At 37.9% G+C, this 250,676-nt stretch overlaps 22 protein-coding genes, 4 long non-coding RNA genes and 1 pseudogene across 55 annotated transcripts; 12 read left to right on the top strand and 15 right to left on the bottom strand.

Annotated features, from left to right (window-relative positions):
* The first annotated feature begins 9,239 nt into the window (after positions 1-9,239).
* Positions 9,240-14,649, top strand: LOC131312131 (methyl-CpG-binding domain-containing protein 11-like). Of its 2 annotated transcripts, none has more exons than XM_058339886.1 (3): positions 9,240-9,412; positions 9,543-9,645; positions 13,493-14,649. In XM_058339886.1, the coding sequence occupies exons 2-3, from the start codon at positions 9,553-9,555 to the stop codon at positions 14,381-14,383; spliced, it is 984 nt and encodes a 327-aa protein (XP_058195869.1). In that variant the 5' UTR covers positions 9,240-9,412; positions 9,543-9,552; the 3' UTR covers positions 14,384-14,649. The 2 variants fall into 2 exon arrangements, with proteins under 2 accessions (XP_058195869.1, XP_058195870.1); XM_058339887.1 differs by having other exon boundaries at positions 9,294-9,418.
* Positions 14,650-17,501: 2,852 nt separating this feature from the next.
* Positions 17,502-19,743, bottom strand: LOC131312130 (pseudo histidine-containing phosphotransfer protein 6). Its single transcript, XM_058339885.1, has 5 exons — positions 19,449-19,743; positions 19,195-19,325; positions 18,921-19,064; positions 18,715-18,787; positions 17,502-17,918 (listed from the first exon to the last, which is right to left on the bottom strand). Exons 1-5 carry the CDS (start codon positions 19,518-19,520, stop codon positions 17,847-17,849), a joined length of 492 nt encoding a protein of 163 aa, XP_058195868.1. The 5' UTR covers positions 19,521-19,743; the 3' UTR covers positions 17,502-17,846.
* Positions 19,744-27,855: 8,112 nt separating this feature from the next.
* LOC131312128 (protein POST-ILLUMINATION CHLOROPHYLL FLUORESCENCE INCREASE, chloroplastic) lies at positions 27,856-31,222 on the top strand. The gene is made up of 8 exons (XM_058339882.1): positions 27,856-28,193; positions 28,980-29,106; positions 29,369-29,453; positions 29,551-29,629; positions 29,957-30,070; positions 30,151-30,263; positions 30,699-30,809; positions 30,929-31,222. The coding sequence occupies exons 1-8, from the start codon at positions 28,091-28,093 to the stop codon at positions 31,031-31,033; spliced, it is 837 nt and encodes a 278-aa protein (XP_058195865.1). The 5' UTR covers positions 27,856-28,090; the 3' UTR covers positions 31,034-31,222.
* A 138-nt stretch (positions 31,223-31,360) lies between these two features.
* LOC131312127 (SNF1-related protein kinase regulatory subunit gamma-like PV42a) lies at positions 31,361-34,868 on the bottom strand. The gene is made up of 3 exons (XM_058339881.1): positions 34,265-34,868; positions 32,634-32,985; positions 31,361-31,820 (listed from the first exon to the last, which is right to left on the bottom strand). Exons 1-3 carry the CDS (start codon positions 34,669-34,671, stop codon positions 31,479-31,481), a joined length of 1,101 nt encoding a protein of 366 aa, XP_058195864.1. The 5' UTR covers positions 34,672-34,868; the 3' UTR covers positions 31,361-31,478.
* A 4,509-nt stretch (positions 34,869-39,377) lies between these two features.
* On the bottom strand, positions 39,378-42,146 carry LOC131312129 (topless-related protein 4). The gene is made up of 3 exons (XM_058339884.1): positions 42,033-42,146; positions 40,256-40,453; positions 39,378-40,119 (listed from the first exon to the last, which is right to left on the bottom strand). Exons 1-3 carry the CDS (start codon positions 42,033-42,035, stop codon positions 39,940-39,942), a joined length of 381 nt encoding a protein of 126 aa, XP_058195867.1. The 5' UTR covers positions 42,036-42,146; the 3' UTR covers positions 39,378-39,939.
* A 3,191-nt stretch (positions 42,147-45,337) lies between these two features.
* On the top strand, positions 45,338-50,233 carry LOC131312126 (PTI1-like tyrosine-protein kinase At3g15890). Of its 2 annotated transcripts, none has more exons than XM_058339880.1 (4): positions 45,338-45,620; positions 46,539-46,686; positions 48,598-48,860; positions 49,168-50,233. In XM_058339880.1, the coding sequence occupies exons 1-4, from the start codon at positions 45,577-45,579 to the stop codon at positions 49,862-49,864; spliced, it is 1,152 nt and encodes a 383-aa protein (XP_058195863.1). In that variant the 5' UTR covers positions 45,338-45,576; the 3' UTR covers positions 49,865-50,233. The 2 variants fall into 2 exon arrangements, with proteins under 2 accessions (XP_058195863.1, XP_058195862.1); XM_058339879.1 differs by having other exon boundaries at positions 45,398-45,620; positions 46,506-46,686.
* A 1,205-nt stretch (positions 50,234-51,438) lies between these two features.
* LOC131312120 (uncharacterized) lies at positions 51,439-55,216 on the top strand. Of its 2 annotated transcripts, none has more exons than XM_058339875.1 (5): positions 51,439-51,854; positions 52,827-52,959; positions 53,493-53,713; positions 54,125-54,298; positions 54,731-55,216. In XM_058339875.1, exons 1-5 carry the CDS (start codon positions 51,636-51,638, stop codon positions 54,815-54,817), a joined length of 834 nt encoding a protein of 277 aa, XP_058195858.1. In that variant the 5' UTR covers positions 51,439-51,635; the 3' UTR covers positions 54,818-55,216. The 2 variants fall into 2 exon arrangements, with proteins under 2 accessions (XP_058195858.1, XP_058195859.1); XM_058339876.1 differs by having other exon boundaries at positions 51,449-51,854; positions 53,499-53,713.
* LOC131312122 (uncharacterized) lies at positions 53,029-133,341 on the bottom strand. 2 transcript variants are annotated; one of them, XR_009195712.1, is made up of 3 exons: positions 133,078-133,341; positions 130,749-132,343; positions 53,029-53,045 (listed from the first exon to the last, which is right to left on the bottom strand). It is a non-coding gene; the product is annotated as an uncharacterized LOC131312122 (long non-coding RNA). The 2 variants fall into 2 exon arrangements; XR_009195711.1 differs by lacking the exon at positions 53,029-53,045 and having other exon boundaries at positions 130,695-132,343.
* Positions 56,408-69,631, top strand: LOC131312116 (uncharacterized). Its single transcript, XM_058339869.1, has 11 exons — positions 56,408-56,934; positions 58,632-58,700; positions 59,595-59,690; positions 60,140-60,261; positions 61,494-61,689; positions 65,162-65,337; positions 66,632-66,761; positions 67,326-67,486; positions 67,595-67,686; positions 68,089-68,185; positions 69,256-69,631. The coding sequence occupies exons 1-11, from the start codon at positions 56,644-56,646 to the stop codon at positions 69,299-69,301; spliced, it is 1,476 nt and encodes a 491-aa protein (XP_058195852.1). The 5' UTR covers positions 56,408-56,643; the 3' UTR covers positions 69,302-69,631.
* On the bottom strand, positions 70,630-72,112 carry LOC131312121 (uncharacterized). Its single transcript, XM_058339877.1, has 2 exons — positions 71,785-72,112; positions 70,630-71,045 (listed from the first exon to the last, which is right to left on the bottom strand). Exons 1-2 carry the CDS (start codon positions 72,022-72,024, stop codon positions 70,860-70,862), a joined length of 426 nt encoding a protein of 141 aa, XP_058195860.1. The 5' UTR covers positions 72,025-72,112; the 3' UTR covers positions 70,630-70,859.
* LOC131312115 (signal recognition particle subunit SRP54 2-like) lies at positions 73,127-84,313 on the top strand. Its single transcript, XM_058339868.1, has 9 exons — positions 73,127-73,471; positions 80,223-80,322; positions 80,600-80,753; positions 81,531-81,681; positions 81,764-81,912; positions 82,339-82,439; positions 82,566-82,723; positions 83,512-83,626; positions 83,781-84,313. Exons 1-9 carry the CDS (start codon positions 73,241-73,243, stop codon positions 84,110-84,112), a joined length of 1,491 nt encoding a protein of 496 aa, XP_058195851.1. The 5' UTR covers positions 73,127-73,240; the 3' UTR covers positions 84,113-84,313.
* LOC131312125 (uncharacterized) lies at positions 89,505-91,803 on the top strand. The gene is made up of 2 exons (XR_009195715.1): positions 89,505-89,812; positions 91,457-91,803. It is a non-coding gene; the product is annotated as an uncharacterized LOC131312125 (long non-coding RNA).
* On the top strand, positions 95,099-99,750 carry LOC131312112 (zinc finger BED domain-containing protein DAYSLEEPER-like). Its single transcript, XM_058339861.1, has 2 exons — positions 95,099-95,340; positions 97,432-99,750. The coding sequence occupies exon 2, from the start codon at positions 97,450-97,452 to the stop codon at positions 99,481-99,483; it is 2,034 nt and encodes a 677-aa protein (XP_058195844.1). The 5' UTR covers positions 95,099-95,340; positions 97,432-97,449; the 3' UTR covers positions 99,484-99,750.
* On the bottom strand, positions 100,929-105,495 carry LOC131312113 (protein FAR1-RELATED SEQUENCE 6-like). 6 transcript variants are annotated; one of them, XM_058339863.1, is made up of 3 exons: positions 105,324-105,442; positions 103,531-103,745; positions 100,929-103,274 (listed from the first exon to the last, which is right to left on the bottom strand). In XM_058339863.1, the coding sequence occupies exon 3, from the start codon at positions 103,252-103,254 to the stop codon at positions 101,245-101,247; it is 2,010 nt and encodes a 669-aa protein (XP_058195846.1). In that variant the 5' UTR covers positions 103,255-103,274; positions 103,531-103,745; positions 105,324-105,442; the 3' UTR covers positions 100,929-101,244. The 6 variants fall into 6 exon arrangements, with proteins under 6 accessions (XP_058195846.1, XP_058195848.1, XP_058195847.1 ...); XM_058339865.1 differs by having other exon boundaries at positions 100,929-103,254; XM_058339864.1 differs by lacking the exon at positions 103,531-103,745 and having other exon boundaries at positions 105,324-105,495.
* LOC131312118 (formamidopyrimidine-DNA glycosylase) lies at positions 106,032-113,055 on the bottom strand. 4 transcript variants are annotated; one of them, XM_058339874.1, is made up of 11 exons: positions 112,644-113,032; positions 111,513-111,564; positions 110,609-110,666; positions 110,167-110,235; positions 109,938-110,063; positions 108,925-108,975; positions 107,735-107,812; positions 107,554-107,653; positions 107,395-107,484; positions 107,030-107,064; positions 106,032-106,929 (listed from the first exon to the last, which is right to left on the bottom strand). In XM_058339874.1, exons 1-11 carry the CDS (start codon positions 112,870-112,872, stop codon positions 106,546-106,548), a joined length of 1,272 nt encoding a protein of 423 aa, XP_058195857.1. In that variant the 5' UTR covers positions 112,873-113,032; the 3' UTR covers positions 106,032-106,545. The 4 variants fall into 4 exon arrangements, with proteins under 4 accessions (XP_058195857.1, XP_058195854.1, XP_058195856.1 ...); XM_058339871.1 differs by lacking the exon at positions 107,554-107,653 and having other exon boundaries at positions 107,395-107,497; positions 112,644-113,055; XM_058339873.1 differs by lacking the exon at positions 107,554-107,653 and having other exon boundaries at positions 107,390-107,497; positions 112,644-113,034.
* Positions 115,885-124,377, top strand: LOC131312111 (pyrophosphate-energized vacuolar membrane proton pump). Of its 3 annotated transcripts, XM_058339859.1 has the most exons (9): positions 116,121-116,201; positions 116,726-118,683; positions 119,383-119,957; positions 120,041-120,420; positions 121,379-121,465; positions 121,563-121,893; positions 122,615-123,025; positions 123,681-123,740; positions 123,834-124,377. In XM_058339859.1, exons 3-9 carry the CDS (start codon positions 119,430-119,432, stop codon positions 124,038-124,040), a joined length of 2,004 nt encoding a protein of 667 aa, XP_058195842.1. In that variant the 5' UTR covers positions 116,121-116,201; positions 116,726-118,683; positions 119,383-119,429; the 3' UTR covers positions 124,041-124,377. The 3 variants fall into 3 exon arrangements, with proteins under 3 accessions (XP_058195841.1, XP_058195842.1, XP_058195843.1); XM_058339858.1 differs by lacking the exon at positions 116,726-118,683 and having other exon boundaries at positions 115,885-116,201; XM_058339860.1 differs by lacking the exon at positions 116,121-116,201 and having other exon boundaries at positions 116,726-116,793.
* On the bottom strand, positions 121,838-122,620 carry LOC131312124 (uncharacterized). Its single transcript, XR_009195714.1, has 2 exons — positions 122,108-122,620; positions 121,838-122,073 (listed from the first exon to the last, which is right to left on the bottom strand). It is a non-coding gene; the product is annotated as an uncharacterized LOC131312124 (long non-coding RNA).
* On the bottom strand, positions 125,333-129,660 carry LOC131312123 (uncharacterized). The gene is made up of 2 exons (XR_009195713.1): positions 125,589-129,660; positions 125,333-125,473 (listed from the first exon to the last, which is right to left on the bottom strand). It is a non-coding gene; the product is annotated as an uncharacterized LOC131312123 (long non-coding RNA).
* Positions 133,342-134,680: 1,339 nt separating the features above from the next.
* Positions 134,681-139,289, top strand: LOC131312110 (uncharacterized). Its single transcript, XM_058339857.1, has 7 exons — positions 134,681-134,852; positions 135,000-135,080; positions 135,188-135,312; positions 135,438-135,534; positions 136,339-136,448; positions 137,350-137,424; positions 138,992-139,289. Exons 2-7 carry the CDS (start codon positions 135,011-135,013, stop codon positions 139,040-139,042), a joined length of 528 nt encoding a protein of 175 aa, XP_058195840.1. The 5' UTR covers positions 134,681-134,852; positions 135,000-135,010; the 3' UTR covers positions 139,043-139,289.
* Positions 139,290-142,365: 3,076 nt separating this feature from the next.
* LOC131312108 (protein SIEL-like) lies at positions 142,366-148,219 on the top strand. Of its 5 annotated transcripts, none has more exons than XM_058339855.1 (5): positions 142,370-142,709; positions 144,817-144,897; positions 145,770-146,044; positions 146,425-146,493; positions 147,217-148,219. In XM_058339855.1, the coding sequence occupies exons 3-5, from the start codon at positions 145,880-145,882 to the stop codon at positions 147,262-147,264; spliced, it is 282 nt and encodes a 93-aa protein (XP_058195838.1). In that variant the 5' UTR covers positions 142,370-142,709; positions 144,817-144,897; positions 145,770-145,879; the 3' UTR covers positions 147,265-148,219. The 5 variants fall into 5 exon arrangements, 4 of the variants coding, with proteins under 4 accessions (XP_058195838.1, XP_058195836.1, XP_058195835.1 ...); XM_058339853.1 differs by having other exon boundaries at positions 142,374-142,641; positions 146,302-146,493; XM_058339852.1 differs by having other exon boundaries at positions 142,374-142,709; positions 146,302-146,493.
* A 307-nt stretch (positions 148,220-148,526) lies between these two features.
* LOC131312107 (DEAD-box ATP-dependent RNA helicase 35) lies at positions 148,527-152,422 on the bottom strand. 2 transcript variants are annotated; one of them, XM_058339850.1, is made up of 3 exons: positions 152,257-152,422; positions 150,163-151,061; positions 148,527-149,534 (listed from the first exon to the last, which is right to left on the bottom strand). In XM_058339850.1, exons 2-3 carry the CDS (start codon positions 151,056-151,058, stop codon positions 148,670-148,672), a joined length of 1,761 nt encoding a protein of 586 aa, XP_058195833.1. In that variant the 5' UTR covers positions 151,059-151,061; positions 152,257-152,422; the 3' UTR covers positions 148,527-148,669. The 2 variants fall into 2 exon arrangements, with proteins under 2 accessions (XP_058195833.1, XP_058195834.1); XM_058339851.1 differs by lacking the exon at positions 152,257-152,422 and adding an exon at positions 151,367-151,507.
* Positions 152,423-153,073: 651 nt separating this feature from the next.
* LOC131312106 (uncharacterized) lies at positions 153,074-155,759 on the bottom strand. The gene is made up of 3 exons (XM_058339849.1): positions 155,445-155,759; positions 153,731-153,780; positions 153,074-153,642 (listed from the first exon to the last, which is right to left on the bottom strand). Exons 1-3 carry the CDS (start codon positions 155,559-155,561, stop codon positions 153,318-153,320), a joined length of 492 nt encoding a protein of 163 aa, XP_058195832.1. The 5' UTR covers positions 155,562-155,759; the 3' UTR covers positions 153,074-153,317.
* Positions 155,760-159,225: 3,466 nt separating this feature from the next.
* On the bottom strand, positions 159,226-165,028 carry LOC131312105 (uncharacterized). Its single transcript, XM_058339848.1, has 10 exons — positions 164,581-165,028; positions 163,488-163,553; positions 163,124-163,304; positions 162,832-163,028; positions 162,014-162,064; positions 161,826-161,917; positions 161,459-161,595; positions 160,700-160,794; positions 160,431-160,535; positions 159,226-159,570 (listed from the first exon to the last, which is right to left on the bottom strand). The coding sequence occupies exons 1-10, from the start codon at positions 164,908-164,910 to the stop codon at positions 159,433-159,435; spliced, it is 1,392 nt and encodes a 463-aa protein (XP_058195831.1). The 5' UTR covers positions 164,911-165,028; the 3' UTR covers positions 159,226-159,432.
* A 7,258-nt stretch (positions 165,029-172,286) lies between these two features.
* LOC131312104 (uncharacterized) lies at positions 172,287-186,116 on the top strand. Of its 2 annotated transcripts, XM_058339846.1 has the most exons (16): positions 172,287-172,445; positions 174,348-174,642; positions 174,834-174,962; positions 175,068-175,275; positions 176,111-176,257; positions 176,991-177,065; positions 177,710-177,781; positions 178,529-178,600; positions 179,275-179,346; positions 179,499-179,573; positions 179,927-179,998; positions 181,133-181,204; positions 182,529-182,672; positions 184,723-184,794; positions 185,262-185,408; positions 185,584-186,116. In XM_058339846.1, the coding sequence occupies exons 2-16, from the start codon at positions 174,445-174,447 to the stop codon at positions 185,766-185,768; spliced, it is 1,740 nt and encodes a 579-aa protein (XP_058195829.1). In that variant the 5' UTR covers positions 172,287-172,445; positions 174,348-174,444; the 3' UTR covers positions 185,769-186,116. The 2 variants fall into 2 exon arrangements, with proteins under 2 accessions (XP_058195829.1, XP_058195830.1); XM_058339847.1 differs by lacking the exon at positions 179,275-179,346.
* A 1,901-nt stretch (positions 186,117-188,017) lies between these two features.
* Positions 188,018-197,894, bottom strand: LOC131312103 (protein TOPLESS-like). Of its 8 annotated transcripts, none has more exons than XR_009195707.1 (28): positions 197,679-197,894; positions 197,293-197,343; positions 196,910-197,055; positions 196,610-196,789; positions 196,215-196,328; positions 195,975-196,133; positions 195,413-195,590; positions 195,200-195,323; positions 194,987-195,093; positions 194,733-194,898; positions 194,510-194,619; positions 194,357-194,426; positions 194,132-194,205; positions 193,955-194,050; positions 193,695-193,790; positions 193,456-193,583; positions 193,110-193,344; positions 192,860-193,015; positions 192,666-192,758; positions 192,326-192,475; positions 191,171-191,281; positions 190,895-191,074; positions 190,672-190,800; positions 190,457-190,552; positions 189,715-189,903; positions 189,459-189,625; positions 188,701-188,983; positions 188,018-188,292 (listed from the first exon to the last, which is right to left on the bottom strand). XR_009195707.1 is itself a non-coding variant. In XM_058339845.1 (27 exons), exons 3-27 carry the CDS (start codon positions 196,987-196,989, stop codon positions 188,770-188,772), a joined length of 3,402 nt encoding a protein of 1,133 aa, XP_058195828.1. In that variant the 5' UTR covers positions 196,990-197,055; positions 197,293-197,343; positions 197,679-197,894; the 3' UTR covers positions 188,018-188,769. The 8 variants fall into 8 exon arrangements, 2 of the variants coding, with proteins under 2 accessions (XP_058195828.1, XP_058195827.1); XR_009195705.1 differs by having other exon boundaries at positions 196,910-197,048; XR_009195701.1 differs by having other exon boundaries at positions 194,987-195,114; positions 196,910-197,006; positions 197,679-197,893.
* A 19,261-nt stretch (positions 197,895-217,155) lies between these two features.
* Positions 217,156-226,383, bottom strand: LOC131312102 (proline--tRNA ligase, cytoplasmic-like). Of its 3 annotated transcripts, none has more exons than XM_058339841.1 (13): positions 226,171-226,383; positions 225,465-225,538; positions 225,218-225,300; positions 224,995-225,087; positions 224,343-224,459; positions 223,341-223,528; positions 222,353-222,419; positions 221,448-221,570; positions 221,179-221,331; positions 219,077-219,361; positions 218,715-218,933; positions 218,377-218,470; positions 217,156-217,527 (listed from the first exon to the last, which is right to left on the bottom strand). In XM_058339841.1, the coding sequence occupies exons 2-13, from the start codon at positions 225,508-225,510 to the stop codon at positions 217,463-217,465; spliced, it is 1,533 nt and encodes a 510-aa protein (XP_058195824.1). In that variant the 5' UTR covers positions 225,511-225,538; positions 226,171-226,383; the 3' UTR covers positions 217,156-217,462. The 3 variants fall into 3 exon arrangements, with proteins under 3 accessions (XP_058195824.1, XP_058195825.1, XP_058195826.1); XM_058339842.1 differs by lacking the exon at positions 226,171-226,383 and adding an exon at positions 225,757-225,812; XM_058339843.1 differs by lacking the exon at positions 226,171-226,383 and adding an exon at positions 225,757-225,775 and having other exon boundaries at positions 225,465-225,518.
* Positions 226,384-231,219: 4,836 nt separating this feature from the next.
* LOC131309681 (protein transport protein SEC23 A-like) lies at positions 231,220-246,848 on the bottom strand (annotated as a pseudogene).
* Positions 246,849-250,676: the final 3,828 nt, after the last annotated feature.

Raw genomic sequence — 250,676 nt, 5'->3', positions numbered from 1 at the left:
GCTCATGTTTTTTTGTTAAGGCCCCTTCCGTTAAAGAAAATAAGTACTTAATTTTAAAATAATTTTTTGGTAAAATTACACGAACATCCCCTCATCTATTAGGTTTAGACACGGGCACTCTCTAACCTTTAGAAACGCTCATACACACCCCCTCATCTTCTACCGTTACCCAAGAAGCACCCTTCCGTTTGAGTACCGTTTGTTGCAAGGCCCATGTCAATACTTTTGCCAAATTTTAGACAAAAATGCCCTTTAACGGCAACATATACCCAGTTGTCTTTTATACCTCATTCATCATTCTCACTTTATATCAGAGATTCACTCTCTCTCTCTCTCTCTCTCTCTCTCTCTCTCCTACGGCAGCCATGGAAGGTGGCAAGTGGCAACAATAGCTATAGTAGCCATCATAGCCACACCAACAACAAATCTAATAGCTGCAGTTAGAGTTATAACTCCAACCAAACCCAAAACTGGGTTGATTCCTACTACCGTTGTGGAGAAAAAGCTTCCTTAAGAACTTCAAATACAAAATGGATGACAAGCAAATACAAAACAACAAAAGTCCCAATTTTTAAAGATTATCGAAGTCACCACTGTACAACACCTTTCAAAAAACCCTAATATTCCCAAACAAAAACCCTAATGTATTCATATATCATATAATATGAACAAATACATCTACAACATACCTTCCAAAGTAGGGTTTGCCACGATCTACAGCTTTTCTACAATGTACACGATCCGATGTTCTTCGAAACTTAGTTTCTTCACAATATAGGGTTAGCCATGATCTATAATGCAAGTTGAAGAGGGAGAGGAAGAGAGACAAAGGCGCCATGATCGAGTAAGGTGGAGAGAATTTTCTGATCGAGTGAAGCGTGGCGTATGCTTGTTGCTCCATTTCATAACAAATGGTATATTTGACATTTCGTTCATTCCGTTAACGGCATTGAGGGTTTTTTTTCCTTTTCAATAGATGAGGGGGTGTGTATGGGAGTTTTTAAAGATTAGGGAGTGTCCGTGTCCAAACCAAATAGATGAGTGTTTGTGTAATTTCACCAAGGGTATATTTGACATTTCATTCATTCCGTTAACAGCGTTGAGGTTTTTTTTCCTTTTCAGTAGATGAGGGGGTATGTATGGGCGTTTTTAAATGTTAGGGGGTGTCCGTGTCCAAACCTGATAGATGAGGGGGTGTCCGTGTAATTTCACCTAATCCTTTCAAAATTAAAGGTGACATAGATATTTATTTCCTCTGTTCCATATTGAGAGTCCACCACGAAAAGTCGTGTAATTTTTCAAATAAAAAAATCAACTACTTTCGTGTATAATTTTTTGAATTTTTTCGCACCAAATTAAAGTACTAATTGTGATCTTTAATACGGTACGAAAAAATTCAAAAAATTATACATGAAAGTAGTTAATTTTTTTATTTGAAAAATGGTAAGAAAGAGAGTGAGAGAGAGAGAGAGAGAAAACAGATGGAGTACAAATTAAAAACCTTAGAGGAACAGAGCCTAAAGTCAACAACGAACGGAGATGAATAGTAATGGCTTAGGCGAATTGAGAATTAGTCGTGTGTCTCAGTATTGTTTAAATACATTCCACATGCTCGAGAGGGGAAAACTTAACAGAGAGAGAAATAGTTAGAGAAATTTTTGTCGACAAAAATACATCCTCGTGAGTCAGAAGGATTATATATAGTATTTCTCCTCCCATAGTGTGTGCTTGTTTTAACTAGAAATACAGCTTGCATATAGTCAATTATTCATGCGAAATTTTCAAAAATCGATATAACATTACCTAAGTTGAAGATAAACTTAATTTTATTCCTTTTTTTAGAGACTAATATCCATTTTAATACCTATCTTGATTTGGGGTATTCGGGCTCTCCAACGGGCAATGGGGGGCTGTTGTGCCTTACAATTGCATTATTCTCATCACACCGTCTGTTTCGACAATCAATGGCTCAAGATTTATGACCGGTAATGGAATACTATTAACGGTAATAAATAGTGTAACCATCCAAACTGTACAAAACAGTGCTTTTGGACGGTAAAAATGGCGCAATTGCTTGTTGTTGGCCCACGCTTCGGGGCAATGGGAGCCTTGAGCCTCCTAGCAATTCAAGCAACAACAACTGCGCATGTTTCACGCAATTAGCCTTTTAGCATCACAGTCAAATCTTTGCTCGTGGAGTAGTATTTTCTGGCTGCTGCAATGCATATGCTTTTACGTAGAAATTTCCAAACCACTACGTAAGCTCAATCGAAATCCGGGGAAGGAACTATCAAGGTGATAGCCCAGCTGGTGGGAGTCACCACCTCTCTTTAACAACTGCGTAGGTTCGAGCCTCGGGAGGCACATGTGTGCATGTACCCAGTGGTGCCATTAATAGGCTTTGATTCGAATCCGTAGGTCGGAAGTCCCTATGGTCACGCCCAGGAAGGAGTTGCTATGCTGGTCGCCCCCTCTCACCCTTTTGATAATAAAAAAAAAAATCCGGGGAAGGATCAAGAAAATAGCAAAGCCCGGTCAAGTGGAAATCAATGTTCCCTTTCTGGTTGAAATTAATGTTCTTATGTGCAAATTTTGAGAGGGAATTCATTTTTCCTCTCTGTTCGCTTTCTCACCTGAAAAAGGAAGAAAAATTTCAAATTTCTCTTCACATTACAACTTTCTTTTTTTCTTGATAAAAAATCTTCACATTTAGGGTTAGATAAGGGACGTAAATTCTACTCCATTAGACATCAAATAAGTTGAACAATTATTCAATTACTTTGCCGAGAAAATCTTCGTGTTCAACGTTAAATCGTAAACCGACAAATACAATTAAACATGGAGTAGTAAATTTTGAGCATTTAAGTACTAATTTCGGTAAAAGTAATCATAAATAAGTCATATAATTGGAAAATAAATGTATCGAATTTCTCAGATTCAAGTGTTCCGGTCCTAAATTCTGATTTCCCTATCCTTTTTCTTCCCCAGCAATAAGAGAAAGTAATCAAATATTTTTAAGGCACGAGTAATATAGAACTCAGAACGGAAGAAAAGTGAATAAAATCTCTTATACTATCTCTTTAGCTTAACGCTTCCGCACTCTCTGTCCATACTCCATAACTTAACCTTTTAAAATGTCTTATGCTTTCGCTCTTAATTCTCGCTCTTGCAAGTTTTAGTAATTTGAGATGTGATTTAAAAACGCTTTCACGCTCGCTTGCACTCCCGCTCACACTTGCCCAAGGATTATGTGACTTAATTCTAGACGTGAGAGAGAAGAGGAGGTAAAGTTGTCATTAGGGGTGATACCGGTCCGGTTTCGACCGGTTTGAGTGTATTTTTCGGTCGAAACCGGATATCCGGTTTGAGATTTTTAGAAACCGGAACCGGTTGAGATAAAACCGGTTCGGTTTCGACCGGCTCAACCGGTTTCGGTCCGGTTTATCCGGTTTATCCGGTTTTCATTCATGGGCCATATTTTTTGCTCAACACATCAAAAAATTTACAATTCAACTCATAAAATATCAACCAAAAATTTATAATTCAACCTTTTTTTTTGGGCCCAACAAAAAAGGATCAATTTTGAGCCCAATACATAAAAAAAAAATCCATAAAAACATAATTAAGCCCATAAAAATAGTTTTTATCGAATAAATATATTTATTAGACCAATATACATCACAAAATATCAACCAAAAACCCATAATTCAACTCCTCCCCTATGTTTATATATATATATATATGTATATACATATATATAACCGGTTCCGGTTTCAACCGGTTTTTAAAACACATAAACCGGATCGAAATTATTTTTCCGGTTTATAAAATTTTATAAACCGGAACCGGATCGAAATTATTCAACCGGTTTAAAAAATTCGGTCCGGTCCGGTTTTTCCGGTTTCGATCGATTTTTCGGTTTCGAGTAACAGCCCTAGTTGTCATATTAGTTGTTGGTATAAAAACAATTTGTCTAGTTCTTGACCAAAGAATATGTTCCAAACAATTTGTCTAGTGGAGTTGGTATGGGAATTGAGAGGAGGCGGATTCTCTGCCGTCCAACTGCAGAGAGTCCATGCAGTCTAATCTCAGTCGTTTATCTTTGTATCCAAAGGTTCAAATTTTATAAAACTTTTTCAGAGAAAAGTTAAACTTTTCCCTAGGAAAGTTTTTTAAAAATTTTGACCATTAAAAACACCATCCGACGGTTCACAACTTTCCAACCGCTCTTCTGCGGTCCACATATGACTGCAGACAAGCCTAATCCAATTTGATATGTTCCTTGTCTGGTTCCAATGAGGAGATGGCCTACCTTCCTTTGTATCGGGGAATATAGGTCAAACTTTCAAAGGGAAAATGACGGCCCAGGACGTGTTTTGATAATTAATACCCGTCAAGGACATGCTAAGAACATTTAAGAATATTTGTTAATGCTGAAAATGTCCTTGGAGGGTATTAATTATCAAACACGTCCTTGGCCGTCATTTTCCCAACTTCAAAGGGCATAGGGGAAATTTTAAGAGAAATTTGATTTTCTGAAAAATTGATATTGGAAACACTATAATTATGAATTGGAATACAAACAAACAGAATTAGAAAAATCAAACTGAGTCCCGTGTATCAAACTGAGTCCCGTGTTTCAGGCAGTTTTCTTAAAACAGATTCGTCGCCTCACTGGGACTTTAGAGCTTATTCTCGGCGTCCGTCTCCCAATATACAAACGGTTGCACAAAATAAAGGGCTACAAACGAGCCGAACCGAGCCGAGCTTTACTGTGTTCAAGCTTGTTTATTAAGTTTTTAACGACCACAAGCTCGAGCTCGAGCTCAGTGAAAACTTAACGAGTCGAGCTCGAGCCGAGCGGGTCTTGGCTTGACTCGAGCTCAAGCTTGTTCACGAGCCTCAACAGACCAACAAAAAATGTATATATATCCTCGCATAGGCCTAATACAACCAAAAAATTTTGATTGTGAAGGTATATATCTTTCATTTTCCTATGGAGGCGGGGGTGTACTGTTGTGCGTGTGCTCTCGCCTCTTTTGGTTGACTGGAAACTGAAAACGAAAAGAACAAATTATGAAATAATAATAAAAATCCTAAACTTAAGTGTATATACCCCGGCTCGCGAGCCGACTCGAGCCGAGCTTATCCTAGCTCGAGCTCGGCTCGTTTACAAAACAAGCTGAAAAAATCGTCTCAAGTTTGTTCGTTTAACTTCCGAACCGAACTTGAATGAGCCACTAACGAGCCGAACTGCAAGCCACTCGCGAGCAGCTCGGTTCATTTGCAGCCCTATGCACAATACACGATTTAGGTGTATTTTTCCTTGAAGTGCGCGTAGGCTCCAAAAAAATGGTTGCAAATAAGTGAGCTGTTGAAGGAACCAGTATTTGTCTATTTGAAGCTGTTTGAGATGATTGAGTTCTCAGCTTAATAATTCTCTTGTAACAAGTTTGGGCCAAATTCAAGTGCAAGCCCAATAATAAAAATTAAGCCCAACTGCATAAGCCCAACCAAGACCCAGTTAGTTTGTTATTTGAGGATTTTGGGCGCCCATATCCAATCCAAACTAACCCAGACCAGATCACAAACCTCGGATCACAGGCTGAGAGCCCACGAATCCTGAGTCACAGTCCCTACCTCTTCCATGTGTTTAGTTACGGCGAGCTTTCTCCCTTAAATAAATTTGGCTTTTGCAATTCTCATTCAACCATGAAACAAATTTTGCACATATTTAAGCTCATCAAAATATTTGAACAATTCTTTCATTTTTTTCAACACAATCACGGGGAAGGATCCAGTCTAGTTAGTTCGGACCAGTTTGGTCCATTTGATTTCATCCGAGTCGCCAAAAAGTGTTTTGGACGGCTCAAATTTATTCTAGGCGTTTTGTAATAAAAATAAATCCGAACAAATCTAAGCCGTCCAAAACACTTTTGGACGGCTCAGATGCAAACAATGGACCAAACTGGTCCGAACTAACTGGACTAGATCCGACCCCCACAATCACGTTCACTTTGCTCAAACTTATCTAGAATTAATGAATGTGCTAGACATGTAGGGAGACATATCAAAGCATTTCCAGCCCTTATCCCCTTTCTCCGGTCAAACTCAAAATTTGAGGAACAAGCCTTAAATTCAACTCCATTCCTTGACTCAAATATCTACAAAATTTAGTTTACTCGAACCAAAGGATACTTAAATTTCTGCTCGAAATTTACAAGGCTATTTTCACCTCTCATATAGATATCCGGCTTCTCCCTATATCCCCTCCCTTATACTGCAGCCAAACTAGCTGTAAGGATCGAAAATGTAATTTAGCCAAAGAAAAATCTATAAAGTGCCGACTGCGGGAAACATTTCAACTCAACTCAAAAAAGTATTACGTACGCACGTGTGTTTGTTCCTACCGTCAGATTCAGAACCCCAACCTATTTACATACACCCCAGTTAAACCTCAGTATACTCCTTTAATCTCACTCGATCTAAAATGGGTATTTAATTTTGAATATTCACATGTAGATATACTCTCTCAATAAATGGAGATGAACTCCTTCCTAGAAAGAAAATTGACTTTCGAAAACACGATGAACGAGTTCTTAAAAATAACTTCCAAATAAGTAAAACTTCAAAATACGGGTATGAGTTGAAGTCATTATATGTCAAAAGGAAAATGTCAAAAACAGGTTACATGGCTGACATTAATGTTGAAAAATGTAAAAGCGTGTGAAAATAAATTCAAATGCAATTTAAAATGTGTGTATTATTCACTCCATCCCAATTTGTTTGCTCATAACGAAAAATCTCTCAATTTATTGAGTCAAAGTCAAAACCTTTGAAAGTGTATATATTTGTAAACTTACCCTTTTAAAAGTGAAAATATGTAATTGTGTTCCGCTAAGAGTTTCTAAAAAATAAGTATTGTATTTATTTGTAATTTACAAGCTTAAAAATAATAAAATTATTGAAATAGTTTATTGTACAATATGAATCTTGTTTTATAAATTTCAATGAAATCTTTTAAATGGTGCAAAAAAAATTAAAAATTATTATTTTTAAATGTATTATTTTAAAATTACAAATAAATACTTACTACTTTTTAACAACCCTTAACATAAAATTGGGAGTGCATTTAACAACTCCTTGCCAAGGGTGGGCGTGTTACGAGCGACATTGGGAGTGCATTAAAAAAACGAAAATCATCACCGAAACGTTGGCACGAAAGAAAAAGACAGAAAGAAACGTTATCCGGAAATCACCGACACGTCACGTCCGTGGCGCGGGGAACGAGGTAGGCCACCACCACCACCACGGAGCGCAACAATCACACACTCTCGCATCGGAACGCGTGGGGTCCGTTACAAAAACAAAGCAGGTGAGCAGAGTAGTTAATATTTTACTCCAATATGGCCAAGTCCTAAACGATTGACACGTGTTCCCTTTTCTTTTTTTGGTTTTTGAACCCAAGGAAGGTTAGGTTTGTACTAGTACAGAACTACTTTGCACGCTACGTACGAGGCAAAATACCAGCAGCTTTAAAACGGACTAATCGTTGCCCTAGAACCAACGGATTCTCCTCCGTGCCTCGCCATGTTATCCTATTACTAGCATATTCTATTCGTTTGGATGGTCCGGTCCCTCTTTACTAGGGCTGCAAACGATCCGAGCCGCTCGCGAGCGGCTCGCGAGCGGCTCGGAGCTCGGCTCGATAACGGCTCGGCTCGGCTCGGTTCAAGACAAAAACGAGCCGAGCTCGAGCTCGAGTCCTGAGCTCGTTTCATAAACGAGCCGAGCTCGAGCTAGTCGAAACTCGGCTCGAATTGGCTCGCGAGCTCGATTATATAATATATTTATATATATATTTATATATATATATATTTTTACATATTTATATTTATTTATATATATATATTTATATATATTTGTTTCATAAACGAGCTGAACGAGCCGAGCTCGAGCTCCGAAAATACCTATCGAGCCGAGCTCGAGCTCGAGTTCTGCAGCTCGTCACGAGCTCGAGCCGAGCTCGAGCTCATTGTTTTTGAGGCGAGCCGAGCCCGAACATGCCGAAACTCGGCTCGGCTCGGCTCGATTGCACCCCTACTCTTTACGTTATCTACAGAGGAAATTATTTTTATTAATAATATGAATTATTTTAAAGAACAAAAATGCTACAGGGACCGATTGTGGGGGGACCGAATTCGGACCGACGGCCGCCGGCGGGCCGTCTCCGGCCACCGGACGGCCGATCCGAGCCGTCCAAAAATTTTAAAAAAAAAAACCGAGGGGCCCTACGCGGGAATCAACGTCATCCGAGGTGTGTAGGGTGCTTGATCGGAGCACCCCTTTTCGTGTGTATATGTATATATTATACATATACACACGAAAAGGGGTGCTCCGATCAAGCACCCTACACACCTCGGATGACGTTGATTCCCGCGTAGGGCCCCTCGGTTTTTTTTTTTAAAATTTTTGGACGGCTCGGATCGGCCGTCCGGTGGCCGGAGACGGCCCGCCGGCGGCCGTCGGTCCGAATTCGGTCCCCCCAATCGGTCCCTGTAGCAACACTCTTTAAAGAATATCTTTCTCGGTTAAAATTGACAACCAAATACGTACGAAGATGTAAATCATTGGTCTCATAGTTCTTTTGGTGACTAAAGAGAATTTAAACCAATTTTTTTAAAAGAAAACTTTAGTCTTGATCCAGAAAAAGAAAAGAAGACATCATCCTCTCGAAACAATGAGCGAATCGAAAAACTCACAAAGATGACTGGCAGAAAATTGAGTTTTCTCTATCTTTTTATTCTTCGTATGATTGAACAGCGATTTTTAAACCTTTTGTGGCCCTACTCGAAAATATTAATTGTTTCAAAAATTATGTCCATCAAATGTCAAAAGTTAGAGTGTGGAGCTTTTTTTTTTCTCAAGTCATGAATACATTCCAATCATGTTGATTTGAGATATGAACCACTTGAGTTATTATCACTTTGTTTGGTTGAGCTTTTAGAAAGTTATTTTTGAGAGTTGGAGTGGTAATGAGTAGAGAGAGATAGAGAGAAAGATTTATTGAAAACTGTGTCGAGAGTTGAAAGTTACTCTCAAAAAGGCCAACCAAACACAGCGTATATAATTTAGTAAACTATTATTTCACTTATTAAATGAAATTAAATTAAGATGGACTTTAAAAAAAGAGCGTGCGAAAAAGCTCAAGCTCGTGGGGCGGTTTCGTGTAGTGTGGCGGTTTCAAATCCGGAGCTACTCCTACTCTCACTCTCTCTCGTGTCGTGTGGCGGTTTCGTCGTTATTCGAAGAGAGAGAGAGAGAGAGAGAGAGAGAGAAAATCTGTGACTCCGCAACGGTTGTGGCTCTGTTTCTTACCTAACAAAAAGGAAGTTGGGTTTCAAGTTTTCACGTACGTGTGAGTCGTGTGACTGAACTGACGAATCATTTCTACTTTCTAGAGAGAGAGAGAGAGAGAGATAGGGGGTTTGCTCTGAAGCTTCTCTCTGTTCATAACTGCTGCTTGTTCTTCCAATTTTCAGGGGAAAAAACATGGCGAGTTCAGTGGACAAGGAGACTCAGAGTGGTCCCAACGACGACGTCGTCTCCGTTGAGCTCCCTGCTCCTCCTTCTTGGAAGAAATTGGTACCTCTCTCTCTCTCTCTCTCTCTCTCTCTCTCTCTCGCTTGATTTTACTTCTTGCAGCTTGTTAATCTCTAGTTACTGTGTATCTAATCTGCTGGCTGTCATGATTTCATATTTAATTTGGCTGGAATTTTGGGTAATTCCTTAATTGTTCATATCTAGGGTTTTCCGGGATTTATTGTGCAAAATTAGGCGGTAATTGCTGTCTTGGTTGCTATTAGGGTTTTGTCTAGAAATCTCAGCTTTAATTAGCTCATTAATTTTCAGTTGGGTTCTTTAATTAATTCTTTAATTTAGAAAAGATAATTGTAGATGTGGGATTTGGATAGAAGAAATAGTCTCTAGATTATCCCTCTTTTACTTTGTTTTTAGTATTTTTTGTTTCTTTAGGAAGGATTTGGAAAAAAAATAATGTTCTTTATTAGCTGATTGCTTGGCAGTGAGGGGTGTGCTCACTCGTTCTCGAGTTGTTTTTCCCGTAACCAAATACCAGATGCTGTTGAAAATTGAAACCTATAAAGCTTGTTCTCTCTGCAAAGATATTTGGCTGGAATTGGGCTCAATCAAAATTGTTTTCATTCTGTTTTCCTTTTTATCAAATTTGACCTTTCTTTGGTTCAGTATAGCTTCTTACGGAGTAAGATGCAATAGCTGAGGGGCCTTGAGCCTGTGGATTGAAGCAGTGTCAAGTTCAGTGTGAGCATTTCCCTGTCACTTAAGGCTGTTCGGGTTGGAAATGGGTTCTTGAAATCAGGGTTACTGCGATTCCAACTCTGTTTAGTTTTAAGCTCATGCAGCCATGCTACATCAGAACCATGTGGTCAGCAGGTTTTTCATGGCTTATGGAATGCTGAAGGACTTGTCTTTGGGTTATATTTGTCGTCATTAGGTCTTTATAAATTAATGTGTGCCCTTTTGAAAAGTGATCATGTATTACTGGTTAATTTGTCAATCCACTCATCGTACGTTGTATCCACCATATCCCCAGGTTTGTTGTGGAGATAAAAAGGTGTAAAGAGTTGTTTATGATCCTTCTGCTGTTTTAGCAAATTGGGTTTGGCCCTTCTGGGACTATTTTCCTTCCTGGTTGTATGGTAAGGCTATAGAATCCAATAGCGATTTACGTGGAAGCATACTAAACTTGATGGATCAGATGTCCACTTCAGATTTTCCGAGGACTGAGTGAAGTGTCTTCTTTGACGAGATTTTGTCTTGGACTATCTTCATGTGGAGTGGAGTGTGAGTCTTACACTGTTTGGTACCTTAGGGTTCATAAATTTGAGCTTACAAGGGTTCTTGTTCCATAATAAGGGGAATTCAGAATGCTTTAATCAGTAAGAAACTGCTGTCATAAACTAACTTCTAATTATTATTTCCCAACTCAAAGATTTGTGCCAGTCGCCCTCCAACATGCACCCAGAAACACCTGAATTTCTCCGTGTGATACTTTTTTGTGACCTGTGTTGGGTGTTGGGTTTTTGGTAAATTGCGTACACTGGCTTAAGTGGCAAAATAGTATGGATTGCTGCAAGCTCTTAGACTCAGGTTGACTTTTGCAGTCACATGAGTGACAAAGTCACAAATAAGGCCAATTGAGAACTTTTTTTTTGTGATGTAGCAAGAATCAATCTCATGCTATCTTCTCTGCCTGTAATTTCTCTTGCTCCTAGTTACATGGTCGATCATGGATATTTGTTGTCTATAGTTTGATACTTTGATAGGTTACATATATACATGCTCAGTTGCTCACTTATGTTTTGAACATATGCCGTATACTTCTCTGCGTTTGACAATGCTGTGTATATGTGTATGACATGTCATATGCATAGTAGTTTACAAGTATAGGTCACATGTAAGGTACTCTTATATCAGTGCTAGTTTTTTTTTTTTTTTTTTTTTTAAGGTAAAGAAAAATGAGTAGAATTGAGGCGCTCTCACTGTATCTAGAGTACATTCCCTTTTAGCTTCAGGAATGTCCCAGATCCCAAAGGACTACTGCTATATTGATGGCACAATTACATCATTATTGCATTGGCCTGAGGATATATTTATATTTTTGACCCCTGGGACCTTGTGGTGTTTTGGGTTGTAGAGGCGATGCCTAGTCTACTTTTCTAGGTTAGCTACTGGGTATGCTTTTAAGGCTAAACCAGTGTGGCAAGGGTGGTGGAGTGATATGTAAGAAGGCTTGCGACTTGGAATCAAACGTATATGAAAAGGGGGTACGCTAATATGGATCAAAATCACGCTTTCCAGCTTACCAACCTACTTGGTGTCTTTAACTATTCTGTGCTCGGTGGTTAGGAGACTTGAGAAGATTCAAATAGACTCTAGGGGTGGTGTGCGAGATAAGTTCCACTATCATTTGAGGTGGTGGATTAAGATTGGTATGTCAACCTACTCCAGTGTGCGGCTTGGGATTAGGAAGCCAGATGCCTCAAGAAGGCTCTGCAGGGCAAGTGGCTTTGGAGGTTTGTGGCAAAAAACATAGATGTTGAGGAGGTGCTGGTCAGCTGGTGAGCAGGTTCAGATCATTTGGGGGGTGGTCTTTGGGTAGGATTATGGGTTGTATGGGGTGGAAACTGGAAGGATATCGTGAGGGTTTGGCATGAGTTTTCCCACAAATCCGTTTCCACATTTTAGACTGTTCCCATTTTGCTCACCTCTGCTACTGGAGTCGTGGGAGGCAGTTGGAGATTGAAATATCTTCATCCATCTGGAAAATAATATCACCATAAAGCATACCAAAAAAAGCCTCCACAGGCGGAAACTGGAAGGATATCATGAGGGTTTGGCATGAGTTTTCCCACAAACCCGTTTCCACATTTTAGACTGTTCCCATGTTGCTCACCTCTGCTACTGGAGTCGTGGGAGGCAGTTGGAGATTGAAATTTTGGCTTCATTCGCAGTGTGGTCAGACACAATATGGTGGTGGATCCTAATCTTCTGGTGGAGCCCTGTTATCAGAGTCTAGTTGAGAGCGTGGAATGTTTATTTCAGAAGAGCTTTGGAGGATTGGGAGATCCAATCCATGGAGGCTTTATTTGGTATGCTTTATGGTGATATTATTTTCCAGATGGATGAAGATATACATTGGTAAAGGTGCAAGGGTGTAGTGGTTCTGGGGTTTTAACTTTGGGCCATCAGATATGTAAGACTTCCATCTCTTCTTGAGAACTAAGAATTGGAATTAAGCTTGGATCAGAGGGGGTAGATCCGTGCCAACAATAATAGTGTACAAAATGATATAATAGTTCTCTCTCTAGTCTCAAGTAATCTCATGCTCATAGGTGTGCTCAATTAATGTGTGCCTATTTGTGGAAAGGAGATTGAAATTGTTGAGGATATTAGAACTATTTGGGTGTTAAAAGATATGCATTGAGAATGTTAAGGTTGGCATGTGAATTTGTTTGAGCAACAAAACTGTGAATAGTTGAAGTGAATAATGCTAATGATCAAAGAGTTTACTTAACCCAGGCTTGTCAAGTAATGAAAGAGAAGATTAGATAAAAACAAAAACGTTTGTAACTGTGTGGCAAATGGGTTTCATTCATCCAATACAGAAATGGTTTGGTTACAGGTATTGCTTGATGACAACAATGCTGAGTTGTTCCTTACTATGTTTTTGCATGTTGCGTTGCGTTGCTTTTACTTTGTTTTTGTTACTTTTTGGAAGGTTGGAAATGATTTGAATCTTTAACTAATGATCCCATGTGATTAGGAAATATGAAGATTTTGTCGGAACTTAATATTTACTGTCTTTTGTAGAGCTAGTTCCATGCCTAACTGTATTTTCTCCATAGTTGTCAAAATTTCTCCGCAATGCATTTCTCCTCTATTTTTGCAGTTCATGCCAAAGAAAGGAGGTACACCAAAGAGGAATGAGATTGTATTCATTGCTCCAACAGGGGAGGAGATCAACAACAAGAAGCAGCTGGACCAGTACCTAAAATCACACCCAGGTAATCCTGCAATATCTGAGTTTGATTGGGGCACTGGTGACACTCCAAGAAGATCAGGGAGGATAAGTGCAAAGGCAAAGGCAACGCCAACGTCGGCTGAGAATGAGACACCAAAGAAACGTGGCCGTAAGTCATCAGGTTCTAAGAAAGATGTCAAGGAGACAGAAAACACCGCTGGAGATTCTGAGGGTAATAAAGATGTTGAAATGCAAGATGAGGTCGTCAATGAGAAAGTCACAGAAGAAGAAAAAGAAGATGGTGGAAAGGATGTTGAAATTGAAATGCAAGAAACTATTGTGAAAAAAGATGTTGAGATGCAGGGTGATGCCCAGGAAACCAAGCACGGTGAAGGAGAGTTGAATACGGAGAACAAAGAAAAAGATGAAGCTGGTGGGAGTGAAGTGATGAATGAAGACAAACAGGTTTTGGAAAAAGCGGGGAAGCTGCAGAATGAAGTGGAAACGGGTAATGGTGACAGTGTTGTGAAACTGGACAAGCATGCAGGGGAACCTGAAGAGAGAGAGAAATTCAGTGGTGTTGCAGTTGCATCTGGAGGGGAAACTGAAGAAATCGGGATGTGCATTGGTATTGCAATTGCATCTGAAGGGGAAACTGAAGAGAAACAAGAAATGGAGGAGAAAGATGGAAAAAGTAACGTCCTGGTGGAGGAAAAAGGGATGAAAGTTGAAGGGGAGGTCATGGAGAATGGCAAGGTTAACCAGCCTGAGCGAAATGATGTGCCACACCATCCAAACCCCTCACCTATTAGCTGCTAAACTTGTGCACTTTTAGTAACATCAATTATTCCACTCTTACCTCTTTCAAACCTTTTGTTGTATTGCTTCTATGACTGTATTATTAGATGTAATGCTAGATTTGACCGGTCGTAAGTGAAACCTGTGACCTAGGAGTAGTTTTTGTGGACGTATTGTTGACTTCTTCTCGTACTTGTCTGTTGGGTACTTTCCTAAATTTGTTAGTTGTTTTGTTGAAACTGAAGTTCTAATGAATACGATCGAGAACTAGCTCAACTTTGACTGTCGATACTCGACTGGAGCTCTTGATAATTGCTGTGCTGCATTTATAACGTAGTTTATATTTTTTTTTGGAATATGAACTGTGGAAGCTGTGGCAAACTTGGTCTGGAGCGTGCAGAATGTACTTTTTCTTTTCTCCATTCTTGGAATCTTGATGGTTGAACCTGCTGTGGCTCATAAACGTTTTTGGCATCTCATTTTTCTCTTCAATTCTGATGCGTGCTCGCTTTCTTGGATACGTTTGGAGTAAATTATGGCAGTGATGATCGAGACAAGTACTGCGTGAAAGAAAATGTGCCGGAATTCCTCCCCGGAACTTCCATCCGAGGAATCACCGTGGGAAATGTGTTGTTGGCTAAAACTTCCTATTCTTGTTCAGGTTTCATCACCCAATTGCCAGTTTGTTTTCACCGACTATCTGCTTGACTGCTTGTAGTTTCAATGAGGCTATTTTCCCTTCCCATGAAACAGATTCTGCAGTAGTTTGCGAGGATTAATTCTCCTTTCTACGTAAATGCCGCTCTGTTTTTGCCCGAATTCATTTTCACCGATACTAAGAATTTACCCAAAACACAACTCACCTATGAAATGCACCATAAGGACCAAAATGGATAATGAGCTATTTAACCCATAAATTAGGACAAAGGGCTTGTTATTAGGTTCGCCATTATGCTTAAACGGATGATTTGAATGGGCCATTTTACAGAATAATCCATTGCTGCCACACCATAGAGAATGTTTGTGGATGTGAAATTCGCTAATGGGTGGTTTAGTTATGGTTAAAAGCTCAGTGAAAGAGCGCGCCCCTGATAATGGACGCAGTCGATCATGGATTTGCGAGAGACAGTAGGTATGCTGAGCCGACCGCATGCCATTATTAGTATCAAACGCCCGGTCGTCAAACTCGACAGCTTTTCGCGTAGCTAATTGAATTGTAGATGTGTTAATTCACTGAAAACCCAACCCTCGATATAATTCTCACATGAGGTGGGACCTACTCATGCATGAAATGGGACCTACACATGCATGAAATCCACGTTATATGGTATTCAAATAATTTTCACCCTACCTCTACATCAGAATAGATGTAAGAAATTGCATCATCCAAAAAATATTACTCCAATAATTCACTGGCTGAATAATCTCTTCTCCGTCAATGCACAGCCTGACAGCCCTCCTTCGGTGTTCCATTCCCACGGCCGAGAAAGGTTTGAAAGAAGAGATGGGAACCTAACCAATTAATGGCTGGCCCATATCTTAACGAGGAGAGACAGTCATTGAGGGGACCTCAACAATTAATTTCCACCAATTTCAATCGAAATTTACAAATTCTTGTAAACTTCTTTTTATGAATATCAATACACTTAAACCAGAGACTAACCCCCTATTTTCCTGTTGTATTACTTGATCGCCGCCTCCTTTCTCTTTGATAACTAGGGTTTGTTAATTTGGATAGCTACGAATTTTTAAATCAAGGAATTTGGAATTGCTGTTTTTACAATCATGACTCAAATTAAGGTTTTGTTAGTTCGGTCTTTCTATTGTCAGCCCAGTGGGTTGACAATAAGCACACAAGATAATAAGGAAAACACATATTTCTATATATTTTTTTACACTTTTTAATACACATTCACACTTCTTATTGTCAGCCCAGTGGACTGATTTTAGATTTTTCCTTGTTAGTTTAGGGGATTGGCAGATGCTATAGTGCAGCAACTATAGCTTGTAGGGTAACTATACAAAACGGCATAACTATAAAAAAAATGGCATAGTATGATTGCCCTACAGGCTGTAGTGCAACAGCATCAACCAATCCTAGTTTACGATATTGAGGTTAATGACTTTAACGGGTCTGTTGTAGTAAAAGATTTGGAATAATTATCTAATAGAAATGACCCAAAATACTGAAATACTTTTTTTTTCCCTGTGAAATCCTCTGTGTTGACTCTATTTTGACAAATGATTCGTCTTGTTATCTGCTTATTTTTTTTGTTAACAAAAAACTAGCAATACACCACGAAATGATCCAACTTTACAATATGCGATACAAAAATGCTACAAAGATTGTACAACTATGTGGGTCTCGACACCTTATAGATATCCATTGGGATCTCGCTATACTTGCACCTGGGACAAAGCTAAGGTCTGCTTCGTGATATACGTATGGGTGCTAAAGAATATGCTCAGTGCCGTCAAACAATTCTAAACATTTGAATCTAAATATGGAACGAGAAACTCTAATTACTTAATTAAACCAATCAACTAATGATTTATTTTCTTTATGACCTATACGTAACTGTAACGAGCAAATCATAATTGCATGGCTTTTTTTTCTCGTAAAGTTGCAGCGTAGAATCTATGAGGTCACTGTAAATTTGCTTAGTTGTTAATTTTAAGATCTTTAAATTAATCGATGTTTGCACGCCCGGACATCCGATTCTTTAAATGACAAGCAAAATCTGATTGGTGGTGTAATCTGATTTAGAATATCTTGCATTTTAAAAAACATAAAAATAAAAAAAGCAAAATCCGAATCTCTCTCGGATCCATTTGGGGATATATCTTTGACTGATTGATTATCTCTGACTCGAAGTTAATAATCCTAGAGTGGAAGGCTGCAGCGTTGCCATCCACTGCATGATTCGTCGGAAAGAGACAGTCTCGTTAAGGGAAGCAGCCGTAATTGTAACTTGTAAGCATTGAAAAGGAGAAGATAAAATCTCAAGACTTTAGAGAGAGAGAGAGAGAGAGAGTTGAGACTTTTCCTGCTGGATGAGAGAGAGAGAGAGAGAGAGAGAGAGAGAGAGAGAGAGAGAGCTCCCCAAAAGAGCAACATTTATTTATCAGAGATCCAGCATTGAAAGCTAAAAAAAATCTCTAGATTTGATGTCAGAATCTTGATACACGCAGCGATTCAAAGTACCATGATCTCATTCTCATTAGCTAAGGTCCCTTCTAACATGGGGAATACACAACCACATCTAGTGTGGTTGGTTTGTTATTCTCTCTTCTAAGAGCTAGAGACGCTTGGAGTTTGAGTTTTCGTAAAGAAGCGCTCGATATTACTGTTGTAATCACTGACAACAAACCCCTCCAGAAAAACAGACAAACATAGGGAATACATCTCAAACAAGGACACAAACTCTACATTGCAAACATGGGACATTCAGTGTCAAGTCCTCTTTCTTATTCTTCCATTGGTCTAGTGGTGCTGCTGCTGCTGCGGCGGCATTGGGTACCTAACTCCAGCTGCAAGTACTCGTTGCTGCTCTATCTGCCACCATAAAAATATATTCCACATGTTTATTCAGCATTCACTTTCAAAATGGAAGCATCATCAATCTGATGAGATTGGACTTTATTGGTGTATGCAAGTATAAAGATAGGACAATTGAAGGATAGTGATTTCCACATTCCTCAAATTGTTAACCATGCCAAAATTAATATAAGGAGTTGATTTTTGCACTTCCTAAATTATTAACTTTTGGAAAGTGCGAAAATCAGTATAACTTGATTTGGCACTCTACTTTGTAGTGCGATTAATAATTTGAAAAGTGCAAAAATCACTCCACTAATTGAATCGGTACATCGCGTTTAATGTATGACATTATACATGACACTAACCACATTAGTTAATGAGGCGAATGTATATAAAATATAAATCAATATTAACACGTAGGTGGAATCATCTTTGTTCGGTTTGCATTTCTGAAAGTTATTTTTGATGTAAGGTGATTATCTTTTGTCACACCCTCACCATTTGGGCAAGTACAACTGTTCTTAATTTGTGGTCGGGAGTATTATATAATTTTAATAAAAACTTTAGAACAGTTGTAACCTAGACATTATTTCTAGCATTGCCCTTTATTAGTAATTTAGGAGGTTCTTGGTTTTTAAAGTTCGTACGTAGACTAAAACTTGTAGAATCCATCATTTGTTTGGACCGTGGAACGATCCGAATTACTCCATAAGGTTGTGTTTATAGACTTTTTGACTAATAAATTCCAAAGGTGCAACATGCATGTAAGCAAAATGGCGCAGTAGTTGAGGGTGAAAGAATCGATCATTACTTGGAAAAACTCGTGGAGTTTGTTGTTGAGATAGCAATACTCGTTCTCTAGCAGTTCCAAAGCTCGCAAGCATCTGAAACCCAGACATAAAAAAGAAAAACAAATTAAACAATACTTTAATTAATTCAAAGAAATGGAGCAGTAGAAAAGGCAGTGTGTGTGTGTGTGTGTGAGAGAGAGAGAGAGAGAGAGAGAGAGAGACGCACGCAGGTCTGTTATTCTGCTCGGACGCAGCGCGAAAGGCAAGGCATATGTTGTTGACCCTTTTAGCACCAATGCTCGAGCTGCTCCCCATCAACTGATTCAAATGTTTACCCATTTTCTTGTAGTCCGAGAACTCTTTATCCACCCTACAATTCCACAGACCCACCATTACCATTCAGTTCACCATTCAGTTCACCATATGTGTGTGTGTGTGTGTGATTTTGTTGAGAGAGAGAGAGAGAGAGAGAGAGAGAGAGAGAGAGAGGAATTAATTACAGGAGTCCTCTGAGGTTTCTTATGAGCTTCTCCGACTCCTGGAAGTAAATGTTGACAACATCATATACGAAGTTTGGAGAGGTCTCGTCCTGAAGTTGCTGCAGCTCCAGGAACTGCTCATCCAACACACCCTTTACATAAAAACAAAAACCCATATTTTTACGACTCTGATCAGTTATTAGAAGGAGAAAACATATAAATGTGTACAAACAAGACAGAGATATATATATATATATATATATATGTATATATACCTGGTGAAAGAGCAAGGAGAGCAAACGATTCATGTCGGCAAGCAACTGGTTCGCCCCCAACCCCAGCAGCATCCACAACGGCACCCCCGTCTTGCCTGTTTATCTCTCTACACTCTCTCTCTAGCTGATTTCTTGATTCTCTCGAAAAATTGTACTACTCTGCTCCTATGACTAATGGTGGAGGGAAATGCGAGAGAAAAGGGACTGATGGGAGGCGCTCTCTCTCTCTCTCTCTCTCAAGTACTCTCTCAGCAGCTCGTCTGCTTAATTTGGCTGTGAGAGTACACTTGTGAATGATCCTATCTTCATCCAGGTGTGTGGTATTTATAGGGTGGCTCTCTGGCCTCTGGCATGGACGGGAATTACCAATTTAAAAACACACACAAAAATTAGTTCTCTTGCACGCGCGATGTGGCACGTGAGGTACACATTTCACCACTTCAAAAATACTACTGTACTCCGTATCATCTACATTGACTATTCATTCTACTGTTACCGCACACTTCCACCACATATATTTACCGCATGACTAGTAAAACAATTTTTTCTATGTTCATGTAAAAAATTAACTCTAATTGATATTGATAGATATGTTTTTTGAATTCATCGGGGCAAAATTATTCAATTGCGCATGCTCAGTTTGTAGCATGTATGTATTTATGTGTGGATGATCCACAACAGCACCATCGTCCATCTCGATAATTAATGGTCTAAATTTTATCTCGCTTCTTGCAAATTTGAGCCGTTTATTGTCAAGATAAGATTTGAACCATTAATTGTCGAGACAATGATTGAGATGCCGCACTATATCCTATAGTGCACCCTCCGCGCTACAGGATCCCCGCGTCCTATGATTTACTCTTTTTTCCAAAATAAGTGATCTTTTTGAGACTCTGTGTTATTTTAAAATACTTATATTGTTTGATTTATGAAGTTTTATGTGATTATGAAAATTTTGTTTAATAGAACTAATTAAAATGAGAAATAATTTTGCCACTCCATTTTTTGCTAACGCCATTTTTTTGCAAGTGTATTTTTACAAAAATACACTTACAGGGGAGTGACGTTAACAAAAAAGAGAGTGGCAAAATCAACAGCCTTTAAAATATATATCAAACAAGATTCATATTGCATATTTTGTAATATTCATATTGAAATATTTAAACAATTAAAAATGATACATTTTTCCAAAAAGATGACTCATTTTTGAACAGAGTGAGTAGATATTATTAGAGAATAAATTCTTTACACCGCCGGTATAAACATTTGTTTTCTCCAAATTAATTGCATTACGACGCGTATCAAAACAGTGATCCCAATTAATAAAACATGACGACGTGATGTAATGCAATTGATTTGGAGGAAACAAATATTTTCACCGACGGTGTAAAGAATTTATTCTCATACTCCCTCCGTCCCAAAATGGATGACAATTTTTGAAACTCGTGTCATTTTTCATCGGTTATATCTTTCAATCTATAATATCTTTCATGAGTTTGAAAACTTTGTATAATAGAACTAATCAAGAACTATCAAACAAGATTCATATTGTATATATTTTGAGATCCATATTGAAAAATATAAGTAATTGAAATTGACACAGATATCAAAAATTGACATTCAATTTGGGACGGAGAGAGTATTATTATTGCACTTTCAAATGGAGAGTGGAGTAGACGGGATTCTTGTGAGGGTGAGAAAACAGTGAAAACTTGTGTACCAAGGGAGGGCGTGCAGCTTTGGACTGGGATCGAGGAGTGTGTGGGGTATCCACGGGACCAGCCAACAAATGGTATAGTCGTCGTACGTACACAGAGAGGCGAGACTTGGCGGTGGTGGGTGGTGGCGATAAGGTGGCGGACCTGCAACTGCCCGTACACGGTCACCTTCCGCGTGCTGTCTCACTTTTAATTCTGTCCATGGCTGCGGCGTCCAGCCCCCTTCACCCGACAACTGCCTGCAGCCGGTAATGTCAGTCCACCACACTCACTCTCTCTCTCTCTCTCTCTCTCTCTCTCTCTCTCTCTCTCCTATGCTCTTTCTCTCTCATCTTTTTCCTCTTTTGTTTCTATTACATGCTGTCGAAACACACACTCCACTCTTACTTTTCTTTCACTTTTTCCTCTGACTATCTCTCACTCTTGCCTAAAACTTTCCTTTTTTTTCTGTTTTTACAACTTGTGAAAAAATTTCGTCTGTTGTTATCTTTCTCTTTTGACAGCTCGCCATGCCATGCTGATGCTTTGCGTTGGAGTCCGGGAGGGGGTTTTTCTGGGGCGCCCGGTAAACAAGGTCCTTTTTTTGACAGGGTTGGTTATTTCTTTCACAAAGGAAAATGACTTAAATGTAAATGAGTATATTCGGACACAAATGTTTTTTAAGCCATTTGATATATGGATCGGATTTCATATTCATCTCGTGAGATCTATGTTTATCAAACGGTCCCAATTATATTTGTATATGAGCTTGCAACCAATTATAGGTGTATTGCAAGTGAAGTAGAAGTCTAGTAGTTGGCATCATTAGGGGCGAATTCTACTTTCGGGCACGTGCTTCCACTCAATTCCATATTGTTCAAAAAAGTTATGTACTCTTGTTCGATTTAAGACGGGAAAGAACAGTTCACACGAATTTGATTTTTTCTCAATGAAGTGGCTCAAAGAGTCTAATAAACATTGGTTTCGATGGGACTTTTGTCTGACAAGCCTTATCATATGGATGGCTCGGAATGACTAAGAGCGATATAAGTGTGGACAAATTGCACTAGTGGGAATCAAAGTCATTTGACTAAGTTAGAAACTAAGGAAATTAAAACAGAGTGCCCAAGAAGACATGCAGTAAAACAAAGATTGCTCCCACACAGCTAAAGGGCGCGCTGTTCGTTGGCCAGATGAGCAATCCACCCGGATGAGTACTCTTCTTCCGCCTAATCCGGTGTTTGGTAGCGAATGAGAAGGCGGATAAACTAGTTCGGGGGATAAAATAATCCCCCTCCTCCTGAACTATTTAATTCCTCCCCACACCTATCCTTTATCTTATTCAGCTACGTAATTGCGAAAATATCATTCTTTCTTCTTAAATTAATTCCTCATCCACCTACTCATTTTCACCCACCAAACCAAGCGTATATACATATATCCCTCCTTATATTGTATCCCTCAAACAAATCATCTATTCCTCCTTAACTAATCCCACCTTATAAAATATCCATCTAAATCCGTCAAACAAACAAGCCGATATGGGCATAATCTTCTATCGGGCAGGTTGCAAAATGCGTGATTACAGTTACACGGGAGCTGAAAAAGGAACGGGGCATTGGCATTGGACAACAAACATACATATTCAACTGATTATTGTACATCTTCTTAAAATTATGGAACGTTTCGATTGCAATTTTTATGGAAGTTGTTGGTTGTAAAAGAAGACATTCTAAGGTGTCCAGGTCAGTTTACGTACATACACCTCAACTAATTCTACCGCCCAATTTCACCACCCACTTGCAAATAACCCAACTAAATTCGGAGAAATTAAAACTTTATATATATATATATATATATATATATATATATATATATATATATATATATATATATATATATATACAGTTATTTTCAAATAAGGAGGTCCTTATTTTAGTTAAAATAAGGACCTCCCCATTTCTCTCATTTTTCGATTGAATTTCGATGATCCGAGCCGCTCAATGTGTTTAAAACGTGATTTTAAGGGTACCCGCAAGAAATCGGCAAAAAAAATGACCGGGAAGGGCTTGATTTGAGCAGTTTTTATTTGAACCGTTTGATAAAAACATAACAAAAACTGCTCGGATGAAGTCCTTTCCGGTTTTTTTTTTTGCTGATTTCTCGCGGGTACTCTTAAAATCACGTTCTGAATACATTGAGCGGCTCGGATCATCAAAATTTGATCGGGAAAGAGAGGTACTTATTTTATTAAAATAAGGTGGTCCTTAGGAGAAGGGGACTCTATATATATATATATATATATATATATATATATATAATATAGACTGCCCAATTAAAGTAAGAGCATCTCCAATCCATCCAAAATAGAGGATGGATGTAACACATTGAAGGAAAATTTTGTAATTTATTCCATTTTTTCTTCACTTTTTGTATTTTTTGGGAGAATCTTTGAGGGACCCATCGTCCTTTTTAGAGTTTTGGAGGAATTTTGTACTCCAAATTTACTTTTGATCCTCCATTTTTAGAGGACCAAATTTACTTTTAGAGGACCAAACTCTAAAAAGGACGGTGGGTCCCTCAAAAATTCTCCCAAAAATTACAAAAAGTGAAGAAAAAAGAGAATAAATTATAAAATCTCCCCTCAATGTGTCACATCCATCCTCTATTTTGGAGAAATAGGGGTGGATTGGAGATGCTCTAACGCATTGTAAATACAGTAAAAGGTGAGATCGATATAGACTTTGTCGAATCAGTTTAATTTTGGGAAAATGACGGCTCAGGACGTTTTTGGATAATTAATACCCGTCAAGGACATTTTTAATATTAATAAATATTCTTAGCTTGTCCTTGGCGGGTATTAATTATCTAAACACGTCATTGACCGTCATTTTCCCTTTAATTTTTTACCACATAGCTAGCTAGGTCTGAGTACTGCTATTGGTACCGTAGAGAAAATGCACCGACGGCCACTGGACGGCCTATCCTAGCCATCCAAAAATTTTAAAAAACAAAACCGAGTGGGCCTACGCGAGAATCAACGGCATCCGAGGTGTGTAGGGTACTTGATCTGAGAACCCTTTTTTCGTGTATATACACGTATATACATATATAGACGAAAAAGGGGTGCTCGGATCAAGTACTCTACACACCTCGGATGCCATTGATTCTCGCGAGGCCCACTCGGTTTTGTTTTTTAAAATTTTTGGACGGCTCGGATCGACCGTTCGGTAGCCGTCGGTGCATTTTCCCTACGGTACCATCGGTACCAATAGGATTTTCGGCTAGGTCTCAATTCTTATGAAATGTGAGCACAAATGTTATTTTTTGGGGTTATGGAGAGAATATATGAAATTGAGTGAAGCTTTGGGGGAGGAGCTGCTGCAGAAGAAGCATTATTAGTTATTACTATCTGTCCACGTATGGATTAAAAAAAAGAAGCTTAGCTCTAACTTACATGATGGGCATTTGAGAGGCATGGCCATTTTTTTATTATCATTACCACCTCGAGTTACTCATTTTACAAGGCATGCTTCCTATAGACGTAAGAGCACCCAAGAATAAAAATTTGCCGTAAAAGAAGATGCACTTGTTCTACTCATTTCACTAAATTAATGGGATTTTAATTGGTATAGTACTATTTGTTTTCCTTAAGGCATTGCTGAATTTCCATCGTAATACTCCTCTCGTCCCAAAATGATATGCTATCCCAAAGAGGTTTAACATTTTGAGACGGAAGAAATTCAAGATACTTATTGTCAGTGGTTATGTTCATCATTTATTACTCCAGCAAATGGTCTCACTCAGGCCTATTTTGGCTAAATAATTCATTTGAGGTTTTTTTTTTTTGTCTTTATTTAATTTTTTTTTTGTATATGTTAGTTTTTAGTCAAATTTTTGTAGATTTACGACGAGAGAATTGATGAGTCGCTTAATTATTTGGCTTAAAGAATTGATGAGTTTAGAGTATGTTTTTACCATTAACGTAATAATTTTTTGGTCAATCTTAAATAAAGCTAGATTCAAATCTATTACAAATCTATTATTTGGCTTAAGTTGTTTGAATAATCATATTGATTTGACCCAAAAAAAAAATCATATTGATTACATGTTCTAGTTGAGGTTAAAACACAAAATAACTTGACTATGTGTTCGACATTATTTGACCTGGCCCGTGATCAATTTTTCACTGATCGAGCAAGGGTGTTGATGCTATAGTTATTGAATTAATCTTTTGTGCGTTTGTGGCTATAAGTTTTTAATTACGCGGTCAGATGTTATTTCAATGACATTTTTAAAAACTCATAACGGATTCAATTAAAGATCAAACAAATAGCAACACACACAAAGTCCACTTCAAGTTACTTTAAAGTTTAAATTAATGATTATCAAATTAAGTGAAGAAAAAAGCTGAGAGAGAGAGAGAGCATGATCGAAGGTGTGCGAATGCTAAGAGTAGAAAGAAAGAAAGGAATTAAGAATATGCTTTGGATTGACGTAAGGAAACTCTTGGAAGATGAACCCACAAGTGTGTGTGTGTGTCGTTTTTTTTTAATTTGTTCTAAACCCCAATTAAGAACTTTTAAGGCGATTTTACCAATGTAAAAAAAAAAAGCTGATTATTTACCATGGACATGATTATTAACCTTAGACTTTAAATATAATCATGCTTAGTTTTTGTGCAGTACTACTCCAAACAAACCTTTTCTTGCCAAAAAAAAGTGGTATTTTTTATTCTCTTTTCAGCCTTGAAATTCCAAATGTTGGCTTTCTTGTTCTTCTTCTATTCCTTGGTGTAAAAGGCTTGTATAATAGTACTATAATGGTATTTGAGTAAAGTTATTTTAGTATAATAGTATGTGTGGAAGTGTTGAAAGGGTCATGAGGGGGGGCGTGCATGGTTTTCTGTAGTGGGTTGAGTGGATCCATTGCTCGAGATAGAACGCATGCATTACTCCTATCAGTCTCCAAAAGTTTGGCTAGCTAGCTCATAGGGTTTGTTTTAGAATTGGCTCATGATCATCGATCTAGCTAGCCTTTTCCCAATTATTTTCACTAGTTGGGATTCAAATTTTTGATTACCATCAATTGAAGTTGTGATGTAGTCGTTGAACCCGGGGTTCATGTTTTCCCCTATGGCAGTGAGGTCGTTCTGCCGAGATGAAATCTGAAATGTTCATTATCCAGCATGGATGGTTCAGATTGGCTCAATACGCATGATGTACCTAAGAGACTCATGCTGTTCTTTAACAAGAAAAAAACATTTACTAAGGCCTTGTTCTATTAATTAAAATAAGTACTATTTATTTTTTTAATTACAAGTGACATTGTGAGAGAATGACATGTCTTGTAAAGTGAAAAATAAGTATTCAAAAAATAAGAATTTTAACAGAGCGGAGCCTAAGAAAGAAGTGTAGGACAATAAATACGTTTGCATGTACATATAGTCATGGATACACGATAAATGAAAAATAGATGCCTTAAGAGCTCATCATATCAAGAAATACATAAAAGAAGAAAAGTCTTTAGTTCAGTTTCAAATAGTGGGTGAGCGAGAGAAGGAGCGGTTGGATAAATAGCCGGTCACCAAACAGTGGTCAATAGAGAGAGAAACTATTATTTATTCTTAAAGCACCACCACGTGATACTTTAATGACTTTCTTCACGATACATTTGTGTGGAGGAGAAGGCCCGTAAAGTACCACCATCACAACGTGGCAGTGGTGCTCCAGCAGCACTGAATAGCCACTCGCTAGAGGGTGTGTGCTCAAAGCTAAAGGAAGGAATGGGGGAGGGACCGGGGAGAGAGAGTGTTTGTCATATGTAATTCTGTTTTCAATTCGCAAAATTTTCAAAGATCAATTCACTTTGTTCATTTACGAATTTTGAGAAAATAAAATAAAATTTACTCTAAGCACGGTTCTCAATAATTTTTTCAATCTATTTCTCTTCACTCATTATCACTCATTACATCAATTTTGTTCTTTTACTAGTTTTGAGTTAAGCCCACTAAACCCAAGGTCCAAGGTGAATAGAATCTCAACAGGCAATAGCCCATTCAATAACATTTAGCCCACAGGGACGACGATAGCCCAAACCTTAAGAAAGTTGGGCTTCGTTGGTAATTTCAACGAACTGGACCTAAATTTTTGGGTGAAACAGGGGGTACCATACCTCGAACCCTGGACCTAAATTTTGTCCAATAGTTTGGACAAAATTTTGGTCGCAAAAATCTGGCAAATTAGTACTCCCTCCGTTTCAAAAGTTGGACGCTTTTAATACTGCGTGCCATTTTAGATCGCTTATTTCTTTCGATTTATAAAGTTTCATGTTATTTTGAAAATTTTATTTAATAGAATTACTTAGTAATTAAAATCTATCAAAGAAAATTCATATTGCATATTTTTTGACATTTGCATTGACCAACATAGGCGATTTGAAAATGGCACACTATCTCAAAAGTGTTCAACTTTTTGGGACGGAGGTAGGATGATTTTGACAGCTAACATAACAACGGAAGGACTTGCTCTAATCAAGCAAGTCATCTTAAGTGGGTGTTTGCGAAAACTTAACAACGGAAAAACTTGTCTCATACATAAGCTAAGCTCAAATAATTTTTTTAAAACTCGTTAAGTTTTCAAACCAAACTTTATCAATTACCCACTCGACTTTGTCAATATAGCAAGGGGCGGACTTGCTCTAATCAAACAAATAAGTCTATTCGAACTGGGAAGAAGATTTTTCCTGGTTGTCAAAATCTGGCGCGATATTCTCTTCTTTGGTTTCACAAGATATTTCTGCAAAATCGTGTCTGTGGTTGCACTTCTCTCTCTCTACGATATCCTATATTCTCTCTCTAAAACCATCTATATTCCATTGGACGCGGATTAATTACTCATCGACTCTACTAAACACACTCCTTCAGTGCACCATAAGGCATATAAAATGGCGGCGGCAAGTGCTTCAATCATTACTTCTTCGCCCCAGACCCGATTTGCTGCTCGTTGTTCCATCAACAATGCCGTTCCCTCTGCTTCGTATACATATGGTTCGTTTCCTTAATAATTCCGAGCTTCTTCATATTCTGTTTAACTTAATTAGTGGCGGTTTAGCTTCTCTCTAGAGATTCAAGATTCAATTTTTCCGATTTTCTATTCCATACTATTTGTCCGAGCTAGCCTGTGCACATCTCGACTAATCACTGGCCCTGAAGTTACTAACCGATAGAACTCTAGTGGCCCAAGAGTTTGTGTGCAAGCGGTGAGAGTCGAAACGAGTGCAATTTTGTTCATCCTCCCTCTTATTGATTGAAATAATATAGGTCTCACCTATGCAATACACGTTTTTGGTAAGCATGACATCACTTTGTGGCGGGATCCACAAAACTCAACTTGAGTCGGAACTGTTTCTCTCCTTTCATCAAGGGTCATGTTCCTTTTTGCGGAAGTTTAATAACACGATAAGGTTGCGTTTGGTTTGGATATATGTAAAATTTGAACCAAGTCACTTTAGTGTTCGACTTCAGCAAGAATTTAACAGGTTTCGCAACAGTGGGTTGTGAAACTAGTGTGGAAGAAGATGAAGTAGAGGAAAAAGCTACGTATTTTGAATCTTTGATAAGATACTTTAACTACAATTCTTCCCCTGGAGGATTTCATGACACTCCTTGTAAACTCCATGTTGAAAACCATATTGAAATCTTTGAACCTTGGTTTGAGCTATGTTCCTAGGATAATGTTGTATCCGTTCATATGAAATTCCCGTCTATCCAAACGGAGCCCAAAATAAGTGTTTAAGCTCAATATGAATTGTTGTTCTTCCTTTTTTGATGCAGCTAGTAGTGTCACGGGGTCTCGCTTGCTGGGATACCTTCCAAATAAGAGGAGATCTGTGAAGATTAGCAGAAAGATAACTGCAGCTGCAGCTGTTGTAACAGTTCCCGTTGAGGAGGAAGTCAAAGAGTATGCCTCACCACTTTCACTAGCTTGATGGGTTACAAGTTACAATCTATGAAATTATCCTTCCATTCCACATTAAAATTTATACATGAGAGTACTTCGGTTTCTTTTCATTTCCTTATCTGATGAAAGCACCTCGTGATTTATGATAATATGTAAACCGTCATTCATATCTATCATATATGAGTAACAAGAAGCATGTTGAGATTTAACTTGCAAGATTAAATTGATTATCTTCTTTTTATTTTGCTCGAATCATTTCCAGGTTCACACTTCCTACTTGGGCTGAATTTGAATTTGGAAGAGCTCCTGTCTACTGGAAAACCATGAACGGTCTTCCTCCTACTTCTGTAAGTTTGGCAATCGCGTGACAGCTTATTTTGAGAACGAAAGCCCTTTTGTCTCGGTTGACCATTGCATTGATCATGTTTTTACGTACTTTGACAGGGGGAGAGGCTGAGGATTTTCTACAATCCAGCTGCGGCCAAACTTGTTCCAAATGAAGAGTTTGGAATTGGTTTTAATGGTACTTTCTCATGCATTTTACACTAATGTTTTCCCATGACATCAATGGCACACAAGAAATAGACATTACGCAGTAACAAAGATAGTCTCATAATCAGAAGTATAAATTCCGTGCAAAGACTAATATGTAATAACAGAAGTCATATTTGAAATTTTTAGTGTGGCTATAATTATCTGTGGATTCCCATAAAGCACCGAATAGAATTGAACTTTCCACCTGAAAGCTACGAAAACTATAAACCTTTGCTTTCTGGTGGAATATTGACTTATTGCCCTAGTCAAGTGTACAATTTATCGATCCACACTTGTTTGTTTGTATATTTTCCAGGAGGTTTTAATCAGCCCATCATGTGTGGGGGTGAGCCTAGGGCTATGCTCCAGAAAAGTAGAGGCAAAGCTGATCCCCCAATATATTCAATCCAAATATGTGTTCCTAAACATGGTTGGTACCGTTTCTCAAACTCATTTTGCTCGTCTGTCTTCGTGATGTTGTTAACCTTATGGTCCATCAAATTCTTGCAGCTGTAAATTTGATCTTCTCGTTCACAAACGGAAATGAGTGGGATGGCCCCTATAAAATGCAGTTTCAAGTTCTGAAGCCTTGGCAAAACAAACCAATTACCTTTTTCAATGCGGTAATGAAACACTCCTTTGGCCTGCAGCCTAACTCTTACCTAACTACGCAGCTTGAAAAGTAACATAGCTGTATGATATTCCACTCATAAATGCCATATCTGTTTTGTTATCCAAGCCTGTGTTCCGATCATGGAATTTTGTAGTTAATCACTATGGGAGAGGGGAATGATGGGAAAACCAAAGACGACTACATTTCACTATCTTCGTTTCTTGTCCCATACATTTTCCTTTCCCTCTTAAATCCATGATGATAACACACCCATAACCAAGTTCTTGTCATGGAAAGCATAGTGGGTGATCTCCCACAAGAAGACTTGCTTTGTAACGACGTTGAATTCTTGCTGCTGTCCTCAAAAGTTAAAATTGTATTTTTTTTTTTAATCTAACGGTCTTGTTAGAAACGTGCCTTGACTTGGTGATTCATACTGTATCAGGGTCTTGCAGAAGAGTTGAGTAAAGATGGTGCGTGTGACAGGGCAATATTCCCAGATTCAAGCATTGTCGCCACAAGATGTGCTCTGATGGGGAACCTGACCATTGAAGGAGTAAGTGAAACTTGGAATCCACTCTTTTTTTTCTTGCTAACCATTTCTTTCTTCGTCAAAAATTTGAAGAACTGTTGTTAACTAATTTTAGCTAATGTTCCAACCGCATCCAAATGCAGGGCGATCGCTGCAATCTTGACCTTGTACCCGGGTGCACTGATCCTTCCTCATCTGACTACAACCCCTTTGCCAATGTAGATGATGGATCATGTCCGATCGAATAGATTCAGAGGAATAGCATGATCGTGTATGTATTCTCCAATCTGACGGGTACGACTCTACGGGCAAGTAGTAAATATTGTAGATACACCATCCCAAAGGAGTGTCCTGGTATTATTTCCAGGTTCTTTTGTTCATAACTCCGCTTATGATTTTGCAGTAAAATGGGCAAATGAAATTAGTGCGTTGATAAACCTGCTTCTTACTATTCCAAAAGATTCTAATTTTGCAAAAAATACTTATGCTTGAAAATCCCTGTACAGCTTGATTTTACCTCTTTCGTGATATCTACGCTGAAATAACTAGGAAGAGAAGTATGTGCAAAGCTGGAATTTCAACAGGCCAACACATATTGATATTCTGCGTAATGTTCTTAAAAGCCGTTTACACCCATGACGCTACCCCTGAATTGTCATACGAATGATAAAACTTGAACCCGATAAGATAACATTACGGGGACTCAGAAAGCAAAGAAACCCTTATGACTCTAATCATGTCTGTCAGAGAAACGAGTCCATCGAGTGAGCCTCGTTGGTCGAAGACCCAGACACGGTGCACATGTTTGGTGACGGCCTTGTCGATAACTTCTGCGAGAGTTGATTCAGCATGGCATGTCACGAGTTCTCGTGGTGAGGTCCCCTGCTGCTGCTCAGAGGCTGTGTGTGAAGGGATTGTTGATAGCTTATCGGTGAAGTCCGGAACACTTGATTGCAGCCAGGTCTGCATTTGGGAGATTGGACATTCCCTCAAATCTGTGGATGAAAATGTTCCTATGAGCTTCCTACCTTTCCCCTGCAATTCCATTAGTAAGATGAAATGTGAGGTCAAATTGTACTTCCTGATCTAGATGAAACAAATGGGAGATAGTTCAGAATATAACTGGTAATTGTTTCTTCTGATCATAGCAAACAAAGTGGATAATGGTAACTGAGAGAGAGATGTAGGGCGACAAACCAAAACACATGGAGAGTAATCTAGCAATCACAAAGAAAGAGCAAGATATGAAGATTAGATTTGGCAAGATAACCAAAGTTCACACAACTCGCACCAACTTCTACTATATATGCTCAAGAAGAATTTGCACAAAGTGTAATCACACAATCACAACAAAAGATTGTTAATGTTCACTACCGTGATACCCTATAGGGTACAATGGCAGTTGCGAAGTTAGCCAAATAAATAGCCTAGGTTTACATGCAACACATTTCCATGACACCCTAACTGGTTATGAATATCAAATGTGCGACCCTTGCGTATTGGTCGATTCGTGAAACGTAAACTTCTAGACATGCAGACTTATGTATTGGTCGGCCCGTGAAACATAAACTTCTAGACATGCAGACAATTCAGATGCCGTAAAGCTCTTTTCACGACTAAAAGGGTCTTAAAGTTTCACAATCACGTCACCATGTAAATGACTATCATACATGCTTAAGGAAAGCAAGGAGGATACATTTAGTTTGTCATTCAAAATTCTCTTTCATAATTCCACCTAGCACTAAGCATAACATATCAAAACCGATATTCACAAAATGGGGAGAGTAGAAAAGGAGGGACAACAATAAATTTCCAGAAAATTGAGACAAGTCCATGATTTGAGCTTACATTGATAAGCTGACTGTGATCCTCTTCCACAGTATTTGAAGCTTCAACAATAGGAACAGCATTAAGTGAAGCAGTCCTCATACACTTTATGGCTTCGATAACTTTAGCCTTCTCCGTCACCCCAAAAACAACATTGGTGATCCCTCCCAACTGGGCGATGGTCCGCGACATGATGTCATTCAGCTCAAAGTCGTGGGCCTTCAAGAACTTCAAGAGGTCCATTTGGGTGAGCATTCGGTAGCTTGAGGCTGACTCAACGAGTTCTACGCCAGCTGTGTTTTCCATGTGGCTTTCTAGGGGTACTAAGGCACGGTGGATACCTTTGCTGAAAACTTCCATACCGTCTGGGATACTGCATTAGTTTTTGGTATAAGCAATTGGTGTCGCCCATTGTCTTGTTAAAGAACGGTTATACATAGGAAATACTATCAATAATGATAACCTCAAAAAATTTCACAGAAAAGTGTTCAAAATGCTGTGTGGTGTTCTGGAATGTGAAGCTAATAGCACGTACTATATTTTTTTTTGCTCGGCCCTAATAGCACTATATTATTTGGTATGTTTCAAAGATGAATCTTGGCTTACATATTGCGGCAATCCGATACCACCGCAGTAATTCTGTCATTTTCCCCATTGTTCTTCAACATAATAAAACAGTTGCAACGACTATTAACGACCAATTACATAAATCATATAAACCTGGTCTTCTTGTGTGCTTTTTTATTCAATCCTTTTATTTTCTGCATTCGTATTTCTGGAAGTTTGTGGTTGAGTTTCGCACTTCTTACCAGCGTATATAAAGAAAGTATCCCAGTGTAGGGTGTGCAGTTCTCATCTGCCTACTTATCTTCAAAAAAATTCTCACAACACAACTGTTCTTCCAACACAACTGCCAAAATGATGTGAAAGAATGACATTGATCAAAAAACACCTTGATGACTTCTTTATATAAATTTGTTAGCCTATTACTAATCCACATCATTTTGCATATAACCATACTAAATATGAATCGACTACTAGATAGGTCAAGGATCTTTATGCCCTTATTGAAAAAGGATTGGGTGCCGAGATGAGGCACTATCATGTGGTGCCCAACACACCATCACATTTGTGAGAAGATCCTGACTATCTATTAGAACATCACGTAGCTGTATCAAACAGTACACAATATGTTTCAACATTTACCAAGTATTCTCGAAACACAATTATACATGGATGTAATTGTACTAAAACTGAAATTTTGAGACAGAAACTTCGCTAGTGGTGTTTGCCAGTGGTCTTGAAGCAACTACCATGTGATGTACCCTCCCAGCACATGATGAGATTCACATGAAATTCATATGCTTCAAAGCGTGTTCCACTAATTAAACTAAGTATTTATTTGAAAAATAATACTAATTTTTGAATTAAATGTGATGTATTGACCTATCTCGTAAAGCGGTTAAAACGAAAAATAACTACTTAAAAAATAAGAACCTTAGCGAAATGAAGCCTTTTGATCCGCATGAATGTGGGGGCGGTGGTGGAGTTGGGACACCACCCCCAATAAATTACTTAATTTTCCCAAGTAGAAATGACACAAATATAAACACAAAACCAGAAAACAAGTTAAATTATCAATCCACACATACCTAGTATTAGGATTGAGTGTCCACAAGCTAAGACTCTCAAGACAATACCCGATGATCGACGACACCGGAACCCCCATCCTCTCCTCCACATCACCGCCACCGCCGACATCATCCCCGGCGATGTGGGCCAGTATATCCAACATGGTAACCATCCCTATATAGTGTTTCCTAACAGCACCAGTCTGCTTATCGGACTCCAATATCATGGACCCACCCGCCCCTATCCAGTGCCCCGGCGGCGCCGCCACCGGCACCGCCACCACGCGGTTGGCCACGAGGGCGTTCATGGTGTGGGCCAGTGTCGCCGTGTACGGCACCTCCACCAGCCGCCGCTTGTCCGCCGTCAGAACATCGCTCACCTTCTTCTCCCTTAGCTTCTGGGTAGTGCTATTTCCGTCGTGTTGCATTTTATTGATGTTCAACTCCAGTTACGTTGTCTGCAATTTTTTCTTTCTTTCTTGTTGGATTTTGTTGAAGAAGATGGCTATGGAAAAGTGCATCAAGTGGTAGATAGTACTCCTAGTATAATAGTGATGATACGTATACGTGTCGAGGTGAGAAAGTGAATAGCTGGTGTTTTTGTTTTGCTACGTGGCGATGTTTCTGTGCTTGTTAGAAGAGTCATAGCCTATTCACTCAATATTTTAAAAAATTGGTGGGAGGTCCACTGTAACATGTTTGTAACCCACTAAGTCCACTTCTAAATTTCATAACCTATATAGTAGTACTAATTTATTCTCTATTTTTTTTCAAATGGTAAAAATCAGCAGGGTTAGTGAATTGTTAGTTTGTTAGTCAACGGAAGGTTCCTGTCCATAGCTTTGAACCTCAAACATGCTCCATGTGGGACTCAAACTCAAGTTACCACTGGAAAGATAAATGAGACTAACTTAAGTAGTTTGGGCTTATGAAATCTCTATAGTAGACATATTACCAAATCCCCCTTAGTTATACTTCATTCGTCCCCAAATAAATATTCCGCGTACCTTATAAAAGATGCCTTTTTTCATAAAAAGAATAAAAAAATTCACAAATCAATAGATATCAAAGTCTAACTTTGCGTGCCTAACATTAGTTTAGGGCCAGAAGGAGTATATTTTTGTGATCATACAACTAGCATATTGGGCATTGTATGAGGTGGGTTTTCTTTTTCCGTTTTTCTTTATTAATGGTCTAATTTGAAGGGAATCTTATTAGTTGGGTGTCCAATTGAAAGGGACAAAGTATCGTAAGATTGGCCCAACACATGAATTGACACTACACGAGCAAAAGGGTTTCTTTTGTGCACGAGTGAGAGTTAAATCCCAAACTAAATTTTTTTTAAAACTTACCAGATAAATTTCCTGAGATGCAAAAACAAGATTTGATTGCAATTCTTCAAACCAAAGTTAATACTGTAATCAGGCTGGGATTGGAGTCAGGCCCAAGTGCCGCCCAACAAACCGAGCAAGGTAGACCAACACATCATATAAAAGGTCAAACCGAGAGAGAGAGAGAGAGAGAGAGAGAGAGAGAGAGAGAGAGAGTCCATTTATGTTGAGAATACAGGAAAAAGATACAGTAATATCCAAACATCTCCAAGTACAAGAAATATTTTGCAGAAATATGTTTCTGAGCTCAAAAAAGAAATATTTTGTAGAGGCCCTAACTAACAATTCAGTTAGATGAATACTCTCTTACAGAATTTTCAAGGGAAAAATCCCTGAAGTAAGCCCAGTTTCTACTCTCTAGCCATCCGTTTCCTCCTCCATCTACACTCACTCTACACATTTCTGTCATCTTTATATTCACAGAAGCAAATTATATTCATGGAAGCAAATTGGCTTAATTGCAAGAACACCCCCTAAACTATTGCGTTTTGGCAAGTTCACCCCTTTAAGTTTAAATTCGAGCAACTTCACCCCCCTAACTACCAAATTCGAGCAACTTCACCCCCTCCCCCATTTTCTGTTAAAAAAAAGGACGGAGACGAACAAAATTACATTTGTACCCTTTTGAAAAAAAAATACGGTGATATTTGGACAGAAAATTGGGTACCAGTATCACCTAAAATTCGGTACCAGTACCAAATGTGGAAAAAAATTAATTTTTTCCAAGTCCGATATTCTCTCTCCTGCCCCACTATAAAAAAAAAAAAAACAAGTCCCCACTCTTCCTTCTCATCCTACAACCACAATCAGAGCCCTAAAATTTCCCAAATATCTCTCTCTCCAATCCTCCATAAACCCAAACCCACCACAATTCAGCCAGGAATTTCGAGATTCAAGCTTCCTTTCCGTGATTCAATTGCAAATCTCCACTGGGTTTATTAAGTTCAGGCCAAAAAAAAATTTCTCTCTTTGAACAAGGTAATTTCGAATCCCTCTCCTTTCTCTCTACAATCTCACCACGACCACGGTAACCCGTTACACTCGCCCATCTCTCTCTCATAGATTCGGGCAAAACCCTGACACCCCCTTTCCAAAATCAGTCCAAAAATCACCAAAAGCCTCACGCCATGGCACGTTTTCACTCCCTTCTCAAGCTCACCACAGAAAACCCTAGTTTATCTCGTTTCTCATGGCTGTGGGTACTACTGTCGTTGTGTGCTATTTCTCTTGTGGCGGTTGTTGTGGGAAACAAGCACTCGGCTGTGAAATCAAAGGGGTTAGGCAGTGGTGGTGTGGCTTCAATCCAACCTAACCGTTGATATAGGTTGATTTACCCCGAGCGTAGGGCTAGGTCGTTGTCAGCATAATATCCGGAAGTCCGGTATCGTTCCCACAGGGATGGTCTTTAAAGCTTGCTAGGATTTTTAGATGTAAGGGTTTGCGGCGTTTAGACGGCCAACTTTTGGTTTTGCTTTGAAAGGTGAAAAATGCTCTTATGAAAAAGACTAGAAATGAGTTTTAACTAGATTAAACAAGCGGCAAGGCGTAGAAGTTCATAACGCCCGTAACTTAGGCCAACTAACCATTCTCAATGAAAACACGGTTGAATCGCACGGCATAGGCTATCAACCGGAAGATTTTGCTATGAAACCATTAAAGACTAGAAATTAAGTATGAAGAACAAGCGAGCTCTTTTATTCCTTTGGCAAACACGAGGCGAGACATAGCTCACGGAACCATATGTGCTAGCATATGATCACCGGAGGTTAACATCGACAAGTTTTGTTACTTAAAAAGTGAACCACGCTCATTTTCCTTCGTGAACCTCAAGTATTTAGTTGAGAAAGGTAAGATTAACATAAGTCACATGACGTTAATCACTCCATGGCCAAGCCTAATCAACTACTCATGCATATTAAGAATACTAGAAAGCATGCTAGAATTGACAAACATGTTTAACCGATAGAACCGGAAATAAACTTGATTTTATAAAGGATCCAAAGCATACGAACAACTTTAAAACACGACAAATTAACGTAACGTAAATACCTTAATTGTTCTTGAGGAATTACAACTTGAAGGGTTAAGAAATCATTAATGGAGAAAAACTAAAGGTAGTAATGTTCTAGCTAGCTTTGGAGGGAGAGAGTGATGACTATTTATACAAGAAAGCACTTTCTCTCTCCCAAAAATATCAGAAAATATCCAAAAAGTGGAAACATGCCACAAAAGGAAAGTTAAAATCTGACTAAAAGCATGTCGGTGAGTCAACCGTATCGATACTCTAATACCGTATCGATACGCTGAGACCCTGATTTAATTCCAAAATTCCCCATAAAGGAACCGTATCGATACTCTGGAAACCGTATCGATACCGTGCTGTTTTGACCAGAAATCCAGAATTTCACAAAGAGGAACCGTATCGATACTCTGAAAGCCGTATCGATACGCTGAGAGCTGCATTTCCTTCTGTTCTAATGAAGTATCGATACGCATATAACCGTATCGATACCGTGCTGTTTGCTGGCAGAATCAAGCCCCTCGTGTCCCGACTCAACACCCGATGGCCCTTGACTCTTCCCGACCCTCCGTTTGTTCATTCCATAGGCCGACGGCTACGCTCATAAGGCATCGCCACTTAGTTCCTCTCAAAAATTGTTCAATACATCAAAACATGGCCCTTTAATGCGTATTGCCTGAAACGCTCAACAGAAAACCTTACGCGCAATATCACGTAAAACAGTAAATAAACAAAAGTTAAATGACGTAAAACGGGACTAGGTGCGCCAAGTATCTACACAATTGGGTGCTTATCATGGTGGGGATGGTAAAGGCAAGAGGTCCGCTGAGGAAATGGCAGAAAAAGAGGCTGAACAGAGGAAGAAAATAAAGGAGGATGAGGAGGCAGCTAGGGCTCAGAAACAATGGGTAACCAGAGAGAGAGAGAGTTATCTGGTGTGTGTGAGTTGTTTAAAAAGGGTGAAGAAGGGCATTTTTGTACATTGAATTCGTTTTCCATCCAATTTTGAAACTTTCCATCCAAATTTATAACAGAAGTGGACGGAAAATGGGGGAGGGGGTGAAGTTGCTCGAATTTGGTAGTTAGGGGGGTGAAGTTGCTCGAATTTAAACTTAAGGGGGTGAACTTGCCAAAACGCGATAGTTTAGGAGGTGTTCTTGCAATTAAGCCAAGCAAATTCACCGAACCAAGGCGACTATCATATCAGCATTCTGCTACCATCAGAGCTATCTATACTACAAGCTATGATACCTACATTTACAGTTTATCCTAAAGAAAAATGGCTATGTACGTACTTTCAGGCAATCATTAGAGTTAAGGCACACGCAACCATTGTTACCTCGATGGCTGGTCTGAACCAGCTGCGAAGGGGGTAGTGCTAGGTCCCGCACCGTTCTCAAGCGTTTTGTGTGGTACCCCAAGTTCCCTCAGCATCCATGGGCTCAAGAACATGAACTCGACCATCAGTAAGTCCCAAGGCAAAATGATTAGGTTTTAGAGGGATGTGCCGTGATGACAAGTGGATACACTCTCGGGCTGTCAAATGATATCACGCGAATTCAGAGGGAAATCAATATCTTTTTCATCTAACGTTATTTACTTATAAGTAGTAATTAGTTAATAACTCGTACCTCGGGATTGAAGGTAAGTAGGTGGTCGGACTAATTCGGCCCTTCGTTGTGAGTGTAGCGGGCATGAGGACTGTTACGGTACCATCTGCAAAGCTTGCATATATCAGTCGGCCATCACATGAATATGTAGCATCTGTGATTCAACCACTCGACTATTATCTCCAGAAGTGCTAGTTAAATTGTCTATCAAAAATCCCATTCTTCTGTTTTAGCTAGCCACCTTTTCAATATCCTATCACCCATACAAATTGGTATGTACGGAGTGAGGGAAAAGCAACAGAGAGAAGTGAGTAACATAAGGGTTTCGGTATACATTTCGGGTTTAGTGCAGTGATTTATAATCTCCTCCATAATAGTGAAATCCGCTGCCCGTGGAGTTGGCAATTGCCTAACCAAGTAATATATCTTCTCTCCGTGTTTGTGCGAGGTGTTCCGGGTACATGGGTTTTCCAAAAATTGGCTTGAGCCATTTTTCGTTTCAGAGATTTTGTCCCGTCGTCGGAGAGAGGGAGAGAAAGAAAAGGTGGCGATTTGCTACTTAGCAGTGGCTACTGAAGAGTCGCCTAGTACTGTAGACCATAGTGGTTTTAGCTGGCCATTTAACTATTTTGCTCGAGCTATTCTATCGGAAATAGCAATATATCCAGCAGAGTTTTAAATCATTGTATTCGGGAAACATAATTTCCATGATACGGCCATATATCGGCCAATATCGGACCGTGAGCACTGGAGATTTGAACAATTCTTTGAATAGATGAGATTTACTTTTAGATCGATAGAACAGAAAATGCTCCTCCTAGACAAGAAAATGGGAGATTTGTGTATGCGATTCATCTGTACAAGGATAAGAAATCTTGAGAAAACAATGACTACATTAAAAAGACATTTTGAACATGAGCGCGTCAACTACAAAAGATGTAACAGAAAAAAGGAAATCAATTATAATCTTCAGAAGAAACGCCTTACGCACCTGCTTATTATATTCTTGCTTCGGTGCGTCATATATGGCAATTTGAGTTTCATGCACAACCAGCAGATGAAACTGATCTTGATGAACTTGGACATGAGTTGGTGCTGCAGGAGTTGGTGTTCTCCAAGAGGCCCCAGCTGGTATCTCCAAGACTCTACTAGCCTGATTCTCCCATTCATCTGAGCTCCAAACGCAGAGCTGTAAAACAAAAGCTCAGAGTGACCAAAAGATTTTAATGTGCAGAGACTCTAATTATATGTTTCTTCTCCGTTCAAATTGAAAACAAAGGCATAACAAAAGGGATAAATTTTCGTTTAAGAGTCCTCGTTTATTATTCCCAGCTTACCATAACACCAAAATCAATAACACTACAGACCCAGAATTTTCCCATTCTTTTACCCACAAAATGAGGTGCATTGTGTCAATTGAAAGACAGTGCTATATGGGACATACTCCGAGTGAACCTAGTCCACACATTTGGATTCTATTGAAAATTCTGGATACTTTACCTAAGTACGTGGCAAAAACTGACCTCGAAATAGAATTGAAGCACTTCAGTAACATGTACCCAACTACATGAGAAAATTCACTTCACGCATCTGCACTTATTTCATCCAACAAAATCTACCAGATTTCGGTACCAGTATTCCACATCAGTTTCAGTTCTTACATCTTATAAATAGGCTATTCATACGATTATACCTTCATCCTCTAATACAGACCACTCTATTTTACACAATACCTGTAAACAAGATACTTTAAAATATGCAAGTAGAGCTATGCCCATAGAGAGAGAGAGAGAGAGAGAGAGAGAGCTTTTATACTTCATTTGCCAATAACAACAATTTACACTGACATTCAAATGAAGCTTTTATATGACCAACTGAAACTTTTTATTCAAATGAAGCTTTTATATGGCCAGCTGAGATTAAAAGGTTTCCATTGATATCATCATGATAAATGTTTACAACCATTTCTCATGATACTTGAGCTTTGTAGTAAATACAAATATTTTGAAAATTCATGAAGCTTTCTATCCATTTTGAATGTTGCATCCTATCCCTCCTCTCTATATTGAAACCGTAACCAAACAAAACCAAACCTTAATTCCCAATCAATTGGGTCGGCTACATAAATTTGTTACCTCCATTGAGCTCAGTCGAGACTCGAGAGCATCTTGTTCCTTTCGAACTAACGACTCAAAAATCGATTTCTAGCCCTCCACTCCCCCCTTAGAGGGTAGTGTTATCCTCTAAGGTAACTATATCGCTAAGCAGTTGGCCTAGTTATCAAGGCTTGAGACTTAGGGCTTTACTCCCTCCTAAGGTCTCTGGTTCGAACCTCTTAGGTGCTATTAACTCCTTTGGGTCAGTCCATACATAGCTTTGCTCTGACTTTAATTGGGACCCCCACAAGTGATTGGTGGAATTGGCCCCCAATGACTAGTCAAGGTGCACGAAAGCTGGCCTGGACACCTGAGTTATCAAAAAAAGGTAACCATATCACTGTTCCTAACTACCGCAACTTGTCCCTTTCAAACTAACGCCTCTAGAGTCAATTTCTACCCCTCGCCTCCTCATAGTGTTACCATTTTCCGCATCCATATCACTCCTCCTAACTACAGAATCGGTCAATCTACCATACTCATGTCCAAACCAATCAATTTCCCCCTATATCCTCTCACTAAACAAACAAGCTCAGTCTTTACCTAAGTTATCAAGTCAATTAACACTCACAAACTAAGTAGACAAAGATTGGAGAGAGAGAGAGTGTGTACCATTATTGGTGATCGAACTGCGGGAGATCGCAGTGACGGGGTTGAGGTCGAGGTTTTGATGGTGATAAAGAGAGAGAGACAGGTGTCGGTGGAGGAGGATGTTTGGGAGAGAGAGAGAGAGACGAAGGAGAGGAGGGAGAGAGAGAGAGAGAGAGACGAAGGAGAGGAGAGAGAGGGGTTGTTTTCCGAGTATCTCACTCTCCGTGCCATGGGAGGACGACGGTGGAAGCTCACATTCCCGGCTTATTAATTTATTAACAAACGCGTACATTGTTAAGTTCATGAAAAAAGCGTGGTTATCAATCACGCTCTCTAATCCGCTGGCCTCAGAAAATTGCTCTTGGACGCAAAAAAATTGCTCCGGCCGCACGATTTGTGCCCTGGCACATTTTATGAGTAAAGCGTGTCCCCCAAAGACGCTTGAGGATATGCTTGAAATCAAGGGCCTGCCGTGCTCGCCAATCACGCTTTTCTCTTCCTGAGTGTGATTTTCTTTACTGAACACGCGTGTACCAACAACGATGTTGATTCCTCATATGCTCTCTTCAGGAGTAATTATTCAATACTCCCCGAATATATAAACAGTATACTCCCTCCTCTCACATAACATGTAGGTCCCATATGTGTCCCTTGTATGAGCCCCACATGTTATGTGAGAGGATGAAATATTCTATTCATATACGCCGAGAGTATTGAATAATTTTCGCTCTGCAGGGGTGTCTTTTGTCACTTTTTTTTCTCCTGTAATGAGAAATTGAAAATTTTGATCAAGTATCTACACTTATTCGATTAAGCTGGTTTTTTTGCATTCTACTCTTCTTCTTTTTTAATTATTGAACATTATTTGTGCGGGATCCATAGTGGGTCCCGCATGCCAATCCATGCACCATGCCTTTTAGTATAACTTTTATGTGTAATTTTTCACTAAACGACAAAAAAAAATGCATTTATAAAAAAAATAAGTGTGAAAATCATTCTCCTAAAAATATAAACTTTATTATAATTAAATGGGGACAACGGGAGTATTTAACACTAGTGACAAAGCCAACTTGTCTATTAGGCCAGTGAATTAGCTTTAGGCCTTAGATGTAATACCCCGATTTTTTGAAGCATTAATTAAATATTTCAACAACAATAATTTAGTTAATTAAAACAAAATCCACTTAATTGGCAGCGAAAAATCTGTCTTGTAACATCATAACCGAATACTTTTAGTTTAGAAAAATTACAAATACACGACCAGGAATTTTATTTACATACTAAAAGAGAACTAGAACAGAGCTTCTATATAGATTCCAGGCTTTGACAACCATTTCTTAGTGGTAAAATTATTCAGTACTCCCGGTGTATACTCCCTTCCCTCACATAACATGTTGGGCTCACGCGGAATCCACATGTAGGCCCCACATGTTATGTGAGGAAAGAGAGTATACACCGGAAATACTGAATAATTACTCTTTTCAGTGACTGTGTTCTTGATCTAGAAGAGGTGTCCCTCCATTCCGTGAACTTGGCGTAAAATATCAGGGGTCTCCTACCCTTTTAACTCTTACATTACATAACAAAATAACAGACAAGGATAATAATAAAATTGAACGCAACAGCGTAAATGTAATACACGAACTCGTCTCGTTATCTAATCTTTAACCCTTTTTTTTTTTTGAAAGATCAATCTTTCGGAAAAGACTACAATACACACTTCTTATTTGGATATGTATCATATGCACCCCCAAAATGTTATGAATTATAGAGAAATTGTTACGAATCGTATTGCTAAAAAGTTACGAATCGTATAAAGGTTACGAGATACCCAAAAATGTTATGATTCATAACGAAAATGTTACGAATCGTACTACTGAAAGGTTATAAATTCTAGAACAAAAGTTATGAAACACAATAAAATGTTATGAATTAATCATAAAATAGGTGTATATGATACACCCTTTTAAGGGGTGTGTATTGTAGACTTTCCCCAATCTTTAACCTAATTGAATCTTATAAATCTTCACCTTCGAAACCCATCTTCCCGCATTAATTGTCATATCGTGACCATCACATGATCCAATGCTTTCCCTCCCCTGAGGATGTACAAATAGCACACTTCCTTGTAATGCACACACAGTGCATGAGGGATGCACATACAACGCACTTCTTCAAAATGGACTTTAATCGCATGAGAATGTACATACAACACATTTCCCTGGGATGCACATTCAGCTCATACGCATACAGTACATGTTCAACCTTATCTGCCAATACTCAAATCATAAACTAGGTCCCGCGGATAACCCAACACGACATTGCTTTTTTCATTAGGGCAGTAATAATGTCAAAACCGTTTTTGTTGGTGTTAAAATAAATTTTGTTGGTGCCAAAACTTTAGTGCACAAAAGGCTTGTATCATTTACAATGTACAAGTCTATGTGATTTCTCTAATATCGCAACTCATCTAGTGATCCTAATGTTATTCTACGTTCTCAATAACATTACAATTCAAACATGTCTCAATAACATTACAATTCAAACATGTAACGCAATTTAAATAGTAGTTGCATTCTATAATGACAAGCAATCAACACGCCAAATGACTTTGGGTTCGAGATCATGACTTTTGGGTTTAACTGTAATTTTATTTAACATGGAGGTTCAATTAGTAATTTAAATAACTCTAAGATTTAACATCTTTTTTCATTAGAGAATAAATTATTTACACCGTCGGTGTAAACATTTATTTCCTCCAAATCAATTGCATTGCAACATTTGTTAAAATAGTGGTCTTAATTAATAAAATATGGCGACGTAATATAATGCAATTGATTTGAAGGAAACAAATGTTTACACCAGTGGTGTAAATAATTTATTCTCTTTATTCTCTTTTCATTAACCATAAAATATATTTGTAAATAAATTAACCTCTAGGGGTTGAAATATTTACATTGTTTGGGTAAAAGTAAAAATATTTTACTTTACAGACTTCTCTAGTCGAGACGAATTAATAATTCATAAAATTTTGATGCAGAAAAAAAAGAATAAGGATAAAATAAGAACATGTTCGAATTTTTACAGAGGTCAAATATTTCATATCTTGTGGCCCACTGAAAGGTTTGTCCAATAAATATCTTCATGGCTATAGAATTAGTCGAAGTTACCAAGTTGACCAAGATATTCTATTATAAAAAAATAATTCTGAATTTGAAAAAAAAAATGTAGAGGGGGCGTCTACGTAAATGGCTAAGTAAACGAAATAATTTTTTAAAAAAACTGACCCCCGCAGAAAAAATTGAACAGCGACCAAGAAAAAGTCCGCCGGTTCAGGGATTGACTTCTCTCTTTACACAACACTGCAATTCTTCTTCTTCTTCTTCTTCTTCTCTCTCTCTCTCTCCCTCTCTCTCTCTCTCTCTCTCTCTCTAAATAGTTTGGTGCTTCTATTGTTTGCTGAGGCAAGGGTATTTTCATTTATCGAATTCGAAGCTTCAAAGTAGGAACTACGTATAGATCTTTACATCGGGTGTACATGTATGTATGTATAGAGTGAGAGGAAATGCCTTTTTGCAAGATAATTTGTTGCGGCAGGGGTTCGAATAGGTAACGCGTTCACTTATCAATTGCCATTATTTTCTCTCAATTTTTGAGTAACGGAGTACCATATGCTTAGTTTAATTAATCTTTGAGGTATTATTTTGGTGCCATTTTTATTTTTATTTTTATCTCGAATGATAAGTTGGAAGTTTTTAGGTTAGTGTATAGTGTAGAATTAGGGCAGATAAACAAACCAAATCACTCGGTTAGCTCGTTCAAAGCTCGTTTGAGATCGGTTTGTTACATAAACATACCAAGCTTAAACATTTTTGAAGCTACGCATTCAAATCTAGCACGAAAGCACTACTGCTTGGCTTGTTCAACTTACGATGTTCAATCCAAGCTTCTCGAGCTCGATCATATTATTAAGCTTGTTTAGGTTTCAAATCAAGCTTGAACAATCAACTCTTTAGGCTCGGTCGGTTCATTTATCAGCCCTATGTAGAGTGAAGAGAAAACTTACTATACTTTATAAATTAAATGGCTTTCCCTCGGTTTGATTTCTAAGAATATCTTCTCTTTATAAAAAAAAAAAGAAACAGAAAAACAATTTATGAGCTCAGCCGTACTGCATTAGTTGCACAGAACTTAATTGAATTGCCTGTTGGATTTGTGGAGCATGATTAGTGTAGGACATACCACAACGTGACGTTTTGTTCAAGGCCTAAGGATGTTACGGCAGTTCATTGATGCAGTAAACCCTAGCCCTAGCATATCTGAAATTGGCGACCCTAGCAGCTGAGGTTGTGCTCTTCTTCTCCATTCGATAAGATAGTGCAACTGGTGCAACTTGTGCATTGTGGATGTAGGCAATCTTGCTGAACCAAGTATATCTGCGTGTCGTGGTGCTTTCTTGATGTGATTGATTGTTAATTGAAATGGTTTTTTTAGTGTCTTAAAGTGGAAGTGGATAAAATTGTACAGGAAAGAACATGGGCAGAAGCAAGTGACATGGAGGATCTTTTCTTTAAAGGAATTGCATTCTGCCACAAATAATTTCAATTACGACAACAAGCTCGGAGAAGGTGGATTTGGTAGTGTCTATTGGGGTCAGCTATGGGATGGATCACAAGTAGTGCATCGAACTCTGCTCTATTTATTTCGTTCCTAAATTTATGTCATGTATGATGTATCTATCACTTTGAACCATTTAGGCATATTAGATTGAATAGTTAAGTAGTGAGAGCTGCCATTTGAAACAATTGACTTATGACACTGACATACATTAGGTTTCGCTCTGAAAAGTTTAATATTAGGTGGTAAAGGTTTTGTAGGTACTACATGTTTAGATATACTTTAAGGGTTCTGAATTGAATAGTAATACTTTTCAGTATTGTTTAAAATGTTGTAGACAATATCACATGCAAATGCTTGTCCCTAGTAATGTAACAATGGGTAACTGTGTGATTTGATATTTTGGTTTGAATTATTTGCATTGGTTAACATATCTATTAATTACTTCAAAAAACGTTTTTATTCAAAGATTTAGTTATTACTATACAAAGGGAAAAACTGTTAAAAAATAAAATTAGATCAATTCCAAAGCACTCTTCTTTTTTACTAAGAAGGAGTTCCAATAAATGGATAAATAAAGTGTACCACCTTACTTAGAAAGAAAATGGAAGAACCTGTGGATTTGTGGTTGGTTGGTTACTAAACCAGAAAAAATGTCTACTTGTCACCAAAGCTTTGATTTCCCTTGCGGTGGCACTCTTGTGGTGTCATTTGCCATGTAAAGGGTTTGAGCCATGGTACCCACTCTCACACCCAAAATGTCTGCTTTTCCAAAATGACTCTCCAAGTGTCATGGCTATTTTTTGTTTTGATGGAATTGTTAATTTTTTTTTGGATAGAAGTGTCATGGCTAGTTATCTATGATAATTGTGTCATAATGCATAAATGACATCAAGGGAATAAGTTCGGAAGTAGAGTGCGAAAACTTGATGTCAGTTGAACTATGTCCAACCTGTATACTGTTGAAACCCACCCCAATAGCATCCTTGTGGCCCCCCATTGAAGGATTTGAAATCTTTGCTCTTGATTGTGCTGAGAAGCACGGGCACTTGTACCGGACTCATGTATGCGTATCCGACATGTGTTGACTGTCGAACACAGACACATCGGGACACGCTCCAAACACGTGTGGAACACACTCTTTGTTTTATAAAAGTTTTATTCGAACATTGTTCAGACATGATGGGGCATGCTAGTCTCAAAATCGTCATTGATACTTGGTTCTGGACTATTTATTGAGAGGGATTTTCTACATCTTTGTAACGTTAATAATACTTGTGCTTATTCTTAGCTTGACAAATGGATGTGAATTGGTGAATCCAATACAACAACAACAATAACAGTACTCATGTAATCCCCAATTGATGGGGTATGGGTGGAGGAGGACTAGATATAGACCTTAGCTTTGGCAATATATGCACAAAGTGGTTGCTCTGAGAAAATTTACTACTAAAACAGTGGGCCCCCTATACCTCCTAAAATCGAGAACCTCAATGGACGTTATGGCCATGGAACCATGCTCCCAAATCAGAGGAAGAAAAATAAATAAAAGGCCAGAAGGCATCAGAGAGGACCTAGAGACCCTATTCAATTTCTGTGTACTCACTATCTTGCTTCCTTCGTCACAATTCAGAGCATCAGTTATGCACAGTTGGTGAATCTAATGTTGTTATAGAAGCAGTAATGGTGTAACTTGTAAATTAGGAGTCTTTCCTATCAATGAGGTTAGATTTTTCTAGGATAAAAGAATACGATACAGCTTGCCACAGCAGACTTTTATCCATGAGGTAATAGTTTGGGCATGCAAACTCATGAAATAACCTACAGACCCTCACACTAATGGTCTTTACCTTAAGGCAATCCTTAATTTGTGCAATGTATCTTATATGTTTAAAGGTGATGGAATAACCAGGATGATTTCTGGCATAGGAATTAAAAAAATCTAGCCTGACAGAGGTTGTATGTTCAGATTGCAGTGAAAAGGTTGAAGGTCAGGAGCAACAAAGCAGACATGGAATTCGCAGTTGAGGTTGAGATACTGGCACTAGTACGGCATAAGAATCTGCTAAGTTTACGTGGCTATTGTGCAGAAGGGCAAGAGCGTATAATTGTTTACGAATACATGCCTAACCTGAGCTTGCATTCTCATCTCCATGGGCAACACTCGGCTGAATGCCTTCTTGATTGGAATCGGCGAATGAATATAGCTATTGGATCAGCCGAGGGAATTGCGTAAGTTTTGTGAATTAATTAAAAAGAAAAAACTATGTCTCGACTCCTGATTGAAGGTTTCAAGGGAAGGTGAAGGATCACCAAGGGGAACTGTGACTCGTCATGTTTAGATTTGTTTTGACGATGAAAGGGGAAGTAAATCCAATTTTTTTTTTAAAGCTCTTTTCTTGACCTCCAAATTTTATAGGAAATAGAGGGGATGTGAACTGTGAAGTGCTTGTCTTACAATCAGAGTATCTCTTTTATATTTCACACCCTGCTCCATGTGATAAGTTAAAGTTGCATTGACCTATATATTTCCGTGCAGCTACCTTCACCACCATGCGACCCCACATGTAATCCACCGAGACATAAAGGGAAGCAATGTGTTGCTAGATTCAGATTTCAACGCCCAGGTTGCTGACTTTGGATTCGCGAAGCTAATACCCGATGGTGCAACGCATGTGACCACCAGAGTTATGGGCACCCTTGGCTACCTCGCCCCAGAATATGCAATGCTAGGAAAGGCATCAGAGAGTTGTGATGTCTACAGCTTTGGAATTCTTCTTCTTGAGCTTGCCAGTGGGAAGAAACCCCTTGAAAAGCTCAGTGCCTCAACAAAGGAGCTTGTTGGCGGGAAGATGCGAACGCTCGGTGCAACAATGAAGCGCACAATCACCGATTGGGCTCTGCCGTTAGTGTGTGAGAAGAAGTTTGGAGAAATTGTAGACCCACGACTGAATGGTAACTTTGTGGAGGAAGAGTTGAAAAGGGTAGTCTTCATTGCACTGATGTGTGCCCAAAGTCGACCAGAGAGGAGGCCCTCCATGCTTGAGGTGGTGGAGCTTCTGAAGGGAGTCTCAAAAGATAAGCTTTCTTTTCTGGAAAATGATGAATTATTTAGAAGTCCAATGCCAGCAGATTGTAACGATTGTTCGGGTGTGGACGATGGGTCTGACTTTATTTCCGAGGAGAAAGAACCGAAACAAGAAGTGAAAGAGGTGGAAGGTGATACCGGAAAGTGACAAGGAAGGTTAAGGTACGGGATGTGATTTTAGTGCACATAGTGTTTATTGGAATAGTTGAGGCTTTTCATGTTTGGGCAGGTTTAAAAGAATGGCGAAAGTTGTGTCCGCTGCCTCTACTGAATTGGTATCATGGTTTGTTTGTTGCTGTATTCGTGTGTGAATGTCCGTTATTATCTTTTACTCCTTCTGTTGTTTGAGAAAGCGTGAACCGAGACCAAAGCTGTATTAGTGGTTATCTAGGTCTCCGTGTTTTGATTCAGATTTAACATGTATTTTTAGGCGATTTGGCAACATGAACAAGATGGTCATGTATTGAGATGAACTATTCAATACAACATGTATAATGTGGTGTTTGCTTGTTCATTAGATACTTGAGCCAGTTTCATTATATCTCTTACAAATGTAAATTGTATATATCGACATAAGATGTCCGATTGATAAGCGACTATTTTGAAAAATCTAAACGATTTTGATTACGGTCTGGGATGGACTCACAACGGTGTAAAAATTAACCAAATACTGTAGAATGATTAAAAACTGGGCCAAGTAGCCATAGTTGAACATTACATAGTGAGTGAGGACTCCATTGGCCAGGGTCACAAGAAAGCTACACTGGTCGAACTCCATTGGTCACGGTAACAGGAAAGCTACACTAGTTGCCCATTCTCACCCATTGTCGGGAGCCAAAAAAGAGAGGATGGATTTCATTCACACACACCCATTGAGGTTTTCCTTAATGATGGATACCTCATTCATGTATGAGAATTAATAATGAACCCTCTGTGAATTCTACATTCGCTTTATCGTTACCCACAAATCGACAATCGTTGGTCCATACACATGATGGAATGAACCTCATTTGATTTATAAATTCGCTCTATCGAAATCCCAAATCAACAATTGTCTGTCCAAACACATGATGGAATAAACTCATTTGATTTCTACATTCGATTTATCGAACCTCCAAAATCAACAATTGTTTGTTTAAACACATGATGGAATGAATCCCATATGATTTCTACACTCGCTTTATCAAACCCCCAAAATCAACAACTTTTTGTCCAAATACATGATGAATCCTTTCTGATAATAACAAGTAGCAAATATTTATCAACTCTCACTTGTTTTGATTCAAACCAACCTTTTTTTCCCATACACGAGCTATTTTGATAGAAATGACAAATTTAGGTGAAATAAATTATGAGTTGAGAGCTTTTGATTATTTACTTACAAAAAAGGGAAAAGTTTTAATATATGACACTTTTTGGCTAATCCATCACTTGTTTGATTGAACAATAATAGAGTTGATGTTGGCGAAATAGACATTGAAATCATTTGTAGTCATTTCTTTATGGATTATTCTAAAATTCGTCCAAATGGGTAGGATAAAAGATAAAAAGTTACATCAATATCCCAAAAAAAATGTATGAATATTTATAAAATATACATTGATATCTAAACTTATTTAGAATTATGTGTATATTATCCTCCGCGTGGAGGTTAGCAAAACCGCTTCTTTATCCGTGAAGGGGATATTTGTTAAATTAAGGCAAGCGAAATTTATCCCAAAAAAACTGGACCAGAAGCGACAAAAGGTATCGGCAAATAAAAAACAAAAAAGCTCTCTCTCTCTCTCTGTTATAAATCCCGAGCAGAGACGGCAGAATCAAAACCCTAATCCGATCAAAACTAGAACTCCGAAATCAAACCGGATTCGAACGGAATTGGGTCGAATAAGAAGAGGGCGGAGAGAGATTGAGACTGAACAATGTCTGCAATTGTGTGCGGCAGCAAGAGATCATTCTTCGAAGAACTCCTCCCTTCACCACCGTCATCGTCACCACAATCGGCATCTTCATCGCCTCCTGTTTCCAAGAGGCTTCGGTGCTCTTCTTCTTCTTCTCCGGTCCGCTTCTCGCCCTTCTCGAACGCGCCGCCTTCTCCCGTCGATCAGCTCAGAGCTCTCTTCCCTCTCATGGACAGTCAGGTCCCCTCCCTCTCCCCCTCCGTCTCAAATTACTTGCCCCTTAGAAAAGTCGTGCACTTTTCGGATAATGGTTTTAAGTAAAGGAGATGTATGACCGGATGTTCTTTTACAGCTCTGATTATCCTCTCATATTGTGCAATGTTCGTTGGCTCTTCTATTGTTCTGATTTCACTGTCGTAGTTTTCGATTTTTGCTGTGGTATGGGATTATCCGTTACTTTTGTTTCGCTCGAATATCTCCATTCCGAGCATTGTCGCTTGTTTCTTTGCTTTGAAGTGCTTCGGATAGATGTTAATTTGGCATTGTCTTGTTGGACTTTTGTCCTCAATAAGCATAGCCTCTAACTTGCTGTTGGTGGAAGTTGGTAGTTAAATGAATGAATGACGGAACGAGGTGCTATGTGTCTAATTTATTTAATAGGGAAATACATTCTCCTGTGTAACTCTGCCTGTGCCGTGCTTAGAGTCTAATATTTTTTACAGCCGGTCCCAAGCCCGGATATAGGAGGAGGTTGTACGTTAGGTAGCTGACAACCAACACGTAATAGCCCTATTAGATCTCTATGACATGAATCCTAATATGAAGACAGAGCTCAATGGAAAAACAGGATTCATGTAGCCGACCCTAATTGATTGGGACACAAGGCTCGGTTTGGTTTGGCTATTCTCCTGTGTCCTTGATATGCTCCAGATTAAGCTGGGGAAAGATGGCCCAAGCGCTATTCTGTATGCGGTGGTTTACCACCAGCTGTTCTGTGGTTTCAACTTTCAATTGTTGTCCGTTCAGTGGTTATGCTCGTTTATCTAATATTTTTCTTGTTTGAGTATGACATATGACTAATCTTCTGTTACTTAAGGTGTCAATTTTTTCTTTTGCACAGTTATTAACCGCCTTCTCAAGAAGATATGTTTCCGTCGTGCAATTGTTGTAAGTTTTATGAGTTACTAATTCCTTTATCATTTGACCTTCCAGGTTCTTGAGAGGGTGTTCGATGAATGTGGCTATGATATAAATGCTGCTATCAAGAGCCTGCATGAGCTTTCTCTTGGATATGTAGGAGGAAACTCAGTTTCTGCTGAGGAATCAAATACAAAGGTGGAGAAAGGTATACATTTACTTCTCATGGACAGATGGAGATGGAGGGGGCTCGGTTAACACAACCGAGGCAATGCATTTGCCCCTTCATCTCATCTTGAATATTTGTAGTGTCTAATGATTCATATCATTTTCGGTCAAAGGTTGGGATACTCTATTATGATTTGGCTTCAATGCTTCATTTATCACGACAGTGAATTGTACATCAAGGGTTATTACTTTTTGTTTCCTCTATGGATCAAAACTCATGAGTTGTGTTGCTCAGTATAAAGAGATTCCGGAAAAGGATGATAAAAGGGCTAAAAGGCGATAATTATGTTTCGGCATTCTGTATAGGAAGTTTTCCTTTACTATATAAGAGTTTAGACCCAGTCTTAAGCTGTGAGTTGTCTATGTGTTTTATCTTATTAAGTTGTGAGTTGTCTATGTGTTTTATCACTAAGTGGTGCAATTTGAATTAGCCAACATTTGAAACGTACTGTTCTATGATACTCGGTGTCTCTAAGAGTATGAGAATCTTCTATTTGCCTGCTAACTTTTTAGGTACAGGAATCATTGATGAAGATACTGCTCCTTCAGCGGATCATTCAGCCCAGAACAGTGTTCACATGGATGGTGCGGAATGGGTGGAATTATTTGTGAGGGAAATGACGAGTGCTGCTAGCATAGATGATGCTAGGTCCCGTGCTGCAAGAGTGCTGGAAAGTTTAGAACAGTCTATTAGTGCACAGGCTGGCGCTGAGGCAGCACAAAGTCATCATAAGGTTGGTAGTGGATTCTTAATACAATTGCCTTAGGCAGAACAAAATATCTTAATGTTGGATTTGGATTATTAGTACACTTGTCGTTGGGCTGAGGCAGATTTTGAAAACGTGAAAGCCATATAGTGATTAGCAAGATCATTTCAAAATTCATGCTTTCTTCTGCTCCTCTGTCCTATTTTGTTGGCGTGCAGTTAATGGTGAAAGTTAATTAGTTAAAATGCAATTTCTTAAAAACACAAGTTATTTTTTTGCTTTTATGTATGTTTGTTATAGTTATGCATGGTTATAGTTTTGTAAACGTAGGAATTTAAATATTTGACTTGTCAAAGTGGACAATGTTGAAATATCTGAAATTGGAAAGGTGAACAACAAATTCTTGTGGGCTTGCTTAATCTGTTTTCTGTTTTTAAGGTGAATGTAATGCTCAAGGAACAAATTGAAGTACTTCTCCGGGAGAACACCATTCTCAAACGAGCTGTGGCTATCCAGCATGAACGTCAGAAGGAGTATGATGATAGGAACCAAGAGGTGCACATTTTGAAGCAGATGGTATCTCAATATCAGGAGCAATTGAGAACACTTGAGGTTAGCAGCGATACTTTGTCCACTTTGTATTACCAAACCAAACCAAACCGAGCCTTATGTCCCAATCACTTGGGGTCGGCTACATGAATCATTTTCCTCCATTGAGCTCTGTCAAGGGCCACACAATGTGAGAAAAATCCTTCCTAAAGGATCATTAATGTTTTTTGGATGGGGTAAAAGAAGAGAGAGAATCGTAGATTTCTTTCATATGCGAGAAGGATTGGTTGTCATTGCTGTTAAAGTGCCTGTAGGCTGTAACATAGCATCAACTTGCATTATTGTCAGAAATCTCTGAATATCATCGTTAGCAATTATCTTTAACCGTCCTTTTCTTTTTTGCCCTATGTTTTAGAAATTGGGCATCGACGCATCGTGAATCCAATTTTTTTCTGTGCTAACAGTCTTTCCTGCTTTCACGGAACATGGTTGCAGGTGAATAACTATGCATTGACAATGCATTTGCAGCAGGCTCAGCAAAGCAACTCGTTTCCTGGGCGCTTCAATCCGGATGTTTTCTAATGAAGAGTGGGTAAAACTTATCATTCCATCAAAGCCAGTGAAACAAGATTGATTATCAAAAGCATAGGATGTCTTAAAGATATGTGTTGTGTTTGTTCCAACTTGCAAGAACGTATGAGCTACGCTTGCAAGGCAAAGGCTTGTAACAGGGCAAATGGTTAGGCTACTTCGGCCTTCTTCCCATTTCATTGTCTAGTGGGTTATAAATTATCATGTATTGATTCATTCAATGTTTTGGTGTTCCTTTTTTTGTTTTGATCCACTGTAAGAATTTCCTGGAAAATGATACAAGCAGTCCCCCTTTTCCTGTTTTCCAGTTTCGGTTTTCTTGTCACTCTTGTAAGAAGTGAATTTTGAATATCACATTCCTTTTCTGTTATATGTAACGACTTTTGTTTCTTGTGGTTCAGTTTTGTAGACATGGTTTGATGGCTGCCCAAACAGAAAGGCCCAATTTGGCGCCTGGATTTGATCTATTGAGCCATAGGGCAATAGTGGGCTGCAATTTTTGGGCCTTATGATGGAGAATTATAGAGAATTGTTATACACGGGCCTTGTACAAATGCTCATGTCGGGTCGGGTCGGGTAACGCCGACCTCCAAATGATTGACATGACTCGGGTATTTATTTATGAGAATTGATTCACTCTTCTTTTTACAATTAATTAATTTTTTTTTGTCTTTATTCACTTGAATTTATTATCTTGCTTTTTATTCAATAAATTTTTCACATATTCAAAGACAATATTGTAAATTCATGTGAATAAACAGAAAAAAGAGTATGAATGGCTAAAAGGGGAGTGTGAAAATTATTTTATTTATTTATATATATATATGTACAATTCAAAACATTTTCACTTTTCAATGTTTTTGTCTTTTAAAAGAAAATTTTGATGTTTTTGACCTTTTAAGAATCTTTCTAATTTTATTTTAGCCCTTTTGAAATTGAACTGTTTAAAAAATAATCTCTTAAAATACTGGAGTATTATATTTTTGCAATATACCCATTATTTATCAAATTTCTGCTTCTGCCACGACTTTGTTAAGAAAAAAAGATGTCCACTCATTGTTTCTCCCTCTGTTAATTCACCGTAACTTCTTCCCTTTGAAGTAATTTTAACATAACACTTTTTACTCATATTAACATTTTTGCACTCTTTTTTTTTTTTTTTCCAGAAATGCACTCCAAATTTTTTCATTGTATTTTCGCGGAAATTTTTTGTGTAATTGTAAATGCTAAAAGATGAATTTGAAAACATATTTATTACACAATAAAGTGCAACAAGCCGATAAAAAATGGGAAAAATGCTAATCTTCCCCCTTAGGGCTGAAAAGTAAATAAAAAGGTACATTGATATTCGAGAAAAGTATATTGATAATTGTAAAAGTGTATTAATGTTCGTAAGATATAATAGTAATATCATAACTTTTTTGAAATTGTTAGAATATTATCCTCGGCCTAGTGAGCTGTGATCAGCAAGAGCGAAAAAAACGGAGGGCGAAAATGAAATGAGATGCTAAAATTTCCTTTTTATGTATTTTCTCAGTATGTATAAATAAAAAAAGCAGTACATTAAACGTGTGGAAAAAAACGCTTGACAGATATTGACACCATGTAAAAGCGCGTAACACCACATCTTTTGGTTCTCCCCCACCTCCCAACTATCCTTCCATCCAGAAAACCTCTCTCTCTCTCTCTCTCTCTCTCTCTAACAAAACAGCCACCAGCTGAATCAAAAATATGAACAAAATCAAACACCGCTTCCTCTTCATTTAGTCCAATCATCAAACACTTCATCTACACCCCCCAAAAACCCCACGCCAACAATGGCAGCCGCCGCCACTCTCTCTCTCCTCCCTTCTTCACTCAGCTTCACTCCCGACCGCCACTCACCTTCTCCGTCTCCTTCCTCCTCTTTCTTCGCCGGTGGGACCTACCCCTGGTCCCACAAGAACTTCCCTTCCGTTTCTTCTTCGTCGCAATCCAACAGGGAGATATCTGCGAAGCGGTTCCGCACGGTGGTTATGGCCGCAGCAGATTATTACTCCACTCTTGGGGTTCCTAGAAGTGCGACTAGTAAGGAAATCAAGGCCGCTTACCGCAGGTTAGCTCGCCAGGTACTGAACATCCTACAATTGGGGGTTTTTTGTTTATGTTTTCCATTTTCAGCTTGACATTGTTGCGTTTCTATGTCCTTGTGATTGTGTTTTTATTGTAATCCCAAATGGTTTTTGGAGGAAAATGTATCTTTTTGACATTAATGTATCGCATGGCGGTAGTGGGGTCTAGGGCTATGTCATATAATGCGCGTGAGCATGCGTATATGTAAGCACTCACTGGAGCTCGATCCTGAACGGGTCATTCAAAAGCATCCGAAACTACTAAAATTTGCGAGAGCGAGGATTGAGAGCGCGAGCGCTGAGCAAGGATTGAGAGCGGAAACAAAGGGTCCTACTGGGATGAGAAACAAGGAGCGGGAATGTGGCACGGCACAAGCCTTAAATTGTGATTCGGCTGGGGTTTATTTCAAAGGGATGGGAAAGAGGATACTTTTATTTAGTTCAGAGTTGCCTGATGGGAAAAGGCCAGGTCATTGACTCATTGGAATGTCTCGAATTCTGACTAGAGCTGTTCGTTCAGATTCATCAATAGCTCTAGTTCATTCCGTCGCGTTTATCGTTTTCCGTGTTCCTCTACCCTTGGGATAGATTCCAAAATCATAATATACTTAGTGGTAGACATGGAACTGAGGAATATCTTGCAAATTATTGATTCGAAACTAGGAGTATTTTCTCGTCCAAGGCTCAACAATCTGTAGTTTTGAGTTTATTAACTCTGGGGATTGATTCAAATCACTAAATATACCATTTCGGGATAAAGGAGTAGCATATTTTAGGACGTGTTCTAAAATGTAATTTGCGAGGGTTTTAGGGTTCCCGGGTAATGGACGTATGAATGATAATCTTATTCTCTTGCATCCTACACGAGGTTGAATATATGATTGAATTCATAAATAAGAAGTGGTACCTTAAATTGATAAATTGGGAATGCTGTATTTTTGTTGGTGCTGATTGTCGGATTTTCGATCTTTCAAGTTTTGGATACTTCCTTTTTGTCTCTTAAGGTTTGGCATTTGAGGTTATCGGCATTTTGCTGAAGTAATGAGGCTGTGATCTGGTACATAAGGAAACCCACGTAAAGGTGGCTTTTTATATGTTTTGGGAACACAGTATTTAAGTTCTGAAGTTACAGATTATTGCATTTCCCGAAAATAATGAGGCTAGTGATCAGATTTGGAAGCAAGCCTACAAAAAATGAAAAACAAATGACCAGGTTTAAAAACTAAACCACATAAAGTTGGCTTGATTTTTGTTTTGAAAGCACCCTATTTTTGTGCCGTTAGATTCATTTTCCTTGCGAGGAATCCTCCAAGGCGACAATTTGGACCCACCCCAAATGACAACCCCACATACCTGCAACTACGCATAAGCCACATGTATTGGGTAAGTTTGGCATTACCAACAGGAGTTGAATTGAAGACCTCAAAGTTTAAGGTTGGTTCCTGAGACAACCTTAAACTTTTGGGTGGTGGGTTTGCCCAGTTAGATTGGTTTGCTTTCTTCTGAAAATGTGCTACAATTTTTGCACATTAGCAGATTGACAGCTATGGCAATCTGAAACCAGCAAGTCAGCAACATTGAACTCGTGTGGCTTTTTTTAAGGTTTTCCAAATAGCACCTTCCAAGTACGGGAACAGTTTACTTCTCTTCTTCCATGGTGTCCAACATTACCTTTTTTTATTCATTTCCTGTAGTACCACCCTGATGTCAACAAACAACCTGGAGCAACTGAAAAGTTTAAGGAGATCAGTTCTGCATATGAGGTATGCAAGGGAGCTAACAATGTCACTATATTAGTTCTTGTGGTCGTGAAAATTTTGCCTCTTATTTTGTGCACACTATATGTCTATGTTCTGTGATTGTTAAAGTGTGAATTAACTGCTACCTATGAACTTCAGGGTTTTAAGTGTACGTGTGGGGTTTGCAAATGCTGTATTTTGCTGATCGATGAGTGCAGGGGCTGGGTGTGGCAAACCTTTTTAGTTGTTTTTACAATTTCCTTTTATTTCTGTATGCCATATGACCATATCGTTTCTTGGTTCTGGCGAATATGGTTTTTGTATGATCAATTGGTGATATGTGTTCAATTTAAGTAGAAAATGGGAGATTATAATTTAAGGAAGTAACTCTAGGAGCTCAACTTCATTGTGTATACAAAACTTTTTCCCTTTAACTTTTTGGTTCAAATGTATTAAAAAATTAGCTTTTTAAAATTGTTCGAACCTTTTTTTATGCGTATCTCAAGTTTGTGCATGAAATCTTAGTCCAGGCTTGGTCCGTGGCACTGGCACCACCTGGTCACATCCAAATGCATATGGATTGAAATACATTTTGTTACCACGTGTGCCATAGTTGGTTGCTTGATAGTATCTGCTCATCATCTCTCCCAACCATAATCCCATCTCTGTTCAGCATATCTCTCCCGTTGGTTTCCACATACAATGTAGATGTCATACTTGCATTGATAGAGCTTAAATGGGTTCATTGAGATTATGTTTTTGCAAATGATCTCATTTAGGTCTCATGGAAAAATACTCTGCCCTTGTGTTTTGGAATGTTTAGCTAATTACAATTATTCTGTTTCAAGTGAATAAGTTTTATTAGTTGTTCATATTCACAGAAGTGTTCCTTTGAATTCTGAAGCACAATATTGTCAGGTGCTATCAGATGAGAAAAAGCGAGCTTTGTATGATAGGTATGGTGAAGCTGGGGTTAAAAGTACTGTAGGAGGAGGACAAGCCGGTGCTTATACGGTAATTTTGTTTTGCTGAATTTCCCTTTTATGTATTCCATACCTAAGAAACAGGACAGGAAACATATTTGAGGCACAGGCGTACATTTATATAGATGATGTCATTGGCTGTTGTATATCACATACTTGTGGACCCGTAATTTTGGGGCACACCTTTCTCCCTTGGAGCAAAATTATCTTTGAGAGGCAGAGAAGAATAGGGGAAAGGTTGAAAAAGGCAAATGTGGCTCAATACTCTATACTACTCGCAGAGAGCAATTTATGCATTTATGGCTTTTGGCTTTGGAACAGTTACTATAGTGGAAAACACCTCTTAATTCCTTCATGCTAATCTCCTAAGCAGACCCAAAAGTTTCTAGACATCACAACGAGAGAACAATCTATCGTGATATATATGTTAGTTACAAACTTTTGGTAAATTAGCTAATGCAGAATGTTAGTTTATTGCAGACTAATCCTTTCGATCTGTTTGAGACATTCTTTGGGCCTAGTATGGCTGGTTTTCCTGGTATGGACCAAGCTGGATTCAGAACGACTCGACGTAGTACAGTAACTAAGGGTGAAGATATACGGTGAGTCAAAATTTGACTGTAATCTTCAAACAATTTTATATATGACTTGTTGAATTTAATAGATCCGTTGAACCTTTCTTATAAACTTCACAAGGCATTGTCAAGAGTTATTTTTGGTAAGTAATTTCTTATTGAAACGCCCATAAAAAAGAAGGCAAGGGGATGGCCTTGAACCGAACCCCATTACAGCTAAACCCGACTCAAGAGAGAACACAAAACAGAAAATACAAATAGGAAATCGACACAGCAGGCAAAAAGCCAAACCTAGCAGAAAAGGGGAAAAAAACTCAGACATTCCACCTCTGCCTAATCCATAGCCATTCCAGCAGTGCATTTGACATTTTCCCAAGCACTTAAGCAAGCTCTAATGTCCCTTCGAATATTCCCCAAAACCACAGCCCCATCCCCACTTTTGGCCTTAAAGCTCCTGGCATTTCTTTCCCCCCAGACGTGGTAGATTGTGGCAGCAAAACTCAACTTGAGAAGAGAGTTGTAGGCAGTAGCTTGGCTGCATCTCTGGATAAACCAATCAAGCTCCTGATCAAAGCCAACAGGGCTTCTAAATGCCCCACATTGGATCAACAAATTGTGGCACTCCCAACCAGAAATTGGACATCCAAAAAACATATGGGAATGACTCTCCTCTTCAGCATCACCCAGCACATAAATAGAATCAGTAATAATACCCCATCTAGCTAGTCTATCCTAGTGCTAAGTATGCTTTGACAAAACATCCGCAAAATAACTACCCACCTTGGAACCTATTGTTTAAACCAAACCACCTTGTACCAACGTACTGTAGGTCTAGCAGATTTCACAGCCTCCTAGGCTGACCTAGAAGAGAATTCACCATACCCAGTTAAAATCCATTAACACCGTCCTCATTGGCTAGGCATGGCTTAAATCAGGTGGAGTAGACTCCATAATCACTTGTAAAGTGTTATCAAGAGTTAGAAAGAATAGTACAGCATAAGTTCAGGGTTAAACCTATTCTGGGCTATGTCATTCTGAGTACATACAGTTACTACTTAAGGGAATGTAATATTGCATATTAGCATCTAGATATAAACAGCTAAGCCTGGATGCCCTCCTCTCATTTGGGCTGCTTTTTATGGTGTATCAAGTATGTTACCTATTTCCTTTTGGCATGTACTTGTTTTATATTTGAAATCAGTGTTGAGTGTTGCCATAGGAACCTTTAGAGTTGGCCCATGATGTGAAATTTCTTTCAGTTATGATATGACTTTGGAATTTTCGGCGGCTATATTTGGATCAGAAAAAGAATTCAAACTTTCACATCTTGAAGTATGTGAAGCTTGTACCGGTACTGGAGCAAAGATAGGGTCCAAAACGAGAATATGCTCAACTTGTGGCGGCAGAGGTCAAGTTATGCGCACTGAACAAACACCATTTGGCATGTTTTCACAGGTAATTTAGTCCTTTTGACTTACCTAGGGAAATAAACTTATAAGACTATTTACTCCTTAGTCCTTACATATGTGAACTTCTGATCAGGCGTATGAAAAGCAAGTTATAAACATGCATTGTATATTTCTTATTAGTTGCTTGGTATCTTAACCTCCTGTATGACACAGATGTGAAAATTTGGGGAACATCTTGAGTTATGGCTCTGGAACTTTGCATTATTTATTATTACTTTGCAGTTCCACTGCCAATTGACCACAAAATATAAAATTCTGAGTATACTCTGAATTTTTGCTTATGACTCCGTCTTCCGAGGCTGTTTGCTGGGTATGTGTTTCAATGTGTTTGATGTGATGGGCGTCACTGGAAAGTTTTGGGTTAAGGTAACTTAGGGCTAGAAAAGTCTCGTGCCGCCTATTAACTGTTGGAGTTTGTCCCACCAAAGTTAATTATCTCCTCCAAAAACTAGTATATTAGCCTAGGCGGCCTCTCCATTCATTGCCAATTGGTTTGAGTTGGATTCTTTACATTAACAATGGAGTTGAGCCCCAGAATTGGTACGTTACAGAAGAACATTGTGCGAACAAGCCAAGCTATTACTGTATTACCTATAAATAAAAAGTTGACGAGGGCAAATCATATATGTTAGATATCTGCTTTGACAATCTCCATTCTCCAGTATAGAAGGAATAATACAATCTGCTGAAAAGTTTTTCGCAGCAATAGCTGTTGTTTCATTATATTTGTCTTGTAATAAAAGTTTCGACCTTGTCCCCATTTTTGAGTCATGGTGAATGGTGATTTTGCTTTTCCTTGTAGGGTAGCTCCTAGATAACTTGACTTCTGCTCTTTCATTCATGCCAAATTGCCAATTATCACCTTCCACCCTTTTCTTTTAAATAGTTATACGGTTGAGGACTGCTAATGAAGGAATCATGATCTTCCATGTAGAAAATGTTCAACATTTGGAGTGTCAACGTTTGTACCTTTTAAGATTATTATTATTATTTTTGAAACCTACCTTTTAAGATTATGTAAATAGGTTAATGGCCTATTTTCCAGATCAATTTCTTCTATGCTGTACTCATGTCCTCTTTCCTTATAGGAAGCTGGCTACCATACTTTTACGCAAAATGTGAAAGATACTCTTGTTGTTGGTTCTTTGCTACAATATACCTGGTGAAGTATAGCTATGCTGCCAAGTGCCAAGAAGGATAATATCATAATATATGTTCAAACCTTCCCTATAAGAGTATAAGGTTGTAAGACTCGTAACTGGTTTCTTAGAGGACCCTTTTACTATTTGAAACAAGGTTCTGAATACTGTAACGCCTAGAGAACCGGTTTTCCTACTTGTAAGGTGCGTACCAGTACCGGTGAGATACCATGTACTGTTTCAGTTTTATCGCTAAATTAGTGTTATTTTCCCTCATCAAAGAATTTAGTATAATATATACTTTTATTGGAAGGACGAATGAATTTAAAGTAGTTTGGTAGTGACCGGTACTAGAAGAGGAAGATAAATTTAGATGTAGTCTGGTATTGATCGGTAATTACCGTTATTTGAGCCAGAACGAAATTAGAGGTGTTGTGTACCGGTTTGGTCAATACTGGTACGTTCTAGCCTATACGGTGAGGGATTCGAAACCTTGATTTGAAATTCCCAATTCTACCTAAGTCATTTTAGTCATCTTTTTGGTATTGAAGATAGCCATTCCTCCGAGGAACTAGCCTCTTTGTTGCAGATTCCATTTTGATGAGGAAATAATCTAATGAGTCTCTAATTTCTTCCGGTTTCTTTTTTCCCCGCAACTTCATCTCAAGGGGAAACCCTAACCATTCAAATTGCTAGCCCAATCAATGTGAAGGATAATGTCAATTGATTCTTATCTCGTAGAGAAGGATTGTTTCCAGACTAAGATCAAAAGTTACCATGCTTTAATACATGAAATTCCTCATCATTGGTATGTCAACAGTAAGAAGAAAAATTTATGGAAATTTCGAATGTTGCATCATATTCCCGGAAAGAATTTTGAAGGTGGAACCACCCAATCTTCTGAATCCATGTTGCAAGTTGATAAACCATAGTATTATATCCCCTCTGCTTGAATCATTTTCATTTGTTGAGCTTCTGAGGAGATCTGCGCAGAAGGGGTAAGGGAAGACTAAAAAGGAGGACAGTCAAGAATAATATTGAAGGCGAAGAAGAACCTTAGTTGCACGAAGAGGGAACGGGAACGGGAGCAGGGGCGGGGGAGCAGATGATCATAGAAGTGTGGGAGCACCTTTGGGAGCATTTAGGAAAAATTGTTGAAGTTACAAATATTTTTATGTATTTTCCGTTTTACTATAGTTAAATGTCAAAAAAAATATTATTCTACCACTTAAAATTGTAAAAACATAAAAAGGTTTATAATTTTAATATGTGATCCAGAAGTTCTCCATATCTTAGTTGCACGAAGTGGGGGCGGGAGCAGGATCGGTGGCGGACGATTATAGGAGCTCCTCTTTCGGGATAGGGAGCGTTCAAGAGTAATACATGAAAATATGTAATGCAAGTAAATATTATTATGCATCATTCATGTCAATTGCAAAGATTGTCTTAGTGACTAAGTAATATTGGTTATATTAAGTAAATTAGCAAATTTAAGTTAATATCTTTATAATATCTTATCATTACTTTGTCTTTTCTCTTGCTTGGTGTCTTTTATTTTGTTTCTTTTGGGATTTATATGCCTAAGGGGTTACCCTAGTTGGGAACGGGTTCCTTTCTCAATGGGAGCGAGGTTCCTAGGTGGATAAGCCACCCACATAGGAGGTTCCTGCAACTAAGAGAAGAACCCTAGCCCCTAGGAATCCCTGTGCCTAAGGACCCTTAGAGATCCTTGTGCCTAAGGAAGTAATGGCATCCCTGCACCAAAACCGTTCTCCAATTCAATTCACCATGCAACCATTAAAACATCCTTTGTGAATCCTTTATAAGTTCTACAAGTGGTAACAAAGAGATCACGGTCAACTAGTCCAACAAATCATATCAAGCACGATAAATCGTAACCGACAGATGAATCTAGTAATAAAGTCGTTATGTGATTCTTCCTGCTCTTCATCAAAGTGATTCGTTGATACGCTGGCATTGCATTTTCTCAAGAAAAGTTAACCCTCTAAACACTTAATTTTTGCCATAGCATATGGGGTATATGAAATTCCTCTGCAACATTGAATGGCCATAGCCTGTGAAGAGTATTCTTAAAGTATGGTGACATGAGTTTCCAACTGTTCCTAAAGTATATGGTGTTCTATGACATGTCAATGGTGCAAGATTGAATGCATGGTTGAATAGGTCCTGAGTTTTACATGTTGATGAATGTTTTGATTCCTTTTGTACCGCTTTATTTCCACCATTGGTCCTGTTTGTAACATCAGTATGTTTTTTGCTGATTACTCCTCAGACTTCTTAATATTCTTATGACTTCAGGTTTCTGTCTGTCCAAATTGTGGTGGAGTTGGTGAAGTCATTTCTGAATACTGTCGGAAATGCTCAGGTGAGGGACGTATTCGTGTTAAGAGAGATATCAAAGTTAAAATTCCACCTGGAGTGAGCAAGGGCAGTATTCTGAGAGTTGCTGGAGAGGGTGATGCTGGACCAAAGGGGTATTTAGTTACCTTCTTCCATACATGACTTCCACGTGTTCTGTGGTGTATTTCTACTAAATCGTGGGTTATTGCCCTTGTTAAATGTGTGTAGTCTTCCAGATTAAAACTGTCTTACTAAATATATACAGATGACATGGTCGACTGCTTCCTTTACAACTCCAGAGATTCTCCATTGTGCTTTATGACTCTCTTCAACCGATATCGTTATTTCTTTCTGCTTTTGATAAGTAACAGTCTTCATGGTACTTGAACAATCTCGTTCCTCCAACAAGCCTTGACATTGATAATCATAACCCCAAAAAATAATGACCATGTCACTGCTTTTCAGCACTTCACTCCCTGATATCGAAAAAATAGCCAAAAATCACTGGTATGGTTTTTGGAATGAAGTGAAATATAATGGCATGCATTAAAGATGGTGATGACTAGAAGCAATTACCGAAGGTGAGCTTTTCTCTTGGGGTTGCCAGCTACCACATACCTAGAGTTGAATCATGATGAATTAAACTAGCAATGCCTAGGGGCTATGCCGAAGTTGAAAGCATTGTGCGTCTTCTTATTAGCAGGTGCACTAAACAAAGGTGTCCTCACATTTGAAGTTCAGTTTTAAGAGCTAGAATTCATTGAACTTACTGTTAGATTTCTTGGAGGGTTCCAACCTAAAACCAATTGGCAATAGGTGGAGTAGCCTCTAGAATTTATTAACCAAGCTTGGGTGGCTTAGATGAGAGATATGAGACAAGTCTAACACTCCCCCTCACGTCCAGCCCGGATGCACGTGGAGGTGACAGACCAGAGAGCTAATTGATTGACTCGAGCGCAGAGATGACAGAGACTTTCCCACGAGAGGTGAGGCCATCCAAGACCTAGCTCTGATACCATGTTAGATTTCTTGGAGGGTTCCAACCTAAAACCAATTGGCAATAGGTGGAGTAGCCTCTAGAATTTATTAACCAAGCTTGGGTGGCTTAGATGAGCGATGTGAGACAAGTCTAACACTTACATTCATGTTGCTTTGTGCTCAACCTGTGTTTAGGAACTTTCCATGTGAGTGATCTAAATAAAATATTGTGCAAGTACTCAAAAATTAGAAGACTAAACTACTATCACTTTTCTAAATTTTGTGCGCTCATCTGTGGGTTTTGTGCAAAGTCTCATTTTCTGCTCTAAGTTGAGATTCGGGTTTCCTCTTGGTTGACGCATGTATGAGTTCAGTTATTCAAACACTTTCAAAATATCAAACTAATAGACAAGGTTCAGAACACTAATTCCCTTCTGTTCTTGTCAGCAGGGGCCCTCCAGGAGATCTTTTTGTCTACCTTGATGTTGAGGAGATTCCAGAGATCCAAAGAGATGGCATAAATCTACTTTCAACCGTTTCAATAAGTTATCTAGATGCCATCTTGGGTGCTGCTGTTCAGGTGGAAATATTATCTGGTCATTGCTAGGATAATTACATATGGAGTAATAGCTTTTGCCTGATTCCAAATGTTTGAATCTTGGCTGTTTCCCATAACTAATATTGTGATTTGAAGCAGATGGTTTAGCTTTTCCACAGAAGGTAAGTATTTTGAATTAAATCAGAACTTCAAAGAAAAAAGGGTTCCTGGTTGTTGTGGTTAGGTAAAATAAATATTTGCAGAGAACTCTCTCTAAAATTTTAGCTAAAGCTAAAATGCTTACCTTCTGGGGTAATATCCTCTTCTATATATGTATTCCATCCAAAGCCTACTCATAGATTTGAGTTAAAGCCCTGTTCAAGGTGGCTTCAATGCCACCGAGCTTCCTAAAAACCTTTTCTCACTCATTCTTGTGGCTTCTTCTCCATGTTTTATCTGAATAGTTTCTGTACTTAGCTCTCTTTGGCACCCGCCTGTGCTTTATTCCAAACTCAAGAGGATAGTGCATTGAATGCAGATTCATTGCAAACTTCCACAGATAGGCCTCTTCAATAACAATTTGTTCATTGTTTGGTATTTAAACAGGTTAAGACAGTTGAAGGAGATACTGAACTCCAGATTCCTCCAGGTGCACAACCAGGTGATGTGCTTGTACTAGCAAAGAAAGGAGCACCAAAGCTAAACAGACCATCCATCCGAGGTGACCACTTATTTACAATTAAAGTGACCATACCCAAACGTATTAGGTATGTCGTATCTGGTCTGTTGATCAAGCTATCCTAATAGTTAATTTCTTTCTTCACCACTATGAAAATTGAATAAGTGTAATTCTATTTTCATGCAACCATATGCAGTGCCAAGGAGCGTGACGTGCTTGAAGAACTTGCTTTTCTGACTAGGAATCCCAGCAGTCGTCCACAATCTCGCCCTAAAGTTCAGCAAGCTTGTAAGTATTTGCTTTGTCATCGGTGGGTAATGTCAATTTACTTGGGAAAATGAACTTGGGAGAAAGTTGCATACGAACGCACTGAAAAGGGGCACCACCCACAAGCAGTTAGGCCCTAGCTGCCAAGAAAAGTAACAAAATGATCACCAAGGCTGGTTTGATGGTGGATTTGGTGGATTTATCCAGGGAACGGAAAATGATTCAGAAACCGAGGATTTAAATTTATCTTATTCTCATTATTATCTTCTTGTTCTTTGCTTTCTCTTTCTCTACATGAAATCTTATTGAAATTCATGCCCAAAGAACCCTGCAACGATAAATGTCGATTTCTACCAGTTGTTTAATACTTTATCCAATTGTCAGATTCTTACCAGTTGAACACCATTTGTCGGTGTTTTACAGCTAGAAGTACACAAAGTGAAAATGATTCTGTTACAGAGGATACTAATGAAGAGGGAGATCAGAATGACCTGTGGAAGAAATTAAAAGGTTTTGCTGGGTAATATTTCTGTTCTTTCACTTGCAAAGTATTACTTCCGATTAATAGTGAACAGGAATACTTCATCTTCGTGGTATTTACTTGGGCCAGTGCCTAATAATTTCCCTCACGAGATATTACTAATTAAAGGATTTTGTTGAATGTTTTGCCCATGTGAATCTATTGGTGATACAGTGTGAATTGTTCGTTGCATGGATTCGATTATTCGTGTTATTGGCACTCTGAGTTCTATATGAAAGCACTACTTTTTATGTTGAGCATATATTCTTATCCGAGGAATTTGGTCCTAAATTTGAGGCTTAGGCCTTGAGCATTGATCTCTAAATCTCATTAAGTTGGTCAGTGGTTTATTTTCGATCGGTCAACATTTACCACTGTGCCAAAGCCATCCCCACATGTTTCATCATGTGATATTCTTCCTACAGCATCTTTGATAGTAATTTCTTCTGTCTGAAACATGGTGTGTCTGTTCCTTCTCTTTTGACCATCCTGCTAGTTTGCTGTTCAATGATCTCACGTGGTAGCATTTTTCCACTTGAGCCGCTGTTATTAAACAATAATTAACTCTTAACAACTTGTTACGCAAAAGAAGTCCATATATGAGATCTGCTTTCTTTAGGTACTTTGTTAAGGCAAAATTTTGGAATATGTGCTACCTGGTGCTGATATCTATTCACTCGCTAATTCGTCCTGTAAAGTGCTTTGCAAAATTTCAATCTTCAGAGGATTTATACAATCCCTCTGATTCTATGGGTATATGTGATTACCTGTAGCCTTGATGTCATACAAGGATGTGTTTTCCTTGGATAAACTTGCATCGCGAGTACATGCAAACTAGCTTGTGTGAAAAGTCATCTTTCGTGGACAACGGCAAAAGCTGGTTTCAGTCGGTGGATTCATGATAATAGACTTCCGAATTCTAGCATAAGAAAACATTGCTTAGATTAATATTTGCAAATAACTAATTAAAGGCTCCTTTGTTCCTTGTATTTTTACCTACTCCTATTCAATTGCTTCTTCTCTTTATCAATATGGCTGTGTAATGACCAAAATTGGTGTGGATATTGCAGGTCTGTGGCAAATGGAGCTCTAAAATGGTTGAAAGGCAATCTGTAGTTCATGGACAACAAAAATTCATACTTCTCACCTCTGTTTACCATGCAATGCATAGATTTGTTTCCCTCATCAGGCCCAGAAAAAAGGATACTACACTCAGTCACTCATATCAATTGATGATAAATGTAATGTAATGTGCTGTAGCCATCAATATCTCACCCTACTGCATATTCTGAGTTTTTTGTCCACCTCTTGTAAATTGTAGCCGGGGCTTCGTCGAACAGACTCACATTTTCGAGAGTATTCATTTGTATGTCATGAGCCAGTTTAGATAGAGGACCTGGGAACTGTAACAATTTTTGAGCCAATATACATACAATTTTTGCACCATGTGCATATTGTTTTCTGGTTTATTTACTTGGCAAATAGTTGAAGCCAGAAGTGCTCCCTCTCAGTGGTTCAAAAGCAGCAACTAAGGTGCTCCTTGATACTCCCAGCCAATAAAAATAGCAATCACGAGATGGATGAGGCCAACGTGTTCCGCCTTGATTGGGTGAGTGTGAGACAAGACTAGTGTAACAACCTGCACTAGTTGATTTGCTAATTCTTAATCTAACACGGGGCTCAAAACTTATGACTCAGGTTAATACGTATTTACTGACCATTACCTTGTATGCTATTTCACTTTCCCATATCGAACCAATGTGAGGCTAGAAAGGGATTTCACAATCTGCCTCACTTAAGAATGTTTCCGTTACGCTTGGTCCAACAACTTTGTGACATGCACGCTTCTCAAACTCGTCTCTTGTGAGGCCTACCAAGCACATCTCCTCGCGGGAACCATCTCACACTTTCGGTTAGTGTAGGCTCAAATACCAACATGTGACGGCTCATGCCAACTGATCTGCCAACCTTAAGTCTAATCACATGGAACTCATGTTAATTTACTTTATGAAAAAGTCTAGGAACAAATTTTCCGAACACAACTGTATCTGGAACTGTTAGATGTATGTGGACCCAAATGAATCGAGCACTTTTTAATGTAGTTTGTTTTCCGGAATTATGTTTTAAAATTGTGTCTGTACTCTGTATTAGTGCTCTTACCTTATATACTACTGTACGTTCACATACCTAACCAGTGTACGACTAGAGAGGCACTTCACAATTAGCACAAGTCATCGCGCCCACATTTGGTCAAAAAAAAAAACCCAAATGAATATGCCCCAGCGGTGCTCTCGGATGATTTCCCTCCCACATTTATGACCATCTATTGGATGGTGCCCAATTAGCAAAAGAAATCTTGAAAGTTGTCCCTTTCAGTTCTCGTACAGTTTGAAGTTTTTGAAAGCTGTGGAGGATATGACAATTGGAAGATGATGGCTTCTAGATACAGAATAGAATTTGAATTTGAATTGCATTTAGGATGATTAGCAGCATCAATATCATCCTTGTAACTCTCACTTATCGGTTTCCTTCAGAGATTCACCAACACCAACAAGGCTCTAGCATTATGCACATATTCTTTCGAAACTAATGCACGCAATAGGGTCCTGGTACATTTTCTTCGAACCGGTGGAACAGGAAGTAAAACTGCTCTGTAAAAATTCCCAGTTCTCTGTTATTGCTCGATGCGACTTTGCCTGATCAGAAGCAAAACAGCTACAATAACTGGAGAAGAAATAATGATCATGGCCTCCAAAAGGTTCGGTCTTGTTATCTCGGGGAAAAGGGCGCTTCCGTACTTTACCGCAGCCGCACCCGCAATAGAACCTGCTCCTAATTTCCACAAGTAGTTCAAATCTTCCTGTTTAATTAGAAAACCGCGGCATTAGTTGGACTAATTCATGAAATAAATCAAAGTAAAAAAACATCAACAAGTCAATGTGGTAGTTATCTTGAACTAAGTCAATTTTTGCGAATAGATTTGGACTGAACAAAATCCAACCTCCCTTTTGATCTATTTGTGTCATCTGCTGGTTGGGAGGCAAAAGGAGCTTTTGTAAATCTCGCTGTTGGTTGTTATGTGGAAAATTTTCTTGTTCCTGTGGTTGCCGCTTAAGCTGTTTTTATTTTATTTTATAATTGGATGTTCAGACCGGCGTAAACTTAGGCGTACTTCGACTAACCTTGGAACCATAAATAAATTAATCGTCCACCAGCGGGGCCCTACTTACGCTGGACTGACCCAAAATGAGTTTGATAGCACCGGACATATTTCGAATCTGAAATCTTAGGAGTGAGAAACCCAAGTCTCATGTCTTGACTACTTGACCAACCCATTGCTTAAAGGGGTGTTTGGATCTTAGATTTCTGGATAAATTCGATGAGAAAAAACTAAAAAGAAAAGGAAATCCTTCAGAATTCCCCAGAGATGGCTCATCGCTCAACCCTCAGAATTCCCCAAATTCGATGAGAAAAAACAACCTCAACCCTTCGCAAATTCGTACTACTAGTTTTTCATTGAAAAGTTCATTTTTTTCCTCGAATAGCGCACTGAAGTTGGAATCTTAGATTAGCGAGAGAGAGGGAGTTGAGAGGCAGACCTGAGATGTGAAGGCACGGCCGGACTCCTCCGTACTCGAATTCACTTCTCTTTCGGGATCCGAAGCTCGAACTGCGACGGAGCTCTTAAACGCCGTCGCCGGGAGGTGAATTGGGACACCGACGGGAATTTCCGCCGGAGTTTTGGTCCGTGTACCTCTCGGGTTCAGCCGCCGGCCGGGCGACGGCGGTGATAAAATCCTCGGGACTTGTGTGGCCACTGTGTTGGTCGTCGTTGCCATATCCGCAAAACCAAACGCACGTGGGACTCCGCTACTTTTTTTTTTTTTGATCCGCAACTCCGCTACTTCATACTACCAATTCTTTGTTACGAGAAGATTTTCACTGCCCAGCGAGTATAACGTGGTGCCCATTCGGGGCCGGGCTGTCTATTTCGGTTTTGGACAGTTTAGCTTTGGAGAGAGAAAAATGAAAGAGAAAGTGGGAAAGTGTTGGGGTGACCGGAGAGATAGTGTTTCAATCTGAATCATCCAATACACTTTTAGACGGCCCGTATGTATTGTTCGAGCATCACCTCAACTGGGTGGCGTGGTACTCACCCGACACCCTAAATTTTCTCAATACTTTGTTACAAACATGACTTCAGGTGGATTCGGTAGGCATGCAAACAAGTCAAGCTTTGTAGTATTCAAGCTCGACTTATTTACTAAACAAGCTTAAAGATTGAGCTCAAGCCCAATTGTAAATGAGCAAAGTCCAGCTAATTTACTTAACGAGTTTCTTTAAACAAGCCGAGACTATACAAATGAGTAGAACTTTTGCGAGCTGGTCCGAATTTTTAAGTGTCAAGCTATACTCGAACTTGACTCAATTACTAGCCAAGCCGAGCCACGAACTGCTTGCAAGCAACTCGGTTGAATTTTTTTTTTGCAAATATTGTATACATCAAGAGTTAACGGAATGTTAGTATGTTAGTCAACAGAAGGTCCAGAGGTTTTTTATAGCCTTGAACCCCAAATCAAAAATGCTACTCACACAACACCAAACAACAACCTCACATGCATGTTAACTCCACATACACATTACTATGTGTGGGCCCTACATGTATGTGAGAGGTTGTGTTTGGTATTGTGTGAATAACATTGTTGACCCCAAATTCGCCTCCCGTGGAGCTCGAACCTCCTCCTCCACTGTGGAGGGAGGGTGAGACAACCAACTTTATTAGGAAAGATTTCTCAGCTCGGTTCATTTACGGTCGTAGATTTTGGCACGTCTAGAGCTCCGTTGGGCCTAAAATATTCCACCACGATTAAACAAGCAGGCCCGGTTCGCATCGCAGGAAACACACTAGACACGGCCCGGCCCACATATAACCTATAAAGCATAAACACAACTAAATCTCAGAAGAAATCCTATCGATCAACTCAGTCTCTCTCTCGACAAATTCCTGTTCGAACTCCGAAAAAACATCGTCGTTCTTCTGCCAATCGATTCACGATGGTGTTGGCGCAGTTGGGAGGGAGCATATCCCGTGCCATACAGCAGATGAGCAACGCGACGGTGATCGACGAGAAAGCGCTCAACGACTGCCTCAACGAGATCACCCGCGCTCTCCTCCAGTCCGATGTCCAGTTCAAGCTCGTTCGTGACATGCAGACGAATATCAAGAAGATTGTTAATCTCGACGATCTCGCTGCGGGCCACAACAAGCGCAAGATCATCCAACAGGTTAGGGTTTAGGTTTCGATTCTCCATTTCCACATGTTTTTAGTTTGTATTTAGTTTGGTTCTGCAATTTTATTGTCTTTGCCCCAATTAACGCGGAGCCAGAAACCAAGTGGCGAATATGCGTGAAGAAACGAAAATCGTAAGATGGAACTATGATACGAACATTTATTGTCTAAAAAGACAAAATTTATGCAGTAAACTATGTTTTTTCATATGCACGTTTCTTTGTAATTCTTTACTCAATAAATCTCTAATTTGGAAAATATGGAAAGCTCTAGTGGTGGCGGGAATATAGAGTTTAGTTGTAAAAATAAAAATTTCTACTGTAGTAATAGCATTATTTTAAATTGTTGGAGTGGCTACCGCGACCGCTATATTTTACAGCCAGGCTAGATACAGGCATGTATTGTTTCTAAAATCGATTTATTGTTTCCACAGACAAGGGAGTCACATGATATTCTTGTCATTTTTAGAAATAAGTTGGTCATGTTAACGTGTGGAAGCATATTTGCTTTTACTCCTTCTTCATGTTATGATGGTAACAAACAAAGGAAAAGTTTTTCACAAATAATGTTATTCTTTATGTTATGAGTACAACGAAAGTAGTTGTATTTAGAATTGCAAATGTGGGATATAGCTTCACAAATGATGCATGCAGCATGCTGCGACTGCCTTTTTCTCATCACGTTTTCTATACTCTTTAGTCTTCACAGTTTTTTATGTCTTCTTACATGAAAATTATTCATTTGATACGCCACTTTATGCTGGTCATGGGTATGATGCTTCTTTTGGAAATAGTCAAGACTAAAGATACATTTTGGGCCGAAAAACACTCCTAAGACTGCAAGACATTGCTCTTGGAAATTGTGCACAGGTCTTATAGGGAGTGTTATTAGAGATGAGGAAAAGTGTATAGGGTGTTAATGAACCCTTACACATATACATTTATTTATATTACTCTGGAGAGTTACACATACATAAGATAGACGATGTGGGACAAACCCACTTTCTCTAATAAACACTTCTAACACTCCCCCTCAAGCTGGAGAATAGATATCACAAATTTCCAGCTTGTTACATAAAAATTCTAAACGAGGTTTAAACAGTGATTTAGTAAAAACATCTGCTATCTGAGCACCTGTGGACACAAAAGGCATAGCCAACACACCAGCATCAACCTTCTCTCGAACGATATGACAATCTACCTCAATATGTTTGGTTCTCTCATGAAACACAGGGTTCGAAGCGATATGTATTGCCGCCTGATTGTCACAATACATAGGAATGGGTAACTGCACCCGAAATCCCAGCTCCTCAAGAAATGATCTCAACCAAACAACTTCACATGTAGTATGAGCCATGGCACGATACTCTGCTTCTGCACTAGACCTTGCAACAACAGTCTGTTTCTTACTTTTCCAAGTAACTAAGTTGCCACCAACAAATGTACAATAACCAGTTGTTGAACGTCTATCAGAAGGTGACCCTGCCCAATCTGCATCAGTAAATGCCTCAACACGCAAATGACCATTGGAACGGTAAAATAAACCACGTCCAGGATGAGCCTTAAGATACTTCACAATACGAATACAAGCTTCCCAATGTGGAAGACGAGGAGCAGACATAAACTGACTCACCATACTAACAGCAAATGAGATATCAGGACGTGTATTGGTAAGATAATTCAACTTACCAACCAAGCGACGATATTGGTCTGGATGAGAAAATTCCTCCCCCTGATCAACGCAAAGTTTGACATTAGGATCCATTGGAGTCTCCACAGGTTTGGTTCCGAGCAAACCTGTCTCCTCTAGAATATCCAACACATATTTCCTCTGGGACAAACTAATCCCATCCTTTGACCTTGCTACCTCAATACCCAAGAAATATCGTAGCTTACCCAAGTCTTTAGTGTGAAACTGACTATGTAAGAACTGTTTCAACTCACCAATCCCTTTCTGATCATCTCCAGTAATAATAATGTCATCTACATAGACAATGAGCAATACTTTCCCTCGAGCCGACATAAGGGAAAACACGGAATGATCTGATTGACTTCGATGCATGCCAAATCTCAAAATAGCCTCACTAAACTTGTCAAACCACGCTCGAGGAGATTGCTTAAGTCCATAAAGTGCCTTGCGAAGACGACATACCTTATGATGCTCCCCCTGAGCAACAAACCCAGGTGGTTGCTCCATATAGACTTCCTCCTGGAGATCGCCATGGAGAAAGGCATTTTTGACATCAAGCTAATACAACGGCCAGCCAAGAGTGGCGGCAAGAGAAATAAGAATTCGCACAGAGCCAAGCTTGGCAACAGGAGAGAACGTTTCGGAATAATCAATACCATAAGTTTGGGTGTAGCCTTTAGCAACCAGGCGAGCTTTGTGACGCTCAATAGTGCCATCAGGTAGATACTTGACAGTATAGATCCAACGACAGCCAACAGTAGATTTCCCAGCAGGAAGAGTAACCAACTCCCATGTGCCATTAGTATGAAGAGCAGACATTTCATCCACCATAGCTATCCGCCACTCAGACCGAGATAATGCCTCCTGAACAGTTTTAGGAACAAAAACGGAGGAAACAGTAGTAGTGAAAACACGAAGGGATGGAGAGAGATGAGTATAAGAGAGAAACCGAGAAATAGGATGAGAAGTGCTAGAGAGATTAGAAAAACCATATTTTGCCGGGGGACGACGATTCTCACGAGTCGGATATCGAGGAGCAGGTGGATCCGGCGACGGGGAAGAAGACGGAGACGTGGGCACTGAGAGTTCGCCAGACTGTAATGGTTCTGTAGGCGGAGGTGGTGGCGGTGCTTGAGGCGGTGGCGGTGCTGATGCTGGGAAACGACGAACATATACCTGCAAAGGTTGGGGTGAAACAGTGCCAGTAGGAACAGCCATAGGTAACACAGACTCGAGTGTAAAAAGATCATTGATAGCAACAGGGTCCGAATAATATGGCAAGGACTCATTGAACGTGACATCAGCACAGACAAAGTGACGACGTAAAGTAGGAGAGTAACATCGATAGCCTTTCTGGGTGTGTGAGTATCCCAGAAAGATACACCTAAAAGATCGAGGATCAAGTTTACTCCTATCAGGATCAAGAGCATGAACATAACTGGTGCACCCAAAAACTCGAGGGGGTAAAGAGTGGAGAGGCCGACCGGGAAACAAGACCGTATGAGGAACCTTACCACCTAAGATCGTAGAGGGCATACGGTTGATTAGATAACATGCAGTGAGAACGGCGTCACTCCAATACGACTTAGGAACCTGCATTTGAAATAATAAGGCACGCATAACCTCGGACAAGTGCCGAATCTTGCGTTCAGCAACTCCATTTTGTTGTGGAGTCTGAGAGCACGACGATTGGTGAATAATGCCATGATCATCGAAAAAATGAGAAAGAAGATGATGAAAATATTCACGGGCATTATCAGAACGAAATATCTTAATACAAGTATCAAATTGATTTTTGACTTCCATGTAAAAAGTTTTAAAAATAGATTTCAATTCAGACCGCTCTTTCATTAGATAAAGATATATAAGACGAGAAAAGTCATCCACAAAAATAACATAATACTGAAAACCAGAAACACTAGGCACATGAATAGGCCCCCAAATGTCTGAATGAACTAACTGAAAAGTACGCGACGCACGACGCTCAACCCTAGGTAAAAAAGAGACTCTACGGTGTTTACTAAACTCACAGACTTCACAAACCAACTTATTAATGGAACGACAGGAGGGCACAAGGTGCTTCAAACTCTGAAGAGATGGATGACCAAGACGACAGTGCTGTTGGTATGGAGACTCTGATGTCTGAAGAGCTACAGGCTGAGAAACAGTCAAGTAATATAAGCCACCTCGCTCAATGCCCCCACCAATCTTCCTTCCCGTCTTGAGATCCTGAAAAACACAGCCATGAGGAAGAAATGTGACGGAACAATTTAAAGATTTTGTAAGACGGCTCACAGACATAAGATTAAACGGGAAACGAGGAACATGTAATACAGATGATAAAGTAAAAGAGGAAGTGACAGGAACTGAACCGAAGCCAGTAACAACAGTGGTAGAGCCATCGGCTAAGGTGACATGAGATGTTTTACCAACCGGTTGGTGATCAAAGAAAGCAGATGTACCAGTCATATGATCTGTGGCTCCTGAGTCAATAACCCAAGGAGAGGAAGAAGATGAGGCAACACAAGCAACGGATGAACCGGTCTGAGCGAGCGTAGCAGTAGAGGATCCTGTCGCAGCCTGAAATGACAAAAAACGTTGGTACTCCTCGGCTGAAATAGCCACATCGGCAGAGGATGGAGTAAACTGTTCAGTACCCTGAGAGATAGTAGCCTGATAAGCCTGGGGAAAGCCGTGAAGATTATAACAGAACTCCACCGTATGATTTGTTCCCCAACAATGAGTGCAAAATCTTGAATCACGGCCGCGACCGCGGCCACCCCCCTAATATGCGACCCCCACGATTATCAAAACCAGAGTCACGGCCACCAAAGCCACGACCACGACCAAAACTACGGCCTCTAGAATCACGACCACGACCTCCAAACCCAGAATCACGGCCGCCAAAGCCACGACCACTCACCTCATAATCGCGGCCACGACTACTAAATCCAGAATCATGACTGCGACCACGACCATGGCTGACAGACAAAGCAGAGCTGTCAAAAATAGCGGAAGACAAAGCAGAACGACCAGAAGTCGGTGCAGAAATAGACGATGACTGTCGGAGACGACTGAATACCTCGCTGAGTGGAGGTAAGTCACGATTTCCCAAAATCTGATTACCCACAGGGCCAAAAGTGGATGATGCACCGAATAAAAAACGAATAACCCTCATACGTTCACGATGGCGCCGTATAACCTGAATATCAGCAGTAAGTGGCTCACATTTATCCAATTCATTACAAATGCGCCGAAACTTAGCGTAATAATCCTCAAAAGAATCATCACCCTGAGATATATTAAAGAAAGACTGATGAAGATCATATGTGCGACGAAGATTGTCGACACCTGAATACAACTCCTGTGCCTGTGTCCACACCTCTCTAGCTGTATCACAGAACATCAGCGTACTAGCAACCTGTTCCGTCATACTATTCCATAATTCTGAACGAACACGGGCATCAACAGCTTTCCATGCCCTATATGTAGGTTCAGCAGTAGCAGGAGGCTCATCAATCAAAAAAGAGTCCTCAGACTGACCCATATAATACACCTCAACAGCTTTAGCCCAAAGAACATAATTGCCTCCATTTAATGGGGTGGAGGTAATAGGGCGCCTCTCGCGAGACCAAGAACCACTTGATACGCTACCAACAGGAGTAGAATTAGGGCTAGAAACAGTACCAGAATCAGAATCCTTCTTCTCAGACATTCTACCGAACAATGGAGAGGTAACAACCAATAACTAGCAAATAACCAGTACGCAACCAAAGCAAAATACCGATAACTACTGATCAACAAAATCAACTAATAGACTAACATCGAACCAGTCACCAGGCTGGATAGATACCCAATATCAACAACCCCAACATAATATATTCTTCACAACCACTAGCCCACCACATGACGGAGATACTTTACAAGAACAGTATAGAAAATAGTTACCAGAATGAGAAACATCAACGGAAATTGCAAAGACGAGAAAACAGGGCCTGGTGATGAAGATGGTCGCCGAAACAGGGATGAACAGTAACTGTAAAGGCGATGAACAGTAACGTCGGGAACAGTAACTCGTGAACAGTAACGTCGGTAAACAGTACGAGGTAATCGTGAACAGTACGCGATGAACAGTATCGTGAACGTGAACAGTACGCGGTGAACAGTAATCGTGAACAGTACGCGATGAACAGTAATCGTGAACTAGGATTAGGGTTAGGGTTAAGGCAGAGGCTAGGGTATGGTTTAGGACTAAGGTTAAGATGGTGGTGTATTAGGATTGTGGTGGTTTAGGATTAGGGTTAAGGTTAGGCTCTGATACCATGTTATTAGAGATGAGGAAAAGTGTATAGGGTGTTAATGAACCCTTACACATATACCTTTATTTATATTACTCTGGAGAGTTACACATACATAAGATAGACGATGTGGGACAAACCCACTTTCTCTAATAAACACTTCTAACAGGGAGTATCTGAGAAGTGTTATCAAATTCATAAGTGCCTGAAACTACAAACGCGACTTTGAAATTAGGTCGTAGCTGTTAAAGCATCCACCTCAAAATTAATTGGCAATGAGTGGAGAGGCCGCCCTAGCTCATCATATACCAGTTTTGGAGGAGATAATTAACCGATGTGGGATAATTTCCAACATTCCCCCTCATGTGCGACCCCCGACTCACACTTGGAGAGGTCAACAAAGGATCCGGAACACACGGATCACAACGAAACAAAGTGCAACTATGGCACAAACAAAGGGGAAAACCATGTTAAAACATCCACCTCAAAACCAATTGGGAATAAGTGGAGTGGCCGCCTAGGCTCATATACTAGGCTCATATACTAGTTCTAGAGGAGATAATTAACCGGTGTGGGACAATTTCCAACACGAACAAGATTCAAACGCGATTTTAAGTGTTTCTTATTCAGAAATTTTCTTTTTATGCTAAGGTTTTGATTTCTAACCTTATTTCTTGTGGTTGTTGGTAGATCACAATATATGTCCTGCTTTATCTCATTTTTTGTTGTCCTATCATAAGCAGATTTCTTTTCTTATAGGCTATTTTTAATGAGCTTTGCAAAATGTTAGATCCTGGGAAGCCTTCTTTCACTCCCAAGAAAGGGAAAACAAATGTAGTCATGTTTGTCGGTTTACAAGGTATGTTGCTTTCTCCTCACACGTTGGACAATGTGTTGGTGTTCTCTACATGTGTACCAGTTTTTGTTTGAATCTAAGTACTGCATTTGAGTTTAGCAAGCTGGTATAAGTATGGCCTGGTCACATGACCTCCTATTTGAGAGATACACAAACTAGGATAAATATAAAAATATGTCATTCATTAGGAATGTATACGATATTGGTTAATCTGCTCTTATTCCTTAAATTTCTTTTATTAGTTGCGTAATGAAATGAATCTGTTTGCAAATAATTCCAGGGTCTGGGAAGACCACAACATGCACAAAATACGCATATTACCACCAGAAGAAGGGTTGGAAACCAGCCCTGGTTTGCGCAGATACATTCAGAGCTGGTGCTTTTGATCAGTTGAAGCAGAATGCAACCAAAGCTAAAATTCCCTTCTATGGAAGGTACTCTTTGGCAATCTATTGGTTGTTATTCTCTGGTGTAATTGAGGTGCTTGTAAAAGTTGTGATATCAGATAGAGATTGTCAATGTCAGTCAAATACTGCAGAACTTTGTTTAAAAGAAGGAAAAATCAGTTTTGTAGTGAAGTTCAGATAGTAGTTTTCTGCGATTTGTTGTGAGACCATGTGATCATCTACTGCTCTGTTGCTAGTGTTGAAAATGGTGATTCAATGACCTGAAATATATCTTTCGAGGTGAAACGCTGTGCACCCCATTCTTAACGTGTTATGCATCTTGTTAAAGTCCTCCACATGTGAGATGGGTCGCATGTGAGTTGAATGTTAGCTTGATATACATTATTGTTCGTTTCCTGATAACTTGAGCTTTTGGGACATTTGGTGAATGGCATCATTTATATATGTACCATATGTATATGTTAGTATGCAAACATATATTGCCCATCACAGATATGTATGTCCCTATGTATAACATACAATGCTAATTAACAACTCATAGTTTTCTGATTTTCTCCAAAACAGAAGTGTTCATTTGTGGCTTCAGATTTGCTTTTAAAAGACCCTTAACGTTTTTGTGTGGAACTTATAGTTCTTGTTCCTATCATGGATTTCCTTTTGTCAAATGTGAACCTTCCAAAGTGCTTGTATATGTAGATTAAAAACTTCAGCACCTCTAAGCTTTTAGATTTCAATTCTCTCACTGCAGTTTCGGTAATGAAATTACCTCTTAAAGCTCTTAATATTGTGTACTTTTGTCAACAGCTATACGGAGTCAGATCCCGTTAAAATTGCAGTTGAAGGCGTAGAAAGATTCAAGGATGAGAATTGTGATCTTATAATTGTTGATACCAGTGGGCGCCACAAACAGGAAGCTTCTCTCTTTGAAGAAATGCGTCAAGTTTCTGAAGCTACGGTATCTTTCTGCTACAATGCTGCCTATCTTCCTATGTTGACGACAAATCGACCATAGCTAATCTCATCTTTGAATTTTCCAGAGACCAGATCTTGTTATTTTTGTTATGGATAGCAGTATTGGTCAAGCTGCATTTGATCAAGCTCAAGCATTCAAACAAAGTGTTGCAGTTGGCGCTGTGATTATTACCAAGATGGACGGTCATGCAAAGGGTGGTGGCGCTCTGAGTGCGTAAGTCTCTAATTCTATTCTTGTGTGATTCTCTCGCGCCATATTAAAAGCTCTTCTACATTGTCCTTTTCTCCTTTTTCGGGTGCTTTTCCTTTACTTTTATCTTTTGTTGGGGGAGGGTTGTGGTGCTGGTCTGGTAGCGGAGCGGTAGCAATGTTTGCCTTATTGTTACGGCTCCCTTTCCTATTTGTTACTGAAGCTTTCCATTTGATTCTCAACAAGTTGAAATATTCTGTGTGTAGTGTGAGAGTGACTAAGAATCTTGATTGTTTATTTGTTTTTTGTTAAAGAGATGTTTGAAGAGTTGCTCTACCAAATGATTATGCAACCTATGTTGAGGACTTAAGAGTGACTGTTAGGCTTCATTGTTTCAGTTCATGGATGTTTTTTTACTGGCATGTTGATGACGTTCTACTTTCTATTTAGAGTTGCTGCAACAAAAAGCCCTGTAATATTTATTGGAACTGGAGAGCATATGGATGAGTTTGAAGTTTTTGATGTTAAACCATTTGTCAGTCGGCTCTTAGGTTAGCATCCGCATCTTTCCCTAGTGATGCCTTTTTTTATGATACTGTGCTTTCTGGGCCATTTCAGTTTACAAGTGCAGTAGTGACTTTTGTTTAATAATGTTGTTTCACTTGGATTTCAACAAGGCATGGGCGATCTGTCTGGATTCATGGACAAAATTAAGGAAGTCGTACCTATGGATCAACAGCCTGAGCTTCTGCAAAAGCTCTCTGAAGGAAACTTTACCTTGAGGGTTATGTATGAGCAATTCCAAAACCTACTTAAAATGGGTCCTATTGGCCAGGTTTGTTATTGAGCTAATATAGTTTAATGCAAGATCGATCTAAGATGTGTTATTAATCAGCATGTTCAATCTTCGAAGAGAAAAACTTTTTTCTGAATTGCTGCTTCTTGTTTGACAGCTTTGCGTTTTCTTTTCATGTGAGAGTTAGTTGATTGCTTTTACAAGAGGTTTCGTAAGTATTGCAAGAAATTTAATTTGTGCGCATTCCTTTCGAGAACTTGAAGCACTAGTTTTCTTGTACGCAAGTCGTTAAAAATGAACATTTTTACGGTGATCTTTAAAATTATCTTTTTAATTGGAAAATCACAACAAACAACTTGTACTGGAGATCTTTGTATTATATAGGTGACCACACGGAACTTTTTTTTCCTTGGAGTCCAGATATTGGCATTCTGATTCTGCCTGTGTTGCTAGACTGTCGGCAGCATTGAACATGTGGTTCAGTTTTTAGTTGTGGAAACATGATCAGAGGTGGACATGAAATGGAACAGGTGTTTTATTGTCTATTTCTCTGTAATCATTCTAACAATGCCCTTGACCAAGAGGATGGAGACGATAAGAACAGTGTCATAAGCGATATTTGGTTTGTGCGTGTAAACCGAAGGAATGAAATAATTGTAGCTGTTTGTCTCTTGCTTGATTGTCACCTATAGGTTTAGACTTTAATGTTTGTTGCCCTTCTAGTGGCAGTATTCATCTGATTTTTATCATCTCTCTCCATCTGTCGGTTCATGAGTCATGATAGTTTATTGCATAGCATGTCATCAATTCGCTACTTCTCCGTGCAGGTGTTTTCGATGCTTCCAGGATTTAGTGCAGACTTAATGCCAAAAGGCCATGAAAAGGAAGGCCAAGCAAAGATCAAACGTTACATGACTATGATGGATTCGATGACTAACCAAGGCAAGCAAACTCTACTTGATGCGGTTCTGTCTCTTCCTCTGTTCTTGGGTGAACTGACTCCAGTACCCGATTACCTGTTTTGGGTACATCCAACCATAGTTCAGCTAGTTCTCTTGAGGGATATTTACAATTTAACCCATTTTTCCACTTTCAGAGTTGGATAATTCAAACCCAAAGCTAATGAACGAATCAAGGATGATGCGGATAGCTAGGGGGTCTGGTCGGCCAGTGAGAGAAGTGATGGAACTGTTTGAAGAGTACAAGCGAATCGCAAAGGCTTGGAGCAACATGAAGGGGCTTGGTAAGATGGCTAAGAAGGGCGATATGAGTTCTCTGTCCCGAAACATGAATGCACAACAAATGAGCAAAGCCCTCCCCCCCCAGATGCTGAAGCAGTTTGGTGGAATGGGTGGGCTACAAAATTTGATGAAGCAAATGGGGTCGGGTAAGGACATGATGGGAATGTTTGGAGGCGGGGATAAGTAGCACCGGACAATTACTCCGGTAGCAAGATCCATTGTATGGCGGGTTATCGAGTAGCCTCTTTTTTCGCGAGATATTTTTACTTGTTCAAATTGTCCATATTATTACTAGTTTGTAACCCGGTAGATGACACTTTTTTTTTTTTTGGACTGAGATTCACTTAGTCCATTTAATGGATTGAACTGATGATTTGATCTGTTTAAACTCAAAGGCCCGTTGAGCAGATTACACAGGCAAAAAATCAAGTCGATCAAAACATCACAGGTATAGTGCAAAAATATGGAGGCAGTTCTTGAAAGACTACAGAAGTTAGTAATACCCTATCCCTCTGATATTTTTTGTTCATCTTCAAAGGGGACTTTGGGTTGGTGTTATGCAGTGAGGTGCACAGCATTGTGTGGCGCACCTTTGAGCCACAGCTCGGATCTCATCTCGGCAACCAATGATCAAGAGCCGTTCATTGCTGAGATGAGATTGGAGCCGTCGGATGCACGATCCGACGACTCGGAGGTGTACAGCACGGTACTGTACACACTACTGCATAACACCATCCCCAATTGCTTCGAAGGTCATTTTGTTCATAATTCATTAATTCTAAACTAATACGGCAGTTCCACGAAATATAAGAAATTCTCAATCACAGATCAAGAAAATCAGTCACGGCATAGATTCCAATGGCAACATGTGTTTTTTTAACAATGCTACCATCACACATAAGCACTTATACACATTCACAATAGAAGTGAACTCTACACACACACTAAGAGTGGGCTCCACACGGGCTGGATGAGTGTGTGTGGGGCCACTCTTATTGTGAGTGAGGGGTTGTTCGGCTTTTTTTTTTGTCAAGTGGCTTATTTTTTGTCTTTATTCAATTTTTTTTCGCATTTTTTAGATTTTTGTCAATTTTTTGGGAATTATTATTTTGTCATGACAAGAACAATCTAAAAAGTAAAAAATTACGATTGAAATCCATTTTTTTTAATAAAGACAAAAAAATTGACTTATTGGCTTATTTTTATTTTTATTCAAAAAAATTAGATTTCGATCGTAATTTTTTACTTCTTAGATCCCTCTCGTCATGACGAATCAACAATCCCTAAAAAAATGACGAAAAACTAACAAAAGCGAAAAAAAATTTGAATAAAAACAAAAAAAAAGTCACTTCGCTTTTTTAGCCAAATTACTCCTGAGTGTGCGTACGTGTTTGTATGTGGTCCAATACTTGTGTGTTTTTTTTTCATTCAGTTGTCATTTTCCCAGCCAGGCAAATCCTGAAACGAGGGCCCCACACCTACAATCAGAAGCAACATGATCACAGCAGAAAGATCATCATATTTTTCCACACATTCCGTCAGAGTTTGCTGTTTCAAACTTTCAATAATTATAAGGCACCGTTTCACTTTCTCAAAAAAAATTACTTAAAAAATAAGAATAAAAATAATGGATTAACGAAAATAATTTTTAAACTTTTGGTAGGGTTTGATGGATTTTGATAAATAAGATCTATATTGTATATTTTTTTAATTTTAAGTCTATTATTTTTAAGTTTAAAAATTACAAATAAATACTTATTTTTTAAAGGGATAAACTGAGACACACCTTAAGTATCCGCACAAAAAAAAAAACCTGAAATTACTCCGAAAAGGTAAATCTTTATCTTTTCAGAGTATATTTTCTATGTGCCTTGCATCTCGTTGTTTTCAGGTACACTGCAATTATTATATAACCACAAACATACATACAAACATTTTACATACACACTCATATCTTTTGGTAGATCCCACATATACTGGAGATATAGTGTATGTTGCCCCAATATGAATGTGAATGAGGTTGTGTAAAAGTTTGTGTAAGTAATTGTAGTTGTAGAATAAGGCTTCTTGACAGTACCCTTATGGGGACTGCACCGTGCAGTTGGACGAATAACGTCTCATATCGACTTTATTTTTATGATCGGAACCGTTTATTTCGTAGAGCTCGTCGAGAACTTCAACCGCGTAAAAAACCATGTTAATTGGAAACTGTTTAATACCTGATCGGAGCACGTTTATGTTTCTAACAGTTTCCGATTAACATGATTTTCGACGTGGTTTAAGCTCTCGACGAGAGCTCTACGATATGAACGGTTCTGATCATAAAAATAAAGTCGATACAAGACGTTATTCGTCCAATTGCACAGTGCAGTACCCTTATGGGGACTGTCGAGAAGCTAGATCGTTGTATTTTCTAGGGGTGAGCATAGTCTGGATTGGTTCGGTTCCATAGTAAACCGAGAACCAAATCCATACTTATGGATTATGAATTTGGAGAACCAAACCAATCCATAGAATGCATAGAACCAAACCAATCCAAACCATAAAAATACGGTTCGGTTCGGGTTTTGAACCACGGTTTGCATGAAATAGAGATATCTACTTTCTTAAACTATTTAATTTAAGTAATGAGAGACATATTAAATCATATATTATTAGTATTAAAACCAATTCTTTTTCTATGTAAGGAATATAGTAAATAAAGAACTATTAAGAGAGAAAATAGTGGCTAACAAAGAGTCCCTATTATTGACCGGAAAAAAAGAGATGGATACAATTTGTCAATTTATGTTTATTACATTAGGTTTAGTTAGAATAGCAATATAAGAGTAGTTTCAAATTTCAACACACAAATTTAGAGTATTAGATTAAAAAATTAATTTACTATGGCTTAGGCTAGCTAGTTTTATTTGGTAAATTTAAATCGTGTATATATCAATATATATACATATTATATACGCACACATACATACAGTTCAGATCGGATTGAAATCGGAACCGATAACATAAATCCACAAACCAAACCATTGAACACGGTTTATAATTTTTTGAAACCGGAGCCGAACCACACTACTAAAAAACCAAACCAAACTATGTGATTTGGATTGATTTGGACCAGGTTCGCGTATCGACGGGTTTTTTTTCTCACCCCAAGTATTTTCTGTGTGCCTTGCATCTGGTTGTTTTCAGCTCCCCTGCAACCGCACGCTTGGTTGGGACTGTCCAGTAGTGCAGCTGCAGATCTGTGCACATATTGCCAAATTACGCAGAGTCCTTTTTTCTTTTGCATGGTGGTGATTGGCAGCCTTTTCACGAGGACGAGTAATCATCCAGTAGTTTTCGGCCAAATTTAGACGTGGACCTTCAAAAAATGCGTGGTGTTAATAGTTAAAAGGCATTGAGACACAAAGTGATGGTGCCCGGGATCACCAATTATTGTTCGGCCTTTTCACATATTCCATATTGGTGTGGACGCTAATGTCTAGTTCTGATAGCTGCATAATGAATTTACGTCCCTACCGAAACTTCTGATGAAATTTCATACCGTCGAGAGAACTCTTCACGAACCTGTTACACCACGTGAACGGATGTGACGTGATGTCCTATTCGTGATCAATTAAAGAGTATCGGCTCATGTGGTCTAGCCATTATTGTATGATATTGTAGAACCACAGTTAGACCCTATTTGATAGTCGTCGTGTGTGATGGGTTTAGACTGCAATGGGTGTGGGTTCTCATTGTAGCCGCCGTCTGGTTGCAATTTTGAGTGGATGGACTGATAGTCCAAGGGACTATGAGTATTTGTAGTTCGAGTGACCGGTAATCTTGATATGTGATCGTTAATATCTGTGTAACCTTGACGCTATTTAATCTCCGTATAGCCTTGGCGCTAGTACCGACGGGCATTCATTCAGGGTGAAGGCCCCATAGCAAGAAGTTTAAACCTGTTAGGCTCCAAAATTGAAGTAGATATGAACCATATGGTACACCATACCCTTAACAAAACAATTAAAAAAAAATTACTCCTAAAAATGAGGTTCTTAGGAAAAGAATTAAAAAAAAAAAGGCACTTACCCAAACAAGTACCAAATCTCCATTGGGTTGTGTGGTGGGTTGAGCTTGCAATTAATATTCCTTTTGTATTTTGCAGTTGTATTGAATATAAACGTTTCATTATATCTTTGCTTAAAATAAGAATTGCTAGAGAAATTTGATGCAATATTTTTTTCCTCTCTTGGGAACAAAAAAGTTCAATTTTTTTTATAGGCAACACAAATTTTATTAAGAACACTTTACAAATGGTACATCAAGTGGGGAATAGGGGAGGAGAATCCAATCAAGGGTTGAATGCAAAAAAAAAAAAAAAAGCTGGGTCAAAACCCACCAACACCCAGAGGGCCAGGCCCCAAAAAATAAAGGCTAAAGAGCCACATGGGCCTAGCCCAAATCAAGAGCCGAAACAAACCCTAGCCCAATACAAATCAATCCACCGGACAACAAGAGACGCTGCCGCCGCCCACACAACCACCACCACCGTCCATGCTGCGCTACCCATCAAACCAAACAAAACCCAGCCCAACCACCCACAATCACCCCAACACCACCCCCAAAACCTGCAACCACACACCTCCATCCACCAAAACTACCACCATAGACTGCCGACCGTAATCCAACATAGACGTGAACCCCACGATAAAAAACCACAACAAATAAATTGTTGATATTTTTTTCCTCTTTTGGTGATAAAAAATAGTTTTAAAAGTTATGAAAATCTTATTGGAAAGATTTCGAATTTTAGGTCTAAACAATGTAAGGTAGGGAAGCATAAGAATTGGGGACCATAAGCAGCATAGACCCTCCATCCCCTAGAACTATTATTAGTGTTGCATTTGCATGTGCTGGAATGGGCTGTTTTTACTTTTATTCTTATATTTTACATATATTAATGGTCTAAAATTGATTAATATTTGCTTCTATTTGATTTCGTTTAAGCGCCCATCTCGTTCTGTCTTGTGAACGGAATCAAGATCCTGCCCATCTCTCTCATGTTTAGGATCCATATATGATGGTTCTGTTTGATGATCGAAACCGTTAATTTTGTAGGTCTCGATGTCTAAATCATTCATACAAAAACATTAAGTTGATCGGATATCAATATAAATTCGAAGGAACCATATTTGTCTTGAGATTATGAGATGGTCAGAGTTTGCCCCCGTCCATTGCTTGGAAAATAAATTCGATTGGAACAAGTTTTTACTAATGCCCAATCAACTTGATTTTCTGCATGCATGATGTACACCTCAAGGTCTACAAAATAAATTGCCAAACGAAGTCATGACAGTCTTATTTTACGTCACACGAGAGATCGTTGCACTGAGAGTTAATTTCCTATGGGGAATGCATGAGTGAAGTAAACATATTGCACCTTTCTACATAAGTGATCGATCAACAGACAAACAGATTATGTACTGTATGGTAGAGTGGCCCTCCTCAACTGTATGGACAAAGGCAAGGCTCTCTCTCTCTCTCTTCATCCAGCCTTTTTATTATAAGTACATGTGATTTCTCCCTAAGCTTGCAGAAATCTTCACCTAGATCTCTCTCTCTCTCTCTCTCTCTCTCTCTCTCTCTCTCTCTCTGAATTATTCAGATTGTATACAATTACCATGTGAGAGAGATCCATGAGGAAGTAGAAGCAGTAAGTCCTGTCATGCTTTTCCACAGCTTTCTTGAACTTCTTGCATCTTAATTAATCAATGTCTCTTTATATATATGGCATATGCAATCGTATGTAAATCATATACATATAGAAGTTCAAGAAATCTGTGGGAGAACATGGCAAGTCTAGGACTTAATTTGTCAAGTACTGAATCTCCTAGCTAGCCAGGTACATTTGTTTAATTATTTATTTGATTTTATATATGGTAGAGTAATTGACTCAAGAAGTAGTAATTATATTATTCACTTATCGATCGATCTTCTTCTTCTTGTTCTTTAGTTTCTTCTAGTTTTGTGTAGTTCTGCTTTCGAATAGTGATTTCCACATTCTCATTTTGTCTACTTTAGCACAAGGTCTAATAATGTACAATTTTTTTTTTGAATTAAAAGGACAAAAAGAAAAAAAGAGGGAGGGGATGGTGAAAAGAAAATTGAAAAATCAATTACCATCTTTTCACCGGCTCGGATTTTAAAATCTTACTTACTCGGTAACATGCAAGTATTGTTTGGAATATGCGAATTTTAGCAGAGGATCTAGAGGGTAGAAGTATGTAAAATACACATATTCAAAGACACAATCACAAGAACACCTGATTTACATAAATGATCACCCATTTTGCACGTCTATGGTTATTTGTTTGACTACGATGAAGAAGATCAGTACGTATAAAAGATACATTAAAATTGTTATATATATATATATATATATATATATATATCTCGTATATGCAGTTACGTACGGCATTACCATAATTATGTGTGGGATAGACCATGCAATTAAGAGAATTATGTGTGGTTTCTCATTTTAGGGATAGCAAAAAAATGAAGAAAATAGAAAGGATTTTGGTTTCTCAAAATTTAGATTTTTTTGAGAAACCAAAACCCATTATACAATATGTAAAGAGGGAGAGGTGGGACGAAAGTCTGTTGCATGGCCTCAATGAAATTACTATTTTGCCCTTCCCAATAAAGCCCTCACACCTCCCATATACTCTCTGATTTTTTCTTTGGTAGTAAAAAGAGTGCTCTCACGTACAGTCATTATCTTGGCATAGTTCTCTTGCATGCCCTAATTAATTTCAAGATCTCTCTCTCTCTCTCTCTCTCTCTCTCTCTCTTATGAAAAATGTTGTTTAATTTCTAAGCATCCAGCAACCCGGCCCACCCCCTTGTCTCTTCTCTCTTGCATGCCGTTGGTTTTTGCTCACAGAGAGGGTACTGGACCAGCCAGACATTAAGCATTGATGCATTCATTGCAGAAGCAGAACTGGCCTGGCCAGATCGAGAATAGTGTTTTAATTAATTGCTTCCTCAATAAAATAGTACCATATAGCTAGTTACGTTAGTTATAAATTTAGTACTGCTTTTGAGATTAATTTGTTCGTCTTGTAGAGTACTTCTTCGATAAAATCATCATTTATATCAGAAAATTGAGGTGCGTTGCCCGAGTCTGAATATATAAAAACGCCAACCTATATATACATGAATAATGGAGTGACCGAGAAAGCGTGTTGGAAATAAAAGAGAGGGAAAAAGAAAAGAAAAGATAGGATAAAGGGTTGTTTGTTATCACTTCTTAAATTCATAGGATTAATGCAAGTCCACTCATGAGCCATTTACACTATAGTACAAAGAGGTGCTTCACCGGTAAACTAAAGTTGTTGCCGAAAATTTTTGGAACATTCAAAGTGTCCACAACAATGATCAGAATCGTTCACTTTTTAGAGCTCGTCGAGAACATTGGCCACGTCAAAAATCACGTTGATCAGTTATCAGTTTGATATAATTTCTAAATGCATGGTGCTGTCATTAGGAATTACTGCTCGGTGTGGGTTGTTCAGGACCAACTGCTCCATTGACCGCATCCGCACTCTTCGACAAGCCAACCAAAGTGCCGATCACCTAGTGAGACTTGGAGCTGAGCAAGACGAAGATCTCATTTTGTGCTTGAAGACGCCATGGGGACGAGTTGGCTTAGGGATTAGCCCGAGTTGATTTTGTATTGCGTACCGATCTTGCGTTGTGCTTATACCCTGCCATTCCGAAGCACCTAAATTTTTTTTTCCTCCGAATCAGCTGAGTAGCAAGAATGAAAAGGAGTTCACCTCCAACTCTAAGTGGGTGTTTGGTGCTGGTTTTTTTAATGAATTCTGGATTTTTGGAGTGTTTTGGTGCAAATTCTGAAGTTGGATTCAGTCAGGAGCGGATTCAGCTAAGGCACAAAAGGATCACGTTACCCTCCTCAAATAATCGAATTTTTTTTTTCTTCTGTGAAATTGTCCTGTAGTTCAAGCGGTAAAGTCTTCGGTCTTCTACCTAAGTGGTCGCGAGCTTTGAAACTTGCTACCAATCCATGATCATAACACAACCTTGAGAGTAATTTACCGATTGAAGAAAACTCTTCAAAACTTGCAGCTAGTAAGAGTTGAACAATGCTCATTCCAGACTTGGGTAGTTAGAAGTACCACAAAGACAATCCATACAATTCTATCAAATTACACAAAATAAAATGTAATAAGTTGTTTAGGGAAAATGTAAAAACACTAGTACATTTATTTTTTATTCTTGTTACTCTCTCTGTCTGGATTTAATGGTCATTTTTGGGAGTTCATGCCATTTTTAAATCGATTATATTTTGTAATTTAAAATATTTTAGGGAAAAAAACTGTAATAGTCCTTGTAGTTAAGTGTTCGTGTTAATTTGGTCCCTATAGTTATAATTGGCTCGATTTACACTCTGTACTTTCCATTTTGTTTCAATTCGGTCCAATTACTAACTTCCGTTAGTCCACCGTTAGTCCTTTAAATTGCAAAATCATATGGCCCCCTTTTTTGGGATTAAAACAGACCCGTTCGGCTAAATAAGCCAACTTCCTTATTTTTTGTCCTTATTCAAAATTTTTTTCGTTTTTGTTAGTTTATCGTCAATTTTTTGGGGGTTATTGCATCGTCATGACTAGAAAAATCTAAAAAGTAAAAAATTATTATCGAAATTCAATTTTTTTTTAATAAAGACCAAAAAATTGGTTTAGGTTTATTTTTCAACATTCCTAGTCAGGAATCAGTGCATGGGCCAAGTGTAGGAAAATGAATGGAATGACAGGGCATTATTTTTTGTAATCACTTGGGCTATTAAATTAGGTTTATTGTAACCTAGTTGAGTGGTTTGTTATGTCTATGTATTAGGTTATGACATGGTAAATTTGGAACTGAGTTTATATAATATTTTGACTTTTGGACATGGTTATTTATCATGTTGTGACTTTTGGACATGGTTCTATGTGCATTTTCAGTACTATGCAGAAAAATAAGGCATCTCAGTATTTTTCCCCAAGTTGAACATGTAGAATATCAGTGGTTATGATGCCTCATGGCTGATCATGAAAATGCTAAATTCGATGGCAACTTTTTGTAGAAAATTATAACCAAATTTCTTCCCAAGTGCCTCCTTATCAATGGAGAATGGAAGAATGAGCTGTGTTTTGGTTCAGAGGTATATTAGGGCAAGAGGGGAATGAATAACCCTATTCAGTTAAATAAGCCAACTGGCTTATTTTTTTGTCCTTATTCAAATTTTTTTGGTATTTATTAGTTTTTCGTCATTTTTTTGGAAATTATTGCATCGTTATAACGAGAGGAATCTAAAAAGTAAAAAATTACGATTGAAACCTAATTTTTTTGAATAAAGACAAAAAAAAGTCAACAAGCCAATTTTTTGGTCTTTATTCAAAAAAAATTGGATTTCGATCATAGTTTTTTACTTTTTAGATTTCTCTCGTCATGACGATGCAATAACCCCAAAAAAATTGACAAAAAACTAACAAAATACGAAAAAAAATTCAATAAGGATAAAAAAATAAGCCAGTTGACTTATTTAGCCGAACAAGTCTATTTTAACCCCAAAAAAAGGGGGCCATATGATTTTGTTGTTTAAAGGACTAACGGCGGACTAACGGAAGTTAGTAATTGAACCAAATTGAAACAAAATGAAAAGTACAGAGTGTAAATCGAGCCAATTACAATTACAGGGACCAAATTGACACAAATACTTAATTATAGGGACTATTTCAATTTTTTCCCCAATATTTTATGTAATTTTGAAAATATTGTATTATAAAACTAATTGAGATCTATCAAACAAGATCCATATTGGATATAAAATTCATTACTAATTTAAAGATATAACTTATTTTTTATCCGGTTAAAATTGAACAAGTGACTATTAAATCCGGATGGAGGGAATATTTATTTTGAACGCATGTTCTCTTTATATTAGATTGTTAATATTTTTATTAAATTTATGCTTGAAATGTGACCCCTCTAAATGTGACCCCTCTGCACGGAATTTCAAAATTCAGCCAGAATCACTTCTCAAAATAGGCATAAAGAGCCACAATCCCAAAAGTAGCTCCGAATGTACTTTTGAATTCTGATTCTGGATTGTATACTTTTGAAGACCATTTTATCATTCACCTTTTCAACTATTTTCAACCCTTACCCTTCATTTTTTTTTTTATTATCATACCCTTACCCTTCATTTAATTTAATTTTTTTAACAGACCTACCCAATCCTACAACTTTCAGCGTTTAGGACATGTTATGTTTTGGAATGTGTATTTTGTATATGTCGTTAACTTGAAATGAAATGTAAAAGGCATGAAAATCTTTTGATCTCATTATTGACTAGCATTAAACTTATTTGCATTTCTATAGTATAATTTTTGTATAATTATATACCTGAATATTTTAATTTCAAAAGAATGTATATTAATATTTATTTTGTATATTACGTAAATACTTTTTTAATTATCTATAAAGAAAATAAGGCCATGTCTATGAATAATAAATAAACAATAACAAGGGCATCATGGTCAAATGTACATCCAGAATCCAATAATCTGATTATACTACCAAATACTTTCAACATGCATAATTTATTTTTCATACATTCACCAAACACTTTCGCAGATTTTGATTATAAGTTTTTCAAAATCTAGAATGCACCAAAATAATCAACACCAAACACCCCCTTAACGCATACAAAGAAATCAATACTGAATATAAGTTTTATTTAAAAAGAATGTGCAGATTCAAAATGAGCCACAAAGACAGAGAAATAAATCAAGACACTTGTGCTCTGTTTGGAACTTAAGGAAATGAAAGAAAAAGAAAGGAAAACTAAAAAAAATTCCCTCCTATTGTTTGGTTGGGAGAAAAAGAGAGAAAAAAATAACAATTTTAAGCTTTGTGAATGTAGTAGTAAATTTTTCCTCCCGTTTTATTTTCTTTTCCTTTCCTTTCTTTTTCGTGGTTTCAAACAGAGCCTTAGATCCGTCCGTCGAAACAGATGCCGCCTAAGGGTATTGCACGGTTCAGATTCAATTACAAAAAACGTGGGCTACAGAACTGGGTTAGGGGGAGTATATATATATTGGACTATGCCACTCAAATCTTCGTCCTTATCCCCTGCTTCCAAAAAGGGCCTAAAACCCCATAGCCGCCGCCCCAGCCCTAAAGGTCCATTTAGGGTTTCCTGTTTTTTTTCCAATTCCAAGCCCATTACCTCCTCCCCCAAACCCCTCTGAAAATTTGAAAAAATGTTTAAAAGAAAACCTTAAACCCTAACCCTAGCTTGCAGTTGCACTGCCCCCTGGTTCGAAACAACTGGTTTCTCATTTCGAAGATCATTGGTTTAGAGTAAGAATTCTATTGACGTATGCACTGTTGTTCGAATTTGTTCCGATTCTGTATGTTTTCTGGGTATCTTGTTTTGTTATGTTTAATTCTAGGGGTTTTTTCCGGTTGATTTTGTAAATTTTTGGCCTTAGGGTTTTCATAGAAGCCAGGGTTAGGGTTTGATGATTTTGTGTACGTAGGATTGTGCAATTTGGTATGTATTTTGTTGCTCAATATTGATGGTGTCAGCTCACGTTTGACTCTGCATCTATGCAATGAATTTTTTTTGGGCCAAAATTAATGCACTGTTTTGTTGGTTACTGCACGAGATGGAGGGAGTTCACTGCACAATGTGTTTTACTGTTGGATAGAGAATGCACCCCGGGAAGCTAAAGTAGAAATTCAAATTTTAAAATATGATAAAGTAGTCAAATTGAATGAAAACATACAAGAGAGGGTTCAAAAACATATTTATTCTGACTCGGGCGAAGAAATGCACTAGAGTACCAATGTGTAGCATGCACCTGAATTTACATATGTTCATCTCTTACTAAAAACAATTCATTTATGGAAACTGTTAGGCAGATTCAGTATAGCCTCCTTTTTGTATTCAAGACACTATTTTGTTCTTTCTGTGTTTCCTTAGAGCATCGCCAAGAGCCAGAAAATTTAAGAGCTAATTTACGAGTTATGTAATCCTGCATAACCATCGAATTTTTGAGGTAAGGGTTGCAACCTTCAACCATCAAAATAACAGTTTCTTAGTGATAATTTTCTCTTTCAAAGGACATTGCATACTATCAATCCATTTCACTATTTGATGTAAGACAAGTAGGTCAGTAGTTTTTAATATAGTTTGAGGAGTTTGTGGGACTACACTACAAAAACTCTTTTATGACAACGTAATGCAAGATATAAGTTCAAGTTTGGTGGGAAACATTGTTAAACCTACTGGAAATGCTCTTATATAAGAGAATTTCTCTGTCTGGACTCATAAAATTAGTGGTGATATGCCGAACTGGACTTGGATACCATTGAACACCATTTCATTTGGTTTGATTTCTTCTCTCTAAGATATATATGGATAACTAAAATCCTCGGAGAACTCGAATATTTGGCCCCAAAGTGATTTCTACTTCTTGTATGAGGTTATTTGTTTTGACAATAATACTTCAAGGTCCAAGCAGATTTGATGAGCACACATTGACCTTTACATACATTCTCTGCTGAAGTGTCTTAGACTTGCATATTGATTGACATACATGCTTTATATATGCTCCTATTTTAGCTCTCTTTTGTCTCACGATCTATGTACAACTATTTAGCTCTAGTGTCTTGTAAAATTAACTTCATAGTTACATCAGGAGTTCTGTATTAAAAGGATAAGATGTCAAATCATACAGGTCCATCCTTGTGGAACATAGTTGTGTGAATTTCTCATGTTGCCCTTCTAATGTTCCCCTCAACCCCTGATTCAGCTTTCATGTGAGATGTTGCACAGCTTAAAAATTTATGATCTTGCTGTATATTAGGTATGCAGTGGGTGCGTATCCACCAACTGCTGTAAGAGTTGATAGCACCTACAATGTTCCAAACTTTTTTGGGGGGTAAATGATGCATTTATAACCAACCATCCAAAAACCACAGGGATAACCCCACTACACTACAATGTTCCAAACTTGAGACCAAGTAGGAGGAAACCTCTAAGTTCCAGACCCACTGTGTGCAAAAGACCACCTGTTGTCTATCTTTTGTTTTATATATGACCACTTAATATCCATAGGGAGGTCGCCCTTAAGTGTTTTCGATGTCAATAAACGCCCTTGGGATTTTATATTATTCTCACACTTAAGTTCTCTATTGTTTGCATATATTCTGAATAAAGAAGTTTGATACCTTGATTTGAGCCTTGTGCTGGAGCCTTGAAGAGTCTAATTTTTTTGAAACACTGACAAGGCCCTTTGTGCACTCTGGCTTTTCTGAGCTGCTTTGGTCTGTATGCAATCATTTAACCAAATTTACTTATCTGCTATCAAATTTGAAAGCGATTTAAACTGTTTCATGATTGTGGGCATGTTTATTAATCCATTATGCCTTTTCCTTCCAACACAGGACTGCTTTTCTGTAGATATGAATATCCCTACCGAAAACAATGAGCCCCCCATTTTGGGTGCACAGTCTAACAAGCGGAGGAAGAAGTCCATAGTGTGGGATTACTTCACAATCGAAACTGTTGGGGCTGACTGCACGAGGGCCTGCTGTAAGCAGTGCAAGAAATCATTTGCCTACATTTCTGGTTCAAAGCTAGCTGGCACTAGTCACCTCAAACGACACATTGTCTTAGGGATCTGTCCAGTAAGCCGTCGTAACCAGGGAAAGAATCAATCGACTCCATATAGACCAGGTTTCAAACCCAATGGTGCTGCTTGTGGTACTGACTCTCCTAGGAAGCGCTGTAGAACAGCCCCTGTATTTCCCAGTATATCCTTCAATCAGGACCTTTGTAACCACGAACTTGCCAAGATGATAATTCTGCATGAGTATCCGCTCAACCTTGTGGAACATCATGGGTTCGTTGATTTTGTACGAACCCTTCAGCCAAAATTCAATATGGCTAGTGTTGATTCTATCCAAATGGATTGTGTGGGTGTCTACTTGAGTGAGAAGCAAAGACTTTTGAACTTCATTTGTGGTATACCCGGCCGAGTGAGCCTTACCTTGGATTTGTGGACTACAGATGAAACCAGAGGTTATGTGTTTCTTACTGGACAGTTTGTTGATCTTGATTGGAAATTGCAACGGCGCATCCTGAACATTATTATGGTTCCCTCTCCGGATTCAGAAGTTGCCTTCAATCACGCAGTTACACGTTGCCTAAATGATTGGGGTTTGGACAGCAAGCTATTTACTCTCACTCTCGATGAATCCTTTGCAAACGTCACTGTAAGAGAAAATCTCAGAGGGCTACTCTCCATTAGGAATCCACTTGTTCTCAATGGTCAGTTACTGATTGGAAACTGCTACGCCCATGTTTTAACTTCTCTTACCCAAGAAGCATTGGGTTCCATGAAGGAAACCATTAAGAAAGTTCGTGAAAGCGTGAAGTACGTGAAAACTTCCAAATTTATTGAAGAGAAATTCATTAAGCTGAAACAACAGCTTCAAGTGCCCAGCATGAAGTGCCTAACCATTGACAACCAAACAAAATGGAACACTACTTACCATATGCTGGTGGCTGCCTTGGAATTAAAAGAAGTCTTTTCTTGCTTGGATACTTCTGATCCAAATTACAATGAAACCCCCTCTATGGATGAGTGGAAGCAGTTGGAAACTCTCTGCGCGTATTTAAAACTTTTTTTTGAAGCGGCTAACATTTTAATCGCCACAATGCACCCAACTGCCAATTTGTTCTTTCATGAGGTGTGGAAAATCCAGTTCGAACTGACACATGGGAGCATGAACGAGGATCCCATTGTCAGTACTCTTATTAAACCCTTAAAAGAGAAGTTTGATCAATATTGGAAGAATTCCAATATGGTTCTCGCAATTGCTGCAGTTATGGACCCAAGGTTCAAAATGAAGCTCGTGGACTTCAGCTTTTCTAGAATCTATGGCAACGATGCTGAGAACTGGATCAAGATTGTTGAAGAGGGTGTTCATGAACTCTTTCTTGAATATGTTGTGCAATCACTTCCTCCGCCAACTTTTGTGCAAGATGGAAATGAATTTTTTGTCAAGACGGAGCTGGTTGAAGAAGGAGAAACACTTCTTTCAACTGGTGATGGGCTTTCAGATTTCGAAGTCTATATCTCCGAAATTACTGGTAACCAGCAGATGAAGTCAGAATTAGATCAGTATCTAGAGGAACCTCTTTTGCCCAGAGTACAAGAATTTGATGTTTTGGGATGGTGGAAACTAAACACATCTAAGTACCCCACTCTTTCCAAAATGGCGTCTGATGTTTTGTCGATCCCAGTTTCTACTGTAGCTCCGGATTCAGTGTTTGACACTGCGAGCGAGAAGATGGATAGTTATCGGGCTTCTCTAAGGCCCGTGACACTTGAAGCCCTTATCTGTGTGAAGGATTGGATGCGGTATGGATCTTCAGTGCAGGTTCGATCTTCGAAAATTTCAACTGCAATTGTGAAAATGGAGAATTTTTAGGTTTACAGCCATATACACGACTGGTATCCAACTTGTAGATTAGGTGTCTTGGCTCTTTGTCTTTCTGTCTATAGAGTTTAGTTGAATTGATTGATCCCTAATTCTTTCTTTTTAAGCCCATCTGCTAGGAAATTTTCACAGGTCCAACAGTTTTAATGATGTCTCTATAGGAATTTTGTCCAGATTTTTTTGGTTAAAGGGAATAATCATTTGTCCAACGATTGCCATAAAGCTTCAATTGGCTATAAAAATGATTTTCCCAGTAATTTCACATATTTTGTGGATGGTTGTCTGACACGTGATATGAGATTCTTAAGGTCAACAGGAGAAAAAGATTATTTTTTCAGTTGAATGTATAAAAGAGTTAATACGTTAGCAATTCCATTGTCTGCTTCAGTCGTGCGGCCAATATGCAGCGAATGGTAATGAGTTGCAATGAGGGTTTTAAATCACGGTATTGGAAAACGCAACCCTAATGGTGGTACGGGCAATACCGGACCGTGTCGTCCGTACAAGTAAATAACAGTATCGGAGGCTGGCTCGAAATTCCGTTAGCCAATACGATACGTAACGATCTTTATTTAAAAACGTGGTTGCAATTAATCCATTGGGATTTTTTTATTGTCTTATTGATTCTTGAATCCATATCACATGATATCTAACAAGATTAACACATCAATCTCCAATTGGCAAAAGAAGTACAATCACCTTTGAGAAAGAAGAGTAAAATACCTTAATCTAGCGATGACAGGTTGAATTGTAAATGATCGAGAGATATGAGCTTCACTTTTTGAGGGAAAGAAAGAGAAATAGTTTGTGAGTGAAATGAAGAAGATATAGAGCAGTCGAAGAAGAGAAGAAAAAAATGCCAATTGAAACACTCGTGTATGCAAATTTTGAAATTAGTTAACTTATGTTGTGTTGAATCCACAAATTTTGATTATTGAAAAATATTGCTAATTTGGTTGTCCAAAGCCCAAAATTTGATTATTTCTAAGGATGTTGCTAAATTTGATTATACCATTGTAAGTCATCTTTTGCACCAATATTGTTAATTTTAAAAACAATTGACTTTTGATTATACCACTATAGATGGCCTAAAGCTAATAAAGGTTGCTTATGGAAGCAATGCTTACCCTCTACGTGCATGATTTAGATGAACTAACACTTTTTTCTTTTGTTTTTATCCGCGATGAACCAACACTTTACACTTGGTAAATTAACCTTTCATATTCTTTTCTTTTCTTTTTTTAAATCGGCAACAACCTTAACAGATTTGAGTCTTGAGTATTTCATATGCACAATAACAGGAAAACCCCGAATTCCCCCAAGAAGAGGGGAGAGTGGTCTTTGTTGCATCTAAGGGCACATTATGCGTGTTGTGCAGTCAATATCAGGCCCACCCCGAGCCCGGTCATTTAGTTGAACTCATCAAGTAGGTGATCTATGCAAAATTTCAGTTTGATCGGACATCTTTATTCATGCGATCGAAACACATTTTCTTACAATTCATTTTCAAAATCATTCTAGCTCGGTCACACAGCTATCATCATCCAATCAACTTGAATTTTTACATTGGTCGCCTACTCGACGAGACAAAAAAAATGAACAGTTCAAATCAAAGAACAAGACCCGGATGGGCCCGATATTGGCTGCACAGCAAGCATGCTGGCACAGACTCCTGTCCCCAAGGAGTGCTAAAGAAAGAAACAGTAACAGTTCTTGTTACAGAAGCTATAGTGCAGATTCATATCATATACTTTACTCTTCAGGCTTTTCTTCTACATCATGAACCCTATTCAATGACTCCTCAAAGGCTTCCAATGCAACTTTGTAATGATCAAGAGAGATCGCCCCCTCCTCCACAACTTGCAAGGCGCTTCTGTACAATTGATCAAACCACTGAACTCGGTCGGTTCCATCAACTTTACTGGATTCCTGATCCGGTACATACCACCGCTTGTAATCCTTTTTCCACCGTGATAGAATGTACTTAGAAGGGATCTCTTCCACACCATTGAAGTTAAGAACACATAAAGCATGTCGGCATAGATATCCATTGAAGTTAAAGCAACTGCAAATGCATCGAACTTCTGCTGCCGCTCTATTGTACAAAACCTCATAATCCCGAATTTCCCTTCGGTTTCCCTCACCCAAGACGCGCTCCTTCACCAAGAATATTACGCTTGGCCCATCGATATGTAATTGTGTGGTACTAAAACAAGAATACATTTCCTCTACCTCAAGTTGGAACTTCTTGAATATTTCTCTTGTATAGACCTTCGATAGCTGCATTTCGAAAGAACACCTTGTTTTCAAAGTGAGAGTTGAGTTTCTTGACTCCATATCCGAAACAGCTTCTTCCTTGTACTTCTTCTGTAAAGCTAATTCGTACTTATCGAGAAATTCTTTCAGAGGAGTTTGTTTGTGGACATACCTATCAAAAAACGCATTGAGGGTCTCACATGGGCGCACGGAAGCCATACCCGCAAAAAATATATCTTTCAGGTAAACTGGGGCCCACCTAGTTCGATCTTCATACAAAGATTGAAGCCACTCATGATCGCCAACTCCAAAGTGCTGGATCATAAACCCCCATGCTGCTTCGAAGTCAAATGGCTTTAACGCCTCATAGACTGCTTTAGTCAATGCCTTTTTAATGGTGTCATAGTTGCGTAATCCGCCCAATTTCTCAGGAACTTTTCTCATGATGTGTGATAGACAAAAGCGATGATGGGAATTTGGAAACGTTTCTGCAATCGCACTTTGCAAAAACTTGCATCTATCTGTGATGATAGTCTGCGGAAAGAGTCCTGACATACAAGTACTCCATGCTTTTAATAGCCAAACATAGGATTCTGTAGTCTCACCTGAAACCAAGCCACAACCTAGCAACATTGACTGACCATGGTGATTTATGCCAACAAATGCCACAAGCGGAATCTCATATCTGTTTGTCAAATACGTATTATCGAAAAAAATGACATCGCCAAAGTAACCACCTGCAGCCCTAGACCTAGCATCTGCCCAAAACATGTTTTTCACCTGCCCTTCATCACTAAAATCCATCAAATAAAAGAAATTCGGATTAGTCAATTGCATACGACAAAGGTAGTTGTAAATGGCCTGTATGTCACACTTTTTCAAGTTCAGCTGGTTGGGATAATGATCAGAAAAGTCCCTAATTTCTCTCACGTTAGAATTTGAGTTCTCATTGCCTCCTCCATCAATCACAAGGGCCCGGTACAACTTAATTGTCCTTACTTCTGCATCGGAACTCGTTTGCAACTTTCTCTTGGTTCCAATTCCCATCTTCTTAATTGACTTGTGATTTTTTGCACCTAACACATGGTTGTGTTCAAGGGTAACTTCAAGTATCCTCCACCTTTTAGAGTCCACTAACCTCATCCTAATCATCGCTGGGCAACCAGTTCTTGTTTCCTTCCGTATTCGGTTTACATCTTTGATTCTTTTGAAACCCTGGCTGCTGCAACAAAGTACAGCACCATACTTTTCTCTACTGTTTCTTTTGAACCATGAATTTTTCACCCTAACACAAAAACCCACTTCCTTCGCATAACAAATGTAATAGTTGTACGCATCGTCGTACGATTCAAACTCCATTCCCACAGCCGGTGCAACAAATTCCTTCCTTTCTTGAGGAACGCCATTTTGACCATCAAACTCAGTTCTCTCACCATCTGTGTCTTGTGGAATCTCAATGCCTTGACCAAGAGGTGTTCCATTATTGGCCAGAGAAGTTTCTTCCATCTGAAGTAGAAATCATGCACCTAAGAACAGGATATCAAACTAAATAACCCACAACCACAATAAATGTATATGCCTAAGTAACATTTAGGGAACCACTTTTGAAGGTATGAGAAGTGAAAACATGCCACCCATCAGCATAAGTTAAAATAATGGGATTTTACCTACATCGCTATCTTTATGCTTCTATTTTCATGGCCAAGTATGCTCAACATTAACAGAATAAGCAACTAGTACCATTCTAAGTTGTTCCTAATATATAAAAGCTGGCAAACTTACTGACAAAACACCTCAATTTTCATTTGTAGAGATTGTTCTCATGCTTGATGCTTCAAAGTTAGCCTTAACGATCCAAGGATTTGCTTCTTGTTTCAATTTCAATGCTACTTTTGTTCACGAGAAGAGGAAATTCAGGATGCAAACCAACTACTCAAACCTAAAGTATGATAAAGTCACCAGTTTATTCCATACGAGGACGGTCCTACAAGTAATTCCTGTAAAATTTCGGAAACATATATAAACAAACAAAAAATAAAGGAAAAGAAAATAATCCTCAAATGACAGACAAAACAAGGGACAAGCTATTATAGAGACGCTACGTGACTGCTTTAGGTTAGTCTTGATGACACTATTAGAGTTGAATAGAACAAAGTTCAGACTTCGGAAAAAATAATTGAAATGTCAAACCCAAGTAGATTAAGCATTAGGCTAGTTTGGGATATCGTTATTTCCCAATTTAAAATCAATCACAATATTTGACATATAATTTAGCCATTCACATTCTCTTAGCACCCTTTATTATCTCAGAAACGAAACAAAATCTAAGAGAGCCAGTGCAATACCTCTACTAGCTAGGTACAAACTTGATCCCACTCCTTTAAGCCATTGTTGATAGAAAATCTAACACTACCATGAGAAATAATTATTCTAATGTACCACCAAAAGGTTATACCAATGGGCGACCGTCATTTGCACGAAGCTCGTATACAGAACTTGACATTGAGTTAGTTATTCAATTCCCTCTGGTTGTTGAACCACCAGCGCAACTTCTTCTTCGTTTGTCTAGGCATTATCTAATTATACCGTATACAGGCCACAAACACCCGCTTTAAGTGACAACCAATGCTCAGGAATGACCTTATAGTCTATAGACCCTTACAAGTATACACACTAATTCTCACTCAACTGTACATTCTTTAAGAGATGAGTTTCAGCTACTTCAAACCAAGAAATGTACTCCTATGTTGGTGCTAAATATTAATCAGATTGTGATAGATCTGTGAAATCGCCATGAATTACTCCCAACTCATTTTCAATAACTTCAAAGCTCCTTCAATTGATCTTGCAGGTTTCTCTAAAAGAACATCTGGGTGTTAGTCCTAAAGATCTATAATGTTATTTGTAACAACTTATAAGCTAGCAGGTTCAACAAACTGGAGAAGAAACCAGATGAAGGGTCAGGACTCGGTGGTCAACCCGTGTTTTGAAATCAGTTGACAATCACAAATAACTTCGAAATGAACCAAATATATTACTAAATCTGACTAATCACTACAAGTTAAACTCAAAAATCATAACCAACAGTTCTCCTCTGCTAGGACCTTTACGTGAAAAGCTTCCATCTGCTAACCTATTAGTGTTGGATGTTTAGGGGCTACTATTACTATAATCTAGCTCCAAAAGAAGTTCTTTTTTTTTTTTGGTCAATCCAGACCGGCTTACGCGCATCTCGACTACTTGTAAGGACCAATCCTACCGTCGGCCAATCAAATTTCCAAAAGAAAATATTGTGCTCTTCAGGCACGAACCTGGAAAACAAATAACAAAAAATGATCGGAATTTCTGGATTACAGAAAATAACAGACACCAAAAAGGAACTCAGGCCCCCAAAAAGTGCTTAAAGAAGGGTCCCCCTATGTGTTATGTAGTCTTACAACTGAGTTGTGTGGATCAAACATCCCTTCCTGAAGCTGTGTTTATTTCCTAGACCCCAAGTATGTTCCAGCATCTAAATTACCAATATTACAAAATTGAGAGTTAGACGACCAGAGAGAGAGAGAGAGAGAGGGTACCTGTTCTATTTAAGATTGTGGGCTGGTTCTGATTCTGATCGAATTCGAACTGAGGGGTACAAATACGCATCTTTGCACTCTGCAACGATAAAACGAGATACTCATTTACCCAAAAAACAAAGCACGAAATACTCCTCCCAATTTCAGTATCCTCCTACCTATCTTGGACAATTACATGGAAAACCCTAGAATTTTATCCATATATCACAAACTACTACAATTACATGGAAAACCCTAGAATTTGATCCATGTCACAAACTACTACCCGTACAATTGGGGCTATGAGTTGTTCACATGCAACTCGAGACTTGGCCCGTTAGTAAATAATTCGAGCTCAAGTTTTAAGTTTATTTAATAAAGGAGCCCAACTCGAATTAGTTGTTACTCGACCTGCTTGGCTTACTGAGTAATTAACCGAGCTCGAACATCTTGATACTGAAGGAGCCGAGATAAGCTAGACTAATTTTGAACGAGCCAAGCTCAACGCTTCAAAGCTCATTTAGCTCGTTTGCAGCCCTGCCCGTTCTTGTGGAGTACATTTTTGTTTCAAAGACTTCTAATTAAAAACATGTATATTGTACTTAATTTCTCTGACAACACGTGATGTATCCAATCCTTTGAGTAATAAAACTTGAATTATCCTCAGATACCACCACACGGCACATGTCACAATTGATAACCATATTTACTATGCACTAAATCAAATCCTTCGATCCAATATTGCAAGCTTCATTTCAAGGAATATGCCAAGTTTTTGTAGAATGCAATCAGCTCTTAGGCAAACCCACACCAAATATACTCAGATTGGTATGGGATTCTCGAACTTAAATATTTGTTCATTTGGCCCTATGCAACATCCAAGATCTGCACCATTTCACATTTGCATGATTCGAACCTCGCAAAATAGAGGTTGAGATTACATGAGAGAGAGAGAGAGAGAGAGAGGTTCAGAAGGCAGGTATTTCTGAAAGAAGGGCCTTGGCTAGGGTGACAAAAACTCTTAAGCTACTTGTACCCAGAAAACAAACGCTTAAACTACGAAAGACATTAGCAGCAAAAGCTCTCCCTTCCATCCTTTGAAAATACTCATCGGACTAAGCACAACTGCTTGTGATACTCTCATAGCTTAGTTTGTGCTCCCTTCATTTACCTTAACTATTAACTCCCTCTGTTCTCCACCTTTGCCTCTGCATAATATTCTCTCACAGGAAGCTTCTTCACCTCATTTTTTCTTACTACTAGCTTTCTTCGACTTTCTTTTCGCAGGAGGATTCTTAGCTGTTCTAATTTTCTTATGATCACTGCCATAATCGTCATCATCATCATTATCACTGCTATCGTCATCATCATCCTCATCCTCATCGTCCTTGTTGCTTCGACTGGACTTTCTTTTTGCAGGTGGCATCTTAGGTCCATTCCCAGTTGTGCTCCTCCGTCCCTTTGGTTGTACGCTTTTAGCAGCATTTTCCTCTTCCTCACTTCCTTGATCATTGTCATCACTGTCCTCATTCTTGCTTCCCTTCACCGTTTGCTTTCTCGGTTTACTCGGTGCTTTTGCAGCTTGATCCCCACTCAGCTTTTGTAACTCCGGCACATATGCTGATGTCTGAGACACAAGAAAACAAAAAAACCGTTGAAATAGAAATAAAACAAAGGATCAATCTATGAAAGGCAACCGAAGATGGGGAGAGGTGGTGAAAAAATACCCTGCCGCCAGCTGTAATAAACTCAATTTTCTTCCCTGCCATAAAACAGAAGCTAATTGAAGACATTCTGAACTTTCGATGGAAAAACTGAGCCCAAGATCCAGATAAAAGGGGATATGATTTTACCCAAACTGAGAAAAGATTTTATTGAATAGATAATTATAAATACTTATGCAGAAAATGACCAATTATTCATTTTTCCTTTGGTGGTCTGTAGTTTTTGTTAAACAACATAATTTATAGCTACTCAATTTTCAGTAATAGCGTGATTCTCAAACCACCGGGTTTTCCAAAATCCCTTCCTATGCAATGGACATCCAAGATGAAATGCCATTAAAGATCGGTATGGAGAGCAGAGACCAAACCATCAACAAAAGCCTTTCCGGGCTTCTTTTCGCGGGAATGGAAAATCCAACTACTAGGAAATTGGCTGCTATCCGCCCCAACTTCAACGGCTTTTTCAATGACCTGTAAAATCGACTTATTTTGTCAAAATGACAGCACAGATATCAAAACCATCTTACCATTAACTTTTCCGGGCTTTTTGCCCCACCGATAATGAAACAACCAATCCAATGGGAAGCGGCCGCAGTCCGCATCAACTTCAACCGCGTAATGAATAACCTACAAGTATTGCTTCTTCCATACTAGCCATAGAGAATGTATGCTTTGCTGAAATAAACCAAAAGAGAATATCGCTTTTACCTCTTTAATGCACTTGTGCAATGCCGTACAGCTTTCTTTGGGAAGGCTGGAAACAATTTGCATTGGATGGATTCTTGCCTGTGAGTTAGGAAGAAAAACGAAGTCATTCCTCTCAATTCCAATATGAAGATTAGCAAAACATCTGTAAATTAGACCATATGCATGTAAACTGATGAAACCAACATATGCCTAAACTCAAACTAACATAAGAGGTGCAAAGTGGTCCCTGTCTTGAAACCAAACAAATTGCTCATATTACTATCTCCGGATTTTCACTTACTTTCAACTTTTTTGACTACGAAGTATCATATCTCCTGCTCCTAGTTGCCTAGTGGTCTAACAATAACCAATTTACCCCTACTCTTTTTTTCATAGGGCGAGGTTCCATGACTCCCATTCCAGCATTGGGGAGGCAGATGAGGTACAAGACTATACAACTCTGGTTATTTGTCGCTTGACAAATAATATAAAGTGCTAAGTTGAGAAGAAGTACCACATCGCTGGGGTACCAAAGTAATATCAAGTATATAAGCATGAGGACACCCTCACTTTAATAGCTAGCTTTTGAGATTGAGTTCTATCCAAGACCGTGTAAAATGATATCACTTGGAACCAGAGATGCGTAGGGTGCGTGTCTCTGTCCTGCATGCAGCAGGTTTTACCGAGTGAGCACAATACGCGTGAGGGAGGATGTGAAGCAAAATTTCGCATCGCTTGGGTATCAAAGTAAAATTACGTATATAAGCGAGAGGGCACCCTCACTTCAATAGCTAGCTTTTGGGGTTGAGTTCTACCCAAGATAGTGTAATAGAAGTATGTTCAAGAAGTAGCATCCCCACATCCATCCCATGAGGAACAAGAGGATTATCCTATCTCCAGATTTTCAATTATTTTCAACTTTTTCGTTAGAACTCATTTAGGATAGAGCAACTGCGGGTCAAAACCACCAGTATCATTTCAACTAAACCTGCTTTCCAGAATCCTGGTATATCCCGCCATGTTATAATAACAGGAAGAAAAGGAATGTTGACTATTTCCACTTTTCCAGTATATTATTTAAGAGTATTGGCTCAAAATTGAAGGTTGACTAACGGAATCACAATAACGGTGCCAAACTCAAGCTGTAAAGAAGTAAACCAAAATTTCTGTTGATAAATAGATTCATTTTAGAGTATCCAGGGTACACTGACTTGGTATAGCACTTCATCTGCAATCCAATTGCCAATACCTGACATAAAACTCTGCAAATATGAAAAAAAGGAAATGAATAATAACCCTGAAAAGGGAAAAAGAAACAAAGTGATAAAGGTATGAATCATGTAAGCCGATACGCATAAGCTTTTAGATAATTGGTACTCAATTCTTGATATTTTCAATCTCTGGTGCGAGTTATTAGCTACTATGCTTCAAAAGCATCCGAAATCATACTGTGATCCCTATATGGTCTAATCAAACATATATTGCCAAAATACAGCAAAAACCTAATCACAAATCTTGCAATACTTGATTAAAAAGCTTAAACACTTCCTCAGCCAAAGTACTTTAAGCTTCCCTATGCTTTGAGGAATCTTCATCTTGAGCCATATCACACCTGGAGCCATTGGTTCTTCATTCTTGTCCAATAAGAATGACCAATAAAGGCTTCACGGCACATCGAGAAATTCTGTTTGGTGTCGAACTTTCTTTGAAATGTCAAATTTATTGACAAAAAATATCAAGTACAGTTAAGAACTACTAAAGTTCCCTCTCCGTAGTTCACAATTGTCATTATTTGTCAGCTCTGAATTTCTGAAGACACATGGGGCTTATAGATTAGTCAAAACCGTATTCACCGTGGTAACGGGGAAACAAATGGTTAGAAGTGTCAAATGATCAAATCATAATGGGGAAACAAATGATCAAACAATGGTTTAGAAGTGTCCACTGCTTCATAGAGTGCCAAAAGCAACTACGTCGTGGAAACAATGTGATGCTTAGGTATCTGACAGTCCACGATTCCCATTTCCCACATTGGATAGAAGAAAAATAATCGATATGCCAAACTCCATCATAGAAAGGCATTTCTATAGGTTGGATGGAGAGAATTTTATTGCCTACTGGTGACGAAAAAATTGGAAGTTTCTGTAGACTTGTAAATTTGATGGACATTCATGAAGAATATTGAAAATTGAAATACTGAGGGTAGAAGGAAAGTGGTCGTAACCTGATCAAGTAAGAGAGCCTTAATTCCAATCTTCTTCTTGCGCAAGGAGTCGATGAACTCGTCAATGGTCATAGGCTCGAATAATGAATCTGGACCAAGCTCGGATATTGGGGGCATAGAAGCCGGCTGTGGTAGTGAAAAGCATACATAATCATGAAAAAATGAGAATTAATGGCAGGTTGAAAACCATGAAAAAAACAATCTAGATGGCTAAGTGATTTAATGATACATTTTTGAGCAAGCGAACTTTCGCAAAACGCCTCTTATCCGTGAATGATAGCTCCATCCCGTCATCTAGCTGCATGAGGAAAGTTAGTGAAAATCAAATCAAGTGGCTCTACGTGCAGCTACACATTATTATTTGTTTGATAGCTCTTGCCTAAAAAACATGGCATCTCTTGACAATAATCCCACATTAGTGTATCTTCCCAAAAGTGATTATGCGATTCTGAACTTGTTTTAGAATTCGGATATGCTAAAAAATTGGGATTAGTTTGACTTCAAGTTTTAAACTTATTCTGACAATGAAAGTCTCTAACTCACAATGGCACATTGGAAAAACACTAGAATGCAAAATATACTTGTCATAAAGTACTCTAACTTTTATTGCTCTTATTTCTCAAACATGAACAAAGAACACTCATACTGATGAATAAAGTAGGAATCCTTACTTCAATAAATAACTTGGAATACTTGGACGGCCATTCATCAGTGTCACTTACGGCAGACCTGAAATCACCACGATAATTTACTTGAAGCACTGACTCCAAATTGCTTCCCATTATAATACACATTTAAAGGGAATAAAAGAGTCTACCCAGCCAACTGACCTAAGGATTCAGTAACAAATTCTTCAAATTCATGAGAGTACAGAAGAGATAACCATAACCATAAACATACAAAAAAGATTCAACCAATTTTATACATGAAACTTCGGCAAGAATGTTTCTCATACACAATAACCTGCAGATTGCTCCTCAATTTCCAAATAGTACAAAAAGAAGCAGCACTCGTACACAAATCCTCTAGCGTCCAAAACCAACTGCTTTCCTAGTTTCAAAGAACTCTCATGTACAAATAGGCACCACCAAGAAATCCTCCCCCTGAACTAATCTAGTCTCAACTCAATGTAATCTAATCATCTCGCATATAACCTAGTGACCCATTATCTGCCAGGTAACCCAGTGACTGCAATTCCAGTATATAACATCTACCAAAACTAAGTGGCCAAATACTACCTGGCCACCTGGCAGAGAATTTTTCATCAAAATATTCTTCTCCCTTTGGGTAGTCCACCTATCCATCTGACATGACTACCCAACAAGAAGTATTAAAGCAGTTCAACTCCAACTAAATCAGTGAAACATAATCTATTTATTTAACATTTTTTCAGAGTAATGGTAATTATCACTGGTATATCCTCATGGACCTCATCAGAACTTCACCATACCCCCATACTCAATTTCCAGGTTACTGGGTAAACTGCGAATTTAAACCTTTCATCAGTTGTAGACATCAGATTCAGGGGACCAAGATTCCTCACGTTTCATTTGTATGAAACATAGTAAACATTACCTCTTATATTTTGTAACTGCGACTCCTTTGATATATATAGCCCCTGCCATTCCTGAAAACAGAGAAAAGGAAAAAAGCCATAATGGGGCAAAAGGTAAATGGCTTCATTAAATATATAAACTCTCGTTAGCACTAAACTTCATTAGCATTTCACCTTTCAAACAAAAACTTCGTACGTTTCATATGTCAAAAAATTCCAAACTCTCTTTTATGTTTTAAGGATATTTTATATAGGTCCGTGTCATAAGCTATGAAAAGAACAGTTTTCAAGTACATAAACCAAGCCCGTTAGTTGGTATGACTGAAATGAATTAGAACCCGTTCAAGAACTCTAAAAGATTCAAAACTTAAGCATCCTTTCCTCCAACATTTCCTCAGCAACCAACGACGGACTTAAGCATTAAACCCTAAAAAATCAAATGCAAACTCTTTCTTTTTATGGGTCAAATGCAAACTTCCTAAACAGTAAATGCACAAAATCACGTAAACACCCCAATAACTAAAGCAATTGTATCCAGTTGTGACTGTTGGTTTGTCAAACCTGATTCGTTCTATTTTGAGCTTCACTGACTATTCGGCAGCGTCCCCAGAACCTACACATCTGGGGTATAAATAGTTGTTATACGCAGCCGATGTAACTTGTACTCTCTTCTTGTTGAAAACAAGTGGAAGCCACTCATCAAAAATAAGTATGAGCCGTGGATGTAATCAACTACATAGTTGGCGAACTACCCAAAAATATCTGTGTCTTGCGTTCTTTGTTTCTTTTTCTCCATCATTCCATGCACGTTGGGTGTATATTGGTTTGGCCGATTTCTCAACCGTTACTGGGAAAATGCAGGAAAATAGAATCCTCGCTTTAAACTTTCCAAGTTCTCAAGTCTCTCAGATTATTGAGACGTCACTCATTTGAGCTCAAAACTAGTTACTTCAAATTTCTAGTAAAAAACAACGCACCATATCAAGCATAAAATCTCACAACCGAATAATGCTTCAGTTTCCTCAAATGATTAGTATAATTACTGCACTATACTATAAGAAAAAATATATTTTTTGGGGGAAAAGGACTGAACATAAACACTGAGAGTTAACTTCTAGGGTTTCCACTTATAGCATCAAAAGAACCCGTACCGAACTGGAAAGAAGGAAACGGAGGGGAATCGAGCTGGAGCCACATGTTCTTTCCCTTACGGTGAGCGGCGACGATGGTCTTTCCGAGGAGAGAGGACTCGAAGTCGGAGCGAGAGACGCCGTCGATGACCTTGGGATCGTCGGCGATCAGCGACCGCTTGATCTTCCTGCCGATACAGTTCTCTTCGATGGCTCTTCGAGCAGCTTCTACTTCCGGTAACTCCGGCATTTCGTCTTCGGTGTGGCCGGCGTCGTCGTTGGAGTTTTCGCGCGCTTTCTGGTTCGTGGCTCGGGGATAGAGTCACGGATTCTGACTAAAATGCTGCAAAGCGTGGGGGAGCGAAGTGTCCGATGTAATTTTTCTCCTTTTTTTTTCCTGGAGACAAAATGTCGCAAGGGGGCCTTGGGCATGGCAGGGTGGCTAGAATGGGGATGCTATCGATCTATGTGTTTATCTCGGCAATTTGCGACTCGAATCTTAATTACTAAGAAATAGAGAATTCAAATTTGGATGAGTCGTTTGTGCCGAGATTAACAACCAAATCAAACACTCAACATTGCTCTACTAGGAGATGCTCGACCGCATCCCCTATCAAGGGCGACTATGCCCAAGATATTCATCGTCCCGAATCCAAAAAATGTGATTTGGAACTTTCACTATTTAAAAAGGGGAGTGATTTTGCCACTCTCATTTTTGTTAATGTTATTCTCCTTTGTGTTTATATAAGATAGTTTGTTTTATAAGAAAAAATGAGTGCCATTAACAAAAAAGAATGTGATAAAATCAATTCTCTTTATAAATTGACTAGTAGAATACATCTGAAAAAAATCAAGTTGACTGCTTATTGGTATCTTATTAAAAATAATCATATTTGTCAAGAGTCTAATTTTTCGAATACTTATAGTACTTTCAAAAAATGTGGTTTGTTACACGAAAGTGATTCATATTTGATCGACTAGATTTTTCTTAGACTTGTCGTATGCATCAAACTTTACATAGTGAACGATTCAAACCAAATTTTTTGCTCGAAGCAGTGTACATTTTTTAGGGCATAGTGACTTTTATGTGCCTTAAACACAACAAAGCCCCCGATTCCTCAAAATATCTATGAGCACAAACTCCTTTGGACAAATTACTTAGGCAAATCCTACAAACAACCTAATGAGTGTCGAATAGTATCCTTCATGCACCCAAATTACAGTGTGGCACAGTAGATGTGATTGTACTGAGACTAGAGCATCAGAGTTTTCACTTGTAACGAAATAAACCCTACATTTTCTTCGCTTGTAACATTTTAAACCATGTATAGTTTCTTTCTATGCACGGTGTAAAGAATCCGTTAGGTCTCCGTCAATTAGAGTAACATTTTAAATTAGGCGTCCTTTATACAAAGGTGAAGAACTTCACCAATACATGTTTTTATTTTGTTATGTGTATTTTTATAAAATGTTGTAATAGAACTCTATATGGGATGGATACCAATACAAAGTATAAGTTCAATATTACTCTATTACGTTCGATTGTTGAAAAGAATCTATTGCGATGAATTAGTGTCATGTCATATATAAATGAGTGCCCCTTAATTTATGGCATTTTTCTTGTTCCACCGCTGACTATATAGTGTTCAATTTGTTGTCTTGATCTATGGTAGCTATATACATCAGTTTTGGATAATACTTCGTAGACCATTAACTTTGATTGAACAATCGCTCTCTGAAGAGTTTTGTTTATTTTCTTGCTCTTTTGCTTTTAACTCTTATGATAGTAGGTTTCTACGAATGTTCTACTGGGAATTAAAATTTTAGCTACCAAATATTTATCCTCAGGGAATAATAATCAAATTGGATGATAATGATTAATGAGTAGCAACTTTTTTTTTTTTTTTGAAAATATGAGTAGCAACTCATTACTAACAAATTGGAGATTTTTGACTTTTCTGAATCACGTTTCAACCACAAACCTCTCAACCATGGAATATTGTCCGTATTTTTGGCCGACAAATATTATAGCTTTTGCAACTAAAATGGTTGGTCCCTGAAACCACTACTTTATGTTTTGTTCGTCAGGATGGTCGAGTGATAATGTGAGATTATAAAACAAGACAATGAAACTATTATATATTATTTCACGGGAGTTTTGGCCAGAAGGACATAGTAATGGGTTAAAACAATAAACTACGACCGCATCTAAATACATATTTACACACACAGGCTAAAGCCTGGGTTTACACTAGTTTTTATGCATTTTATTCTCCTCTCATAGATCAATTAAAATATCATTTAGCGAAAAATATTATTAAGCAAAAATTATAAGGGAGACGCACCCTCACTCTCAAAAAATGAGTAATCAAAAGGAAAATGATTTTCGTACTCCCCTTTTATTTATTGTCACCTCATTTCTTTGTCTTTTATTCAATTGAAAATGCTAAAATACCCTAACCCCTTGATTATTTTTTTTAGAAAGGAAATTTAGTACTTTCACATGAATAAAAAACATCGTATAGTGTTTTGATGAATAAAAAAAGAGTGTGGAGTCATTTTCCTAATCAAATAGCCACAAAAGGTTAAATCTCAAGAAGGTAAAAAGTCATAAAGTTTAGTAGATTCCTGACATCGATGAGTCAAAGTAGCGAGGGTAGACTTTTTGGCGTAAAAAATACGCGGTCTGAACTGCTTTGCTATTCCCGCTTTATCTTGTTCCTTCCCAAAAAAGGCCAAATTCCACACCGTCGATCATCTTCCTAAAATCATCACCGTCCAAGTAAAGCCTCCCAAAAATCTCGATCCATAAACATCCTCACCATCCAAGGGTCCAAAAAGGACAACACACCGTATCAATCAACGCCACCATACCCCAACCCTCCCCGTGTCATCCTCGACCGCGAGAGCCGAGAGATGCCCTGGGCACCACCACTCGCCTTCATCAGCGCATTATTGGTTTCCATTTTTTCATCAGGGCCTCACATTTCTTATCTTGGAATCCAAACCCAAATGTGGCAAAAACGAGGCCTGAGCAACTGAGCCTGAGCCATCAAACTGCTGCAAAAATTTGTACCGAGAATCATGTGTTACCTGTGCACTGAGGAATTTCGGGAAAAAAAACCAAAAAATTATCAAATTCACAAATTGTCCGAGATTCCTTGGCACGGAAGTTTCTCGGTACATACATGTGGCAAGGCAGGGGCACTGAATAATTTCCCCGCATCCTTGGATTTTATCCGTCTTATCTACTCCTTCCCAACACTCCTTCCCAGCCTCCCATCTATCTACCCGTCCCTTTCTCTCTCATCCCCTCCGGCAAAAAAATGGTGTTCCTATCAGATCTAGCGACGGAGATCGTGATTCCGTCCTGCGCCGTGGTCGGAATCGTCTTCTCACTGGTCCAGTGGGTGCTGGTATCCCGCGTGAAGCTCTCGTCGGACCTGAATTCTTCCGGTTCCGGTCCGCCGACGAACAACAAGAACGGGTACAACGACTACCTGATTGAAGAAGAGGAAGGCATCAACGACCATGACGTCGTCGTTAAGTGTGCCGAGATACAGAGTGCCATTTCCGAAGGTGAACTATCTCAACCCTAGATGGCTAGATTTCTCATAGATCTATTTGTCCCCCTTGTGTTGTAGATGAGAAAGATAAAGTTCAGACCTTTTTTAGCTAACGCTGTGTTCGGCAAATGGGGATAAGATTTTCTTTTTCCGTGTATGGAATTTTTATCTTGTTTTGTGATCTTTTCAACCTTCTTTCAATTCTGCTCGTAAAGTTCACCAATAAAATACGAATCAAATTTGGGGTGGAAGGGAATAATTAAGAAAAGAAAATGCTAAAGACAGCCCAGTGGTCGCATCTCTTGCCGCCCAAACACAAGGGGTATAGGGTTCTTGACTATTATCAGATGGGTTGCAAATTTGCGACGAGGATGGGATTCACCAACAACACATAAAATTAAAAACTAACAAATGTAAGTTGTTTCGTCCTAAAAAAAAGTGTCATGGACATTAAGATAAGAAATTTGCTAGTTTCAAACATGAAGGTGTGGAGTTGAGGATATGTGAACTTATTTGGAAGCACTTTAATTTGTGCAGATTTTAATGATATTGCTGAGTGCGACCGTCTGGTTCGTAGGATTGCGCAGCCATTGAAGAGCATTGTGGTTTACCTTAAAATCCTTCTTCCTTCGTTCAAATGAGATACCAAACATCTATAGTGCCATCATGAATTCTGACAACATTTTCATCATTGCTGTTCAACAACAAAGAAGACGATTTGAGGACTCAGCTACTGAACATACAATATTTCTTGTTTCATCTAGTGTGTGTGGGTTTTGAGAAAGCAAAACTACTTACCATACAATGTCTCGTCAAGTTGTCAATTGGAATATCAGCATCTTCAGGAAATAAACAACAGAGCTCAAAATAATATTTTGCATCAGAAGAGGACAATATATCGTAGCTCACCCTTAAGGAGGCCTAAACACTTGGGTTAGCGCCCTAAGTTGGTGAGGATGTGCCTCTCCGGACTATCTAGTGCATTCTTGCAAGTGTGGTCTGGCTTACCTTCCAATGCTGCTCCAAGTGCATTTATGGAAATTGATAATTTTGATCGTATTCCTTTCACATTTATATTCTTAGAGACAAATGCACTTGGAGCAACATTGGAAGGTAAGATAGTTCACAAGTGGAAATAATGCACTGGATAAGTTGGAGAGATACATGATCACAAACATTGAAGGCATATCCAAGTGTTTGGGCTTCCTCAGGGGTGAGCTACGATATGTTGTGGTTCTCAAATGCAAAATCTTATCCTTTGCTCTGCTGTTTGTTTCCTAAATATGTCGAGCTTCCAATTGACCACTTGACAAGACTTTGCCTGGCAAGGAGTTTGCTATGTCGAAACATACATACATTAGACGAAGCAAGAAAACTTGTACCTAATCCAGATGGACGGTTCACTCGGCAATATCCCTAAGATCTGGAGAAATTGAAGGGCTTCCAAATAAGTTGGCATAACTGCAACTCTACACCTTTTTGTTTGAAAACAGTGAATTTTCTGATCTTGATGTTCCTGACCGGGTTTTTTTTTGTGGGATGAAAAAATTTATGGTATTAGTGTTAAATCAGATGTGTAGTTCGCAACTCCTATCATCTCTTGCAAAATTGTCACATACTACATGTATCGTTCAGATATGCTTCTGTCACAAGTACTAGGTGCTTATAGGAGTTTTTTTTTTTTTGTTTGATAAAGAGCATGATATTTGAAAGAGGATATTTATCTTACGCATGCCATTTGGCATCGCTATTATAACTAGGGGAGATATTTTGTCCCCTGTTTGAAAAGTGTGCCATGGCTTTGATCGTGATGGATTAGTATTTAATGATTGCTCTAGAGTTGGTGTGTCCCCTGCACATGTATTGCTTGTGATGTGTGGTTCAACTCCAACACATAGGGCTTGTCGTAGAGTCACTTTTTACTTTTTAATATGATCGACTCTTGTTTTCTTTCTTTATAATCTCTGTTATATTTTGATGTCTTTCTTTGTTGAGTGTTAATGTTAGTTGTTGGTTGAGCAGATATATTTAATTTACACTCAGGATTGGTTGTTTTTTTATGCTTGAGTGAAGTGCACTAGGTTGGTTAAATACTGTAGTGGTACAAACACGTGATTGAGGACCCAATTGAGACTGATAGATTTGGCAACAAAATTTCTTGTTCGTCTGGAATGTAAACTACAATTTTGATTGAAACTAATTATGTGGTGGACAAAGAAATTGTTCCATAAAAGTTTGCAACCAGGACATTTTTATTTGATATGTTTTCCAAAAAACTGATGCCGCAAAACTTGCTCTCTGCCTTGCGGCCAAGGGAGTGTTTGCAGGCCTAAAAGCTCCTCCCAACTCTTTTTTGTTCTTGTGACACTAATATGTTTGGCCTGTTATTATAATTTCTTGTTATGCCCTGTGGGAGTTTGTTCTCAGGCGGGACTTCTATTCTCAAGGATATTATATTGCCATTGTATTAAAAAATTGGAGGAGTTCGGTCTCGGGTAACTTTTGTTTTCACAGATTATAACAAATGAATTCAAAAATTCAAAGAGCCATCCTAGTTGTTTTCCTATTGTAATATACGGTTAGATTAGGCAACTATTACCTGTCTGCTGTACAAGTTACAACAATTGGTGCGTTGATCTTGTCCAATCTCCAAATGGAGTTCGACTAAAAGATGTAGGTGCCGTTCCGCTTTCTTTTTAAACTTTCAAGCTCAAATATAATGAAAATAAAAATTAAATTTTTAATTTTTTTTGCACCGTTTAAAAAATCTCAATGAGATATATCAAACAAGATTCATATTGGTAGGCAAATTATTTGCGTAAACACATAATTTTTGAGCTTGAAATTACCTTCCTTTTCTAAAAGTTCTTTTTTTTAGAAACCGGAACGGGGCCGTAATAATGCTAAGAATAGTAGAGTCAATAATTTTTGCCCAACTTTCTGGTAATGTCCTTGTTCTTTTTCTGTGTGGCCCTTCAATACTCCTGTTTTAATTTAAAGCTCCGGCTTACATTCTTTATAAGTATCGAGAGACCTCTTTTGTAATTGGCATGTCTTGTTTATAATATCTTTTTGCTGCCACATGCGCCTTTGTTAGACTCTTTTAATATCTGTAGTTCATGTTCTGATGGCTTGAATTTGTTGTCTGTATTTTTTGGTTGTAAATTTGAATTCGTTATTTCCGAATGTAACAGGTGCAACATCCTTCTTATTTACTGAATATCAGTATGTGGGTGTTTTCATGATTGCTTTTGCAATCCTAATATTCCTCTTTTTGGGCTCTGTTGAGAGCTTCAGCACAAAGAGCCGACCCTGCACCTATAACCTGCATGATATGTGCAAGCCAGCACTTGCTACGGCTGTATTTAGCACTGTATCCTTCTTGCTTGGTGCTATCACCTCTGTATTGTCTGGTTTCCTTGGGATGAAAATTGCGACCTATGCAAATGCAAGGACCACTTTAGAAGCAAGAAAAGGTGTTGGGAAAGCTTTTATCACTGCATTTAGGTCTGGTGCAGTTATGGGTTTCCTTCTTGCTGCTAATGGACTCCTGGTTCTGTATATTGCGATTAATCTCTTCAAGTTGTATTATGGCGATGATTGGGAAGGCCTTTTTGAGGCTATTACTGGTTATGGGCTTGGTGGTTCTTCCATGGCTCTTTTTGGGAGAGTTGGTGGAGGCATATATACTAAGGCTGCTGATGTTGGTGCTGATCTTGTGGGGAAGGTTGAAAGGAACATTCCAGAAGATGATCCGAGGAATCCAGCTGTGAGCGAGATGTTCTTTTGAATTCAAAATGTATGACATGTTTTTTTGGAGAGTGGTTGAAATGTATGTTTGTATGAATGCAGGTGATTGCGGACAATGTTGGTGATAATGTGGGTGACATTGCTGGCATGGGGTCTGATCTTTTTGGCTCATATGCCGAGTCTTCTTGTGCTGCACTTGTAGTGGCCTCTATCTCCTCCTTTGGAATCAACCATGAGTTCACTCCAATGTGTTATCCTCTGCTCGTTAGTTCTATGGGCATTCTTGTTTGTTTGATCACTACCCTCTTCGCAACCAACTTCTTCGAAATCAAAGCTGTCAAGGAAATTGAACCAGCATTGAAGAAACAGCTCATTATCTCCACTATTCTAATGACTGTCGGGGTTGCATTAGTTAGCTGGATTGTGCTGCCGCCATCTTTCACAATTTTCAACTTTGGTGCTCAGAAAGTTGTGAAGAACTGGTAAGCTTCAATATTATCCTCCATGACTACCCTTGGAAAAAGATAAGAAAAATAACAGAAGCGGAAAAAAGGGTTAAAGGCTTAAAGCAAGCTAGGTGATGGAAGAAATCCTAGTTCTACAATATTTGTATGTGTCCTAGTTCTAAATTGTCTTTTAAAGATACATGTGCTTTCTGGGTCCTTTTGCACTGGCTATTGCTTTGCTTCTCAGGTAATCATTTCGGTACCTCAAAAATAAGTGTGGATGTCATTTGGTTATTCACTTGCCTAGATATGGTTCTTAGGATGAAGTTGCCCTTGAAATTGCTTTCGGAAAGACATACGATGACTTTTGACAAATCAAGAATTGAAGCATTGCACTTGTCAAGGGATCTTGTATTTGCACTTGTCAGTTTGTATGGCATGATCTTCTGCATGCTCAGTGATTCATCATCTATTGGCCCTTTATTCTATTGATTTATGTGGACATATGCTCTACTTAACACGAGTAAGCTTGGGCATGACAGAGAGAATGATTGTGGTATCACCCAATTTGGTGGCACACTTTTGAGTTTGTTGCTGGATTTTCTTCTTTTGTTTTGGTTAGATCTCCTGTTCTTTTCCTTCCTCTTACAAGATGCACGTATTAACCACCCCCCCCCCCCCCCCCCCCCCCCAGGCACGCAACGCAAACTAGTGAAAATTGAAAAGAACAGAAAAGGAGGAAATGGTGTATATAGTTTTTCTTGCAGTGTTTGTGTTCGACACTTCGCACTAACAAAAGGTTACTAAGCTGATTATTACTCTCACTCTACTGTTTTCATCAATGTAGTTTTCCAACTTTTGTTACTCCTCCTTGAGTTCCTTGATAAAAAAAATTCGTAAAAAGTGAAATTAGCGTCAATGGCCTATACCTAAAGAAGCAGTTGAACCGTTGAAGTTCCCATTGTGTGAACTTCCAATTGACTTTGTTTTGCAGGCAGTTGTTTTTGTGTGTTAGTGTTGGGCTTTGGGCTGGGCTTATCATTGGGTTTGTGACGGAGTACTACACAAGCAATGCATACAGGTATTTTTGCATATTCAATTAGTTGTTTTATGTCCTGTTATGCTTCAACTTTCCTAAAAATCAAAACTTATGTGACGTTTTCTCTTCACTAATGTAGCCCTGTACAAGATGTTGCTGATTCCTGCCGGACTGGTGCTGCCACAAATGTTATCTTTGGCCTTGCCTTGGGATACAAATCTGTCATCATTCCCATTTTTGCTATTGCAATCAGCATCTTTGTTAGCTTTAGCTTTGCTGCCATGTATGGTGTTGCAATGGCTGCCCTTGGCATGCTTAGCACTATTGCTACTGGATTGGCCATTGATGCTTATGGTCCTATTAGCGACAATGCTGGCGGGATTGCTGAGATGGCTGGCATGAGCCACAAAATCCGTGAGAGAACTGATGCTCTTGATGCAGCAGGAAACACCACTGCTGCCATCGGGAAGGTATTATGATATTCTTTTTTGGGCCATGAAACAGCTCCTACTTTGTCGTATTAATATTGGATATTGGAAAGACAAGTTCTCTTACAAGTGATGGGCTCTAGAAATTTCTGGGCACAACTTGTTTGTGTCTCTTGTATGAGAATTTGACTATTAGTTGCTTCAAGTTTTCAACAGCATTAACTTATAAAAAAAAAAAAGTTTTCAACAGCATTACGCAGTGAAGTTGCCCATCATTGGAGCAACTCCCACCCATTTTTCAAATCCATTTTTCCAGGTGCTTTGAAGAGCCACCTAGGATTTTGCACCTCCAACCTACTCTTCAAACTATTCCCCAGGATTTGAAGACTTCATCTTACTCTTCAAAGTTGAGAAGTGAGAGTGGCTCTTCAATTGCTTCATATGGTGGGTGGGTCCACCATCCACCCTGTTGTTACCATTGCACTTTAGAGACCATGACAACAAAAATATGAAGTAAATAGTGTTTGAAAGTGGATTGGAGATCTAAATATCAAAACCAGAAAAATAGATCTTCATAATGCCACATGGGTCACCAAACTACACATTTGGCTTCAAGTTGCTCTTGGACCAATTATGTAGGTATCATTGTATGCTTAGTTGTTTGGCTAAATCTGGCATTTGTTTACCTGATTTCTTATCATCCTCCTATGCTTATTTTGTTTTTGTTTTGGTTTTTCTATTGATTTTGTTTTCGTTTGTCAAGGGATTTGCAATTGGATCTGCTGCACTAGTGTCATTGGCACTCTTTGGTGCATTTGTGAGCCGCGCAGGAATTTCAGTTGTCAATGTTCTCAGTCCGAAGGTCTTTATTGGTTTGATTGTTGGTGCCATGCTTCCCTACTGGTTCTCCGCCATGACCATGAAGAGTGTGGGAAGTGCAGCTTTGAAAATGGTTGAGGAAGTTCGAAGGCAGTTCAACACCATTCCGGGTCTGATGGAGGGCACTGCCAAGCCAGACTATGCTACTTGTGTCAAGATATCTACTGATGCTTCCATTAAGGAGATGATTCCACCTGGTGCCCTTGTCATGCTTACACCCCTCATTGTCGGGACTCTATTTGGAGTTGAGACACTCTCTGGCGTTCTTGCTGGATCCCTCGTTTCTGGTGTCCAGGTACTCAAAAATAAAAGGCATAGTTGTAGATTTGATGACTTTTTCTAGGGCTTCTTTGATTGGTCGGATTAGACAGTGGATTGGATTATAAATCTTGTGAGACTGCATTTCAAGTGTTGGAACAACTTATCTCAAAAAGCTGGAGATGTACAGTACCATGGGACATATGGTATTGGTATTCCTTTCACCATGAATCCGATGAGACTATTTATTCTTCTGGATTATATAAACCCTCCATTACAAGTCAGGCCAATCAAATAGGGCTGTGGATCGTTTGAGATTCCCAGAAAATCACGTTGGGCTGTCTACCTTAATAAAGAGGATAAAATAGTGGTAGGCGAATTTTATTGTGAGCGGTTAGGACTACACATAGCTGTCCACTTTTTTTTTGGTACTACACTCAGATGGTCAACAACGTCGGATAAAGTGGACCCGATGTCTTGATTTTTAACTTCTCAATGAGGCGTTGCTCGTCTCCAGAAGTGGTACCGTTGGTCCCACTTTATCCGCCGATGAGCGATTGGGACCAGAGATGACTTGTGGTGGTCCTAGACCATTATATAATTTGATTTGAGGACCATAACATGAAGTTTGTCATTGTAAGTTGGGTTTCTGAATTGTTTATGTTTAATGGTTGTGGGTGTGTGTTTAACAGATTGCAATATCTGCATCCAACACGGGTGGTGCATGGGACAATGCCAAGAAATATATTGAGGTAATAATCTGGTTAAATATATGAAGGTGATTTCTTTACACTATCATTTGGAAATTCTGCAGTAACGTCGCCCATGTAAATTTTGCCGTTTAGGCTGGTGCCTCAGAGCACGCGAGGACCCTTGGACCCAAGGGGTCTGATCCCCACAAGGCGGCTGTGATTGGTGATACTATTGGGGACCCACTGAAGGATACATCTGGCCCGTCGCTCAACATTCTTATCAAGCTCATGGCAGTAGAGTCGCTTGTGTTTGCTCCCTTTTTCGCCACTCACGGTGGCCTGCTTTTCAAGATCTTCTAAGTGGAGAAAGTTGTACTCATCCCTTGTGAGCCGTATCTATCTGTTCTCAAATCTTCTCGTGCTGCCCACAAATCCTCCCTATGCGTGGGAGTTTTTCTTTTAGCTTTCTGTATAGTTAGCTAGCTAGTGACGATAATTTTAAAGAGCTGCTGCTGCTGATGATGATGAGTATGCTTGAGCTGGAAATTATCGTTCCTATCAGATCAGAGTAGTTTTAGATTGAATGCCCTAGGTTTCTTTACCCTAGTTAGAACAGTTAGATTCCTGATCTTCCATTGTTGCCTGCAACTTTTTCACAGAAGGAAGGAGACCATGGTTAGTTTGGGAATGTTTTTAATCTTCTGTTTTCTTTCTCTTCTTAATTTTAGATGCTTGGGTTTTTCTATCATGTCTATAAAATTTGGGTACAAGCCATTTTACAGACGCCACCGCAAATTTGGACAATTGTTGCTTTCGGAAGATGATGCCCAATAAAGAAATAAATAATTAAGCATAAGAAATCATTATGGCCATATTTGTGGCAGCCAACCTGGAGAGATCACGTTTGAAAGAAAATAATTGGAGAGTTTTGGATTATTGATGAGGACTACCATTATGTTTGGTAGAGAGCAATGAAAGAACAGATTAATTGTGCATATACGTTTGTAATGACAACAAAGTTTACTGAGAAGTCATGCCATTGGATTCAAAAGGCATGAAATCTACATATGTCTACGATTTAGAGAGCTTTGCGTATGTGACGGGTATCGATAGCGAGATAGCCAGGAGTGAGTGAATAGGGTCTGGGACCAATAATGAGGAATCACTACTGAAGTTCGTGTCCGGTCCCATGTTTGTTGACCATAGATGATCTTTTGGTTGAGGAGTGAGTGAATAAATACGAGTGTACTGATTATACACTCTCAGGTGAATTATCTATCTATCTATTATATAAAGGGGCTACCACTTTTGGTGTAACATTTTAGTAAAACCGTGTCACAAAAGTGGTTGCCGTTATTACCCCCAAAAGAAAAAAAGCTTCTATTGCATGGCAAGAAACAACTATCAGGGCAAGAGGGTAAAATCTATTCCACCTCAACTGCCATATCCCACTTTCCCCTCAATTTTCCTCTCGATTTTCCTCTTTACACGAAATAACTGCCTTGTCCGGTCACTTTCCTCCTCTTCGTTTCCAATCACCCAATAAGATAGTATTACATTTCAGGTAGTTCACCAAGCAATCTCTTGTTTATTTCTGGAACAGCCCTTTCTGACATATTCCTAAGACATCAATTAATTGATAAAACCTCAAGAACAAGGAATAATATTTGCTCATATCAATACAATCTTACACGAGAATCTACAGCCCTTGCTAACAAAATTTCTCATTCCTCCGTTAGTGCGGTTCTATAGTATTTTCGAAAGGACTCGAACACGTGCACCTTTTGCCATTTCTGCAGATTCCTATAAAATTTTCTTTAAGTTTTCCAGTTTCCTAAAACCATTAAGGCAATCCAGACACAAACCTGCTAAGATAAGCGAAAACAGATACTACCTTTTAGTTCTAACCTTGCTTGCACCCGCAAACCTGGGCTTTCTTACAAACCTATGTAGGTGTTGAAGTACAAGAACACCACCCTTAAGCCAACGCAGGAAATCCATTTACAGCAACACCAGAAGCATAAAATATCTGTGCATAACGCCAAATCCAGTTAAAAGTAATACGATAATCACAGACTGAACTATCAAAAGATTGTGTTTAGACCTAAATTCAAGCGGGTTCAAATGCAGGAGATCCTCATTATGATGATACGAAAGAGACCGACTACTTAGATAGCTAGTCAACCTATTCACACCCACAAACCGGAAACTGACGCAAACACAAGGAGAAGTATGAGCCAACTCCCAAAGATGCTGAGGAACAGCAAATACAAAATTTATGCATGAAGTCCCCCGAAACCACAAGTTGGGAAGCTTCTGTTCTTATTGGTACCACCTATTTTGTTCCATCCAAGGGTTTTCTCAACTTCTCACTAAAAGAAACAACCAAAGTTTCTTCCGGAAATTTGGGCATGTAAAAGAATGTAACTTAAGGGGACTTAATAAAGTAATGTAGGTACTAGGTAACATAGGATAACCCCAAAACACTCCCATTTTCTGTTCACATATACCTCTTTTCGTTCTTTTCCTTTTGATTTCCCCCCACCCCCCAAATAAACAAATATATACATACCCACACATGTGTGCGTGTATACACACGTGAAGCTTCAGCCGTGCATAAAAAATGATACCCATAAAATAGGTGAAATTAGCCTTCAATCATGCATTAACTAAGCCCCAAAAGAGTAAACTCATTAAGTTGCTTTTACATGTAAAGCGACAAAGGAGAAAAGAGAAAGCAAAAGAACAATTACAGAGAATAAAATGCTATAAACAGAGTAATTTAATTAGAATTCCAAACAAAACATCGGAACACCACAATACCAAAATGTTGACTCTTCGAAGTGAATGCCAACTATAGCCAAGACTAGCCTGTTGAATAGCTTAATTTGCACTATTAAGCTGTTTCCTTCTTGATGAGTTAACCCATGTGGAACAATCGTGTGGTTTTAGCATCAGAGCTCTAGTTGGATTGAAGTCTCGTGATTTCTGTTTATACCTCATTATGTTTCTTTGCTATTAAAAAATGTTTGCTGAGGGGAGTGATAAAAAATGATGCAAATTGTTTGTTGGGTTCACTTGCCATTAGTTTAAATATATCGGACAACTGACTCCTAACTTAAGCTTACAGATTCACAGACCCCTGTACTAAGCTAATGACACAATAGTTTAAGTTCATCTAGCCCTGAAACAATACACTACAGAAACTTGTTATATCATTTTGTCAACACTACTCCACGTAGAGTACAAACGAGTTGCCTCGAAAACATAAGATGTTGTAAGAATCTCTATGACGCCAGCAAAAAAGGAAAAAATAGAGTTCGGAGTATTCGAAACTCTACAAATGTCCTTAATTATCAATGCGGGATCTTCTAAGCTAGATATATCTTACCACTGTCAAAACGTGTGTAGAAAGATGAGAAAGAATATAGTAAAACTGTAAAAGATGTGCATTGAAGTTTGAACAATGATTGACATTATCTGGACTTAAAACAAGGGCCAGTGAGGTTACATCCCTTAAATACCAATCTGACGAATCAAACATGGCCTGAATGTCATTATCAACTTTTGTATTACGACATCTTTCAAATTGTACACTCTAAACTTTTGACCGTTGCAAAAACCAAAAACAAACAAAACAAAACTAAACAAAAAGAACAAAAGTAAAGAAGGTAGTTTAGGACAAATAGATAAATCAAATTTCATTAGTAATAAAGCAAAACTGCATAAAGTAGATTTACAAACTAGTAGCAAGAAAACAAAATGCACCTCTTATCACGATCTCTCATGCCGGGAAATCGAACGGCAGAGGCGACACTGAGGAGGAATCCAGTAAATCCGGGTGCACGAAACCAAAACTACGAAGCACATGATTATTGTCAAAATTCAAAGCCCTCTGCATCCCATCCCAGCAACTCTCGCCGGAGTACATCTGATTATGCCTCCCACTACAAGGCTGACACCCGGTAAAATGTGTAATAAACGGCCGCCGCCAGCTCCACCGCCCATGCACCGCCTCCTTAAGAATGGTTCCATCATCTCCGCATACCCTTCGCTCACCTTCTCCGCATGCCACCGCCTTAATCTCAGCACCTCCTTCTCAATCCCACATACTTCTCCGTTATATTGTCTAGTGTCCCCACAATTTCTAACCAATACCCTTCGAAGTAATACTCCCCCGCTACATAAATCTTGTTCCCCCATTTCTCCTTCTCTTTAAGGAGGAGGTAAACCAGGGCTGACTGATCGCCGGATTCTGGGAAGAGCTTGTCTGGGAGCGTTGCCTTTTGGATTTTGCCCCCATGCTTGACCAAACCTCCATGAATTCAATGACCACTGGCAATTCCGGATCAAGAAAACACTGGAGTTGATGGCCACCCAACTCTTCTCCTCGTAGATCATGTTCTTCCAGCCATGGACTACCACCAGATTGTAGATTGTGGTTTTTGTACCTGTTTATTAATTTTTCCAGGTAAAAGGTTAGTTTTATTACCTGAGAACACATAAGATTACATCGACGCTTAAAACCAAGCCAAAAGATGTAAGAGCTTTGAAAGGAGCAATACACAAGCTACAAACACAGATAAAGTTGCCTATTAAGCACATTGCATGGTTTAGATAAAGTTGCTTATTAAGCATCTTTGTTTATGTGAGAAATAGTCACTGCAATAAAGTTCGTGCTCGGGTTGCTGACAAAATGAACATTGTAAATGTTGACAATGCTAAACAGAACACGTCTAATAGATTTTGGTGCTTTGTGTATTTTATAGTTTGGTTGTTTCGATGATTTGTTTTTTTGTTATTGGAATCAAAGTCATGGATCATTTGAATAACCTGGAGTTGTGAAAGGTAGATCTTAGAGTTCAAAGGACAATGGAGGCTGCTCACACTGGTTTTGAGCATTTAGTCAACCTCACATTCCTAGTGAACCACTTCCTCTTATTTCTGTACTAATTGATTCTTATAGGAAGAGAGATAGGGCTTTGTTTTCCACAAGACTTGTTTTTAGTTTGAGGGATGTCCTATACATTACTGGCCTACCAATAGAGAGCAAGGCTGTTACCGGCCCCGAATATGGGTGTGAAAATTTGTGCAAGAAGTACTTAGGAATGAGATGCAAGAGGGGTCAAAAAGGTTTCGCGAGACTCAGCTTAGGAACAAGATGATGTTGAGGAGAGTAGTGTTGAGAAAGTCTTTCTTTGTTTTGCCCTGAAGTTGTTCTTCCCACTTGGACACAACAGCGATGTCCAATCCTTCAATAACCGAAAATCACTAGGACATTTAATTGGAGTCCCAAAATTTACTTCTCCTAGCCTTGGGATGTGTTTCAATGCAAATATCTAGGACAAAAAACCATAAACACTGTCAAAATGGAATCAAAAATAAACAAATACATTAAAAAAAATGAAGAAATATTTAGCGATAGTGAATACATGTCCGGCGACACTATTTGAGTTTCTCTTTTTGGACTTCTCCAAACACACGTGCAAGTGTGCAAGCAAAGCGGCACCCCAAGCATACTTTCCAATTTCTTTCACGTCTTCTAAGAGAGGAAGGAAGATCCCCGACACCTTTCACCCCCGTATTGTCAGAAATAACAATGAACCAATGAGGTACAATACATAAGCCCAAACATATGGCAAAATCTCAACACTACTCTCCTCAACATCATCTTGTTCTTGAGCCACGGGTTTCTCACAAAATCTTTTTGACCCCTCTTGCCTCTCATTCCTAAGTACTTCTTGCACAAATCTTCACGCTCATATTCGGGGCCGGTAATGTCTAGGACGTCCCTCAAACTAAAAACAAGTTCATCCTCGTGGAAAACAAAGGCCCTATCTCTCTCCCTATAAGAATCAATTAGTACAGAAACAAGAGGAAGATCATGGTTCACTGGAAATGTGAGTTTGACTAAATACTCAAAACTAGTGTAAGCAGCCTCCATTATCCTTTGAACTCTGGGATTTAAATTCCACAACTCCAGGTTCACAAAGCACCAAAATCTATTAGACATGTTATGTTTAGCATTGTAACACTTGCAAATCTATTAGACATGTTATGTTTAGCATTGTAACACTTGCAATGTTCATTTTGGCAGCGAACACGAACTTTATTGCAGTGACTATTTCTCACATAAACAAATGTGTGCTTAATAGGCAACTTTATCTTAACCACGCAATGTGCTGAATAGACACCCTAGTGAAGTCATCCTCTTCACTAGGACACATAATGCTGGAGAGTTTGTTGTCACTTTCCCTTGAGCCTATCATTCGGGTTTTAGGCTCAGTTCCGCTATTGGTCCTTAAAAAATAAGTAATTATTTGCAATTTTCAAGCTTAAAAATAGTAGGCTTCTTGAAATAAAAATATATATGCAACATGGATTGATAGATTTCGACGGGATCTATCAAACCCTGCAAAAAAAAAAAAAAAAAAAAAAAAATATATATATATATATATATATATATATATATATATATTTAAGTTCATTATTTTTAAGCTTGAAAATAGGTCATTATTTTTTAAGTACTTATTTGAGAAAGCGGAACGGGGCCCAGTCATGATATGACAAATGGCAATTTCAATATTTGTAATATAGTGTTAGGTTGCCAAATCTAACCCTATATTACCATAGGAAAGGACTAGGATGGCTCTTTGAATTCATTTGTGACAATCTCTGAAAACATAAGTTACCCGAGAACGAACAAACTCCAATTTTTTAATACAATGGTAATATAATATCACTGAAAATAGAAGTCCTGCCTGAGAACAAACTCACACAGGGCATAACGAGAAATTATAATAACAGGCCAAACATGTTAGCGTCATAAACATCAAGAACAAAAAAGAATTGGGAGGAACTTTTAGTCCTGCAAACATCCCCTTCGCCAAAGAGAGCAAGTTTTGCAGCATCAGTTTTTTGGAAAACCAAGCAAAAGAAAAATGGCCTGGTTGTAAACTTGTGTGGAACAATTTCTATGTCCGCCAGGACCACCACATAATTAGTTTTTCACACGAACAACAAATTTTGTTGCCAAAATCTATCTATCTCAACTGCCCCCTCAATCACGTGTTTGTACCACTACAGTATTTAACCAACCTAGTGCACTTCACACAAGCATAACAAAACAATCAATCCTGAGTGTAAATCACGTATATCTGCTCAGCCACCAACAAACATTAACACCTAAAAAAGAAATGACAAAGAAAGACATCAAAACAAAACATAGATTATAAAGAAAGAAAACAAGAACTTATCATATTTAAAAAAGTAAAAAGTGACTCTACGACAAGCCTTATGTGTTGGAGTTGAACTACACATCACACCTCACAAGCAACACATGAGCAGGGGACACTAGTACTCCAGTAGCAATCATTAAATACTAATCCATCACAATCAAAGCCATGGCACACTTTTCAAACAAGGGACGAAATATCTCCCTAGTTATAATAGCGATGCTAAATGGCATGCATGAGATAAATATCCTCTTTCAAATATCATTCTCTTTATCAAACAAACAAAAAAACTCCTATAAATTCCTAGTACTTGTGATAGAAGCATATCTGGACCATATATGTAGTATGCGACAATTTTGCAAGTGGTGATATAAGTCGTGAACTACACATCTGATTTAAGTTTAACACTAATACTATAAGTTGTTTCATCCCACAAAAAAACCCGGTCAGGAACATCAAGATCACTATTTTCAAACATCAAGGTGTAGAGTTGTAGATATGCCAACTCATTTGGAAGCCCATCAATTTTTCCAGATCTTAGGGATATTGCCGAGTCAACCGTCCATCTGGATTAGGTACAAGTTTTCTTGCTTCGTCTAATGTATGTATGTTTCAACATAGCAAACTCCTCGCCAGGCAAAGTCTTGTCAAGTGGTCGATTGGAAGCTCGACATATTTAGGAAACAAATAGCAGAGCAAAGAATAAGATTTTGCATTCGAGGACCACAACAAATCGTAGCTCACCCCTAAGGAAGTCCAAACAATTGGATATGCCTCAAATGTTTGTGATCATGTACCTCTCCATCTTATCCAGCACATTATTTCCACTTGTGAACTCTCTTACCTTTCAATGTTGCTCCAAGTGCATTTGTCTCTAAGAATATAAATGTGAAAGGAATACAATTGAAATTATCAATTTCCATAAATGCACTTGGAGCAGCATTGAAAGGTAAGCCAAACCATGTGTGGAAGAATGCAATAGGTAGTCTAGAGAGGCACATCCTCACGAACATAGAGGGCACTAGCCCAAGTGTTTGGGCTTCCTTAAGGGTGAGCTATGATATATTGTCCTCTTCGGATGCAAAATATTTTTTTAAGCTCTGTTGTTTGTTTCCTAAAGATGCTGATATTCCAATTGACAACTTGATGAGACATTGTATGGTAAGTAGTTTTGCTTTCTCAAAACCCACACACACTAGATGAAACAAGAAATATTGTATGTGCAGTAGCTAAGCCCTCAAATAGTCTTCTTTGTTGCTGAACAACAATGATGAAAATGTTGTTAGAATTCATGATGTCGTAAGAGATGTTTGGTATCTCAATTGAACGAAGAAAGAAGGATTTAAGGTAGACCACAATGCTCTTCAGTCTTCAATGGCCGCGCAATCCTACGAACCGGACAGTCGTACTCAGCAATATCATTAAAATCTGCACAAATTAAAGGGCTTCCAAATGAGTTCACATATCCTCAACTCCACACCTCGATGTTTGAAACTAGAGAATTTTTTATCTTAATATCCATGACACTTTCTTTTTTTTTAGTACGAAACAACTTACATTGTTAGTTTTTAATTAAATGTGTTGGTGAATCCCACCCTCGGTTGCAAAATTTGCAACCTACCTGATACTCCCAAGAAAATAAGATGCAATAATTCAAAAAGATCAACATCTTAGAAAAAGGCCGGGTGAAATTGACTATCGGACATGAACAAACTAGCAGGGGAAAAAACCTATGACTTAGGGATGTCAAAAGCAGGACTGTGTACATTAATTTTGGTTTCCAAACTTTATTCCCCTTTCAGTTTTGTGTCAAATAAACCAAGTTTGAAAAAGGAAAATACACTGGACAACAAAAATATCAGCTTTTTGGAGTAAATCTAAAAAACGGCCCACTGGGCTGCCTTTAGCATTTTCTTTTCTTAATTATTCCTTTTACCCAAAATTTGATTGTATTTTATTGGTGAACTGTACCAACAGAATCATAAAAAAGACGATAAAAATTCCATATACGAAAAAAAAAAAAACTTATTCCCTTTGCTGAACACAGTATTAGCTAAAAAAGGTTTGAATTTATCTTTCTCATCTACAGAAAAGATGCATATACTCTTAACAACACAAGGCGGAAATAGATCTATGAGAAATCTAGGCTTGAGATTGTTCACCTTCAATCAGGTAGTCGTTGTACCCGTTCTTGTGGTTCGTGACCGGAACCGGAAGAATTATGGTCCGACGAGAGCTTCACGCGGGATACGAGCACCCACTAGACCAGTGAGAACACGATTCGACCACGGCGCAGGCCGGAATCACGATCTCCGTCGCTAGATCTGATAGCGACACCATTTGTTCGCCGGAGGAGGAGAGAGAGAAAGGGACGGAGACTCGGAGAGAGAGAGAGAGAGAGAGGAGGCTCGGGGTGTTGGAACGAGTGATGCTTTCTCACGAAAGAGATAAAATTATGAGATAAAATTATACACGGAGGGGCCGCGTAAAGGGTTTGTGCGGCAAAGCTCTGTATAATTGACACCTCACCTATTCTTCCTCTTTCATTTTTTCTTTTGGCACCCTATAGACCAGAAACTTGATTATGAGAGTTTGACATAAAAATTAATTATGACCCTTTAGAATAAAATGATCAGAAAAATAAGATTTTCACATTGGTTTAAACGGATTGAAAATTGGAGCACTTAATTTTTTAAAGTTTCAAAAAATTAAGTGCTCAAATTTTCAATCTGTTTGAACTAGTACGAAGATCTTATTTTTATCATCATATTATTCTAGAGGTTCAAAATTACTTTTTTCTCTAGAGCTCTCATAATTAAATATCTACTCTATAGGGTCCCAAATAAAAAGTAGATATTTAATTATGAGAGTTTTGGAGACAAAAATTAATTATGACCCTTTAGAATAATATGATGATAAAAATAAGATTTTCGTATTGGTTCAAACAGATTTAAAATTTGAACACTTGCTCCAATTTTTAATCCGTTTGAACCAGTGTGAAGATCTTATTCTTCTGATCATTTTATTTTAAAGGGCTAAACTCTCATAATCAAGTTTCTGGTCCATAGGGTGCCAAAAGAAAAAATGAAAGAGGAAGAATTGGTGAGGTGTCAATTATTCAGAGCTTTGCCGCACAAACCCTTTACACGGCCCCTCCGTGTATAATTTTATCTCCTCACGGAATAACTGCCTTTTATCATTCTCTTTTTTTTTATTGGGTAAATAAAATTATTAATATTTACACAAATAATTTTTTTAGTAATACTTATTTTATTTAATAGATCTCAAGAACTTTCTTGAACGGTACAATAAAATTGAAAAAATATTTTACATTTATACTATTGTTGAGTTTAAAAATATGAAATAAGATGTTTATTTTTTAAGGAGATTTCTGAAACATGGCCTAAATCCGGACGGATGGATTAATATTTACGAAGTATTTTAAAAACCATATTAGCTTTGTTGGTTTACATTTTAAAAAGTTATTTTTGAGAATTGAGTGATACCGAGTAAAAACCATATTAGCTCTGTTTGGTTTACATTTTAGAAGTTATTTTTGAAAATTGAATGGTACTAAATAAAAAGAGAAAAAAAAATTTATTAAAAACTGTGTCGATTAATAAAATTTACCTCTCAGATATCTAAACCAAGCGGAGTTTTACTAGTGAATTACGTAGAAGTCCCCGTCCCGATTGAAAATTCCGCATGAGTCCCTGATAAATCCTGAGGCGGCCCTGATAAAGCATTGGAAAGAATGCGGCAGCGGAGCATGGGATCAAGAAATGATTTTTCTTGCGGATAGGCATCAGTTTCTTGCGTCAACCAAATTTTGCCAAAAGCTTGCTTCGTTAATAGCGACGTAGCGCAATCGTCTTATACTCTTTTTCTGTTTCATCACCAACCCAATCCTCACGCAACGCATCTCTCAGTTTTTCAGGTCTCTCACTCTTTTTCTTCCCTTTCTTTTTCTTTTTCTTTTTGGACTTGTATGTGTTCTTTTCGTTTAGTTTTCAAAATTTCAGGAACAAAATTTGATTTTGATTAGTGGGTTTTCGTTGTTTTTCATCGAAACAATATTTTGCAGTGAGAGAACCAATGGGTAATGCTTCATCAACGCTAACTCAATATGACATTGAAGAAGTTCAAGAACACAGTAACAATCTATGTGGGTCTTCCATACACATGGATTTTCTGTTTTTGTTTTGTTCATTTTTCTAGTATTTGGCTCGGCAGTGATTTTTGGTTTTTTGTTGTTTTTGGTTTGAAAATTAGTTTCCCAGCAAGAAATAGTGTCGTTGTACAAGAGATTTTGCCAACTTGACCGGAATTCCAAGGGTTTTATCTCAGCCGATGAGTTTTTATCCGTACCCGAGTTTGCGATGAACCCTCTTTCTCAGGTGGGCCATTGGATTGATTTTCAGATTGCCAAGTTTGGGTTTTCATAGTTCAATTTGAGCTGTTTTGGGTTTTGCACTCTCCACTGTTTGACTTTTGCTGCTATGGCTTTGTGGGTTTCTGCCAGAGACTGCTTAAGATGGCGGATGGATTGAACTTCAAGGACTTTGTGGCGTTCTTGTCTGCTTTTAGCACGAAAGCTAGTATGCCACAGAAAGTCCATTGTAGGTTTTATACTTCTGGCTGAAAACTTGTTTTCTAATATCATTGCAGTCTCACGTTACCTTCACTTTGTCTCGGGCGCTCGTATGTGTCCAAGTAGCAAACTCTTATTACCAGGACACTCCGAAATGTCCATATATCTATATCTATGTCTATTTCTGCAGTAAATTGTGTTTACAATGTGTCAGAGATCATTTCATGAATAATTCGTATGTTTCATGCATTGTGCTATGGTAAACTTGAATGCTAAGTAAGATTCCTGGCTGAAAGTTTAACTGAAAATATCAGTGCATAGCTCATAGTCTTACTCAAGAGTCGAATATCCGACACATGTACTTGGCAGATGTTGAAGAGTCCATGTAACACAGAGTGTCAATAGGTAAAGTTGATGATTATCGTTGTTGATTGTTAAAGTGACAAATTATATGCAACTGTAGAGTTGAAAAGATCTGTAATTTCAATTTTGAATGATGAGAATCTGGAAAGTATATTGATGTCTATTTGTTCTGTCTGGAGAGAACAAAGTGGAAGTTTCAGTTTTTTATATCAACAGTTAGGGGGCAGGTTAGTTGTTTGACACACGTCACACGGTCCCTATTGACATGAGATCTGATGACCATAATCATGTTGGGAAGGGGTTTCTTAGCTAAATCAGACAACCAGCTTAAGTACTAAGACAAGATATCTGATTTTTCTTTATCCTTGAATTTCTGTTATTTAGAAGGATTTATCTTTTCTGCAATAAATCTCATCATATGCTTATTTATTGTGTCATTGTAACAACGTTAAATGCTTTTGTGTCCCAGTAATATTCAAAGTATATGATTCAGACAGTAATGGGAAGGTAACTTTCAATGACATATTAGAAGTATTGCGGGATTTGACAGGCTCATTCATGTCAGATGAGCAAAGAGAGGTACTTTCAATGCCCTGCTCTTTGAAGATTAATTCGTTGTTAACCCACATCTGACCATGAACAACCTACATTTCATCGGTCCGACGGTCCCTTGACGAATATGTTGAAGGGAATGTACCACAAGAAGCGAGGTCATTCAATCAATGTACGCTATCTATCAGCTGGTATCTTTGGGGCTGGATTCCCTCGATTTGCTTCGGAGTAATTTGGTCCATTGGGTGCATCCGGGCCATCCAAAATTGTTTTGGACAGCCCAAATTTAAAGGGGTGTTTCTTTAAAAAAAACAAACAAAAACACCCACTTTAAATCTAGGCCGTCTTAAACACTTTTGGACAGCCCAGATGCACCAAATGGACCGAACTAGTCCGAAGCCAAATTGACCGGATCCAACCCCGGTATCTTCATCCATATAATGACTACTTGATATCTGTCATCATGCAAAATATGATTTTTCATTTTTTGGGAGTTGGGGATGTGGGTGTTCTAGTCCTTCAGGCAGGATTTGCTTATTTCTGCAGGTATACTTCCAGATTTTGGAGTCATATCTTACACTCAAAAACACTATTTTTGAAGTCGGATTTCAAATTCTGATTAGTTTCTTATCTTCGTCCTCTCTCATAAAGTGCATTAACCTATCCGATGGTGTATTTTACCCTTCTATTCCTACACAATTAGTTTTGAGGAAATGTTTCATTTGGTTTTAGGGTTTTATATTGCTGGGAAATAGGAAAGTACTCAATGTGCCTTTATTAAGTGCAGTTGACCATATTTTTCTGCTTTTTGTGACATCTTCAAGTTTCCAACAGTTCTTTTTCTTTTTCTTTTTGAATTTGACTGGTATCGCTTTTTCTGCTTTAATATTACAGGAGCTTTTAACATATTTCTTGTAAATTGTTACAGGAAGTTTTGAGCAAAGTTTTGCGGGAAGCCGGATATTCCTGGGACTCTACTTTACTGTTGGATGACTTCATTAAGGTTCTTTAGCTTCCATACTGCTGCTCCATTTTAACTTGTGCTATGGAGAAAAATTAGCAAGGTTAAGAGATGAAAATAATCACACAACACCAGGGAATTAATGTATTGCCTCCCCTTTCCTAAACTAAAAGGCAGGCCCGGCCCAAGGCATAGGCGAACCAGGCTGCTGTCTAAGGCCCCAAAGTTTTGGCCCAAAACAGGGCCCCTGTTCGGTATATGTATTGTACATTAAATACTTCAAATTAGTTAAACATCAGTAATCCTAGCTTGGTGGTAGATCCTCTTTTTGTTGCCCTTGTGACCCCAAGTTCGAGTCTTGCCGCCTACCATTTTATCAGTAGAATTAAAATAGAGTTTCCAGGTTAAATGGGGCCAGGGGCCTTTTTGAACTCAGCAACCCAAAACACTTGTGTGCTTACACTGCCACCCCACCATACCAAGGCATAGGCTTTGAGTCCACAAGGAAACAAATACTATTTGTAAAAAACTGTAGTTCCTTTAATTTCCTTTGGCCCTAAGTTTTATTTCCCTGATATTGCATTTTTATGTTTTCTTTGTATTCTTTATTGAAACTGATTGAAAATATAAAACAACCTTATTCTAATTATTTTGAGAAAAAAATACTTATATCTCTTTACATGTTGTTTACAGAAACATAGGGGTAAGGGGCCCCATATTGGAATCCCGCATGGGGCCCCAAAATGTTTAGGGCCAGCCTTGTAAGCCTAAAAGGAAGGTTTCAAATATGATTTGTAACTTTATGTATCAGTGGAGGGAGAATTTACGTGATGAGTCGATGAAAAATTTTCTTGAACGCTCTAGAAGAGCCTAAAGAGCAGAATTGTGTCCTTTACCTCAGAACTGTAACTATATCTAATTTGAAGACTAAAATTGTGTCCTTTGGTATAGGTATAGATCTCAGGTAGCAATGATGCATTTGTGGACAATTTTTGGACCTCGTAGAGGGTTTTGAATCAAGTGTTTATTTTTAGATGAATTAGATGTTTTTTCATAGATGAATTAGATCTTTAGTTCCACTTTTCACATAATGTGCGGATTTGGGGGATTCCCTTGATGGGTCAACATTGGCATTTGGTACTTATCTGCAAAATGAGAGAATTAAAGAGGATGTTAAGTCTCATAAACTTCAAAGTTCTTCAAACTGGATTGGGATTGTTTAGCTTTAAGGGAGGCTCCATTCTGATCACAGCTCTACCAAGTGATCCATTAAGTGTTCTTCTGCCCTAATAAGTCCACAACAATCTCAATCCAGTTTTGAAGAATTTTGAAGTTTTTAGTGTTCAAAAGTCGTAACATTTTCTTTATTGCCGCTCCTGTTGAGCATAAATATACAATACTCCAATCGTTGGAAGTGCCTGTGGCCAGATTAGATTGAAAATGGCCTAAGATTTTCTTTATTGCACTTACTTTTGAGAATAAGCGTACGTCAGAAGCATTTGCGCCAAAAGGATAAGTTAAACACTCGGAGACTCTTTTAGCAAGTTTCGGTGCACACTTGTTTCTGCTATATATTTTCCTTACGTCTGCTTCGTTTTGTCGACTGTAGATTTTTGGCAAACTTGGACTGAAAATGGAGGTGGAAGTTCCAGTTGACTGACTGAGCCTGCAGTTTATTCCGGAATTTATGATTCAAGATGAACCTTGGAGAGAACTCAAAGCTTTTTCTTGACCTGTACCATTGTTCATATTTTTAGGAAAAAAACAGACGAAAATATATGTACTATCAATAAGAATAGGCAACACGGTATGATTGTAAATTCGCTGCCATCTCTCTCTCTCTCTCTAGCAGAAATGTTTCATCTTAAAGATGACATGCAATCCAGCTGCTTATTCTTTTCACATCAGTTAATTCAAAGCCAATAAGCATGGAGCCATATAGTACATAGTAGTGCAATCCCGGTCTGCTTTCTTGTTATCATTATAAGAGATTAATGAACAGTAATTCACTTTATTAACTTCTGATTACTGGCTGAAGAATGCTTGTGATGATGATTAGGGAAAGGAGTACGAGCTAATTCTGCATAGAAAGAGCCAAATTTTGTATGCCAACTTCAGAGCCAAGTGATCTCTGCGAATTTTACAGTACGGCATCCTCATAAACTTCACTCCTTTCAACCAGCAATCTGAAATTAGCAACACAGTTGCCACCCAATGGTAGGTTAGACACATTTAGAACAAGGACATTTCATTGTAAGTGCCCAGAATGTTCATATCAACTCTCTCTCTCTCTCTCTCTCTCTCTCTCTCTCTCTCTCTCTCTCTCTCTCTCTCTCAAGTCGAAATAAGGACCTGCTACTTGACAGTCTTGGACGATGGCAGCAAGACTATCAGAGTGTAGGAAGAGTTGAATCCACACATACCACCGAATGGTTGGTTCATTGGGAGAATATTAACAAGTTGGGGCTAGCTCAATTCACCACCCTTGTACACTTCCATAGGGTCAGTTAGAGGGTCACCTTGCCAAAAGCAAAAATTTATAGATTCTTCCCCTAAATGGGAGTTATTTGTTCCTTTAATAGGCTTTCAATTCGGCTTAATGTGATTACGAGCTTATATTGCATTTGATGTTTTAAAAATTTTATATTCTTGTACTGCTCGTTGTAGGGAAAGAAGGGAAAATACTTTAAGTTTCTCACTCAATGTTTGGGTACAAGTTTCCATAGTCTCTCTTCTTTCTTTCTTTTTTTTGAACTGCAAAGAAATTTTAGTATTGATATAATAGAGGAGTACATAGGATGAGGCTAGAGATAGTAGCATCACAACGCAAAAGTAACATCTCAACTATATTGGCACTCTACCCTGCGGAAATCATATGCTACTCAGCCCAAAAGTTGATAAGGAATCCAACAAATGGTCAAAATACAAAAAGAAATGAGATAACAAGACACTCCTAGATTTAGTTCCAAACCCCTGTAAAAAAAATAACCCCAACTGCATACGGATCAGTGCTTGATCACCATTATCTTGAGACAAAAAAGTTCCTTTTCCTTGTGCTTGAATCTTCCAATTTTTAATTGAGTGCCGCTGCCAAGAGCGAGTAGCAGCAACTAGTGGCAACAGATCTTTCGTTTGAGCTTGAACCTTCCAGCTTTTAATTTACTACCACTGCCAACAGTGGGAAGGGGCAGCAAGAACACCTGATGAAGTCTATGGTCCTTCCAGATTTGAGTAAGGAGGAGTATTGTTTCAGTGACCTTCCACTGACATATAACAGCAATGGCAAAGACTGCAGAACCATTTGAAGATGAGTTCTTGCGATGAATTCTCCCCATTTAACAGTAGTGGCCAAGTAACCTCCAAATTTTGATGCAAATGCCACAGCTAAGGGAGATGAGCAGCAAACGGAACAAAGACAGACAGGACAAGACTCCACAAGATTCAAAACACAAAAACACAAACAAACTCAAGACACAGACACTACCAGACTCAGCACAACAAGACACAACACAAAGCACGCTGACACACCAAACACCACACCACAATATAGACCCAAGAGAACCCACCATTGTATACTAGACCAAAACCCGAGGACAATACAGAGAAAGACCAAAAAACCCAAAAAAACACCCCCAAAAGTGCAGACACCAGCCCCTAAACACTCTTTAGGGGCTCGTAGCTCACAACAGAGCTTAGCCCTAAATACCATCACGGTCTCATCCACAAAGCCTTTACTTTAATGCCCACTAACCAATGCACTACAAGCTCCTATATGTAACGCGTCCACTTCATCAAACACTTGTGGCATCTATGAACTACAACCCGCACTTCCCACACATATCGATAAGGGCGCTAACAATGCATTTGTCCGATTCCATTCCTATCTTGATCACAAGCCCATGAATTTGACTACCCAAAATCAAATCCCCCACTGTATTTGAAAACTTGATATACCAGTCCCATTAGGCTTTAAACCTCGCAAATGCATCATTTGAAACGCCAACACTAATTCTGAATAACATCGATTCAGTTTGACTCCCGCAATCATCCCATTACAAATACCACATTCAGTTCGATCTCTTTATTCTCCATGTCCTCAAAGACCTCTTTTGCTTCACTTCCATGTCCTAGTTGAGCATACCCCGAAAACTAAAGCACTCCAAGAAACCACGTCTGGTTCAGACTTTGTGTCAAGCAGTTTATGGGCATCCTTTCATAGACTGCATTTGACATATATATAAACGAAGGACGACTGAAGAAAGGGATCTGAATCGATCCCATATACCGACGGAAAGCCATGAACCTGTCATCCAAGCTTTGACGTTGGAGGAAAAAGGCCTTGATATAGCATTCGTGAAAATAAATTGACTACTTGAATGAAATTATATTATTGAGTTTTGAGCAAGCATAGATCAGAGAGTGAATCGAGGAGGAGAGGTTATTTGCATCAGTGAAATCAGATGTGATTGACGTAGAGTAGAGTGGGAGGAAAATCTTGAAAAACAAAATAAAACTATCAAGTATTAATGCTCTACGAAAACCGAGTTCCGTAAACTCGAGTTCTGTTTTCGCGTAAGCTCGCGTCTTGCAAATGCGATGTGTACTGTGACGAAATCGTGTTCAGGGAAGCGCTTTGTGGCAGAATAAAACAGGCCCGAGAAATAAGTAAAGCGAGCGTACAAAACGCGATTTCGGTAGTAAACAGACTTCGCGTCCTCAATTTGCGAAGTATCAAGAAGAAGGCGTCTCCCCTTTGTTTGGCAAATTTCAACCCTGTTTTGGAATTAATTTGATGATCCGATTCGTCTTTATTGTATAAATTGTCGATTATAATGTTTTTGTTAAGTATGAATTCAATCAAATACCAAATGGTTATTAAGCGAAGAAGAAAGATCCCCAAAAAAAATAAAAAAAAAGTTAGTTGAGCACACTTGATTATATGAAACTGGAGAGTAAGGTTTTTGGAAAATTTCGACCTTAATTTGCAATTATATTTATAATCGAATTTGTCCACATTATAGAAATTGTTAATTAATATGATTATGTATGATATCAAGGCAGTCGGATACTTTTTAGTATTTAATCGGAGAAGATATATGTAGAAAAAATTTGAGAAAAAATGAGCAGGGAGCACTCGATTACAACTCGAAAAGACTTTTTCTCTTCCTGTAGTCCGTTATAACAACGTCGACGTCGCCGATCCAAGTCGACCTTCACCGTCGCCGATCCGAGTTCCGATCACGGAGTTAGCCGGAAGAGGTGTGTTCAAGCTCATCGTCTCTTTCTCTCTCTACAACTGCAGCCAAGAATGTGAGAAACAATATAAGGTACAATGGGTGCTTGTTGCATCTAATTCCATTTCTATTGGCGCACATTCTAATAATAGCTTTCCGGATTTTGATTTTATATGGCTTACGGCATTAGAAATCGATGCAAGGTATATGCCTCCCAGGTGTTTGACATTTGGCTTCTAAAGGAAGGCCTTTTTCGGCCTACGGTTTCTGTGAAGTCTTTTGATTCAATATTGTTACTTAGAAAAAGACTTGAATAAAATCTCAAATTCAGGAAAGCACAAGATGCCTCTTATAAACTTGAACTCCATTTCTAAATTCATAGCTTTCGCGGTTGGTTGTGCATGGTAAGGCTTCTACTAGAACCTCATATTCGAAATGTGAGGTTAGACCAACCTTTACGTTGTATAAATCTACCAAACTCATTGTCGACTTAGCTCTTTATAGCTTCAGATCATATATTGGTTGCTTGTAATGGGGATCTTAAAGGTGAAGGACCAGAAAATTTGAGGACGGAGATGTGGGAGTACATAGTAGCATACATGGTAATATGGGTGGGTGGGACCAAATCTTGCTGCTGGTGTGGTGACACTGGGGCTTTCCTTTTATTTATTGCCTAAGGGCATCTTTTTGTCTTCATTTGGGAGAGAAAATGCTCATTGACATAAGTTTTTGCAAACAACGATCATATGGCACATGAACTATTAAAATGGATAGAGATCTATAAACCAAGTGGGGGTTATGTGGTCAAGTTTAAACCTCAAGGGTAAAGCGCCGGTAGAATGGACTTTTCCCAAATTTATGCGTATTATGGTCTAGTACTTTTGCACCAGTATGGTTTTTGTGCATCATTCGCTGGTAAGCGACTTGTTTCATTTTTCTGCTTTGATATGCTTCATGGCGAACTAGCACAATCTATAAATCTTGGTTTGGGTGTACTTTAGGTTTACACCATCCTCAATTACTGTCCAATTGGCGAAATTGGGGAGAAAAGGAAAGAGGCTAGGAGGGAAACGAAAACAAACTGAAGGGTTACGTTTGGGATAAAAGAAAAGAGAAATAGAAAACAAAATTGATAATGGCATCTTTCCATCTTGTTTGGATAATTCATGAGGAAAAAAGAGCAAGACGTGTTATTCTCTCCCTTGCTTGGGAAAGATAAATGACCGACGGTAGATAGTTTTATTTTGTGCTTATTAGGGAAAGGAATATGGTTTGTTCCCATTTCTCTCCTCGAAAGCTATCTAAACAGGTGATTATGCAGGAGAGAGTCCATTCCGTTTCCTTTCCTATAAAGTTACTCCATCTTTACTTTTTTCCTACTTAGCACCACCACTGTAGTGCATTTGTTCCTCTTCTTCGGTGGTCCAATCTAGCTGAGTTTGCATTGTAGTCAATCTTGTGATGCCTAAACAAAGAACTATCGTGGTCAAAGCAACTATCGAGTTATTGTATAAATAAATTTTGGGAAAGCAAATATGAGAGGGCTGTGAACATTCAATACAAATTACGCTTAAGTGAAAGGGATTATGGAAGCTGATACCACATACATTGACAAAAAGTATTGATATTTTTCTCATTTACATTGGAGAGTGCTAATCGTTCAGTTTGAATTTCAAAAGATGAGCCATACCCTGCCCCTTTCTTAAGGAATCGTTTCTCACAAGATGTAGCCTTCAACTAGAAGTTGAGAGCCATGTTCTGCTCTTGGTAGGTTTGGGGGCTTCTGGCACATGTATGCTTTTTCTTATGGGTATGTTTGAGACCGACAAGTTGAAATCCAGTCTTGGTACCCAATAGCTTTTTTTATTCAATCTGCAATAAACTTGATGATTTTCTGTAATGTTTGTTTGGAAGAGTTAAGTCAGCTCAGAATTACTTCTCAGTTTTGCCATAAAGCGTAAAGCTGAGAATAGAGTTCTCTCTGAGTGACATTTTCACGAGATGTACATTGTGGTTAAGTAGTCAACGTTATATTAGTTTTCTGTTCTTGCTTGAATCTAACACTAGTTTGGTGGTTCCGTGTTGATTACTGGAGAACTGTAAGTTTTGGGTGGTGTCGTGGTGGCTTTAGTTATGTTTAAATGTGGGACATATGACCAATAGGATCACTGATGGGCTTCAATCTCATTTGTTATTACAGGTGGCTCAGTGGGGACAATTGCTTGTGGCATTGAACGATGACAGTAACAGGAAGAATTTGTCAGATGCTTTGTTTCTCCAGGTGTAATTTCAATTTTTTTTTTACTTACAAACATAGTTGACGTATTAGTATGTGGAAATTGGAATACTGTGAAATCAATCCAAGGAAATTTTAAAGGATGTTACTACAGATTATAGAGGTGTTTGTGGTGGAGGAAGCATGGTGTTAAACGAGGTTAGAAGCAATGTATTGGTAAAGATATTGCCTGATAGAGGACACTAGTTTGGAATGTGATCTAGTATGGTCTTTACATTCCTTCCATCCCCATTTGTTGGTCCCTTTTCGGGATTCCAACTTAATAAGGGAACACAATTATTGCATTTCTTATCTTCTTCTTTTTTTCATTTTACCTTCTAATCATTATCTTTTCTTAGTTTGTCGGTACTCCTAATTTAAAAAGGGAAGGGTAACAGAGAAAATTCATTAAACATTGCCCATTTAAATTTAATGGGGGATAACCTTTTTAGGACATCAAAAAGTGCTAATTGGGACCAACAAATGGAGACAAAGGGAGTAATTTTGTGCAAAATAAGGTGTATATTTTGTTTCATGTCAGTGTGACAGGAAGTGACTGTTCATGATTTCCATGTTGTATACCCCGCATGGGCAAACCACTCTAGCATCTGGGCCAGATGTGATGTTTATCTAACTTCAATTACCTCCTTCTCATTTTTGTTTATATGCTGTTCACATTTTTTTAAATGATGAATTGGTTGGCAAATCTGGTTGTCCAGGTCCTGTATATGATATTAGCATGGGGATCACCTATTTCATTCCTACATCAAGCATATCGTAGGACATCCCACTGTCATTCTTGTGCAATGTAGCATCATGAATCAGTTTGTATATTATGGCATTGTGTTACCGTGATATCTCTTGCATGCATTTTGCAGCTTTGGTCTATGATATTAGTAAGAGATATGAGTTTGAAGCTCAAAGTTGAAGCTTTTGATGTCTTTGGGGAGAGTATTGTGTCTGGGAGATTCTGTTACAAACCTTATCAATGAAGCTCCTTTCTGTCAGCCTTCAGGGGAGCAAGCCTACATTGCAGCTGCATGGTTTGAAAGAAAAGACCTATTCTGGGCTGTGCTCTACAAAGCCATCTGACATACCAGCATCAAATTCTTTTGGAGTTTCTGTGCGTGGGCTGGATGATGAATTCAGTGAGGCGAGTTTCATAATTTTTGTTTTCGGTTTTGATAATCGTATATAATATCCCTTTTAGAGGGTGGAAACTGATCTCTGAGCTTCATCCATTGATTTGTGTGGAAGGATAAGAGAAATACTCCGATGGGCATTCTAAGTGGACCTGTGCATAGAGTTCTTTTTTGATTAGTTGCCTGTTTCTTTTTGCCTTTCAGAGGCAGTGTGGTGTAGGTTTTTCCAAACTTTTAGATTGAGGCTTTGACTTTTAATATGTAATAGGTACGAAGGCCAGCCTTTCATTCCTTTCATACATTGAGCATACTTTTGGCTGATTTTTCTGGTGAAGCCGTATATTTATTGGTGGATGTGCTGAATGATGATTCAATGGTTGTCCGCTTACAGGCTTTGGAGACATTGCGTTGTATGGCACTATTTAACCGCCTAGAGGTGCAAGAAACAAACATGCACATGGTAGGTATCTGATCCCTGTTAATACCAACAAACTGGAAATGAAAATCACAGGTGGTGAAATTGTTTAATGGGTCAGCTCTGCATGTGGTGTTTTAGTGCTACATGTCTCCCATAATCCAGCATGGTCAAGCCATTCGAATGTCTCATTGACAAGATCTCTCAGTTTTTTGGTCGAACCCTCCAAGAATATGTAGCCCTGCATGACTGGATCCCAATTGGATACTCTCTGATCCAGTTTGTTATCGAAGGTAATTTCCGTTGGGGCTGCTTTAAACAAGTTTGTTCAGTTGTCTGGCTACTTGAAACTAGGAGCATCTTGTAGCTTTATACATGTAGTTTCCATCTGGGACTTGCAGTAATAATGAATATTGAACCTGTCTCCCCTCCTTTAATCACCTGTCTCAAGTACTCCATCAGTTCCTTTTTGTCTGTCCGTCTTTACAATCAGGGAGGTCTCAAAATGTATGCCCACTTTGAAAAGTCAAATGATAAAACTTATATCTTCAAATGGATCTGTTGAAAAATTGCAGATAAAAGGGAATGTTAGAAATTAATACCCTTTGATTTGAGTTAGTGCATTCCGCTACTTGTCTTCTCAATTACGTTTACCAACTTCTATTTGAGATTTCCATCGAGAATTGTGCTTTTCTGCGAATTTCCTCCATAAAATATAAAATTTGCATACTTATTTCGTAACATTTAAATTTTGTCCGGTTTTGACAGCTTCTCGGGATGCTAGTGGATTATGCTGCAGCAAGGGCACTACTTTGAGTAATAAAGCTGGAATAAGATTATCCCAACTAAAGTTGTGTTGTTAAGGGGAGACATGGCTGGGGATTTGGTCTGTCCAGTGTGTGGGCAAAGCGAGGAAACTGTTGAGCATTTATTCTTTGAATGTGACTCTGCGCGTTGATTGTGGAGGGCGTCTTGTTTGGGTTTGGATTTTACAGTAGGGAATCCTGTTCCGTTTAAGGAGTGGTTGCAGGAATGGTTTCGAGGGGCACCAGATAGGAGCATTGTTACTGAAGGGATTTGTGTGTGATGGGCTATTTGGCGTGCTCGGAATAGATTGGTGTTTGAAGGAGTTAGTGATGGTGTGGTGTAGGGTCTTCAAGTTGTGTTTTCTTTGAGAAACAGTATTCGGTCTTGTTGGGAGAGGGACAGGAAGGCTGAGATCGAAGGTCAAAATGGGTTGCCTACCAATCAGTTTGTCTGGGGTCGTTACAGTCAAGAAGTTCATGGGTGGATTCCTAAGTTTTTGGCAGATGGAGCATGGTGCAGTCAGTCATGGAGAGGAGTTGTGGCTTGGGTTTCTTTGTCAGCTTTGTCCTTTGTTCAGGAGAAGAATGTCAGGAGTGTGTGCGCATCTTCAGCCTTAATGGTGGAAGCTTGACCTCTGATTGTGTTACGCTGGGCACATGGAAAAAGATTCAGCAAATTGGAAGTGCTAACGGATTGCTTAGTGCTGGTTCAGGCTTTGCGGTGTATGGAGCGTGATGTTTTTGTCAAACCTGTAATTAGGGATATTCTAGGTTTGGTGCAGAACTTTGATTATCCGGCAATCACTTGAGTTCCTAGGAATGCTGCAAGGATTGCCTATAATCTTGCTAAGTCTGTAATGTATTAGTGATTATATTTATAGATATGTTTCCGTTTCCTCAAAAAAAAAATAATAATAAAGCTGGAGGATGTGGCTATATTTAAGTCATCTGTTGATGGCCTTCTAGAATATGTGTTTGGGGACCGTATAGATTTTGTCTCCACTTATGTAGTAAGCTACTAGTATCTGCATAATGTAACCCAAAAGCATATTGACGCATGAAGATTTCTGTGTTGGAACGACATTGAGAACTGGAAAATGGCTTGTTTTAAGCTTTCAAATCAATTGCTAATGATCCAGAGACAGAAAATTAAACTGGCCATGATTTTTATACGAGTAGTTTTTAATAAGATCTGCAGTCCAATGAAAGAGATCTGCAAAAATTCCGCGAGCAGATCCCATAACTGTAAGATGGACAAATAACACAACAGACTCGGTCCCAAAAAAGGATTTATCGACAGATCTAGAGGCAAGCATGCCAAGCAATTAAGAACAAAAGTCAGCTTTAGGTGCTGAAGTACACATCCTGGAATCATTATGGAGAGTTGTATGGCAGATCAAAAAAAAAAGTACATATCATATTTCCCCTCTATAACCTCCAGAGCCAAAATAATCCCTCCTAGAGCTAGCAATCGCCTGGCTTTTCTGATGCTCCAACTTGGGGCAATCACGAATTCTATGACCAAGTCCACCACAATAGCCACAACCTTTTACTCCACTAGCATTGGTGATTGCCTCAACATCTTCCATAGGATCATTAAGCTCCGCCAAAACCGGCGGTATTCTTTGTTTCGCTTCTTGCAACAGGTGCTTCAAGTCAAGAAGCGTCGTCTCACTTTGATTCTTGTTAATAAATGTAGTTGCTATTCCCGTTTTGCCACATCTTCCTGTTCGTCCAATCCTATGGACATAGTTCTCTATTTCAGCAGGCATATCATAATTTATAACGTGCTGAATGTCAGGAAAATCCAAACCCTTTGAGGCCACATCTGTTGCAACCAATACGTCTTTATTTCCTGCTTTGAATGATGAGATAGCATACTCTCTCTCCTCCTGATCCTTCCCTCCGTGAATCGCAACCGCTTCAACTCCTTTCAAAAGTAGGTATTCGTGGATATCATCCACGTCAGCTTTGTTCTCACAGAATATCAAAACAGGAGGAGGGGTCTTTTGCAAGCATTCAAGAAGGTAAACAACTTTTGCCTCTTGCTTTACGTATTCCACCTCCTGAATGACGTCTAGATTTGCTGCCCCAGCCCTTCCTACATTAACCGTAACAGGTTTAACGAGGGCACTTCTGGCAAAATTTTGAATCTTTGTGGGCATAGTGGCAGAAAAGAGAAGAGTCTGTCTTTGAGCTTTGAAGTGGTCAAATACTTCTCTTATGTCATCTTCAAAGCCCAGATCCACCAATCTATCTGCCTCATCTAGAGTTAAATACCTGTGGAGAAGCAGCAATACTCTGAGGACCATAACATAGAAGCTAGGCAGAATGTAGTTCAAAACATCAAAAACATCACATAAGAAACTAACAAATAGAAGCCAATCATCACATCGTTTGTTTTTTCCCTCTAAAGCCAAGAACATGTATGTGACCGGAAAACATCAAAGGGATGCCTCCTGTATACATTACACATGAAGGAACCAGAAAGGACTACAAAACCAACAATCACATGAATAAAGCAACAAATTACCAACTATACAACTGATTCTGATGATGAATTCAGCGCAAAATGTATAAAAATTAAGCTCGTGACAGCATGTGAGCCATCATCCAGCCGCATAATACTATATATTGCAAAGCCACACTCCCACTATCTGAATAATCAGTTCACCTATTCTGAAATAGCAAGCACCAATCCGAAGACGATACAATTTGTAAGATCAACTAGTTAGCTCTATAATCCAATTCTTTAAGACTAAAACACTGTCAAACATCTGGCAAGCTGAAATCCTTGGCACAAAGATAGCTCACAGTAGTGATCCATAGCATTACAGTTTCAACACAGGACACTAACAAGCCAGAGACACACAACAACTTGCTGCAAATAGGATTAAAAAGAGCAAACCTGCAATTATCAAGGTTCATCTTCTTCTTCGCAAGCATATCCTTCAACCTCCCAGGGGTGGCAACAACGATATGCACGCCCCTCTTCACAACCTCCAATTGCGACCGCATATCAACCCCACCAATGCAGAGCAACGGTCTCAACTCAGGAAATCCACACTTCGTCATGGGCACTAAAAACTCCTCCACAACCTCATAAGTCTGCCTAGCAAGCTCCCTAGACGGGCAGATTATCAATCCAAACGGCCCTTCCCCCGGAACAATCGGCATCATCAACTCCTCTTGCAATGCCACCATGATCAACGGCAACACAAAAACCAACGTCTTCCCCGAACCCGTAAAAGCAATCCCTATCATATCCCTCCCCGATAAAATCACAGGAAGTCCCTGCACCTGAATAGGCGTCGGTTGCACAATTCCCTTCTCTTCCAATTTACTCAAAATCGGGTCCGGAAACCTCATGTCCCTAAAATTCTTTATAGGTGGAGGGATCTCATCACCATCAACGATAATATGCCACTGCTTACGCAGCGACTCACAATATCTGTTCGACATCCGTCTAATTCTTAAGGGTGGTTTCCACCCCGTTAACAGTGGCTCCTTATAAGTAATCCCTTTGGCTAACTCTCGAACGGACATTAGGGTTTTCCGATCGGACAAGTGCTCGATCATCTCCTTCTCTTGTTGCACGATTTGCTCAGTGGGAGTGATCTCCGGCAGGTCGCGCTTGAGCTGGGAGGCTTTCACTAGCAAACTAGGTTTGGCTTCGGCAAGTTTCGACTTTTCAACTTCGTCTTCAAAGGGTGAAGGTTTTCCCTTGCGCTGCAGGATTTTTGCCGCTTCCATCGCTCGGCGCTTCGCCACCGGTACATATTCCTCGTAATTATCCTCCTCCATCTCCTGCAAATACCAATCGAATTTAGAGCGATGTAAGGATCGAAATATGCAAATTTGAGATTTCTATTGGAAACAGAAATCGCTACAACTTAAAGCCACTGGAGGATTTATGAAGAATACAAACCCTAGACTAGGGATTTTTTGTTTTTTTTTTAACGAACCCTAGACCAGATTCACTGGTGCGATTGTGAAAAAGGCCCGACTTAAAACTATATATATATATATATATATATATATATATAGAGAGAGAGAGAGAGAGAGAGAGAGAGACCAAAAAAAGGTAAAAGATGAGACTAGTTATTACATACGATATCTCAAAGTGGAAGCAGGCAAAAAACGATGGCGGTGGTCGGAGGTGGCGCAGCTTCCTGGGAGATTGGAGACGGAGAAGATGATTTCAGATATGAATACGGGTACTGTACCTCATCCTGTATCTTTGTTGATCTTTATAGAATTTATGAGTAGTGATTTTGCCAAACCTTTTTTTTTTTGATAATGTCACACCCTGCAAGTGTATTTTTTAATACAAAAATACACTTGCATGGTGTGGCATTATCAAAAAATGGTGTGGCAAAATCATTTCCCATAAATTATACCCCCTTAAACTATCTCTCATTTCTGAGTTATACTCTTAATGTTTGAACTCAAATATTTTACCCATTCGTGTATTTATCTAATGGCAACAAACCCCCTTCCGTCAACAAACTATTGGTACGAATCAAGGTTCTGAATACCGCTATGGTACCGGTTTTCTAACTAATATGGTACGTATCGGTCAAATACAGGGTATCATTTTGGATTTACTACAACTACAATTATATATAATATAATTATAACTGAAAAAAATTTCTCATACCATGCAATTCATCATAAAATCTAATAAAACACACGCAAAGTAACTTAATTGTGTATAGTGATCTATTCGTTACAAGTTTCAGTCTGAATAGTGATAAACATTCAGTGAGTGAGAGAGAGAGAGAGAGAGAGAGATGCAGTGGAGCATTCAGCATGTGTTGGCTATTGGTTGTTCAGAACCGATTGAATGGGGTGTTCAAATTGAAGAATAGAACACATACATATTAATTATCAATGCATACATACATCAAACTGGGTGTTCCAAATCAAAAATCAAACTGGGTTTAACAGTGTACACGTCGACCAAATAGAGTGTTGGAAACTTGGAGCCTGGAGGGAGTACCTTCGGTTGAGGGTGGCTCAGATCCCGGCGGGCAACGGGGGCTAGCTGCGCTGCACCGACTCCGACGTGGATAAGATTTGACGACGACAAGCTGGAGATGAGGTGAAAAGGGAAGAACTTGAATGGTGAGTGATTCACTGATCGATGCCTGCGTGATTTGAGTTTTAGGGTTATTAGATTAGATACAGTAGATAAATACACCGAATTGAGGGAAAAATACGGTTTTAGGACTTAATTTGGACATTATTACAAAATGACCCAGCATTGAAAAAAATCGGCCTAAATTTCCGGTAAGAGCATCTCGCCCGGTATTTACCGGAACGGCCGGTACCGAGCGGTATCGTCCAGTATTGGGTCCGGTACAGTATTGGAGGGTCATGGTACCGTTCACTCGTCAATCTGGTACGTATCGGTCGGTATTGTCCAGTTACGTATCTATCGGTATTGTCCGGTACAGAACGGTATTCACAACCTTGATACGAATTCACAGTCATCCAATTGAATCTAATTGTGCCGTTAAATAAAAAAAGTATTGGCTAAAGATGAAAAAGAGTTTGAAGATGCAATTTTGCTATATTTTTGTTAATTTTTGCCAAAAAAAATTTCACTTCGATCTATGTTTCTATTGATATTCAATTCCTATTGTCGAGAATGAGAAAAATAATTAATCTCAAAATTTTTGTTGAGAACTAACGAAAAAAATAGCCCTGCTCTCACACAAATGTGATGGAGAAGGCCTCTGAAGCACATAGCGGTGCTCCAGGAGCACTAAATAATCACTCTTATATATATAGTGAAGATACAATGGCACTAGAGATTTCAAGAAACCAATTTCTGACAGCAAGATCCATTTGACAAGTGAAGACAATCAGACTTCGTGACGAAAACGGACATTCACTAGGATATGTAAACCAAAATATGAAATGTGGTGACTAAATATTTTCATCTAAACGGGATACCAATGAAAATACCACCATTGGTAAAAAGAAATGGAAAATCTTTAAGATTACTAGACTTCAGGAACAAACAGGTTAAAAGCAAGCTGAATCTGACTCTTTCTTCTAAGAAGGTGGTTGAGCTTGGTCCTCCTCCTCATCTTCTTCCCCATCTTCTTCGGAATCCTCGTCATCATCTTCGTCACTGTCATCGTCTTCATCGCTACTGTCATCGCCATCATCCCCGGCATTATCCCTAGGAATTCCTCCACCATCATCATCATCACTGTCATCATCATTGTCACTGTCATCATCACTATCGTCGTTGTCGTCGCTGTTGTCATCGTCACTGTCGTCATCAGTGGACTCATCATCATCAATATCTTCGTCTTCTTCATCCTTGTTTTCAGCATTAGGCTTTGTCACTCTGTTAAGTTCACCTAGAGGAAACCTGAGTGAAATCGAAAAAACTGTTATTTCACTGGTCAAAAGGCTAGTGAACAACTGCACCAGATATTTACTTGAAAAATCCCTCCTACCTCGTATCTACTCCAAGGGCATCCAGGAATAAGTTAATCTCGCAACAAATCTGGAAAATCGGAAACGGTAATCCAGCTAAAATCGGGAAGTGGTAATGCAACTAAAAAGAGAGACAGAGGCAACGTGAAAAACAGCAAAACACAATGGAGCCCGTACAGTTTCAAGAACCATCAACGTGCAAATAGCTAAAATACGGTAAATTAACCTGCAAATGGTAGTAGTGAGGCGTGGTAACCATTTCAATGTACCAAACATAAAGAGCCTTAGAAGATGACCCCATGGTAAAATGAAGAAAAATTTCTATGTATGGAACACAGCTTGTGCTGCCACAATAGTGCAAAAATTAACAGCCAACTTGTTTTTTCTGTAAATTGACAACTTGCAGCAACTGAACTCTGTAAATGCCCTAAAAACAGGAGAAGTGTTAGGTCAGACAAGCACCCAAGTGTTAAATTGCAACCAATAATAGTCTTAACACTACATTTCATTTGACAGAAAATTGTTCTAGCAAGATTTTAATTTTCTTAACAGGGAAGTATTTCTTTTTGACATTTGACATGTCAACTGAGCGTTAAGAAACATTACCACAAGCTTTCATCCTGGGAACTACTTTCAATTGAAGCATACGAGTTAAAACGAATCAAATACCACTATTTTACCAAAAATGAAACGAATCTCGATTGAAAAGAGATATGTCTTGAGCACAATACGTATGAGACATGTCACGTGGCGTGTCCAATAAATTTAATTAATTTGGGACATAGCAGGGACACGGCCGGGACATGTGAGGGACACGACAGGGGTTCAATATGCAACTTTTTAAAAATTATGAGAGTAAATGTGTATTACTTCACATATTTTGGATTAAAAGTGTAATATAATGTATGTGATGCTTGTTTACATACATATTAAATCTCCATGCTTATACATCTTACTAAATTTCCACCGGTACATAATAAATGTTATTTGTTTGTTTATTTTTGCCGTGTCTCCTGCCATATCCGTATCCCCATTTTATTTTTAAGAATCTTGTGTCCCGTGTTCGTGTCTATATGACTGTATTCGTGGTACATAGTTGCCAACTCATTGGGTACAAACTGATCCATATGGAAACATCGACTATAATATGAAAATAAAGTTTAAGAGAATTAAAATAGGCACATTACTGATACTTGAATCTGTTAGAACGATGTTCAAATTCACGACTGCTACACCCGTGTCCTAATACGCATCGCTTGATACTCCGGATAACATTGCACCGCAAACTTCGTTGGGCCACTGTTTAAAAACATGTTGGTTTCTGAGAGAAAAAGCATAGAGAACTTCAAACTTATGTTTTTGAGCTAATATGTGCATATATATCGACAGGTACCCCGTATCTATGGTTGTAATCCGAATTATCCAAAACACTTTTGGACAGCCAAGATTGAGCTCCATAATAATTTATTCACTCTCAATGTACTAATGTATTTCAATGAAGATGTACAAACAGAACACTGCAACATCAATAAAATAAAATAAAAAACTTGAAACCCTAAGAAACAAATACAGAGTAGCAACCTTCAACAACATAGCAAACCCAATTTTTCACAAAACTCAGTGCATCCTCGATAGCTACAATCATATTCCATCCACCAACATAAAAACATTCAACAATGCCAAAATACAATTCATATCTTTTAAAAAATTAGGAGTTGGGAAGGAAATATATACCGCCAAGAGAAGCAAAGCAAGAGACCTCTGAACAACCAAAGCCGTTTCAGCCACTACCGCTGGCCAGACCTTTGTCTCCAAAGCAACAATGCCATAATTTACTCTCACCACCTCCATATTAAAACAACAAAAAAATACTAAAAACTTAAAATTCACTGTTGGGTATGAACAGAGAGAGAGAGAGAGAGAGAGAGTCTCTGGGGGTTGGGGGGAGAGAGAGAAGCAGTGAAGAGTCCCCGGGGGTTGGGGCGCTTTATATAGCACACAAGAGGCAAAGAGGGTTTATGCTGGTCCTATAGGGTTTGTTCGGAACTTGGGGAAAGAATAACAAAGGAAGAGAAAATTAACAAAAAAAAAAAATTCATTTCCTTATTTGGTTCTTAAAAAAAGGGCAAAGGGAAAATTTCAAAAACAAATTCAACTTTCCCTGAATTAATTTCTCTTTAACTTTCTCTCATTACGTTCTCAATTTCTTTTCTTTTTTTCTTTCCCAAGTTTCAAACAGAGTCTTATTAACTTGTTATGTGGTCTATATTCTGAAACACCGCGTCGCTTTCCAACCTTTCTTATTAGCTAGAATATTGAGTCATTTCATTTATTAGCGTTATTGTTTTAACTTTTTGAAAAGTTATATCTTTAAGGATTATCGAGATGTTTTATTTATTAGAGTTATTATTTTACCTTTTTGAAAAACACTTTTTACGTAGTGAGTATATATTTTCTAATCCCACTTTAATGTGTCTAAACATTAATGGTCGAGACCAAATAAAAAAATAATACTGTGAAACCACTAAGACCCCATTCTGCAAAGATTATTATCTTTTAAGTGTTTATTTTTTGTTTTATGAAATAAGTCTTTTTCTCACAATACATCACATTTAATTCAAAAAATAAGCAGTTATTTATACTTATTTTTCGTTAGCTGAACGGGGCTAAATAGTTTCTTGATTTTGGTGTCCAATAGAGTACCACTATCTCCCCAACTAGCATTTTCATTTGGGCAAATTTCACTGACCTCCCCTGAGGTTTCTGACACAAACAGATACCTCCCCTAAAATTTCTGAAATAACACTAACCTCCATTCCTTTTCTGACATAGTAAAAAGGGACCCCCTGCCGTTACTTTTCAAAGGATGGTGTTAGCATTGGCGAGAGAAGTACAAAAATACTACAAAGGAAACAAATTGAACAGAATTATTTGGAATGAATTACTCTTCGTCACTTTCACTTTTTGGAATGAATCAACTTGAAAACAACTAGGCGTAATGTTATTAATTTTTTTGATTTTTGTTTGTCAATGAAATTTAAAAAATTAGAGTTGTGTGAAATCAAATTTATATCAAAGCCGAAATAATTAACTTGTTTGGGCTTTATGGAATTACTTTTTGACGATTATAATTAAGAAAATTTCCCATTGTGTTGAAACAAAAAAAAAAATGGAAAGAGAGTTTATACTCGTGAATTTATTTTTATTTGTGAAATGGCATGAAGGGGGTCCAACTTTTATGTCTTATTTTAAACTTGTTGTCGCTCTTATGCGGCCTCCACCATCTCATACCACCATTGTTTTTTTTATGTCTTCAAATCCGCCACAACTATCCTATTCACTTAGGCGTGGTTTGGCTTAATAATCGTTTTTTATAATTATTTTTATTTATCCTAAAACAATTGCCTTTGTTAGTTTAATTTGCATATTTTATTTATTTTTAGATTATTGGTTCATTTCAACATTCCCTAGTGTTTCTTAAATTTTTGAAGGACCACCAAAATTCAAGCATGATCCTAGAATATAAAAGATAATGTACAAGTTGTGATATAGTTTGAACATTTTGTGAACTTCAAGAAGATGGAATACTCAGGTGTATCAATGGGGGGGACACAAAAAATGCAAATGTTGTTAAAGCAAGGACCTTGTGGAAAAGGAAGATGTCTGCATTACCTTTTTCAACCTAAAGATTATACCATTGCAAATAGCCAAGACAATTGTCCATGTGCATTGCTTCATTGCATAATATTGCTAAACTCTCAGTACCCAAATGTTAGAAGGTAAGCTTGATTGAGTGTAATTGAGTCTGTAGGGCAAGGTATGTTAAATGGTGAGGGAACAACGAGTTGATTAGGCAATAATTTAAATAAAAAAAAGATTTAAGATACAAAAAAACAATGGTGGTATGAATGGTGGCGATAGCATAAGAGCGACAACAAGTTTAAAATAAAACATAAAAGATGGACCCCTTTCATGCCATTTCGCAAACAAAAATAAATCCACGAGTATAAACTCTCTTTCCAAATTTTTTTTTTTTTGTTTCAATACGAAATTGGGGAATTTTTTAATTGTAATCGTCAAGAAACAATCCTATAAATCCCAAACAAGTCAATTATTTCAGCTTTGACATAAATTTGATTCAAACAACTATATTTTTTAATTTTATTGACAAAAGAAAAATATAAAAAAATGGTAAAAATATATATATTATGCCTAATTGTTTTTAACTTGATTTCCAAAAAATGAAAGTGAGGTGTGACGCATTCCAAATAACTCTATGCAATTTATTTCCTTTGCCAATGTTAACGCCATTCTCTGAAAAGTAACGGCAGGGGGTCACTTTTTGCTTTGTCAAAAAATGAAAGAAGGTTAGTGTTATTTCAGAAATCTCAGGAGAGGTATCTGTTTGTGTCAGAAACCCGAGGGGAGGTTAGTGAAATTTGCCCTTTTCATTTTTTATCTCACCAAAATACAATTTGTCACACCAAATGACGTGATACCCCAGATCCATCCCTTCTTTCGAAATCAAATGGATTTATACTGCAGTAAGGTTTTTCACTGCTCAAGTAGAATTGGGATTTGGGACGCCTATTTTTGACATCATAAAAATTTATGATGACGTAATTTAATTTAAAAAAGTTAACACTCCTGAATAGCATTTTGCTAGCTTGGCAATGTCATACCTGAACTGACATATTGTGAACACATACAGGAATGGGAAAACAACATTCAAAACGGTTTATCTCGTTCATGATCAAGATTAATTGTTGTGACCCTCATACATAATCACCGTTAATTATTGTGGCCCTCGTACATGCATGTGATAATGTTATAGTGAGTTTTTATAGGCACCCGAGTAAAGAGGAATAAACTGTTATACTTACAACATGTTCAATAACGTAGATCCCACATTTATTTTAATAGGTTGAATGTACACTTAATTCACACCATGGCCTATATCAACACACTCAGATGCATATGTCAGCGTGTTTACGCAATTCAATGCCGCAAAAGACCTAGCACCTATAGTCACAATGCACAATCACAGTAGTTGGAGTTGATGTGGCTCTCATACATGCAAGTGATATGCCGTGATAAGGTTGTAATGGATTTTTACGGGCACCCGAATAAATAGGGATACTCTACAATATTAACTACAAGTGTGTTCAACGGCATAGGACCCACATCCATTTTGAGTATGCATAAATGACAAGGGACCCTGTAGTGCCGGGATATACTACAGAGTTTTAGGGCACAATTTGAGCCGTCCATTATAAGTTTTAGTGCACAATTTAAGCCGTCCATTATAAGTATGGAGTAGATATATGCATTAAAACACACTCAAATGTATATGTCAGCTCATTACACAGTTCAATGCCCCAAAGGCCCTAACACCTATAGAGAGCAGTCACGACGGCAGAGGAAGAAGTTGCCAAGGGATAAAATTTCATGTCCGTCCTTGCACAAATTTTGCCATAGAAACAAAAGAACTACTCCAGTAGGTACTCATTTGACATACAAAAGACTTGCCCAAAATCACAGCAAGTACCACTCAAATAGCCATTTAAAGACAAAACGAGTGTCAAATCCATATGAAGTTTTACAATGAGCAAGTTGTACCTATTGAACAAAGATAGGCTTCGACCAAGATTTGTTTCTACAATATAACTCAGCTCATCACGCTTGACGAAAATCACCAATGACTAATTGCTCGATGGTGTCATCAGACTAAACAAGCCTTGAAACCCTTCTCCAATTCCTGTGCATTCAAGTTCTTTCCTATGAACACAATCTTGTTTGTTCTTTGTTCGTCTGCGTTCCACAACCGATCAGGTGAACCTTGGAATATATCATGAACTCCCTGCCAAATTGAGCAACAGATCCCAAAAAACATAACCAACAAACTCCAGAGCAATTCAAAAAATAACTAGATATTTATGTAAGATACTTCACTGTTGAGCCGACACCAATGGACTGAGAACACAAGGCTTCTTTTGGTTTGCCATAAGAATTCACCATATTAATGCACTTCCGGTAGACAAAAATAAGATGGAGGCAGGTTAAGAATCACTGGAGGATGTGTAAAGCGTAATTAATTCTAGTGAAATTAGGAGATGAGAGATTGATACTAAAATCTCGGGACAGGGTACTATGGGCCAGGTTCATTAGGTTGGTTTGCATTATGTCGCACCAACCTATAACTTGGCACTTCTCCGGGATTAACAGATAGTTATACTTGAAATACTCAAAAATATTAGCTTGAGGCAACATTAATGGTGGCAGAGAATGCACAGTTCAGATCAGACACAAAACACTCGCGAGTCTAAACAAGAGAAAGCACGGGGCTAGATTACAAGAATGCCAAAAATGAATCCAGAAAACCCCAAAAGTAGCCATAGCTAGCCAATATGTAATATTTTTGTTATTATTATTTATACATTGCTTTGTTTGCTTCGGGTTTCGTCGAATATCGAGTTCAACGTCTTAAAGAGTCAATTATTCACCCAGAAGTAGGAGTCCCTGAGTCGGGGCTTGAATCCTTCAAAAAATGAAAATGACTCCATGTAACAACATAACACAATAAGAAGCTAACATATGATCAACTTGGCATCACAAGTACATTCTGCCACAAGAGAGATCATAGGAATGTTTTTCAGCAATCAAGGATGAAGGTTATTGAGAGAATTATTGAAACACCAGCACTAGGGAGAGTATAATCACCTGAAAGACAAATCTCTCTTTCATACCCTCGACGGATAGGAGACCTTTCATGCGATAAATGTCATCACTCCGTTCCATCAACAATGTACCCAGCCACATATTAGCCTGACAAATTACACACAACTTAGCAGACAATCCTTTTTCAGTATTATCTAACCCAAACAGAAAATTCCCCTTTAGTGATTTCACTCTAGAATTCTTGGACTCGATTATGATTTAAAACTGTTAAACTGACAATATTTTGCGCAAAAAAATAATTCAAAACTGACCTTCTCAAGGTCTAAGCTCCCTTCACAAACAATGCTGACTGAAGAAACGCCAGGATCGTGAGTGTGATCATGGGAATGGCGATCATCATGGTGCTCTGCATTGGTATTAAAGAAATTGATACTTCACAAAACCGTTATGACAAGTAGAAGAGTAGCAACAAGTTTACACCAAGATCACAGTCGAGAAGCTGGTACAGTAAATGAAGTAGTCCTTGTCTTCGGTCAGCAGCAAATCATTGGAAATATACACGAATACACACAGAAATCCGAAACGAAGTAAATATACATGAATACACACAGAAATCCTTACAAATAAGTTAACCATATGAAATGACAAAGACAAACTACTGTTGTGTGTGTGGTGCCCATGAGTGCAAGAGCGACGGAGGAGGTTCAAGGAACTGATTTAACTTCTTAAGCCCAAACCAACCCCTTTAGTGATGATATCCTTGTATAATCCGGTGATCCATTATCTATACAGTAACAGAATAGAACTCAATTTGCCACACGTGCACATGTATGCATAGCACTTCATTCGGTAAAGAGGGAAGGAATCGCCAAAATTGTAACTGGCAAGATTGATGGACAGCTATTTAGAAAAGTAAAACAGCCTTATTTTGACAAGAAATAGACAAAGAGCAGCTGAATAGTGCATCCTATTCAAATGCACAACACTGAAGAAGTTAGCAAAGTAATTTAGAATGTGCAAGGAGAAAATATCTTCTACCACAGGTAGTTCATAAGATCAAACTGAAGTACCATGTTTGTGGTCATGATGATGATGGTGATCGTGATCATGATCGTGCTCGTGATCATGATCGTGATCCTGCTCGTGATCATGGCTGTGACTAGCATGATCTTCCTTTGAATCTTCAGCGTTGACAGCACTTTCAATTCTGGCAAGTGCGCATCAAAAGTAAGCTTATTGGTCAAACATAGAAATATAAGCTCAAAAAAGTAAACCAAGAGCGAAGATGACGTAATGAGCTGAAATTAAAAGGCTTTGCAGCATCTAAATAACACAGGAAATCAATTTGCTCACACTCACATAAGTAACCAAAGCAATAAGACAAAGGCTTATGAACCTAAGTCAACAAATTGAGACAAATATCGGAAGTCGTATAACCTTTCCAAATCAAAGCCTCCAATCCCAAGAACATAATCCAAATCAACTTTCCCAAACTGGGTTCGCTTCAAATTAGCCAGACCATTTATGCTCTGTGTTCAGCCAGTTTCACATCAAAGTTAGGAGGCAAAATTAACAAAGCACATAAAAAACAATGGACGTGAAAAATAAGCAAGTCATTGATATACCCTTATCCGCTGAATCAAAGAAGCAACTTGTGGCTCGCCAACAAGATCGGTCTAGCAGCAACAAGGAAGACCAAATTAACCATGTTTTAAACCAGCAAACATAAATTAGAGAGTCAAATCTTTATTCAACTACCATACACTAACTAACATAGATAAGTTCCCATTTTCAGTGATACCCAGATACTACAACAGCATTGACAGCACAAAAGACATTCAGCTGCTTGAACTTATCCAAACCTCAGATTTATTCCTATGATGATAGTTTAGGTACCACCAAGTAGAAGAACCCTTTGTCCCAAAATGTTTGTCCGGTCCGCAAAACGAGGATGTAAAAATAATACAATTTCTGCAAGAAAAATTCAATTTTTTTTCAACAATTCACTAGATATAGATGAGTTCTTTTAATTTATGAAAAAAGTTTGAACTTTTTCTTGAAAGAAATGCATTATTTTGGAGTCCTCATTTTGCAAACCGGACAAACATTTTGGGACGGAGGGAGTACAACTGAACTTGGTAGAATGTTGGTTTTAGAAGCTGAAACATAATCCATGAGATGAGCCATGGGCTCCAAATTCAAACTAAAAAGTAAGATATGGATAGACCAGTCTTCAAAGGTCCCTAGACTGGTCTTTGAAGGTTCTAATGTTTCAGTTTTGACAAAGCTGCACTCGGTCCACCAATACAGAAAGGGCTCTGAATTAAATAAAACCAGAACAAAATTTACATAGACTAAGTCAGTCAAGAATCCTAAAGTTTAACCTTTATATTTAAGAAGCATAACCTAGCCCACACTGAATGAAAAATGTGAAGTTTTGTACCTTATTGACTATTATACGGTCAGCATATGCAATTTGCTCTACAGCTTCATTGACCACTCCTTTTGGCTTAACATCATCCAGGTGAATGTTAGCATGTTTAGCATCAACCAAAGTGACTACACCATCTAGCTTAACGTCATTAAAAATCTGATCCTCTGCATAAAAAGTCTGAATGATTGGTGCCGGATTTGCCAATCCTGCAAAGTTGATACATAGCATATAAGGCACAACGCCAACTGGAGTCTGGAGAAGTCCAATGCATCTAGCAAACTGTGAATTATATAGCCACTACCTGTAGTCTCAATGACTATGTGGTCGAATTTTCCTTTCTTTTTATTGACTAATTCAACAATCATCCTGACAAGATCACCTCTCACTGTGCAACAAAGACACCCGTTATTGAGCATCATTATGTCCTCAGCCCCCGTAGTTTTAGATGCAACTAAAGAACCGTCTATGTCTACTTCACCATACTGCAAACACAACAAATGGATGAATGTATCACCTTAATACAATTCAAAATTGCATATCCAGTGAAACCAAAGCTACCAAAATTCCTTCGTATATCACCACTAACCAACACGAAAGTGAACAATCTAACACATCTGGATTTCAACAAGATTATTATATTAACAAGGAAGTCGTCATCCCCGTACCTCATTCTCGATCACCGCAATGCGTTTCCCATGATCCGCGGTTAATATATGGTTTAATAAAGTAGTCTGTTTAAAACATGAGAAACGGGTCAATAGCTGCAGTAACACCACCCAGATTCCACAGAAATAATCAAATTCAGGCAGAACCACAGTCAAGCTAGCTGTGACTAACCACTAGAAAATTCAAAACAATAAATTGCTCATTTCACCCTGTTAGCTGAAAAATGCATCCCACTAACCGAAGGCAAAAACTAACCATTTGTTATTTACCACATAATAGTGCCATAAAAATAGCCAAAGTAGGTCAATTTTGTAATAATACTATCCCCTAGGATCATTAACATAAGATTAGGGCATTCTAGCTCACGGGCCATCTCAAATGATTGAGTTTATGATCTAATACTATAAAGCCTGTCTGCAACTTCTAAATACCATACTTGCAAATTATGTTCCTTAAAAGTTAAAACATCCCTAATAATCAGAAACTTCTGATTAAACAAGAAAAGCTACAATAATCACCAACAAAACTCCAAACCACAAAAACATTAATGGGACCACTCATCACATTTCCACCTTTTTCAATACATTTGACGCAAACTCAGGCATACATGGCATCAAAACATAGGCCACCTTTGGATAGATGAGGATTTCAAATATAGGGATTTGCTATATTTAGCTTTAACATTTTGCAAACAAATTTAGACATTGAGTTTGGGTTATTTGATGCAAAGCATATGAATTTCAATTATGGTTCTTAAAACATCCAGAACAATCAGAATTTATAAAGACTTGAATAATCAAGAATGGTGATATCCTCTCCACTCTTGTGCCAAATTTTGAAAGTGTCATTCTTGATGCCAAATTTGACATCAACTTTGGCAATTGCATGCCACAGCATACAAGCCATCTGATTTGCATTGAAAAGTGAAAAGTGCAATAGCATTACTATTGTTTTACTTTCTGACACAGTAGCGAGCTAAAAAATGGCTTTAAAACAATGCTTTTTTGGCACCAACATAATCGACCCATCATTCAAATAACCAAATTCTTTGTACCAGTAAGCCTAGAAAGAGAAAGACATGAATTCATCAACCTTTCCAGAACCCAGGAAGCCAGTTATCACAGTAGCAGGGATTCTATCATCGGTCGGCAGCTTGGTCGAAACGTCGGAACTCTCCGCCTGCGCCGGGGCGGCAGCGGCCGTGAACCTACGAGAGAATCGCCTCGATTTGGGCATTTCGATGGAGAGGATTCTGGGTTGCGTAGAGATGGAACGGAAATTCAGAGCGGTGTGGTGGCATTTGGGCCTCCATAAAAGGGGCAAAACCGAGGTTCTAACCCTGCTGCAAGTTGGGTATTTCGAGTGGCACTTGGCTAGTCCGACGAAGGCGGCGGCGGCTATGTCTAGTGAGATTGAAGCCATGGCCGGAGATCTCTATGCGTGTTGGCCGTTGGGTGGTGGGTAATGGAGGTTTGGGGTTTTAGAAGATCTTTCTATAGAGAGAGGGGTATGGTGGGCCGGGGTTTAGGCTTATCTGTGTCTGAGGTTGTCTTTCGTAATAGTGAAATTATTTTTGGTCCAAGAATAGTGGTTTATTGGGCTCATTTTCTCAACGTTTTCCAGATTCACATATATCATCTTATAAATGTGTTTTGAAATATATTAATTATTATTCATTAACGATAATTATATCGTGATTGATATTCTCGACGAGTAAACAAATGTATGATCCTCGTTGTGGGCTCGAGGAGCACCTAGAAATAAGCTGAACAACCCCCGGCCCACCCTCCAATGATCCCAAACCAAATTGAAAGACGTTCACTAATTTGGTTTAACCAATTTTTTTGTGTACTTTTTGTTGTGAGATATGATTTCTTTCATTTTGGCAAATTGGATTATGATTTTCTGATCAATATTTAGAAAATTAGTAAGCCAAAAATATACTAGATGGTGGACAGTTTAATAAGAGTATGAGAATGCACCTCAGCCATTAAATAAAATGAATCATAGTCATTGCAACAACTTGTTTTTAGATGGACCCTACACCGTCACAATTTATATAATAGATTTGGTTCAAATTTAATCTGAATGCAACCTCTCTGGTCTCGGCACATACCGTTCTACTCTTTGCATTCCCTCATACGATGATCTCTCTTGTAGCTCCTTATGTGATAATCGGGTATGCATTTATACCTTTCCCCCTTTTGTCTTTATCTCTATTGGAACGACATTCACCATTTAAGTTTTGACGCAACCATTTTTAACCTAATCTTTTTTTTCTTCTTTTTTACCAACCATAAAACATATAGATATATAAAACCACAACAACATTACATCCTAATCTTTATAAACGTTGCAAGTCACATTTAGTTTTATATATAGTATACATGTTTGAGTAATTAACATTATCCTAACCTCAATCAATTCATTACCAAGAGTTTGACTTGTCAGCATAGTATTTCTCGACATAATGAGTAACACCAGTGGTTAACTTGTCACAATTAATATCCACTAATTCAACGGCAAAAGAGAAAAAGCAAAAAATGGAGTTCAGTGGCACAGAGAAAGTCCAGCTCAACCAATCCCCCCTCAAGATTAATGTCAACTAGTCCACCGTTACGATCGGGCTTCTTCGTTTTGGGTTTTGAAGAAGATTTGAGTGGAGATAGATAGATAGAGAAAATGTATTGAAGATTATGCACTTGGGTTTTAAAGCCCCCAAACGAACAAGCTAAGCCCATTCCCGAACACCAAATAAGTACTTATTTGTTAATAAGGCAATTTCAAGCTAAAAAATGTTGGGCTTATTGAAATATAAAAATATGCAATATGGATCTTATTTGAAAGATCTCATTGAGATATTTAATACGGTGCAAAAAAAATCAAAAAAAATATTTTTTATTGATATTATTTTTAAGTTTGAAAATGTAAAATAAATAAATATTTTTTAAAAATGTGTTTTGAAATGGACTCTGAGTGTGTCTGGTTTCGTTGGCTAGATAAAGACTCTCCGTCAGTGGTTCTTACCAAAAGATGAATATTCAACACTTCCAGTTGCTGGATGAGCCCGAACAATTTCCCTTTGTTGTTTTAAGGTGCCGTTCCGCTTTTTTTTTTAATTATTTCAAAAATAAATAATAATTTTAAGTTTAAATATAATGAAAATGAATTTTTTTTTGCACCGTTTAAAATATCTCAATGAAATCTATCAAACAAGATTCATATTGGTAAGAAAATTATTTGCACAAACACATAATTTTTGAACTTGAAATAACCTTCCTTTTTAAAAAACACTTTTTGAAAGAAACTAGAACGGAGCATAAAAATGAACATAAACGTTGTGTTTGGTTGAGAGTTTAGTTTTGGTAGTGGGTGGAGAGAGAAATAGAGTAATGATTGAAGATATGGGCAATAATTGGAGAGAGATAGAGAGAGATGAGAAAGTAATAATTGAAAAAATAAGATAGTAATAATTAAAGAAAGAAATAAGATAATGATTGAAAACAAAACGGTTAAGCGAACAAAGCCTTGTGCAGAAGTCTTCCAGTCGCGTTTCCTGAAGTAAAATTGTACAGTATATATTATCTCTTCATAGAATCAAGAGGTAGACTATAACTGACTAGACTGAGTTATGGTCGTTCAGCCTTATCGGAGAACGTTATTCAATTCACCACAAATGACATTTGCTCAAGGGCATTTTAAGAAATTGTTCACAATTTATTGCGTAGCGGAAACGCCCCTTTAATTCAATTAGGTGGATGTCAAAGCTCATATTTTCTGTAAGAACATTTTTTTCCAGCAAATGAATAGTTTTCCATGTTGGAAAATTTCGGCAAAAACGTAATTTCAAATAACAATTTCACTAATAACATTGCGATTACAGAATAAATATAAACGAAACAAGTTACATAGAAAAGAAATACAAATGGATTTACAAAAGATGAACCGAGTCCTGTGTAATACCACAGTCTTCTTAAGAAAGATTCGTCGTCTACCGAGGGTGTTGTAGGATCTGTCGACGTCTTCCTTCCAGGGTTGGCTCGGCTAGACCGTAAGCCGTAGGAACACCACCGTCAACCGCCTTAACGAACTAACTACTGTATGTCTCTCTCTCACACAAAGAACGAATTTTAGAGCTCGCAGAGTTGGTGAATTTTCTGATCCAGAATGAAGAATGGACTGCTCATTATATACAACTCTGGTGGCTTTTGTAACAGCCAGAAAATGAATACGGAAAATTGATTCCTTAGCCTTGAATAGGGGAGAATCAATATACAAAACTGCCAAAATGAATAGCAGGTGCAAATGCCAGAATTAACCTATATTCATGGGGTATTATTCAACCAAAACTGCTGGAAAAGAAGAGCCTCGTTCAGATTTAACGAACCAACGGGAGCCGTTTCGGTAGTCTCGGGAGACCCTCCAAATGTCCCAATTATCATTCATAAAATCTGGAAATTTTCCAACATTCCATAGATTACACTAGTCAGATGGTGTGTTTGGAAGTTGTGGAAAAGGAAGAGAAAAAAAGAGAGGAAAAAAAAACGAAAAAGATATGAGGACCGACAGTTTACATACCGATGGCGTACCGACGGCCGTGCAGGGCTCACTACGGGCCTCGCACGGAAAATCCGAGCTGTTCAATAATTAAAAAAAAAAAAACGAGTGGACATTGTGAAAAATCAGCTCAATCCGATTTGTGTAAGTACTCGATTCTATCTTCCCATTTTGTAAAAATCGAGAAAAATGAAAAGCTTGGATCGAACACATACACATATTGGATTGAGCTTATTTTTTGCAGCACCCACTCGATTTTTTGTTTTAAAATTATTGAATGGCTTGGATTTTCCATGCGGGATCCGTAGTAGGCCCCCGCGTGGCTGTCAGTGCGCCTTCTATACAGTACCCATCGGTACATATAGCAATACTAACAAAAAAAAAAAAAAAACCCTTATCCTGTTTGGTTGGTAGTGAAAAGAGAGAGGGAACAAGAAAAAGTAGAAAATAACTTTTCTCTACCCCTTTCTTCTTCGACATCTTCTCTTTCTTTCCTCTATTTCCAAACAGACCCTTAGAGCAAATACACTAATGTTTAGGTAAATTACCTTGGGAATAGTTTACAAGTCTAGTTTAACTACCAATTTTTTTTTTCACAACTACACTAATACTATTTATTTTACCTGCCATCTATTAAAATATTATTTTTTATTTCTTTTTTCTTTTTCTTTTTCTTTTTCTTTTCTTCTTCTTCCCCATTCCATTTTTTGGTTTGAGGCTAGGCTAGCACAATCCGTGCCCCATTCTCTAGCACTCCTCCAACCAATCCCCCCCCCCCCCCCCCCCTCCCTCTCAAATTCACCCAAGATTGAGAACACAACAACTGTAATTCTCCCTATACTTCACATCTCAAGTCGAATTTGAAGTTATTGAATCAAAACTATTGTTGGATAATGTGTATTGGGTACTGTCAAATGTATTTTTAGCACTCTCGTCATCTGAGGGGGTGGAGATGGCATTTTGGTAAGGTTGGGCGGCATATAAGCGGTAAAGAAGGGGTGAATTGAGATGGGTTTTGGTGGGTTTGGAAGGAGAAGAAAGGAGGGTGAGTGTTCTAGGGATCTTAGTGCTTTCATTTAGAAAAACCCATAAAGGCTTTAATCGTTCTGAGCTTTCATTTCAAATCCCAACAACTATAATCTTTGGGAAAGAGTTATAGCAACAAATTGAATCCCATGAATGCTCTCTGCAAATCGAAAGAAGAAGATTCCACAGAACTATAGAAGAGAGAGAGAAGACATAATAAAATAATGACTACTTCATGAATAGTGGTTCGGTAAAAGTAGCTAAGAATTATAGCAAAAGGTTTTTTACGGGCCACTTTACCTACTCCACTGTATGAGGGTTTTCTCACTTTTCATAGGTATAGTAGCTAAGATTGAGTGTTTACCTAATCTGGTATACTTGCTATTGGGAAGGCTTTTAAAGAGGTCGGCTTAGATTGACATGCGTGATTAGTTCCATTGCCATTGCCAATTAATCTGGTAATTTTGGTGAAAGTAGCAGTTTCAGGTTCTGCACTCCTAACTAAAATTAATACTTATTTTTCTAAATTAAAGGTGGTGCATCCTGAGAGAATGATATGTTTCGTAAAATAAAAAACAGGCGCCACTAGAGTAGCTATATACTACACTACTAACCAAATATAAACAATCGGGGCGGTTTTGAGGACTCTTAAAAAAACTTTAAAAAAAACCCCATGATCCGAGACGCTTAATGTGTTTAAAACGTGATTTTAAATATGCTCACAAGAAATTGGCAAAAAAAATAATCGGGAAGGGCTTGATTTGAGCAGTTTTTTATTAATCGTTCAATAAAAAAATATTCAGATGAAGCCCGTCCCGGTCTTTTTTTTGTTGATTTCTCAAGAAAACCCTTAAAATCACGTTATGATTACATTGAGCAGCTCGGATCATCAAAATTCGATCGAAAACTTGGGGAGGGGGGGTTTAGAGGTTTTTTTAAGGGTCCCGAAACCGCCCCGATAAACAATACTACTATTAAAAAGATTTCAAATCCTAAACAGCAAATTGTCACGACTTCCAAGAGGAACTTTAAAATATAATGATTGTCCCGTTTGGTTAAATAAGCCAACTAGCTTATTTTTTTGTTCTTATTCAACTTTTTTTGTATTTGTTAGTTTTTCGTCAATTTTTTGAGGATTATTGCATCGTCATGGCAAGAGGAATCTAAAAAATATATATTACGATCAAAACCTAATTTTTTTTAATAAAGACAAAAATAAGCCAATAAGCCAATTTTTTGCGTCTTTATTAAAAAAAATTGAATTTCAATCATATTTTTTACTTTTTAGATTACTCTCGTCACGACAATGCAGTAATCCCCAAAAAATTGACGAAAAACTAACAAATACAAAAAAAATTGAAAAAATAAGCCAATTGACTCATTTAGCCGAACAGCGTAGATGTTAATCCCAAATATTGACCATAAAACTTCTTCATTATCCCGAGGCACTGTCATGTCGTGTTGTACTAATTTGTTTCCAAAACACATTCAATTTATTTTTGCAAAATGATAGAATATTAGTACTAGTGTTTGTGCCTGTTCGATACATGGAATCATTGCTATGTGGTATTTCAAATTTATTTTCCACCACATATGTCTTTTGGTGCATAAAGTGAGACCAATGCTAGTTTGCATTGAACACGGGACAGAGAAAATTATTAAAATATTTTTTTATCAACTAGGGTTGTGTTCGTTCGATGCACGAGATAAAAAAACAATTTGTGCTCACTCCACACTTTGTAGTGAAAACCACACAAACTTGTGATGGAGAGATAAGTTGGGTCACCACATAAAAATATCACTGGAGCATTGAATTATTTTTCCTCAATTTTCCTAAAATCTCTCCCACGTCTCCTCTATCTCCCACGTCCCCTCTCTCCCTCCCAATTTAAACAAATTAAAAGAAAATCAAAACTGTTAAAAATTAGAGATGAAGGTTTGGAAGATTGTTAGGCCTAAACACATTTCTATAGGAGGCACTGTAATGTCGTGTTGTACTAATTTGTTTCCCAAAACACATTCAATTTATTTTTGCAAAATGATAGAATATTAGTACAAGTGTTTGTGCCCGATGCATGGAATCATTGCTGTGTGGCATTTCAAATTTATTTTTCACCACACATGTCTTTTGGTGCATAAAGTGAGATCAATGCTAGCTTGCATTGAACACGAGACAAGGAAAAATATTAAATTATTTTTTTATCATCTAGCGTTGTGTTCGTTCGATGCACGAGACAAAAAAATAATTTGTGCTCACTCCACACATTGTAGTGAAAACCACACAAACGTGTGATGGAGAGATAAGTTGGGTCACCACATAAAAATATCATTGGAGCATTGAATTATTTTTCCTTAATTTTCCTAAAATCTCTCCCACGTCCCCTCTCTCTCCCATGTCCCCTCTCTCCGTCCCAATTTAAACAAATTAAAAGAAAATCAAAACTCTAAAAAATGAGAGTTAAAGGTTTGGAAGATTGTTAGGCCTAAACACATTCCTATAGATAGATAGATAGATAGATCACAAGAGTTGAGTGCCTTATCCATGAGAACTCGAATTCAAGACCTCCCCTTCAATTCAATGAGTGATCAAAGCGAGTGCCTATAATTGAAGGAGAAATAGTTGACAGCTTTTAATTCAAAAAATAAGGCGTTGCCATATTTTTTAGCTTAAAAGTGAATGTTTTTTAAAATATTTGAGTAAAAGTAAAAAAAAAATTATTTTTCCAATTCGTTTCAACGAAACAAATCAATAATTCATAAAAAATTAACAAACGCGAAAAAAATTTGAATTCAGACAAAACTAGCTTAAACACTTTCTGCTCAGCAGAACTTTAGCCTATTTGAAAAATAAGTGTACTTATTTTTTTTTAGCGGAACGAGATTTAATTGGGCCGGAGGGCACCACGTAACATGGCAGTGCTACGTATAAATATCATCAGAAAAATACTACTAGTACTCCAGTAGGCCTGCATTTTTGAATTTAAAAATCCCGAAAACATTGCGTGTAATATCTTCAAGCAAAGTGGCCCCACCACCAAGCAACCCAACCGGATAAAGCAAGCAGCAAACGGAAAAACCCTAACGCGGGCCCCACTCTTCCCCTCCCGCTTATCTCATCTTCTCCGAAGCATAAAAAAAAAAAACCCTCCGAACCTAACCCCTTCCACTGACTCCGCACTCCACGTGGCCGCCATCCGTAGCTTCGGAACCTCGGCTCGTCATCAGCAACCACTGTCACTTGTACGCTTCTTTTAATTCTTCAATTATTCTTCTACGACTTTCGCATTCCTTCAGCGCTCTCTCTCTCTCTCTCTCTAGAGCTTTCTGACTCCGACGATCAAACCGGAGTACTGATCAGATGATCGCGATTTTCGGTTAGATTCCTCTCCTTCGAATTTATACAAGCATATACGCGCCGGTATCTGTATATACGTGTATGAGTATTTGCGTATTTGCTGTTTTGTAGGCATACGGTTTTAGTCCGCTACTGATGCTTTGTCTTGTGTTTAGTTTCCTAAGGAAATGAAGGAAAGTCGAGAATTGTCCAGTTTCGTGAATTGTACTGTTCAGTTTCGTGATTATAACCTGCATCTTGTTCAACTGGTGCACGTGCAAGGGCGGAACCAGAAATCTAATCCGCTCTGGGCTAACCCAAAATATATATGAACCAAAAAGAGCTCTATAATTAATGTCCGGCAAACTTGTATATTAATACGTAAATGTTCAAAAATAAACAAAGAAAAAGTATAAAAAAACGTACACTATTGAAGTTGTATTTTACTGAAGTTGTGTCCTACATTATTTCAGAGAGTATAAATCATTTAGTATTATCGAATTTGAGTAAAATACAAACCAAAAAGAGCTCTATAATTAATGTCCGGCAAACTTGTATATTAATACGTAAACGTTCAAAAATAAACAAAGAAAAAGTATAAAAAGCGTGCACTATTGAAGTTGTATTTTACTGAAGTTGTGTCCTACATTATTTCAGAGAGTATAAATCATTTAGTATTATCGAATTTGAGTCGATATCTTCAATAAATTCTCCTTCAATGTAGATGATCATAGAATGAGGTGGGCTAAACTTTAATGAGCTAAAATTTTACACATAAATTTTACTTTTTTGTTTTTAAAAGTCCACATGGGCTATAGCCCACCCTAGTCTCCACTTAGTTTTGCCCTTGTGCACGTGAATGACGAATAACACATTCAAATCAAATGGAGGATACATCCAGCGATAAATTGATCCGACTTTAGATGTCGGAGAAAAGCATGCTAGTTGTCACGTTAGCTCCACTATTGATGAGGCTTCCTAATTGAAGTATTGATGGAGTTTTTCTTTTTACGCCATGCAGATTCTATTTTTTGAGTTTTTTTGCACCTAAGTATCCAAGGAGTATTTTAATCTGATGCAAATAAATTCCAAAAATTATGCACGGGAGTACTTTATTCTTTAATCCTAAAATTGTACCTTGTGTTTGTCTGGGGGAGAGCAATTTGGGATTAGGGAGTAAAAGCGATACGTGTACAAATCTAGTTCTACTTGTTGGTTTAAGTTGTGTTTGTTCACAATTCTCAATTTCGGTAACCGAAGCAACAGTGAAAGCATCAGCAGCCTATTCTTTTGTATGTTCTTCGCACAAGTAAATGGACGGGATATCGGGTTGTACCGTTATAGTAATCCGATTGTGATACAATGCTAGCCAATTCGATGCATTTGATTTCCCCTGTATTAATTGAGTTTTGGAACGGATATTTTTTTCGATGGCAAAGGAAACTTCCTCAATGATGTGCGTAAGCACAAGTCTCAGCAAAATTTGTTGGACCAACTTGTTATCCAAAAGTCACTTCTCTATTTTAGCTAGTCATCTTCGTAAGGACGCTCTACAATTATGCGTGCCTGGTGCATCCATGCATGCTTATTCTTACATGGCCAATGTATCTCAGAAACTGAGTAGCCAAGAAAATAATGTTCAATTATAGAGTGCTGTGCTCAAATGCAACTGCACGTAGAACATGGATTGTTTAGAGATCTCGTGAAGTGCGTTAGAACTTAGAACTGTGCCTTTTCTTTTGTAGATGGATTCTCTATTTCTCAATGTAAACTCATACTTCACATGTTTGCCTATGCCTCTGCAATGAACACTTAAATAGTTGAATACCAGTTCCTTTGACTGGAAACATGTTTCCGAAGCCATCTACGCATTACAACGATTAGTTAATCAATTGCTGGCTTTAATTGGCATACCTTCTCTCTGTCTCGTTTGGTTTTACAGATTGGAGTGGAGTGTCCTGACCTTTTGTAGTTCAATGGATCACTTTTCTGGTGAAGTTATATGTAGTATATAGCTAGATTACAAAGATCCTTGCAAGATGGGTGGAGCTTGTTCTAGGAAGCGAGACCAACAGGTTGACGAAGACAGTGAAAATAGAGGAGTTTCTGGAAGATATTGCAAGAGCGGAAGTTTTAAGTGGTTGGGAAACTCATTATCTCGGTCTTTTAAAGATAATGAGCTTGGAAAAGTGCGATGCCCATCTCTGATGGAGTTGTGCATTTACAAGATACGAGAGGTATATATCATGCTTTGTGAGGCCGCAAGAGACTTGAAATTTATACGACGATGCTAGTTACAATTCGTAGCTGCATAGAAAGCCCACACGACGCCTATTCGGGGGGCCATAGATGTGGATATGGGGAATATGGCTGAATAATTTTCCCCTTGTTTGCTTCTCCTAATTTTTTCCATCTGCATTGTCTACAGGATATCAAAAAATATAGCACCTTCTCCATGCTGCCAAGGGATATTAGTCAGCAGGTCTTCAATGAATTGGTGCACTCACAAATTCTAACTGCGGTTTATCTTGAAGCTTTTAGAGATTGTGCTCTCCAGGTAATTACTGATTAAGGTTATAGAAGCCTCTTCTTTTCAATTTTTTTTTAAATTTTTAGTTATTGGTTAAAAGGAACTCAAGAGGCATCTATTTTCATCTGGCAGGATCTTGATTTGGGAGAATACCCAGGATTGAAGGACAGTTGGATGGATGTCATATCTTCACAGGGGTCTTCTTTACTTTCTGTTGATCTTTCTGGTTCTGAAGTTACAGACTTGGGGTTGATTCCTCTCAAAAGCTGCACAAATCTTCAGGCCCTGAATTTCAATTACTGTGATCTGATTTCAGACAATGGTCTAGCTCACATCAGTGGTATGCCTATTTTAATTGAGTATTCTAGTTTTTCTATGGTTAAGAAATATCCGGGTGTGTGATCTCTTGGCAAGGCAGCAAAAAAAGTAGAAGGGTAAATGGAGGGATTATAATGTGATTAAATCATTCTTTTTATGTTCTTCTGACACTACCAATTTTTGCCACCCACTAATCTTCCTATGATTGAGAATCAACTCGACTCCTCCATTCACCAAAATCAGCTGCAGAAATTGTCAATCGGGTTCTGTTGTTCCTGTTAGTGCACTGGGTTTGTAGAAATTGTGGTTCATAAGGACAGCTGAAATAAGCGGACATTTGGTTTGCCTTGATTGATTTGGCTTCTGTTTTTTCCTTAAGACGGCCTTGTGGACAGTTTTTGAGCTATGGGTATATATGGCTTACCATTTTCCCTCTACTAATTGATTTGGCAAGTAGGGCGGCTTGGTGGTGTTCTGTTTTTTGATTTCTAGGTTTTTTTGTATTGGGCTTGGCCCATTAGGTTTGTGGGCTTGTCCCAATAGGTGTTATGGGAATGTCCCAATGGGTTTCCTCGGTTGGTATCTTGCCAATCGAGGGTTTGGGTTTCGGACTAGGCACAGGATTGTTCTTAACTTAGTTATAGGAATATGATGCCGTTCTCCTTGCTCCTATTGTCATTGTAACAATTCAATGATTAATGAAATTATTTGCCTTCCAAATTTTTTTTTCTTTTACCTCTTTTGTGTCTTCTTCCTTTCAGTCACCACCTATTAAAATGGACTTGAACCACCTCACATTTTCCATGAGAAAGTTCTTTCTGTGGTTTATGCAATATGTTTGGGGTTAAAATTTTCAGGTCTCTCAAACATAACAACTTTGAGTTTCAGAAGAAACAATCAAATTACTGCTCAAGGACTGAGTGTCTTGGCTGGCTTAATTAACTTGTTGAAGTTGGATTTTGAGAGATGTCCTGGCATCTGTGGTGGACTTGTTCACCTCAAAGGTTTGTTCTTGCTCAAAGTTCTATGGTCTGAAAGTAAGCTTCCATTGCCTTGCTTTTGCATATCTGCTCTATTTGGTGTTGCAGTATTTGAAACAGTGTTAAACTTCTTCAAAATATCTGGCAGTGCCATCAATTTTGATAGAAGCACACATTACTTCACGAATTGCCATCAATGAACTTAAGAGTTCCATAATCTATGTGACATCAGAAACATAATGCGGTGTTGGTAAAATATGCTGATGGTGCCTGTATGGTTGACTTAACCTCAGGCATTGTTTATTTTCTTTCTTATTGTCTCTTTTCTTTTTGGATTGCTTTGTTAGTGTAAAAAGAAATGGAAAATAAGATGGGCTTTCGGGGAAGTAGTAGCTATGCAGAGATGCTTACCAACTCATTTTATAGTAGTAGTGAGGGTCACAATCAGCTTTTTGCATTTGACTCGTTTTCATGTTTTTTCATTGGTGTTGTACTTTCTTGGAGAATATATGCGAGGAGCTTCATGAAACTACTGATATCAGTCATATGTAGTTTTGGGTCATGGATTAACTTTCTCACGTGTTCCAATTTTTTTTTTAATTGGCCTCACTTGTTCATTCTTCTCTCTGGGATTTGACTAGTGTTATAAAAAATTTGAATGCACTGTCAAGTATGCTAAATTTTGACTGTCGTTGAAATATGTATCAATGATCATTCATCAAGTACCTGGCTTGTGTATGGATGACTTATTTTGCAGGGCTAACGAAGCTTCAGTCTCTTAATGTGAAATGTTGCAATTGCATAACAGATGCCGATATGAAGCATCTCTCAGGTTTCTTTGTTTCTCTCTCTCTCTCTCTCTCTCTCCCTCCCTCCCTCCCTCCCTCCCTCTCACGCACGCGCACACACTCTTTTGTTTATTGGTGTCCTTGACCATTAATACTGAATTAGGGTACATTCATATGGTTTCACCTGCAGTTTCTAGAATTTTGTTTTTCATTTCATTAATTGCACTGATAAAGTACGTAGTCTACTGATTAGAACGGAACTTTATTTCTTTAATCATCGTTTTGGATTACTGCTATGTAGAGTGGATAGGGTTCATTTCCTAGCATGGAGGTCGGGTTGAAGTAATGGATACACCCAGATTCTAACATCGTACTACTGGAATCCATTCTACCTGTCCTAATCTATTCGACCAACTGGAGGTCTAGCTCAGGGGTCCCCTGTCTTCTTTCCTCTGGGCGTGTTCTTTTTATGTTTTCAGATTCTTTCTTTCTTCTTTTTTTGTTTGGGGGGGTGTCGATTTCTAGCGATGTTGAAATTAGACATCAAAACCATTTCCGTTATTCGTTTACTTTTGGAGGCAATGTGGTAGAGAGTTTGCATAATTTAGTCATGGGAAACCATGAACATCCAAATGTCCTTTTGTGCAAATGATCCAGTCATCTGTCTTGCTATTTTCATCATTTTCAGGTCTTACCAACTTGAAAGAGTTGCATATTTCTTGCACTAAGGTCTCAGATCGTGGTGTCACTTATCTAAGAGGTACTTGGTTTTTCCTTTAAGCTACTATCTTGTTCTACATATTTGTCTTAATATAGTATGGTCCCCGAGTGAAGTGCAACCCAGGCGACCCAGTAAGATTTCACCAATGTGACCTGCTAGTCACGGGTTTGAGCTTTGGAAACAGCCTCTCCGCTTGCGAGGATAATGCTGCGTACATCCAACCCTTTCCGGGACCCTACCGTAGCGGAAGTGTATTTGATCAATTGGAGATAGTTTTCAATGTTGGTACAACAAGATTTGGATTGCTAGGTTATAGAGGTAACAATGACTGGAAAGACCTCGCCTTAGCCATTCGCATTAGGGCAGCTCGTAATGTATGTGGTAGAAGGAAATTGGTAGTGGGACTAACTTTTCCTAATGCATGAATACCACTTCTTTGTGAAGTGTCAAAGACGTCTTATTTTCATGTAGAGTGGATATCAACGTGCTCTATGCATTTGCTAGACCTATTCTTGTTAACACTAGCATTTGAAGTACTCCTCCTCCCATGTGTTCCTGGCAGAGCCATTGAATTCCCCATCTTACCAAGTGTTTCTTCATCATTTCCTTGGACCATCAAAACATGGGTGTGTTATGGTTGTGTTGTATCTAAATAGTCTGATAAAGTGATAATAGTTCCATTTAGAGCCTAATTTCACCTTCTGCCATGGTCAGTTTTAATTCCATGCTTTTATTGTCAAAGTCAATCAAACCTTTTCCTCAATATTTAGTTTTCTTGCATTTCAGGTTTGAACAAACTTTCTCTATTGAACATGGAAGGTTGCCCTGTTACTTCAGCATGCTTGGAGACACTTGCAGGTTTCACTTGCGCCTTTGCTTCTCTTCCAATTTCGGAGTTCTTAGCATTACTTATGTAATTGGACATTCTAGTGAATACTCCGGTCTTTGAGAGAAGGGCATGGGATGGAGGAAAATTAATAGTGGATGCCAAACGATATGTTACCTTACTACTGATGGAATTTTTTTAGGGCATGAAGAAACCGACTTTTGTATGTTTTTCTTGGGAGTTGAATTAGCCAGGTCTTAAAAATGATTGCATGATTTCCATTGAGAATTACATCTCAAAAAATGCTATTAGCCGTGTAAATATTTTTTTGTAAATCAGGTTGGTTTTGTATGATTTCCTTCAAGAATTATAACTTAAAAAATGCTATTTGCTGCATAACTTAGGTTGGTCTTAAAATGCTATTAGCTGCGTTTAAATTATTTTTTTTTTTTGTAACTCAGGTTGGTTTTGTATGATTTCCTATGAGAATTTTAAGTTTTGTGCAGCAAGGGCAATAAAAAAGTTTTGCTGTCAAAAAAGCAGATTAACGAGAAAAGGAGAAGATTTATTGCCTGTAGAATGTTTTCTACTTGGAAATATCTTCTGATTCTCAGAGAGTAGATTGTGGAGTCATGCATGCTATGGCCTATTTTAAAATTCTGTTCTATTTTTGGTACTGATATAGTTTCTAACTTGTTCTATGCAGCTCTTCCTGTCCTCTTATATTTGAACCTAAGCAGATGTAATTTAACTGACGATGGTTGTGAAAAGTTTTCAGGTTTGTTAAATGTCAACCTTACATCAGTGTTAGAATAGTGGAAACATCTTTTAAGTTAAGATGGTCATTACTATCTCTAACTTCATGTGGAAAACATTCAAGGTAACCTTCACAACAAAAAGTTCACGTTCTGCATGTTATGTTTTCTGCAGCGCTACGGAATCTGAAAGTGCTAAACATCGGATTCAATGATAATATCTCTGGTGCTTGTTTGGTACACCTGAGAGGTGGTTTTTCCTTCCTTGCATTTACATTAAGCTTGACAACAGTATGGAAAACATTAGTTTTTTCCCACTTGTGGGTTGTCCTTCCTGTTTATTTTATTTTATTTGGGGGAAATTGGTAGCTCATACTATTATTGAAATGTTGCATTGCATGCAAAATTTCATTACTGTCCATTTAAGGGAGAACTTTTCTTCTTCTTATTGACTTCACACCACATGTGTTGCTGCATACCTGGTTTTCTCATTTTTTGGTAAATACGTTCATATAGATCTAAATAGATTCATTTCTGAACTCTGAAGTATACAGGGATTACTGTTTGTGGTTGATTATGTTCTTCTGCTCTTGCTTCAACCAGGTTTAACGAACGTGGAGAGCTTAAACCTGGATTCATGCAGGATTGATGATGAAGGCCTGGTTAACTTGGCAGGTCATTCTTACTCAATTACTATCTGTTTTATTTGGTTCCTCTTGTCCATGTTGCGCTTATAGTGGCAGTCATGTTTCCCTCAAGGTGAGTAAAATGTTACATGTTTTACTGGAACATGTAAAGCTGTGTATTATTTGACTTCCATTGTTAGTGGTTTCTAATGTTTTCCAGTCAGGCACAATTATTCACCTTTGGTGGTTAAGTTTTAGTCGTCTTGTGTAAATTACATGCCAATATATGAGGGAAGAGATATTCCTAAAACCTAGATCAATGGGTTGCTGTATACAAGACATCTATTTTCTGTTTTTTGCTGCTTCTGGAGCAGATATTTATGATGAGTGATGCAACATCTGCCAAAATACCGTCAACCCTGGGAGAGAGTGGCAGAACTCTGGAGAATATGGCTGGATGAACGTGGAAGTGATGGAGTTTAGCCTCTCTTTAGTTGAGGAGGGTCATATAAATCTGTCTAATGCTCCAGTTATGATTAAATCACAAGGTATGGGAAGACTTCTCCGGTGACAAGGTTGGTTGGAGACATCACATGAAGTTAGAATCAAACTTGACGCATGAGAAATGCTGCGTGGCCTCCTACTCATTGATGCCTCCAGGATGTGGGTGCTAGGCATATGCCATGCCTGATGCCTCTTTGATGAGTTATTTGCCTTTTAGGAACTTAAAGTTAGACAATGGGTGTGCCACAACCACAATGGGAAACCACGGTGACGAGTTGGAGGTACCATGGTCCATATGTCTAGGATATTGGGCACTTGGCAGTTTTTTTGCGGTGAGGTCCTCCATGCTATCATGGTGGTCACCCTGATGGTGATGATGATTTGTTAGGACATTAGAGTCACGCAGCATGTACCTACAAATTTTTCAGAGCAATCAGGATAGGATTCAGAACCAACCTGCACATTTTATTTTCTGCTAAAGGGGTTGTCTTCATACATCTGGACCTTATTTCTCATTCTAGTCTCTCTTTATCTGTAGATGTATACTTGTATGTCCTCTCTCTCTATATATCTGTGTGGGTGCATATGTGTATGTATGTATCTATCTATCTGTCTATCTATCTATCTATATAATCTACTAGGGATGCTGTTTCCTTACATGCTTATGGTTCAAGCGCAGGCCTTCGACTTTTGCGATGTTTGGAGTTGTCTGATACTGAAGTTGGAAACAATGGCCTCCGCCATCTCTCTGGTTAGATTCTTCCTCTACTTAATAGTATGCAGCAGACAAATACTCCTAAAATAAAATGATATTTTGATGTGCTGGGAATTGGATTTCGCTTTATTCAGGCACTTCGCTAATAGTTGTTTTGGTTTATCAATCTACTTTTTTGTTATTTCCTCAATGACGATATATGTCTGTGCGTCTGATACCTTATGCCTGGTACTGAGTGATGTGTATTTGTTTCTGGTGTAGAATTTTAGGTATGCGTAAGGTCATATTGGTTTGGATTTTTGATTGTTTAGGTGTTTTAGTTTGTGTTGGGAATAGGTCGAAGTTTTAGCAGTGCATCAAACATGCTGTTGTGGGGCCACAACAACTGCAGGCAATTAGTACCTGCTCTGCTATTTGCCTTGCTTAGTAAGGAAAATCCTATGTGTACCGACCATTTTTGGACCGAAACCGTACCGACGGCCGCGCGCGGCCGTCTCCGGCCACCGGACGGCCGATCCGAGCCGTCCAAAAATTTTAAAAAAAAAAACCGAGGGGCCCAACACGGGAATCAACGTCATCCGATGTGTGTAGGGTGCTTGATCTAAACACCCTATTTTTCGTGTATATATGTATACACGAAAAATAGGGTGTTTAGATCAAGCACCCTACACACATCGGATGACGTTGATTCCCGTGTTGGGCCCCTCGGTTTTTTTTTTTAAAATTTTTGGACGGCTCGGATCGGCCGTCCGGTGGCCGGAGACGGCCGCGCGCGGCCGTCGGTACGGTTTCGGTCCAAAATGGTCGGTGTATATAGCAGTACTCGCTTAGTAACATCTGCGGTTGGAAAACAAATAACACACTGATGGGGCTAACATACTTTTCGTGGTGAATCCACTCATGTAAACATAACTTTTCAGGTTTTATTTCTTTCATATTACATGTATACGTTGCTCATGTATGTTTGCATGTGAGAGTCTGAGATTTTCTTAATCTCCAGAGTTTAAGGACACATTGACATGTATAACTTGCCAAAGTTCTTCATTTTTCTTCTTAGTCACGTGGGGAGTAGGGGTGGATTAAGTGTTTACTAGTTTAGACAAGGTGTCAAGGAATGTATTTGTAATTTGGGTCCTGTTTGGTAAACAGGTTGGAAATTAAAAGTTTGGAAAGCCTGCTAAAGCAGGAACCTGTCTTTTTCCTTTTTCGCGTGGAGTGTTACGTAATTTGTGTTAAAGTTATGTTGCTGTTCTCCCGCACAATTCCAATGTTTGCTTGCACTTGGATACAACAAAGTTTCTCTGTTAGGATCTTATGTCATTTCTAATCTGTATTACTCAGTACTGATCTCTTTTTGTAGGTTTGACTAATCTGGAGAGTTTAAATCTGTCCTTTACTGTTGTCACTGATGGTGGTTTAAAAAAGTTGTCTGGATTGTCATCGCTCAAGTCGCTAAATTTGGACTCCCGCAGTGTTACAGATGTTGGGCTTGCCTCTCTCACGAGTAAGTGTGTTTGAGGTGGTGTTGTGTTTGGGTGCGTGTTTTGTTGAGTAGTCAATTTTCTTTTTATGGCTGATCAATTTGGTAGATTACCCTTAATAGATGGTTTGTGAGTGAGTGTCTTTTCTAGTGGAGTTATAATAATCCTGCTTACATTTCCTAATTTGATGTTTACTAGATGCTACTATTGGACTGCGCATCAAACTTTTAAAGGAATGAATTTTTATACTGATTTTAGCTCCCATGGTTGCTTGATAGATATATAATAGACGTCATATCCAGTGTCACAGTCTTTTGAATTAAACTTGGAAAGTAGATGTTTTGCATGAATTTCGATGTGAGAATTATTTAGAACTATACAAATAGCATTGTTTTTAGTGGAGCCATGCACAAAGATTGAACATTCAACTGTAACTTTACACAGTTGTAATGTGTCAGGGCGACTGTTGGCCTATAATTTGGTCTCGGCTCTCCTCATGTTTATGCCCTTTCGGTAGATCGTACTTTTTTTTTTTGATCCGCTGGTAGATCGTACTTTCACACGGGGAATATATTATGAGTAGAAATTTGTTCATTTTGCTTCATGATGTTTGATGAAGTTCTGGACAATTTCGCTCATGTATGACGTTAAACACCAAAATTAAAATGACATGATTATATCATCGGGATTGCATTCCATCAGTGGCTGGTTCGATGTTATTCATTGGTGCTTCTTATTTGACAAGTCGGAGATTCTGAAAGATGACATGGGCTAGGGTCATAATAGAATCTCATATTTCATGTGTAGAGTAGCAAACATCGAAAGTTTGGAGAGCAGATATGGGGACCTTCATAGACCAAATTGTTGTGAAGTTGACACTGTAGTCAGAGGCAGAGCCACCCCCCACCCCCAATTTCGAACCATTATTTTTACATTAATATAATTTATTAGACTCTTATTGGTACTCAGGACAACTTTATATTTTATGCAGATAATGTAAAGATAAGGGTTCAAAAAAAAGAACGGTTGGGATCATAATAATATCTCAATGGCTTTTATTCTTGTTATTCTTTTTAACAAAAAGCCACCGGCAAAGTCAAATTATACGAATTTATACATAACCTTTCACTTCACACTTGTACGGACAACGTATACCAACATAAGTGGACTCCTATCAAATTGCGCCACTCCCGAATCCAAATTCTGGCTTCGCTACTGACCGTAGTGCCTGCAACTTCTGATGTAACCGAAGGTTGGTGGCTTGTATGGTTGATACCAGTAAGAAAAATGCCAGCATGGTTTTTTTAATTTTTTGCCATCATTTTTTCTGACCTTCTCTTTTACTCCTTTCCCCGAAGTGTACCCAATGACGCATCTTTCACCCAAACTCTGGCCCGCAAACAATTGTTAGCCATCATCTGCTGCACAAGTTGTTTGGGAATCCTTTAAGGTAATCTGGTGTCTCACTAACAGTGTCACCTTTTTCAAAACTTGGCAAGGAAGGTGATATGCCTGCAGGATCCTGTATTGTATCATTTGTACCACACCAGTCAGAATTTACCTTAGTCCTACTAGACGCTGATACAGCATCATGTCATTCCTGCCTTCCTGGATACTTTTGCCAACTGTCTTATGTTTTTGGGATGTGAGTGACACAGCTTGATGATTACCAACTCATCAGGTTTCAGTTTTACCAGGGAAAATGGGATGCTTTGCGATTAGTACCTATTCTAGCCCTTTTTTTTTAATCTGGTGACATTCAAAGAGTCTATGGTTTTCTTGTTGGTTTAGCACAACTTTTGTTTCCCTTTGGATTGGTTACCTTCTGAGCCAAACAGAATGCTAGAAGTTAACCAACATACAACCACCCCCCCCTCTCCCCGTGTGTGTGTGCTCGAATGATTATTGTTTTGTCGGTTTTGTTTTGACAGTAGTCCAATTGTTGAAATTGCAATGATGTGTACATTAATTTGCTTTTCTGTTTCTTTTCTTTTTCTCCAGTCTATTAGTTCAAGTATTCTACACATATTTCTCTAACATGTGAGCATTGCATTTACTGCCTTTTCTTTGCAGGCTTGACTGGATTGACTCATTTAGATCTTTTTGGAGCACGTATAACAGATTCTGGAACAAACTATCTGCGGAGTATGTTCAATTTAACTTCTGATGTAACCATAGTTTGGGTTTGTATTTCTGACACGCACACAAAAAAAAAAAAAAAAAACATCCATCATAACCAAATGCTTGACTTGCCATTTTTTATGTCCTTCCCATGGTTTATAAAACATACTCGCCTTTTGAAGCATGGTATGTGATTGAAAGCTTCAACCATTGTGCTATAAAATGCAATTTAGCTGCCTCCAATACTTTTAATATCGTAAATGTCTCTCTCTCTTGAAGGGGAGTGGAGGTTTGGCTAGTGTTGAAACTCTTAATCAACTTTTTTTTTTAAATATCTACTCACAGATAATCCTATTTTAACCCATCCATACATAACGCCGGGGGGTGGGGTCGGGGTTGGTTTATGCAACTCTTGTTAAGTAATGTGGACTTGGGTTTTGGTATCATTGTTACCTTCTGATTAACAGTGTTTCCTGTGTATTTTGACTCAGACTTTAAGAACCTTAAGTCCTTGGAAATATGTGGAGGAGGGTTAACTGATGCTGGCGTGAAGAACATCAAAGATCTGTCATCATTGACGGTGCTAAATCTCTCACAAAACAGCAACCTCACCGATAAATGTTTGGAAATGATTTCTGGTATCCTTCTTAAACTAACTTCACCGTCGTTTCTCAATGGCTTACGGAAAACTTAGTCCTTTTGCATGGACAAGCAATTAGTGCTATTAATGACAGTTTAATCCAAAAATCTGATCTTTCTGCCTTGTACATTTTTTCCCCTTTCTGCTCATATACTTTGCCTTTTTCAATGCAGGGATGACACAATTGGTTTCTTTGAACGCTTCAAACTCTCGCATAACTGGTGCGGGGTTGCAGTACCTCAGGCCACTAAAGAATCTGAAATCGCTTACGTTGGACTCATGCAAGGTGACTGCAAATGAAATTAAGAATCTTCAGTCAATTCACCTCCCAAATCTGGTAAGCTTTCGCCCCGAATAATTCTTCAGAGGAAAGACCCTGTAAATAGCTAGTCGGGAATGGAGGGCTGCTGCTTTGTTTATATAAGGTCAATAATAGAGCAAGAATCCATTTCATGAATTTGTACATAAGGGTTGACTTGAGCGTGGCTTTAATTTATGGTTCTGACGGGAGGCTAGGAAAGTTTCTTCATGTGCTGCATGTGAAGGCTTTCTTTTTGTATCCGATGCCGAGTACAAAAGGAAAATGTAGATAAAGCTTCCTTGGCATGGTCTAAAAATGCACTTCCTTAGGAGCTGTGGTAAATAATTGCTATTGGGATGTAACTGTACATATTGTTGGAATAGAACTTGGATGATTTCTGGACAATTTGTCATGATTGTTCTACTACTTCAATTGTGCTTCAGCTATTGGAAAACGTTTCTATTATGCTGATGCATAAATGTTTGTTTATATTCAAGTGCAATGATACAAGGGGAAAGAAATTAGAAGGGTTCCGTTGTTCCACTCATTTGGCGGGTGAACAAATTGAACTCCCCCATATGGGGCATTGGCTATATAAATCTACTTTGTTGCAAAATGTATAATACTACCTTGTTCCAAAATGTATATTTGGTTTGTAAAATGAAGACTTAAAAATAAGTATACTATTTTTGCAAGAAAATTTTGAAAATTATCAACAGAAAATTTTGGAAATTATCATTCATTTATTTAGTTTTAGGGCTTTAATTATGTTCTGTCCCATGTATGACCGTCCGGGCGTAAGTCATGACCGTGTCCGGACAGAATATTCTAAGCTGATTTGACTTCCGCCAAAACCACCCGGGTGGGATTTTCAGCAAACCTCGGAAAACCACAATGCTTCACTCCTAACACAAATCTAGAGAGGCAAGGTTACGGTTTTATGAAGAAAAAAAAAAGCGGTGGGATTTTCAACAAACCTCGGAAAACCATAAGGCTTCACTCCTAACATGAATCTAGAGAGGCAAGGTTACGGTTTTACGGAAGAAAAGCATAACCAACAACTGGTATGAAACGGTATTCACAACTTTTCTTGACTGTTGGATGAAGAGGGAGCTAATTGGCAATATGGCTATTCTTATGCCCGACCATCCTCCCAAGAAAAAAGATTGTCCAGATATCAGACTTGGCCTATGTTCGTGCGATGCTCAACGAAGGCACATCTCATTTAGAAACTTATTGCTGAAAATTTGAACACCACCATTGGTCAAACTTGAGCAGTTAGATTGAAAGAATTTATTGGGTTGGAGCTAGTGCAGTTCTGCCATTGGGTTTGTGGCGTTTTCGCACGAATTCTAGACGTGATGCTCACTCAGTATGTCATTGGACAGAAATTAGCTATTAAGTTGGGTTTCTCCATTCTCGTTTGTTATAGGATTTCCTGCTTCCCACCATTGGTTTATCTTTCGCTAGGTGGATTGTGTCATAGTAGTTTCTAATTTTATTTTTATTTTTTTTGATCGGCAAGATAAAGTTTTATTGATAAGGGTACATCACGCAGGGGATAGGGGTGGAGAATCCAACCAATAATTAAATGCTTAAAAAACACAGATTCAATGGGCCAAGCCCACAACTCCTAATGGGCAAAGCCCAAACATCCTAAAGGTAAGGCCCAAAAGGGCCAAACCCATCCCAAGAGCCCAAAACCATCCTAACAGCTCTGGCCCAAGTTTCTAATCTTTATTTTCGGATGGAAATCTTTGTAAGTGCTGGATGGCTTTCATGAATGCAACAACCATTGCTTCTTATTAAAAAATAATAATAATCTGTAACATCATTCGGTAACTGAACCAAGTTCTGAAGTACTTTTTCCCGTTCGTTTTTTCTACCTTCACAAATCTATGATCCGGCCAAATGTATTTCCACCCCCAACAAAAAATGTTTCAGATTCTGACCTTAAGGGTCTGTTTGGTTAACCCAAGTAACCCAATTAGACGTGGGATTGTACAACAAATTCAAGGAGATCACATTTCTAGCATTTCAAAGTAACAATAAAGGAATTACACATCCATCTAATAATAAACCTGTCAAATATGGAGTATTACTAATCCAAGGGCTACAAGTCTGGTGGGATTATTCATCTTCTCGGATTACGTATCCCCATGTAAATTAGTTCCGTCAATCAAACATGGCCTAACAGACCTGTAAGACTGCACATATACTTGCAGAAAACTCCAAAAGCTGGAAGCCCTATAGAGGTTATTTTTTTTTTAATTTCTGGCAAGGGCTGTGAGTGCAAGACAATTCAATGAAATAAAACAATTTAACATAAACAACCTAGAAGACAATTTCATACATAGAACAACAGATGTATCCACAAAAAATGGAAAAAGAATATAAACAAATAAGGTACAAAACAGAACAATTTTTCTTAGAAGAAATTCCTTTCTGGAAAGGAGGGGGTTTGGGGCTATTCACTGTCAATACTCCTAAAAGACTAAGCTTACATAACTGACCAACAAGTTAGACCTACACGTCCGCGTCCCGATCATCAAGTACATTACACAGATTTTGATCTTCAAAACTGCAGAAAAGAACAAAAGTGGAAAAAAAAAACCACAAACAAAATATGTCAAGTTGGGCCAGAGGAGTAGGATGTCAAACAAATATTCAGGATATGGAAATTTGTTAACCCCACCAAGGCGGCTACGTTTGGGGGCTCCAATAGAGGTTTAACATGTTGGTTTGGTATGTCCAAATTCCTTCTGTCTTTTCTCAGGCAGTGTTTGTATCATGGAGTCATATAGGGATATACCAAAGAGAAGGGAAAGTAGAAGGGAAACCATTTTATCATCTCCTTAAACCTTGCTTCCACAAATGCCACCCCGAAACCACAATCCAAACACAGCCTTTAGTCTCTAAGTTCTTCAATTCCCATTAACATTGCCTTTTGTCACATAAGTATTGGAGTTTAGTCTAATGAGAAACATACCTATAATCTGGGGATATAGAGCCAGCAAGCAAAGCATGAAAAATAACTTTCTGCTTGGCAGCCACTTGATCACCTTTGAGGTTGATCTGACCCCAAAGTTCCAACTGAAGGTGTAGCGGCTACACTGCTTGCCGACCCGTTCTCAATCGGTGGAGGAACTCCCCATTTGCCTTCAGATTCTAGAGGCTCAAAGACATGAACCCCGCCGTCTGATAGACCTATTGCAAACTGATTTGGTTCTTGTGGATGCGCTGCAATAACTAGTGGCTGGACGTTTGAGTTGCTGCAAAGGAAATATAGTTTGTCACTTTGTTGGCATACACTTAACAAGTAGGATTCTGTGAAAAGATCACTTCATTCATAGCCATTAAGGCCATGGTTGCTTGATCGGATGAATAGGGCACACTATCCAATCGAACCAATGGTGAGGCAATTGATAATTCCACATTCCCCAAGTATGGCATATCCCCTGTTCTGTTGGGTGTATCTGACTTATATATAGTCCAAGCTGCAAAAGTTTAGACAAAATGTGGGCTCCGTGGTCCCCTTGGTTAATACTACAACAGGACCTAAGTTCTTTGATAAATGAAACTTAAAGACATGGTTCTACAGCACAAGGAAGTGCAAAACAAAATTCAATCCCCAAATGTATACCGAGCAAACTAAACGTAACCAACCGGCATGGTGCCCCAATAATACTCTATCTTCATCTCAGATTCTCAAGAACCCAAAAGAAAGCAACAAAGATAAGGAAATACCTGACACTCGGTGAAAGATAGGCCGAAGAGCTAATGCAACACCGCATTTGGAGATTAGAAGCAGTAAACACACATACACTTCCATCCAAGAAGCTGGCATACACCAGCTGGCTATCGCATGAGAACATTGCATGAGAGATTGGAGCAGCAGATTCACGTGGGACAAACTACAAAACCAAGAAATCATATGACTCAACTATGCCATACCGGTATTTCCCAACAACAAAGCTACTTAAATAAAAAAAAAAAAAGAAACCTGTTTGACACAATCTAGTTTAGTTGCTTCATAGATTGAAAGTTGTGTCTCGTGTACAACGAGGAAGTGTGTCTGGTCCTGATGAAACTGTACACGAGTGTCTGACTGTGTTGTTGGCGTCCTCCCACCTGGAACCTGAAGGAACCTGCTTTTCTGCTTTTCCCAGGTATCAGAGTTCCACACATAAAGCTGGAGAGAAGGAAAAGCAGGTAATTAGTCATAAAAAAAGCAAAACATAGACTTACTAACTTAGCCCAACTCTTGGGGAACAAAGTACAAAGTCGTCTTTTCCATCAAGAATGCACACTGCTGATATTGTTTTCCATATTTTCTCCACATAACGTACGAGTGGGTTAAATCAGAGGTGAAAAAAAAGGAGGAAAGAAGGAGAAAGAGGCCTAGCTATTCATTGCCGCCTGGCTCCTGTGATAGCCACTCAATCGAGGCCATTAACTAACCCTTCAAGTAAAAAGTCATTAACCCCACAAACTCTACCAGAAAAATTAACTCCCATCATATATGTACTGGAGAATGCTTATGTAAGCCCATCTGTAATATTCTAGAAACTTCTGATGAAGACTGTTTTCCAATTTCCAATCCAAAGGGGGGAGGGCAATTGTTCAATTTAGTAGAAGCCCAAAGAAGTGAATAGCGACTAGCAATCCAGTTCCATTAGACCAAAACAAACATAGTTCTCTTAACAACTATCTATACACAAAAAGAAAGAACAAAAATTGCTAACCTGAGCATCTGCTCCCGATGAAACTAGCACATTAAGTGCATGAGAAAAGGCAAGGCCAGTAATTCTTTTAGAGTGACCTTTAAGCTTGCTTTTGACCTGTCATAAAGAAATAGCTATTATACTTACATAAGAAGGCTTGTTTATAAAACAACCAGGGCGCTTATTACCCATAAAATGTAATGTAACTTCTTGCCCATAAACATGTGTTATCATACCTCGTCAACACGGACATTGTATATCTGGATTGTTGAATCATCCATGCCAATGGCAATGATGTTATTATCTTGTGGATGGAATGCAAGAAATGTTGCTGCCGGTGGTGGAGGCATGAAAGTTGTCATTGTCTGCACTTGGCCAGAAAAGAAGATGGGATTAGTCAAATGACAAATTATAAAACAAAACAACTAAGCAGAGAGAATAACTCAATTCATCTATCACCTTAAATGTCATCATATTGAATAAAGAAATCTTTCCTCCTGATGCAGACATCACATAAGAATCATTTTTGGACAAAGCGAAACAGGGTACAGCATCCTCAGGATTGGTGGCAGCAAATTCATTGGTCATCAAAATGCCACTTGATGGTTGCCATAATTGAGGTGCAACACTGGCCGTTGCCTAAAGGATGGAGTATTACGGTCAAAATGAGTTCATATTCAAACAAGAAAATGACAACCCAATAAATGAAAATGACAAAGTTAGCATCCTTCATACCCTGCCACTTGAATTGCGGTCAAGTCGCTGCCATTTCCAGAGTAGATGAATGGCATTAGCTGCTAATGCCAAAATACCATTGCCTGAATTGGTGTATATCAACCTTGATATCTGCAGTGAGCAAATAATGAAGCAAGTGACAAAACAGTTTTCAGTACACACAAATGGGGTCAAAAGCCTCGTAATGACAGAACAACAGACTATTTATGACGTAAATTCTCCCTTTGGAAGTAGAAAATTCTAGGAATTTACATAGAGCAACTTGAGTTCACGAAGAATCAGAAAGTGAAATAAATTGTTCTCATAAGAAGTTTATGCTTTAACAATTAAACCTACAAGTATTATGCATCAAAGAATGCTTTCTAATCATATTCCACATGGAAGGAAATATTGATTCGATTTACTTTTATATATTCTTGCGTATGGTGCTGTAGATAAAAAACATGCCAAATAACTCGAGGAACATCGGGTAAACTATGTGCGTAAGGGTTCCACATTTCCCTCCTCTTGCCAAAAGACCTTGTACATTCTAATTGAGTTCAATTTCACTATCTCTTTGCGCCATCTGCTAACATATGGCGTGACGCTAAAGAATTAGGAACTTCCATAATTTCGAGATTCACCCAGTTAATTCCACTGGCAGAGGACCAAACACTCCATCTTAAACAGAAACTAAAGTATATTTTCGTCCGCTGGTTGTTATACCAATACGCATGAGCTTATTTTGTCAAATTTTGTACATTATGACAGTGGATTCCACCATGGGCAGGTTGATTTTTTTATGAAGAGAAACAGATAGACAATGAAGAGGCATGAATTCAATATAAGTTTTGTGAAACATCATTAGCTTATTAGAATAGTGCCAATCAAATAACAATAAAAAAGTTCCTCGAATAGTTACAATTGGATGTGTTAAAAAACAGTTACATGCACAGAAAAACTGAATCAATGCATACCAGTAAAAGGCCGAAATGCCTAAAAATCCTAACAAAAGTGTCAACATCAATCTAAGCATGATCGAATAACATGATCAACCTATTGATATATTACTATAATGTACATGCACATATATGTGTGTGTGTGTGTGTGCGCGCGCGTGCTTGTGCTTGTGCTTGTGAGTGTGAGTGTGTTAAAGTCGAGCAGTGAAAAACACACCTTTGTTGATACTCTCAAGTGTTCAGGGAGCTTCAAAGATCGACACTGGGAAGGGTCGCTAATTTCACTGAGCTTCCAAATCTTCGATTTGTCATTGATTTCTTCAGCAATCCTAGGTTTCACATCTGCCAAATTTCTGGCATCCCCATTCTGCAATAGTTAAAGAGATGTCACTTAGTATATATTCAGGTGAGTAGTCATATACTGGTTGCCGTAAGGTCTATTCTACACAAAACAAATGGATGTTGCTAAAACATAAAATAATTGCAAATTTAGCTCATGATGTATTTTAAGATTGACTTGAGGGACAACAAACAACAAACAATTGTCTCAAACGAACCATTCCAGATGAAGCAACAACAGATGCAACTCTATCTGCTAGACCAGCACTAGTAGTGGCAGCAGCAGCAGCGGATAGTGCATTTACTGTAGGCTGCATAAGATAAAAACACATTAAGACAAGTCTAAATCAGCAAGTCTAGTTCAAGAAACAGTGATTTGTCACAAAAACATCCACTCGTATAAAGCAGCTACCTTTGTCACGTTTTCAGATGCTCTTGAAGCATCGTGAGACTCAGATGTGCGAAGCAAACGAAGACCATCTGAATTTGCCAAGATTTTTATCCCATTTTCATTGGCAGAAACAGCCAAGAGAGTTCCATCCTTGTTAAAGCGGATACGCGGGCTTGCCTTGAATTAAAGATTTAAAACAGCATTCAACCAACGAACGTAATACAAACAGGAGAATGTTCTTCTCAAACTGACAATTAAAAAAAAAACTCACGGGAAGATTTCCATCAGCGTCAATGCTTGTCAGAAGTTGGACATTATCCATATCCCAAAATTTAATGGAGAAGTCGTCACCAGCTGCCAAAAACCGGTTTTTGGTGGTATCGAATTGTACAACACCCAAAGATCGTTTTCGGAACCCTTGATAGGTCCTCTTCACAGCACCTTCACTTTCATTCCATTCTACAATATGGGATTCGCCATCTTTGCTGGTCCCACATGAGAACAACCTGGATAACAACCCAACCAACCAAACAAAGAAAACAGATCAAAACTTTACAATCTGACCATGCATTCCAAGTGATAGAGAGCAGAATTTGCCGTAGGTTCAGAGGGTCAACCTTGTTCCATCAGCACTATAAGCCATTGTTGTACACCAGCGACCAGGAGCATCATAATCAACTCGAGATCCTAAATTGTCATATAACCAAGCTTTTATCTTTCCATCCAGAGCTGTGGAAAATATAAACTGAAATATGAAAGCACAAGGCAGTTAGGAAAAACATTAAACAAAAACCCGGCAAGTTCAAACTTAATCACCACAATAAGAAAGGAGCAGTGGATTTATTGGAGTTCTTACCTGAATGTTTTCCTTGAAGTGAGGGCAGACAGAATAGACAGGAGCCTCATGGCCTTCAAACATGTACTGTCTTGAACCACTTATGGCATCCCAAACCTGAGATCAGAGAGTACAAGAAGGAAAATTTGTCATCACCGCAGTCCTATCTTGTTGTTATGTAACATCTTTTTCTTTTCCCTAAAAATGTTATCTCTGCAACAACTCGGCATGTTTTGCAGCAATTTAGCATGAGACCATAAAATTAATTTGTGAGAATTTACCTTGATGGTCTTATCGTCACCACAGGTTATCACACAAAGTTGCTTATTGGGGTGAGAGAATGCTAGATCATTTACTCCACCAAAATGAGCATCAATCTAGAAAGATAGAAATCAATGTCAATTTTGAAATAGGAAACTCCAAACATAAAAATATAAATCAATGTCAACTGAAAGTACCTCCAAATGTTGCCGCACGTCATCGCCACCAGGATAAGAATAGATTTGTACAATGTGCCTGGAATATGCAACTCCTGTGTAACATAAAAGGATAGACACATTAAATCAGTTTAGTTCACATAATGTACGAGTATGTATTAATGTAAAAGACCATATGCACAGGCATTGCATATGAAAATACAATTTATGCTAATGAAGCATCAAAGTAAATTAAAAGCTAATTACCAAATAAAGAACCATCAGGACTCCAAATAATGCGGTTAACTGAGACACCAGGATCCTTGACTAGAGCAGCCTGAAATTCCATAAGAAAAGGTTAAGGCTTTAAACATCATATTTATTTGTGTAATTTTTCCTTAAGGATAAGAAGGGACAGACCTGCAGAGGCACTGAACATGCACCGAGATCCCAAACTTTGAAGGTTCTTAAAACCAATCTCTCCCTAGAACCAACTTCCCACAATGCGATGTCCCCAACATTTGTACCGACTGATGCATCACATAGCAAATTCTCAAATCAATGTCAAAGAAACCACATAAATGAAATTAACAACTAAAATCACGTGCTATGAATCCAAAGAATGAACTGCCGAACAGCAGACCTAGAAGTATATTCTGTTGGTTAGGATGAAAGTCCATGCTCATAGGAGATGACCCCTGATTCAAAGTCCTTGCAACATTCTTGGGCAAGTCATCCGGTGCATTAAATGCTTGACTATGGCCATGACCAGGAAATGACACCGGCATCACATTAACAGGGAGATTTACCTACATTAACAAGAAAACAGGTAAAAACAGAAATTCAATGCAGAAACATAATTAGAAAATGAATAAAGTCAAACTCAAACAAAGGAACCTCATCCGATATCCCCATGGCCCTTCTTTTCAATACATGATCTGAATCTCCAGATGGGTAATCTACAGGAGTATTACTTGGAGGAGTCCTAGGATGCTTCAAACCAGCTGTAGAGAGCAATGAGGTAACTTGAGAATTAAGAAATAAATCGACTGCATAAAACCCTTATAGCAGCAAATTTAGAAGCTTATAGCAAGACAATATAAGTGGTACCTGGCATTGAAGGTCCGCCCAGACCAATAGCTCCACCGGAAACTGCTGCATGACTTGCTGTAGGTGGATTAGACATCCAGCCAGCAAGGGGAGCAGGAACTGGTGCTGGTGTAGGTTGGAAGGGCTGAACACATCAATTTAAACATGATAAGAGACGACATAACAACAGTGAAATTGAGTTAATTTAGGTAGTCAACTGCACCAAAAACCCACCCCATGTGCACCCAGAGGAGGGAAACCTCCAGCCTTTGGTAGGGATCCTAGAAGTGGATTGTTTGCCGGTGATGGAGCACGGGCACCATTTGGTTGTCCACATGAATGATCAACAAAAAGGGTCTTGATATCTGGATTTGGCCTAGGATTTTTACAAAGTTGATGTTGCCAATTTAAGCTGCAATCATAAAGAATGTCAGTTCTCTCTTCAAAGCTGAAAAACATAACACAGTGAGTGATAAGTATCAATGCCCATGAAACCTAATTATTTGCCATCTAGGTTGCCTAAAATTCACTATACCCTACCCTAATTACTGAAGTATAGGAAATTTAGGCATCACTAAGCAGTTGAGGTTGAGGCCCAAGTCAGAGACAGCTATTGTAAGAATGGTTAGTGGAAATTCCACAACACATACTTACCAACCAATAACAAGACAAGTTTGTGAAATCAATTAAAAAACGGCTTAACGTAACATAATACTCCATGCCAACAAGATTGATACATGAATCTCAAATGCATTAAACACTTTGGAATCCATTCAAAACCTCGCTGTAAGATTACCTTTGGTTAATGAGAGTCCGTAACCTTGAATTTTTTAGATTAGGAAACTGCAACTTATCACGGAACAATGGGTTTGCTTCAATAAGCTTCTTGAGCTCAACCAACATAATCGCCCTTGCAGATTTTGTATCCCCATACTTAGAGAGTTGTTCATTTTCCCTGCAATACAAATAGTTCTCTTAAATTCCAATTCTATAGCAATTTTAGAATGAAAAACTTTATAACTTCATACTTAACTACCTGAAGTTCGCTAACGTCAAGAGTTGAGTTATTTCTTTAAAGAGCTCTTCATTAAATGATGAGAAAACCTTAAGATCGTTCACCAGTATATCCACGGCCTTGGACCGGTCATGCCTGTGACAAAATGCAAATGCCACAATTTTATGCAAAGAATCTACTTAAAATACGTTAAAATAAAGGGCTACCCAGTGCACGACGCTCCCGCTATTGTAAGGTCTAGGCCCTTGGGAAGGGTTGGATACGCACGACCTTACCCCGCAAGAGGGGAGAGGCTGTTTTCCGCGACTCAAACCTGTGGACACCAGGTCACGTTGGAACAACCTTACCACTGCGCCCGGGCCGCCCTTCACCAAAAGAATAAAAAAAAGTATTCCACTAATAATAAGGTTGCTCACTTATCCAATGCCTCAAGGTACTTCTGCTTTCTAATCTCGAAAAATATCTTCATGGAGTACCGATTATCATCCACTTTGGTGAAACCAGATAGGTACTTCTCAACCTCATCCCAGTTCCCATTGTGCACCTCATCCTCAAAATACTTCATATTGAAGAAAAACCCAGATTCTTGTTCAAGCCTAAAACATCAGGAATACCCAATTTCGAGATCATTAATTAGCTACCAGAAAACGACAACACAATGAACAATAACCAATAAATAAACTATATCCACATCAGTTGAATTAAAAATCACCTACTTGTGAACAGTCTCTTTGAACTTTTCCTCATCTAGGAACTGTAAGATTAAGAACACAAGCTCTCTGCTGAGAGACGACATTGTAAACTAGGCCGTCTCTGAATCCAGAGGAACAAAAACCAGCTTTAGAATGAGCAGATCTGAAAACTAAAAAACAATTAAAAAAAAAACCATTTACTTACTAATCACATATTCATAAGTACCCTCGTATATAAACAATTAATAAAAAAAATAAAAGAAAATGAAAAAACAAGTCAGCTAGAGGCTCTACTTATTTGTTAACCTAATAATATTTTTTCCCCTCGGAATTTAACTAAATAATTGAAAAAACTACGGAAATTAAATTTAAATTAAACAAAAATAACACGAATTTGAAACTCTCACCAGAGCTAGATCTTGACGTGATCTTCAATTTAGAACAGAGAACAACATTTTCTGCGAAAAGATACAACATATAAAGTTAGGATATATCACCGACACAGGGGAAATGAGAAAAAAACAGGGTTTTTTCTTTTTTTTTTCGGTGACATGAAAAAAAGCAGCTTTAAACCAAGGGGGAATCGGAGACGGAAAGGAAAGGAAAAAGCAGTTAAAGCGAAACAATACATATATACATATATATATATATATATATATATAGAGAGAGAGAGAGAGAGAGAGAGAGAGAGAGAGAGAGAAGCAAACAGTCGAAAGTAAAATATTCCAGAGCCGAGATATACGTATACATATCTACACGTACATACAGAGAGCGGTGAGAGGGAAGCTCATACCTTGGAAACGAACACAGAAGAGATCGATTGAGCAGAGAACGGAGAACGCAAAACAGAGGTAGAGAGAGAGAGAGAGAGAGAAACGACGAGCTCGAGGTCCGTTTCTCTCACTATATTAGCCTTGTTTCTCTCTCTAAATATATACTCCTATATCCCCTTCTTTCTCTCTCTCTCTCCCTTTCTCTCTCTCTCTACTCTATCGTGCGGAGAAAATAAAATACAGACATTGCTTGCAGGTATGGCGATTTTTATAGGGAGAGGCGACAAATAGCGTTCTAGATAAGCCAAATAGCTTATAGAAGTGATAAGTAGGTCTGCTTATGGATAAGTGGAGTTAGCGATTTATGTAAGGAAGTCTCGAGTGGGTCCCGCCGAGCCGGTCGGAGTTGATCGGCGCGGAATCTACAGCTGGCAGCTGTCCTTCGTCTGGGTCGTGCGGACGAGGGCAAGGGGAAAATGATGACACGCGACTGACGAGTACGCGTGCTGAGTTTTTCGGGGAGCGTCCCCCGTTGGATCGGAAAGGGAATTGTTTCGTGGTTGAATCGGACGGACGAGAGAGGAGGCGGACGTACAGCCTGGGGAGTTGTCCGAGAAAAGCCCGGACAGCTGATTTGAGACCCCGTTGAAAACGACGTGATTTCTCGGACGGACCCCGTGAGACTTCGGGAGCGGTTTTAGGGGAGAATTACGAACTTGCCATCCGATGGGAGCATGTCGTCTTCACGAGACGAGAGGAGGTTGTGAAAAGGACAGTTATCGCGGGTACGAAAGGTGAGCGAAAAAATGGACGATATGTATCGAGCTTCATTGGGGTTGAGTCCGTTTAGTGAATGATTTTCCTTTTTTTAATTAATTATTTGAGAAAAGTATTGGGGGTCATATCAGAGGTGTTTAGGTCATCAGTCATGCTACTTGCACATACACTTTTACACATATCTTACACATATATTTTTATAGGGTTCACCTCGGGTCTCACCAATATGATCCGAATCGTTCATTATTTTAAAAATAATAAGCGGTTCGGATCATATTGGTAGGACACGAGATGAACCCCATAAAAATATATGTGCAAGATATGTGCACAAATGTATGCATCCTTAGCATTTTTGTTAAAGTGGTAGTTAGGACCACGTGCACCTGTGTAGAAAGACTCTTGGTTTGGTGCGAATCTCATCTCGACAAAGCTTAGATGGTTGGGATCCCCATTTGCACACACAAAATACTCTTTCCGGTCCAAAATGGTACTCCCTCTCCCTCTTGTTTAATTTGAGTCCCTTTTGAGAAATCGAACTTTTCAAGGGAGCATAATTATTACATGTACGAAATTTTAACTTTTCAATTTTACCCGTCATAGAATAACTTTGGTACATGCAATGTCCAAAAAAAAAAAAAAAACTCTCAAATCCCGAAAATTTAGGCAGCAAGCTTGGCTCCCAACAATCATTCTACAATTACAAAAACACTCGCATTCACATTTGGGTCCACATACACTACACCTCCAATGTGTATAGAACCCCCAAAAAGATGTGAGAACATGCATAATATATTTGTGTGAGTATTTGTGGCCATATAATTTATGGCTCCCAAATTAGAGAGCTATTGGTTCCAAGTAGTGGTAAAAGTACAATTGGACAGTTAAGTTAAAAGGAATTCATAATTCAAAAAAGGTGAAGGAGCAATAATCAAGAACTAAAGTTTTTTTTTTTTGGTGACAGCAGCGGTATACATCAACGGGATTAGGAGAGTTAGTGAATTAGTAGGTTAGTTAACAGGAAATCTAAAGGCTATCCATAGCCTCGAACCACAGCCTCTACTGGGGAAACCTATGTTGCACACCAACTAAGACAGCTGAGTTCGCCCAACAATTAAAGTTTAAAGAACGGCAAAAATAAAAAGTTGGATCCCTTTTTGTGTTTACTTTTGGAAGTGGACACTTATTTTGGAACATTCAAAAAAGGAAAGATGGGCTATGAAATAGGAACGGATGGAGTATTTTGGTCCGCAGAAAAGCTAGAACAAGAACTTGAAAATTACATGAAAAAATTGAACTTTTTCTTTGACAATTTACTACATATCATTGAGTTCTTTAATTCAATGAAGAAAGTTTGAATTTCTTTTTCAAAAAAATTCTACTATTTTCAAGTTCTCGTTTTGCAAACCAAACTAGTACTCATTTTGGGACCGAGAGAGTACGTGCATATTATGTTGTGGCTATAGAGTTTGTATTTGTAAAGGAGAGCTAAAATGTTACACATACAGACGGAAGTACAAAGATTCAACGCACATGTGGTCAAAACTATAAGATATATGTGTGCTTTAGGGGATGTTTTCACCGACCAATAAGTTGTGGACCGCATGTTTTTAGTTTTGGCCATATTCCAAAAAAAATTGCTTTTGTTAGTTTTGCGCCAAACTTTTATTTAATATCTCGACGATAGGAATCGGAAAAGTAAAAATTATTGATTTTTACACGAGTATTTTGAGAAATATCTAAGCAAAAACTAAAAAAATTACTACTTGAGTAAAATTCATAATTTTTTCCTTTTTCAAATTCCTCTCGTCGAGACAAATTAATAATACATAAAAAAAAATTGGCGCGAAACTAACAAACGCAAAAAAAAAAAGAATAAGGACAGAACCCAAAAGTTATGGTGCACAACTTGTTAGGGGGTGTGAAACTCATGTGCATTAGACGGTTGTTAACGAAGGAGTATCTTTATCCAAAACTGGAAACTTCAATTATGTCTGAATTTTTGAGCATCAATTTTGTAGCTACATATCATCAAAATTCAGTCACGAGGGACCACCGACCACATGTTTTATTTTTGGAAAGTTGCACTCACCAATTCCGTTCGGAGTATCTGAACCAACTTATTCGTATTTCGACTAATCTTTTCCATGGTCCGGTAAAAAACAAGTCATTCATGGCTAGCTGGACTAGGAAATCCCACTGACAAACTAGTAGTAAGTAATACTTATTGCTATTGAAAAAGTAATACTTATTGCTCTTAAAAAAAGGAGTTGTAGAAGTGTTTTTCTTCTTTCTTTCTTTTTTTTCCAGAAGGGAAGGAGCAGTATAGTTTGAATTGATCCTACAGTTTTCTATAAGTGGTCCCACGCAGAAGGGAAGGAACAGTAGAAGTTTGAATCCCACATAGCACATTTTCTATATGGCCCGATTGATAACCATGTTAGCACTTGGGATTGGATTACCAATTCTATGGGACTACTAATACTGTGTTTGGTAATTCAAAATGAGTTGGGATTATTAGTCCTTAGGACTAGCAAGGTGGGTATTATGGGTATTGAGAAGGACCTCTTCCACTTGATATTAACAATCCAATTCCTTCCTTGCCGATGCACAAATACGAAAATAGCCTTCACCAATTCCATTCGTTACCAATCCTATCCCATATTATTTAAAAACATTTTAATGGCCTTTTGTAAAAAATCAGTTCAATTTGATATCGGTAAGAGCTTTTTCAAAATTCGTAGGGCAAAATTGACTGGTTCGATCTAAGAATTCTAAAAAAGCCTTTACCGATATTAAATTGAGTTAATTTTTTCCATAAAAATGATTAAAAAATGAACATTTTAAATAATTTTTGCATTGTATGTGCATGATATGTTTCTATTTTTGCTTTGCACATAGCACTTCTGTTCTTTAGGGATGTTCTACTGTCAAATTCTTGACCAGCTCGATGGCCAACTTGGTTATTGGTCTGCTTTCGCTTGAGCCTGTTAGTGGATGTGCTCGTAATATTTAAAACTTTGATAATATTTGTTTAATTTTTATATTTTTTTGGTATCTTGCAGGGACGTAGGGAAAGAGAGGCACGTTCCCCGCTCGAAACTAAAATGATTTTGTTATATTTTCGTATATTTCGCATAATTACAAAATTAAGTGTGCTACTACACATAAACAAGTGCATATATCTTGAAAATATACATATAAAACTAGTTTTATGTTTCAGTTTTGTCATATGGTGCATTTATACTTGTTGATTTTCGAACTATTTGTCTACTTGGATCGTTTCTTTCTTAATTGTACTTATTTTTAACAGTCTGAGAGCAATATTTTAAAATAATATCATTAATAAAACTATATCGATCATTCTAAAACTTGTCGATATGCATGTAAAACATACTCTCAATTTTTGTCTGAGATTTTGTGCTTATTTTTACATAATTTAAGTGAAAGTATGTGTTATATATTTTTGTAGTTTGTATTGCATGCCTTAATTAATTATGTAACGATCTTATTGTGGTTAACTAGAAAAATAAAATTTCTCTACTATGATTAACAAGGTGCCCCCACTAAACAACATTTTTGAATCCATCCCTGGTATCTTGTGATGAATTTTTTGCAATGACTGTGACTTTTGAACTAAAAAAGATAGAGTAAGGCCCCGTTTTTACTAACAAAAAATACTAAAAACTTAACGCATTTTACGATATCATTTTCACTAACAAAAAAGTTATCAACAAACATCGTTTTTACGTACAGTAATTCTACTCACAAACCATCAACTTATTCACTACCAGAAACACCTAACAACTTATCGACCACAAGGATTTAGGTTTTTGGTGCGATTGGTTTCTTGTCATCCTTTGGTGTTGGTTCTCTGGTGGCGTTTTGCCGGTGTGCTCGAGATCCGTTTAATCTTTGTAATCTTCTTCAAAAATTAATAAAATTCCTTTTTCCTTAGCAAAATAAAATAAAAAAACTTCTCAAACACACAAAAAAAACTACAAATTTTTTACTACCGGAAACACCTTGAGCATTTACTCAGGCCTCGTTCAGCTAAATAAGCCAACTAGCTTATTTTTTTTGTTCTTATTCAAAAAAAAATCGTATTTGTTAGTTTTTCGTCAATTTTTTGGAAATTATTGCATCATCATGACGAGAGGAATTTAAAAAGTAAAAAATTACGATCAAAACTTAAATTTTTTGAATAAAGACAAAAATAAGCCAATTTTTTCGTCTTTATTAAAAAAAAAAGGATTTCGATTATAATTTTTTACTTTTTAGATTTCTTTCGTCATAACGATGCAATAATCTTCAAAAAATTAATAAAAAACTAACAAATACATTTTTTTTTTAAATAAGAACAAAAAATAAGCCAATTACGGAGCCTCACTATGTGGGTGGGGGGGGGGGGGGGGGTGGTTGCTCTCTCTCTATCTGGTACTATGCTAATGCTACTTTAAGTACTCTTCTTCTGTCGTCCAGTACTCATTTGGAGCTTGCCGTTTGAGCGCGTGGGTCCTAAAAAAGTACGAAAAATTGTTTGTTAAGTTGTTACTATATTATATAAATAGGGTGTTTGGTCCAAAGAGTAGGGTACGGGAGCTCTTAAAGCAAATACTCCAGTCGGCCAGTCCGGTACTAGTAGTAAATGAACCGTACGTACATTACATTAAATTAGTCTCTGGAGCCATGTATACGGTCCTATACCCTCCCTAGATGCCATCTTACTGGAGTACTTTATTACTCCTATCCTATTTATGACCATAGACTTCTTTTGTTGTATTACTCTTTTTTTTTTTTTCCAACAAAAGTCTATATGATGGAGGATAATAAATTAAAAATGAATTGATATATGTGAAAAAACGTATTGATATTTGTGAAAATGAATTAATATTTGTTATATATATATATTGAGATCTGAACTTATTTGAAACTAATATGTACTATATTACCACATTATACAAATACTTTTCACAAAATCACATTTACATAGGGGGCCAACACACCGGTGATGTAGTTTGTGTAGGTCACTCCATTAGTTTTAGTGTGTAATGCCTTGTTCACTTCATTACTTTATTTAAAAAATATTTCTCAATTCAATTATTACTTTTATTTCTCTCTCTAACTTTTTAATCATTATTTTCATTGCTCACTTTTTACTTCTCTCTCAAATCATTACTCTCATTTCTTTCTCCACTCATTATCGAAAAACACTACTCAAATCACAAACCAAACAAAGCATAAAAGTGTTTGTATGCTCAAAAAGTCTAGGGTCACCGGTCCACCGCACGCCTTTTGGGCCCATTTCAGGCCCAAAAAAATATAGAAAAATATTCATAAATTTTAAAATAATATTTCACGGGACCCTGTAAAAAATCAGCTCCAACGGATATCGGTAAGTATGTTTTTCGGAATTCGTAGGAACAAAATTGTTTAGTCTTGCAGTTTCGTCCTACAAATTCAAAAAACATATCTACCGATATCCGTTGGAGCTGATTATTTACAGGGTCCCGTAAAATATTATTTTAAAATTTATGAATATTTTTGGGATCCAGAATGGACCCCAAAAGACGTGCGGTGACCGTAGTCCGGCTGTTGTATGCTAATGTTTGATTCTTAAGATTTGTTTTTCGTTAGTAGTGTACTGAAAAGTTTGGGGGAGTGTGGGTGGAAAGTGGGTTCACTCAGGTCTTGTTCCGCCAAGGGTTTTAGGGATTTTTGTTGTTTTGTCTGTATCTAAGAAAATTACGTTTTGCGGATTTACGTCAAATTTTTGTGAATTATATCGAAGAAGTAAAAAAATTGTACTTTTACCCAAAAAAAAAAAAATGGTATAGATGTTACTTCTACGAATTTGACCCAATATAGGCATTAAGATATTGTCCCAAAGCTTGCAAAGCCGGCATTAACTTTTCAAGGGCTTAAAGCAAAAATAGAAAATTGAGGCTCTTTTATTATATTATTGTAAGTGGTAAAAAAGTAGGAGGGCCCCGAAATTTTAAAAATTTTAGAGGCCTAAGGCGGCCACTACACTTGCTTTAACTCAGGACCGCTAAAACTCCGAACATTTGTAATTTCTCTAAATATTGCTTAGGTATTTCACCCCATCATCTATTAGTTTGATCAGCGTTATGCTAATTAGTTTCCATTACTCATTCGGTCTCCTCGTGATGTTAGTGGATCAAAAAAACTAAAATAATTCACGAATATTTTTAGAAAATTAATATTCAGACTCTCTCTTATACAAGTCACACTCCATTCTTTGTTTTTATTTATCTACTTCAATTTACTATCTTGTCCTTATTTCAATACACTTTTTTATACATTCAAAGGCAAATATAGTAAATTCATGTGAAGAAAAAAAAGGGTATGAATTTTAAAAAAGAAAGCGTGAAAATTATTTTCCATATTTTTATTCTTTACGTTAAGAACTAGAAAGATGAAGAAAAAAAATCTGGATTGGGAGATGCTGCCAAGCAGAGGTGCTTGGCAGCGGTGCCGAGCGCATCTCGGCCGTCCAAAAGTGTTTTGGATGGCCCGGATGTAAAGGTACCGACGGATTTAAAAAAAAAGAAAAAGAAAAGGAAAAAGATGTTTCGATTCGGGCCGTTGATTCTGAGATGAACGGCCGGATTGGCCGCTCGGCACCCGCTCGGCAGGGGTGCCGCTCGGCAGGGTCCCCGGATCCAAGAAATCTGGCAAAAGTATGGAAGCCTGCATGGGGGAGGTTCAGAAAGTCTGCAAACAGTCTTTGAATTCAGATCACCGAGTTTGGAAGAACGTGGGATGCAAAGGTGACACGTGTCGTACTTCTAGAGGAGGGTATACGTGGTCCACAGTAAAATAGTACACGGAATCCAACCTGTTCCCAACTCCCAGTGTTATCAAAAATCACAAGCATTGGGATTTGGAGTTTTTTTTTCCTTGCATTATCACCTTAGCGCACCTCGGATTAATCTGTACAGTATCTCTTACAGTCTTTCTGCACGCTTAAGCATAAAGTGGGGTGGGTGGCCTAAAAATTGTTGATGAGAAGAATCAAACCTGAGATTTTAGGTAATGGCAAACCAGGAAGTCCCAGGACAACCTGTTAAAACTATTGCTCATATGTTAAGTATGAAAAGATACTAAGGAGTTATACAAAAAAGGCCAGATGTCGGAGCGGAGCGGAACGAGTGGAGCATAGCGGAGCGACGACATCTGACTCATCACCAATGTTCCAGTGAAAGTAGACTGGGCCTTCTGTAATTGGGGGGTGCGGGGGGTGTTGCTCCCAGCGGTACCAAATACCAGATTAGGGTTAGAATAAAGTAGTTATAAATATTTTATATTGTAAACCATATTTCATACTGTAATAATAAAAGAACAGCAGCCGCTCTCGCTCCCGTGGACGTATCCGATTTTAGAAAACCACGTATATCTCTGTGTTAATTCTTTACTGTTTTATATTCGTAAATCATGTGCATGTGTGTGACGATCCTAACACACAGCCCATGGCCCAAAAAAAAAAGGGGGAGAGTATATGACTTTCTTATTATACTACTAGTATTATTGTTGGAGACCACCAAACAAAACTTTATTACACAGAAAAGGGTTTCTCACATGGAATTTTACAGGAAAAGGACTTTTTGATTTCTTTTTACAGTGGACTAGATCGGAGCCCATTTGAATAGTTCAAGTTAAGGTTGTGAATATTGTACCGATTAGAGCATCTATTTTTAAATCTATCATTGTACTGGGTACCGCGCGTTTTAATCTATCACTATTAGTTTTAGTTTTCAACATCAAAGAATTTAGAATAACACGTACATATATTGAAATAAATAAATCTAGAAGTAACCCGCTGTTGACCAGTACTGACTAGTAATTATCTGGTAGTGACCGGTACTCGAAGAGAAAAATAGATTTAGTTTGGATTTGTTCAAAATCGGCCGGTACCGATTGTTATTTGAGCCAAAACAAAATTAGAAGTATATGATACTTGAATTGGTCAATTTTCATACGTACCGACCGGTGTAGTACATGCAGGATTCAAAACCGTGGTTCAAATTGCGATTTTATGTATTATTCATCACATATTATATGTAATTAAAACAACATTCTAGTTTTTATGGTCATTTTTGTCATTTACTTTTCCAAACAAACTAATATCTTTTTTTTTTATTTTTTTACAAACCAGATCATCCCATATTACAAAACTAATCTTTTGAATTCACGTGATTATGGCTTTTTTGAAAATTGTGCAGCTAAGTCAGCTTAAGCACACCTTGATAAATCTCGAGCCTTTAAAGTTAATGATTCAGCAAACTTGCAATGGACCCGGCCAAGGAATTTTTGCAGATAGCGACGTGATTGTGATATTTGAAATATTCTAATTCAAAATGGATAGCATGGCTAGAGTTCCATGTTGTGGGGCTATATTCCTAAGTCGGCCATCTTGAAATGGATGTTTTAATCAACCTGTACATGCAACGTTCAAAACCACACAAAGGCAAATCCTAGGTATAAAGGTTTGTTTGACTAATGACTTTTGCTTCCAATTCAAGAGTTCCAAGCAATGCTTCACATCTTGTCCAACAATCTGCACAACATTTTGATATATACTTCCTCCGTTCTAGTAATTTATTTGTCCATTTTTTGGAACCCAACTTTTTTAAGGAATATAATAATTACACCTAAAAGTATTTAACTTTCCAACATTTATTCTTTTAACTTTTTTAAAAAGTCACTTTATTTGAAAAAAGCAAGGGCAAAAAGGACATTTAGTTCATTAAAAAGTCAAATAGACAAACATTTTGAGACATGGAAAAGTATAAAAGTGAACAAACAAATCAGGACGGATGGTGTAAGACTTTAGCTCACATGAAGAATAAATCAAGCAATAACACGAAGAAACGATGAAGATATTTTTAGGCGATTTCTCAATTATGTAATTAGGTAGGTCAACGACTCACACTAGTTTCTATTTCTAATATAAATTAAAAATTTTATCGGCTAGAATTTGTCTCATCAATTAATGTAAATACCCATATATTTCAAACAACAAAGTAGTTGGCGAAGTAACAAAATAGAACTGAAGCAAGCTTCACAATCACACGAGAGTTAAGCGGGGGCACATGGTATTTGAATTTGGCTTTATTTGATTAATACTCTTTTGTTTGGTTGTTAAGAAAATTATACTCCGTAAGTTACACAATGGACAAACCATGGATGATTGTGACCTTTCAAAATTGGGACTAAGAGAATGGGAAAGGGCTTCTTGTAGACCTTTCAAGGAACCTCATAAATCAGAAAGATACCTTCTTCTTCTTCTTTTTTTGGGTACCTTTCAGTGGCTTATAATGGAGTCGTACCAAACAATTCCACTCCATAGAAAAGCATGGGAAAATCAATAAAAGGGATATTATATAGCTTTCATTGTCATTATAAGGGAAAAAAACAAAAATACAAAGGGTTGTAGCTTTCTTGCAGTCATGGACGTGTATTTTTTTCCCCCTAAAAATAGACTTCAGAGTTGGGCCCTGAACGGTATGACCTGTAAGGAAGGAGCTGAATTCGTCTCCTATCGAGCTGATTCTGGTTGGACCTAGCTCGTTCAAGCTAATGATTAATTTATGCGTCACAATTTTTTGATTTCGTCCATATTCAATTTTTTTTTCTTTTTTACGTTTGTTAGTTTTACGTCAAATTTTTATGTGATATGGATGAGTAAGGATGAGAGGAACTGGAAAAGTAAAAAAAATTATGACTTTTACACAAGTATTTTAGAAAATATCCAAGAAAAGGTCAAAAAACTGACATTTCGAGTTTTTATTTGGATATTTTTTAAAATACTTGCGTAAAAGTCATAATTTTTTTCTTTTTCGGTTCCTCTCATCCTTACTCACCCATATCACATAAAAGTTTGCCGCAAACTAACAAATGCAATATATATATATATATATATATATATATATATATATATATATACAAATAAAACCAAAAAACTATTCTGCTTAAGTTAATCACTAGTGTAAATAATAGGCTTCATCAAAGTACGTATGCTACGATGTCGTCCAAGAATACAGAGTCAGTATTTTCCGTTAAAAAAAAAGAAGAATCCGTAGTATTTTCTTGCGCTGTGGCTGTAGTTTAAAAGGCTTCAAAATATACATTGCCAGTTTGCCACGTTACCTAAGCGCTCTGTAATCTCTCTTGTTTTTTTTCTTTTTTTTAATCAGAATAATCTCACTTGTTATGAAAAGGAAAAAACATGAAAGGAAAAAAAAGATCTATTAAAAAGGTCTATTTCAGAAGGTTTGTGGGTTGGTGTCATTTTCAACCTAGACCTGTCGTGGAGGTGCACGCAAGTTGAACGTTGGTTTTGAGATTTGAGAGGCGTAATACGATCTTTGAAGATGAGGCTCTTAATATCCTATCATTTAACGTGTAATTTTTTTTTCGTCAGTTTATTGGGTTTGTTTGTAATGAAAATTATAGTTTAAGTGGAAAAGCTGTATCCATGTTAATGATGCACTCACTACTGATTTATTTTCCTAGAGATTAGCAATCCCGATGTCCCGTGATTTAATTTTATTCTCGCTTTTAGTTTTTCCCTCCGTCCTATTTTTATTGGGCTATTGAGCGTTATATAAAACATATTCATGGGTTGAAAAATGGGCCCTATAGCAAACACATATATTAGGTACTAAAAACAAGTGGAGATCCTAATTTTTGGACATTTTGGGGGGTTTTAAGGCTTGGGCCTCATGGACCTTAACCCAGAGCTGACAATACGCAAGCCAACCCGAACATCCGATTATAAATAGGAAAAAAAAAAAGGGGTCTATTTCAGATAGGTTTGTGGGTTGATGTCATTTTCAACCTGTCCAGGCCACACAACTAGAAAGGACGAAAGGACCAATAGATGAGCATGATCTTGTTGATCTTCCAAGAAAGTCCCCACATTCTTTATTTAAAAGTTCGACATAAAGCAAGAATTATTTTCATGATTGTTGTGACTCTTTTTACTTGGGTTTAGAACAAGACAAATACAGTAGCCTAATATTCGAGGGGCAGTATAGGGTTTTTATTTTTTCCTGGGTACAGTGATTCTGTTCGGTTTGGATTTTGAGGGAGATTTTAAAATGTAATAAGTGGAGAGAGAGATAAAAAAAATTTATTAGAAACTGTACGCAGGGGTTTTGAGTCTTCCAAAACGAACAAGCCTTGGATATTTATGCTGTGTTTAGATGAGTTTTTGAAAAAAAATTTATAAGAGTAGTAAGGGTAATAATTGAAAAGAGATAAAAAGAGAAATGATTGGAAATAAGAGAATCTAAGAAGAATCTTTTGAAATTTTTTTTATCAAAAAGTAAAACAAACAAGGCATTAGGTCAACTTATACTCATATCTCGACTAAGTATTTATTTTCTGTTTTACGAGACAAATCATTCTTTCACAATACATTACCTTTAATTCAAAAAAATAAGTATTAATTTAAAAAAATAAAAATTTATTTTTCTTAACGGAATATTGCCCAATTTTGAAAATTCTACAAACTTGAGAGTTGGAACAGTCGATCTCTAACTGTCATGTTCAATATTCTCAACCAACTCTTGAGTTTTTTTTTTTTTTTTTTCAGGTTGACTTAGTCCACGTTTGTTGCCTCGTTCAAGAGAATCTAACCCTTAAAATCTTGTCCAATTTTTTTATTTGAAATAAACATGATTTTCTTAGATACATGCACCTTGGAAAGTTCCTTAATTACATAGGAAATAATTTCGTTCCACTCTAAACATAGGAGTAAAATCCAAGTTGTTGTTTTCTCACATTTAATAAAAACTGTTTTGAAAATGATCTGTTTTTTGGTTTTTTTTTTAAACATAGAATAGTTAGATTAATACATTGGAAAAAAATTGAACTCTATAAACCTCCTTTTTACCGGCACGTAATGTGCGTTGGGTCGAAGGCATCTTGGCATTTTTTCGCTTTCTTACACGTATGCTCTTGTTCGGATGATAAAAGAAGTAAACAAACGCAATCAAAAGAAGAAGGAAAAAAATAGAAAGCTTAACAAATACTACTAGTCCACCAAAAGTTTTAGAAAAGATAGGTGGTAGTGGAGTAATTATTCTATGTCTCTGGGGTACTGCGTGACGGCGTCTCAAACTATTTTTTACGGAGTATTATATATTTGTGTCGACTTCACACATTTTGTGGTGGAAATCACACGAACATACGGTGGAGAAAGAATTTGAGGCATCACGTGGCGGTGGTTAGGCTAGGGGCATCTGAAAATGGATTCAACTTAATACAGATAACTTTAGTCTATTTATGGAAATAATCAAAGCTAAAGAAGGTGTGGACCCCAGTTAGGTCACCAGATCCCAAATAATCGAAGTCTAGGACTTTTGAAATATACTATACAAATTATTCAAATGAATATATCACGACATATGATATGCGATGAGACCTCATGGGAATAAAGAGAAGCGAAACGAGATGATATGGTCAATGAGAATTGAGAATTGATTCTTCAGACTCTCTCATTTCTTTTTCTTCGTTTAGTGAGTTGTCAGACCATGCTTTTGATATATGGGAAGGAGAGAAACTCATTTAAAGCTCAATCGTGAACAATTTTTTTACAACAACAATCAATCGCGATCGTTCAAAAGTGTTTTAGACGGTTTGAATTATTACATCCGGACCATCCAAATCACTTTTGGACGGCCGCAATTAGCGCCGTAAGCAACTATTCACGACGGAGCCGTGAAAAAGATTTTCTCTATAGAAAAAGTTTAAGTTCCTTTAATTTACAGGGCATCCTGAATCAGTTTGTACGCACTTTAAACTAATTCCTATAGTTCTTCCTACAATTTTTTCACACGCTTATGTATGAAGTGAAAGTGAAGTGGTTCCGAGAATTGCTCGGAACATACTTGAACACAAGACTTTAAATTAGGAACGATACGCTTTTTGACATGAATTGGAAACAATTCCCTATCCCATGAAAAACACTAGGTAATTTACTAATAAAGAGTACTTTGTCCTTTGGTTGGTGTGGTCCAGCATCCTCAGATAATTACTTCATTCACGACCACTTGTGACCAATGGAAATCCTTACCTAAAAAAAGAAGCAAAAAATAAATAAAGGAAGCATGGTCAAGCGCCATCCCATGATCTCATGCTTACCCTTTAACCTTTTTTTTTTGAAAAACAATATTGACACTTCAAAAATTGATGCAGACACTCCAAAAAACAAAGGAAAATGGGTTTGGAATTATATTGATTTTAGAGTGTCTGCATCAATTTTTGAAGTGCTAATATCATTTCCCTTTCTTTTTTTTTGGAAGAGTTAGAAATTTATCTAGTGGAGTTGGCCCAAGATATTTGGAGGCCTTAGGCCAAATCATCTGGTGGAGCCTTAAATTTTTTCATAATTATACAAGAATAAGAGATAATTTTCTATACGTAAAAAATTTAGACCAAATTTTGCATAGAACATGTTTTGGTTCAATGGTTTGGGTGTTTTTTTTGTGTTCTTTTTGACACAAATTCAAAACCTACTAGCAGTAGATTTCCCACAAGGCTATTTTTTGACAAATAAAAACTTAAAAAAAGAGTAGGGGGTAGGAATCAAACCCAATCTTCTTGCCTTATGGATTGCCACTCATCTTACCACTGAAGACTCATACAATTTATGTTTGTGAACAAATAATATATAACTCCCTCTAAAAGGACTCCTCTTTTTGGACCAAAATTTGAGGCCCCGGGCTCAGAACTTGCCCTTGGGCTGGGCCCGAATCCACTGATGCACAAGACACAATAGGGAAAAAATTCTCACTAATATTTTTTTTCCTATTCTCGTGCATCGAACGAACAAGACGCTAGTTTTCTTTTTAACACACATGTTATTTTTCTCGATCATTCATGTTTTATGCTGTTATGTCACTATCATGGCATGCACAAGACGCATTGGGATTCCATTTCTGATCACAAAAATTAATTTGCTTTTCCTCAACGCCAAACAAAGAATATATAGCCATGAATGGAAGTCAAGATCGAGAAGAAACCCTATAAGGCTATAACTATATAGTATCATAAAACAACACAAACCAAAGAATTGACAATGTCTATGTTATTTTTTTGACAATGATAGGTTAAATAGTGCACACCTACGCAATACTCATTAGATTCCCAATTGCACATGTTTTATTCTTTTTTGTAAAACACACTTCATATAGCTAGGTAATTGATTTTCAAACGACTCTTGAAAAAAAAAAAATTACTATACACTTTTTTAATTTTTCTACATGTCAATTTAGAGTAATTATCCGGTGCTCCTGGGTGTCTTTTTCAATTAGCTTGTATTTTGCGAGTCAGACAATTGTTAATCCGCGCCAATTCACCAACCTTTAAAACAAACGGGTTTGTTGAATTTATTTATTTTTTTTCGGGTTTCGACCTAGTAGGTCAAGCGGATTTAAAGAACTTCAGTATTTGAGCAAATCATGAAACCAGTAACTAATACCCAACATAAACCACATACTTCACAGAAAAACCAATAGCTAATAATCCATAAAAAAGAAAAAAAGAAGAAGATAGACCACGTGTTTATCAAGTGTTAATAGAGTGTGGAAGGGTGCACCTTAATACAGATATGGCAGTATCCAATTAGCTATTAGTATTTTACTCATGTAGATACAGCAGGTTGTATCGGGTTAAAGATGGGTTAGAGAAATTTTACCCGCACTCAAATCGACCCTCTTAAAATTTGTGTTTTACCCGCTCACGATTTCATCCAAATGATTTTGGGATTGGGTCGATTTGGTGGATTGACGGATATTTTGCACACCCCTAGAAGGAAAGGGCAATATTGGCCCTTCATGTACAAAGCGACGAAAAAAGAGTGCACCCATAGAAAAGGAGAGTGTTAAAGTCACTACTCTTAAATATGCCTCAAATTGGATCATTGTGCGTTTGGTTTTTTCTATTTTGGTTGCTTGGGTTGCTTTTCCAGATTTGTTTGGGTTGGTGTGTTGATGGTTTGGTGCTTTGATTTCCGTTTCTGCTTGTTTGGTCCTGGTGCTTTCAGGTCAGTCTTCTCTGGTTTTTGTTTTCCGATTGGCGTCTTGCCTTCTTTTAAGTCTTGGGTGGCTTTATGCCGATGTGCCATTGATCTTTTTAATCTTTGCAATCCTTTATAAAGATTAATAAAAAAAATTTGCTTAGAAAAAAAAACCCCTCAAATTGAATAACTATTCACCGAAAGTAAATTAGAATGGCGATGGAAAGGGAAAAGCATATCACTCACCAAACTTGACTAGACTTTGTCATTAGTCTATTGGAATTTCATGTCAATTGACTATTACCACACTGATTGCTGTATTTGATACACTTGCAGGCTGATTTGCGATAAATTAAAAATAGAAGGAAGTTTTAAGGTGAAGAAATAGCTTTGGCACCATTAATGGAGCAACTTTGACAAATTTTAAATTTTTTTAGATCTTCTCATGTGATGTAAATGGGATCATGGTGCGTCTCGTTTGATGATACGAGTTGCTCATTTTATGATCGATGTTATTGTCATTCATGTGAAAATTAACTCAAATTGATCGGACATCGATCACTAAACACCCGACCAAATCATATTTGTTAAAAGAGAAATGAGTTGTCAGAGTTTAAAGTTCATTTAATTTCTCTTGTGACAAATATGCTTCGCTCAGATGGATATCAATACGTACCCAATTAACTTAATTTTTGCACAAATACCCATATACACATAAAGAATTAAAAAAATGATCGATTCAAATCATCTAAAAAAATAGGGAATCTCATTTTGTGTCGCATGGGAAATCATTCTATGAGATGATAGGTCCTACTTGCATAAAAAGTACTCCCTCCATCTTATATTATTTGTTACTTTTTAAAACACTAAAGTACTGTTCTAATTTAAAAAAATAAACTTCCGTTTGCATAGTTTTTAGTAATATCTTTGTACCACTATATATAGCCTTTAAAGAGCTAAAGGATATATTTAGATTGGTGCAAAAAAAGTATATAATTATGCACGCAAATACGGTATCTTTTATTCAACAAAATTAATGACACGATTATAAAATAATATATATAATAAATAAAAGAGGCGGACGCGTTCCTTGAAAAAGGAAATCTTTTCCCTCGATCAATTCGGAATCAGAGAGGAGAGGGTTGACATCTTGGATTCGATCGAAGGAGTTGATGAGCGAAACATTTTGAGAGAGTAAACCTTCCTGGTGGAGTACTCCCCTGTGTCATTGCCCCCCTTGAGGAACATTCCACCCAGCAGCCACCCAAACGATGCCATCACCGGACGACGACACAACAATAACGAAGACGACGACGACGACGGCCGCCTTGTTCTGAATCCTGTTAATCTCGGAGTGGTTTCGTCCATCAGCTAGCTGCTTTGGATGAAAAGGTTCCCATCTTCTTCGGCTGGCGGGAGGCCTCCTAAATGCTGTGGTGCCGCTGCAAATGTAATTTAGCGGCAGCGACTCAAAGGCAGTTGCCACCGCCACCATCCCAAGGCGGGGGGAAGGGAATGAATAACGCAGATAGGATGTGTACGACTTACTGTTTAACGACTAGACTCTAGATAAATTCCAAGCAACCAAAAGATCACTGGTGGCCGGGTTGGGCTGAGATTACTGTATGTATGTATTGTTATTTTGAGGTGATGAAAGAGAGACTCCGGACGGAGAACTTTTGGATTACTACTACTTCTTCTCGACGTGCGTTCTCGTGTAGAGAGAGAGAGAGAGAGAGAGAGAGAGAGAGAACAGATTTATGACGGGGGATAAGGTTTCTGGGAGCTAGAACTCCACCCCAGCATTCGTTTTCCTATTTTGCCTTGCCTTTTTAGGCTCTTTCTTATTTCTTATACTACTAGTATTCTTCTACAAAAATAAAGTTAATTCTCCGGTATACTATTCACTCAAGAGTCCCTTAGTCGCGTAATCCTTCAAAACATCCAGCGCTCTCATTGTCAATCCTTGCACTGCGTCAATGCTCGCTCTCGCAGATTTTAGTAGTTTGAGATGTATTCTAAAGACGTTTTCACGCTCGCACTGCGTCAATGCTCGCTCTCGCAGATTTAAATAGTTTGAGATGTATTCTAAAGATGTTTTCACGCTCGCACTCGCATGCACACACATCAATTATGTGACTAGTAGTCCTGGTCTTCCTGGACCTTTTGGTTTACTAACACAGAGTTCAGGTAAATGTCTGGTGCCGATTACAATGTCGTGTAGTAGGTATTGTTTGACTTCTGTCTTATTTATTTCGGATGCATAGATGATATTCTTGAATGATAATTTTGCTCATACTCCATTTGTTTAGGTTACCTCTCTCTATTTTTTGTTCAATTCCACATTTTGAAAAAAGTTACATATCATGGTATAACATCTTGTACGTTCACTTCTTTGTTTAGTGCTTTAGATTCTAAGAAGTTAAATATCTGTTCGATGTCATTCCTCAATCAAAAAGAAAAAGAAGAAAAAAGAAGTTGTTCAAGCATCTCACATTTGTGTTGCTTGTTTTTTTATTTTTTATTTTATCTTGCTTTTTTGTTTTTAGGGTTTTTGGCCGATGCATTGATCCTTATGTATTGTGCATATTTTCATTTTGCATGTTTAAGAGTATGAAATTAAGGTAGTTTCCAAGTCATAGGAATAAAATAAGTTGTCAGTATTTTGCGTGGTTTTGCACGGCTATTTTAAGTATATTTCTCATCTGTTAATAAACGAGAAAAGTGTAGCACAATGAACAAGTAAACAAGGTTGAAAAAGTATACCATGTGGGAGTGACAAATTTCCTTCATTTGGTCTCACTCTCTTATTACCAAAACAAAGCAATCATAGCTGTTCCCACAATGGTAAAAACGGAGTAGAAAAACTTTACACACCCAACCTCTAGTAAATCTCGGTTAAAATTGCACCAAGAATGGCAGCAGCAGCACAACCACCAAATGACACAATTATTAACCTTCCAGCGGATAATAATATACAGATTGCAGATTGCAAGTACCATTGTTTACGTCAGACTCAATGTCTGAATCGGGGTGAAAGATGTCGAATGCCTTGTATTTTTTTTTCGTTATGTGTGTGCCAGTGAGCTAGTATTATTAATATAAGCTTCTTCTTTTTTGTTAAAAAAGAAAAAAGCCTTCCAATGCTAATTAGGATGATTAGCAGGCATTATGCCTGCCCATAGGCCGAATTTGACCCGGATTTGACAAATTCGAATCCGATCCGAATCCAATAAGACTCGATCCAATAGTGGTAATCCAAATCTGATTTGAAAATCAGAATTCAATCCGAAAACTTTTTTACTTCAAAAATTATAGCAAAAAAAATAAACAAACAAATTTTCTAAAATAAAAATAAAAATAAAAATACAATTTCTTAAAACATTTTTTTTTCAAAATAAAAAATTTATAGTTTTCTTAAAAAAATTTAAAAATAAAGTTCGGATCAGATTGATAACAGATTTAATTCAATCCAATCCGTATTTAGATTACCAGATTTGGATTATCAAATTATCGGATCAACGTTATCGAAATTCGGATCGGATTTTTCGGATCGAATCCAGTTCATTGACCGGCCTAGTATGCATGAAGAAAAGATGCGAACAAGGAACATCCGTTGGCCCTTCCACCAATTCACAAATGTTTCTGTTTTGTTTTCCAGCCAAGCACGTTCATTTCTTTCAAGAAAATAACACCGTCATTTATCAAGTAGAGATTATAAACTGTCAACGTGCCAATTAGTATCAAGTAAAAAATAAAAACGTAAACGTCAAAATCACAGATACGATACGAGGGTAACTCAAGTCATAACAGGAATGCTCGCTCATCCAACCTCCCGTAGCTTCTTCGAAAAGCAGAGAGAGGAGAGCATAATCTTAATGGGCGCTCCAATCACTAAACCCAGATGTCAAACCTAAATTATCAAAATCCAGGACATGCACAAGTTGCAAAACAAAAGAGAGAAGACAGTCGAATTGATAATCAGTAACTTCGCCCCCAGTAGGTCCACTTCTTGGCTGGTTTGCCTGAGGCAAAACACAATGTACCTGCACATAGTAATAGCAGAAAACAAAGCATATCATTAGACAAACATATGATCAACTCATAATCTCTTCATACAATGGAATATATTACGTATTTCTCTTCCCAATAGACAAATGAATTTTAAAAACGTGCTCCATATAGCTCCAAGTAACCCCAGCTCAGATACTAGTCATGTAAGTGCATCTCATGTTCCACAAGTTTACCCTTTCCCCTACTTGGTCTAGTTGTCTCCGGGGTCCAGATCCTAAATCTTTTCCATGTACTCAGTCTAGGAAAAATGGATGACTTGCAACTACGCTTCCAAGTCACCCTGCCAAGACACTAGTCAGTAGTCATGCAAGTACAACCGATGCTCCACGAGTATTTACCCCATCCCCTACAAGGTCGAGTAACATGGTGTCTCTGGGGTCCAGATCATAAATCTTTTCAATGTACCTCCCTGGATTCTAGTTGCAAAATGGATGAGTTGCAACTACAACGTACCTCTAACCTCTCGCTTACAAACGGTCTTTTGGATTCATGTGGTGATCATGAGAAAACTAGTTTCCAAATTTCAGCAAACACCGAAGAATGGGAAACTCAGAAATAAATTTGGGAGATAATTGTTCGCGTGGTATTGGAAAAAGAGTCAATGATATAATTAAGAGAGTAAAGCACTGAAAGATGAAAGCATCCTGAAGTATAAAATTTGTATGAACAAGCATAATTTGAGTAAAATTGAGCAGCCAACTTCGGAGCAACACCAGGTCACACTAATGCCGATGACAATCAGATTGACATTATTCATTGGCTACAAAGAAGTACACCAAAAGTAATGAGAACAATCATGACCAAGAACAGCAAATGTTTACCTTCATCTAGTGCAGGCTGTTCAAAGGGAGAACAGAGTGTCTTAGCAGCTCCAATCTCACCTTTTGTACGTGCTTTCACATCTTTCTCCACCTCCTAAAGCATTAACAAAAACTATATTACAAAACCCCCCACACAAGTAACTGGGAGTTGGGACAATTTCTTCAGTCTAACAGCAACAGAAACAAAAGATCTACAATCCTCATAAGTTGGATCTTTTAATTCTGTTTGTAGTAGATGAAAAGTGTGCCTTGACTCTGGTCAGATGAGTTCCTTTTCAAAGAATCTCTCAATTTACCAAGATGAAAGCAATACAAAATCGGAAAAACAAACATCATACCTCTTCATCACACCAAGGAGCCAAGATCATTTTTTTATGGCTCAGTGCTTCAACAAATTCATCCCAAGTTTTCACAACCTGAATGCAGGCATCTCGCTTTTGTTTCGCGACATCAAACAAACTTTGTTGGATACTAGTGAGCATATCTTTTACATGTTCAACCAAACTGGCCATTGGGAGATCACTTTTAGCTGAATTATCGCGGCGAACGGCACGTACCTGAATAGAGATGGAAGAAAAAATGGAACATCAAGCGCAGAAGTTGGAAAATTGAATCAATACCTCAGACAGACAAGTAGTAGCAAGAAAGAAAAAAAAAGGGAAAGTAATAGAGAAAAGGTATAACAATAAATTCGATTTACCTGTTCATTGGCAAGATCTTTAGGTCCTATTTCAATCCTAAGAGGAACACCTTTCATTTCCCAATGTGAGTACTTCCAACCGGGTGAATAATTATCCCTGAAGTCCGCTTCAGCACGAACACCTGCTTTAGTCAAGGTTTCCACAGTTGCATCACAGGCATCATAGATCCCTTTAGTATCAGCATCTTTGTAAGGAACGGGAATCACAATAACTTGGATAGCAGCTACTTTTGGTGGCAGCACCAAGCCTTTATCATCCCCATGAACCATCACCATCACTCCAATCTGCAAAATTCAGTACAAGATAGAGAGAGGAGACTAATTGACCAGGGAAAAATTCATAACATTTCCCAGGATAACCAATTGACTAAAAAACCATAGAGGAAACTGCAAAAGAAATAAGTATACAGCAGACGCATAGACAAAAATTCAGTACGAGAGAGAGAGAGAGAGAGAGAGAGAGAGAGAGAGTAATTGACCAGGCAAAAATTCATAACCTTTCCCAGGATAACCAATTCACAAAAAAAAAAAATAGAGAAAACTGTAAAAGAAATAAGCATACAGCAGATGCATAGACAGGAAACAGACACCCAAAACTTAGACAAGACAAGAAAGGGACTTGAACCCTCGAAGCCAAGGCTGAAGATCATCTGGTCATCAGGCTGATCTGGCTGGATTATCCAACCCGCGGTGTGCTGCTTTGCAACAGATGTATGCGCATGCCCATAATGACGCTCGTATTTTCAAGTTATATCAAGATCCATGAATCCCAGGAGACCTTAGCCAGCCGTTGTACTAAAAATGGAGACCTACCTGAGTGTCACCTAGCCTTTCAAGACTACCAAAAGTCTGAACTTTTATCACAATTTACTCGCTCAACGCCTAATTTGCTATCCAGATTTAACATAAAAATGATAAAATTGAGTGCTCTTAAGTGTACACCAACATAGTCCGCATATATTGAGCTGAGTCTTTCATTGTATCACCTAAGGCAGAAGCGAGAGTGCAGGAGCAATAGAAATGAAAACATCATGCTAGCACTTTGGCTCTTGACACCGTAGATATGGTTTGGGTCTTTCCTTCGAAGTTTATCCTTTCCCACGCAATCAACAAATCCAAAACCTTCTCATAACAAGAAGTTCGCCCCTTTAGTCAATGAAATTGGAGATTGGCTATAGCATAAAAACTAATCATAGCCCAAAATTTGTAAATCCACCCTCCCAATGGGGCAATTTGGCAATTGATGAAGTAAAACTGTGAATTCAACAAGAAGTTGGGATAGATTCACAAATTTGCAAACTCGGAGTAGAAGCATTGGGGGATACAATGTATTATGTACCTTCGGCCAGTACTGACACATCCAGGCAACACCAAAACCTTGTAGCTGAGCTTATATGTACTTTTGTACAACTATAATAACTTGACCAGATAATCTGGTACTTCTCATACCCAATTCATTTCTACTTGTTATAACAGAAATCGCAAGTAAACCATTGCAATGGAGTATTTTCCAACGGAACAGTAATTTTCTTTTCAGGCCAACTCCTTAATGCCATCTGCTCAGGAAAGAACACAAGCAACCCCTCTAAGGCAAAATAAAGAGAAAATATGTAACTTGACAATTTTGCTACTGTTTAAAGAGAAAATAAAATGACATCCAATTTTAGGAAAGGCAAAACTTTCATAAGAAATGTTTCCTCCACAAAAAGCAAGATTGTAGACGCGACAGTAGCAATTAATTCAAACAGTGCAGCTGGTTTGATATTAGTTGATCAGCATGTGAACTTATCAGAAAAGCACATTTAACTGTAAGTCAACTGTGAACTGATCTGAAGCCTAAGACATACAGCTAACAACTTACTATACCAAATATCTCCAATTAGCAAAATTGAAGTATAGCTAAAATTGGATATGACCCTACAATAAGAATTACACAATGAAGTCTTCCAATTCCAACCAGACACTAAGAAGTAGTGGATGTCTATATCCACGAAAAATCTAGTTTACCATGCATTCCCTTAACTAGATAGAAGTAATTTCAGTGAGAGCCAACAAGACAACAGTCTATATCAAACTAAGAGGTGAAACTATGCTCATTTTACCGTTCTGGTACTGTAGGCCCAGGAATTCTGCCAGACCATAGCCTTTTCACCTTTATCATTTTCGAAGTTTATCTCAAACATTTTTGCAAAATTTTGCCCCAAACAGTGTGAAGTTGCACCTTGGATCCCACGACCAGTGTTTGGAATAAAAGCCTGCCAAATAGTACACATACATATCAATACAACACTTCAACCTTTCAAAACCAAGGCACAGATAAAAGAACGGCTGAGTGATATACGAAGGCTGGAGCGATGTCATGAATAACTACCTCAACACTAGTTGTATAAAGTCCACCGGCAAACTTCTCATGCTCACTTTTCTTGCCCTTTATAACTGGAACAGCCAAGTACTCTTCATAAATCCGGTTATACAGTTCCAATATTTCAAGAACCTGAAACAGATTGACAGTAATAAAATGTTAACGTAGAAAACAAATACAACTCTAGATTTTCAACGCAAATCTATAATTTTAGTATCTTTGATGAGTAACATCTGTATTAAAAATTAGTTGGGAACCAAACTTTGTGAGAGCTAGCTAGGTGATAATTTTAGAAGGGAAAACAAAGGAAATGAAGGTAGCAAGTGGCCCCATTAGTTTAGCAGTAACCCCAAACTATTACTAATCTTTCAAAGGGTGCGTTTCACAGAGAATTCTCCTCATCAGAAAATGTACTTTTTCAAGTTCTGCAAACATTGTCCACCATTATCAAGGACCAGTACAGAATGTTAAGTAGAGTGGGCTTTAGGACATCCTTCCAAAAAAAAAGGCAATAAGAAAATAACAAGCACCACAATGCTGTGATAAAAACATAAACTAACAGTTTAAGGCTTAAAAAGAAACACAAGACAAACTCCCCAAATGGTTAGCACCCTGAACTCTGTGAATGATGTGAGATGGTAGGCATCAATCCAAAATAAATGATAATCAAAAGGCAGAGTTTTTGCAGAGATGAACCAAAGCATAAGCCATGTATGACGCAAATGTGGTAATACTTAATCTTGGATCTGCTTATATAAAGCAAGTCCATATCCTGACTCCAACAGTCGGAAATAGGGAAAATAACATTAAAGTCCCAGCAAGTCCCATAATAAACTCAGAAAATACATAGATACAAAACGATATCCACAAGCATAAACTACAAAGCCTAGTTGCCAAAAGTTAAAAGCCAATACCTCCTTATCTGCCTCCTCCTTTGTAGCAAACGCTGTATGCCCCTCCTGCCAAAGAAACTCACGACTCCTACAATCACAAAGAAGTTTCCTCCATCTAGTCAATTTCAGAGAACCTGACTCTAGACATAAGGAGTCTTGGGAGTAATAAACAAAAATTGTTTCTAAAGGGCCCCATTTATTATTGTATTCATTTGTTTGTGCCTTTTCCTTCCCACTTTTTCCTTATTTGGAAGTAAAAATGACAGTTTGAAACTTTGAATAAACCACTCTACGTTTGGAAACTTTCAAAAACTGTTACAAAATAATTTCCTCAAACTGATATATTATGAAGTTTTTCTGCAACTATTTGTGAACCTAGTTCACCAACAAATTTCCTGTATCATTTAATTTTATCTATTTTTAATAAAAATAATTTTTTCCCCCCTAAATGAGTGTAGAACTTCAATAAAATTGCCAACATCAGACATCTTCAGAATGGACCAGTGCAGTGTTCTATTGAAAATTAAATATGAAAATCCAGTCCTATGGATGAGTATACGTATAACGTTGCATTTGACGAGTTTACTAAAAGTGGAAGTAGCATCACCAGTACAGATAAGAAGCGATTTTGACCAAAGAATGTGTGTGAAAGCTGGAAGAAAATAAATCAACTTATACAGGAAATGACAGCAAGATAAGACACATCAGTTGTAAAAAGTATCTTAAGCAAAACCAGTGAGGAATACAACTGCCAAAAAATAAAAACAAAAAAAATTGGAGCAATGATTAGCAGGCTTTAAATTACTACTATCATCCAAAAGTAGATAAACCAAAATTGTCCCATCAACCATGTAAAAGAGGCTCCCCTAGGAGCACCCAAGTGAAACAGGTACACTCCCAATAAAGTCACTCAAGTTTGAGTCTCCATAGCTTACCTTTCAAAGAAACAAGGCAAAACACCAAGCAAAGAAGAAGAGATTCATAAAAAATAAAAATAAAATAAAAAAACCTGATAAATGGAGTTGGATTGCTGAACTCCCATCTAACAACATTGCACCACTGGTTAAGTTTCAAAGGCAAGTCGCGGTGTCCTCTTATCCACTTAGAATAGTAGGGATACATAACAGTTTCACTTGTAGGACGAATGGCAATAGGCACCTCTAAATCAGATTGGCCTGATTTTGTGACCCAGGCAACCTGAAAAAATTAATCACCTTAGATGCATTTTATAGAAGAAAACAACCCTACTCTATTTGCTCTCAATTCATCTTCATGTGGTGCTACCCCAACCAATTGGTGCATAGTCCACCCATTAAAGTAATAACAGAAGCACTAACTGCTGTTTAGATATCCTCCTATGTTGAATAAGATGTGCATACAGTAGCCTTATGGTACGAAGATTCTTTTGTTCTCCTTGAAGAATGTGCTTATTCTAGTGAATCAAAAGGTGATAAGGATGTCAATTTACAAATAACTCCAAGAAATTTTCTCAGCAACGGTGTCAGTGAATAATACCATTTATTTTCTAAATTTCTACCAAAGGCTTAGTTCAGTACAAACATTATTTTCCCTGTCCCAAGCTAGCATTAAGCCATTTTTCAGAAGCAAGCATCTAAGTTTGAGTTACCAATGTTATTCTTGGTGTTGGATGGGGGTCTGATAAGTTTTGCTCTTTTAAAGGAAATGCTAGGGAAGGGGAAGAATTATGCCATAATGGGATGCTGTGGAAAAGATGGATACAGATAAATTAAATTTAACTAAAAATTACAGAACCCATGATAGAGCCAATTTGTGAAGACCGATTCATGTAGCCAACTCCAAACAAAAGGCAAAAAAGGCTTTGATTGGGTTTGTTTGGAGTGTACTTTGCAATGTTGTTCAATGGATGCCTATTTTAACAGGAAAAGAAATCGGAGGAAAAGAAATCACACAACAATTTCAGAAGAGATATTCAGATAACTTATAGAAGTTTCAGTTAATACAAGCATGCCAAAAGCAATGCCAAACTTGCCTCAGGAGCAAAACCCTCTATGTGATCCTTCTCCTTCTGCAAAACACCAGGGGACACAAAAAGAGGGAAATAGCAGTTCTTGATCTTCATCTGCTTAATTTCTGCATCAAAAAAGGCCTGCATGCACATCCACATTATAGGGGTAGCCATCGCCGAAACCCTAAATTGATGAAATGAACTAATGAAGGAACAAAAAAAGGCATCATGTATATGCTCTTCATCTGCTTAATTTCTGCATCAAAAAAGGCCTGCATGCACATCCACATTATAGGGGTAGCCATCGCCGAAACCCTAAATTGATGAAATGAACTAATGAAGGAACAAAAAAAGGCATCATGTATATGCTCTTCATCTGCTTAATTTCTGCATCAAAAAAGGCCTGCATGCACATCCACATTATAGGAGTAGCCATCGCCGAAATCCTAAATTGATGAAATGAACTAATGAAGGAACAAAAAAAGGCATCATGTATATGCCACAATCCTGAAGCAACCGGAATTGGCAACATATCTCCTTTTAGTTGATGGTATTCATACCATTTGTATCAGTTACAGATCAGAAACCACCACTGATTTTCAGCTAACTGGCAAATGCAATCGCCATTTCAAGAGGATAAATATAAAAAGGCCATGTAAAATATTTCCACGCTTACTTGCATGATCTCCCAAATAGACATTGTCCATGGCCGTAGGATATAACAGCCAGATATGTCATAATACTCAATCAGTTCGCCACTGACCACAACCTATCAAAACAAAAGCCTTACTTAGTCCTAACACAAAATACTGAAATAGTAAACAATAGGTACGAAGAGAAAACAGAATTCCAGTTATAAAATAGAACAATCAATAAAATATCCATAGATGATGAGGCACCTCAGAATACCACTCCCCAAAGTTGTCATCCTTCTTGGCGGACAGACCCAGACCGGTCTCTTTTTTGACTTCCTTCTTTTTCCCTAGATGGATTTTCAACAGAGTAAAAACAAACACTGTTGCATACACACACACACGCATGTATAGAGATAGAGAGAAAAAGAGACTGGGAGAGAGGGAGGGGGGCGGGGGGGAGGTTGCAAGCTAGTACTAGATTGGTATAAACAAACAAACAAACGATCCTCACTAGTGTTCGTGTTGGTAGTTGAAGTCTTGGCCCCGCCACCAGCCATAGTGCTACCTTAATCCAAAGCACAACACCTTTGATATGAAAATTGAAATCGCAAAAATCAATACTGAGTGAAAGAAGAGCACCAAACTGTACTCTTGGTCATATTCGAGAAAGATCATTAGATAATCAAATCAAATAAAGAACAGTGTCATCGGTTTCAGGATTTAGTGCAGAAGAAAAACGTCCAAGAAATAACAATATGAGTAGCCAGAGGAACATTAAAGATGATATGGAACAAGATTCATACCAATATACCGAATCGTTGCACTCTTTCACTCTCACTCTGGTCTCCCCTAAGGGCCTGATTGGATGCCGGATTGGCAAGGGGATTATTTTTAACCCCCTCTAATACCGTGGGCCAGGTTTTATCCCTGGTTTGGGAACCCAAAATTGCAAGGGTTTTAGTTATCCCCCTCTTCTCTTAGACTGGCGAAGAGGGCTTCCGGGGGGATTATTTTCGGATGGGTTTTGAGGTGTGATTAAGTTATCCCCCAATCCCCTGGAAATTGGACGATTTTACCTCTCCTTATCCCCCTCCCCCTCCCCCAACCCGCCTGGGTTTTTGACAATGAACAGCAAAACAAGAACAGGAAGAAACAGAACAGTAGATCGGAACAAGAACAGGAAAAAGAACAGTAGATCGGCGAGAGGGAGGACTAACCAGGTCGTGACGTTCAACAGGGATTGGAGAGAGGGAGTGAGTCGTAGCAGTTCTCTCCTCCTCCTCTTCTTCTACTGCCGCCGCCGGTGCCGTTCTCTCACTCTCTTATGGCTCTCTCTCTCTTATGGGGACTAGTGTAATTCCGCGTGTTTCGCAGGCTATCGTGTGAGCTACTGACTATTCGTGTATGCATTATAGTTCAAATTAAGATATTGTTATGAAAAATTAAGTAGTCAAAAGAATAAATAACTGAATAAAATGTCATTTTTATAAAAAAAAAAGAAAAAAAGAAGAAGATGGTATTTTCATAAACAATACAAAATGAGTTATTGTACGTAAAAAATAACATATAGAACACTATTTTTGAGTATCAAAATATTTTTTATTTTGTAGACTTAAATAATTAATTAAAATTATTGTAATTTCATAGATCATGCAAGTAATTTAATTCAACGTATACACTAAAACTGAAAAGAGTCGTCACAAATAGCTCAACCTTGTTAAAAAAAATATTATAAGGAACGGTATTTCTGATTCCATCAGGACAAATTAAACATTGCATAAACATAGATCAAAGAAATAAGTCTTTGGATTAAAATATAAATTCCTTCTCAAATAATAACAACAATAATTAAGATAATGTCATAGATTAGATTCTAAAACTGTGCAAATAATGAAGTTTTTTTGTCCTTGTATTTTAGAAAATATCTGTAAAATCTTGTCGCAAGAGAGCCTTTCTCAAAAAATATCGAACAAAATTAGAGCTCGATTTGCTGAAAGTACACAACAAACTATCAAGCATTGATGTTGAAAAAAACAGAACCATAAAAGTAAAACAATTAGAAAACTCCAGAAAGAAAAGACCACTAAAAATACCACTAAAAATACTTATGAAAGAAAAGACCACTAAAAAGAAGAGACCACTAGAAAGAAGAGACCACTAACAAAATCATAGTCTAGGGTTATGAAATCTAAGAGAATTTGACCACGTAGTTGCTTCTTTCTTCGCGTGTAAGAATCTGCAATTGAGAAATGGGAAAATGACGGCTAATGAAGTGTTTTGTTAATTAATACCCGTTAAGGACGTTTTCAAGATTAACAAATGTTCTTAGCCTATTCTTGACGGGTATTAATTATCAAAACACGTCCTGGGCCGTCATACGACCCACGACATGACGACTCAGGACGTGTTGATAATTAATACCCATCAAGGACATTTTCAACCTTAACAAATGTTTTCAACATTTCTCAATTGATGCGTCTATCTTCATCTGAATCATAGAGGGATCAATGAGAGACAGATCGGGAGAGATCTAGAGAGAGAGTATTTCTTTCTAATGATTAGATTGAGAAGATGTATAAGGCTTTTTCTTCTTAACAAAGTAAAGAGGGACCGAAAAATATCAATGAAATGCCTTTTTTTTTTTACTAAGCAAAAGGGGACCTAAAATACCTCTGAAAAGCCTTTTCTTCTTGACTAAACAAAGGAAGATCTTAAATACTTAAAATATACTCGAAAAAGCCTTTTCTTCTTGATTAAGCAAAGTAGGATCTAAAATTTCCCTCAAAAGTCTTTTCTTTTTGACTAAGCAAAGTAGAACATAAAATAACCTCAACAAAATTAACATGATAGCTTGGCTTACCTGGAATTAGGGAAAAGAAAGATTTTTTTTGTACCTCATTTTCTTTTTGACTAAGCAAAAGACCTAACATTGAAATGCCTAAAATAGCGTCATATCTTAACTTCACCATTGACAAACTATAAGGACAAATTGGTAATTTTTATTGTGGCTTGGCTAACCATCCTACATTTTTTAGATCTTTCAAACAAGGCGAAATAACGACCATATTCTTCAACTCAAACTACAAGGGTAATCCTACGAGGGGTAATTTCGTATTTTCACGGCGTGCCTTGGCTTATCATCCTATCTTCTTTTATTACAAATGTATTGATAAAAACAAAAAAAAAAGAACAAAAGAAATTTATCCTGCTTATGTGTGCCCATGGGTTTCCTACAACCCTACCCACAATCAATTAAAATAAACACATATTTAAATTGTAAATTGAAGAAGGATTTTACAAGTTTCCCACTTACAGTAAAAAATGAAATTAATTAAAAAAACTTTTGAAAAACAAAATTTAATTTTTTATACTTATTAAATTGATTAATTTATTAGTGTTTACTTATGAAAAATTAATTTTTTTTCAATTTATATTAAATTTAATGAATAATTTGATTTAACACTACACAATGGCAAAATAGTCAATTGACAACTTTTTAAATCATTCATCCTTCCTTATACCACAACATTGATATGATGTTGTTTATGAAGGGAGTATCTCTCATTTTTAATACCTTATCCAAACCAAGTATACTATTTAACATTTCCTTTATAAACATTATATCAATGTGGGTCATCTTAGGCCTGTCAATGGACCGGATTCCATCCGAATCCGACAGATCCGGATCCGATAAGACACAATCCGATTCGGATCCGATAAAACTCAAATCCGATAGTGGTAATCCGGATTCGAATTCGAAAAATCCGGATCCGATTCGGAAACTTTTTTTACTTCAAAAATTTTAGCAAAAAAAAAAATATATTTTTCAAAAAAATACAAAAAAAAATTTCAAAAAATAAATAAAAAATAAAAATATAACTTCTTAAAAAAAAAAAACTATTTTTTTTAAAAAAATTTAAAAATAAAGTTCGGATTCGGATTGATAACGGATTTAATCCGATCCGATCCGGATTCGGATTATCGGATTATCAAATCGACTTTATCGGATCCGGATCCGGATCGAATTTTTCAGATCGGATCCGGATTAGATTCGGTCCATTGACAGGCCTAGATCATTCCTTATTAACCAATACGCCATACTATATTATCTATTTTTTAACTAAAACTTTAAGTTTTTTCCCCGCATCCGAACGGACCCTAAGGTATATATACGTACGCTGGGGGAGGGCGGGGAGAGTGGCTGTATGGTGCATTCTTCTTCGGCTTGCCTGCTGCGAAGGGGGAGAATTAGATTGGACTGCTTATAAGTAGGGGTGGCAAACGGGCGGGTTTGGGTCAAATTGGGTAAGTTGTTAGTGGGTTGGGTCTTTAATGGGTCATTGACCCATTTAGACCCATTAACTATGAGTCTAATTACCCATACCCAACCCGACCCATTTATTTAAAGCAAACCCGACTCGCCCATTAACCCAATTACATATAAACTAAAAATTATGATCGAAAAATTAGAAAAGTAAAAAAAAATTATGATCGAAACTCATAAATTTTTTCAAAAAGACGTGAATAAGTAATTTTTTTTGTCTTATTGATTTTTTTTTGTCTTTATTCAAAAAATTATAAGTTTCGATCAAATTTTTTTACTTTTCTAATTCCTCTCATCAAAACAAATTAATAAGTCACAAAAATATGACACAAAACAAAAAAAATACAAAAAAAAATTGAATAAGGACAAAAAAATAAGTCAATTTTTTAATCCAAACCCTTTGCGGGACTACCATGAGAGAAATTTATTCACGGCGGAGCACAATTTCACGGGTCCATTCGCGCAATTAATGGATGAGATGTGTTTTCAATTTTGACTGGTCAAAATAATTGTTACCAGTCACAATTGATTTTTAATTCGGACCATTCAAAATATTTTTGGACCCGTGTGATGTAGCACAAAACAATTGAATAAAAGATGGAGAAAGCCATGCTGGGGCGGGGGGGGGGGGGGAGAGAGAGAGAGAGATGGAATTCGGGACCAATTAAGAGATGGAATTTGGGACCAATTAAGAGATTGGTGGGTTACTTTCATTGCCCATTGGGTCATTTAAGTTGACCCAATTAATACCCAATTATGACTCAATTAATAATGGGTTAGTTGGGTTTGAACCCATTCTTACCCAACTAATAAATGGGTTGGGTTGGGTCTATTTTCTAGTTGATGGGTCTGAGTTTGTTAATGGGTCTGGGTTCAATTTGCCACCCCTACTTATAAGGATATCCCATTTTTTGACCTAATTCCCAGAGATTGGTGTTGCTGCCAAATTGTTGGCAGTTTCGAAATATAGCCCCGTGACAGTGGGTAAAGTGGTAACACTTCCACCCTTCTTCAGTCAACCCAAAGACTAGTACCCGTATTTATTTATTTAGTAATTTTTTTTTTTTGATCAGATATTTATTTAGTAATTTGCCACTACAAACATCCTATTGAAATACTCCTATTGTCGTGGCGGGTTTTTTCATTCATTGGGATTTGGGATGCAAAGCGCCATTATACTAACGAACTGAGCACAGCTAAATTAAGGACAGATAATACACAAGATTTTTTGAGGGACCCATTATGAGTCTTGGGAACAATATAAATCGCTCATTTTTTATAAAAATAATTACATAATCTTGTAGATAATCATCTCAACGGTATATCAGTAAGGGATTTTTCATCGTAGGGTGAATCAATCAATTTTATCCAAATAATTTTGGAAAAATCCTTACCAATATCCGATTGAAATAATTTCCACAAAACTGCATAAAAAAATATTTTAAAGAATAATCTGTTCAGGTCGTCCTTGTCCTTGCGGGACCCGGAGTGGATCAAACAAAAAGTATGCGCTCTATGCAAGTATTTTAAGTCAAGAGAGATTAATGTGAAGGAATTGGAAAATATACAAGGAAAAAGGAAATTGACGAGCATTACTCCATGAAATCCTAGTTACTGTACTATATATTCCTTGCTTCTTTTCTCCGGGTTCAGATATTTTGTTCCTTCCAGAATAATAATAAGTTCGGCAATCAGTTTGCATATGTTAATCTTTTTTTGGGACGTGTTTGGCTATGTTAATCTTTTACTGGTTTTTAAAACATTTGTTGTAAACAGGGGACTAATTTGTGCATTGTGGTTTTAATCTTTTACACTTGTACTAGTAATAAAAAGCCCATCAACTGTAAACAGGGGAACTACAAGTATATTGTACGTACACAAGATACTGTAGTGCGTATTTTTGTTAAATTCACATCCAACCAAAAGGAGGACAAATTCGAGAGAGAGCGAGAGAGAAGGGAGAAATGGGAATCCCAGGGGGGGGACATGGACAGGAGAATTGGGGGTGCACAACTGTTAGCTTTAGCTTGATTAAGGTGGCGGCACTTTCAAGCTAAGCATCCATTCACAGAAGCTAGGATCGTCAAAGTGAAGAAAACTGCTTTTCAGCTTCGTCATCTGTTCTGTAGACTGTAGTCAATGTTCTAAGCTGCCGGAATCTTGCCTCCTACAAATCACACAAAAGATCGATGTTTCCATTACTACTATTTTACAGTTTTTACTACTGATCAGTTCGCTAACGACATCACAATGGAACTGCACATTTGTTGCTTAAAATTATGGGGTATATATTCTTCCTACTTACCTGCTCATATGGGGGATCCTAGTGTGCGGGTATCAGCCGAGAAACAAAATATCGTGCCTGCGAACTTCCCTCCTGCCACTCACAAACAAGACTCTTTTAACATATAGTTTCCATTAAGCCAACAAATACATGCACCAATCTAAGGAAAAAGCTAAAACAGATGTGGGAATCAACATACCTTGAATGCTAGGATCCTATATAGGAGCTGGGAACCGCATTTCGGTAAGCTCTTCAGCCAATGTTCTGCAAGCTGCTAAAGCTGCGGCACTTTTTCCTTCCTGAGCTGCGTGCGAGTTCAGCACCCTGAATGTCACCAGTAAATGGGCATAGTTATACTTTTAGAGAAACAAAGTGTGAAGGAAGAAAACAGGATATGGAATGAAGATTTTATCCAACTTAATTTTCTTACCATTAAATGGATTTATTATCCAGAACGTTTACACAACTACAAAAGAAATTTGTTTGCTAAATGCCTTCGAAGCATCGCTACTATCAACACAGGTAAACACCTATGAAAAATAATAAGCCAGCCTAGCAACAACTAATAACAAACTCCCGCATTGGAACTTTTAAACAAGTATTTAGAATTCGTATCTCTGGAACCGATAACTTCAAAAACTCAATCCACTACATCAATGTGTTTTTTACCACCTAAACTTTGTTATAACAACACAAACATTAACAAAAACATCCCTACATCTCATACGACGAATGAGCTTTAGAATAACTAGTTTGGGTGAAATCCTTAATTTATCCTTCTGCATTTCATGCCCAAACCATATTCCTTCCATGCCGTCCTTAATTTCCATCGCAAACTGCACTAGTCCAAACTCCATCTGGCTAAACACGTACGTACGTTACGTAAAATTCCTTTTCAAAGGTCAAATACCATAATCTTTGTATCACCATCCCATAAACCTCCGATTCTTCTAACTGTTACTTTCGTCCCCTAATTCGCATCTAGCAAAAATATGGACCAATGAGAGAAATAAACCCAATGAAAGACTCTCGGAGAATTATCACATGATGTACTCTTTGATGGAAATTTTCTTCACAGATATTGCAGATAGTTTCTTTACAGTAACTTTTTTGAGCTCTAATGCCTCTACATGGCCCAAAGGTTGTGAACCATGCAACTCATCCACGTATGCGTTAAGTGAGGCCAGTAATGTTATATTTTTTCTTTCCCCGACACAGAACACTTTCGTACATTATTTGTGTACTGACTTGCATACATGATATATCGTAACATTTCTGAAAGATAGGGGCCTTGGGGCCATATGCCATGAAAGTCCATTGGTTGGAAGCATACATGGATCTTTAGCGGGAGAATGCAAATATAAACTGAGTTCTAGGTAAGGTAATATTATTTTCTCAACGTAGATTGAAGTTGAATATATTCGTATTTTAATGCCAAGGTTGATCTCTTCAGTTCTTGTGAAGTTTTATTATTCTACAATTTTTCGTTGACATTTGTTTTTTTATTACAGGGTATGATATCTATTGGTACAATAACTTTAGGAGACCGACATTAATCAGTTTACATACTCCCCCTCAACAAAAACAATTAATTACACGCTATGTTTTCATAGTTATGACTGTCCAAAGGGATAGTCAAGAGGTAAAGGCTTCTTCTACACCAAGAATAGGCCCTGGGCTTAATTCTCGTCACAAGGTCGTCCCACTTCCCATGTCCTAAGTTAGATTAGGTTTCTCGAATGTGTACACACAAAAATTCAAGTCTTGCATATTTGTCTGATTGTATTCTTGAATAAACCCTTAGGCAGATGGAGGCGGAGTGTTAGGAACAAGTAGAATGCACCCCGGCCAATATATCTGGTCTATTGTTAGTTTTTACTTTTTTGCTTTTATATTAGGGAAAGACTACAATATACACCCCTTATTTGAATGTGTATCATATGCACCCTCCAAAATGCTATGAATTATAGAGAAAATATTACGAATCGTATTGCTAAAGAGTTACGAATCGTATAAAGGTTACAAGATACACCAAAATATTATAAATCATAATGAAAATGTTACGAATTGTACTACTTAAAAGTTATGAATTCTAGAACAAAAGTTACGAAACACGCTAAAATGTTATGAATGAAACATAAAATAAGTGCATATGGTACACCCTTTTAAGGGGTGTGTATTGTAGACTTTCCCTTTATTATTATTATACTACAAGATTGCTGGTATAATTTAGATAAGTTACAAGATGCTTTGTCACAAAGTCCTGTGTATAGCAGTTTGATTGCTAGAAAGAGTACTGAACATAGGTGGTGCCAAAAGCAACTTTGTTCACGCTATTGCTACTATTTTATACTCCTCATGGTAATAAGGGTGGAAAGGCAGGCAAGAGCTGACATACTAAACATCTTTCTGAAAAAACCCAAGATGAAGGAACCTAAAAGTCAAACATACTCTAGAAAATCACAAATAAGGGCAGCAGACTAAATAAGGGCAGCGACAAAGGCAATATGACTGTCATACTTGCTCTCAATGTTTGCATCATGCATTATAACACCAAGTAGGATGTTCAAAGCAAAGGCTGAAGGTAAGAACAAGGCTATTAATAAACACCCCCATGAGTGCGCACGCAGCGTAAACATGCGCACTAATGTCCAAGACAAACCCCAAAGGTAAGCCCCAATGAAACTTAAGAAAAAACACATATAATTTTCCTTTTTTAAAACGCTGCAGAGTGATGACCAAAACAACCAGAGCAGGCTGATGAAACGGAAAAGAAGGTAACTAGAGTGGCATACCAACCAAATGAAGACATCTGTGCCATGATCAAGAACAACTGCCGCGTCCGATTGCATAGCAAGGTCATGAGCTGGCAGTTCCTCGAAAGTGCCACCTTCACGATGCATTAAACACCGAGGTGCAGTCATACGAAGAGACGGGCCAAATGATGCATTCAGAAACAAATTCCGCAACACAGACCTCTCATCTTCATGACCAACAATTCCTCCCAATAGGGGCCCCTTCTCAAGTGGGACAAGAGCTCTGGCAACAAGGATAGCTCCTTAGGGAACCTATAAAGCTTCGACTTGGGCATTTGAGAACCAAATTTAGAAGCAATGTCCTTTACTCTCTCATCTACTGTTCCTCTCATATCAATCGCATCAGAAAAGGTTTTGGCTCATAAGAGAGTCCTCTTAGCAATAAGAACAGCAGCCACCTAGTCTTGAACACTATCAAGATAACGCTGAAACACTATCCACAGTGGGCAATCGGACAGTAATCACTCTAGAGATATCAGCTTGATAGACATTTCAAAAATGAATACATATTCACTTTTGATGTCTCCTCTTGTTTCCATGGAGACTGAAAAGCTCTGTGTTTCTTCCACACTTGGCATTTGTATCGATGGAGAGGTGTCATTCTTAAAAGTTTCATGACTGTCTGTATGAGCCTCCTCACCAGGACCTATGACTTGAGTTATGAGAATATTATCAGAACAGCGAATTTCCAACAACCCATGTGAACCTGCTGCCCTAGTAGATGCCCTCTGCAAGTTCACGCCAAAGGCCTCTCCAAAGTCATCATGGAGGATCAAAACTCCCCCGTAAGCTTTTGCAAGAGGTTGCAAAACAGGAACTCTTACTGGGCATGTTCCAGCACACAGAATATCAACCACCGTATTGTGTCGATGAGCCTCGCAACCTAGGTTCTCCATCCACTTCAATGCTGTTTTCTCCAGATGGGGATAATTTGGATGATTAAAAGAATGAGGAACTGATCCTTGCCCATAGGTGTTTGGCCCTCCACTGCACACAATTACTCTACTATTACCTCCAATTCTTTTAACCACCTCTCTTGTCATTTCTGCCGATGGCCCTTGAATTATTGCCAGAGCAACCTCCACTGCTGTGCCCAGGCAACGGTCTCTTGAAGCTTCTGGATTATTCAGTTTGTAAGGACTAAGTGACGAAAATATCGAGTGTACCACGGGCAGTGAAGCATGAATTGGCGACAAGTAGATTCCCGTCCCATAAATCAATGCCTTTAAGGCCTCCTGTGTTGGTGATTTGCTGCCAGGAAGCACATCAGCAGATGCAACTGATTCCTCTGAGAAGTCGTATACTGATACCGTGCAACCATATAGTACAATTCCAGTCCTTGTAGATGGGGGAAGTGAATCTATAAAGGCATGCAAGGAACTTTGCAGATGCTGGAGATGTGGTTCGTCTAAACACTCATCTACAACGAGAACAATGGGTGCTGACATTCTCGAATCAGAGACTGGAACAAAACCAGGTCTCTTGTTCTCGGTTTGGACATAGTCGACCAAAGGAGATGACAATTCTGGAAGATTACGAAGCTCTTCCTTGCTGGAAGCTATGTATTCACCCTAACTTCCATTCAGACATCGGCAAATTTCAGCATTAACAAATGTTCTCAGAATGTCCTTAACAGGTATTAATTATCAAAATATGTCATTGGCCGTTATTTTCCCTAAAAAGTACATAGAAATTCTAGCTTTTTCCCAACGTTATATGTGCATTAGCCTAGAAATTTTTCGGTACCATGGGTATCACGTGACCAAGCTCATGTGGTGTTCGAGCAGTCCATCCGGGTTGTCCAAAAGTGTATGTTGAACTGTCCAGATTGAAACATTTTCTTTCCTCTCATTCCACCACTCTCTCTCCTCTTTCTCTCTCCTTTTTCTCTCTTTAAATCTGAACCGTCCAAAACCGAAATGGACGGCCCGGATGCGCCAAGTAGGCATCATGTGATATCCACCCGACACTAAAAAATTTGTCGCATTAGTCATTAGGGTTGCGGAGTCTTTGCTCTTTTTGTTAAAGGAAAACAAAAAATGATTTTGCCACTCCTTTTTTTGTTAATGTCATTTTTCTTCTCTCACAAAACAAATAATCTAATCAATAAAGACACAAAAGAGAGTAACATTATTAACAAAAAGGGAGTGACAAAATCACTCTGAAAAAAAGTCTTCTCTCTTTTCTATGGTGAGACTCTTTACTTTTCTCAAGATATCGAGAATATTTTGGGTTACTAGAGCTTCATATAATATGCACGATAATTTGAAGATTTCGTAAGCTTCAATATGTGTGTATCTTACAGCGAGAGAATCGGAGTGAGATTGAGGTGACCTTTTTTTTTTTTTTTCCATTGAACTTCAGATTGAGGTGATCTGATTCATCGATCAGAAAGTCTTAACTACACAGATTTTATTCATATATTATAGTGTGACCTATTGCGAATTTCACACAAATAACACGATATATGAGCTGATTTTTCTTTAGATTCCTTGAAACCAATATTTTACCTTTAATAAATAATTTGGATCGATTGTATGAAACTCTTGATGGGTTCCACACAGTGATCTGTGCACGTAATCTGTGCAACTGCTCAGCTCTTTATTGATTATTGGCCTGAACTGTGGGGACACACAGACAGAGACAGACAGACAAGGAGAGGTGTCAACTTGAGAAAACTATCCAGTGGTCCCCATACCAAGAATGCATCATGCCATATAATACACAGCAAATGATAATATCAAAATTATTTTTTTTTATCAAAATTTTAGTGCATAAAAGTTTTGTATTCTGCATACAATAGAAATATTTTATGACTATAATTTTGACATAAATAAAAACAGTTTTGACATTAGAAACACTATATATAATACATTACTAGAAATAGTTTTGACATTAATTAGAAACACCATATATAATACATTATGAGAAATAAACTTGAGAATATTGTACTATTATATGATCTAAAGAAATCAGCTACGGAAGAATTTTATGAATTCTAGCTAATCATACTTCTATACATAAAATTCTTATAGAGCGTTTCCATTAATGAATAAGCTGTTGATAAAATATTTGTAGCAAGTTGTTAGGTGTTTCTGGTAATGAATAAGTTGTTGAGAAATGTTAAGTTATTTTCGGTAGTAATAAGTTGTCGATGAGTTTGTTTGTAGTAACTATAGCAAAAAAAAAAATTTGTTGACAATTTTTTGTTAGTGTGAACAAGATGATAAAATGCTAAAATTTATTGATTAGTGCGAACGAGATGAAAAAAATGCCTATTTTTTTGTTAATGAAAAACCATGGCCTAGAGTTTTGCACGCACTAGGAGTGTACACGGTCCGGATTGGTCCGGTTCTCTAGAAAACCAGTAACCGGACCATTTCAAACGGTTCTAGGAAATTGAGAACCAGAACCTAACCAATACATGAGTGGAACCGAACCAGAACCAAACCGCAAAATCGGTCCGATTTTGGTTCGGCTCCGGTTCCGATTCTATCCAATTAGTATCCAAACCTATCACCGGTGTGTGAGAAAGAGAGACGTGAGATTGAAATTATAAAGACTAATCCGTTAAATAAGGTTGCAAAGAATTAAAAGAATAAGAAAGTAATCTATTAGAATAGAAAAAGAAAAAAGAAAATAAAAACTTTCCTAACGAATGAGATTTCATCTCTAAATAAAGTAAGTTTAGCAAGAAAAGATTAACTTACCAAATTACACACATATATTTATTTTATATAATTATATATATATATTAGTTTTAAACGGTCCGGTCCGGTTCTAACCACGGTTCTTTAATTGAGAACCAGTAACCGAATCAAAATTAACGGTTCTTATTTTTTTGGAACCATAACCTGACCGCAGAACCACAGAACCAAACCAAATATGACGGTTCGGTCCAGATCGGACCGGTTTTACGGTTCGGGCGGTTTTCTTGAACACCCCTAGCACGCACCATCCAAACGGTTATACAGATTCTGATCATTACTTTAAAGAGATTTATAATTCCATATCCATAATTTAACAATAATTAGCTTCCTAACACTCACTTGGTTACCCTCTGATAATTGGTCAGATTTATCAAAGTTTTAAATGGGAATTAATCTTTGTACTCGTTTTTTTAATCATTCAATTTTTTTTTTGTCTTTATTCAAGTGAGATTATTACGTTATCGATTTCATAACTGAAAACATTAAACAAATGACAGTCATATAATAAGTTCACCTATAGAGAGAGAGAGTAAAAGTCATACCATTCATATCAACAAAACAACATTATTATTTATTTATTTTGATAAGAAGAAAATGAGCAAACTCAAAAAAAAAAGAGGATAAGTAAAACAGTTCCAAATCATTCTTTTTCTTTCTTTGTTTTGCTTGAAATCTTAATTTTTTCGTAACTTCTTTCCAGTCCTATAGGAAAATTTTAAAATTCTAAGATCACACAAAGTATAAATGGTGAATAATCTTAAGTTATTGGTTTGTCTTTTACTACTCAATTTTTGAACTTGCAATATTTTAAAGATAAAGCCCTTCGATTGCTATCTTATGCCCATTTGGCTATACCTTTCGTGGTTTTATTTACACAAAATATTATTTGAAACTTTCAAGGTTTTTAGTTTGGGTCAATGATTTCGAAGTCAAAATCCCATCTGCAGATACATCATCATCCCAATGACTTTGATGTTTGTGTCCACATATTTACTATTTCCCATCAGAGGAATCCAACTAAAGACTATTAGTACTATTTAAATCCGATATAAAAAATAGTAATTCACATTATGCAACCATGTCATAAGTAGCTTGATATATATTTTTAATCACATGAGTATTAGAGGGTTCTAGTAATTTTCTTCTTCTTTTTGGACTAGACAAATCATATTCTACTACTCCTTTAGAAGAAAGATCGAGAATGGAGGCTAGTGGGGTTTCAACTCTCACCTAGTACAAAAAGTATAGGGTGCCTTCGAATTAACTGCTTCACTTGGTATGCTTTATCTTAGATTCTTAACTATATGGTAAGGTGTAAGTATTAAGGGAGTAGAGTAAGTATTTGAGGGTGTTTTATCCAACTTTGGTTGGATAGATCTTTGTACTTTTGGTTTTCTCATCGATGTACCCTTTCGAGTTTAATAAAATGTTTCGTTTGCCGAGCAAAAAAAAAAGTATTAAGGGTTTTTTTATTTAGTTATTAAAGTAAGTATTAAGTTGAAAAGATATATATTGCACCTAAAATAGAGGGTCATGAATAGCTTAGACAAGAGCGCGTCTCCAATCTACTAATATCCTCTTAAACCTTATTTCAGATGACCGAAATAAAATTTCATATATGTACAGAAAGTGGATTAAGGAGAATTTACTATTCATTGTCACTCCAATCATACACATCCCTAGCTATACCTCTAATTTTATCATCATTTAATATTTTCAATTTTACCGCAGAAATAAAAATTAGAAACAAAAGTATGGGTTTGGTGAAGCATGATTGCACTATTAGAACCTCATCATGTCCTTTTCTATCATCAAAGTGTACCATTCTACTAAGATATAATTAAAGGGGTGAAAAAGAAAGAAAGAAGCAACTATTACGTAATCCATAGAAGCATATGCTTCAAATTCATCTCCTATATATATTCTGTTAATCCATAAAAGGAGAAAGTTGGCTGATGATTTGGCCTCTCTTTTCTGCTTTCTCAAAGTGATGTGAAATTGAAATTACCACAAGCGCTTGTGGAAGCGCAGTTTTGACGTTTCAGCGAGATTACTGCCGAAAAAATTAGCTAGCTTCACGAGCAATGTTCCTTTCTCTAACAAAAGTGTTTCCCGGATAGCAATCTAGATAGCAATGCTCCTCGATCTGTCCTCTAGTCATTGGTTTACCAGTCCCATCACATTATTCTTTGAAAAGTTTTTGCTAATTAAGAATATAATGCATGGTTGATGGATACAATATAAAGGAGAGTCTAATGACAGAAAATGGATTGGATTGGATTGCTTGGGATAAAAGATAAAGCTAGAAGATGAAAACGAAATTATGGGTTTGGATACGTCCAAATTAAGAAAGCAACCACCAAACAAAAAGCCAAACCAAAATGAAAGAGGCATTTATAGGGCCACCCACAAACATGTACACACGGGCCATCTACCACCGTTGAACGTCTTGTTGCTACCTTTGTCGGCAATAATGCAAAGCTTTTTTAGTTGTGTTTTTATACATATCTCGGGTGTGTTCGGACCAACTTACCCGTTTATTGAGTAATTTTTAGAAGACAGATCCCCTCGTCCACTAGCGGGAGACTCGTTAAGGTTTGGTAGGATACATGAAACTCATCCACGAAAGTGTAGATGAAAGAGGAATGAATGATTCAGATTCAAAACACTTTTATGGATGAGTTTCATGTACCCCATCGTTATCAACATGTACTAGACAAAAAATTATTATATTGCTCTTAGATTACCGCCATATATATGATGTTCATCACAAATGTGTAACTTTCAAACCACCATGTGATTGAAAGAATTCTAAAACATCACGTAACGACGTTCTACTAGTACTGAATAGTCAGGTGCGCGAAAGTACATAAAGACATAATACAACCCTTTCACACAGTGAGATTGGGCTCCCATAATTATTCAAGGCGTGGGTAAGTGGTAAGTTGGCCCGGACACCTAAGTTATAAGAAAAAATACAGCCCTTTCACCTTTCTTTCCTTAATTACTACTTACAGTTTAGGTTCTCCTTTAACAAAAAAAAATATTAAAATTTCCTGTCGATTTTGACATTTTTATTTTTTTTTAAATACCATCGGCAAACCCTCCAATCCACCAAAAATACTGGTCGGTCAGATCTCAAACTCGAAAAATTATTACGTGGTCTTGGAGTATTTCAACATCCGCTTTAATATACGTTAGTGGGGTTTCATCACAAAGTATGTGTCTACCGCACCAATTTTAGACGGAAAAGAGCCATACGACACCACGTGGCTGTGCTGGAAGCACGCTGATCTAAATATAATACTTATGGACCACCGTCACTCGATACTTAATTAGGACCCTTCTTTCCGATCGCACATGCATCTGTGCATTGTGGTGATAAACTGATCATAGAAGTACTGAGTTGTGAAATGTGGCGGCCGGGCCACATCAACGTTTACGTGTTACTTCTATGTTACATCAGTAGGGGTTATAGGTTAAAAATTAGTACTCGAACCCCCACACCTCATGTACGGGGGCGAGGAGCCGCGCCAACTACATTGGCGCGCCCCACATGTAATTTTGTTGAAGTTCCCTGAAGTAAGATCATAGTAGCAAATAAAAGAAACTGTAACTTAAAATCGTTTGAAATTCTCCAAACAATTTACGTTACAGAATAATTCAACCGAGCAAATTGTAAGATAAAGTTTATCTGATCTGATAAACTAATGGTCCACCACTTTTTTTGGTTATTAATTGCAATATGTATACATGAAATTGACTCCGCAAAAGTCCCAAACAATTGAAAAACTAAAAATCTTTACCACTGTTTACTAGGGATAATGCATGTGTGGTGCTGAAGAAATTAGAATTTCAGTGCCTGCCCCTTGCACAAATCTTTCTGCACCTTTCACAGTTATTAAGGCCTTGTTCGTTTCCAAATTTTATTTTATTTTTTAATTATTACTCTATATTTTTCTCTAATTATTATCCTATTTTTTAATTATTAATTTCATTTTTCTCTCTATCTCTTTCCAATCATTACCCCTCTCTCCAATCATTACCTTATTTCTCTCTACATCCACTATCACAATTAAAATATCCAAAGTTACCAAACGAACAAGGCTTAATATATTTTGAGAAGGGATTTTCACACTCTTCAAATTGTTAACCACATCCCCAATGAGATTTTCACACTTTCCAAAATTAATAATTTGGGAAGGGTGAAAATCAAGTCTATATTGATTTTCGACAATTTGGGAGTGCGAAAATCACTCCTATATTTTTTAGAAAATAATTTTCACTCTTATTTTTATATTCTTACTCATTTTTGTCTTTTAGCCAAAAAAAGAAGAAGAAGAAAGAAGTGTAAATATCAAAAAACGGGAGTGTGAAAATCATTTCCTTTTTTTACGCTATCCCACTATCTATTGGGTTGTGATTAGCGTATTCCAGAATGAAAATGTTGGTCTACATAACTCCAAATGGTTTCAATAAATGAGCACGATAAAACAAATAAATGTTTTTCTCTATGAGATTGTATGTTCGAGTTTCATTGAGGCTAACATTTCAAACATTAGAGCCGCTGACGATTTATCCACTAGTACTCCCTCCGTTCCAAATTGTAAGTCCCTTTTGATAATTTCAACTATTTAAGGGGATATATAATGATTACACTTATAATGTCTATCTTTTTCACTATTACTCTTATATTTTACCTAAATAACATTTGTATTCACCTGTGAGGAACACTTTTTGAAAAATCACTAATTTTTTTCTTATATTTTTGGAAAAGGGCCATCATTTTGGAACAACTCGAAATGGAATAATGAACTATCAATTTGGAACGGATGGAGTATTTATTAAATTCAAGATTTTAGAATTAATCAAGATACACATAAATAAGGGGATGTTTCCACTAAAAAATACTAAAAACTTAACTCATTTTACCATTTCGTTTTCACTAACAAAATAATTTCAGCATTTTATCATTTATTTTCACTAACAAAAAAGTTGTCCAAAAAGACTTTTTTTGTTACAACAACTCTACTTGAGTTCAGTTTTGTTGAACATTACCTTCATTCCTATTAGTTGGTGGATCCCATCACAAAGTCATGTTATGCTTACCAAAAAGTGTATTGCATGGTAAGCATGATATTACTTTGTGGTGGGTTCCACATCATTTCAACAAATAGAAAGGAGGGTAATGTTCATTCTCTTTTAAAGAGGATAAACAAAATTTCACTCAACTATACTCACAAACCCATCAACTACTTATTCACTACCGAAAATAATTTGTCATTTCTCAACAACTTATTCACTATTGGAAACACATATAAAACTTCACAACTACAAATAAAAATTTACAAATTTTTCACTCACTACTGGATACACCTTCTAAATTGATTGGGGGATAGTGCTGTGCAGTGTGCTGCGCATCTCCAAGCCGTCAAATTTTGTATCCGACGACTCAAATCTTATTTCAACAATGAGCATGGTGTTATGCAGTTCAGTAAACACCTTACTGAACAGCACCAACCCGAAATCCCTCTAAATTGGCCCTATATAAAACAATCCGTACAGGGGGGGCCTCGTGATGTAGTACTCGATTTCCAGGGGCGGTTTTTTCGAAATTACACAAGAAGTCAAGGGGTCATTTAAAACATTACTTTTTAAGGTGGGTGGCAGTCACGTCAGGACCAGTTCTGTCCAATTGTCCTTTCTTTCTTAAACACTTCTCTTTTTCCCAACACACACCCACAAATATAAAACAAAAATCAATTATTCTACTATCACACTCATTTATACATTTAATTACACATGCATACTCATAATAAAAGTGGAGCTCGCACATATTAGATACCCAGTATATGCGGGCTTGGGCCCTTGTTGTGGGTGTGAGTGTGTAAATGAATGTGCTGTTAGAATTTTCCCAAAAAAATTAAAAAATACTCCATCGACGAAGATCAAATTATCGCGATATTCTTAACTCGTGTCGACTGACGTTTATGTCGGGGGGAAAAGTAGTACGATATATACTGTACTAATGCCAGTTGTTTCCACGGAGGCACGGAGTCCGAGAAAGACCCACTTTCTATTTCTAAGCATTCGCGCTTGCGTCACACGCGCGATATACTGTAATTCTCTTACGAAAAAAACACGTCTGTACTCGCACCTTGTGGTGTCAGTCGCGTGCCATCATTTTCCCCTTGCTCGCACAACCCAGCCGAAGAACAGCTGACAGCTGTAGATTCCGCGCCGATCAACTCCGACCGGCTCGGTGGGACCCACTCGAGACTTCCTTACATTGAATCCTTCCTCCACTTATCGATAAGCAGATCCACTTATCACTTCTATAAGTCCCTGAGCTTATCTAGAACGTTATTTGTCGCCTCTCCCTATAAAAATCGCCATACCTGCAGGTCACTAATGCCCATTCCAGAATGTGAATAAGAACTTATTTTTAGTCTAATGATAAGACATGTTCCACAAAAGACAAATAAGAACTTATTTTTTAAGAAAGTAATTTCAAGCTCAAAAATTATGTATTTACGCAAATAATTTTTTTATCAATATGGATCTTGTTTGATAAATCTCATTGAGATCTTTAATACGGTACAAAAAAAATTAAAAAATTATTTTTCATTTACATTATTTTGAATTTGAAAATGTGAAATAAGTTACTTATTTGGGTTTTGTGGAATAACTTTTTTTATTTTTGTTTGAGAAATTTCAAAATAAGTATTTAAAAAATAAGAAGGTTTTTGGAATGAGACCTAAATCAACATCGGCAGAGAGGTGCGTCCAACACATCCCGAATCCAGTGATACCTGACGGTCCACCTCGGCATGCATACGGCAACCGGCCGAGTCTAGAAACCCAAGTTTTTGAGAAACCCAAGTTACGTGGCTATCAAGGAGTAGGTTCTGGAAACAGAGGAAGAGGTGGACGAGGTGCAGCAAGGAGGAAGGAATGAAACGCCGAAAATACTTAGAAAAACACCTCTATGTTAGCTCGACTGTGATATATATTAAAGCCTTGACGTGTACATGGGGATTTTGGCTGCCATTTTTATAAAGTTAATCCATCTTCTTCCTCGAGCTCGTCGTGGGAGAAAGTTTGGCCGTGTTCATAGACCAGGGTAGGGAATGCCAGTTTGTGATAGCCAGGAGAACGTACCCCGACCATGCCTGGATTTGGTTGTACTCTCCCTTCTTTTTTTCATTTCTATTCGTTAAACTCCGAACACATCGCCAGAGAACCGATACTAGACAAAATTATTGGATTATTAGGCACCGATTCATCTTAAACTTGAAACTATCTAAACAGCTAGTAGTAACAATAGTGAATTTTTTTTTTCTCTCTTGGGAATTGTTTTTCAAATCCAACCTCATGGAGACGAATTTAAAAAATGCAAAACTATGACAAAAATCCACAAATTTAAAATGTAAATGAGTAGTGCAAAAATAAGTTAAGTAAATCTAAAATTACTGAATAATCATTTTTTTCACATATTATTAATTAGAAGAAACCACATTATCCTAAACTGAGCCCCACTCAAGAACAATAGTGTTAGCTTTTTCTGTATATAAATTCAATTTAAAAACTCACTTGTATCATTAATTAAAATATGCATACAACAATGATGATCCAAGTAGGAAGTTGCTTCTTTTGCCACAACAACGTCTTGATTTTGATTATGTTATAGAGTTCGTTCCCCAGCCTTAAGCAGGCTTGAGTAGATTTCTTGCATGTTCATGATGAAAAATACAGCTACAATACCAACTCGACTACTTAAATATAGGTTTTCGATTCTCTCTGTTAAACGGTACAGTCTAAACTTGGAACATCAATTTATGTAATTATTAATGGTTTGGATGTACTCAAATACTCTTATCATAAGAATATCTGAGTAAATCCGAACCATTACTAAGATTGAGTTCCGCTAAGCTTTTTATGCTGTCCTTATTCAAAAAAAAAAATAGCATTTAGTAGTTTTTTGTGTCACTTTTTTGATTTTCCAATTTGTCTTGTGAAGACAAATCGAAAAAGTAAAAAATTATGACTTTTACCCAAATATTTTTTGAAATATCCAAAATAAAGCCAACTTTTTGGATTTTTTCAAAAATATTTGGATGAAAGTTATAATTTTTTACTTTTTTGATTCGTTCTGAAAAACCAAAAAAACAAGATGCAAAACTAATAAACGTGAGAAAAATTTGAATGCGGACAAAACAAAAAAAAACCCCAAAAGTACAAAAAGTGCTTAGCGAAACACCATGGGAAAATGATGGCCCATCAAACAATAATAGACGATCCAAATTTGAACAATCCTGTCCGGTCCAAATTAAAGGCCTAGGATGATCCAATTCTTAACTACTCCCTGTACAATTGTTTACCAATTAGGCAATTATCCTAGTACTCACTCTGTCCGAAATTAGATTGAAAGATATAAGAGCATCTCCAACAGGAGTGGTCAAAAGTGGAGATGTCAAATTATTTTGAAGGCTTATGTAGCAATTTGACATCTTCAATTTGACATCACGCTCCCCCTCTCCAACCCTTATGTCAAATTATTGAAAGCTTGTGGTCAATTTTTGAAAATTGACAATTTAGAGGTTGATGTCAAAATTGACAAGTTGAGATTTTTCTTCAAAGCCACGTCACCTCCTTTCAAAGCCACATCACTTTTGGCATAATAGAAGGCATCATGGTTGGATGGCGACTGAATGCCAAAACTAGCCGTTTGATTGTCCACCTCAGCTTTGACATCTCCCATTGGAGATGCTCTAAGCGATGAAAAATGATATGAATTTTAAAAATTATCATTATTTTTGCGACAGAGTGAGGCTCCGTTCCGGAACCAAAAATAAGTCCTTATTTTTTAAGAAGACAATTTCAAGCTTAAAAATTATAGGCTTATTGAAATCTAAAAATATGTAATATGGATCTTATTTGGAAAATCTTGATGAGATTTTTTATACGATGCAAAAAAAATTAAAAAAATATTTTTCATTTACTTTATTTTTGAGTTTGAAAATGTGAAATAAACTGCTTATTTTTTAAGAATGTTTCTGGAACGGGGCCCGAGTAGTATTTAGATAATCATTTCCTTTATGGCCGCTGATTTTGCAAAAATATACTCCCTCCGTCCCATAATATTTGTCCGGTCAGCAAAATGGAGACGTAAAAATAATACTATTTTTGTAAGAAAAGTTGAAAAAAAAATCAACAATTTATTAGATCTCGATGAGTTCTTTTAACTTATGAAAAAAATTTAAATTTTTTCTCGAAATAAATGCATTATTTTGTAGTCCTCGTTTCGCGGACCGGACAAATATTATGAGATGGAGGGAGTATTTGCAGGGTATTGAGGTTAACAAGAAAGGAAATGAAAAAATCGTTTTCCTGCTTTATTTACGCGATATATACTCCACAAGTACGCGTGCTGAGTTTTTAGGGGAGCGTCCGCCGTTGGATCGGAAAGGGAATTGTTTCGTGGTTGAATTGGACGGTCGAGAGAGGAGGCGGACGTACAGCCTGGGGAGTTGTCCGAGAACATCTGGGGAATTGTTTCGTGCTTGGCAGCGGTGCGGAGCGCATCTCGGCCGTCCAAAAGTGTTTTGGATGGCCCGGATGTAAAGGTACCGAACGAATTTAAAAAAAAAGAAAAAGAAAAGGAAAAAGATGTTTCGATTCGGGCCGTTGATTCCGAGATGAACGGTCGGATTGGCCGCTCGGCACCCGCTCGGCAGGGGTGCCGCTCGGCAGGGTCCCCGGGTCGGTTGAAAACGACGTGATTTCTCGGACGGACGTCGTGAGACTTCGAGAGCGGTTTTGGGGGGAGGGGGGGGGGGGAAATTAGAATTCGTTCCAGAACAACTTCTTAAAAAATAAGTACTTATTTCACATTTTTAAATTAAAAAATAATATAAATGAAAAATAATTTTTTGATTTTTTTACACAGTATTAAAGATCTCAATGAGATCTTTCAAATAAAATTCATATTTCATATTTTTAGATTTCAATAAATTCATCATTTTTTAACTTGAAATTACCTTTTTAAAAAATAGTACTTATTTCACGTTCCGAAACGGACCTACGAACTTGCCAGTTGCCATCTGACGGGAGCATGTCAGTCCTCGCGAGATGAGACGAGACGAGGCTGTGAAAAGGACAGTTCACGGGGGTACGAAAGGTGACGGAAAAAGTCGGCGATATATCGAACTTCATTGGGTTGAGTTGAATGATTTTTTTATTATTTTAAAAAGCATGGGGTCACATCAGAGGTGTTTAGATTAGAGTGGTCGTTAAACGTACACCTGTGTAGAAAAAGACTCTTGGTTTTGCTGCGAATCTCATCTCGATAAAGCATAGATGGTTGGGATCCCCCCATTTGCACACCCAAAATCAATGTTCTGAATATCGTACCGGTCAGGGTACCGATTTTTCTACCAGTACGGTACGTACCGGTATCGGTCAAATATTCGGTACCGTTTCGTATTGATCACTATTAGTGTTATTTTTCTACTTTAAAAAAAAATTTATAGTATAATATACACTTTTTTAAAATAAAAATATATAAAATTCGGTATTTATCTGGTACCGTCCGGTATTTTTCCGGTACTGTCCCGTATTTGCCCGGTACCGTCCGGTATTGTCCGGTACGTAAAAAAAATATAAATTTAAAAGTAGTCCGGTATTGCCCGGTACCAACCGGTATGTCCGGTACCGGCCGGTATTTGAGCCGGAACGAAATTAGAGGTGTAGGGTACCGGATCTGGTCAAAAACGGTACGTACCGGCTGGTACGGAACGGTATTAATACCATTGCCCAAAATACTCCGTCCGGTCCAAAATGGTACTCCCTCTCCCTCTGTCCTAATTTGTGAGTCCTGTTTGAGAAATCGAACTTTTTAAGGAAGCATAATTATTACATGTACGAAATTTTAACTTTTCAATTTTATCATTCATAGAATAACTTTGGTACATGCAAAAAAAAAAAAAAAACTCTCAAATCTCAAAAATTTAGGCAGCAAGCTTGGCTTCTAACAATCATTCTACAATTATAAACACTTACACAAACATACTCACATTCACATTGGAGCCCATATATACTACACTTTCAGTGTGTATAGGACCCCCAAAAGATGCGAGTATGTGCGTAATATATTTGTGTGAGTGTTTATGGCTATTATAATCATTGTGGCTTCCAAATTAGAGAGGTATTGGTTCCAAGTAGTGGTAAAGTACAACGGGGCGGATAAGTTAAAAGGAATTCATAATTCAAAAAGGTGAAGGAGCAATAATCAAGAATTAAAGTTATTTTTTTTGTCACAGCGATATACATCAATGGGATTAGGGGAGTTAGCAAGTTAGTAGTTTAGTGAACAGGAGATCCAGAGGCGCTATCCATACCCTCGAACCATAGCATCCACTGGGAAAGCCTATGCCACACACCAACTAAGACAACTGAGTTTGGCCAACAATTAAAGTCTAAAGAAGGGCAAAAATAAAAAGTTGGATCCCTTTTTGTGCTTACTTTTGGAAGTGGACACATATTTTGGAACATCCAAAAAAGAAAAGATGGACTATGAAATAGAAACGGAGGGAGTATTTCGGTTCGCAGAACCGCCAGAATGAGAACTTGAAAATCACACACAATTTTTTCAAGAAAAAATTGAACTTTTTCTTTGACAATTTACTACATATCATTGAGTTCTTTAATTCAATAAAGAAAGTTTGAATTTCTTTTTCAAAAAAACTTTAATATTTTTAAGTTCTCGTTTTGCAAACCAAACTAGTACTCATTTTAGGACCGAGAGAGTACGTGCATATAATGCTGTGCTGTGGCTATAGTGTGGTCAAAACTATCAGATATGTGTGTGTTTTTCTATTTTGACTGCTTTTCCAGATTTGTTTGGGTTGGTGTACGTGTTGATGGTTTGGTGCTTTGATTTTCGTTTCTGCTTGTTTAGTCCTAGTGTTTTCATGTCGGTCTTCCCTGATTTTGATTTTTCGGTTGGCGTCTTGCCTTCCTTTAGGTCTTAGGTGGCTTTATGCTGGTATGCCCTTAATCCTTTTAATCTTTGTAATTCTTTATAAAAATTAATAAATTCTTTTTCTTAAGAAAAGAAAAGAAAAACTCAAATTGAATAACTATTCACCGAAAGTAAATTAGAATGGCGATGGAAAGGGAAAAGCATATCACTCACCAAACTTGACTAGACTTTATCATTAGCAAAGCGGAAATGATACTCACACAACCGTTATGTGTGTTGTGTAATTAATTCTGACCGTTCAGATGTATATGAACGCTCTAGATTTTAAAAAAACTCTTTCAATGAAAATTTTAACTATTCCAAGCAAAAGTTTGAACGAATCTTGACCATTTATTACAGTAATAAACGGATGGAGATTGGTTGTGCTTGATGTTTTGCACAACCGTTGTGCATATAACATCTTTGTATCATTAGTCTATTGGAATTTCATGTCAATTGACTATTACCACACTGATTGCTGTATTTGACACACTTGCAGGCTGATTTGCCGATAAATTAAAAATAGTAGGAAGTTTTAAGGTGAAAAAATAGCTTTGGCACTATTGG

Source organism: Rhododendron vialii, chromosome 12a (assembly GCF_030253575.1).
Source record: "Rhododendron vialii isolate Sample 1 chromosome 12a, ASM3025357v1".
In the NCBI taxonomy this organism is placed as follows: domain Eukaryota; kingdom Viridiplantae; phylum Streptophyta; class Magnoliopsida; order Ericales; family Ericaceae; genus Rhododendron; species Rhododendron vialii.
The sequence above is the reverse complement of the archived record's forward strand: the minus strand, read 5'-3'. Positions and strand labels throughout refer to the sequence as shown.

Excerpts from the sequence above, each read along its gene's own strand:
- LOC131312112 (XM_058339861.1), top strand. The coding sequence starts at position 97,450 with ATGAATATCCCTACCGAAAACAATGAGCCCCCCATTTTGGGTGCACAG.
- LOC131312116 (XM_058339869.1), top strand. The coding sequence starts at position 56,644 with ATGGCAGCCGCCGCCACTCTCTCTCTCCTCCCTTCTTCACTCAGCTTC. Across the intron at positions 56,935-58,631 it reads ACCGCAGGTTAGCTCGCCAG|TACCACCCTGATGTCAACAA; the intron begins GTACTGAACATC and ends CATTTCCTGTAG. Across the intron at positions 59,691-60,139 it reads GACAAGCCGGTGCTTATACG|ACTAATCCTTTCGATCTGTT; the intron begins GTAATTTTGTTT and ends AGTTTATTGCAG.
- LOC131312102 (XM_058339841.1), bottom strand. The coding sequence starts at position 225,510 with ATGGCTGGTGGCGGGGCCAAGACTTCAACTACCAACACGAACACTA. Across the intron at positions 221,571-222,352 it reads AGGAGGAGGCAGATAAGGAG|GTTCTTGAAATATTGGAACT; the intron begins GTATTGGCTTTT and ends AATCTGTTTCAG. Across the intron at positions 218,934-219,076 it reads AAGATCTTGCCAATGAACAG|GTACGTGCCGTTCGCCGCGA; the intron begins GTAAATCGAATT and ends ATCTCTATTCAG.
- LOC131312107 (XM_058339850.1), bottom strand. The coding sequence starts at position 151,058 with ATGGAGGAGGATAATTACGAGGAATATGTACCGGTGGCGAAGCGCCGA. Across the intron at positions 149,535-150,162 it reads ATGAACCTTGATAATTGCAG|GTATTTAACTCTAGATGAGG; the intron begins GTTTGCTCTTTT and ends GCTTCTCCACAG.
- LOC131312106 (XM_058339849.1), bottom strand. The coding sequence starts at position 155,561 with ATGGAGGTGGTGAGAGTAAATTATGGCATTGTTGCTTTGGAGACAAAG. Across the intron at positions 153,781-155,444 it reads TTGCTTTGCTTCTCTTGGCG|ATTTGTTGCGAGATTAACTT; the intron begins GTATATATTTCC and ends CCGATTTTCCAG. Across the intron at positions 153,643-153,730 it reads GCCCTTGGAGTAGATACGAG|GTTTCCTCTAGGTGAACTTA; the intron begins GTAGGAGGGATT and ends GATTTCACTCAG.
- LOC131312129 (XM_058339884.1), bottom strand. Across the intron at positions 40,120-40,255 it reads AGCAAGAATATAATAAGCAG|ATGAATCGCATACACAAATC; the intron begins GTGCGTAAGGCG and ends ATCCTTGTACAG.
- LOC131312105 (XM_058339848.1), bottom strand. The coding sequence starts at position 164,910 with ATGGCTTCAATCTCACTAGACATAGCCGCCGCCGCCTTCGTCGGACTA. Across the intron at positions 163,305-163,487 it reads TTGCGGTGATCGAGAATGAG|TATGGTGAAGTAGACATAGA; the intron begins GTACGGGGATGA and ends TTGTGTTTGCAG. Across the intron at positions 161,596-161,825 it reads GGAGGCTTTGATTTGGAAAG|AATTGAAAGTGCTGTCAACG; the intron begins GTTATACGACTT and ends CGCACTTGCCAG.
- LOC131312126 (XM_058339879.1), top strand. The coding sequence starts at position 45,577 with ATGCCTTTTTGCAAGATAATTTGTTGCGGCAGGGGTTCGAATAG. Across the intron at positions 45,621-46,505 it reads TGCGGCAGGGGTTCGAATAG|TGTCTTAAAGTGGAAGTGGA; the intron begins GTAACGCGTTCA and ends TGGTTTTTTTAG. Across the intron at positions 46,687-48,597 it reads AGCTATGGGATGGATCACAA|ATTGCAGTGAAAAGGTTGAA; the intron begins GTAGTGCATCGA and ends TTGTATGTTCAG.
- LOC131312127 (XM_058339881.1), bottom strand. The coding sequence starts at position 34,671 with ATGCAACACGACGGAAATAGCACTACCCAGAAGCTAAGGGAGAAGAAG. Across the intron at positions 32,986-34,264 it reads ACACTCAATCCTAATACTAG|TATCCCAGACGGTATGGAAG; the intron begins GTATGTGTGGAT and ends AAACTAATGCAG. Across the intron at positions 31,821-32,633 it reads ATCACAGTCAGCTTATCAAT|GGGAAAGGTAGGAAGCTCAT; the intron begins GTAAGCTCAAAT and ends ATGGAATTGCAG.
- LOC131312130 (XM_058339885.1), bottom strand. The coding sequence starts at position 19,520 with ATGCTGCTGGGGTTGGGGGCGAACCAGTTGCTTGCCGACATGAATCGT. Across the intron at positions 19,326-19,448 it reads TCTCCTTGCTCTTTCACCAG|GGTGTGTTGGATGAGCAGTT; the intron begins GTATATATACAT and ends TTTTATGTAAAG. Across the intron at positions 19,065-19,194 it reads AGAAACCTCAGAGGACTCCT|GGTGGATAAAGAGTTCTCGG; the intron begins GTAATTAATTCC and ends GTGGAATTGTAG.
- LOC131312121 (XM_058339877.1), bottom strand. The coding sequence starts at position 72,024 with ATGGCAACGACGACCAACACAGTGGCCACACAAGTCCCGAGGATTTTA. Across the intron at positions 71,046-71,784 it reads GCCGTGCCTTCACATCTCAG|GAAGATTTGAACTACTTGTG; the intron begins GTCTGCCTCTCA and ends CTAATTAAACAG.
- LOC131312120 (XM_058339875.1), top strand. The coding sequence starts at position 51,636 with ATGTCTGCAATTGTGTGCGGCAGCAAGAGATCATTCTTCGAAGAACTC. Across the intron at positions 52,960-53,492 it reads AAATACAAAGGTGGAGAAAG|GTACAGGAATCATTGATGAA; the intron begins GTATACATTTAC and ends CTAACTTTTTAG. Across the intron at positions 53,714-54,124 it reads CAGCACAAAGTCATCATAAG|GTGAATGTAATGCTCAAGGA; the intron begins GTTGGTAGTGGA and ends TCTGTTTTTAAG.
- LOC131312115 (XM_058339868.1), top strand. The coding sequence starts at position 73,241 with ATGGTGTTGGCGCAGTTGGGAGGGAGCATATCCCGTGCCATACAGCAG. Across the intron at positions 73,472-80,222 it reads AGCGCAAGATCATCCAACAG|GCTATTTTTAATGAGCTTTG; the intron begins GTTAGGGTTTAG and ends CTTTTCTTATAG. Across the intron at positions 82,440-82,565 it reads ATTTGTCAGTCGGCTCTTAG|GCATGGGCGATCTGTCTGGA; the intron begins GTTAGCATCCGC and ends GATTTCAACAAG.
- LOC131312118 (XM_058339874.1), bottom strand. The coding sequence starts at position 112,872 with ATGCCGGAGTTACCGGAAGTAGAAGCTGCTCGAAGAGCCATCGAAGAG. Across the intron at positions 110,064-110,166 it reads AAGTTCGCTTGCTCAAAAAT|CCGGCTTCTATGCCCCCAAT; the intron begins GTATCATTAAAT and ends TCACTACCACAG. Across the intron at positions 107,485-107,553 it reads AAAGCCCGGAAAAGTTAATG|CCGTTGAAGTTGGGGCGGAT; the intron begins GTAAGATGGTTT and ends TCATTGAAAAAG.
- LOC131312131 (XM_058339886.1), top strand. The coding sequence starts at position 9,553 with ATGGCGAGTTCAGTGGACAAGGAGACTCAGAGTGGTCCCAACGACGAC. Across the intron at positions 9,646-13,492 it reads CTCCTTCTTGGAAGAAATTG|TTCATGCCAAAGAAAGGAGG; the intron begins GTACCTCTCTCT and ends CTATTTTTGCAG.
- LOC131312110 (XM_058339857.1), top strand. The coding sequence starts at position 135,011 with ATGGGTAATGCTTCATCAACGCTAACTCAATATGACATTGAAGAAGTT. Across the intron at positions 135,313-135,437 it reads CGATGAACCCTCTTTCTCAG|AGACTGCTTAAGATGGCGGA; the intron begins GTGGGCCATTGG and ends GGTTTCTGCCAG. Across the intron at positions 137,425-138,991 it reads TGTTGGATGACTTCATTAAG|ATTTTTGGCAAACTTGGACT; the intron begins GTTCTTTAGCTT and ends TGTCGACTGTAG.
- LOC131312111 (XM_058339858.1), top strand. The coding sequence starts at position 115,949 with ATGGTGTTCCTATCAGATCTAGCGACGGAGATCGTGATTCCGTCCTGC. Across the intron at positions 119,958-120,040 it reads ATGATCCGAGGAATCCAGCT|GTGATTGCGGACAATGTTGG; the intron begins GTGAGCGAGATG and ends GTATGAATGCAG. Across the intron at positions 123,741-123,833 it reads ATGCCAAGAAATATATTGAG|GCTGGTGCCTCAGAGCACGC; the intron begins GTAATAATCTGG and ends TTTGCCGTTTAG.
- LOC131312128 (XM_058339882.1), top strand. The coding sequence starts at position 28,091 with ATGGCGGCGGCAAGTGCTTCAATCATTACTTCTTCGCCCCAGACCCGA. Across the intron at positions 28,194-28,979 it reads CTCTGCTTCGTATACATATG|CTAGTAGTGTCACGGGGTCT; the intron begins GTTCGTTTCCTT and ends TTTTTGATGCAG. Across the intron at positions 30,810-30,928 it reads GGAACCTGACCATTGAAGGA|GGCGATCGCTGCAATCTTGA; the intron begins GTAAGTGAAACT and ends ATCCAAATGCAG.
- LOC131312113 (XM_058339862.1), bottom strand. The coding sequence starts at position 105,209 with ATGTTTGATCCACACAACTCAGTT. Across the intron at positions 103,255-105,185 it reads TTGATCCACACAACTCAGTT|ATGGAAGAAACTTCTCTGGC; the intron begins GTAAGACTACAT and ends TTTCTACTTCAG.
- LOC131312104 (XM_058339846.1), top strand. The coding sequence starts at position 174,445 with ATGGGTGGAGCTTGTTCTAGGAAGCGAGACCAACAGGTTGACGAAGAC. Across the intron at positions 174,963-175,067 it reads TTAGAGATTGTGCTCTCCAG|GATCTTGATTTGGGAGAATA; the intron begins GTAATTACTGAT and ends TTCATCTGGCAG. Across the intron at positions 181,205-182,528 it reads TGGCCTCCGCCATCTCTCTG|GTTTGACTAATCTGGAGAGT; the intron begins GTTAGATTCTTC and ends CTCTTTTTGTAG.
- LOC131312108 (XM_058339853.1), top strand. The coding sequence starts at position 145,880 with ATGAAGCTCCTTTCTGTCAGCCTTCAGGGGAGCAAGCCTACATTGCAG. Across the intron at positions 146,045-146,301 it reads TGGATGATGAATTCAGTGAG|GTACGAAGGCCAGCCTTTCA; the intron begins GCGAGTTTCATA and ends AATATGTAATAG. Across the intron at positions 146,494-147,216 it reads AAGAAACAAACATGCACATG|CTTCTCGGGATGCTAGTGGA; the intron begins GTAGGTATCTGA and ends CGGTTTTGACAG.
- LOC131312103 (XM_058339844.1), bottom strand. The coding sequence starts at position 196,989 with ATGTCGTCTCTCAGCAGAGAGCTTGTGTTCTTAATCTTACAGTTCCTA. Across the intron at positions 194,427-194,509 it reads CATGTTCAGTGCCTCTGCAG|GCTGCTCTAGTCAAGGATCC; the intron begins GTCTGTCCCTTC and ends ATGGAATTTCAG. Across the intron at positions 190,801-190,894 it reads TCAATATGATGACATTTAAG|ACAATGACAACTTTCATGCC; the intron begins GTGATAGATGAA and ends GGCCAAGTGCAG.